The 282976-nt window shown below is 48.7% G+C and overlaps 7 protein-coding genes across 16 annotated transcripts; 4 read left to right on the forward strand and 3 right to left on the reverse strand.

The window, feature by feature from the left end:
- Nucleotides 1–6126: 6126 nt before the first annotated feature.
- Nucleotides 6127–97811, reverse strand: ITGA8 (integrin subunit alpha 8). Its single transcript, XM_068156971.1, has 30 exons — nt 97582–97811; nt 97205–97329; nt 85606–85706; nt 84528–84651; nt 82175–82236; nt 80732–80777; nt 78192–78317; nt 76134–76178; nt 74774–74817; nt 73784–73840; nt 73539–73591; nt 67840–68045; nt 65523–65714; nt 54793–54838; nt 52096–52203; nt 49776–49831; nt 49298–49452; nt 47588–47725; nt 46457–46524; nt 45399–45546; nt 40762–40854; nt 35947–36026; nt 32778–32858; nt 29502–29607; nt 28911–29069; nt 25641–25766; nt 21220–21333; nt 15612–15713; nt 9889–10011; nt 6127–8502 (listed from the first exon to the last, which is right to left on the reverse strand). The coding sequence occupies exons 1-30, from the start codon at nt 97785–97787 to the stop codon at nt 8416–8418; spliced, it is 3177 nt and encodes a 1058-aa protein (XP_068013072.1). The 5' UTR covers nt 97788–97811; the 3' UTR covers nt 6127–8415.
- Nucleotides 97812–99693: 1882 nt separating this feature from the next.
- Nucleotides 99694–124262, forward strand: PIK3R4 (phosphoinositide-3-kinase regulatory subunit 4). Its single transcript, XM_068156972.1, has 20 exons — nt 99694–99771; nt 100007–100788; nt 102057–102190; nt 102368–102950; nt 104632–104766; nt 107855–108076; nt 110371–110544; nt 111713–111858; nt 112595–112798; nt 113542–113743; nt 114145–114344; nt 115223–115433; nt 116305–116470; nt 117137–117301; nt 119144–119355; nt 119608–119739; nt 120812–120912; nt 121963–122051; nt 122442–122550; nt 123657–124262. Exons 2-20 carry the CDS (start codon nt 100059–100061, stop codon nt 123825–123827), a joined length of 4086 nt encoding a protein of 1361 aa, XP_068013073.1. The 5' UTR covers nt 99694–99771; nt 100007–100058; the 3' UTR covers nt 123828–124262.
- A 407-nt stretch (nt 124263–124669) lies between these two features.
- CAPN7 (calpain 7) lies at nt 124670–150989 on the forward strand. Of its 3 annotated transcripts, XM_068156973.1 has the most exons (21): nt 124670–124867; nt 126528–126636; nt 127934–128091; nt 130213–130280; nt 131350–131550; nt 132191–132277; nt 133282–133408; nt 134062–134147; nt 135209–135302; nt 136849–136995; nt 137451–137557; nt 138581–138701; nt 138917–139061; nt 141005–141104; nt 143211–143346; nt 144161–144236; nt 145122–145267; nt 145893–145955; nt 147119–147249; nt 148193–148285; nt 148367–150989. In XM_068156973.1, the coding sequence occupies exons 1-21, from the start codon at nt 124766–124768 to the stop codon at nt 148509–148511; spliced, it is 2442 nt and encodes an 813-aa protein (XP_068013074.1). In that variant the 5' UTR covers nt 124670–124765; the 3' UTR covers nt 148512–150989. The 3 variants fall into 3 exon arrangements, with proteins under 3 accessions (XP_068013074.1, XP_068013076.1, XP_068013075.1); XM_068156975.1 differs by lacking the exons at nt 143211–143346; nt 145122–145267; XM_068156974.1 differs by lacking the exons at nt 124670–124867; nt 126528–126636 and having other exon boundaries at nt 128064–128132.
- Nucleotides 150990–151500: 511 nt separating this feature from the next.
- Nucleotides 151501–199264, reverse strand: SH3BP5 (SH3 domain binding protein 5). The gene is made up of 9 exons (XM_068156977.1): nt 198922–199264; nt 196706–196768; nt 187664–187792; nt 165588–165752; nt 158182–158312; nt 157041–157083; nt 156260–156479; nt 153553–153813; nt 151501–152885 (listed from the first exon to the last, which is right to left on the reverse strand). Exons 1-9 carry the CDS (start codon nt 199000–199002, stop codon nt 152704–152706), a joined length of 1275 nt encoding a protein of 424 aa, XP_068013078.1. The 5' UTR covers nt 199003–199264; the 3' UTR covers nt 151501–152703.
- A 14111-nt stretch (nt 199265–213375) lies between these two features.
- Nucleotides 213376–220587, reverse strand: METTL6 (methyltransferase 6, tRNA N3-cytidine). Of its 6 annotated transcripts, none has more exons than XM_068156979.1 (6): nt 220372–220587; nt 218987–219366; nt 218226–218360; nt 216894–217064; nt 215416–215557; nt 213376–213808 (listed from the first exon to the last, which is right to left on the reverse strand). In XM_068156979.1, exons 2-6 carry the CDS (start codon nt 219278–219280, stop codon nt 213660–213662), a joined length of 891 nt encoding a protein of 296 aa, XP_068013080.1. In that variant the 5' UTR covers nt 219281–219366; nt 220372–220587; the 3' UTR covers nt 213376–213659. The 6 variants fall into 6 exon arrangements, with proteins under 6 accessions (XP_068013080.1, XP_068013081.1, XP_068013082.1 ...); XM_068156980.1 differs by having other exon boundaries at nt 220353–220587; XM_068156981.1 differs by having other exon boundaries at nt 220315–220587.
- EAF1 (ELL associated factor 1) lies at nt 219938–241090 on the forward strand. 3 transcript variants are annotated; one of them, XM_068156987.1, is made up of 7 exons: nt 220077–220163; nt 222051–222206; nt 223593–223687; nt 227324–227460; nt 229382–229548; nt 234558–234788; nt 240468–241090. In XM_068156987.1, the coding sequence occupies exons 2-7, from the start codon at nt 222182–222184 to the stop codon at nt 240560–240562; spliced, it is 750 nt and encodes a 249-aa protein (XP_068013088.1). In that variant the 5' UTR covers nt 220077–220163; nt 222051–222181; the 3' UTR covers nt 240563–241090. The 3 variants fall into 3 exon arrangements, with proteins under 3 accessions (XP_068013085.1, XP_068013086.1, XP_068013088.1); XM_068156984.1 differs by lacking the exon at nt 222051–222206 and having other exon boundaries at nt 219938–220163; nt 240468–241088; XM_068156985.1 differs by lacking the exons at nt 222051–222206; nt 240468–241090 and adding an exon at nt 236677–239534 and having other exon boundaries at nt 219942–220163.
- A 7386-nt stretch (nt 241091–248476) lies between these two features.
- On the forward strand, nt 248477–265147 carry MTURN (maturin, neural progenitor differentiation regulator homolog). The gene is made up of 3 exons (XM_068156988.1): nt 248477–248801; nt 254275–254397; nt 261485–265147. Exons 1-3 carry the CDS (start codon nt 248640–248642, stop codon nt 261593–261595), a joined length of 396 nt encoding a protein of 131 aa, XP_068013089.1. The 5' UTR covers nt 248477–248639; the 3' UTR covers nt 261596–265147.
- Nucleotides 265148–282976: the final 17829 nt, after the last annotated feature.

Consider the following 282976-nt stretch of genomic DNA (forward strand, 5'->3'; position numbering starts at 1 on the left):
AACTGTCATGCTTTCTGCATTGTTTTTGGTGCATTGTGTCCATCTGCTGCTCCACATCTTGTCTCTGAAGGGAAGACTTTGTGCCACAGATTTGCCCTGTGCTTGGCCCACAGCATGGCCATGCTGGCTGCCTCCCCTGCAGTCCATACTGGCAGCACTCAGCAGCTGAATGACACAGTTAAGACAGGAGATAGTCCAAAGATGCTTCACTTCTGCTCTGAGCACCAGATCTGAGAGGAAACCCAGGGAGGAGCAACCACCTGCCTACAGGACGGAGTGAGGGCACACAAGCTGAGGAAGAGAGAGCTAGGAAGAAGCAGGAGGCCAAGTTCAAAGCCCCTCAGTCCTCCAGTAGCCAAGGAAGGCCCTCTTCATGTCAGGTCTGGGACATTACCACACACTGGAACCAATCCACATCTTTCCAGGCACTGCTCCTGCTTGGTAGTGCTCACACACTTCACTGCCAGCTCCTCTTTTCCTGCAGACTTGATTAGGAGGTCCTTTGAAGGGTTAATGAAGGGGGTGGTAGTTAAAAGGGCACCAGCTCAGAATATGCTTGGAAAAGACAGCTCACATTTTCCCCTCCACTTCATTTCCATTATCTGAGATAACAAAACCATCTAAACACGAAGATCTGTGAAGGTTTGACACAGTGATGATGTTGAAGAGTCCACACCACGCTTTGCAAGAAGGTTTCCTCTCAAAGACACCACAGTGACTCAATGGATTGGGAACCTAACTGCTTCCCACAGCTGTTGTCTGCATCAGATGGCTGGAGGGTCAAGTTCAGGCTTATTTCGTCCTACTAAATGACAGAACAAAGACCTGGCTGCTTGCTCTGTGAAATAATCTGTCCTGGAGACCACAAGGTTGACTTTTTGTGTATATATGGGCATGAAGGGTGGAGACTAAATACCCCTTCCCCCTCCCCCAGATGAAGCAGAATATGTTCTCATCCCTCATATGGGAATTACTGAAAAGTTGCAGACACGTTCATGAGACAGGAGATATCCTCAGCATTTTAAACAAGAAGCAGATGGAAAGGAGATGGCACACATTGTCTGTGATCCAAACCAGTTGAGTGTGGAGGACCAACAGAGCAGATAATACTAAACAAGCAGGACCCAGCAGCACACAGCAAAATGCTCCAGAGACCTCTGAGGCACAAGGAACATGTCCAAGGGACTGAGAGCTGCTCTGGTGTCAGGATTTTCCTCTCCTGTGAGAGGAACTGCTCCCTGCAGCCCAGCTGAAGGAGGAACACAGCTCCTTCCACCTGGCTCTCTGCTCCTGCTTCACCTATCCCTTAGCAACTACCTTGTAACACTGAGCACAACCAGCACTGTTAGCAGTGTCCAAGTGTTCATTAGTAACATGATGCATTGAAAGCAGAATTAAAGGAGTGGTGAAGTTTAAAAATATGAAGCACAACTCCTTACAGGCAGGCTTAAAGCACCTTCCAATGCCAGGCTGGGCTGCATCCAATGCAGCAGGATGGAGAGAGGGGATTCTGCCCCTCTGCTCTGTTGAAACCTCACCTACAGAGCCGTGTCCAGCTCTGGAGCCCTCAACACAGGAAGGACATCGACCTGATGGAGCAGGTCCAGAGGAGGCCACAAAAATGATCAAGAGGCTGAAGCAGCTCTGATACCAGGACAAGCTGAGGGAGCTGGGGTTGTTCAGCCTAGAGAAGAGAAGGCTCCAGGGACACCTAAGAGCAGCCTGCCAGTACCTGAAGGGCTACAAAAAGGCTGCAGAGAGACTGTTTGCAAAGGCTGCAGGGACAGGACAAGGGACAATAGTTTGATATGAGAGCAGAGCAGATTTAGATTGGATGTGAGGAACAAATTCTGCACCATGAGGGTTCTGGAACACTGCAACAGGGAGGTGGTTGAGGCCTAATGCCTGGAGATCTTCAAGGTGAGGCTGTCCAAGGCTCTGAGCAAGGTGAGGCTGTCCAAGGCTCTGAGCAAGCTGCTCTAGTGGAGGATGTCCCTGCTGAGTGCAGGGGGTTGGAGTGGATGACCTTTGGAGGTCCCTTCTAACCCAAACCATTCTAGGATTCTAATGACCCAAAGGAGGAGGAGGTTGTAGAGTCCTCTTCCCTAGAGAGATTCCAAACACATCTGAATGTATTCCTGTGTGACCTGCCCTAGGTGATCCTGCTTTGTCAAGGGGTGGTTGGACTCAATGGTGTCCAGAGGTTCCTTCCAACCCAAACCATTCTATGATTCAGTGTTATTGCAGATCTCATTGTGCCTTCTCCACCTGTTAGCAAAGAATTACTTCAACTTCTTCAAGCTGTGTGAGGACTGAAGTTACCTGCTTGTGTAGAGATGCTTCTTAGTGGATGTAACAACACTTGATAAATAAGTAAATAAAGACTCCCACTTCATCTCCACTGCACTGCTCAGGACTCCTGGGCAAGCTAGACACAGGCAGACATTTTCCACTAAAGATGTAGTTTTTAGTGCTTTGAGAAAAAGAAGACAAAAAAAGTCTGTTACCTTTGGATAGAAGGTTCTGCTCCACTGCACTGAGAGATGTCACACAGCCTCAGCACACACTGAACAGTCCCTTCCCAACAGCAGTGAAGCCAGAAGCTTGGAGCAGATGCTGGAACAAGTTCAAGTCTCACGTCTTTGCCACCTCCTTCCTCCTCCTGAAGTCCCTAAAGTGAGTGCAGCCCTTCCCTGAGCTTCACAGAGCGCTCACCAGACCTGGCACAGCTGCTGAGAGATTCTTTTCCTTTCCTTATCTAATTACTTAGGGAAATGCTCTTCCTCAGGCTTTGCATGAGCAATGAATCAGTTGGTCGTTGTGTAAAGGAAAAGAAGTCCCTGTGGTAAATCATCAGTCTCCTTATCTTCTGGGGTCACAACTTCTCATCTGCTGCAGCTGAGCCTTATTGCCAATCCATCCATCTTACTAAGCAACCTTCCTGTTGTTCCTGATCTCCTCTGTGGTAATATCTTTGTGTTTAAAGGTTTGAGTTCTTCTCCATAGCCCTCCTCTTAAAGTCTCATAGCCCTCCTCTTAAAGTCATTTACAGTTACTGTAGTATCCTGCAGCCTCCTTAACTCCTCAATATGAAGTCCCTTGTGCTTATGCTTGTACCGATCAGGCTAGAAGGGTAGAGCTTCCTTGGGATCAGGTTCTCCTCTGGAAAAGCAAATCTTCCCTTATTTTAGGCACTAAGAAGATCCAGCCTTTGTCCTTCTCCACAGGAAAGGTTCTTTCTGGTGTACCGAGCCCAGTTTTGGCTGTCTCATGTCAGCCCCCAGTTTAATGGTGCCATGTAGCCATGCTCTGCCTGCTCTCATTTGCAGGGTGGGGGGTGACAGACTGCTGGAGCTTTAAGCATAGAATCTGCTGCTTTTAACATTACTTGGCAGTGGAGTGTTGGTTATAACAAACCCATGGCACCCTTGGAAGTATCAGCAGACACCTGAGAGATCTTCTGATGCCTCTTCTGTGCCTACAAATGGGAAAGGTAAGCCCAGATCTAAGAATGGCTCTCTCATGAGACTTCACTGTTAGTTTTCATAGATTCCTAAACCATAGAATGGTTTAGGTTGGAAGGAACCTTGAAGGCCATCCAGTTCCAACCCTCCCACCAGCCCATCTTGCTCAAGGCCCCATCCAACCTGGCTTTAGTAGAAATCTATTTCCTTTTCCAGCTCTTACTGTGCTGCTCTAACTTCCCCTAAAAGCTGGTAGAGTATCCAGAACAAACCCCAATAATAAGGAAGGCTTTTGGAAGGGCCAAGAGCTGTTCCACACACTTAAAGGATTTCTATGCCTTTTGCCATCTGCAGGTACAAAATGTGCCCTCCCCTCCCCAACTTCACTCTGAGGATTGCTTGGTGTTTGCTTTTTAGTGATGCCAAAAGGACACACCTTGGCCCTCCTTGGCAGAAAAAAGCAGGAACCTGAGGTTGGTGTTTTGTCAGCAGGACTCTGAACATGGCTTTGGCCAAACTGCTGCAAAGCAAGCTGGTCCCTGCAATGCACTGACCATTTCCTGTAGCATTCTGAATCCTGCTCTACTGCTGTCTCCTGAGTTTGCTTCTGGAAGAGCAACACTGCCTGAGGCACTCCAGATCTGACCAGAGCTGCTGCAGTCCCCTGTGCAAGTCCTCACTGAAACAAAGAACAAGGCAAACCCCCTCAGTTAGGTGGTGCCCAGAACAAATGAAAGGAGCTGTCAAGGCAGCTGAACAATTGCTTCCATCCTTCTTCTCTGCAAACCACTGTGTCAAGCAGGGGAGCATCTTGAACTGTTAAGTGCCCCTGCAATACAACACAGAGGCAAAAAGCAGAGCAGCCCCTCGGTCTGCAAGGCATTCCTGCTGTGGCACATCAGCACCAGCTGCCTTCAAGACTGTTTTATTGTCAGGAGGCACTCCCACTACACTGCATTCTCAGATGGACCTGTGCCAACAGCCAGAAATAAAACACTCACTCACAAGCAGTTGCAAAGGCAGGGTGTCAGATGGGCTTTCTACAACACAGTGGAATTCCATAGGCTGTGGCCAGCTGGGACTTTCTTTCCCTTGCCTGTCGCTAGGTGCTTTGTCAGTTCCTCAAAGGCTTTTTAGTTAGTGTCTGCCATTCATAGAATGGGTTGGGTTGGAAGAGACCTTCAAGATCATCCAGTTCCAAACCCCCTCCCACCAGCCCAGCTTGCTCAAGGCCTCATCCAACCTGGCCTTGAACACCTCCAGGGAAGGGCCATCCACAGCTTCCCTGAGCAACCTGTTCCAGTGTCTCACCACCCTCACTGGCAAGAATTTCTTCCTAATCTCCATCTAAATCTACCCTACTATGGCCACCAGGAGATCCTTCTTGCTAATGGATATCACACCTAAAAGGTAGAGAAAATCAGAGCTGTGCTCAAGAGATGTCTGAAAGGTCTTTTCCAACCTCAATGATTCTGGGATTCTTATGAGGGAAACCTATAAAAGCTGAAACCTATAAAAGCTGCCAGGACAAAAAAAACATTGGAGAAGACAGGAAAAGTTGTAACTGGGTTACAGAATGGTAACAAGAAATGATTCTTGTGGGTTTCCTGTAAAGGAAAATGGTGTTTGTTAAATACCTTGAAAGATCAAACCCCTGAAATTCAAATGTCCTGGGCCCTCTGATGTGCAACCTGAAACCTTCCCAGAACAGAAAATGTCTCCTGATGCTTGATCCTCGTGGAAACTCTGCTGCATGGCTGCAAGGACCTTTCTCAAACTCCTAGAATCACAGTATGATAGAATTGTTTTGGTTGAAAAAGCCCTCTAAGCGCATGGAGTCCAACTGTCCAAGAAGCAAGTGAATGAAGGAGGAGTGTCTCTGTGGTGGTCACAGCAACGGACTGTCTCAAAAGGCTTTAATTGCTCAAGCAACCTCCTGCTGTTTCTTCTCTGGGGACCACTCCTGTGTTCTCAGCACTCAGCAGCTCCCCACACACGTTTGGAAGCTGAGGCTGGATGACTTGCAGAGAGAGCTGCATTTAGTGGCTCCCTACAAGCCGACATTACTGAAAGCAAAGTTCAGCTCCAGAGGGCTGTGGCAGAGGTTATCTTGCAGCACATCACTAATTCCCTGGCGGGGAAGAGCGTGTCAACCGCTTGCTGCTGTCCACATCCAGGATGCGGCCTGCCCCAGGGGGTAAGCTCTCCCGGCAGGCAGGCAGAGCCAGCAACCTCCTTCACAAAGCTGTTTGTGATTTGCAGCCAAAGCCATCCACGAACGTGGGACCGAAGGCTGCAGCCCTTGACAGTGGCACGGCTCCAGCCCTTTCCACGGGGGAAGTTTAATCTGCAAGGATGTAGAAATACAAAACAAAGCCTTGCTCAAAGTAACTGTTTGTCAGATCATGTGTCTCTGATTTGGTTCCCAGTGACATTACACAGCTGCAGCCAATGGATTCCAGCCAGGCCCAGCAGTCACTGAGGTTCTTTTGGTTTAAATTTAGTATCTGGCCAGGCTTTGCCCAGCATTAAAATAAAGCAAACTGCTCAGAAGTGGGCCATGGATGTTCCAACTGCAGAGAACTCATTAGGTCACCTAGGCCCATCCTCAGAGCACCAGAGGATTGGAAACACATTGCAATAAAACCCAAAGAGAGCAGCTGTGCTTGGTTTAGGGTTGGGGGGGTTGTTTCTTTTTCTATTGTTTTCTTTTATTATTGCTCTAATAATTAATCAGAATATCCAAAAGTTTCAAAAACAACCACAAATGCCAGTGTAAACATGCTTCAGGTATACAGGGAACAGAAAGTATTGCACATACACAAGTCCTGTGTTCAGTATCTCCTCCTGCTGCCCTTCCACCAGCAGGAGGTGTGTGTTGGAGGCGCCTGTCCCAGGCCAGCTGCTCTGGCTGCAGGCACTGCTGCACAACAGTTCCACCAGCTGGAAGCTCATAGCCTTCTTCAGGGCAGGGTGGCTTTGCCTGGAATGTATGGAATACAGAGGTGTGCAGATGTGGGACAGGCTTGCTTTGTGGTGGTATTTACCAGATAATCTCTCTAATCTACTAAAGGGCTGGCTCAAACCCATCTGGGGGAAGAGGTCTTTTAATGGTTTTCTGGGAGACAGGGCAATGGCCAGGCAAGTGAAGTACCTCCAGCTGTCCTGAGGCATGGGTCTCTTCTCATTGTCTCAGGGGCACTCTGCACCTGATAAGCTAAAGACTCTCTAGAGGTCTTGCAATTGTACCCTAGATATGCAGGAGGAAGATGTCTGCTCAGGTTTCTGGGTTTTATGAGTCAGCCTGTGTGCAAGAAATGGTAAAGCTGCAAGACCTCCTCTGGTGGGACTGACAGGAGTCACTGTGTCTCATAGCTAGCCCTGTCCCAAAGGCTTAGGAAGCAGAAAGGCACTTATCTGAAAGGAGCCAAGGAGCAGCAGAACGGCTGAGGCCATTTGCCAGCCCAGAAGCTAAGATGGACTGGAAAGAGAAGGAGCTGAGAAGGGCAGGATGGCGCAGGCTGCACAAGAGGGCTGACTCCACACGCAGAGGCAGCGTGGGCAGACTCACACCTTCGGGCACACACTAGCACAGCTCGAAGCTTAGAGCTCTTGCTGAGACAGAGGCCATCTGCAGGCAGAAAGGAAAGCAGGAAGTCTGTCTTCTTCAGAATGCTCGACCCAGACAAAAATTAAAATCCTAAATGTGCATTTTCCCTCTTTACCTCAAATTATCTTTCCTTCCTCTTGCTCCTGCCTGCCTGGCAGCCTGCTTTCCTGCATCTTCCCAGCAAGGCCTTTTGTCAGAAACGACTGCAGGCAGCCCTGGGCTGCATTGACAGCAGGGCTGTCAAGCACAAAAGAGGGCACAGGTTTCTCCAGGGGGGCAGTGCAGGGTCTGTGGCACAAAGTGACCAGCAGACACATGGGCAGTGGCCGCTCCATTTCAAGGGCAATGGAGCAATGGCACAGACTGACCCCAGCCCCAAAGCCCTGAGCCTGCTCAGTGTCACTGCCATGGCTGTGACAGCTTCCATCAGTGTTCCAGAAGGGACAGTCCCCTGTGCCAGCCCTGCAGGTGTCACCCATCAGCAAGGCAAGGGGAGGGGGACTCATCCCCTGCTCCATACCCTGCAGGGATTTAGTTAGCTGGGTGTGACACAGCCAGCTTGGGGCTGAAAGAGCCACAGCGTGGAGGTGTTCATCAAGTGTCTCGTGCTCTCCAATGCTGTGTAGATCTCCTGCTCTGCAAACCCCTGCTAGCCACGAAAGCTGTGGTTTGTGTGTACAGTGTAGGCTTACTTCTCTATTTACATGCAAGGTCAGTAAATGATTTCTACTTCTCTTACTTTCTTCTCTCACAATCTAAGTAGATGGTTATATCAGATACTTATCCTGAAAAGCTGCAAAAATAAATAATTGTGCCCCATCTCAAAAGGTTCTTTATAGACTGCCTTTGTTTTGCAGCAGTACTTTCAGTACTGGTGTATTGCTTGTCTCCCTGAGCCATCATTTCAGAGCAGTTTTTGTCCTTAGGGAGGTGTCAAAGGCACTCTGCATAATGCAGTAGCCTTCAGAAGTTTTCTCCTGGTCCATCTTCTAGACAACACAGCAATGCAGGCATCCTCTCCTTGGGAGCTCTGGCCTTGTTCTGGAAGCATCTCAGTATTCCACACACGTTCAAAGCTTCAGCTGAACCCTGGACTGACTGGGGTGTGGGATAAACGTTCTGTTCAGTGGGGAGGGGGTTTGTAAAGCAGTGAGGAAGCTGCTTGCTTTGGCAAGGACGGCCAGCACGTGGCACCTCCTCAGCACGTTGCATAGATCGGATTATGACACCTTGTCACTTTCAAAGGCACAAAGGAAGACTGGTGGAAGGAGCCCTTCATTTAATCCTTGTGGTGCTTCTACTCTCAGGCAGCATTCTGATGTGAACTGTCACTCTCCTCCTCTACGCATCAGTAGTCTTGTTATTTGTCAGTTGCTCCCTGTCAGCCATGTCATCTGGAGGAGGTCTGGCTCTGTCAAAGAAGCCACACTGCAGGAGACAATCAACAGAAACAAAGGTGTCACAATAAGACAACCACAGGAAGACTCAGCTGCAGTTTGAGTCTTCAGTGAGCCTGAAAGTTCAGGCACAATCTACGGCAATCTGATGGCCTCAGAAGCTTGTGAAGCAGGGAAGCTCTCGTGTAGGTTTTATTTCTGTTCAAATGGTTCTCTATAAAAAAATCCAAGTTTTAGGTGCAAGGCTCTGAGTTTGTCTTTGCAGGAGATGCAAAGACAAGGAGATGCAGGTCTGAGTACTGACAGTGCCTGACTAATGAGGAAACATTTCAGTGCCACCAAAGCTATTTAGGGTGGCAGGCAATATGCACAGGACGGTGTTGTGACCCAGACTCAAGTTCACTGAAGGTGACATTCCTCTCACCTAACTTCAGCTGCCTGAAAGTTACCTGTTTGCTCAAAAGGTTGAAAGTTATGTAGGCTTCACAAGAGCTCAGTGCCACCAAAATGTCCTTCCTTAAAGTGTCCCATATACTGCAGACAACTTGTTGCTGCTGTGAACTGACCAGGTGAATCTGGAGAGTTAGCACAGGCTGGGCACCTCACCCGGAGCCTTTATCAGCTCCAGGCAGATAAGCAATATCCTAGCTTAAGGCTTTTTCAGTGGGAACTGGGAACATTCATAGATCCACAGATTCATAGGATGTTTTGGGTTGGAAGAGACCTTAAAGATCACCCAGTTCCACATCCCATGCCATGGGCAGGGACACCTCCCACCAGCCCAGCTTGCTCAAGGCCTCATCCAACCCGTCTCTGAACACCTTCAGGGAGAGAGCATCCACAACCTCCCTGGGCAACCTGTTGCAGTGCCTCCCCACCCCAGCTTCTCCCTAACAGCTGAAAGCTCCATGGGCTCCCTGTAATGCAGCAGTTTCCAGTGCCTGGTCTTAAAGCTCCTGAAGGGAGTGTGATAACCAACACAGAACCAGCAGACTTTAAACCCAGAAGCTATGACATACAAACACAAAAGGAAATTAACTCCCAAATCTGGGAGTTTTGTTAAATGCTGACAAAAAGTGGAAATCCCTGAGGTGTTCAGAGAAAACAAAGTCAGAGCCACTTCTTTTTGACCCTAAACATCCTGGAAAGGGGATCATAGGTCTTGGGAAACGGAGCCAAGTTCTGCCTGCCCATTTATAACCAGACTTTGCAATAAAGGAGAGCTTTGAAAACAAGTTCCCTGCATAAAGGTCAGTGACATCAGCACAGCAGAAATGGCAGACCAAAAAAGACAGATCTGTATTGCTGCTTTTGCTGCAGACTGGTAAAGATCCCAAAATTGCTGCCTCTCCTTTCCTTGTCTGTAAGTGCCTTCCAGGATCTCTCAGGCAACAGCAAGAGCAATGGTGCAACCTACCTTCCACAGGGCTAGGGTCAGCATAGCTAATACCAGTAGTCCAAGAAGTATTGCCAGGATTATAACCCACAAAGGGATCACAAAGGAGACATTTGGAGTGGACCAAACGACAGATGTTCTGATCTGAAATGAAAAGAGCACATTCAATGAACAAAAATAGTCATTAGAACACAGAGTTTACAGAGATTCACTTCAGCAGCAATGTGCAGAGTAAATCACACATTGCTTGGGATTCTCCCACCCTGGCTTCATTCCCTCCAAGATGCTTTCCACTTGTTCATGATAATTACTAGAAATGGGGTTCACCCCCCTACAGAAGTCTTGTGTATCAGACACAGGAATCATTCTGACTAAATACAGAGCAGCAAAATCACCCTTCTGTGCAGCTCTGCTCCCCTCTCTGCCAGCTGCAGACTGAGCCTGCCCTGCTCTGTAACAAGGGTCAGCTGAGCTCAGCCCAAGCTCCTCAGTCAAGCCACATGAGATAGTAGCTACACTACTGGTAGTCTGGGTTCTGCTGACACACCACAACACTTTTCTTCCCTGTGCTTTGAGTTTCAGCTCAGCAGTCCTACACTCCAGCAGAGTGCATTGCCTTTGAGGTAAATCTGAAAGCCCAGAGTGATGTCACACTCCTTCACAGCCAAGCACAGGCTAGTACCTGCACGGGAATTCAGCACCCAACACTCTCTGCAGTTGTCTAAAGCTCTAGAAAGCTGCAGGTGTGCACAACATCACTTAGAAAAGGTTTTAATTGCCTTGGCAAACCTCTCTTTAGACCTTCATAGTGACAGAGTCATAATAACCCTTCTGTATTTCTCCTTCTGAGGCCATCTACACAAGTAACCTTCTCCTCCTCCTCACTCTCCCTGCTGTTCCTCCTACCAAAGTTGTGCTTCTAATGTTCCTCGTCTGTCTCACTGAATATTTGCTCTCCCTGCTGCTCCCAAGGGGGAGGGGATGAGTTTGATCTTAGCTCCTCAGCCACAGTCAGCTGATTTCATCAGACTCTCCCCTTTGTTGTTAGCCCAGGAAGTCATTTCTCTCTGGGGTTTTCTGTTGGACCTCCTTCATTTACTCCTACTCTCCCTTAAACAGGGTAAATGTGTGACAGATGGAAGTTATTTTCTTTCTGACAGGATGAAATTGCAAAGCAAACTGATTGTATAAACTCTCAAATTATCTCCCTCTTCAGTGCTCCAGGTACAGCTAGGAAATCTGCTCTTCTGGGCTCTTGCTTGGACCTGCTTGGTCTGTGCTCACTGCAAATTCTCTTTCTACTTGGTTTGTTGGGGTTTTTTTTGCTAACAATTCACTGGTTGATACACCTCAAACTGAGCACAATGCTGATTTATTAATCCATAGAACAGCACCCCAAGTTTGCACACAAGTCTGTAGTCCCTTTCCAAGGTTTCCCTAGGTTTTGGATGAAGCTGGTGGCAGTGACTGCAGGTGCCCATGTAGCCATTCCATGTCTGCTTCCATGCACTGCTTCTTGCTGTATCTGTCCACTATGTTTCCTTCCCTCCCAGCCTGTGAAAGCTGTAAGGCAGCCTGGCTCTTCTTGTGACACCTGGAGAGCAGCTATAAGCATGGATGCAGATAAGGACACCTGGGTCTTCCTGAGGGGACACTACAACCAGCAGTGGTCAGCCTGGCTTATCCTACATGGGTTCATAACCTCCTCTCCCTGCTGTGCAGGCAGCAGAGTATAGCTTGCAGTGTCCTTTCAGTAGCTCAGCCGGACCCTGGCAGAGACTGACCCATAACCAAGGCTCTGCAATCTTACAGAAGTGCTGAGCTCCATCTTTATAATCCTGAGATGCTCATCAGCAAGCAAGCACACAGCAGAAATCAGGACTACCCTGTACGGAGCAGATGCAAGGCTGCTGCCTCTCCTGAAGCAGGAGTGAGCTCAGTGGCCAATGAGTATTTACCTGCTAAAACCTTAAAGGCACCTGGTTGCACCCACACCCTTTCCTCAGGAATCCTCCTTTCTCTTTGGTTTTGGAAAGTGAGGGAAGGGCTGTGTTAGGTGCTTGTGACTGACTTCCTGAGCAGTCTCACTCCTGCCTGCATCCTGCTCCTGTCCAGTAGGGTCTAACCCCCCTGGGCCACCCCATTAATACCCTACACAAAGACCTGCAGGTACTGGGGAACAGTTTGACACTGCAAGCCCTGGACAACCACAGAGCTCAGGCAGAAGCTGGAGGGGAAAAATGAATCAAAGCATCCTATGGTTTTGCTTGCCTTGTTCCACCATTCCCACAGCAGACAGAGCCTCCTCTACCCCATGCTGTCCACAGCAGCTTTCCACATGACTCTGATTTAAGGCAAGTTTGCATTGTTCAGCTTGGATTTCTGATCTGCTCCATCTGGCAGGTTTAGTGCTGTAGGATCACAGCCAGGGAATGTTTGGGGCAGGATTTATCTGTTTTCATCTGAGGTGGCCAATATGATGAAGAAGTGGAATTCTTAACACAAGTGTTGCATGTTGGCACTGTAGCTCAGATGTGTGGTGGCTTTTCTCCCTGTTCATGACTAGAAGACTTTCTTTTACTGCAGCTGGGAACAATGGTTGCTTCTCTGCCAGCCTGGTGAAAAGCATACCCCAGACTGGAGAAGAGCCATCTGACAGCCTCCCCCCTACAGCTCCCCAAAGGGAGGGTGCAGCCAGGTGGGGGTTGCTCTCTTCTCCCTGAGAACAAAGGATAGGAGGAGAGGAGATGGCCTCAAGTTGCCCCAGGGGAGGTTTAGGTTGGACATGAGAAGGAACTTCTTGACTGAAAGGGTTCTCAAAGCCTGGCACAGGCTGCCCAGGAAGGTGGTTGAATCCCCATGCCTGGAAGTGTTTCCAAGAGGCAGAGATGGGGTGCTGAGGGCCACGGTTTAGCCCCAGGCTCTGTCCTCCCCCCACTGCCTTTCACATCTTTATCAACATGAATGAGGACACCCCTCAGGCTCCTCTGCTCCAAGCTAAAGAGCCCCAGCTTCCTCAGCCTTTCCTCAGCAAGGAGATGTTCCACTGCCTTCAGCATCTTGTGGCTCTGTGCTGGACTCTCTCAAGAAATTCAACCTAGTACTTGAAGAAACAGCAGCTAAGTGTTCATTATTCCAGTGGTACCACTTCTACTGCCCATGATGGCCACTGTGATACAGATTGAGAAACAGGAGCTCTTCTGTGCTCCTGCATATTCCCATCCAGCCTCAGCTGCATGATGTTCTTGTATGCTCTGAAAAGCTGCTCAAAATAGAATGCAAAAGCTCCCTTGAGCTTGGAGCCATAATGAATATTGACATTCATGGCAACAGTTTACAGCTGTTTGTGCAAATATGCTTCATAAGGAATAGAAGCACATTGAAAATGAAAGCACTGTAACTGCTAAAAAAAGAAGGGACCCTAAAGATCATCTACTCAAACCTCCCCTCCATGGCCAGGGACACCTCTCAACTAGACTCAGCTGCTCAGGTACCTGAAGGGGCTACAAGAAGGCTGCAGGGATAGGACGAGGGGTGGTGGTTTGAAATGAGAGCAGAGCAGACAGACTGGATGTGAGGAACAAGTTCTGCACCATGAGGGTGCTGGAACACTGGAACAGGTTGCCAGAGAGGTGGTTGAGGCACCATCCCTGGAGATATTCCAGGTGAGGTTTGACAGGGCTCTGGATAACCTGACCTAGTTGAGGATGCCCCTGCTGACTGCAGGGGGAGGTTGGGCTAGATGAGCTTTAGAGGTCCCTTTCAACCTGGGTGATTCTGTGATCTACAACTGGAAGGCAGCACTGTATGGGTTAAATGAAGGACAGATGCTCTGTTCTCTTAGCTCATATTATCCTCACTACATAAAGTGTTAGCTAATTATTACATATATATTGCTGATCATTAAAACATTAGCATCTTTCTTCTACTTCCCCCTTGCATTGTCTGGAAGAAAACCACCAACTTTGCAATAAATCTCTGGGAACTTTGAGGACACAAGCAGGGACCTCTTTCAGAAGGAGCAACAATACTAGGCATTGCCCAACTTCAAGCAGATATTTCTGCTAGCAAGCAGAACATCAAAAGAACTTGTGCATAGAACACAGCAAGCTGGAGAGCTAGCTGGCAAACCTCCACTGGCATGTCTAGATATGAAGCAACATAAAAGCACTGCCATTTCTCAGCATTTTACAGTTACCATTACAGGCATGTTGCTGTAAATCATCTGCAGCCAATAACAAGCATTATACTGGCTGGATTAAGAGAAGAAAATGCTTATCTGATCCCTGGGCAGCTCATCTGACACTTGTTGAGAACAGCAGGCTCTCACCTGGGCTAGAGCTCTTCAGGCCAGATGAAGGCCCCAGCCGCAGCAGAGCTCTGCACAACATGTGCCTGTGCTGTGGAACACATGCTGCAGGCAAATCCAAAGAGCCTGAGTGGATCTGTCAGCTTGGAGCCTTTGAACCTCTCTGGATGAGTTCTGCACTAAGCATTGAATCTCTCTGGTGAAAGCATGGCTCTCCTGATGGTAGAGCTTGGAGTCACTGAGAACAGAGCAGCAGGATTCCATGGTGCATCTTCCCAGAGCAAGTATCAACCCACCTTTCAAGCTGTGCTGGCTCAGAACAAAGCTTTACTGTTTGTATGCTCTCAAAGGAAGCTGTGAGGTGTATTAGTACACTAACTTGCCACCTAAGAACATGTTCTGTTCCCTATCACTGCATCTCACCAGGCTGCTGCGATGTATTTGCACCACCACTGAACCTGGAGACATTTGTGCTGACCTTGCCTTTGAGAAGGAGGATTAGAAATGAGAAATCTTTATAAAGGGAACCCTAAGCCCTCACATTTCAGGTTGCTCTTACCCTTGCATCAAAGTTTGCACTCGTATTTGTCAGCAATGACAAAACAGAGAGAATTTTAGCCATGAGTTAGACCCCACAAGAGGCAAATTCCTTGAACTGCTCCCCAGGCTCGCTGCTTTGGCACCAGCAAGCAATGAACTCAAACCTATGCCTCCAAGATTCTTTTTTCATCTAATAAGCCAGGGCCATACTAATCTTGCTTTGCAAACAAGGCAAGTATTTTAGTGCCTGTCTGTCTAGCTATGTATCTAATCTATCTATCTATCCATCTCTGTCTCTAACTGTCCCTCCCTCTCCATCCAGCCACCCCACTGTAGGGGTTCCCAGGCAATTTCATCCCTTGCCCTTGGTGTGCTCTGAGGTGTAAGCCCTGGAGAGGCAAGCAGAGCTTGCTGTAAATCAGGGTCTCAAAGGAGCTGAATGCAGGTAAGAATGGAGCTGCCAGAGAGAGCCCACAAACTCCTGTGAGAGAACTGCTGCCTGGCAGCAGAGCCAGCTCTCTAAACCTGGCAGGAACACAGGTTTGGATTTTGCAAAAGAATTTCCTCCAGATATTTCTTGACCCCAATCAAGGTAATTGGACACTTGCTTTCACAGCTCTGTTATTTTCTCCTGGGTGGAAAAATCCATCCTGATTACATTGAAGCAGGCTGCACACTAATGCAGCAAGAAATGATTCCAAAATTACTATCACGTATCAGCAACTTCCACAGAAAGCAACAGAAGTATTTCCTTGAGGCATTATGTCAGGAATTTACACTAGAAACACAGGAAAGATTGATCTCAACCTTTGAATCAATAAAACCTCTCCCAGATGGGGAGCAGAATGACCAAATCCACAAGCTTCACACTGAGCTATCATTTTCAGCTACTCACTGCTATGCTTCCCTCGGGGAGCTGAGCTGGTTGCACTTTGTATGGCATGCTCTGAACATGGAAGGACACATTGGAAGAAAGAGTGTAGAGATCATTCTTTCTCTGCAAGGACAAAAAAAGGAAAGAAGAGATTAAGAGCCATGTTTATACTTAAAATCATTATGAGAAATAAGCAGAAAGAAGCTGATTTCCTGAGGAAAAGGTGAAGGGTGGAGAATCCCTGGGAGCTGCACATGTCCATGGACCTGAGGGACTAGGTCCAGATGAGGGACATGATGATCAGGCACATGGAGCACCTTGCAAGAACACTGGGCCAGATCCCCTTGGGTCTCCCTCTGATGACTCAGCAGTACCAAGTTTAGACAAATGGGACACAACAGAGCCCTCACAACACACAACCCAACCATATGAGGTTGCTTCTCCTTTGCATCAATCAGGGCATCGTTTGCTCCATCAGCAAATCTGAATCCCAAAGTCAGCTCAAGCAGAGGGTTTACAGCTGGGCTTTGAAGTTCATCCAGCAAAGCCTGTGACTCCTCTCGGCCTTTGCACAATGCCTGGGTCCATCTTTGTTGGCTGGTTGGGAAACTTGGGCTGCTTTATTTACCCAAACACATCCAACCGTTGCATGTCACTTAACTCTTACTTGTGGTGGGAGTTTTGGCCTTTAAGATGACAGATTACAACTGTCCAGAGGCAGAAGGGTCAGCTGTTGTCAGTTAAACTAAATGGAAGAGGAAGGAGTGGCTCAAGCCATGACTGATCTTCCCTGGCAGCAAACCAGGCGCGTGGATCCATAAAACTTCCCTGACAAATCCGGATCATTTCATCCTAACGTTAATCAGCCACTTCCAGGCAAACTCTCAGCTCTGCATCAGCACATGGATGAGAAGAAAATGCATGCTGAGGGCGTGTTCTCAGCCCCAGCGAACACAAACAGTCCATCAGAGCTTCACTTCGATTGGAGCCCAGCTGAGGACTGTTGTGCCTCACCCCGCCCCTGCTTGCTCTGCCTGGGAAAGCTCTGTACCTTCACTGCCTCTGCAAAGGGGCTGGGGAGGCTGCTGCAGCCACGGCAGCTTTGCCTCCAAGTTTCCTCGTGAAACCATGACGTGGAGTCAGTCTGGCCCCTGCACAGTCCTTCCAGGTTCAGAATCACCACATCCCCTACACAAGAGAGGCATAGATCTGTTGGAGCTGGGCAGAGGAGGCCAAAAGATAATCAGGGGCATGGACACCTATGAGGACAGGCTGAAGGAATGGGGGCTGTACAGCCTGGAGAAAAGAAGGCTGCAGGAAGACCTTAGAACTACATTTCAGTATCTGAAGGGGACCTCCAGAAAGGCTGGGGAGGGACTGTTTAGAAGGGCTTGGAGTGATGAGGGGCAATGGTTTGGAACTGGAGCAGGGCAGGTTTAGGCTGGGTATCAAGAGGACTTTCTGCACAGGGTAGGGAGACACTGGAACAGGTTGGCCAGGGATGTGGTGGAGGCATCCCTGTTGAGTGCAGGGAGGTTGGACAAAATGACCTCTGGCTCCATGAATCCTGATTGTTTAGGCTAATCCTCAGTCTGGTCTGGTGATTCCAGCCTAGCTAACAGCAGTTGTACTTCAGTTTACTTCTGGAATAACCTTGGGAACCAGAAGTTTACAGGGTTACTAACTGCAGACTATACCATTTTTAGGAAACTCTTTATGCTCTACAGTCTTAATGGTGATGGCTCTGTAACTGCTCATTTTAAAAGGGGCTGTCTAAAAGGCAACTGTTGTGAGGTGAGTGGGAGGAAGGCAGCCAGATCCCACCACATTATTTTCTCTCTCCACATACCTAATTTTGCATTTGAATCTTCCTTGACATAAATGGGAGGATGCAACTGTTCTCTGGCAGCTACCTTTTTTTTACTGTTGCTTTAAGTGGGGGTTTCTGAGCCTTTACAAGGTTTGCAAGTTACTAACTGAAGGAAACAGAAATGTTTCCTAAGGATACAAAGAAAAGGTTCAATCACAGCCCATAAAAAACCTTGTTTGATAGCAGTGGAGTGAGCAGAAGTAGGAGTGTTTGCCATGAGGTCTCTGCTCCCAGGGAGTCCAGAGGATGCTCATCCCTGCCCCAGCCCACAGGCTGCTGTAAGGTTCCATCTCTGCCTTGAGCTCACTGAGCATACAGCAAGCGTGATGAGGGACAAAGGAGGAGCGACTGCAGCTTTGGCACTGCCTGGGGTATCTACACACCCCTGTGTCCCCAAGCACAGCTTTGACCCTTCTCAATCCCCTAGATCAGAAGGAGGGTAGAGGAAGTGTTTCAAATCAGCTGGATAAAGCACCCTCTAAAGACATCTCTCTGCCCTGTCACTGGCCACAGAGCTAGGCAGCAGCTTTGGCACCTAACTTGGAGCTGACTAAAGTTAGCAAAGAGGAGTCCCATTGCTCCAGCGTTAACTAGGCCACTCACTCTCATGCAGCAACCCCTGTTCTGACCTGAGCTTCTATTCTAGAAAAGGATTCTGTCATGATTCAGTCCCTCAGAAAGGCAGATTTCATGTCCTCTGCAGCTAGTTTGTTCCAACTGTTCCACATCCTCCGTCACAACCAAAACTCCCTCTCTGTTTCTCATTAAATTTGTTTAGCTTTAATCTCTTGCAGTTATTTCTTGTTACATACTAAACTGGACTTAGAAAAAAGTTTTATGAGGCTAATTCCCACTGAAATAGCTGTAAATAGCCTAGAAAACTGGCATCCAAGGGTCTGAGCAAGGGCTTTAATTTCTGTGTTTGTGTTTTTTCCATGAGACCTTGGGTTTGGCCCTTACAGAGTTAATCAGATTTCACCAGAAACATGATGAACAGAAAGAGTTGATTGGATCCAGACTATGCCAGGCTCAGGAAGGCAGGGAGCTGAGTTTGTCTCTGGCTTGGTGGAGATGATGTGGAAAGCTTCACAGATTGCATCGGGTTGGAAGGGACCCTCAAAGGTCATCTCATCCAACCCCCTGTGATACTGCTGGCACACTGCAGTGGCCAAAGCTGCCACAGATCCTGCCAGCCAAGGATAAAATCCCTGCCTGTCTCTGTGTTAGAGCAGTGAACCAGGGCAGTCAAGCTCTTGAGCAGCGACTAGGCAGCGTGTGAGCATCCATCTCTGGCTGCAATTAGGAACAATTGCAATCAAATTCCCATCATATTTTCCTATGTATCCATGGTTTCTCCTGTCAGTGCAGACATCTTGGCATACTGGCACTTTCCATGCCAAAGTCTATAAGAATTTTCTGCAAAAGCTTACAGCAGAAAGTGCCCATCCCAGACACACAGATTTAGAAGGACAGACAGACTTTGAAGCTGTCAGGGTTTGGTCTCCAGTTTGGAGCAGAGCCTGCCCCAGCAGCTGGCTCAGTGGGCAAAGCTAAATGAAGTTCAGCCAGGTCAGCCCTTCCAACACACCTGCTGATGATGCCTCCTCTGAAAGCACTGTGGGAAACTGAAGAAGGGATGTGGCACCTTCTTGGGCCTGACTGTGCTGCAAGATCAGGAATTCGTTCACCTGGAAGGTGGTCAGGCATTGGAATGGGCTGCCCAGGAAGGTGGTTGACACACCAACCCTGGATGTGTTTAGCTGTGGTGCTTGGGGATATGGTTTAGGGGTGAACTTTGCAGAGCAGGGTTATTAGTTGGACTTGATAATCCCAAGGGTCTTTTCCAACCTGAATGCTTTTGTGGTTCTGTGAAGGATGTCCTTTGTGACTGAGCTAGACAGAAATCCCTTTCAGCTCTATGCTCTCCTCAATCACAATGGTGCTAACAGCTGCTGCAGAAGAAACACAGAAGGTGACCTTCATTCCTGACAGACAGGGAGAAAAAGCTTCTTAAGTCATCCTTTTGGTGACCTCTGCCACACTCCAACACGCAGACCTGTGCCCCAAAACATGCACCCACTGTGGATTTGGAGCCATGATGGTTAGCTACTGAGCTGGCAGTCAACTTCCTGTACATCACAGAATTGCAGAATGCTAGGAGTTGGAAGGGATCTCAAAAGATCACCCAGTCCCAACATCCCTGCCAGAGCAGGATTACCCAGGGCAGGTCACAGAGGAACACATCCAGGTGGGTTTTTAATGTGTCCAACGAAGGAGACTCCACAACCATTCTGGGCAGCCTGTTCCAGGGCTCTGGCATTCTCACAGTTAAAAAGGTTTTCCTTTCTTTTCCCATGGAACCTCCTTTGCTCCAGCTTGCACCCATTGCCCCTTGTCCTATCATTGGACAACCCTGAGCAGAGCCTGGCTCTATCCTCCTGACAGTGCCCTGCACATCTTTATCAACATGACCATGAGATAATTGAGTTTTCAACACTCAGTCAAGCTAAGAGGGGCAGCAACAAAACCTCCACTCTGGACTTCCAGATTGTGGACTTCAGGTTACTCAAGGAACTAACTCAGAAGGTACTTTGGGAAACAGCCCTTAAAGACAAAGGGGTCCAGGAGGGCTGGAGCTACTTCAAGGAAAAACTCTTGAAGGCGCAGGAACAGGCTGTGCCAATGTGCTGGAAGATGAGCTGCCGGGGCAGACGGCCAGCCTGGATGGGCAATGAGCTTCTAAAGGAACTAAGGGGAAAAAAGAGGGTGTATCATCTTTGGAAGAAAGGGGAGGCAACCCATAGAATGTTCAAGGATGTTGCTAGGTCATGTAGAAAAAAAATTAGAGAGACAAAAGCCCATTTAGAGCTTAGACTGGTCACTGCTGTGATGGACAACAAAAATCCTTCTATAAATATATTAATGGCAAGAGAGGCAAGGACAACCTCCACTCCTTAGTGGACATGGAGGGCAATATTGTAACTAAAGATGAGGAAAAGGCAGAGGTACTTAACACCTTCTTTGCCTCAATTTTCAATAGCAGGATAGGTTGTCTGCAGGACAACTGGCCTCCTGAGCTGGCAGATGGAGGCAGGGAGCAGTATAGTTCCCCTGTGATCCAGGAGGAAGCAGTTGAAGACCTGCTTAGCAGCTTGGATCCCCACAAGTCCGTGAGATCCATCCTAGGATGCTGAGAGAGCTGGCAGATGAGCTGGCCAAGCCACTCTCCATCATTTTTCAACAGCCCCTCTGGCTCACCAGAGAGGTCCCAGATGACTGGAAGCTGGCCAATGTGATGCCCATCCACAAGAAGGGCTGGAAGGAGGAGCCAGGGAATTCCAGACCTGTCAGCCTGACCTCAGTGCCAGGCAAGATTATGGAACAGGTCATCTTGAGTGCAATCATACAGCACTTACAGGATGGCCAAGGGATCAGGCCCAGCCAGCATGGATTCAGGAAGGGCAGGTCCTGCCTGACCAACCTGATCCCATTCCATTCCATCATGACTGAGGGCACCCCTCAAGCTCCTCTGCTCCAAGATAAAGAGCCTCAGCTCCCTCTGCCTGTCCTCACAGGGTTACATTCCACGGCCTTCAGCATCTTTGTGCCTCTGCATTGGACTTTCTCAAGCAGTTCCCTGAGGTCCCTCTTGAACTAAATGGCTCAGAAATGGACACAGTATTACAGATGCAGCCTCACCAGGGCAGAGTAGAGGGACAGGAGAACTTGTGCACAGGAAGAGCTTTTTGTGTGCATTACCTCCAGGAAAGTTTGGGCCCACAGCCGGGACCTGATTTTGAGTGCTGCACTCTTCCCTCTTTCCAGCTGTCCCACGGTGCAGGAGATCTGGAGGCACTTCACATTGGTACAGTTCTGTGTGTGAAATAAAGGGAAACCACACCTGTGCTTTAACACACAATCATTTTCAAATGCTATCAGCAAAACAATCCAACTTCCCTTCAAGAGCCAAGTAGTCTGGAATCAGTGATTTCACCTAATGCACATAAGAGATGCTCTGCAGTCCTCACAGTGACACCTGGAGTAAGGGGGAGACTCTTTTTGCATCACCAATTAATACAAACACCTACCTGTGATCATGAAAGTAAAAGTAATCCTTTTCAACTATACCTGCTCTGAAGAGCTCTTAAAATGCCCAGGTACTCCTCAGTCCTTTGCAGCACATACTTTGTCTTTATCTAGCAGTCACTTTGTGATTTCAACACTTTTTGTTGCTGTTCCCCATGCCTGAATCTTTATTTATGTTCCTAAATCTTTTCCCTCTTCTGCCTTTCCTGGTTTCCTTCCTGATGTTTACATGATAGCAGCCAGAATATTTGCTGAGATGCATTACTTGCTCTACTTGAAACTCCTTGGCCATAAAATGATCCTGATGAGCAGTGATCCTGGCTCTCACATAGGGTTGAAGACAAAAGCCAAGCAATGCAACTCAAAACCATGTAAAGGCTGCCAGAAGCATGCCACAGAAATGGTTAGAAGCTGCCTGGAAGCCACTGAAGGCAACAAGCAGAGCCTCATGGGGTAACCACAGAAATTATGTGGTTGGTTCAGATGCAGAGAGGAAGAAAGATCTAATAGAAAGCCATTTAAAAGTGTGTGTACAAACTGCAAGGGTTTCTGTACATGAATTTTACCTGGACAGTCTGGGGTCCCCCCAGGAGCAAGGCTGAGGTTTAACTGATTCCTATTTTTTAACCAAGTACAGAATCCCTCCCTTGCAGATGCTTTGTGGACACTGGTGGCAGAAGGTCCTGTGGCTCCAAAAGCAGAGCTAGGTTTTCCCAAGCACATTTCCCCAGCCGACAGAGGGAGGCTGCACTACCAAAGCCTATCACAATATGAGATGATGTGTGGAAGAGCTCTGGAAACACCCTTCAGGGAGGATTGGACAGGGTGGCCTTTGGGAATCTCTTCCAATCCAAAGCAATCTCTGAATCTTGAAGGTCCTTTCCAAACCAAAATGCTCTATGAAAGAATCCTGCCTCCCTACCACAGCTGTCATGCCCTGGCTGTTTAGTCCATCAGCATCCAGAAAGGAAAGCCAAAAAAAGAGGGAAGTGTTCTAAGTTTCAGCTGTCCTGCTTCCCTGTGCAGTCTCAAAGGCCAGGACAAAGCTAGGGAAGGATGATCAGCTTGCCCAGGGATGTGGTTAAGGCCCCATCCCTGGAGACATTAAAGCTCAGACTCGGTGTGGGCCTGGGCAGCTTGATCTGATAGAATAGAATAGACCAGACCAGGTTGGAAGAGACCTCTGAGATCATCGCTTCCAACCTATCATCCAACACCATCTAATCAACTAACCCATGGCACCAAGCACCCCATCAAGTCTCCTCCTAAACACCTCCAGTGGTGGTGACTCCACCATCTCCCCAGGCAGCCCATTCCAATGGGCAATCATTCTCTCTGTATAGAACTTCTTCCTAACATCCAACCTAAACCTCCCCTGGTGCAGCTTGAGACTGTGTCCTCTTGTTCTGGTGCTGCTTGCCTGGGAGAAGAGACCAACCCCCACCTGTGTTTAGAGATGTCCCTGCTAACTGCAGGGGGGTTGGACAAAATGAGCATTGAGAGTCCCTTCAGACCCAATGCAATTTGTGACTCTGAACGCTGAATCTTCACAGGCAGCTTCCTCCACACACCTCTGCCTGCTAACAAATTCAGCAGAAGCACTCTGCTTAGCCACTGCCCGAACAGGAAACTGCAAACCCTGGAACTTGCAGCCACAAACCCTTTTTTTGTTTGTTTGGGGTTTTTTTTTGAAAGGGATATTTCAAACTATCTGTTTATTTGGCATTTTGTATTTAAACATCCTCCAAGCAGATTCATTTATCTTGCAGGGAGGGAGAGAGCTGTTTTCATTAATCCTTGTGGCCAAAACCACAGATTAACAAAACAAATAATTAGGATGAAGAAAGAAAAAAAAGAAGGAGGCAAAGGCTACTTTTGGCTGACATTCGAGGAGCTGAACACATATTTCTGTTTTTCTTAGCCATGCAGCTAGCCCATGCTCCTTCTCAGGACACTGTAACACTAGAAGTGATGGAGGAGACCCCAACTGTTTAACAAACACTATAAACAGATGAAGATGTTCTCAGAACGTTTCTCCTCTCTGGGAAAGTCTTTGATGAAAAGGAAAGTAACTCAACTCTACCATGAGGGTTGCCATGGTTTAGTTGTTTAGGTGGGTTGGATTGGTTGATGGGTTGGATGTGATTGATGATCTTGAAGGTCTCTTCCAACCTGGTTTATTCTATGTATTCTATGCTGGAACACTGCAACAGGCTGCCCAGGGAGAGAGTTGAGGCCTCATGCCTGGAGCTGTTCAAGGTGAGGCTGGAGAAGGTTCTGAGCAAGCTGCTCTAGCGGAGGATGTCCCTGCTGAGTGCAGTGGGTTTGACTGGATGAGCTTTGGAGGTCCCTTTCAACCCAAACCATTCTAGGATTTCATGATTCTATAGCATTGACTGGTGTGTCTTCCAAAGCCCAGACATTTTTCCTTCAGCCCCAGTGGAATCAGGTTCCTCCCAGGGTATTAGGCTGATGAAAGAATTACAGAGGAATGAGCAAGGATTCCTGTTTAAGATGGGTTCTTCTGTGGCTTTGTCCTTAACAACATCATATGTTTCATTACCAAGATGGCCAAGCTAACTTTCAGAAGCAGCATCATTACTCTATTACTCCAGAGCACAGAGGTCTGTAAGGGTCTTTTATTCCTCCCAAATCCCAGGGGTATCAAGGAATTCAATCATGAACTGGCAATGAACAACTTAGCAAGGAAATGAGCAGTATGAAAGGAACTCTGCCCAAGGTGCATAAAAATGGGCAGAAAGCTCTGCCTGCATCACCCATCATTGAACTGGAGGTCACCCAGTCTAAGCAGGGCCTCTGGGCACAGGAAGCTGGCACCTATAAAGCTGAAGACAGGGCACCAGATGCAGGGATGATAATAATAGTAAACCAGGTTGGAAGAGACCTTCAAGATCATCATGTCCAACCAATCAACCAATCCAACCCACCCAAACAGCTAACCCATGGCACCAAGCACCCCATCAAGTCTCCTCCTGAACACCTCCAGTGATGGTGACTCCACCACCTCCCCAGTCAGCCCATTCCAATGGGCAATCACTCTTTCTGTATAGAACTTCTTCCTAACATCCAACCTAAACCTCCCCTGGCATAGCCTAAGACTGTGTCCTCTTGTTCTGGTACTGGGTGCCTGGAAGAAGAGACCAACATCTGCCTGTCTCCAACCTCCCTTCAGGTAGTTGTAGAGAGCAATAAGGTCTCCCCTGAGCCTCCTCTTCTCCAGGCTAAGCAACCCCAGCTCCCTCAGTCTCTCCTCATAGGGCTTGTGTTCCAAGCCCCTCACCAACTTTGTTGCCCTTCTCTGGACACGTTCCAGCAAGTCAACATCCTTCCTAAACTGAGGGGCCCAGAACTGGACACAGGACTCAAGGTGTGGCCTAACCAGTGCAGTGTACAGGGGCAGAATGACCTCCCTGCTCCTGCTGGCCATACTGTTCCTGACGCAGGCCAGGATGCTCTGAAAATGCATCTGAGTCCAAAACTCAGGTAACCAGACTGACTGCCCAGAACTGTTTCCTGGGAGAGGGAACTTTGCTCTCACTCCAGGACTGCCCAGAGGGTTAAAAATGCAGTGGCCTGTCCCATCTCCTTGTTTGGAGGGCTGCAAAGGAATGTGTATGGCAGTGCTTCCTGGGGACAGCAAACACACTCCCAAGTGTCTGTACATCAGAACTGGTACTTTAGAGGAAAGTGTTCATTTGAAGTGTGATCTACTCCTTAAGGAAGAGCCAGGATGCTGGGAGCTAAGGTAGGAAGAGAGGCCTGCCTTTCAGAAGTCAGAACCTGAAATGTAGCTGATGGAAGAGGAGCCCATTCCCTAAAGCTGTGCTGAAACTCCCTGTGCTAAGGGTGCCGCAGCAGAAGCACAGAGGCCTGTCTGCAAACAGCCAGGAATCAGGTCTTTCATGCAGAAATCTGCCACACAAAAGCACTCCCTTGTGTCATGGTGAGATGTAATGTTACTTTCAACTGAGATGTTAAAAATGCCTTAGTCTGTAAATAAACTGCAGCCAGACTGACAGCCACCACCACACACCCCACACACGGCCCCAGGGTCTAGTGCTCAGACAGCTCACCAGGATTTTTGCAGAGTTCCTCCTGTGTGCTTCTGTCACTGCCACATCCCTTCTCCTGATGTCATGGGAAAGGGTGGAATTATACAAAAAAGCAGCCAGCTCAGGAGTGTCTTGTGGAACAGCAAACTGCAAAGAGAAGAAACAAGAATGGCAATAACATCCCCACAAGCTGACTCCAGCAGAGCTGCTCCTCTCACAGAGGTCTGCTGGGTGAACGCTGTTTTTCCACTTCACCAGCACAGCCATCAGAATGTGCTGTCCTCAGCCAGGAGGAGAATGAGTGACAGCACAGCAAGACATTGACCACTTATAGCAGCTACACTTTTTACTGGTGTCAGTTTCATTGCTCTACTTCATTTTGTGAGGCCAGGTACTGATCTCTGTTGCAGGATAAATTCAAAGCTGCTGCGTGGAAATCTGATTCTGAGTTCAGAGCAGAATCTGCATATTAAGATTCAATGATTTTACCAGCTTCAGGAAGCAAAAGGAAGAAGAAAGGAAATCTGAATTCTAGCAACACAACTTGTGCTCATTATCTGTCACAGATTTCTTTTGGTAACAACTCAGCTTTGTCTAATGCAACAGTTTGCTCTGAAGATGCAGGATTCTCTCCAGCTTACTCTTCACAGCTTTTCCCTCTCTGGTGAAAACCTATTTGTGTGGTCAGCAGCTTGTCTTTTACTTCTATACAGAGCATTTATGGCTTCTTCCAAGAAGACTCAGAGAACACCTGGGAGCCCAAACAGATCAATGCTCTTTCTTGACAATCCAAGCATGTAAAACTACAATCAAAGATACGTGGAAGCCTGCAGCAAGATCTCAGCAGGAACTCACCTAGACACAGCCAAGAGTATTCTTTAGGGGCCTCAAACTGCAAAGAGCTGCATCAGATCCATTTTATCATCTCCTTTTAAACTCTGAACACAAAACACCTTAAACTCCTAAAGAAAATGTTTACAACTGCTAGCAAAGCTGCAGCACTACAGGGAAGAGAACTGCTACACACTCACAAACCCTCCCACATCCTAGTGCTGTGATCTGTACAATTTCTGATTCTCATAATCTGATTAAAATAATTAGGCTGAAGAAGGAACTGTATTGACACTGTCTGAGATCTTCAGTCAAAAGCATCCCCCAAAGTAGAAAACACTACAAGTTATTAAGTGATGAAAACCCTTCCAGCAAAAGTCAGAATCCTTTGGGGGGGGGCGTGTTGCTTGATGAGGTTAACATTGTCTTTTTGCAGCAAGGGAACACTTTAAGTAGCCAGTAAATCTCTCCCTCCCTATGTGCTAACAGCTGGAGACTCTCCTTCCAGGGCTCATTCACCAGGCCTCTTTAATGATGACAAATGAGAAGAACCACACTACAATGACATGCCTCTGAAGCCCTCAGTCTGCGCTGACAACCTACACACATGAAGATCCATGGGAACGTGAGATGATTTCTATCTTTACTTGGTTCTTTTCCATAGATCCCAGAGTGTCAGCATCTTCAGCAGTGAGCAATTACAGCAAAGGTCCAAACCCAGTGTGCTGTGATTGAGAGAAAACATACATGTGTCCTGCAACAAGTCAGAAGCAGAATCCCTCCAGTGGCCTGGATGTTCAGGGTAAAGATGTTCGTATATCCTTCTTGAGCCAGCCACAAGGAATTGTACATCTCTGTCTCTGCAGCCACATATTGAGCACACCACACCTTATTTTAAATGGATGCTCACTCCTTCCCTTTGACTGCAGCTGTCTCCATTGCAGAAACCTATACTGCTGCCTTCTCAGCCTTGGCACCTTGAGAACATCTCCAGTTCTTCACTTCTCATTTCAAAACCTGCTTTATCTTCCCTCTTCTCCTAGCCAGCAATTCTGGAAGACACCTCTGTGTAAAGGCTATCACACAAGACCTGTCAGTGGTATTATTTTGTCTGCAGAACAGGACTTGGATACAGCAATAGTGGCTCTGCAACATGAGGAGACACTGCCCCTAGAAGGGGTTAGCTCCTACAGTCACCTTAGTGAATGCACCTCACCCATCTGGTGGATTTTAGCTGCTCCAACACCACTTTCCCTCCAGATGCCCCACTCATGGTACCACAGAGCTCAGCTACTGAGAACATTCCCTGTGTGATCCCCTGTACTGTCCACTACTTGGAAACCACTGCCTATACTCCTGGTATTTATTGGCACAGGCTCCATGAAACCACTTTTTGCCATCAGTCTAGGAAAAAAAAACCCAGCTGACCAGGAATAGTAGTAGCTCAGGCCAGAAGTCCATCTAGCTGAGCCCTCTTCTGAGCTGCCTTTAGCATCTGTGGAAGGAGGCTGAGGACACTGCTTGCATCCACAGCACCCTCTCCTAATAACTTGCAGCTTCCAAATATCTTCAACTCAGCAGCTTCCTGACCTGCATGAAGTTTTTGTTCATTTATTAACCTTCACTGGACTTCTCTTTTGCAGATTTGTCCAATTTCCTCTTCAAACCATGTAAACTTTTAACCCTGACTACTTCCTTTGGCAACAAGTTGCAGACATTTAATACCTGCCACCACGAACCACCACTTCCTTCTGCTTGTTTTGAATCTCGCTCTAACAGGCTTCATCTGATACTCCAGTTCCTGTGCAGTGACACATGGCATTCCAGTGCAGGAACGAGCAGGGAGCAGTTCCCACCCACACTCTTCCCATCACTTCTGATCTTGGAGATCATGTTTGTGCGCAGTTGCCTCCTTCATAGGTTGAAGCATCCCAGTGCACTAGGGAATTTGTTCCACATCTTTGATCAGTGCTTTTGCTCCTCTTAATTCCTATTTCATAACTCTATTGTCCTTCTACATCCCTCACTGCCTTCAGAGAAAGATGGTACAAAACAGGAAAGACCCTAAAGAAGTCTTCCCATGATTGACTGATCTTTGTGGAAGAAACAACAAAGCACAAAGGAAACTCTTCTAGAGACAAGAAATTCAGCAATCCTGCCTCCAGTTCTGGTGTCCCCAGCATAAGGAGGACACAGAGCTGTTGGAGTGAGTCCAGAGGAGGCCACAAAGATGATCCAAAGGCTGGAACACCTCTGCTATGAGGATAGGCTGAGGGAGCTGGGGTTGTTCAGCCTGGAGAAGAGAAAGGGGGACCTTAGAGCTGCCTTCCAATAGCCTACAGGAAGGCTACAGAGGAACTTTTCATGAGGGTGTCCAGCATTAGGACAAAAAAGGATGCAGAAGGCAGCAGAAATCAAGCAGAATGCAGGCAGAGATGGAAATAAAAGGGGCTCACTCACCTTAATTTGCATGGTGTTAAGAGGAGAACTGGTCTGGCAGTGCAAGGGCCCATGAGTCTGAATGTGAAGAATATAGAGCAGAGATTCTTCTTGACTGGCCACAGGCCACCCAACATGGAGAGCTGTGTGGTTGATGGCGCTGGGGCCCATGTTGTGCAGCTGCAAACAGACACCATCAGTGCTTCCCACGGCAGGGGATAACAAACCCCAGCAAAACCATCCCCCTAGCATGAACTGGTGTCTCCTCCTCTAACACAGACAGGGAATGGGGATGGGAATTCCAGATTAAATTTGGGTGGTGAGACTCTGGAACAGGTTGCCCAGGGACATTGTGGATGCTCTCTCCCTGGAGGTGTTCAAGGCCAGGTTGGATGAGGCCTTGTGCAAGCTAGGGTGGTGGGAGGTGTCCCTTCCCAAGGCCAGGAGGTTGGATCTTGATCATCTTGAAGGTCTTTTCCAACCCAAACCATTCTGTGATTCCATAAAGCCAGAACAACTACACTTGTGGTTAGTTGCAGATAAAGACACCAAAGTCATCATGAATTCAATGGAAGCAGCATGAAGCCCTGAGGAAACATGGATAACATTTACCTCATAGATGTGTTCCACTAATGGGCCAACTTCTTCCTCTTTTGTAGGTTCCTCTGTGGGTTCCCAGTTGTGAAGTGGCAGAATAATTGTTGGGGGGTGAGAAACACTGCAAGATATAAAGCAGGTTAAACCAGCCACTGCTAGCAGTGACCAGTTGCATGACTTTTAGACTCAGAGTAAGACCATCCATTAGATTTAGATGAGGTGAACAAGACATTGTTTCCACAGAGCATCACCCACACCCCACAGCCTTCCCTGTGGATGGTCCTTGTTTCCTGTGACCCAGAACTGCAAAGTGCCAGGTGGAAATGCAGCCATTCAGTGAGATGATTATGAGGTATGTAGGAACATCTCTTTTAACACAAGTTAGTTATTTGCAGGACTTTTGCTGCTGGCATGAAAGTAGCAAAATCAGCTCAAATTTAACAGAAACCTTTTCCTTTGTCAATTTTATTTTGGGTTTAGCTGAGGATATTTTTTATATTTGAATACTTTATTAGACAAGGATTTTTTTCCTCTCCCCTGCACTTTAAGGTGACAATGATCAGTCAAACACGAGCACTGTGAAATAAGATAAAGCCAATTCTGCAGAAAATGCTTCAGGGGGATCTACCAGAAGAATTCTACCAGCTGCAAATCTTTCCAGCCAAAATTGCTTCCTTCCTGAACCTCTCCTTCCACTTCTGCTCCTTCAGCAGTGGGAAATAACAAACACAACTTTAAAGCTGTTACAATTTTACAGACACAAAGGTAAGCAGAGCCATCAAATCTCAGGCAGCTGCTCATTCAATGAGCTACCTAAGGAGTTCTCTTAAGTTTCTTTTCAAAAGGACATTGAAGGCTTCTTCCTTTCTGAGGGAGGCAGGATTTGCATGGCTGCCCTGTGCATGCTGCCTGTGTGCACACACAGCTTGAGAGCCACTGATTTTCCTCTGTAAAAGGGACAATGATCCCAGCCTCACTTCATGCAGCTCAGTGAAGAGCAGCAGGCAAAACACTGCAAGACATTTTCCAGGCCAAACATGGACAGAGCCTCTCTTTTACTTGTATCTAGGAAATGGTGAGCAAACAATTTATTGGAGCATCTCTGAGTGATTAGCACAGTCTGTCAACAGAGCATCTGGGACCTTTTCTTTCTACAGGCAGGCTGTGGCTAAGCAGAAAAAGACTCAAGAGGAAAGGAAGTCATCTAGTGAAGCAGTTCCTCTGTATTAAGCATTTCTTAGCACTGCAGGCAGCAGCTCAAGCCCCTTTTGCCACTCATGGGCACTCTCTTTTTGAGAAGGGAGAATGTTTTGGTCATTCAGGTAGTGATATAGGACTAGGGGGAATGGAATGAAGCTAGAGGTGGGGAGATTCAGGCTGGATGTGAGGAGGAAGTTCTTCACCATGAGAGTGGTGAAGCCCTGGAATGGGTTGTCCAGGGAGCTGGTCGAGGCCCCGTCCCTGGAGGTGTTTAAGCCCAGGCTGGATGAGGCTCTGGCCAGCCTGATCTAGTGTGGGGTGTCCCTGCCCATGGCAGGGGGGTTGGAACTAGATGATCCTTGTGGTCCCTTCCAAGCCTGAATGATACTATGATTTTCTGGTGCCTCTTTACCTGCTGCAGAACTTTTCTTTAGAAACAACCCCTCTATGGCACAGAAAAAATGTGATGGAGGCAAAAGGTTTCCAACAAGTTTGCAAAGAATCCAAAAGGTCTGTAAGATTTTTCTGTGAAAGTGATGAGAACCAGAACCCACAGCACTGGAAGCAGCCCTGAGTGACAAATCTGTGTCTGCACTCATCATCATCTCACTGCTGCTCTGAAACTCCAGCCAGCCCCTAGCCTGGCTGTGCACCCCACAGCAGTAGCTGGCTCCAAACATCTTCTCAATCAGCTGCAGACCACCACCTAACCCCTTTGATTCTCATTTCCTCAGTCACTACTTTTCCTGTGTTACCTTCCCCCTTATCTTGTATTTTCCCCTCTCTTCCTCTCCAGCTCATTTCCCTAGATCAGCACTAACTACAGCAAAGGAGCTAACACTCTCATTTCTGTTCTTGTTCAATACGGTCCTCAGAAATAAACTCATCAGTATCTAGCCACACAGTCTTTGAGTGGCAATCCTCTTTCTTCCACCTAACTCTAGCCTTAAGTTAATCTTTTCAACCTGGAAACCACAAAATGTAATGAAAAAGGCTTAAAAAACATAAAATCTCCCTGATTTAGATTGAAGATTAGAGCAGAAAAGGGAATTTTTGTGATGGACTCTACTGGCACTAAGTAGCCAAAGTATGGTCTCAGAAGTACTAACAATAGATGCATTTTTATAAATCCATAAAAGCAGGAAGAAATGTATTTGTCTATACTTGAGGCAGCCCCTTGAGGTGCATCACAGAGAGGTTTACTCCTCTGGCATCAGCCAGGCCCTGTCCTAGGCTGGGCCGTGCACCTCCTGCTATCCCCCTGGCAGAGCTGAGAATGGTTAAGGCTCAGAGCTGTAGGTAAAGAGGAGATGTAGGAAATCTAAGATCCCAGACAAAAAGCATCTGGGGCAGTTATTTCCTTTAAAAGAACACCCTGCTGACTTCCTCCAGGATGCCAGGACAGGCATCCAGTTGCAGGCATTTACAAGGCACTGAGATTCTTATCACCTCATTGCTTTTTACAGTTTCCAAACCCAAGCTGCATCTGCAAGCAGAGCTGGAAAGAATCCCCTCTGATCACATCCTGTGCTTGTTTAGTTTTGATATCTCTGTGCCAGAGGACAGGCACCTACTGCAGATGGAAACGTAAGAGCCCCACAGCAGCATTTGAATAAGCTCTTGTCAGAGCTCATTCCTTATCCTCTCTCCACAGGTCTCCCCCTGCTCTCCATCAGCATGTCCCTTGCCATCATGTGTTTCAGCATTCTGCTCATAAAAGCAGCAGGGCCTGCTTTTGCATTCAGAAGGAAGTGCCTAAGTGGTTGCACAAGCAGGGATTCTGTTCTAGCAACACCCACACTACTGGAATGCCCAAACACAGTGCTGGCTCTGACTGGTGTTACTGCAGTGTGGCATTCTGGGGTGTGCTGCCTTTGCACATTGACTGGGATCCATGCAGGCAGGCTTGCAGCAGCTCCAGCCTGCAGGACTTGCAGGCCTGAGCCTCCTTGGGAGTTCCCAGGTGTTCTTAGTGGATATGGAGTTTAGGATTACCATATGGCAAAAGAATGACTACATGGGATTATGAGAGGTGGAAAGATTGCTGCAAAGCCCAGCTGTCATTCAGAACTGAGATGGTAAAATACTTACCCCCTCAGCAGTACTTGAGCCATAGCACTGATGTTGATGTGGAGGTTAACCAAATTGCTGGTGGGATTAATCTTGTTAGAACTGGAAAAGATAAATCCAAGGGTTAAAAAAGTGTTTAGCATCCCTCCAGATGTTTGCAGACACAGCACTTAACAGCACAAGGACCACACAATGCCACTGGAGGTATCACACAGCATGGGCTTGCTATTGCCACTCCTCTTGTAGGACACTGGGATTTCTGTCTGATATGATTTGAGCTTATCACATGTTTAACAGTATCACCACTTTAAGCTTCCTGTGTAGGAATATGATGACACAACTATTTAGCTGAGAATAGCATGCAATCTCCCTTCAGTCTGGCTCTCTGTAGGGGCAGGAGCATCTTAGCAGCATGCAAGGGTGCTCCATGTGCTGGAGGAAGGCAGTGTTCATGAATAAGATAGGCTTTCTTGGAAGAATTTGCTTTTAGGACTCCCCAAACTTGTGACTTCTGCATGACAGAGGCTTTGAACAAAAAAGAACCACAATAAACTGCTTCTTTAAGTCTCTAATTTCCTCCCCTCCCCTTTCCAGAGAGTGTTTACACTCATAATAGCACTTAGAAGTAAAAGCAGATCCCTCTAGTTAAAGCCTGGTGCTCCCACTCATTTTACTGCCTTTCACAGAATGGTTTGGGTTGGAGAGGACCTCCAAAGGCCATCCAGTCCAACTCCCTCTGCAGTCAGCAGGGACATCCTCAACTAGATCAGGTTTCCCAGAGCCCTGTCAAGTCTGACCTTGAATACCTCCAGGGATGGGGCCTCAGCCATCTCCCTGGGCCACCTGTTGCAGTGTTCCACCACCCTTATCACAAATCCTTAGCAATAAAGGTGGTTTCTCTTACTTCAGAAGAGCACAGCCCACTTAGATGAAGAAAGATTTGCAGGTTCAAATTCACCTAGATGGTGAAAATAAGTAATTACAGTCTTAGAATTAATTTAACCATGGGGTTAATGGTACTAAATTTGGAGTTTTTTTCCTCAAGCAAGTGTGGAAGTACTTCCTTGCTTCATGGAGAACTGTCCCAGTTCACTGTTATCACATCTGGGCAGCATCAGTCAAATGGAAACACTCAGAGCCAGCACTCCCAGCAACCAAGGAGTAAAGGGCAAGGCTGCTTTGATCCAGGATTCCTGGGTACAGATTTGCTACAATTAGGAGCAGCTCCAATTTGTAGCCTGCTGCAGATTCTCCTCAAACAGCATCTGAACTTGTGCTGTAATCCTCTAGAGCCGTTGCTTTGAGGACAAAAATGGCTTCAAGTATAAAAATGCTCTTGTTGGCATGACTGCACTCCACTTTGTGCAGTGGCACCACTTTCCACAGGGTTCAAGGACAGATTTTGGTCACTCCTATTTGGCTTTTCAAATCTTGAGTTTTCCACGGAGTTGAAACACAGATTTTTTGATCACTTCTATTTGGCATTCTGATCTTGTTTGGGATTTTGCAGAGAAGACAACAACAAAAGCCCCAGGACATCTCCCTCCCCAGCTGTCTACCAAAACCCACACCAGGAAAGGATTCAGATTTCAAGCCTCTTATTTCCTACCAGTAATGAATTTCACTCTTGCAAACCAAAATATTTATTTTCCACTTGATGGGATAAATTGAAGGTCCCTCTTGACTAACTCAGAGCAGGACACCAATTCAGACATCTTCTCTGCATCCCCTTCCTTCCTCTTGGGTAATTTTCTCTTTCTGCCTTATGGATTTCTGTTTCTCTTTTCTTTTAAGGCTGTTTTACCTGTCCCTAAGGACACAGAAATGCACAAACTGTGCTGTTGCTTGAGAAGGTATCTACAGAGCAGGGGGATTTAGCTGCAAGGTGCACCACCTATGCACTGTTTTACTTTCTTTGTTAAGTACCTGTGTACACTTCAACATTCTGATGCCAGTGTGTGGAAACTGCCCTTCTTGGCAGCCCAAGAGACTTCCTCAGTTTACAGTTTAGTGAGGCAGACTCATGGAGGAAGCATGAGATGATCTTATCTCATGAAGTTCAAAGCTACTCCTTGCTAAAGCATTGCCACTTTTGCTACCAAAGTGACCTACCCTCAACTCTTATTACCCAGAATCTAGGAACTCAAAAAGCTATGAACCCACCCAATTGCCCAGCATGAAAAGGGCAGTATCAGCCTCTGACACTCATTATTGCTTTCAGGGAACAGTGGTATGGACCAGGGACCAAACCAGATGTTCTGTCTTCCCTCCCTCCCTGGAGGAACCCATGACTAGGTCTGCATGACTTCCAGGCCTGCCAACCAGGCACATGGCAGAGGGCTGATGCCTGAGCAGCCACCTCATTGTCTCCTGTAGTGTTGCTGTGCCCTTCCTGAGCATCTGCAGGTCCTCTCCTTCCAGGGTTACATTATGGAAACGACTTAAACATTTTAAACGTCTCAGCTATTTACCACAGTGAACATGATCAAGGCCCTCATTAAAGGCCAGACATTAACAATTAAGTCACTGTGTGTGGGGTAGGGAGGGCCCCCTCAGGAACTCCAGTGAGTATCTGATGGAGCAGAAGCCCTGCCACCCAGCTTTGTTCCTGCTGCTATCCTAATCCAGCCTGCCCTGGGGTTTCTTGTTCCTGTGGAGAAAGCACTGCTGAGCAGAAGATTCCCCCAGCAGTAGCACTGCAGTCCCACAAATGTGGAGGAAACTAATGGAAAAGGGACAAAGGTTCACCTGCATCAAACTGGAAGCTTTCTCTCTTCATGCCAGTAAAGCTGTGGAGCAGATTTTTAGCTGCTCCCCTCCTACTTTCTAAATCATCATGAAGATGTGCAAGACTTTTTTTTTTTCCCCAGAGCATGATGTGTTTTTCAACACAGAACTTTGTTACAAAGGGATCACTTCTGGTTAATTCTCAAGTGGAAAACAAAACACAGCTTTGACAAATCTCCAGAGTGACCAAAATCAGTGAACCTGACTAAAATCCTCAGAATGACTCAAGACTGATTTTGCTAACTAGGGTCCTGCTTCACAAATACTCCTGAAGAAAGCTGCCTCAAGCAAGGCCATGAAATACTGGCACTGAAAAGTTAGAGCTACCTTCTTATAAATTAAAACTCAGACAGCAACAGGAATGCAAAACTTAAATAGCCATGCTCTTGATAAAATCTCTAACCTTTTTATCTGCAGCTCAAAATTGATGCTGAACTCGGCATTTTCAAAGTGCTGAACAGAAAATCGAATGCCTGTGGAGAACTGAGAAAGGAAACAAAGCAGCAGGTTACTGACAGTGGCTGATCTGAACAGTGCAAGCAGCACTGCTCAACACTGCATATCACAGACTGCTACAGGACACTGCTGGTCTTTACCATCAGCATGCAACGACATCAGCTAGTTGGGTAAGGAAACAAACACCACCCTCCCTCTGCATGACACCAGATGGGAAACTTGGCTGGACAGAGGACAGACCAAGAGGAACAGAGTAGCACACTCCAAAGAACTCAGTGGTGGGTCCTTCTTCATCCAGACAGTCTTTGCTTTCCTCTGCCAAGCCAGAGGACAATAACAGCTGTCTGGCACCCCTCATCCCTGCTTCCATCCATGCCTGCCTTTGTCCAGGTCTCCAGGATTTTGTCTCTGGGACTGATGGGAGCTGCATGCTTTCAGCTGTGGAGCTGACTGCTCACCTGGTTTTCTTCTAGGGGCTAAACTTGGGTGGTTTTGTTTCATGGCAGTTCAGTTCACAGCAGCACCACTTCAGAGTTAGACTTGCAGTTCAATTCACCACAGCCTGCAGTGTGTGACCACAGAGGGTCCCAGAAGTGAAAGAGATAGGGGTTCCTCTGGTGACCCCTTGGGCCTATGCAGACCTTGCCTCCTCCCTCTGAAGATTTCCAGGTGCACTGCAGGAGGGGTATGGAATAAAGCACAGCAATTCAGAACTGCAGGGCTAAAGAAGGAACCCTTGGTGGCCTCTCTGACACCCTCTTGTTGGGCATATTGACAGTCCCAGTATGTGGCTGACATGGGAGCAGGGGGAGATGCCATCTGCTCTCCATGCTAAATGAATACAATTGTACTCCACGGTTTAAATTAATGATCATTAAATTAATTGATCATTTCAAGTGCAGGTGTTTGAACATTGGTAATCTGTGACATGAATTTTGCTTTGAAACTGACAGAAAAGTCTACAGCCTGCAACCTTGTCCAAGGTCTCATTCCTCCCTCCTTCCCCTCTTGCTCAGCTGCAGGAGATGATCTGCACCATGTGCTTTCATGCTTCTAGACAGGATGGTAACTGAGAGCCACAGTCTCCATCTGGAGAAACCATCTGCCTGAGAAACTCATCAAAAGACACTAGGAAATGAGGACATCACTCCTTCAGCTCTGCCAGTGCCTGATCAGGTTGTGGGGGAGCAGAAAGAGTTGTCTGCTTGGCATTCTCTCCTATACATGCTTGGGGCAGCACAGTCAGCAACAGGACAGACACAACAATGCAGAGCTTGACATTTGGACCTAGATCCAGAGGAGGCCTTTTCCTCAGTGGGTGCCATTTCAGACGCTTAAGCAAATCCTTTTTGCCAAGCACTATTTGTTAAACATCTCTATTCCATCCTCCTCCTTTCCCCACTTGCAGCACTGCAGCTGAATCCATCCATGGGAAAGAACTTCACTGACATGGTTCAAGGACTTCTTTGAGTCGTCTTCTGCTGGGAGCAATGTGTCATCACAGAAGGAGTGAGAAGTTCAGATCAGAATTCTAATCAGTTGAATGTCATGGTTACAGATAACCTCTCTTTTTGGAAGTAGAATCTTGCAGATGAAGAGATAATGCTCATTAAGTCAAACAGAAGCTGAGCAGCTTGGAATAGGGATGCAAGCTACTTCTGAGACTGGGTTTTGGAGCTGATTTGAACAACTTTTGAAAATGCAACAACTTTGTTAACCTCTGAGATCAAAACATCCAGGATTTCAGTTTTTACACTGTTTTTACTAAGCAGCCTGTATAAATTTGTTTCCATTTAGAGCAGATCAAAGACTTGATGAACCAAAGATAACATTTTCCTCAGACAGGGCAGATGTGAATTGCAGTTTTGATGATCTATTATACCCCTGAGGCTTAATCCTACACTTAATACTGAAACCCACTCCTACTGTAGGAGTCTAACAAGCTGCAGATGTTGCCTTTGTATGGTGCTATGACTTTGTTAATGCCAAGTACTCCCTGACACTGCTAGGAAGCATAGAATCATACAATTTATTGGGTTGGAAGGGACCTCCAAAGGTCACCTAGTCCAACCTCCCTGCACTCAGCAGGGACATCCTCTAGAGCAGCTTGCTCAGAGCCTTGGCCAGCCTCACATTGAAGATCTCGAGGGATGGGGCCTCTACCACCTCCCTGGGCAACCTGTTGCAGTGTTCCAGCACCCTCATGGTGCAGAACTTGTTCCTCACGTTCAATCTCAATCTGCTCTGCTCTCATTTCAAACCACTGCCCCTTGTCCTGTCCCTGCAGGCCTTTGCAGCCTTCTTAGAGCCCTTCAGGTACTGGCAGGCTGCTATTAGCCTGCAGAAGAGAAGGCTCCAGGCAGGTCTGAGCAACCCCAGCTCCCTCAGCCTGTCCTCACAGCAGAGGTTACTCCACCAGTATTTCTAACAAAACTTGCACCTCCCTTGCTCAGGCCACTGAAGAGGTGTTAGGAAGCTTGCCAGCCTGACCCATTTCTGTGCCAGTAAGAAGCTGTCAGAGGCATTTAGTCTGCAGTCTGGGCCATGTGGTACTGTGTTTTCCTTTCTCATTTCCTTTTATCTTCTTATTTACCTTCTAATTTTTTTTTCCTAACCACAAAGACAGAAAAAAGGTGAAGTCATTTTGTGGTCAGTAAATAGGTGTAAGGTCACAGAGTTTCCACAAGTCAGAGATCCCCCAGTGTTGGTGACAATGATGCATTCAGAAAGCGTGAGGTGCTAGAGAACCCTGCAGCCCACCGCAGGAACACCCCATGCCTATCTCACACAGCAGCCCCCATACTCAGAAGCTGATCTTAGAGAATTCAAGGATTCTAGCATCTCAGGCTGCTGAAAGATCACTCTGGTGACTCAATAGTTAAGAGGCTTAGGAATGTCTGATTCTGACCTGACCTTTCTTTCCCAGTCCCTCCCAGCTTCCAGAGAGTCCCCTTCTGACTGTGTATCTGGAGAAGAACTGATCTCCTGCCAGAGCAGAATTGTTTTGCACAACTGGAAACGGATCAGAGCAACCTTTCATGATTTATGCTACTTGCACAAAGGGCTGGTATTTGGCTTTTGGAATTCTGCTTGCCATCATAAACACCTTTGCACTCAAAAAGCTCGAGTCCTTTCACCTTTCCTAAGCTTTCAGGAGAGCTGGTTTCAAAGATGAAGTTGGGCTTTCAGCTTTCACTCACTACCATCAAACTCTTTCACCTCCTGGCTTTGTAATGCTCTGTTTTCATACACCTTAACATTCAAGTCCTAAACCAGACTATCCTTACACACGTTAGGAACCCTGATGTTTTAGTCTTCTAATCTCTCTTCATGAATTACTTAATTTAGGAATATCTGGTAACAGTGCATTTGTGGGAGCCCTAGAGCTGATTCTGAAGAAAACCAGGACTCATTATGCTGTGAAAATCCATCAGGAGACAGGTGAGAGTAGCAGGGTTTTAGTGGCCAGCTGCAAACAGCATCTCTGAAGCCTTCTCACAGTTTTCAATGACTCTTGATTTCCAGGAGTTTCTTTCAGTGGAATAAACCAAAAGCTACCAAACCTTTTAGCCTTCTTCTTATGCCCATCACCAGGCAGGCTCCTGACTCCGGTAGGTTCATGCACTGGAGTTCATTATTTAGTGGCTCCCAGCTCCCTGTAATACCAAGGGGTGCCTCTGGCACTGGTCAGGACCATGAAAGACGGTGACTGTAGGAGGCAACTGGTCTCCCAGTCACTTTCAAAAGCTCTATGGCTGTCCTGAAACTAACAAGCTTGTTCTTCTTCCAGTTTCCTACTGTATGACCCATCAAGGGTCAGGCAGGAACTGCTTCAAGATCAGAAGAGCCCAGGAAAACATCCTGAAGAGTAAGATATTGATCTTCCACAGGACAAACCCAAACTTAGCAAGCATTCTGCAAATACTGAGGAGATTTCTTTGGTCCCAGGTCCAATGTGGAATGCAAACAGTGGTAGCTTTCCATTAAGCTCTGCTGCTTCTCTATGTTCATGTGGTTGACTGCTTGGTTTTTATCAGGACAGCCTTCAATTGAGGTATAAAAGCTTGGATCATTTGTTTTCAATTAAGTATTCACAACATTCATGAATTTATGAGCAGCACTAGAATGCCTCTGCAAGGGCATCTGCAGCAGAACACTGGTGGGTTCAACTCTCCTGGGACTCCTGACAATTATGGGATAGGGAGCACTTCTCTCTCCAAAACTATGTTTAATCCTTATTTTCTGTCCATCATCAGTCATTATTCAGCTCCCCTTTTGTCTAAACCCAAGGCTGCTGATGTTCCACCTGATGTGTGGTGTGACCTATGAGCAGCTATCTCAGGGAAATGTCCAGAGCAACATTAATAACTTGAAGACAAACCTGATTTCAGCCACATTTAAATCATGATCTGAAGTGACATGACAACCCTTAGGCACTCAAGATGAGAACCAGGCTAAAGAAGCTGTTAGCTACTACACATAAAATTAATAAGGCAAAGTACAGATGACACAGATTGGGAGTCTCACGGTGCCAGGGCAACCTCTGCCACTTCAATGCAGTCACTCCACTCTCTTCCTTACAGCCAGCGAAAGAAAACCCAGCCTCTGGTATCTTCTGGAAGAACAAACTGTTGGTTCCCAGAAGTTCTGCCTCTAAGCACACCAGCCCTTTCCTGTCCTGCTCCCTGGGACAGGTTGTGTAGATGGCCCAGCCACATGACATGCAGCTAGCAAAGAATGAGTAAACTCAGGTGCCCCTTACGTTCGCGCCGGCCGCCAGGGGGTTGCCCAGGTCACAAACCACCATCCTGCTGTCGTTTTCCTGCTTGTAGTCACAGCTCACCACACGCAGTGCCTGCAACAGAAGGACACCAACAGGCAGGTCAGAGAGCACAGGGAGATGGAGCCTGCTGGGAAAGTGGTGGCTTTGTGCCTGTGGCATTCCCTTTGATGTCAGACACCTGCTCCGTGCACTGCTAAGTGTTGAACTGGTGATGGTCAGACAATAGGAGACAGCTGATGGCAGGAAAAGGCAAACAGGCAGGGTTCCATAATGAGATCACTCCATCTCCAGTTTGCACACACTGCTCTCCTGCTGTGAGCCATTCCTGTAGCCACAAGGACTCAGCAGAAGAAAAAGGAACAGGCAAGACTGGGTGAGGAGAATGAGCCTCACATTAACTGCCATGGCTGTATCATAGAATGGTTCAGGTTGGAAGGGACCTCAGAGATCATCTACTCCAACCTTCCTGCCATGGGCAGGGACAACTCTCAACTAGACTGATCACATTTTTGAGGTAGCTAAAGTACAAATCAGGGAAATTAAAAGCAGGCAGGAAGCAGGCAAAAGCACACCTAGTCTGTCAGCCCCTATGTCACTCAGCCAGATGCAAGAGCTTGCCACAGCAGCCTTCTACCTGCCACTGGCAGCAATTTATACTCTTAGAGCAACACATGGGCTTTTTGGCAGTCCTGAGCAGAAGCAAACCCCCAACAATTAACACATGTGCTCCCAGGGTGCACTTTAACTGGAGAAGGAGTGGATGCTTTAAGTAATCCAGGCAGCACACAAACTTGAAACCCTTTCTGGTGGTCTCAGTGATGAGTTACTAATTGATGCCAGAACAGCTAAGCACAACAAGCTGCAGAGTAAAACACCTCCTCTCCTTCCTTGCTCAACACCTTCTGATGTTATTTTCTGAGGAAAAGGGGATGGGCCAGGGAGGAGGCACCAGAATCCAGTTTCTCATCTAGCTGCAGTATGAATGAGTAGCCAGGGGAGGTTTAGATTGGAGATTAGGAAAACATTCTTTCCTGAATGAGAGGTCAGGGATTGGAACAGGCTGCCCAGGGAGATGGTGGAGTCATCATCCTTGGAGGTGTTCAAGAAATCTCTGGATAAGGCACTCTGGGACATGGTTTAATGGCCATGGTGGTGCTGGGTTGATGGTTGGGCTGGATGATCTCAAAGGGCTCTTCCAACCTAGACAATTCTATGATTCTGTGAAGGCTCAAATCACATCTCATCTAGTCAGCCACAATGTACTTACTCTAAGAATCAAAATTCTTAGGTAAGGCAAGAAGGTTTGAAGTCTCTTCCCTATTTGAAGGGAGTGTCAGGCTTTAGTTCAGAAAGGCATGAGGATAATGGCTCAGAATTGCTCCACTGCAATATAAATCTGCTTGTGATCTGCAAACACCTTGGAGCTTCCAGCCTCAGCAGAGACTTAGGCCAAAATACAAAACGGTTTTGGTGTGGAACAAATACCTGTCAGGGATTGATGTTTGCCTGAATTTACTTCTGGTCATTACTCCAGGGGAACTTGGGTTCTAGCCACTGCCCCTAGGGCACAGTGGAGCTATTAAATACTCTGGGCAGAGAATTGGCAGCCAGCAGTGGGGCAGTGGCTTGGGGTCAAACACAGAAGCATGCTGCTGTGGTGTAGGAATGCCCCACTGTGTCTGGAGCTGCTGCTGCCCATGGATATCTCAGGTCATACAACGTGGTTCCACTTTCTTCATCACAGCTAATTCCACTGACTCCACACCTAATGCACACAGACAGTTACCACAAGCCAGTGGGTTTCCAGTAACTAGTAAAGTTGTGGTAATTTACTCATTTACCTGGTCTCTGGAGCTTCTAAGTGTTTCCACAATACCACCAATGAGTAACAGATGTGATTTCACAGCTAGTCCCTGCATTCCTTTAGCCAGTTTTTGACTGAAGGAAGTCTCAGCATGTGCAAGAACCAGTGAAAGCTCAAGAGTCACAGCCTTGGCCCCAGGCTGTCAGATACCACACCTCCCCTTGGCATTCCACTTGCACCTCAGCTACAAGGACAGGCTGAGGGAGCTGGGATTGTTCAGCCTGCAGAAGAGAAGGCAGCCTGCCAGTGCCTGAACTGGGCTATAAGAAGGCTGCAGAGGGACTGTTTGCAAAGTCCTGCAGGGACAGGATGAGGGGCAATGGTTTGAAATGAGAGCAGAACAGATTTAGATTGGATGTGAGGAACAAATTCTACACCACAAGGGTGCTGGAACGCTGCAACAGGTTGCCCAGGGAGGTAGTTGAGGCTCCATGCGTGGAGATATTCAAGGTGAGGCTGGAGAAGGCTCTGAGCAAGCTGCTCTAGTAGAGGATGTTCCTGCTGCTGAGTGCAGGGGGGTTGGACTGGGTGACCTTTGGAGGTCCCTTCCAACCCATGCACACCTCTGCACAATTCTCCTCTTTGATATGGCTGCACAGGATGTGCACAAAATGCTACAGAATCAGGCCTAAGACAAGATAATGACAGTGGAAGATTGGATTCCATGAGGCTAAAGGGAAGGTAGAGAAGACAATGAAGCTGCAGAGAAGCTGTTGACTTTTACACTTTCTGAGTGTAATTCAAATGATGGAGAATCATGCAATCATAGAATGGTCTGGTTTGTAAAGGATCTCCAAAGCTCATCCAGTCCAACTCCCTCTGCAGTAAGCAGGGGCATCCTCAACTATATCAGGTTGCCCAGAGCCCTGTGGAGCCTGATCTTGTCTATCTCCAGGGATGGGAACTCAACTACCTCCCTGGGCAAACTGCTGCAGTGTTCCAGCACTCTCATGGTAAAGAATAACCAGGAGTAATGGTCTGATCCTTCTCAGAAAGCACACAATGACATCTCTTTGAATGGAGTTAGTATGAACATCATCTCTCTTCCTAAGAGAATATGAAATAATTATCTGAGGTACTGAGCTCAGTAAATGTTGGCAAAACTAAAGCAATTTTCCTATAAATCCAGAAGGATTCTGAACTGTGTTTGCCAAAAATGTGTTTTATCTTCTAGAAAATCTGAAGAAGATGGAAAAGTTGCATTACATTTCCTGGGCTTCTCAGAGAATCAGACAATAGCCCAGGTTAGAAGGGACCACAGAGACCATCCCCTTAAATCCCTCTTGTTTTCAGAAGAAAACCAACATTAACACTCTTTCCCAACCAATTCCAGCTTCTCCTTACTCTTCCAAAGCACCAGAATCTTTCACCCCCTTTTCTCTTCCTTTCCCCATGAATCTACCCTGCTGGCACTACAAAATTCAACTTTTCCTGCAATACTGCAAAGCCCTGAGGGATTTCTGCCCAGTTCAAAGGACAGATAGGTGCTGATGTGTGCTGTGGTGTTTGGAACTAGATCCTCCACTGACATCCTTGGCAATGGGCAAAAGGACAGCCAAAGGCTCCTGAAGAGCAGCTAAGGAAAACCAGACCCATGTGTAGGTTAAAGAATTGCAGTTTTGTAGATCCCAGGCTGAAAATAAAAGAGGCTATGCTATGAGAACAAAAAGAAAGAGGCTGGTGCCATTACTTATTTGTTATGTGTAAAAGATGCTTCTGAGAATGAGGTAGCAGAGAATTTTCATATTCTAATCTTCAGTGACATCATCAATTCTTGTCATTTTCCCAGGCTGGGTTCAAAGCCCATTAATAAAGCCAGTGCAGAAGGAGAATAAGGAAATACCTTGTAAGTTACTTTCAACTTCCTGAAAAAGCCATTTGCCTTCAGAAAGGAAATGAACTTGCTTTCTCCCACTCTCACCCCTGAGGCCCTTCTGGACATTCCAGGCGCTGCCAGAAACAAGCCAGCTCATGTTGCAGCACTTTGGGTGATGGATGTGCAGCTGAGGTGACTCAATCTTGCTGTCCAGCAGAGAACACAAGGACACCCTGCTTGTTTGCTGGGCAGTGTTTCAGCTCTGCTCTCAACAAACAAACACTGCATGCTCAGGGCAGCTCAGCAGGACGTCAGTCAGCGTCAGTCCCTCTGTCTATAGCAGCACATCTCACACTGCAAATGCTTTTCTGGCCTATCTGTAAGGCAAAGTCTTTGATGGCAAAAGGAAATCAACTCTGTCAACTTTATACTGCAGCTGATGTTCAGCCATTAGGGTATCAGAGGCTAGCACACCTTAATGATGGTAAAACAGTTGTGTGCAGGGAGGAGGAGACAGCAGCGTGCAAGTGTCTGGGGGATCGGCAGGGCTCAGGGAGAGCTCATACAAAGGGACCCAAAGTTGGAAGCATTCAGAGCTGGAATCACTCCATGCTACTGGTAAGGTTTACTGGTTCATAACCTGGATGCTGTGCAGGACTCTAGCCCCAGGAGAAATGTGACAGCATTTGTGAGGTATTGTAACTAAGCTAACAGCAAGGAGCTGGGCTTGAGCTGGCTCTGACCAGATCATCCTTTCACCTTCTGGAGAAAGGCTGAATCTTTAGCCTGGGCTGTGTGTGTAAGGAGAGCTGAGAGTGGATGGAATCTCCCTTCCTAAAAGGCACCTTCCTGCTGTTTTCAGCTGGTATTGCCTGTGCAAGTTAAGGCTGCTCAGCCCTCTGCTTTCTTAGAGCTAATACTTAGGTCTTCACCTACCTTGCTGTTGCGCTCAACCCCAGTGTAATCTGCTTCAGGTGGGATCCTTATGTGCAGCTCAGCTTCATAGGCTCCTTCCCCATCATTCCTTGGGTTTATGATGAGCATGACATAGTTCTCTTCTCCAATTATGAGCTGATCTTTGTCTCTGTATAGAAGATACAACTTGTCAGGACCTAAAACTTGGCAGAGTGAGGATTTTTGTGTGAATACAGCAGGATGTTTTGCTCCCTCAGCATGTGTTCTGGAAAATATTCTGTGAACACAGAATAAAACATTTCCCATTAAAAATTACCCTGTGGCAAACTATGGCACCACCTGGGAAGGGGAGAGGTCAAGAGGAAGCACCACTATGGACAATCAAAGTGGACTCCCATGGAACTTAGAAGTTATTGAGCCTGACTTCTTTCTAACCAGAAAGAAATACCTGGTGGAGGAATTCCTTACCACAGGGGTCCCAACAGCAATGTTTCTTGCAGGGCACAAAGGTGGTGGGACTCCAATTTTACAACAGGTATGAGGGGGAAATAACAATGACAGAGGATCTCCTGAGGCCTGCAGTAGCCCTGTGCCCTTTCCAGTCATAGCTATGCACTGGTTTTGATGGCTCAGAGGCAGATGACTGCCACAGGTTCACCACCTGTCCTGCTTGGCAGGAGAACTTGTTGCCATGTTTTGAAATCCTTCTCATGTGAGACTCGCATTTCCCTCACAGTATCCTGAGTTCAGGAGAGTCATTCAAAGTCACTGGCATACTAAAGTGATCAAATCTGAAATCTCCTTTGAACAACACTTGACACACAGCAAGCCAGAATCACTCCTAACAGCTGCCTGTAGACTCTGTTTTCTATGACAACCACGAATGTGCCTGGCACAGGTACATTCCCAAGTCTCCATTCCTCGCTTTTCTAGATGAAATGGATGCAGAAATTAAACTCTGGAAATCAAGTCAGAATGAGCAAGCAGCAGAGCTGTGTTCTACAGCCTCCATTTAGTTAAAACAGTTTCCAGTGTCCAGGGTTTGTTGCACACAGCATCAGTTACTGTATTTAACTCACGGCATGGCAGAAAGATGCAGGTCAGGAATGCACAGGTTGTCTTCTCCACAGTCAACCAGAATGTAAGCCTGTGTTGGTGCACAACAAAACAATTAGCAGGCAGTTAGGCCATGCCTCCTCCAAGTCCAGATCATCCCATTAAATATCCCTAACCCAAATATCTTAAATAACACCAGCACTGACCTAGTGAATTAGTCCTAGAATGGTTTGGGTTGGAAGGGACCTCCAGAGGTCATCGTCATCTAATCCAAGTCCCCCTGCCCTTAGGAGGTGCATCCTCCACTAAAGCACCTTGCTTCTCCAGCCTCACCTTGAAGATCTCCAGGCATGGGGCCTCAGCCACCTCTCTGGGCAACCTGTTGCAGTGTTCAACACCCTCATGGTGCAGAACTTGTTCCTCACATCCAATCTCAATCTAAATCTGCTCTCATTTCAAACCACTGTCCCTTGTCCTGTCCCTGCAGGCCTTTGCAAACAGTCCCTCTGCAGCCTTCTTGTAGTCCCTTCAGGTACTGGCAGGCTATTAGGTCTGCCTGGAGCCTTCTCTTCTGCAGGCTGAACAATCCCAGCTCCCTCAGCCTGTCCTCATAGCAGAGGTGTTCCAGACCTCTGATCATTTTTGTGGCCCTCCTCTGGACCTGTTCCATCAGGTCCATGTCCTTCCTGTGTTGAGGGCTCCCGAGCTGGACACAGCACTGCAGGTGAGGTCTCAGCAGTGCAGAGAAGAGGGGCAGAATCCCCTCTCTCCATCTGCTGGCCACTCTGCTTTTGATGCAGCCTAGGTTACATTGCTTTATCCTTGCTATAAATTGCTTTCCACAGGAGTAGTTTGAGTCTATCTAGACTGTCAGTGACACCCCTAGCAACACAGCATCATCCTTCACACACTTGCCCACACAAACTTTGGTCACCCCTAGACTGCCATCAGAATTATGATCACAACAAAGCTTTGGAAATGCTTTGGAGGCCTGCCCTGGTCTAGATTGCTGTGCAATTTACATTTTGAGTGAATTCAATCCTTGTTGTGCAGTTTCCAGGCCTGCTGCCCTGTTTCACAGAAGATGACACATGGAGTGTTTGTAAGATGCTTTCACATTCACACACAGAACACGTGGCATGCAGCATCCAGACCTGTTCTGTCACCGAGCTCTTCTGGTAATAGTTGAGTATTGGCTTCACAGTGGAGCTGTCTTCAAACCTGGATTCATCCAAACTGTAGTTCAAGTTTATATTGATGGGAGATAATTTATCTCTAAATTCTGTTTCATCCTGTAAGTGATAATCACATAACAAAACCCAGTGGGTTTAGGTCATCATTTCACATTCAGCATGGGATGGCAACAGAGTCAGACTTTAGTCTTTGCTGACAGTAAAGATGGGGCTCTCTGACAGCTGCCATCAAATTCTGGCTGCATGGAGTGTCCCTAGGAAAGCAAAGCATCCCACCAGGACCTGGAATACCCAGAACACATCTGGAAGAAGCTGGCTGAGCTGAGCAGACTCAGAGAACTGCTTTGGTTAGAAAAGACCTCTAAGATCATGGAGTCCAACCATCAACCTAAGACCACCAAGGCCGTTAACCCATAGAATTTTTTCAAAGCATTAGCCTCAAATAAAGCTCTTTAAGAGATACAGAACCAACTCCTACCAGCTGCTGCTCAGCTTCCTTTCAGAAGGGAGCCAGGGCCTGTGTGGATGTGTGGAGGTAATATTATTGGTTTGTTCCACACTCAAGGATTTAGAGGGATTAGCAATGGGAAAGCTCCATCACCTTTATTGCCTAGATACTTCCTTACATGCTGCTTGAGACTTCTCCATTTCAACTCCCACTACATTTCTAGGACATTTACATTTCCAATTCATGAGGTAATTCCAGCTGCTGGTGAGTAACTAATGACCCTTTCTCCTTCATAAATTCACTTCCACACTTTTAACTTTTCCAAACCCCTCTTTCAAATAGTTTTTCAGTATGTGAATTTTAGGCTGCCATTGCTTTAGAATATCTGTTGGAGCTGACTGGGCAGGACACGTGATGTGTTTAGCTGGTTGTCCCACTGTGACTGCTGCAACAGGGAGAGCAATCCTGCATTGCTGGATCAAGACATGCAGCATCTGACCAGAATTTCCAGAAGAGCACTGGTGTATTGGTACACAAGAGGAACTGCACACTCTTCAAAGGAAGCCCTCGCTCTATACTTACACCAGCAAAAGAGGAGCCAAAGATCTTGAGAGGGAATGTTACCCAGGTAGAAGAATTGTCTGGACACCCAGATGTGGCCTTCCTTATGCCACATTGCTGTCATTTGGGATCTAAGAACAATGGAAACTGGCCTTGCTTCTGCAGTGTCTCCTTTTATTATTACCTTTAAATCCCTGATACTACTCAAATGACAATGACCATGTCCAAAAGAAATTGTTCTTGCTTCTGCAGTGTCTCCTATTATTATTATTATTATTACTATTATTATTATTACTACCTTTAAATCCCTGATACTACTCAAATGACCATGTCCATGTCCAAAGGAAACTGTTCTTGCTTCTCCAGTGGCTCCTTTTATTATTTATTATTATTACCTTTAAATCCCTGATGCTACTCAAATGACAATGACTATGTCCAAAAGAAATTGTTCTGGCTTCTCCAGTGGCTCCTATTGTTATTATTACTATTATTATTACTATTACCTTTAAATCCCTGATACTCCTCAACTGATCATGACCATGTCCAAAAGAAACTGTTCTTCATTCTCCAGTGGCTCCTCTTATTATTGCTATTATTACCTTTAAACTCCTGATACTACTCAACTGATCATGACCACATCTGAAACATTTAAAGCAACTTACTCTGAGATAAACAAGAAAGTCCTGGCAGTGGAGCTGCTTCTGTCTTTTTATTGCAATGGAGAAGTACTGATGTGACTGATGGTAATCAAAGAAAAGGGTCCTTTTAACAGCTCCTTTCTGTTTCAGTGAATCTAATTGCAGTTCCCCTTTCAGCACTAAAGGAAACAGGTAAACCAAACATTTAGCTATTTAGTATGGAAAGGAAAAACAATCAACAGTTCTTTAAGCATTTTTTTTTGTTATTTAAAGCCCCCCCAAACATTCCTCAACAGGGCACACTCTGTAGGAATGGCTTAAACTGATTCAGAAATCCTTCCAGTGGATAATACAAGCTTTGTGTTGCACTTCTATCTCTTCTTAACTGCATTTTCTTGGTTTAGCAGGATCTCATTTCCATTGTCTTTCAAGGGGCAAGAAAAAAGTATATCTGAAATTGAGTGGGCCAGAGTAAATGACAAGAGCTCAGGACCCTTCTTACCTATTTCATCTGAGATGCTTTGACCTTCAAAGTCTGCACAGACTCTCACACTAAAGCTGCAGAGAAAGAAGCAGAAGCCATTATCAGCAGGAAGAGAACCGACCTGGCAAGCAGCAGTTCCCAAGACATACCTCTGAGTTTTCTCTTTTTTTCCTTAAAGAGCTAGAATCACAGAATGGTTTGGGTTGGAAGGGACCTCCAAAGGTCATCTAATCCAAGTGCCCTGCACGCAGCAGGGACATCCTCCACTAGAGAAGGTTGCTCAGAGACTTGGCCAGCCTCACCTTGAATATCTCCAGGCATGGGGCCTCAGCCACCTCCCTGGGCAACCTGTTGCAGTGTTCAACACCCTCATGGTGCAGAACTTGTTCCTCACATCCAATCTCAATCTGCTCTGCTCTCATCTCATTTCAAACCATTGTCCCTTGTCCTGTCCCTGCAGGCCTTTGCAAACAGTCCCTCTGCAGCCTTCTTGTAGTCCCTTCAGGTACTGGCAGGCTGCTATTAGGTTTCCCTGGAGCCTTCTCTTCTGCAGGCTGAACCCCAGCTCCCTCAGCCTGTCCCAGGGCAGGGGTTTTCCAGACCCCTGATTGTTTTTGTGGCCCTCCTCTGGACCTGCTCCATTAGGTCCATGTCCTTCCTGAGTTGAGGGCTCCAGAGCTAGACACAGCACTGCAGGTGAAGTCTCAGCAGTGCTGAGCAGAGGGGCAGAATTCCCTCTCTCCATCTGCTGGCCACACTACTTTTGATGCAGCCTATTGTTCATGGCAATTCTCTCAGGACTGTGCATAAAAATTACATTTTGTGCATGTTTCCTCTATGCTTCAGCATTCCAATTTATATAATGGCAGAAATAATATTTTTTTAGCAGTTGAGAATGTTGAATAATCTACATTATTCATGCACACACAACTCCTGAAACTTTTCTGGTAGGAGGTTTCCTCTCATTTTGCAGTGTCAGTCAGCAGACATCTCAGACAAGCTGCACAGCTGGCAAAGAGACACAGAAACCCAGCCCAGGGGACTGAGGAGTTCTGGGCCTGTTGGAGTTTCCCTGATAATTGCTTTCATATGCTCAATATGAGCTTATATCAACGAAGGAGAAAAATGATGGCCTGGAAAATAGCAGCTGCTCTTCAGTTGTTTTGTCATGCCAACTGAATCCTTAGGGATGAGTATTTTAGAATAAAGCAGACAGAAATTAAATTATGCTCCTGTTAAAACTCTGGTAAATAGGAACCAAACATCTTCTGGCTCACCGGAACACAAAAATGAAAAGTAATGAAAAAAATCCGTGTTAAAGGAGTATACTTTTGGGGTTTCTCCCTTTTTAAGACAGTATCTCACAGCAGAAATACTTCCTGAGAGAGGTTTTTATTCCTTTCTCTTCTGCAGAAAGCCACCTCTCATCTGTTAGGTGACTGTCCTGGCTTTGAGAACTTCTCCATTACAGCATGGAGCATTCTTAACCAGTCTTAAAGCCAGAAGTTCTGAAAAGCCCTACTCTGGCCCAGTGAAGATGCTGCAGCACAATGGGGAGGTATTCAGTGCTTCATCAACTATTCAAACAAAAGGTGCTTGAATCAAAAAATCAGGATGCTCAGCCAGAAAGCCCAAAGCTTTATTAAGTTCTGAGACTGCAGAGTTCTACCAAGTGCCTTCCATACCATTCTGGAAGTGTTCTACACAGGGTGTAGGACCACTATGACGGACTGTGTCCAGAGGAGGGCCACGAAAATGGTCAGGGGACTGGAACACCTCTGCTGTGAGGGCAGATTTGTGTTTTGACAGATCAGGGTTTCTGTGTTTTGTCTGCCTTAGCTGTTTCATGTTTCACTCACTCAAACACTGCAGATGAATTTGCATCCTAGGAGACACAGCATCCTCCTGTGCAGAAGACTCCCTGTATCAGACTCAATTTGGGTTGGAAGGGACCTTCAAGATCATCCAGTCCCAAACCCTGCCATGGGCAGGGACACCTCCCACCAGCCCAACTTGCTCAAGGCTCCATCCAGTTTGCCCTTGAACACCTCCAGGGAGGGGACATCCACAACCTTCCTGGGCAATCTGTTCCAGTGTCTCCCCACCCTCACTGAGACACACAGTAAAGTAAAATACAGTAAAGTTCTGTGAAGTCCTGGCTGATATCAAAAAGAACTCTGCTTATACAGACTTTTTTGTGCTGTGCCCATAGCGTGTTTGAACATTTCTTCTGAACTCAGAACATGTTCAAGAACAAGCTGCAAGAAAATTTAGAAAGTTATTTGAGAAAAAGAATGAGGCTATTTTATTTTTTTTTTTTGTCTAATCATGAACTTACCAGGCCACCAAAAGCTGAGAGCCAGGGAGCTGACAAGTTTTATTGTCTGGATTCACAATCATGGGGTTCAGAATGAGCTGAGCATTCACTGTCACAACAGGTCTGGCTCTGAGAGACAGAAATGAGGTTGACTGTACACAGAAAGAGCACATCACACAGAATCACATCAGGACTAAGCTGCAGCAGAGAAAACACTTAACTGAGATGACCACCAAGAAGCTGGAAGGAGAGTTGCTTGGGGGGAAACACTTTTCCAATGCTGCTCCTGCAGAAAAGGAACTTGTGGGGGGTTTTGTCAGCAGCTGGGGTACCTCCTTGTTTGACAGTGTGAAAGTTCTTCACCAAAACCCCGCAGGTTAAGAGCATCACTGAAGCTGTTCCCTGTCATTAACCAACAGGCTTGTCCTGGCACATCAGACACATGTCATCACACTGGGCTCTCACAAAGGGACACAGCCTGCCTTTAGGGATTTACAGTAGTCCCTTGGCCAGGATTTTATGGTGTTGGATTGGTTTTATACTGTCTCCATGAACAATGACATATTCAGGCTTGCTGTCTCTTAGGATTCTTTACAAAATCAACATTATTTGGTTAAAATAGAAGTTGATGTAGAATATCTGCAGCCAAAGTGAACTGGAGTGCCTTGAGAAAACTGACTTTGGGACCAAGGAATCAGCATCACAAAGTTCTGCTGGGCATGAGAATATACAGTTGTGATGATGGGAAGCACCCTTCTGAATAACAACCTGTTAGGAGCTAGTGACACCATCTATAGCCAAAAGCAATTTAAAAGGGAAAAGAAAACAAGAAGGGGTCTAAATTCTGGGGGGGTGGGGATGGGGTTAGGACAGTAATGCTATTTTACAGCAACTTGCACCATCCTGGCCAAAACAGATTAATACAAAATTACTTTCCTGAGCTTTTATATTTCCTTCTCTACATTACCTCAGCAAGGCACTACAAAAGAACTAAAATTATTTCCTTCATTTCTGTTCAACAGGGAAAACCTTTTCTTTTTTTTTTTACTAGCAAATTTCAGTCAATAAAATTCCCTTTCTCCAAGCTGCATGTGTGACAGGCTCTTGCCAGGAAACAGCCTGCTGCTATTCCCTTTCTTACATTAAAAAGAACCCATTTTTAATTGCTAAAAGACACTGGTCCTGGCTCTCCAACGTGTCTTTCACGCCACTGCAAAGTGGTGCACTGCAAAGTGTGTGTGGCTCTTTGTGGCGGTTTAGGCTGGGTGCTGGCCCAGATGCCACTGCACAGACCACACCTGGGAGGTCCCAAGGAGTGGGCCCAGCCCAGGGGGTGGTCACAGGAAACCAGGTATTCTATTCCCATAACGCCCTGCTCCCCTATAATAGATCAGCACAGGGTCTTCACTTCCTCTTTCGTCCCCAGCTGCTGCCTAGGTAAAATGGCGTGAGCTGCCTCCCATGGGCCTGCCCAGGCCCAAGGCTGGGTTGGGGGGGGGAAGAAAGAGCCCGGGGGGGGTTTGGGTGTACCCCCAAGTGGGGATGGGACATTTGTGGGTGTGTTCTGGGATCTCTCTCTTTTGTCACAGTGCTTGTGGTTCTCCATAAAACTTTCAGTGTTGTTTTTTATTGTTTTTCTATTTAAACTTTCCATCACTTTTGCAGTCCGCTTGAGTCGTTATTTCTGCCCATGGTGGGGAGGGGCGTCTGCCCCAACCCATTACGCTCTTCCACAGGGAAAATCAGGTCTGCTCACTGCACACACACACACACACACACACCCCTGCCAAGTGAAGCTAAAATGACCCAAGATTCCTGTTTTACACAATTCTTCAGCTTGGACAAACACTCAGAAGATGCCTTCTCTCAGCCAGGTGCTTCTGGGAGCACAATGAGGAGAGGCAGGAATAAAGGGATACGACTGTACTGCTGCACCAACAGGTGCTGAATACTGAAATGATAGAATATAGAATGGGCTGGGCTGGAAGGGACCTCCAAAGGTCATCCAGTCCAACCCCTTCTGCAGTCAGCAGGGACAACCTCAACTGGATCAGGTTGCTCAGAGCCCTGTCAAACCTCACCTTGAATACCTCCAGGGATGGAGGTATGAATACCTCCAGGGATGGAGCCTCAACCACCTCCCTGGGCAAAGAAATGTTGGCATGGCTGGACTGAGGCAGCAGCAGGAGATGTTTGTTTGTGTACTTGGCAGTTTGAATGTAGACCTCTAACCAGCCATTAGGGACGATCCAAAGCCACCAGCAGCTCTCTAAACTGGAATCTTGCACGCTTTCTACACCGAGGCTCAAAGCACCACTCTTTATTTACAAGTAACAGTTCCCATCTCCATGGAGGTGACCTCCAAAGAATCAGTTACTTGAAAATTTCTTACTAGCACCATTTCCCCCAGGAAAAAAAAAAGGGGGGGGGGGGGGGGGGGGCACTACTTTTCAATGTTCTGCTTTCTGAATTTCTGATTTAAAATGAACTGAGGACTTCAACATTCCACAACCTTCCTCAGCTAAGACCAAGTATGGAAATTGGCATTAAAAATTCAAGTTCTGAGCATGGTTTCTCACAAGGTGCTTGATTTATCATCCCTAATGAGCAACTTTTACACACTGCAACAGGGAAACACAGGGATTTGGGATTTCTTTCTTTGGAGATCTCTCACCAAAGCCATAAAACAAAAAAAAATCCATTGTATTTACCACCTACCTGTAGACAACTGCTTTGCCAGCTCCAAAGGCACCTACAATTAAATCTGCAAAAAGAAAACAGCTTCAGAAAACTACACAGCAGCTTCTCATACTGAATTTTGCTATTTTGTTTTCACCCTCAATAAAAATGATTTCTAATAAAAGTTGACACCAAACAAAGTCAGATTATTTCTAACAAGAATGCAGTGACACCAAACAAATGTCCTCATTCCTCAGGAATCTTTCCAAAGGCGTAGCTGAAATAGTTCACACTGCCAGAGATGGCCTCAGAAAGGTCTTGGCTGTGTCTAGGAAGTGGCAATCTGCTTACCACCAGGTCACCTACAGCGCAATCCCACTCCTCTGTGTTCAAAGGGAGCAAGGATTCCATCACCCCCTACACATTTTATCCAGAACTTCATTTGCCATTAATCAACATTCACACAAAGAGATGCAAACCACTTTGTTGTCACACTCATACAGGTATCTTGAAGATCTATGGTGTTCTCCCTGACCATCCTTCCCCTCCTGCTCTCTGCAGATCATCCAGTCCGGCCATCAACCCAACACCACCACTGCCATCAAACCATGTCCCCAAGTGCCATGGCCACACATTTCTTGGATACCTCCATGGATGGAGAATCCACCACCTCCCTGGGCAGCCTGCTCCAATCCCTGACCACTCTTTGCAGTAAAGACATTTTTCCAACCCAAATCTCCCCTGGCACAATTTCAGGCTATTTCTTCTTGTTCCATCACCTGATACTAGAGATAAGAGACCAGCCCCCACCTCACTGCAACTTCCTTTTAGGGAGTTGTAGAGAGCCAGAAGGTCTCCCCTCAGCCTCTTTTTCTGCAGACCGACTAACCCCAGTGCCCTCAGCTGCTTCTCACCAGCACTGTTCTCCAGACCCTTCACCAGCTTCCTTTCTCTTCTATGAACATGCTCTTCTTGGAGTGAGTGGCCCAAAAATTAACCCAGGGCTCAAGGTGTGGCCTCAGAAGTACCCAGTCCAGGGGCACAATCATTTTCCTGATCCTGCTGGCCACACCTTTGCTGATCCAGGCCAAGATGCTGGCACCCCTGGACTGTCTTGCTGGACCACTCCAGCCTGCTGGAGGAGTGCTGGAGCCAAGCAGTGGGGAGAAGGGGTCACAGTTCCTGCTGGCTCTCCAGCTGCAGCATGGTTCAGAAGAGCTTTGTTCCATCACCAAAGCCCTGGTGTCCCCTGGGCACTCCTTTCATTCCACTGCTGCTGCCACACGAGGTGGTTTAGACAGGTCCAGGCCAGCAGAGCTGGCAACGGTGGGGACTCACAGTCAGAGTTATCTGTGAGCTGCTGAAAACAGCACTCAGGGGAGCAAGCAAGCAGGTGAGGACCTGCTGCCCACAGCCTGGGCACAGGCCAGGTGAAGGAGCCCTGCAGCAGGCTGCAGACACAAAGCTCTGCTGCTGGCCAGCTGGGGCCAAGCCTGGCAGCGCCTTCCCAGCCCCAGCACTTCACCAGTTTAAACAACCGCTCCCCGTGGGCAACAGCCTGTCCTACAATGAATTCCACCCAGTGATGGCCTCAGAGGAGCAGGCAGCAACAGTTTATGGTTCTGAGGCTCTTTCTGTACAACATTTACATTTTTCCACTTCCATTGGCCTTAGAGAAATGTGCTTCAGGGTTGGGAACACTTTAAATAGCAGAAGAAAATGAGTGTTGGTTCTGTCTCCTTTTTGGGACATTTCTGAGGCCTTTTCATTAGCACCTTTTATAGACAACTTGCACACACTACCAAAACCTAAAAATATTTTCCTCTTAAGCAAACAACTGATTGAGGCAGAGCCACAGCACAGCACCCACGGCAGAACTTCCCCCCACAGCTCCCTGATAGCAGCTCCCACATTAACCCCAAAGAATTTAATCTGCTTGGGTTGGGTTGTGGTTTGGTTGGTTGGTTGTTGGTTTTTTTTTTTGGGGGGGGAGTGTTATTTATTTTGGGGGTTGGGGATTTTTTGTTTGCTTTTTAAAGGAAAATGAAGCATTCTTTTATGATCAGTTAGTGAAAGCCAAGAAAGAAGGGGTTTCTGTTCTGTTGCTCCCAACTGGATGCTCTGTGAATTCTGCAGCAGACCAAACTCAGGCTAGGAACTCATTCATGCTTGACTTGGCAACTCAGGTTTCAGTACAGTGTTATGCTATGGCAGGGGCAAACCAGGTAGATCTCCAAGATCTCTCCAGAGCTTGGTCATGGGATAATTTCATAGTCTGATCTTCCACTAAAATTAGAGCACTCTAGGTCCTCATCAGCACAATGAGAAGCTTGAACAACCTCACCTGGAGTGCTGTGGTGTCCAGCTCTGAAGGCCTCAACACAGGAAGGCCATGGACCATGGGGGCCATGAAAATGGTCAAGGGGCTGGAACACCTGTGCTATGAGGACAGGCTGAGGGAGCTGGGGTTGTTCAGCCTGCAGAAGAGAAGGCTCCAGGGACACCTAACAGCAGCCTGCCAGTACCTGAAGGGGCTACAACAAGGCTGCAGAGGGACTGTTTGCAAAGGCCTGCAGGGACAGGACGAGGGGCAGTGGTCTGAAATGAGAGCAGAGCAGATTTGGACTGGATGTTAGGAACAAGTTGTACACCATGAGGGTGCTGCAACACTGCAACAGGTTGCCCAGGGAGGCAGTTGAGGCCCCATCTGTAGAGATATTCAAGGTGAGGCTGGAGAAGGCTCTGAGCAACCTTCTCTAGTGGAGGATGTCCCTGCTGAGTGCAGGGGACGGCTTGGACTAGATGACCTTTGGAGGTCCCTTCTGACCCAAACCATTCGAGGATTCTATGATCACTTGAGCATACCTAATAAAATGTAGCCAATCTGAAGGTAGAAAGAATGAGTCTGTGAGACACAGCCTCACTAGCAGGAATGGATCCTTTGTTCCAGCACCCACAGCTCTGTGGACACAGGTCCACACAGTCTCAGCACCCTCTGAAAAGTGGATTTTGTACATCTGCCTAGCAGATAAATCCTGGTTTCTCTAGGACAGAGTCTGGCTTATTTGAAGGCAAAGGGTAATGGGTCTATAGCAGCTACTGAAAGATTGGTTTTCCATGAGCAGCCTTTCCATGCTGACAACTCAACCAGGTTTGGAGACAGAGCATAAAGATGAGGACATTAAATTGTGCCACCATCACAAAGGCCCTGTTTGAGCATACTCTAAATGCAGCCAGGACTGTGGTCATCCTGCTCTCCTCTGGAAGCCCTTACCTTTTCCGGGATGTCTCCTCTATTCTCTGGTCTAAGCCTTGGCCTAAAGAGCTTGAATGAGTGAAACCACCCAGGAGGAAAAGAAGACTTAAGGAGGAGTATGCAGACACCAAAACATACTTCTACCCAGCAGTGACATCTGTGATCTAATGGAAGGACCAGGCCATTAGTCTATTCCAGCAGAGTGTTCAGTGGAAGATCCATTAGGGATTTTGCTTTGCTTCTGTTACAGAGCTCCAGTTTTGTTCTCTCTTTCACTGCCCCATGGAGTCCAATCCCTATGTCCATCATAGGGGAAAAAGACCTTTCTGACATTGATACAGATCCCTGAGAATTGCATATCCATCCAATCAGAGCACTTTTATAAGCAGAAGGTTTTAATTTGTTGTGTGCTCTCCAGAAGAGAAATTATTAATCATTTCAGTGGGGAAAAAAAAGAAGAAAAAGAAAAGCATGAGCTGTCTGAATTATCTGGAGTTTGGCAACTCTCCTCTCCTAAAATAGAGAGAAGTTGTCTTTATTCATTGCTTTTTAATGCTCCACACACCATGACATCGATGCAGAGGTCACTAGCTGAAAAAAAAAAAGTGTTTCACAAGCAATTTGGAATGACATAGCAGAAAAAGGCTGCTTAACTACTTACAGCCCTCCTCAACAGGGCCTGGAGGAGGCAAACAAAAACCTTTGCTCCTTTGCATTTGTGAGGGGGCTCCTTTCAAGCCAAGATTAAAATCTGTATCCATAAAAAGAGAACAAGAAAGAATTGCCAGAATCACAAAGTCTTCTTCACTCTCTCTCCCACGCTGCATGTTTTCAGGAGGACAAGGGACCTCACAGATGTAAGTGAATGACCACTTTGCCTATGTCATCTCACAGAGCAGCTGCTTTGTCAGCTGCTACCCTTCAGAGAAGCAGAGAGAGAATCACAGCATCACCCAGGTTGGCAGGGACCTCCTAAGGTTATCCACCCCCCCTGCACTCAGCAGGGACATCCTCCACTCCAGCAGCTTGCTCAGAGCCTTCTCCAGCCTCACCTTGAATATCTCCAGGGATGGAGCCTCAAGTATCTCTCTGGGCAACTTGCTGCAGTGTTGCAGCACCTTCATTGTAAAGAACTTGTTCCTAAGAGAACTTTTTCCTAGATCTGCAAGGAGGGGCTGGTGGCAGCAGCCAGGATTAAGGTTGGGTAGGGGGTAGGGTAAAGATTAGGGTTAGGGTTAAGCTGTGTGCTTCTGCCTCGTTGCTGCTGTGAAATAAATGAGCTGTGGGGTCACAACCACACTGCAGAAACTTAAGATAACAGGCATGGAATGACTCTGAAGGAACTTTCTGCTGCGTTTCCACACAGCTTGAGGGCCTGAGCACTACAATCCCCCAACTGGTAGAGATTACAGAGCTTGATCTGAAACAAGTGTCTGTCACGGTCTCATCTGAAGTCAAGGGGCACTGTGCAAAGCTAAACATTCCCAATACTGTTTTCAGATTTTACTGTGATTGGAAAGGAAGGCCTGCAACACGTTGTCTGATGAAGGAAATTTGTTTAGTGAGAGAAAATCATCATCAAAAGTTAAGAGAAGATGGCACGAAAAGGCACACTGGCTTCTGTAAGCTGATCTGTTCACCTGCACCCTCTGCCATGGGGCTGTGGCACACCTGAAACACCATGGGATAAAGGGCAGAAACTTGCCATGATCTGAGCCTTCAACCAACTGGATGAAGAAGGAAGATCCCACCTCCAGTCTCAGCAAGACATATTAATGTGTTAACCTGAGCATTCTTTGATCCTCTGGTACTTTTAATGAACATCTCCGCACCCTGTGAGAAATGCAGCCCCAGGGATTGAGGAGGGAGGAACATGTGGCACGCTCAGCACCTCACACTTCTCTGGAGCCTGCTGAGCAATCCCAAAGGGAAGTTGCCATGGCATAGGATCTCCTCTTGGCCAATAAGAGTCACTGAAGGCCTACATTAACTGGCACACACTTCAGTTGTGAGAAAGCCAGAAGTGAGACAACAGACAGCCAAGTCACCTGCCCACTGCAGCCCCATCAAGAGACAGGCAGGAAAGTGTTGACTTGATGGCCACAGACTGATGTGCTGACAGCTTTAAACATCTCTTTATGCAGTCTGTCACCTTAATTACACTGAATGGTCAGGAACTGGAAAACAATTAGAGTCCTGAGTACAGGTACTAATGGAAATGTTATAAAAGAGAGTGAGAAACAGCATAGTTGGAAACTCTGCTAAAAATATCTTTGTGAGCTTTCCTGGGGTTTATTTCCTCCAGGACATCAGGTGCCAAAAAGGCCCAAGACCAGATTTCTGTTTGTTTTCTAGGATTTCAGAGAGCACTACACCCCCAAATCTCAGAAGGAAAAGTCCAGAAGAAAATTTCCCTTAAATAGCCATTAACTCAGGCTTGAAGGCTGCAGGATTGTCCATCTCGGCCAACTTGACTCAAGAATTTCAGCTAAATACAACAAACCATCACCACCCATGGCAAAGTCACTTTCTTCCAATCCCACCATTCTCAGCTGCCTGGATCCTTCTCTGTTTTTCAGCCACCATGGCAAGATAACATCTAAGGCTAACTCATGTGGGTGCACTGATTGGCGAGCAGCTCCCCATGAGCCAGCAGTGTCCTCATGCAGCCCAGGAGGCAGCTGTGTGCTGGGCTGCATCCAGAGGAGTGTGGTCAGCAGGGCAAAAGAGTGGATTCTGCCCCTGGACTCTGCTCTGCTGAGACCCACCTCCAATCCTGCCTCCACTTCTGGTGTCCCCAGCACAAGAAGGACACAGAGCTGTTGGAGTGAGTCCAGAGGAGGCCACAACTCTGTGTGCCTCATAGCACTTCTGCTATGAGGACAGGCTGACGGAGCTGGGATTGCTCAGCCTGGAGAAGAGAAGATGCTGGGGGGAACCTTAGAGCTGCCTGCCAGCTCCTGAAGAGACCCTACAGGAAGGCTGCAGAGGTACTTTTCCTGAGGGTGTCTAGAGACAGGACAAGGGGGAATGGTTTGAAGCTGAGGCAGAGCAGGGTTAGACTATATCTGAGGGAGAAGTTCTTCAGTATGAGGGTGGTGAGACTCTGGAATAGGCTGTCCAGGGAGGCTGTGGCTGCCTCCTCCCTGGGGGTGTTGAAGGCCAGGCTGGATGAGGTCTTGAGCAGCTGAGTCTAGTTGCAAGGTGTCCCTGCCCATGGTGGGGAGGTTGGGGCAGATGATCTCTGGGGTCCCTTCCAACTTAAACCTTCTATGATTCTACAGTTTCAATGGTCCCCTTTTGCCTGAAGGAATTCTTTTCATAATACATCATCATTCACCTCTTTGTTATCTGTGATTCTGTGACTACTACAAGCAGAATCATAAATAAATACCAAAAAGGGAAATTAATGCACTATCACTCCAGGAAATGCCCAATTACTGGGGTTGATGACTTTATTCTTCCATTCCACTGGGCACCATGCTGTGAATTCATTAAATACCTCACAGGATTTCAGAAAAGCATAGCTGTAAATCCCACAGATTAAATGCCCCACCAAATTAAGATAGTGGCTTGTCAATACATTTAAGATTCTTGGCTTGCCACTACATTTCTGCCTGATTATTCACCTGAAAACATAATTAGCTGGTAGAAACATTTCAGCTTCCATGCATTTGTTGGCCCTTGCTCTGACTCCCACGCTCAGCAGTCCTCTCCTACCAGAGCAGATGCAGCTTCTCATTGACTTAAACTGTTTGTCTTCCACAAATCTCCTGGCCCAGCTTCATCATTTAATCATCACTAGATTACAATTTGTGGTATTGTTGGCACAACGCCTGTTGTTCTCAAGAAGAGATGAATGCTGAATAACCCTTGCCTCTCTGAAAGAAACTTGAGGGGTTTCTTCCTGCTGTTGGAGTGAACATCCTAGGCAGACAGAGCTGTCAAATACTCGTATAACAATAAGATTATCCTCCAGTTTTAACATGATTAGACTGGGTTACCAAAGTTCTGAGCATAGTTTGTCTGATTATCACATTTCTTTCCTTCTATAAAGGTTTCTAAAGTGCCTTGTTTACATTAGACTAGACTAGAATAGGATAGACCAGGTTGGAAAAGACCTTCGAGATCATTGAGTCCAACCTATAATCTAACACCATCCAATCAACTAAACCATGGCACCAAGCACCCCATCAGGTCTCTTCCTAAACACCTGCAGTGATGGTGACTCCACCACCTCCCTGGGCAGCACATTCCAATGGGCAATCACTCTGTGAAGAACTTCTTCCTAACATCCAGCCAAAACCTTCCCTGGTGCAGCTTGAGACTGTGTCCTCTTGTTCTGGTGCTGGTTGCCTGGGAGAAGAGACCAACCCCCACCTGGCTACAACCTCCCTTCAGGTAGTTGTAGACAGCAATAAGGTCTCCCCTGAGCCTCCTCTTCTCCAGCCTAAGCAACCGCAGCTCTCTCAGCCTCTCCTCCTAGGGCTTGTGCTCCAAACCCCTCCCCAGCTTTGTTGCCCGTCTCAGGACACATTTCAGCAACTCAACATCTTTCCTAAACTGAGGGGCCCAGAACTGGACACAGGACTCAGGGTGTGGCCTAACCAGTGCTGAGTACAGCTACATGCTGTTCTGAAGATCATCACTGAGGCCAAACTAACAAGGAATGAAGAGGTCTTTTGTACACTTCCCTGTGCTGGCAAAGGCTTGACTAAAAGAATAACCACAAGAACAGGCCAACAGCTGTGTTTGGATCAAGGTGAGACAGCTTGAAGATGTAGCTTCAGTGGCACTGACCCCAGGGTGACTCTCTTAAGCTAATAAGGATGAGTGTAAACAGGCAGGGAGCAGAAACAAACAGTGCATTGTTTATCTGAGCAATTAACTAATTAATCAGCAATCTTTGAATAGTGAATTCACTGCTCTGGATCCACCCACACTGTTAAAAGAGCCTGGTTAAAGCATCCTGGGCCACAAAACACAGTCTGCTGGTGGATGTGCCACCAGAAGAAAGCAAGCTTCATGAGTTGAGTAAGTCCCTCATTATAAACCCTTTGCTCAGCTGCCATCAGTCACTGAGTCCCTCAACAGCTGCTGAGATGTGAGGGTGGAGACCTCGCAGCCTCCCCATGCCTCAGCCCTACACAGGCAGAGGAACCAGCTGGAAGTGAGGCACCATCACCTAGATCATCACAGGCTCCAAGCACTCCATGGGGACCAGCTTTGAAGGGCTGCCCAGAAGCCAAAAGAAACAACCTTCTTTCCCATTAAACAGATTGGTGGATTTCTTTTGTTCTGATGAAAATGGAACTATGCTAAGAGAAAAAGACAAATAACACCATAAATAAAAGAAAATAAACTACCACTCAAAAGACGTGCCTGAGATGAGGCTCTACTCCCTGCTCCAGGCTCAGAATGGAGCAAAAGGGCCCTAAAAATCCCAGATTTACTGGTGAGTGGAGTGAAAGCAGCTCAGAATAAAGCAAAAGGGAGCCCAAAAGCCCCAGATTCACTGGTGCTGCCCCTCAGCATTTCCTCAGGAGGTGAAGAAGGAAAGCTCTTTGACACCAGCAGGATTACCCACTACCTCACCTACTGTGTTTGTGCTTGCACTTCCCCATATTATTTCCTTTCTTGTTTCCTTCCTCTTTCCCATAGGAAGGCATTCTATTTCTGTGCTAGTGCTGTGCCATGATTGTGCTATTTTTACAGCTCTGTTTTGGTACTTTGAGTTGTTATGAATTGAGGAGGAGGTGACTGACTGACAGCAAGGTTTTCCTCTGGTCTTTTCTGACACTAGTGCCCTGGACTGCTCAGGCAGGCATTCAGATGAGAGATGGGAGGAAAAACTGGTGACAGTAAATGCAGAAGGTGGAGGAGGCTGGCAAAATAAATAATTCATGCAAAAAAAGCAAACCTTCTACCACAGAGCGAGCTGGCATCACAATGTGACATTCTACACACAGCATGTTTAGTGGAGCCAACAAGGAGAAGCATGGCAGCTCCAAGACATCTCACAAATGAGTTGACTGCAGCAGCTCAGCAGTGCACACTGAGAAAGACCGAGACCCATGACCCAAACTGACACATAGATGCTACACAGAAAGTGCCCCAATGTCCTAGGTGGGCTTTTACTCTTCCTTCTTCCCCATGTGACTCAAAGGAGACCTGAAAGAATCTCCCCCTTCTCTCCCTGTATCTTTTCAATCTCAGCAATGTCAGGAATGCCATATCCTGTTTTCTTTGGTTTTGCTGGGGGGCCTTCTGGGTGCTTCAGGCCATGTTTAAAGAGCTTCATTGTCCAGAAGAACCTCATTAGTCATGGACAATGAAAGCATATTAATAGCAACAGCAACAATATGCAAACAAAGAGTCAGGATAGCTCTTGAAGCTTTTTCTTTTCTCCAATGTTAAGGATCCCTCACTTCAGTCTTGTGATAACCTCACTTTATTACTCAGGGGCAGCTTCTCTGTTTGCAGAACTGCAGTTTCTAGTGTAAACACCCTTCCCAGGACCCCTCTTCTGCTCCTCTTTCAAGGCTTTTACAATCCATCACAAAATGGTAAGAGAGATCCCATTTCTGTCCCTTTAAAAATCAGTTTTCACTTTTAAAGCCAAGACTAGCCTTGAAACAGCCCAGGCAAACTGAAGTGATGCCACAGGAAGTTTGGGAAGTGAAGACCATCAGCATTCTCCTGTGGATGAACTTCCCACAGCAACAGAACAGCCTGGCTGAGGCTGCTGAACTGTGATGAAAAGAAGCAGAACAGATTTGCTTCCAGAGGAGAGAGAGTCAAACCAGGCAGACTTAAACCAGCTCCAACATTCTGACTCTTACAATGCTACAAACAGGCCTCTTCAATAACTCCCCAGAGAAGCTCTGATGTTACAAACTCAGTAAATCTGAAAGCATGTCAGGTAAACTAATAAAGCAGAATTAAAGGCAACCTAAAAAGGAAGAGTTTGTGTAGCAGAATGAAAACATGAAAGGGAAAGAAAGGCCCCAATGAAGTCTCTGCCTTGGAGCAATGTCTTAGCATTCTCTGCTTTTCTGTAAGGGATCAAAGCCACCAAGGGTTTATATATAGCTCAGCATCCCTTTGGACAGCAAAACACAACTCAGCAACACAACCAAGGCAATCCCTCCTGCAACACAACGTGGTTCCAATTAAGAAAGAATGCCAAGATGAAGGAGACCTTACAAGTTCAATAAGCTGAGAGCATTCAGTTTTGGGGAGTGAGGGAAAGGGTTAAAGTTTTTATTGAAAAGCTTCACATGTTTTATGTTAATGTAACCAGTTAAGCCCTTTCTTGCCTTTCTGATCATGTCTTTTGACAGGAGAGGGGGTATTTGTTTTGTCTGATTTTAACTCTCAGGAGAGCAAGCTAGAGCTATCCAAACATGACTCTTTCTTCTGACCTCTACCTTCCAAAAGGAGCAGTCCAAGGATGATGCTTTTTCCAGAGAATGGCAGGACAAAAATTCCCTTTCTGATGGGAAAATCTTACCTGGGTAATCATTCTTGTCTACATCTGAGTCTCCTCTCAGAGTGAAGCCAAATCCTGAAGGCATGGACTGTGAGGCCCAGGCTCCACTGAGAACCTGGGAAGGGTTAGACTTTAACCCCTTACTGTATCCATTGTAAATGAGCACTTTCCCTCTTCTGTCTTCTCCTGCAAAGGGTGCACCAACAGCAATGTCTGCAGGACAACAAAGGATAAAGAAAGAATTGGCACCACTAAAATACAGCAAACATTATGCCATTGAAGGGGAAAAAAAAAAAGACATAAATGGCTTTTGCTACACCCATGCAAGGAAGAACCCCAAGGCTCTGTACTGCTGTATGGATTCTAGTTTTAAGGCAAATACAGCAAATGTTTGTAGTGACTTTTCTGTGTCAATCTCCTGTGCCAAAAGCTAATAAGAACATGCCATGAAGGGGTAATTGCCTTATGCTGAGCAGCCAGTCCACACTGCATTCCTCTGCCACATTTGCAGGGCATTTCATAAGCATGACAATTCCAATGATCCAGTAAATGCCTGCTTCTAATTCCATTATTTTAAACAAATTTCCCTTGATTTCATTTATTGCCTATTAATAAGGATCAGCTGGTAGAGAAAATTAATTTTCTTTTTCCAGATAAAATATTCAACACAGACATAAAAAAACCCCAAACAACCTCCACCCTGCTTCAATCATCCAGTGCTTTGGCATGCCAAAGAGAACAATGGAATTTAATGTTTACATCTACATCAACCCAACACCTTATGGAGAAAAAATGATAAGTTTCTGCCTCAGAAATATTCCCAGGAGGCCTTGGGCACTGGGCAGTTAAGCAGAGCAGAACTCATAATGCTCTTCTCGGTTCCTGCAAATGGGATGTAGAGAATGGTGTCTAGACTGAGCTGCAGCAGCCACCCCAGCTGAGCCAGCCATTGGAAAACACTAGAGGAGGATGTGTAGCTACAGCTTTCATCTTCAAGTTCTCATCTAGGAAGTGGTGCTGGGCTCCTTTTGTTAAACTTGATTTCAGCACCTGGGATTTGTTCCTTCACTCCAAAGGCAGGAGCACACCAAAGGTCTGGCACCTTCAGTTAGACAGCAGAAGACTTTGGCTCTAGATTCTTCTCAGCCTTTTCCACACAGTGAGGGAGAAAAGCAAGAATGTGTCCTCCCCCCCTACCAGAATGCTGGAGAGCAGGGACACCAACAGTCCCTGTCCAGAAAAGCTGAAGGCATCTGCTGTTGCTCACAGGTGGAGAACAAGAAGTCTCCACCGTGGAGTCCAGCTGGGTCCATGACAGGATTCCAGGACAAGCCAGTGGGGATATTCTCAGCTGGCACAATCCAGTGGCTTTTTCCCACAGGAGGCTATTCTGATTTTGTGCACCCTCAACCTCAAGACAACCCTGTGGCTCCTGACATGATTCATCTCTTGCACAGGAACCACGCATGTGTCCTGAAGTCCAGTGTCTAGAGCACCATGAAAAGCAGCCCTGAGGTTAAGGAGGGGCTAAGTCCATTCATTTTTTATTAGCAGGCCAACAGCCTTTGAGGCTGCAAGATACATCCCTCAGGAGAAATTGCTTAGGGCTCGAGAGGCAGAGGTGCCTGCTCTGCAGATCTCTAACATCCTGGAAATAAGTAAGAAAATGAACAGAGGGAAAGCCAAGGTGCTACTGACCACATCTAGGAGGCTAACTCCAGGTCCTCAAGGCTTCTAGACTATCTCATGTAATTAAGCAAATTAGTTTACCTGGGCTGTTTGCTTGGGCTGAGGCTCCAGTTAGCTTACGTGAAAGTTTGGCTGTGTGAATGTGCTATCTGAAGAAAGTCCCATCCTGTGCCTGCTTCTCTCAGTGCTTAAGTATCAGTGGAAGCTGATTCCAAACCACTCCCTCTGTCCTTGTGCAGCTCTTTCACTGTGGGCAGAGAGCTCCCCTGACTGAGCCTCATTCCCTTCTCAAGCCTGCCTGAGCACTGGAGGAGAGAAGGAGAGCTCTGCTTTGAAACCAATGTAATGCCTCAGCTATTCCAATATAATTACAGACATATAACAACAGGTAGCATTTTTATGCAAATGAGCACACTAATATTAATTAAAAACCAGGTCTGTAGCCACCATGACCAGCCCCCTATAGGTAAACTTGGCATGGCTTGGCCCTTGGCATCAGTTTCATTAGCATTAACGTCAATTCTTGTCACTTTTCAAGGCAATTTAGATGCTAAAATTCTGGTTTCAGCCACTGCACAGACACTCAACCATCACTGCTTGGCCATTATGAACTTCAGAGATAGAGATGACAACCTGAGCTGTAACTCACCATTATATCCATCTCGATTGAGGTCTCCAAGGTGTGTGATTGCGCTGCCAAACCTCCCAAACACTTCGGTGCCCGTCAGGAGCTGCGCGTCTTGGAAGAGGAAGGCACCCTCCTGCAGGTACAGGTAAACCTGCCCAACTTCTTTAGGCTTGCTCTCAAATTCACGTTCCATAAAGAGAGGGGCACCAACTAAGATATCATCTAAGCTGGAACAGGCAAACAAAGACCAGTGTCACTGGGAGACTGAGTGCAAGCAACACAGTTCATGCCTTAGGGAAATGGGAAGCTGATGTTAGTACAGCCACAGGCCAGCTGAGGTAAGGAGGCACTACAGGAGTTCTCCTCCAAACACTTAGAATCATAGAATCACAGAATCAATAAGGTTGGAAGAGACCTCAAAGATCATCAAGTCCAACCTGTCATCCAAGACCTCATGACTACTAAACCATGGCACCAAGTGCCACATCCAATCCCCTCTCGAGCACCTCCAGGGATGGTGACTCCACCACCTCCCTGGGCAGCACATTCCAATGCCTAACAACTCTCTCTGTGAAGAACTTTCTCCTCACCTCAAGCCTATACTTCCCCTGGCACAGCTTGAGACTGTGTCCTCTTGTTCTGGTGCTGGTTGCCTGGGAGAAGAGACCAACCCCCTCCTGGCTACAGGACTACCTTCAGGTAGTTGTAGACAGCAATAAGGTCTCCCCTGAGCCTCCTCTTCTCCAGGCTAAACAATCCCAGCTCCCTCAGCCTCTCCTCACAGGGCTTGAGCTCAAGGCCTCTCCCCAGCCTCGCTGCCCTTCTCTGGACACGTTCTAGAGTCTCGATGTCCTTCTTAAATTGAGGGGCCCAGAACTGCTTGGTCAAAGCATGGTCAGAAGGCTGCCCATGGCTGTGGCAACTCCAGTTTTAAGTATCTCCATGGACTGAGACTTCACAAGCTCTCTGAGCAACTGCTTCTAGTATTTTATGACACAGAAAAAAATGACCCGAATGACTAACCCTTACTCTAACCCTACTTTAGGAGCTGCTCAGCTGACACTTTACCACAGCTATACACCATGGTTCTAAGCTACAAAGCATAGAATTTAGTAGAGAATATCTCACCTAAAAGCCTTTTAATCACATTGTAGAGCTTACACACTCTACAAATTGTATTACAGTATAACTAAGGTTGGAAGAGACTCGAGGATCGTCGAGTCCAACTTTGTGACAAAGTACTTCCAGAAATGTTATTTTCCATTAGATTATACAATGTGTTTCCATAAAGGAAACCACAACTCAGAATGTAAGGTCACTCTGGTGCAGTTAGTCAGTGTTTTATAGGTCAGTTTTTACCCCATGGCATCAATAACTAAAAAAGGAAGGAAGCAGAGGCTGACTTGACATCAGAGGTGAGATTTTCCTTTCACACTAAACATCAAAAGTCCTCCTCCACTAATGGAAGATGTTTGTGGCTGGGACAGAACATCAGCTGGAGCAGTTGCCATGGAACTCTAGCAACAAGAAAAAGAGATGATGAATGCTGCTTTTTTTACAAGCTATTGGACACAGGACATGCACTAAAAGCACCCCCCAGGAGCACTGCCGTCAGCCAGAATTCCATTACATCGCAGCCCAGCCATTCCCAGTAAGACTGGGAGCCCACACTGTTATGTGCTGCAGAAGCTGTGGAGTAAAAGATGAGCGTGGCTCCAGGGAGTAGTTTACAAATGAAGGATTGTAAGACTAAGGGAAGGCTTTTATAGAAGTGACAAGGAACCAAAATACTCAGAGCCAGAAAGCTCCCAGTACACTGATGTAAAACAGGTAGCTATGTGGATACCTTTACAACTCCAGTCCTTAGGGCACTATCCAGGGTGCCTAAAATGGTGTCTGGAGAGTGGCAGACCATCCATTATCCACAGTGGCCTAAAATTCCTTCAGCAGAAGCCTAACCCGGAATACAGGGGAGGTAGAAAGCAAGCAGCCAGGAGCTGGAGTCTTGTGCAGGGAGCACAGCATCGCAGCTGCATGTACAGGGTGCTGGGCTCTTTTTCTGGGAAGATTTTTGTTAGAACACATTAGTGACTGGATAAAATGTGTGAAGAGTCCAGGAGCAGGGACAAGATCCCAGAGGTTAGATGGCTCATCTTTTGTGCTGAGGGAAAGGGGAGAGGAAGGCAGACCTCTAAACTACACTGACCAATTTCTCAGGTGGTTATAGGCAGCAGTGTGTCCTGAGACACCCACAGCACTTCCTGTGCCTTCCCTCCAGCTCCTGTCATGTCCCACCTACACCAAAGCCTTCCATTCCTAATTGTTCTTATTCCCCTTTCTCTGTCACTGCTGAGTTCTGTAGGTCAAGAGGAGCTGCCTCAGCAAGACCTCTACAGGAGCAAGCCCTCCCTCAGGCAGTTCTGAGGTTGTGGGCTGGTTTGGTTTTACTGCAGTCACAGCAGTGAACTAGAGTCAGAAAGGAAGGGTTCCTCAGCTGCCCTGCTCTCCCTCATCCTCACTCACTTCTGGTTGCTCTCCAAATGGGTAATAAGCAGCTGCTGCTTATCCTGCTTTATGGCCAGTGGTAACTTCCAGTTCCTGCAGTTTAAAAGTATTCAGACATCAAGGGGGAGGACTCATGGGGGTTTAAGTACCTGTGGAATTAAAATCAGGCATTTTTGTTCATGAAGGAGGATATTACACCTGGCTTTCCAAATGCAGCAGTTGGCACTTACAAGCCTGGAGCTCTGACTCCTTTTAAAAGGCCCGAAGAGCAAAGCAAAAGCTAAAGGCCCTGGACAGCAATATCAAACCATAAAGCTAAAATCCAGTTTGCAGTGGCTTTTTGGTCTGGTTCATTAGCTTTCTTTCACTGCTGCACTGGGATGCTGCAGTTACCATCAATTACACATTCTTTCTGTTCCAGCACAGAGAGGTAACCAGCCAGCATCATTTCCCTCCTGATAAAAGCACAAGCTGACCACCTGCTGAGACTGTAGGCAGTTTCTTTGCATCCTGCCAGGTAATAAAAAGCTGGAGTATGGGAAATGTCAAGAGGTCAAAGTATAACTATGGGAAGCTTTGATACGGGCCAAATGAGAGAGCAGTGAAGAGTTTATTCCACTAGTTTTATTGGACTGTTTCAGCCTAAATCCGTGGTGTTCCCTCTTCCCCTCTTTACTAGGAGTGCAGCCTGCAAGCTGATGGTAAAGCTTGGTTTGCTAAGTTTCACTGTGGATTTCTCATCATGAGCAGTGGGCAACGAAACAGCAGCTCAAGCAATACCCTCAGCTTCCCTCTCCTGCCTACAGTTGTGAGGTGCTGCAGCCAAGGTTTTTCCTAGGATGAGCCTAATTTTGAGCTATGTCCTCAGCCTTATTACAGCCAAGTACCATTCCTACTAATCTTTTCTGCATGTACCTTATCAGGGTTCTTGTACTGATAAGGCCATTGCTACCTCCTTTCATAGAATCATCTGCGTTGGAAGGGAACTCCAAAGATCATCCAGTCCAACCTACCTGAAGTCAGCAGGGACATCATCTGCTAGATCAGGTTGCCCAGAGCCTTGGCCAGCCTCACCTTGAAGGTCTCCAGGGATAGGGCCTCAACGACCCCCTGGACAACTTGTTGCAGCACCCTCAAGGTGCAGAACTTGTTCCTCACATCCAATCTAAATCTGCTCTGCTCTCATTCCAAACCATTGTCCCTCATCCTGTCCCTGCAGGCCTTTGCAAACAGTCCCTCTGCAGCCTTCTTGTAGCCCCTTCAGTTCTCTTAGGTCTGCCTGGACCCTTCTCTTCTCCTGGCTGAACAACCTCACCTCCCTCAGACTGTCCTCCTAGAAGAGCTGCTCCAGCCCCCTGATCATTTCTGTGGCCCTCCTCTGGACCCTCTCCATCAGGTCGATGTCCTTCCTGTGCTGTAGGCTCCAGAGATGGATGCAGCACTGCAGGTGAGGTCCCACCAGAGCAGAGGGACAAAATCCCCTCTCTCCATCTGCTGGCCACGCTGCTTTTTATGCAGCCCAGGATGCTGCACTGAGCTGCACAAGAAACCCAAGTGAATCTGAAGTGGTCATTTCCCTTCTGCTTCCCCCTCCCCCACCCTCTCTGTTTTACTCTTCCTTCCAGATAAATATTTCCATTGACTCCACGTGCAGAGCAGCAAAGCCAGACTGCAGAGCTAATCAGATATGTTTATCATGCAGAACTTTTTGTGTTTTGTTTTCTGTTGGATGTTTGGATCTCAGAGAGAGGCATTCAATTTCTTTTAAGATATAGCCTGGGAGACCACACAGGCCTCAGCAGCAGTTTGACTGGATTATTGACATAAACAGTGGGCTTAGAGATACACAGAACATCTGAGACCTGCCAAGGAACCCCGTGATTCACAGGAAATAACCTGCACACAAGAGAGCTTGCTTCAGTGAGAGCTTGCTTCAGTGAGAGCTTCAACAGCAAGTTCCCTGACAGTCTGTTGTATTGCAGATACTGATTCTCCACCCTTTCACATCAGCAATGGATTGATGGCCTGACTAAATTAATCCTGACTGTACCATAAAAGCAGGAATTCTAAAAAGCTGGGGTACTAGCACAAAATCTGCCCTCAGAAACTTGGGAAGATTTGAGCACTATGAAGCCAGCAGGGAAACTGTTGAAGCTTCTTTATTTGGTTGTTTTGCTTTTGTTTTGGAACTGCAATAATATTTTACCACCTTCTCTTGTACCTCTCACTCTTTAAAGGGTCACCAGCCACTGACCAGAAGCAGTGATTTGGCCCAGGAAAATTGTTTAATACACTGTGTTTAAGAACCTAATAAGAAATAATCACAAGAAGAGAACATGAATTAGACATATCTGAGACAGTTTGCAATAGGCAAGAGTATGACACAGCTCTAAATATAATCCTGACTCACCTTTGTGCAAGCTTCCAAGACTTTGAGCTCAGGAATCTTTATCTGCTTGCTAGAAAGCTAGAATCACAGAATGGCTCAGGTTGGAAGAGACCCCCAAGCTCATCTGCTCCAACCTCCCCACCATGGGCAGGGACACCTCTCAACGAGACTCAGCTACTCAAGGACTTGTCCAACCCCCAGAGTGGTGTATCAATATTCACTTACTAAAATCCTGACCTTCCAACAATGTTTCATCAGACAAAGGGCTTAGCTCAGCAGGGCCTGGAATCCTCGTGTGCCTCAGGTACAACCCTGGGCGCTGAGCCACACTCTTCCCCAGGCAAGCACAAAGCCTGTCCTGACAGCCATGGGCCACACACACCTCTTGGTCCTCTGGATGATGAAAAGGGATGGAAAACCAGCAGGTTCTTATGGTATTGGGAAGATTTACCATGGAGAAGTGAAGCTATGAGAGAAGACTGACCTACTTCTGAGAACAGGAGAGGGAACTCTTGACTCTCACCTGTCTCCTCCTAGAAGTAGCTACCACTGCTTATTTGCTGTGCTTCTGCCTGTAGCTATTTTCTAAGCCTTTGGATGTTCCTGCTCTGCCACACTGCTTTGAATTTAGGTTCAGGAAGATCAACTGAGCCAAACTAGGCCTGCAAACACCTGTGCCATGGTGACTGCACAAAGATAAGCCTACATGAACAACAAGAACAGAATGGCTGAGAAACCAAGCACCTGAAAACTCTCTGCTTGGTAATCAGTATCAGGCATTGCTTCTAGGAGTGTTCAGGGGAGCTGAATGGATTTGGTAACCTACCCATCATTGTTGACATCAGCTACTGCAACTGTGTACCCAAAATAAGATGCCATCTGGAAACAAAAAACAAGAGACAGGCTTTCAGATCAGACTGCAGTTTCAAAGGGCTTTCTTTCGGCTAATCTTTGTTTCTATGGTCATTCATTCTAAAAATGAAACAATTTCACACGTATGATTGAAGCTATGTTAATGAAGTAACATTCTCTAGAGACAGAGTATTTCATCACACAGTTGCCTGACATTACCTGTTCACCAGTGAAATTCTGGATAAAGGTCAAGTCTGAAGAATTAATAATTGAGACCTGAAAACAGAAGAAGATGGAAAGTTTCAAGCACACATGGAGATGCTACAGCAAAACATCACTGCAAGCCAGTCTGATGCATTGAAAGATGGTCCAAGGAGCCAAGAAAATAAAACCAAACCAGTTGTTTTCTGTCTGTCTCACCAGAGCTTTCCTGTATGATCTTGAACAAACCACTGAGGCTTTATGAGTCTCAGGTCTCCCAAGAATAAAACGTGGAAAACATTCTTTCTGCTCTCACTGGACACGGAACAGCAGCAAATCTCACACTATCAGCTCATCAGGGACTGCAGGAAAACACAACCTTAAACCAGGAACAGCCACATCCACGGGCACAGGCAGACAGAAATACCACACCTTGCTTCTGAAAACTGCTGTGAGGCAGTTTCAGAGACACAAGGAGTTTGGAGTCCCCCAAAGCAGAGAATGTGCCTGTGGCTGGGATCTCTGTCTGCCAGCCAGCTTAGTTCTGGAACCTTTCCCTACAAGGTAAAAGCTGTATCCACACCTGGATATTGTTGGCTCCCTTTGCTTCTTACTGCACCTTGTGACTTGCTGCACCTGCCATTTGGTCTGTACACTGAGAGCACTGGAAATAAACACTGGGGAGGGATAATATGAACTAGGACTTCGCTCCACTGTGGACACAGCACTGCACATAAGATATGCTAGGCTTAGGCAGGCAGAGGGGTAATGGTCATGTTCAAAGCATGCTAATGATTGCCTGTTGCTAACAGACTTCAGAAGAGACCAAGAACTTAATATTCAAAGCTCAAATTGGCAAGGTAAGCCTGAGGGTGAAGTCAGGGGCAGTTTTCTCTGATTATGACGTTTAGGACCAAAGAGACAGAAAATGTAACACAGCCTTTAACCTTCCACAGAGTCTAACAGCTTCTCACTCCAAAAAGGATAAAATGTGGGTCCAGTACATACATAGCCAAAGTTCTGTGCTCCCCTTGGGACTCCAGCAACCAACTCTGCAAGGAGAAATAATCCACAATGAACTGCTTCTGCTGTCCCAGTGGTGCATGCAACCTCTACCCCATACCCTTTCCAGATACCCAGCCCTCAGCATTTTGATTCATTATCTGTACCACAAACACCTGTAAATCACTTTCAAGACAGTTAACACATAGCATTTTATCAGTCATTCGGTGCATATTAGATCTGAACTGCTGAATACACTCCCCCAGGGATCTCTTTCTGCATAGCACTGCTTAGCACAGCACAGTAATAAAGCCCTCAGGACAAGCCAGCTCATTACCTGCCAGTTGTGCATTGATGGGACCACAATCACTTGAGGCTCTGGCCAGCCTGATCTAGTGTGGGGTGTCCCTGCCCATGGCAGGGGGATTGGAACTAGATGATCCTTGTGATCCCTTCCAACCCTGACTGATAACTATGATACTATGACATCACACAGAGAGCACAGAAGCTAAACACAACTGTCCTTACAAACACTCATTTTCTTTCTGCCTGCACAACAGTTTATCTCATCTGTCATCTCATTTGATGCCATGATACTAAGAAGCATTCCCTTTTCCTAATCCCAGGGAGTAGCTGAACACTCCATCCTGCTGTAGAATCTCTCCCTCTAGCCCATGTTTTAATAAAAAGAACTCAATTCCTCTGTCTCCTGCTGTTAAATGTAAGGCCAGGGAAGGGGAACAAGCCCAGAGAACTTGTTCTCACTGCATTATGCCTGTGAAGCAGAATATAAGATATGAAAAGGGTCAGGTAATGAACTGCCCCAGGCACCTCATCCTTACAGGCAGCTTGGGAAACTCTCCCAAGGCCAAGAGGCAGGGCTCTGTCCAGAAACAGCTGAATGTTATCTCCTGAAGCTTTCTGTGGGCAGCCGTAAGTCTGCTTTCAGCACACAGAGACCCTTTCAACCCACGCTGCATCTGCCCAGCCAGAAGTCCAGCAGGCTCTGAGCAGGTGAGTACTTTGAATATGGTCTGGCAGGCAGCACAGAACCACACTGTTGGCTCCACTCATCACTACTGGGCACCAAACCTGCTAAATGCAGTGAGCCTGGAGGCCTCCACCTACCCTGCTCTCATGGCTCTGACTGCTGAGCAGATGCACGGGCACAATGCCATAAGAGATTCAGACTCTGGGTTAACTTCTGCTCTGTTATGCTAGACCTTCTGAGGAACTATCTGCCTCTGAGGCAGCTTGAGTCTCACCACTGTTTCAAGTGTACAAAGAGCTATATTCCTGCACAGAGCCCCAAAAGGAGGAATTTCATAGGTGCAAATGGTTGCCATTCAGAGCTACAGCTTCTTACCTTGTTCAGAATCCCCAGTAAATTCCCCAGCAGCCACTGAGTATCCTGTTTAAACACAAATTACAAGCAAAACACTTGGTAAACCACATCCCTCAAAACCCATGCAAACCCAAGCAGATTTGACTGTTCAGATTTGACCATCAGAATGCATATTTTCCAGCAGCAGTATACTAAAGCTGTGTGGGGAAAAGGAAAATTGTTTATCACATTATTATGACTAAATTAACTGTAGGTCTGGATGCATACTAAATCTCTCCCTTTTCTCCAAAAAAAAACCCCCAGCTTCTAAATCATTCATTCTTAACAATTTCTCTGGCAAACCAGCAGACACTCCATCACTGCTCTGGAGTGTGTGTGTCCCATGTTAGCTCTGTCTGGAAGCCACATTTCCAGAGATGCAGATTAGCAGCTCCTGGGGCTTTAGCAAACCTGAGAGATCACAGAATCACAGAATGTTAGGGGCTGAAAGGGACCTTGAAAGCTCATCCAGTCCAACCCCCCTGCCAGAGGAGGATCACCTGGAGTAGATCACACAGGAATGCACCCAGGCAGGTTTTGAGTATCTCCAGAGAAGACAACTCCACAACCCCCCTGAGCAGCCTGTTCCAGTGTTCTGTCACACTCACAGTGAGAAAAATTTTCCTCATGTTTCCATGGAATTTCCTATGCCTCAACTTCCACCCATTGCCCCTTGTCCTGGCACTTGGCATCACTGAGCAGAGCCTGACTCCATCCTCTTGGCACTCACCCTTCATGTATTTATCAGCATTAATGAGGTCACCCCTTACTCTCCTCCCTCCAAACTGAAGAGTCCCAGCTCCCTCAGTCTCTCCTCGTAAGGAAGATCTTCCACTCCCCTAATCATTTTTGTGGCTCTGCACTGGACCCTGAGGTCTTTCTTGAACCAAGGGGCCAAGAGCTGGACACAATACTCCAGATGTGGCCTCACCAGGGCAGAGGGGGTGGAGAACTTCTCTAGACCTACTAACCCCAGCCCTTCTGATCCACCCCAGAATGGCACTGGCCTTCTTGGCCACAAGAGGATATTGCTGGCTCATGGTCAACCTTCCATCCACAGGACCCCCAGGTCCTTTTCCCCTTCACTGCTCTCCAGCAGGTCAGTCCCCAGCCTATACTGATCCAAGGGGTTGTTCTTTCCCAGGTGCAAAACTCTCCATTTGCCCTTGTTGAATTTTATTCAGTTTCTCCCTGCCCAACTCTCCAGCCTGTCTTAAGTCTTGCTGAATGGCAGCACAACCCTCCGGTGTGGCTGACAGTGCACCCTTAGCTACTGACCAGGGGCAAGACATTTGGATTGGATTAGGGACTGATGAACCCAATTCATGGGCAAGAGATGAGAAGATGCATCTCTGCTTTCACATTCACTGCACCTTTTGTTCTTTGCAATCATGTGAAGAAAAACATTTTTACCTGCAGGAGCCACATGAACATCATGCAAACTCTTAGGCATCACTACTAATTAAAGGCACCTAAAGAGTCTTCATTCTATTTACTGCATAACATCTTCCAAGTGATTTTTGTTATTGCTTCCTTCAGCTGTATCTTTTAAACAGCAGTGAGAATGAACTGGGCATTTAGGCAGTGATGTACAAAATGCTGTAGAACTGAGTCTTCTTTTACCTATTCAAAATTGAAGCAGTCTTTGATTATTTTAAACTCAACCAATCATCCTGGAATGAAAATAAATACATATATGTATATATAAAGGGGGGAAATTTGCATTTCTGCTTAATTATTTAAGAGCAAATAACAGGAAACCTAATGATCCAGTTAAGACTTCAACCTTCAAGCATGCATAATGTTAATAATGTTCATAATCCCACTGAGGTAACCAGCAAGCTACTGGTTTGTGGTTGTGCTTAAGGCAAAAGAAGTTTAAAATCTCTCACAATTAGGGCATTAATAAGGCAAACCATGTCTAAGTCCTCTCACAATTAGGGCATTACTAATTCAAGGCTTGTCTTCACATTTCTACAAGACCCATGCTTTTTGTTTTGCTTTGGTATGTATTGCCAACTGGCACAGAGCTCAGCTTACCCATGTAATTGTCATCATATGAGGCTGGTGCCACCCCTGTCTGCTTCTCTCGTGCCAGCTTCCTCAGAATGTCCTTGAAGGAGTAGTTGGCAATGATGTCTGCAACGCTGGCAGTGATTACCTGACCTGCATTCAAACAGCTCCATCAGTGAAAGGGGCAAAGGGAGAGACAGGCTCTGCAAAACAGGGCTAGCAGGAGATCAGGTCATGCAGCGCAGATGCAAAGGGTACACCACCTTCTCTCAATCTTTCGCCTTCACTACCCTGAAAGTCCCAAGAGAACACATAAATCTGTGAAACAGGCACTGAGACTCTATCAAAGCATCATGGAAATATCTCCAGGCCCATTCCAAGGTGCTGAGGACTCATAGTTTCATAGTTTCATAGTTTCATTCAGGGTTGGAAGGGACCACAAGGATCATCTAGTTCCAACCCCTCTGCCATGGGCAGGGACACCCCACACTAGATCAGGCTGGACAGAGCCTCATCCAGCCTGGGCTTAAACACCCCCAGGGACAGGGCCTCAACCACCTCCCTGGACAACACATTCCAGGGTTTCACCACTCTCATGGTGAAGAACCTCCTCCTCACATCTAGCCTGAATCTCCCCACCTCCAGCTTCATTCCATTCCCCCTAGTCCTATCACTACCTGAGATCCTGAGCAGTCCCTCCCCAGCCTTCCTGTAAGCCCCCTTCAGATACTGGAAGGCCACAATGAGGTCACCTGGGAGCCTTCTCTTCTGCAGACTGAACAGCCCCAACTCCTTCAGTCTGCCCTCATAGGAGAGGTGCTCCAGCCCTCTGATCATCCTTGTGGCCCTTCTCTGGACACGTTCCAGCACCTCCACGTCCCTCTTGTAATAGGGGCTCCAGAACTGGAGGCAGTACTCCAGGTGGGGTCTCACCAGAGCTGAGTAGAGGGGGAGGATCACCTCCCTCGACCTGCTAGCCACACTTCTCCTGATGCAGCCCAGGATCTGATTGGCTTTGCGGGCTGCAAGTGCACACTGAGAGCTCATGTTGAGCTTTTTGTCCACCAGCACCCCCAAGTCTCTCTCCTCAGGGCTAGACTCAAACCAGAGTATTCAGGTTCAGCCAACCCTCAGTGCTGTACAGCGCAGATGCTGTAGAGCAATTCCTCGATGGAGAATTCAAAGCTCTGAACTCCCTATCATCACACCAATTAGAGCCTCCTCCTTTAGCAGCAGTGCAAACCCAGACACCCATGAGGGTGACCATGGGCAAGGTGGTAGGCAGAGCCTGAGAATCAGCTAAGGCACACATGGCAGAAGAGGTTAAAGCAAAACCATCCTTTTAACCCTTTGACAAAACTACTTCAGCCTTTATCTACAATGAGAAACTACATCTTGGAAGCTACAGTGATACCACAGATGAACCAAAACCAAATGCAGATAGCAACAAAAGCATCAGAAACAAACAGTGACAAACACTTTGAAAAGATTACATCTGCTGTACAAATCTTCTTTGTAACTGCAGCGTTTCTAGGAAAGATGTCAGTTTATGAACTGACAAGTGTGCTGAATGCCAACATAAACCCAGCTATTTCTGTTTCACAGAATCCCAGAATGGCTCAGGTTGGAAGGGCCCTCAGAGATTGTTTGCCCCAACCTCCCCACCATGGGCAGGGACACCTCTCAACTAGACTCAGCTGCTCAAGGCCTCATCCAGCCTGGCCTTCAACAACCCCAGGGAGGAGGCAGCCACAGCCTCCCTGGGCAGCCTATTCCAGACTCTCACCACCCTCCTACTGAAGAACTTCTTCCTCAGCTCCAGTCTAACCCTGCTCTGCCTCAGCTTCAAACCATTCCCCCTTGTCCTGTCTCTAGACACCCTCAGGAAAAGTCCCTCTGCAGCCTTCCTGTAGGATCCCTTCAGGTCCTGGCAGGCAGCTCTAAGGTCCCCCTGGAGCCTTCTCTTCTCCAGGCTGAACAACTCCAGCTCTCTCAGCCTGTCCTCACAGCAGAAGTGCTCCAGCCCTTGCATCATCATCTGTGTGGCCTCCTCTGGACTCACTCCAACAGCTCTGTGTCCTTCTTGTGCTATGGACACCAGAAGAGGAGACAGGATTGGAGGTGGGGTCTCAGCAGATCAGAGTCAAGGGGCAGAATCCCCTCTCTTGCCCTGCTGGCCACAGACTCTGGATGCAGCCCAGCACACAGCTGCCTCCTGGGCTGCATGAGGGCACTGCTGGCTCATGGGGAGCTGCTCAGCAACCAACACCCCCAAGGCTCTTGCTTCAGGGCTGCTCTCAACCTCCTCTGCACCCAGCCTGGAACTGTGCCTGGGACTGGCCTGACTCATTTGTTTCACTTCATAAGCAAACTACCTCCTGAATTTTCCTTGACTCATTTTTATTCTCAGTTTATGGTTAAGCATTTCTTCTGATGGATATTGGTTGAAACTAAGACCAGGGACTGGTTATTTTAAACTGAGAAAACAATGGAAATCTTGAACAACATTTTCCACACGACTTCCCACTTCACTTCCAAGGTCAGGTTAAGCAGCCAGATGAACCTACCTTGCCAGTAAAAACTACCAGGCCCTCCTATTATCAGGTCTCCATTCTACAAAAAGCAGAATTGAACACAATTACACAGCAAAAGAACACAACAATATGAAAGCATGGAGAGGAAAAACAATTTAAATGACCAAAAGAATAGCTGAATCCTGACAAAGAGGGAGAAGCCTGGTGAAGGAAAGGAGCTAAGTGCATGGATGTGCAGGAAAATTCAGAGTTAGATCAAGTTAAGATCACTCTGTGCATGAATGCAGGACACCGTGCTTTTAGCACTAACACAGCATTCTAAAAATGGCTGTTATTTGTGGTAGCACAAAAGAGGCTCTTCACATTCAGTCAACAGGAGAAATATCCTTATGTCCACCCTACAATGAGGTAGTAACAATGTGAGTAACATTATCCAGAACACTGAAAACAGTAGCAGTGATCAATGTTATGAGCGCCAATAGAACCCTTGAATGGTTTGGGTCAGAAGGGACCTCCAAAGCTCATCCAGTCCAAGACCCCTGCACTCAGCAGGGACATCCTCCACTAGAGCAGCTTGATCAGAGTCTTCTCCAGCCTCACCTTGAAGATCTCCAGGCATTAGGCCTCAGCAACCTCCCTGGGCAACCTGTTGCAGTGTTCCAGCACCCTCATGGGGCAATACTTGCTCCTCACATCCAATCTCAATCTGCTCTGCTCTCATTTCAAACCACTGCCCCTCATCCTGTCCCTGCAGGCCTTTGCAAACAGTCCCTCTGCAGCCTTCTTGCAGCCCCCTTCAGGTACTGGCAGGCTGCTGTTAGGTCTGCCTGGAGCCTTCTCTTCTGCAGGCTGAACAACCCCAGCTCCCTCAGCCTGTCCTCACAGCAGAGGTGTTCCAGGCCCCTGATTATTTTCGTGGCCTCCTCTGGACCCTCTCTGTCAGGTCGATGTCCTTCCGGTGTTGAAGGCTCCAGAGCTGGCTGCAGTACAGCTCAACAACAGTTACAGAATATTGCTTCTGGACCCTCTTGGCATGTAAGAACAAATCTTTTGCTTAACTACTTTCAGGTCCACCAGAGACCTAGTCTGCCTCCAAAAGCATCTGGACACAAGCTATTGACCTCTTCAGTGCCAGTCCATTGCTTCCTGAACATCAGGTCTCTGGGAAGCACAGTAAATGGAACAGACTGAGATAGAAGCACATAACATTATTCCTAATAATTCACTAAGTTGGACTGAACAGAGTCAGACAGGAGTCCTGCAAAGAGATAAAAAGTGCTGACTGCAGGATTTCTCTTATTATCAAACCCAGAGAGTTTGAAGCTTGTAAAGGGGGAAAGAACTTGCAAGAATTTCACCAAACTTTCCCCAAGCAACAGCACAGGGGATAAACACTTCAGCAGTGAGAGAGTGCTTGAATATTAGGGGCAACACAGAATTACATATGGTCAAAGCAATGCAGAAGCAGAATCTCACCTTATAAAAATCTAAGCTGAAACCTGCTTGACAAAAGCCTTGTCCTTCAGGATCTGCATTGCCTGCAATGATGAAGGGAGAAGCATTTTATTCACAGAGTCAGAGAATGGCCTGAGTTGGAAGGGACCTGCCATGGGCAGGGACACCTCCTGCTACACCAGGCTGCTCAAAGCCTCATCCAGCCTGGTCCTAAACACCTCCAGGGACTGATTCCACAGTGCATGGGGAGACAGCTTACACACCCTGGAGCTGTGAGGCTCCAAATGCAGAACTACCAAAGGCTGTGTAAAGATGTGTTCCTCTTCTTCAGAGGCAGAGCAAATCAAGGCCTCCTGCAGGACCCTGAACATGTAGCCCCCTGCGAGGATTTGGAAAAACAGGACCAGCTACTTGGGACCTTCCCCTCTCATGGCCAAAGAAGGACTCTTGCAACAAGCATCAGGGATTCAGTTTCAATTTGGCTGGAGGTACAAAGTAAACAAGAAGAAACCCCAGAATAGTCACCAGAGTCTGCTCTGCCGTAAACACAGAAGGGTTTACCAAGGCATTTCCAAAAGATGTTGAGACAGGATGAGTCAACATGGGGCAGTGCTCAGTCAACACACTGCTTATTTCTGCTGTGGCAAGAGAAAGGGGCACATGGCCCTCACAAGGGCCAGCCCTTTCCCTGACCCACACTAGCTCAGTGAGGCCTGAAGTGCAGCACCATTTTGGGTGCCCCCCTGCACGTGCACAAACAGCCTTCCTGCTTATGTCCAGTTTCATTTCCAGCCTCCACATCCTGACATACTTGTGCAAAGTCTGTTGCCATGCATTTCAGGGCTTTCCTGGGAGCACTGGGAGTCTGCAGGATTGGGAAACTGAGAGCAGGAATGGCCACCTGAAATCTCTTTTCAAATGTCATAAGCTTCTGGCAATACCCCAGTGAGACAGCAGAAGCAGACCCAAATGGTCCCCATTGCTCACATATCCAGCTTCTCTCTGGACTGTCCATCCAGGAACCAGGACTAGGCTTTAGAAGGAAGACATGACAGCACAACTCAGCTCAGAGACCATGTTGCAAGGTGAGGAAAGGAAAGCCACAGAGCAGCAGTGGACACACATACAAACTTCTCACTTGGCTGTAGTGTGCATATGATCTGATAGACCATGAAGAGTATTACTGGGTTAGGTTATCACACATCTGTCAGGTGCCAGGAACACCCAGCTATGTGATTTGATTCTGTCTCTAGATCTTCACCCCAGAGAAACCTTTTCATCATGTCAAGTTAGTGTCCACTTTTCCTGTAACATGTCTGGCAAACTAGTCCCTGAGACCCCAAAGGCAGGAGCAGATTTGGCAGCATAGGAACAGTTAAAAGGTGTGGCTGAAATCAGCTCCTGTGCACATGGCTCCAATGCCAGCTGCAGCAGCAGAAGGGTCTCTGTTGTCACAAGGAATTACATTCAGACTTCTGCTCTTGGCTAGCCTGTACAACCTGAGCAGCCACCCATCCCAGGGAAACTGAGCAGCATCCCAGAGGCAGGAGGCAAGCCCATGCTGTCTGCTGTCTTACAACATGGCTTCAGAAAACTAACTGCAAGAAGAGTTCTCTGACCTGGGAGTGCCCCACTCCCTGCCCAGCCCAAAGCTCAGCAAAGGCACTGGGTACTTTATGTTGCTCTTAATGATCTGAGCTCTGAGGTAAGGAGAACATTAACAATCAGCCTCAAAACCTAGGCAGAAGATGCTAACCAGGGTGAGTGTGGATTTAACCTACCATGTGGCACTTATAAGAGACTACACTTGGTTCTAAACACATGGGCAATGTTTTAACCTGCTCCCCAGGAGGTAAGGCACAGAGCTTGCTGCCACAGCCTCAGAACTGCACAGAGCAGGCTGTGGAGCAGCAGTGCTGATGGGCATGCCCTTCCTCCATGCTGGAAGCTCTTCAGAAATGAGCTGTTGGAGGTGATGCGGGCACAACAGTGAGACAGGCTTGTGTGTTTCTGGGCAGAGCCTGTTCTTCAGATGGTGATCCTGTGATGAGAGATTTATACTCCACATGAGCATGAGTAATTGGTTTAAAATGCTGTCTGCTTCTTATCTAGGTCTGCCTGCTGCCTTTTCAAGCCATATAAACCACATCAATTATATCTCATCACCGTAACTGTACAAGCTCAGTTTACTTAATTCCTCCTCTTTCAATTACACAATGAAGTGTCCACTTGCAGGTATATGATTTACAGTCAATTGTTCTTTAACTCCCCCACCCAATGCAGTAATGTCCAGCTTCCATTCAACCACGAGTGGAAGCCTGGAAACACTGAGTATCACCTCCCTCAACAGCAGATTGCTCCCATCCACACTTACTGTTGCGACAAGGTGAATACTCAGCATAGGCGCTGAAGTTCTGAACTGCTACATAGCAGGTGCCCACCGGGTCCTTCTCAGGGCTGTCTTTAAGGGTTCTCCAATGATACAGTGGAGCACAAGCCTATCAGAACAGAAATAAGGTCACCTGGACCTTTCACACACTCAAGCATCTGGCAAATGCAGTTGTTAGCAGCGTAGGAGGATTGGTGTTGTAGCATTTGTGTGGCACTGCGCATAATGTAGTGACAAAAGAGAACCATACAATCATAGAATGCTTTGGGTTGGAAGGGACCTTAAAGATCATCCAGTTCCAACTCCCATGGGCAGGGACACATTCCACTAGACCAGCTTGCTCAAGGCCTCATCCATCCTGATCTTAAATGCTTCCAGGGATGAGACATTCACATCTTCCAGTGCCTCATCACCCTCACAGAACTTCTTCCTAATATCCAACTTAAATCTCCCCTGGATCATCTTTGTGGCCTCCTCTGGACTCACTCCAACAGCTCTATGTCCTCCTTCTGCTGGGGACACCAGAACTAGAGGCAGGATTGGAGGTGGGGTCTCAGCAGAGCAGAGTCCAGGGGCAGAATCCCCTCTCTTGCCCTGCTGGCCACACTCCTCTGGATGCAGCCCAGCACACAGCTGCCTCCTGGGCTGCATGAGGGCACTGCTGGCTCATGGGGAGCTGCTCAGCAGCCAACACCCCCAAGTCTCTTTCTGCAGAGCTGCTCTCAACCCCCTCTGCACCCATAACACAAAAAATGTCTTATGTATAGCTATCAGTTGCTGGCTATCTCTAGAAGATGTCCATTACCTGTTTAACAAAAAACACCAATCCCTTGCACAGCAAGCTGGCATTCTGCTGTCTCCACATGGCAGTGGGATCATCTTGTCCTCATCATTTCAACCTGGCTTTGTAGCCTGCTTTCATTTCCTGAGCTCTATACATCATCTGGTTTATAATTCATGCATCATCATAGAGCTGTCTCCACAACGTACACACAGAGAGCTATTAGACAGCTGAGAAAAACAAACATCAGCTCCAAATGAATACCAAATGCAGAGGACTTACCACCACTTTTTCTTTATGAGCTTTGACTGTTGCCCCAAACCACTGATTTGTCTTGAACTCGATAGGCTCCCTGGTGCCATTGACTTTCACTTTCCTGTTGTCTGACAAAGAAGGAAGCAGGATGTTGACAGCTGATTTGACAAAGTACCACCCCAAGAACTACACACATGAGGGACCAGGCTAATCAATATATTATTACCACCAGCTTAAGAAATGGACATCCTAGCACCATGGAAGGTTTTCACTGGGCAGTGGAAACCTGCTTCAATTCACATGAGAAAATGCAAAATCATTACATTTAAGCTTGAGGGGGGAAACAAACAACCAACCAAAACAAACAAACAAACAAGCAAGCAAGCAAAACACAAACAAACCAAACCAACCAGAAAGGACTGGAAGAAGAAACCCTACCAAAAATATTTACCCGGCATTTCAGACAAAGAACCTACAACAATCAGGTGAAAAGCTCTCAAGCACTCTTCTCATCTGTGGTAGAAGGTTCCCATGTAAAAAGGATGTTCCATAATTAGTTTTTGTCAAACAAATGCCATTGCTCAGCAGGCTTGCTCAAAGGCCAACACTACTGATAGCAAAGGAGTTGGTTTTTAACAGAATTACATGTGTACACACTGTCACAAGAGACAGCTTCTTAATGGTGCTTTACATATACTCTTGCAGATGTCAGCATAAGAGAAGACAGCTGGGTAAAGGCTCAGGCCAATTCTAATGCAGTTGAGGCTTTAATAAAAAGCAGACATCCCTTCCTTTCACCCCCACCTCTCTGAAGTGAACTGATTCCTCCCATGCTCCTGGGCTCTGCTCCTCCCTTACCAGCCATTCCTAATGAACTCTCCATTTATACATAGGCAGGGCGTTACTCCTTCTTCCCCTCTTCTATCTGCAGCCCCTTACCTTGGGTTCTGGTTCCTATCAGGACCCCTTCTTCCCCCCTTCTATCTGCAAGCCCTTGCCTTGGGTTCTGGTTCCTATCAGGAGGGATAACACAGGAATCAATCCTTTTCATTCACTCTAAGTGAAAATAAAACTAAAGACTGTCTGCCTTGGAATGTAATAAAAAACCTGTCAGCTTATATTCTATGGATTTACACTCATGATGGGGTCTCAGCAGAGCAGAGTCCAGGGGCAGAATCCCCTCTTTTGCCCTGCTGGATTGGCCCAAGCCAGAGGCAGGACCTTGCACTGTGATGACTTGAAACTCATGCAGTTGGCTCAACAAAAGAGAGTTGAGCCTCTTGGAAGTAAGAACCCCTGGGTATTTCAGATTGCTGTGGGGCAGCTGCTGCTCCCTTGTAACAGCACCAGAATGGAGCTATCTGAGCAGCTTCCTTGTCTGAACACATGGGGACTGTCACCAGCCTGCCCTGACAGACTTCAATCAATTAGACGTCAAGGCTGTGAATGAAGCTACTGCGAATGTCCCCTTCTGAGCTAGTTATCCACTTAAAACTGAGGACACAATCTAGGGCTCAGCTCTTCTCCTCCTAAAGCAAACATCTGAGAACCTCAGAATAGCCATGGCCTACAAGTATTTTCTTTATTTTTCTACCCAAGTGGATAGCCACAGATAACTGCCTTAGACTAGAGCCTGATGAAAACTATTCCTTTACTTGGATAAATCCCAACCCAGTTTTAACAAAAACAAAGTTGTTATTGCTGGCTTTGGGACATTCCTCAAAACTCTGTTATCTGAGTGTTTAAAAAAATAGAATGATAGAATCCTAGACTGGTTTGGATTGGAAAGGACCTTAAAGATCACCCAGTTCGAACCCCCTGCCATGGGCAGGGACACCTCCCACCAGAGCAGCTTGCTCAAGGCCCCAGCCAACCTGGCTTTAAACACTTCCAAGCTTGGAGCCTCCCCAGCTTCTCTGGCCAACCTGTTCCAGTTCCTCACCACCCTCACAGGCAAGGATTGTTTCCTCATGTCTCATCTCCATCCAGCTTCTTCCAGTCTGAAGGTATCACCCCTTGTCCCATCACTCCATGTCTTTTTCAAAAGTCCCTCCCCAGGCCTCCTGTAGCCCCCTTCAAACCCTGGAAGGCTGATCTAAGGTCTTCCTGGAGCCTTCTCTTCTCTGGGCTGAACAGCCCCAACTCTCTCAGCAGCTCTTGGAACACCTTTGCAGCCTCCTCTGGACCTGCTCTAACAGTTCCATGTCCTTCTTGTGATGGGGCCTCCAGAGCTGGACACAGGACTACAGCTGGGATCTCAGCAGAGCAGAGGGGCAGAATCCCCTCCCTGCCCCTGCTGCCCATGTTGCTTTGGATGCAGCCCAGCACAGGGATGGTTTCTGGGCTGCCAGCTCATGTTGCTGTCTCATGTTGAACTTCTCCTCACCCTGCACACCCAAGTCCTTCTCAGCACTGCTCCCTAACCATTCTCAGCCCCACATGGATTTGAGCGTTGTCCTAACCCAGGTGCAGGACCTTGCACTTGGCCTTGTAGAACTCCTGAGGTTGGCACTGACCAACCCCTCCAGCCTCTCTGGGTCCCTCTGTATGACACCTCCTCCCTCCAGCATGTCAACCACCCCACACAGCTTGGTGCCACTGGCAAACTTGCTGAGAGTGCCTCAATCCCTCTGTCCATGTTGATGACATATTTCTGTGAGCAGCAAAACCTTGGCTTGACTTCAGGTTGCATTCACATGCCATCTTCTGGAGGAGAATGCCTGGCCCCTTTTGGGCCGGAGTCCAGGCTATCGTGTATCACGATACGTGACCTAGTGAAGGAGGTAGCAGCTGGGCTGGGCATGCAACGCCTGAGCCTGTCCACAGAGCAGTCCAGGGAGTGCCTGAGTACCAGCTGGATTGCTTCAGAGCCAGCCCAGGAGCTGTTCCAGATGGTCAACAGTCTGGATGACTCACAAAGCTGGCTGGAAACTCAGCCCTGGAGCCACTCTTCATTGTACCGCCTGAGACTCTACTGCAGGCAAAGGCCCAGACACCCAGGGGTACATGGAGGGCAGAAAGAGGTTCAAGTATAAATTTAGGTGCAAGGACATCCTGGAGCTGCATCTCAGCAACTCAAGAGCATCTAATTTTCTACTGCAGGAACCAAGACTCCTATGTACTGGTACAGCCCTTCAGTCCAGCTTCGGAAGCAGCTCTGGATATGATGAAACATGAGTTTCAATGTTCCTGCACCCAGCCTTTAGACTGCAGGTACCCAGGGGCTACCAAAGGGGAAAGGCCCTTTAGTTGCCCAAAGCAGTAGCTGAACAAGCAGAAAAATTTGCATCCAGGCAGTAAAGTGTAAAGCTGTGTGAGGACAGCAGTGCAGAGACTGATCTTTGGGAATTAAAGGCTGAAGCCGGAGCAAGTGTGAATGCAAACCCATCACCTGCACACCTCCCACTGAGCCTGGCACTTTCTCTGGGGACTGGTCTTCTTTGAGTCCCTGAGCCAGCACATTTCTAAGCTGTGCAACAGGCATGAATCAGACCAACTGCTCTTGCAAATATTTATTTGTTGTAGTCATCAGACTGCATAAGAAACACATCTCTGCTAATGCTGACCATGCTTCACTCTGGTTCCTTCAGCTGTTGAAAATCAAAAGGCAACACAGCATTTGTTACAACTTGAACCAAAGCAAATAAAACATTTTAATCAAACTTAACATAGGAAAATAATGCTTTGGATGTTAGCAGTAAGTTCTGCACCATGAGGGTGCTGAAATACTGCAATGGGTTGCCCAAGGAGGTGGTTGAGGCCCCATCCCTGGAGATATTCAAGGTCAGGCTGGACAAGGCTCTGGGCAAGCTGCTCCAGTTGGGGATCTCCCTGATCACTGCAGAGGGGTTGGACTAGACGACCTTTGGAGGTCCCTCCCAACCCAGACCATTCTGTGATTCCGTGATAATCAAAGCCACAAATCCAGCTGTGTAATGCACCTGCAGCTCTTCCAGGTAAGGTTCCAGTCCTAGCAGCCATCAGTGAGCAAAGGTGAGTCAGTGACATTCACAGAGTCCCTGATAACAGACCCTCAACAGAGGCAGAGTACAAATGCCAAGCTAAAGACTATGCCTTGGACTAGAGATCCAAGCCAAGAAATTGCCTTCAACATCAATGTTGGGGAAAAAAAGAACTCCAGGGTGTTTAGTGACAGCAAGGACATGAAAATCCCTTGCATGACAAGAAGAGCTGCCTCTATTTTTAGATTTATCTGATGTTGCAAACATCTCTTTAATTCCTGGGGTTTGGTGTGCCTTAGATGCTATCCATACAAGTTATTTTAATTTAATAGATCCTATCTAGAGAGCTTTATTTAGACTTCCATGCCATGAATCAAGAGAGAGAAAAAAAACACACATCAAATTCAATTGGATTTTTTCCTTAAGCACAATCTGATCAAAAACAAATTGAGACCTCAGGGCTTGAACTAAACATAGCTCAAGAGTATTTTTGGCCTTCTTTAGATAAGGCTGAGACTTAGAAAAGAACCCCGTGAAACTCTATTATAAATCAAAATGCTCCAAGTGAACTAGGCTCTAGATAAGGTCTTCCTGGCACAGTGGACTGAAATGTGTCAACATTCAAAAGCACAACAGAGTTCTCCCCCAGCAGTTAGTTTCTCCTGAGATGCAAACTCTGATTTATGGCACATGTTCCTTAGAACCATCCCTCCTCTGCAGCTATGGCGTCTTTCATGGACCTAAACCCCTTGAGCCCCACAATCCATCCTTTCCTCACACAGCTCCTGGATTCTGTTACAATCAGCTCCACTGCTGGACAGATTAGTTCATGGTTTTTATCAGCTGCACACTTGGGCAGACGTGATCTACAGCCCTCTCCCCTCTTCCTCTTCGGGGGCTGCTCACATTTCCTCCAGCTAGTTTAGAAGCGTATCACCTATTTTACTACTACTGGTAAAGTTAACTGAGAGCAAAGACAACACCCCCGTGGGTCCTGGAAACAGGGGAACTGGTATCTAAAATCCTGCCCTTAGGAACTAATTTAAAACACCAGAACTTGTTGCAGCCTGTGAAGCATGACAATTAAAAGTGACCTTCATCGTGAGTTTCTGAACTATAAACTACTGACTTTTTACTAGATTTCAAACGCAGCAGTGCACTTCAGGGGGCATTGCAGTTTGCTTCTGGCTGCAAGATGCTTTGAGCAGTTCAGAAGTTCCCCAGTTCACCAGGAGGGAGAAAGTTTTCCTCCTGTTGCTCTGCTGCTACCTCTCCTGGCAGCTTAACGAAAGAGCAGCTTGAGCAAGGGCTCGGTTAACTACAGAATCACAGAATCGCTTGGGTTGGAAAAGCCCTCTGGGACCATCAAGCCCAACCATCAACCCAACACAACCGTGGCCATTAAAGCATGTCCCAAAGTGCCATGGCCACACGTTTCTTGAACACCTCAAAGCTAAAGCAGGCATGGCCACTGCAAGCCTCATTTCATAATGGAGTAACTGAGAAATGAGCTTTGTGCAACTGATGACAGAGAAAAGAGCTCTCAACTCTTTAGTATCATGCCAGTGCTTGCTCCCCTGTCCCCTCCTTGACTTTCAAAGCCTCACCCTGCAGTGCAATAGGACAGATTTACAAAGCAGGAGGAATCCCTGCCCTTCACTCTGTATCTGCTGGCTAATGAGCTGCTAAAAGCCCTTCCATGATTCTGTGCCTCAGTTCCCTGCTGCCATGGAACAGGTTAATGCAGCAGTGGTGCTCTCAGGGACAGTGCTTTCAGCTTCTTCCCTCAATCCTGGCTCCAGTGCCTAGGTTCAAGAGGCTTTAAAGAGCTGCAAACACAGGACTGTAGAGTTACTGCTGGATCAACAGCAGGAAACACAGAGGGCTCCTGCTAAAGCCCCTTCTTGGCTGGAGGCCCTATCACCAGCCAACCCATATGGGAATGCCTGCTTACAAGACTTCCATATGGATGGGTCGGACCAAACCCTACAGCATGCAAACATTGCACCTTCCTTCCCTCCTCTTCACCCTTGTCCCTTGGCAGGACCAAGATATTTAATCAACAGCATCAATTATTTGTGTTGGTTTGCAAGAGAAACACTTTGTTGCTTTGGGAATCTCTGCCTCAGCACTTCTGGAGAACAGGGAGGTGAGCTGAGAGCTCAGTGATCATCTGGGAGCCCTGCCTGTAGAGCAGTCAGGCACTATGACCTTTAGGAATGGGCCACAGATACTCCTGCGCCTCTGCTGCCTCTAAGCAAGCCACCTTCTCAGCACAGCAGCTTAGCCCACACACACTAGCAGATGAACACAAGGCATGCAGCTGCTCACAGCACTCAGACCAGCCTGAACACCCTAAGGCATGCATGGTGGCACAGAGATTAATCCAGGTAGTTTTGGTTTGAGCACCAGTGCTAGCAGTAAGGAAGCCAGCCTGTGTTTGCCAGCTGGAACATGGCTCTGAGAAACAATGTCACCTTTTTAGAGGTGGTTTTGCAGCTTTCATGGAGTATACCCTGAGTGTTCCTGCTGGGTGCACATTAGCTACCAATGGCAGGGGCTGCTCCCCAATGGGATCTTAGTTTCTGAGAAAAAAAAGGAGCAAGAGAACTTCAAGAATCCTGAGGACTTGTCTTTTGTTGTTTCAAGCTCATGTGAGGCAAAGAGTAGAGTTTAGCCCTGAGTCTCACATCATGTGTGGTGCAGGGAGGTCAGCTGCACCTCACCAATGGCACTGGGTGCATCCCTGATCCACTGGAGAACATCACAGTCCCAGTCAGGCTTAGCATTTCTATGCTCCCATCAGGCCTCTATGGCACACAGGATATGGAATAACTCCCTTTAAATCAAAAATTCAATTGTTTTAATAATAAAAACATATTATTCACAAAGGAAGACAAAACTCTTCAACAAAAGAGCTTCTGCAGGACCAAAGACCATCCCGTGGCAGCACTGACCATCACAATGTTAACCTCAGCAAGCCCAAGTTTTTCACTAAGGGATCTTATCACTTACTTGGTTGCCTCAGATCACTGTCAGGACAAGTGCCCCTTCTGTCTAAGGCAATGCATGCTTTACAAACTCTGCACATTCTTCTTCCTTCTCTTCCCCTCCCTGACTCATGAGCATGTTCTTGTTCATCATTGTATTTTCACAAGCCTCAAATGCTTGTGGAGAGAGATTTTGTTCCTTTTTAGTTTGCTATACTTTTACAGCCCCATAACAAGGCACATCCATCCATTCCTGCAGTAAAGATCTCAGTATCTGTACAATACAGGAGAACTACACAGTAGGACAAAGCAACTCAACACCTGTAACACCATGATAGTCAAAAATGTTCAGGGGTTTGACTGAAGCCATAGAATCACATAATGGGTTGGATCAGAAGGGACCTCCAAAGGGCATCCAGTCCAACCCCCCTGCACTCAGCAGGGACATCCTTCACTAGAGCAGCTTGCTCAGAGCCTTCTCCATCCCAGCCTTGAATATCTCTACAGATGGGGCCTCAACTGCCTGCCTGGGCAACCTATTGCAGTGTTGCAGCACCCTCGTGGTGCACAACCTGTTCTTAACATCCAGTCCAAATCTGCTCTGCTCTCATTTCAAACCACTGCCCCTCGTCCTGTCCCTGCAGGCCTTTGCAAACAGCCCCTCTGCAGCCTTCTTGTAGCCCCCTACAGGTACTGGCCGGCTGCTCTTAGGTGTCCCTGGAGCCTTCTCTTCTGCAGGCTGAACAACCTCAGCTCCCTCAGAGTGTCCTCATAGCAGAGGTGCTCCTGGCCCCTGATCATTTTCATGGCCCTCCTTTAGACCCACCCCATCAGGTCCATGTCCAAGCCACCACAGCACACTTGTCCATGTCCTCACTGTGCCCATTCAGTAGGGCTGAGATATTAACAGCATTAATACAAATAGCATAAAAGCATTTGCAAATGAAGGAGCCCTTCTTGAAATGTTCTGTGTCCTCAGAAACAGAAGGCACAAGCCCTTATGCACACAACCAATGCAAGCCAGTGGTTTTCAACCACTTGGATTCCCTGATCTCTTGGATATTGATGTGGCAGTGGGAATGTCAGCTTCTCTGAGCTGCACTTGGGATAGAGCACTTCTGTATCTGCTTCTCTGTCACAAATTCTTTAGGATTTAGCAGATTTAGCAGTCCTCCATTGAACTCTTGTGGCTGAAAAACACTGATTTAGTACATTCCTTGTGTGTTTGTTGGGTCACACTGTCTTCTAAGAGTTGCATTATACTCTCCCTTTCCTTCTAGCTCCACTCAATTTTTCCTTCTGCTCTTAATTAACCCTGCTTGCAATTACTCAGCAGTTTTGTCTCTTTTATTGTGCTCAGTGAATCTAAGAGATGAAAGAGATGACACTATTTGGATTGAGTCAAGAAAAAAAGTTACTTAGAAAATGAAGCTTTGTACAAAAATGCATCAAACTGAAATCTCCCAGCCCTGCAGCAGCCTCTCTATAGCTTTTCTGTGTCAGAAAACATTCCCAAAGCTTTCCAAGACTGTTCAAAACCTCCAGTGAGGAATGAAGCATTCACCTTTAAAATGAAAAGTTGCTAGAGCTACATTTCCAGTCTTCTAACAATTACTGGGTGTTTTTGGCTTTGAGAGAAAGAATAATCTTGTGGTTAAGGGACTGGAGAAAGAAGATAAAATCCTGAGTCAGCTACCAGTATCGTCCCCAGTTTCCTGTGGGATCTTTGACAGCCCAGAGTGGCTTTGTTCCTGCTTATCAGAATATAAAAAAAAGGAATATAAGTACAAAATGAAACTAGCAGCATTTATGAGTGATGCTGTAGGGAGAAGGCATAGTGAGCACAAGGTACCTGTAGAAGAAAGACTCATAAACTGAAAACACCCCTCACATTTAGTAAGGAGTATCTAAATCCAAGTGGGTTTATCTAAAGGAGCTGTGTGGAACAGGGTATTTGGAATGGCATCATGCAGGCTAGAGCTCACTGGACTGCTCAGTTTAGGGAAATAGAGTAAAAGATGCTCCTGTAAGTAGCATCCATTAGACAAAAAAAAATGACATGAACTACAGATCCACACTTCAGCAAAAAGAGTAACCTAAGGTGTACTGGAGATGGTCTTTATGCCACTGGAAGCGAAGAATGGGTGCTGGAACATGCTATGCAAACCCTCCCGGGGTGCCTGCCTATAAGGGCAGCTGGCAATGACTGAGCTGCGTGACAGAGCATCCTTAGTGCCCTTGGCACCAGAACTGGATGCAGTTACCCATGGCACTGCTGAGCCTGCAACCCCCTTTCCCAGGGCAGTGTGTTTCTACCCACACAGTGGGCTCTCTCTGGCCTAACTCCAACTGTCTGCAAGCCAGGCATCTGTGCAGAGCACACAACCAACCATCTCAGGTAGACTGAATCAACCACAACTTGATCCCAAGCTACACAGGTGTGTGGTGCAGTCCAAAGCCTTGCTGCTATACTCACCAGCCTTACTGAAGCACAGCTTCTGCAAAAGGACATCTCTGTCACAGCATGGAGCTGTCCTGAGTCTCTTTAGCCACAGGAAAGCCAGATGTCCTCCTAGGTTTCATCACTAGGGTTTCACTGATTTTTCAAGAAGCCCCTTTAAAATGCAATGGGATTTTAATTTGGTCTGGAAGTTTGCTATTCAAATCTGCCATTAATTTGTCTACATAATACATTCAACTTCTGCTACATCAACTATCTAATCACAAGGTGAAAATGCAGATGTATTTCCTAACCTGGCTTTGCTTTAAAGGTGTATACTCAGGGCATAATGCACTAAAAATAATGCATGCATACAATTACACAGTCACATTTAGGATAGGATAGGATAGGATAGGATAGGATAGGATAGGATAGGATAGGATAGGATAGGATAGGATAGGATAGAATAGAATAGAATAGAATAGAATAGAATAGAATAGGAGTAGACCAGGTTGGAAGAGACCTTCAAGATCATCGAGTCCAACCTATCATCCAACACCATCTAATCAACTAAACTATGGCACCAAGCACCCCATCCAGTCTCTTCCTAAACACCTCCAGCAATGGTGACTCCACCACCTCCCCAGGCAGCCCATTCCAATGGGCAATCACTCTCTCTATGAAGAACTTCTTCCTAACATCCAGCCTAAACCTCCCCGGGTGCAGCTTGAGACTGTGTCCTCCTATTCTGGTGCTGGCTGCCTGGGAGAAGAGACCAGCCCCCGCCCTGTCTACAACCTCCCTTCAGGTAGTTGTAGAGAGCAATAAGGTCTCCCCTGAGCCTCCCCTTCTCCAGACTAAGCAACCCCAGCTTCCTCAGCCGCTCCTCATAGGGTGTGAGCTCCAAACCCCATTTCTACACAGGCACATCCTGCACATAGCATGACATGCCCAAGAAGCCACATACATATAAAAACTACCTCTTACTCTGTTCTAAAGAATGCCCAGCATGATGGGAGAGCTGTTCTGAGCAGAGCTCCTAGACAATAACATGGAAATGGTAGCACACGTAGGTGGCTGGAGCTGGAAGGAGTAAAGAACTGCACTGCTTACTTCCTACATTTAAGTAAACTCTTCTAATTTAATTTGTGCTCTCAGGAAAAAAAAATGAAGTGTATTGTGTTCACAGTTAAATAAACCACAAAGTTTAAGAATAAATATATACTAAAGAATCATAACTTTTGCTTAATGATTAAACTGTCAAAGTCTGCCCAAATACAGCCAAACACTTAGCCTTAAATTGTTTGCAAGACCTGTAAAGAGACAACGGAAAACATAAACAGCCTGAACTGTTTAAAGTGTGTGTTCTCTCTAATTAAATCAGAAACATCTGTCTCGGGATTCTGGAAGGGGATACAATCTATCCACATTGTGCCTAAATTAGTCTGCATCTAGCTTCCAATTTTCTGAAATAAAATTCTTACATTCTGAGAATAATTACATGATCATCCAGGAGGTGCTTCATTAGTCTGGCCAGAGGTAAAACCCTTTGCTGAAAGCAATGGCAAAGATGGGCAGCGCTGTGATTCCCAGGATCCAGAGAGGTGTCTGAGACATGAGTGGTGGGGGGTTGCCTTCTGAGCACTCAAAATAGAAGTCTTTTCCAACTGAGGGATCTGACAAAACCACCTTTCATTAAAGCATACACAAGCCCCAAACTCTGTTAAGATGACCTACAGCCAGAGACGCTGAGGGCCATGTTCCTGTTACTGCCCTGGGGACCCTTAAACCCTGCCCTGCAAGCAAACACACACAGGACTCCCCGGAGCGGGACTTCTCCAGCCAGCAGCAGAATCTAGGATCTGAGTGGCACAGCTGCACCAAACGACGAGAAACTGGTGCTGTGGCAGCTCACACACAGCACTCACACACAGAGCAGCACACACACACACACAAGACTCACGCAGCACTCACACAGCACTTAGCATGCAGCAGTACACACAGCACTCAGCGCCACTCACACAGCACTCACAGCGCTCACACACAGCGGCACACATACACAACACACACAGCACTCGCACAGCACACAGAGTACTCAGTATCACACAGGGAGCACTCACACAGCACACACACAGCGCACTCGCACAGCACACACAGAGCACACACAGCACTCAGCAGCACACACACAGAGCCGCACAGCCCACGCCGCACACCGGATCCAGCGCCTCACTTACTGGTCCCATCGAAGGGTATCTGCCTGCACTGTGCGCCAGGCCAACCGCAGTAGTACACCGCTCCTCCTTCTACGATGTCTGGCTGCGTGGTGTTGGCTTTGGGGGCTCCCACCAGGACACTGACCCTGCGGAACGCACCGTCACCCGCACCGTCACCGCAGCGATCGGCACCCGCGGGCGGCGGGCTCGGGACTGGCACCTCAACGAGCTCTCGCCGCCGTTCGCCCTCTGCCCTTCCCGCAGCCACCCCCGCAGCCGCCGCGCCCCCAGCCCTGTCCAGGCAGGAGAGGGATCTAGGTCCCACTCGCTCGGGCACGGCCCGGACTCAAACCCCACCGCCCCCCGGTCCGCCCTACCCGCCCGGCAGCGGCACTCACGTGCTGGCGTCGGGGATGTAAAAGTCCACCGAGTACCCGAAGTAGCTGCCCGGGGGGCCGCTGTACACCGTCAGCTTCTCCTCGTCCAAGTTGAAAGCTACCAGCGCCGGCGCCCCAAGCAGCGCTGACAGGAGGAGCAGCAGCGGCGACGGCCGCCTCCGGCGGCGGACGTATCCAGCCCCGCGTCCGCTCCTGATGCGCGGCATCCTCGCCCCCTCCCCGGCCGGCTACCGCTGGCACGGCAGAGCGCAGCGGAGCGGTGCTGGGGCGGGCCGGCTGCCGCCGGGAGGGGGTGGCGGGGCGGGGGACGGCGGGGAGGGGGGGCAGTGGGGCGGGGGGCAGCGGCGAGGCTCAGTCCCTCGCTTCCCGCGGCGACACCGCGCTTTGGGCGCCCCCTGGCGGCCCCCATTCGTCACCAGCGGCAATTGGCCCTTTGCGAGCGGTCCGAGGAGCTCGGGAGGCTCGGTGGGTCTGCCGCTCCTGCTCGCGACAGCCTCTTGAGCCCCAGGGACCCCGCGCCACCGGCTTCTTCGACGGCCTCTCTGGGCAGGGCGAGGGCTGGCGGAGATCGGTGTGGGGCCGCCTCACTGAAGCAGAAGCGGTCCCACCGCCGTCGGCGGAGGTGCTTGCTCTTCGGCCAAGCATCGTACGACGCCTCCAGCGTTGTCTGAGAGAGGACAGGACTAAAGCGCTGGGGGTACGTGTGGCCGCGGGGACTGAAGCGACTCTCATCCCTTGGCACAGGGAGCAACACCGGGGCGCGGGGAAAGTGCTCCGACTGTTCCCGTTAACACAGAAAAAATGCCTGCCTGAAATGCTCCTTTCCCTGCAAAGCTAAAGGGAACATTCCCCCCCCCCCCCCCCCCCCAAGTCTGGAGGGGACAGCATTCTTGTTTTTTCTGTCGAACTCAAAGGCAGGAAGAAAAGGAGAAAACATTGTATTTTCTATTTAGTCAGCTCCGCTTGGAAGAAGAAAACTGATTGTTTTTCAGCATTGGTAATACAGATGTGTCTAAAACAATGCCAGAGAAGAATCAGAAAAACAGAGAACCCATTTATAAGCATGCTGGGCTGGGACCTCGCAGCGTGGTCCCTGGCGTCCCATTCCAGCAGAGATGGGTGCTCAGGCACTGGGAAGGTGAAGGCTCTAACGTTGATAGTAGTAACAATGTTTTCCGTTCAGAGAGCACAAAAGGAACATCAGGGTGGGCTGGCCTTCTCCTGACCTTCCTGGGAAAACACAACCCGGCAGTGCAGCACAGGCTGGGAAGCAGCTGTGTGGAAAGGGACCTGGGCTCCTGGTGGATGAGCTCAACAGGGATGACCAGTGTGCTGCAGCAGCGAGGAGAGGCAACAGGATGCTGGAGCAGCATCAACGAGGGCAGCACCAGCAGAAGCAAAGTTGTCCCACTCAGGGATTGTCAGAGCCCCCCTGGAATACTGTGTCCAGGTTTGGTTCCTGCTGTATAAAAAGTGGCTGAAGAGGGTCCAGAGAAGGAACACAAAGGTGATCCAAGGATTAGGAAGCTGCCATATGCAGAAACGCTGAGAAAACTGAGTTTGTTCAGCCTTGAGGAAAGAAGGCTGAGGGGAGACCTCATCACCATGTTCCAGTTGCTACAGGATGGCTGTGCAGAAGTTGGAGACTCTCTTTCGGAGAGGGTAGTGGGTACAAGCTGCTCCTGGGGAGATTCCGATTGAACACAAGGGAAACTCTTCATCTGGACTATCAGCCATAGGACTCATCTCCCCAGGGCAGTGGTGGAGTCCCCAGCACTGGGCACTGCTGGTACTCAGCTGGGCAGGGTGCTGGGCCAGCCTGTCTAGCGCGGGCTGTTCCCAAGCACGGCCGGGCCAGAGATCCCTGAGGCCCCTTCCAGCGCGGGGTTCTACGACTCCGGTGAATATAGCAAACACCATCCAGGCCAGACCACAGCAAAAGCCCAAATTACGTCACCGAGCCGGGCCCGAGCGCCAGACCCAGAGCCGCCCGTCTGCAGGCCGCGGGACAACCCCGCTGGCCGCCGGCCCGCCGCTCCCTCCCAGCGCGGCGCAGGATGTGAGCTCACGGCCCGCCCCTTCCCGCCGCCGCACCGTGCCGGTTCCGCCGCCCTGAGCCCGCCTCGCTCGCTCCCGCCGCCGGGGCTGGAGTCCTGGCTCTGCCTGGGCCGGGCGCCCAGCACCGCGCCGGTGAGTGCGGTGGAAGGGATCCGGCGCGGGCCCGGGCCCGGGCCCGGGCCCGGTCCCGCCCAGCGCTTGCTGGGCGGCGGGGAGGGGTGGGCGCCGCGGCCCGCCGGAGCCCAGGGGCCGGGGGAGCGGCGGGCCCGGGGCAGAGGGGCTGGCGGGAGTGGGGCGGTGGCGGGGCTCGGCCCGGGGCAGCGCAGCGGCCCCGCGGGTTGTGACATCCGCGTTGTGTTTTGCGCAGGCCGGGGCGGGAGAGCCGCGGTGCGGGGCCGCGGCTCGGAGCAGGAGCCGCCATGGGGAACCAGCTGGCCGGTATCGCCCCCTCGCAGATCCTCTCGGTGGACAGCTACTTCTCGGACATCCACGACTTCGAGTACGACAAGAGCCTGGGCAGCACCCGCTTCTTCAAGGTGGCCCGGGCCAAGCACCGGGAGGGTCTGGTGGTCGTGAAGGTGTTCGCCATTCAGGACCCGACCTTACCCCTGACCAGCTATAAGCAGGAGCTGGAGGAGCTGAAGATCAGGTTACACTCGGCACAGAACTGCCTGCCCTTCCAGAAGGCCACCCTGACCGAGAAGGCTGCCATGCTCTTCAGGCAGTACGTGCGGGACAACCTCTATGACCGAATCAGCACCAGGCCCTTCCTGAACAACATCGAGAAGAGGTGGATTGCTTTCCAGATCCTGACTGCCGTCGACCAAGCACACAAGTCTGGAGTCCGCCACGGGGACATTAAAACGGAGAACATCATGGTGACCAGCTGGAACTGGGTTCTTCTGACTGACTTTGCCAGTTTTAAACCAACTTACCTTCCCGAAGACAATCCTGCTGACTTCAATTACTTCTTCGACACGTCGCGGAGGAGGACATGCTACATCGCCCCCGAGCGCTTCGTGGATGGCAGCATGTTTGCCACCGAGCTGGAGAACATGAGAGACCCCTCAACCCCTCTGGTAGACTTGGCAAACAGCAACCAGAGAACCAGGGGAGAGTTGAAACGTGCAATGGACATCTTCTCTGCAGGTACATGGAGCCATTGGGAGCAACCAATGTGTGGTTGCTGATTGTGTATTGGGGTGCAGGAAAGCTTATTTGTTGGGGTTTTTTGGTTTGTGGTTCGGGTTTTTGTTTGTTTGTTTGATGGTGGGTTTGGGTTTTTTTATTGTTGGGATTTTTTTTCCAGTGGGCTTAGAGAATAGCATGTGGAAACACTTGTTAATTCTAAGTGTAAGACCCCAACCCCAAAGCTTTCCATCACAGAAGAAGCACAGACACAGTCAGTGCAGTACATAACTCACGTGCATCAGCACGTTATCTGAGGAGGGAAATCACAAGCTGTCCCGTTATGGCTCAGCCCTGCCCTGCCGGAGAGATGGTTCTGCAAGCTACAGGCCATCAGACACATAGCTCCTGCCTCGTGGGACCCAAGGGGAGGAAACAGTCAGTGATTCACCTGAGGTCTTAGCCAGGTTTTGGGGTAGTTTGTCGACATTGGCTTTAGAAGCCTCTTCTCGTTCCAGTTTCCTCACAGGCAGGAAGTTGGATCACTAAGTAAATTCCTGTTGTAGTCCCACTCCTAAGTACGAGTCTGACTGTGGAAGCCTGTCTTGGGCTTGCCTTGAGCAGATGGAAAGCCATAAGTTTGGCCTTTTTTTGTTTTGTTTTTTGTTAGCCTGAATGTAAAGGTAGTAGTGACCTCAATTTATGAGCTGCTCTTACAGCCACACTTGCAGGGTATTCCACTGATAAAAGAAGATGCTGACTGGTAGGAGCAAACTGCAGGAGTGGGACTTTGCAGAGCACGTGCGATGTACACAGCAGAGGGGCTGTATTTGGCACTGGTGTTTCTGGCAGTCATTTCTCCCTGTGCTCATCAGCTTGTGTGAGTGAATGTGTGCTGCCTCCCAGCATCACTGTGGAAGTAGAGCTTCTTTACTTTCTGCAGCAGAGCAGCTCAGTGTGGAGCTGCTGCCCGATCCACACTGGCTTGCTGGCACTCTTCCCCCACGTGACAGTGGTGTGGGTTCCTTTTCTGGTGGTGTGTTTTCCAGCTGGCGGGTGCCTGAAGCCACTGCCTCCTGTTTCCCAGATGCAAACTCCTCTGCTGTTGGTGTGTTTAAAATACAATATTTGGGAGTGTAAAAGCCAGGTTTTGGAGCTGGGTCAGCTCTTCTCCAGCAAGCTAACAGGCATGTAGGGTTTGCTCTTGTTTGCATATAGAAAGCAAAGGCAAAATGTCTGTGTATAACCCTCTGACATCTTTGACTCTCTTGTTTTGGTTTGCTCCCCAGGCTGTGTAATAGCAGAGCTCTTCACAGAAGGTGTACCCCTGTTTGATTTGTCCCAGCTTTTGGCTTACAGAAATTGCCTCTTTTCCCCTGATCAAGTCCTAAACAAAATTGAAGACCGCTGTATCAGAGAGCTGGTAAGGATGGGCGACAGCGTTAGAAGCATTTTTGTGGCCTGTTTGAGGTTGATTTCACCTGCTTTGGTGACAAACTGCCCGTTGTTTGGGTTTGGGATGTTGTTTTATTTTGCTATAACAGATGTCCAAACCTTTCATCTTTCTCTCCCGCTCCCTCCTACATTTGCCTTTCTCAAGGTCACGCAGATGGTCCATCGCGAGCCAGACAAACGTTTAGCAGCTGAAGATTATTTGAAGCAGCAACGTAACAATGCATTCCCTGAGATCTTCTACACCTTCCTTCAGCCTTACATGGCCCAGTTCGCCAAGGAGACCTTTGTGTCGGCAGATGAGCGCATCTTGGTCATACGCAAGGACCTGGACAACATCATTCACAACCTCTGCGGCCACCACCGCACGGAGAAGGCCGAGGGAGAGACGAAGGAGAACGGGCTGGTGATCCTGGTGTCTGTCATAACATCTTGTCTGCAGACTCTCAAATACTGCGATTCCAAGCTGGCTGCTTTGGAACTGATTCTTCACTTGGCACCGAGATTGAGTGTGGAGATCCTTCTGGATCGCATCACCCCCTACCTGTTACATTTCAGCAACGACTCGGTGCCCAGGGTGAGGGCAGAGTCCGTGAGGACACTCACCAAAGTTCTCGCTCTCGTCAAGGAGGTGCCACGCAATGACATCAACATTTACCCTGAGTACATCCTGCCAGGCATTGCACACTTGGCCCAGGATGAAGCCACCATCGTCAGGCTGGCCTATGCTGGTAAGAGGAAGTCCAGTCAAAACTCCAGACCTTGGGCTTTGGAATGTTTCCTTAACAGTGCTCTCCTCTGCTCAACATCACCATATAGCTGTTGTTTCTGTGTCAGTGAAGCTCCCCAGAAGGCTCAGAAGTGCCTGCAGGCAAAGAGATCTGTAGTCACTTCAGCTGACTTCAGGTTGCCCAGGGAGATGCTCCCTCCCTGGAGGTGTTCAGGGCCAGGTTGGATGAGGCCTTGAGCAACCTGGTCTAGTGGGAGGTGTCCCTGCCCATGGCAGGGGCTTGGAACTAGGTGATCTTTATGGTCCCTTCCAACTAAAACTGTTCTATGCATCTACAAAACTATGAACTAGTGCAGGTCATGGCAGCTATGTCATGAGTGGATTTACCTTAACAGGTGAGTAGCCAGTGTGGGTCTGTACCCAAAGTCAATAACCATATTTTAAAGAGTTGTCAAAGCGTGTTTGCTCTCTGCTAGATGAACTAACACTTTTTAAAGCTGCCATTCATTGTTCTCTGTAGTTCTGGCCAAACATGGAGCTGTGCTTTGGGCTGTGGCACACAGCAGCTCTGCCCACTGCCAGCATAAGGAAAGGCAGAGGTTACAGCCCCAGAGAAGCAACCTGGGCTTTATTCCCTGAGTAAGCAAGAGGGTAACCAAGAAACATTCTCCAGGTAGTCTTTGTGTAGCCTGTTTTGTGAGCAAGGCTTCCTGAGCTTGCCCACCCTTTGCTGCTTTTATTAGCTTTATCTTCCCTGGCATTTTATTAGCTCAGATTACTTAGAGTGGCAAGGTTGAAGTGAATAAATATTGAAACTCCCTTGAAGCACCAGTACCTTCAGAGGAATTCTTTCACAACATGAAATTTGATGTTCAGGGGCTGAAATTACCTTATTTGCTATGCAATAGACCAGCTTATGCCACAGCAGATGTTTTCTTCTTACCTAATTCAAACACAAGAATTCTGCCTGGTTCAGGAAGAGGCTTTGAGGCCATGCCCATAGTTGCTGCTGTGATTAACAGATTTTAAGGATGTTTTGTTGGTTTTTTTATTAATGCTATGAATGCAGAAGTCAGTGGAAAATGTTGCAGGTGATGTTTTTGTTTACAAGGCAAGCTGATAAAACTGATTATAGACAACATCAAGCTGACAAATAGAACCAATTGCTTTTGGTCACCTTGATCTTCCACATTTAAGGCTTTATGGAAGAACTATTTTTTCATGCCTCACTTTTGTTTGTAGATTAGGGGGGAAAAAAAACCCCACCAATCTATTCCTGTCTATTCATAACTAGTTTTGAAATGGACTCGTCATATAAAGCTGACCTTGTTAAATAAACTGAAATGGAAGAAGGAAAATGGCCTTTAAGTTCTATCAAGTTATTTAGTCATTAGCTTGAGATTAGGTGGGATTTAGGGCTAGTCCTAGAAGGCTGAAATTAGTCCTTGCTCCATTTGATATCCTCACAAGTTTTCTAGTTGTTTACATGACAGAGGGACTGTGGGATTTGAGGTATTTGGTAGCTCCAAGCTGTTCCAGGATCACTTTGTGTCATTTCAGTTCCATTTGCCCCTCATGGCTGATCCTGTCAGTAACCTCTCATCAGGCGGGATCATCAGGCTGTTGTAAATTGGCCAAGCAGAGCAATTAGCAATTCTTACCCAGAATGTTTTCCTTTGCAGAAAACATAGCACTGTTGGCAGAAACAGCTCTGAGATTTCTGGAGCTAGTACAGCTGAAAAACCTGAACATGGAAAATGAACCAAGTAGTGAAGAAACAGATGAAACATCTCACCCTAGTGACAACTATGACACAGGTAATGCCACTTCTGTTTACTTTGCCTGCTTATAACAGCAAGCCATGGGCCAAGGCTCCTCACCAGTACTCATCTGAGTCAACAACTCAACTGAGCCAACAGTGTGCACTTGCAGCCCAGAAGGCCAATGGCAGCCTGGGCTGCATCAAAAGCAGCATGGCCAGAGATGGAAAGAGGGGATTCTGACCCTCTGCTCTGGTCTGGGGAGGCGTCACCTGCAGTGCTGTGTCCAGCCCTGGAGCCCTCAACACAGGAAGGACATGGAGCTGATGGAGCAGGTCCAGAGGAGAGCTCAGGGGGCTGGAGCCACCTCTTCTAGGACAGGCTGAGGGAGTTGGGGTTGTTCAGCCTGGAGAAACCTAACAGCAGCCTGCCAGTACCTGAAGGGGCTACAAGAAGGCTGCAGAGGAACTGTTTGCAAAGGCCTGCAGTGGCAGGACGAGGGACAATGGTTTAGAATGAGAGCAGAGCAGATTTCGATTGGATGTTAGAAACAAGTTCTGCACCGTGAGGGTGCTGGAACACTGCAACAGGTTGCCCAGGGAGTGCTTGAGGCTCCATCTCTGGAGATCTTCAAGGTGAGGCTGGAAAAGGCTCTGAGCAGCCTTCTCTAGTGGAGGATGTCCCTGCTGAGTGCAGGCGGCAGCTTGGACTAGATGACCTTTGGAAGTCCCTTCTGACCCAAACCATTCTAGGATCCTATGACAACTTGAGCATACCTAATAAAATGTAGCCAATCTGAAGGTAGAAAGAATGAGTCTGTGAGACACAGCCTCACTAGCAGGAATGGATCCTTTGTTCCAGCACCTACAGCTCTGTGGACACAGGTCCACACAGTCTCAGCACCCTCTGAAAAGTGGATTCTGTACATCTGCCTAGCAGATAAATCCTGGTTTCTCTAGGACAGAGTCTGGCTTATTTGAAGGCAAAAGGTAATGGGTGCTGGAACACTGCAACAGGTTGCCCAGGGAGGCAGTTGAGGCCCCTTCCCTGGAGATATTCAAGTGAGGCTGGAAAAGGCTCTGAACATCTGATCCAGTGGAGGACATCCCTGCTGACTTCAAGGGGCTTGGACTGGATGACCTTTGAAGGTCCCTTCCAACCCAATCCGTTCTGTCTTCCTCCTCTCCAAGAGCTCAGCCTTCCTATTGAATGGGAAGAAAGGTTTGCCTCAACCAATACGAAAGCCTGTGTGTGACAGCTTCCTGCAGGACCAGACACCTCTCTTCTGGATACTGTGAAAGACAGAAAGTACATCAATGAGTACACTTTTCTTCTCCAAAAGTTCTCAAGGCATCATTTGGCTGTGATTCCACCTGCCTAGTGGCACATCCACCTCCACTCAGGGCCCCGTCCCCAGTCAGCTGCAGATCATGGCTGCATTCCAGAGACAGCTTCCCTTGAAGTGACAAGAGCAGTAAGTTTGTGAAGCCTGTCAGATGCCAGGTCACAGTGCTGCATTTTCAGTCATCCTCCTTTTCATGTTCCCGTGCCTGGCAATCCTTGTGGCTTTGACTGCAGCTGCAGTGCGTGGATGCTGTTGGGCTGTGACACTGCTACCACTGCAGTACAGAGCATGAGTTAACATCCTAAGGATGGCTTTGCTTTCTCTTGGGAAGGAGGGAAGGTAATACAGGGCCTGTGTGTCAGCTCCAGAGCCTTATAATGATGCACAGATTTCCAGGACAGTGCTGGGCAAGTCTGCTCAGCTGGGAAGAGTTCATGGTTACCAACTGTCCTTTCTCTTTTGGGGTGAATAGATCAGTCTGTGACTAACCATGCTCAGTAACATCCTACACATACTCAAGTTGATAGGGGAAAAGGTGTTGTTTTAGTTACCTCTTAGCTACATGCAGGATGATACTTCAAGAACAAAACAACAACCTACCAGAACCAAACATAGGTAATGCTGTGAGTTCCTTCACAGGAGGCATGGGATGCTGAGAACTGCTGAGGAGTGAGAGGAAACTCCATTGAGTGGGCTGTATTTCTGACAGAGACTCTCTTCTATCCCTGAGAATAGCCTGGAGATTAGTAGCAGAAGGAAGAAGTTTCAATGGTTCCATTCTTTTTAACCTTTAGAAACCAAGCATGAGAAATTTGAACCCAGAAGGCAACTTTTTCATGTGACTGACCGTCACAACAAAAAGCGAGTGATCTGGTGTGCTGACTGCAGCAGCCTGCAAAGCCAGGACAGCAAGAGCAGGGAGCATTCTGCTGGTTTGAGAAGCTCTCCTGGACAGCTCTCAGCAGACCCAGTGCATTCACTCTTCTGTTATTGCCCTTTCATAGAGAGAGTTTTTCAGTTGCACCATGGAGCAGAAGCCATGGGGAAAGTCATCCTCATGTTTCTTATTGATCTTGTAAGGATAGCTGCTGATATGGAATGATATTGGAACTCCTCACTTTTTCAAGTGCTGTTTATTCCTCTCTACTCTTAGTGAATCCACTCTACTATCTACTTACTTGCTTGAAGATATTCTCTTGATCTGTTTTCAGCTCACAAATGGGAAACTGATGGTCAAAGAAACATAGCAGACCAGAACTGCCCTGAAGCACTTTGTTTAGTGTTGTAATACTGCTGCTGGCTCATTTTGATGTTTCGTCACACCTGCATTTCACACACATATCAATAAATACATAAAATCAGCTGGCTCGTTTTAGTTGAAGTTATGAGAAGTTAGAATGTACTGATCTGGTAAGAAGGTCTCATATTTGTCTTTACTGAAGGTCAGGCATTGGAATAGGTTCCCCAGGGAGGTGGTGGAGTCACCATCCCTGGAGGTGTTCAAGAAACATGTCACCATGGCACTTGGGGACATGGTTTAGTGGCCAGGGTGGTGTTGGGTTGATGGTTGGACTGGGTGATCTTAGAGGGCTTTCCTAACTGAAACAGTTCTATGATTCTATGATTTCTGTACTCTGGTTTTGCCACCACCTCATGCCTAGTCTGAAGTCTTTGACTGGAGCTGTTGAGCTTCTGTTACGCTGCCCATCTCAGCAAGTTCAATGCTCTTAGGAAAGTCTGCCAGCAGCAGGACATAATGAGTCTTATCAACCCAAATGCTCATTCTATTACCTCTTGCAGAGCTGCAAGCCTTGCATGAAATGGTCCAGCAGAAAGTTGTGACTCTGCTAAGTGACCCTGAGAACATCGTGAAGCAGACACTGATGGAAAACGGCATCACGCGTCTCTGTGTCTTCTTCGGGCGCCAGAAGGCCAATGATGTCCTCCTGTCCCATATGATCACCTTCCTGAATGATAAGAATGACTGGCACCTTCGAGGAGCTTTCTTTGACAGCATTGTTGGTGAGTGTTTGCCTTCAGCCAAACAGAAGAGGGAGATAATACTGTCAATAAATTAATTGTGATGTATCCTGGAAGCTGTTGACAGTCACATGAAAGTCTTGGTGAGACACTGGAACAGGTTGCCCATCTGTCCTGGATGCCCCTTCCCCGGAGGTGTTCAGGGCCAGGTTGGGTGAGGCCTTGAGTAAATTGGTCTGGTGGAAGGTGTCCCTGCCCATGGCAGGGCAGTTGGAACTGGATGAACTTTAAGGTCCCTTCCAACCCAAACCTTTCTGTAATTGTATGAATGTGTAGGGAAAGGGAAAGTCTTTGCTGAGCTGCTGGTGTAAATGTTTCTTTAGGGAGTGAAAATGACACCTTGTAAATGCAAATAGCTTTTTCTTTCAGTCCAGATAGATAACACCAATGAAACAGGCAGTGGAGTCACCATCTTGGAGGTGTTCAGGAGGAGACTTGATGGGGTGCTTGGTGCCAGGGTTTAATTAATTAGGTGGGTTGGATTGGTTGATAGGCTGGACGTGATGATCTTGAAGGTCTCTTCCAACCTGGTCTGGTCTATTCTATTCTATTCTATTCTTCTTGGTTAGAGTAACATAAAGAGTCATCTTTAAATGTTTTTTATTTTTGAGTCTTTGCTAAAGCCACTGCCTCAAAAAGATGGATTATGACAAGTGCTAAGATTTCTACAAGCTGTTCATCCCTTCACACATGAGCATGGTCCCATCAACTTCAGACCTGTTCATATGACAAAACTGTGCTTTGGTATGGGCTAAAATTATAATGTGGAAAAGACTTTAATGCTTTGAAACCCCTTCTAAAGATTCCCACCAACTCAGAAGACTTAATAACAACTTAGAAAGCCCACCCCAGTGACAACAGCAGCTGTTAACTAAACCTAATGTTCTGCATCTGTTGGAAATTGTTAGACATGACCATTGCTGAGAGTCAGTGCTCAGCATTTCTGAGTCAAGAAAACTTTCCCATTGCAGCACCTGTGTGAAAAGCGATTCTTCAGGTGCATGACAAGAGAAACCAGCATGATCCAGCTTTCAGCAGGGCCAGCATGTTGGCCATGTATTCCACTAGGACTGAAACTCAGAGTGTTGCGTGGGCCAGCCCTGCCAAGAGGCAATGCTGACAGCTTGTCAGAATTTGTGTAGAGGAGCAGTGAGATGGCAGAGCATATGCCACAGTGTTCTGGCTTCTTGCAAAAGACCTGCAGGGAGATGGGAGCAATTCAGTGTAGAAGTCAAGATATGGAACCTATATTTTTAACTTCTTCTCTCCTAGCATCTGTTCAAAATCTCCAGGGAGGAATTCAGGTACAGTTAAAATGTCCAGTTTTGGTTTACACTGTTTTCCTTCAAGCTTTTGCACGTTTAAGCTCTTCAGCTGGTGTTTAAGTACATGATGTCCTTATGCACCCCGGGCGCTGAGGGGATTCCTCTTCCCTCCGCTATTTCTCCCTTCTTCCTCTCTTCCTTTTGGCAGCTGGTTGAAAAGCCCAGCATTAAGTCCTCAGCAAGTGTATTGATTGTTACCTTATTAAAGTGACAAAGTTATTCTGTGTTCAATCTTGGTTCTGATGGGAGGACACTGAGTGAGTTTTGTGGTATTTATCAAGCCCCAGCAGCTGGGTTAGAAGCAGAGGCAGTTGTGGTCTGTGCTGTGTGCCCTGTATGACTGTAGCAGCGTTTCAGTTGAGAATGATCAGAGGACTTGCCCAGTTGTTTGTGGGAAGGAATATTGGCTTGATGGATGTAAAACCAGAGGAAAGATGAGAAATCTGACAAGATTGTTCCCAGGAATGTATTGCTGCAGATGGGTGGTCATCCAATCCAGCAATTTCAGGGGACAGCTTCCTGTGGCCAGTGGCTGGTTTTCCTATGGGAAAGGAAGAGCAGCAGGAAAGCAATTTCCTTCACTGCCATGCAGTTGGTATTGTTTTGTCCAGCAGCTTCAGTGGAGTTATTTCTGGTTTGCTTTTGACTTGGGTTTCTTTTTAAGATTTTGAAATATATTTTAAAGTTGGATTTGTTTTGGAAACTAGGATCCAGGTGGCCTCATGATGGCAAATATTTTGTGCTGAGATCCCTGGTTGACACCTAGAAGGGCCTCTGCCTTTATCAAACAGTTTTCTGAGTGTTGGTCTGACTTTGAATGGAAAGCAGCTTCCTCTTCTGATGATTGATGCTCTGGCTTGGGCTGTCTCTATGGGACAGCAATCTCAAACTGGAAGAGGAGAACCAAGGAAGAGCTGCTCTGGATTTTGATGTGTTCTTTTCCTGTTTTAGGTGTTGCTGCTTACGTTGGCTGGCAAAGCTCATCGATACTGAAACCTCTGCTTCAGCAAGGCCTCAGTGATGCTGAAGAGTTTGTCATCTACAAAGCTCTCAATGCTCTTACTTGTATGTGTCAGCTGGGGCTCTTGCAGAAGCCACACATTTATGAGTTTGCTTGTGACATTGGTGAGTTGAGGTGCTGGAGGACACCTTACTTTCCTGGTTAGGAAGAGAACTCTCAGTACTACATAAAGCTTCACCATAAGCCTAACTATCCAGTATGCAAACCTGTAGAATCAAAATTATGTTAATGAGCTGTTGCTGGTTGCACTATGTCAGTGCTCGGAGCTCTGAACTAATCATTCTGGTGGAACAGATAGGAAGTATCCTCTGATTTTATACAGGACAACTCTTAGCCCACAAACACTCTGCTTTAATATCTTTCCTTGTTCTTCATGCCAACCTCAACAAGGATAAACTCCTGGTTACTCCTGGAAGTTGATCAGGCACATAATGTGCAAATTCTTATTGGAGGTGGGAATCCAGTCCTGCAGACCATGCACAATCCTTCCTCATCCCGTTTCTAACACCATAAAACCTCACTTAACAGAACCTTCAGTACACAGTTGATCTCATTCCTCATTACACTTAGCAGTTTGATTAGGATGTGCCCAAGATTTAGCAGCTATTTAGGGAAAAGCAAGTACCAGCTGATCTTTGAGATATAGCCTGCTTCTCCCTAGTGCTGTGGCTTTTCATGTGCACCTGGAATTCACAGAGTCACAGATTGCCTTGGGTTGGGGGGGGGGCCTCAAAGCACATCTTGTCCAACCCCCCTGCAGTCAGCAGGGACACCCACAGCAGTGATCAAGCTGTGATTATACTTCATGACTAGATTATGGTCCTTGGTTATAGCCTAATAAAACCCATGAAATTGAGATGGACTTCTGAGTCTTGAGTGTTTTCAATATAAATAATGGCTGCTCGAGGGAGAGAGGGAAAGGAATGAAGTGTTTACCTAAAACCAGAAAAGTAAATCACTGGTATTAGGGATTCTCTGTCACTGTCCAAAATAAGGTGTAGATTTACTCTTGGATTAGTTTCCTTTGCAAATCTGGAGATGACAGGGATTGAAGTGCATAAATAGGAAAAATAAGGGGGTTGACACCAGCACAGGCACAGCAAAATCCATGAAAGAATTCCCCCAGTCTGAGTGTTTTAACCTTGGTGCTCTGCAGGAGGGAGGGCTCAGACTGGGGGTGGTTCTAGGGAAAGGAATTGTGTCACAAACTGCCATTTCCATGGCATGCACTTAATATGAATGCTATATTTTAACTGCCTGGTTTTCTTGCAGCACCCTTCCTGTGCCATCCCAATCTTTGGATACGTTATGGTGCAGTGGGATTCATCACAGTGGTGGCCCAGTATTTGAATATTGCTGATGTCTACTGCAAGCTGATGCCATACCTCCACCCTTTCATCACACAGCCAATAATACAGGTGATCCTTCAAACAGTGTGAATAGATCCCCATGTGAATCATATCCTGGGCTGCATCCAGAGGAGTGTGGCTAGTAGGGCAAGAGAGAGGATTCTGTCCCTTGATTCTGCTCTGCTGAGACCCCCACCTCTAACCCTGCCTCCAGTTCTGGTGTCCTCAGCATAAGGTGGACACAGAGCTGTTGGAGTGAGTCCACAAAGATGATCCAAGGGCTGGAGCACTTTTGCTGTGAAGATAGGCTGAGGGAGCTGGGATTGTTCAGCCTGGAGAAGAGAAGGTTCCAGGGGGACCTCATAGGTGCCTTCCAGTACCTGAAGGTATGCTACAGGAAGGCTGCAGAGGGACTTTTCCTGAGGATATCTAGAGACAGGACAAGGGGGAATGGTTTGAAGCTGAGACAGAGCAGGGTTAGACTGGATCTTAGGGAGAAGTTCTTCAGTAGGAGGGTGGTGAGACTCTGAAATAGGCTGTGACTGCCTCCTCCCTGGGGATGTTGAAGGCCATGTTGGATGGGGTGTTGGGCAGCTGAGTCTAGTTGAGAGGTGTCCCTGCCCATAGTGGGGAGGTTGGAGGAGATGAGCTCTGAGCTCCCTTCCAACCTGAGCCGTTCCACGATTTTGCAGTTGTCCAGTTACTTTAGGTGCCAGCACTGTAGGGATGAGCTGACAGGATTTACTGCTGTCTTTCAGTGTTTGTCATCCTGCTCTATGCTGACTGGCCTCTTTTTGAATTGCAGATAGACAAAGAAATAGTGCTGCTAAGTGTACTGAAGGAGCCTGTCAGCCGCTCCATATTTGATTATGTCCTGAGATCAAAGGACATCACCAGCCTGCTCCGACACCTGCAGATGCGGCAGAAGAAGAGGACTGGCGTTCTCCCTGACTGCCCACCCCCAGAGGACCCTGCCATTGCACAGCTCTTGAAGAAGCTGCTTTCACAAGTGATTGGTTTTCATTTGTACTTTGAAAGGCAGGCTTGAGATTCTTGGGTGCTCTGTCCCCCACAGACCCTGAACTTCTGGTTGCTGCTCTGAGAGGCTTCCAGTTTGAGGTTCTGCAAACCACTGACTTCATTGATTTCAGAATGTCCTTGTAGGACAAAGAATTCAGAAGTTGAGGGAAATATCTGCCAGAAACAGGGCAGCCTTAGGTTTGGTTTTCCCAAATGCATCCTCTTTGAAACACTTCAGTTGTGTGTCTCAGGATTCTGACACATCTGTGATGGTGCCAGTGTCACAGAACATGTGCTGTGTGCTATGCTGAAGGGAAGAGTAGCACTTGCTGGAGAGACCTGCAAGTGACACTGCAAAAGCCACAGCAAGCTGAGAAGTGGTGTGGTTTTATGTGAAGAGTGGAACAGTAAGAATTACCCATGCAAAGTAGTGAGAATTGGGAAGAGGAAGGACTGCAGCTGAGTGTGCATGTGGGGTTTCCCTCCATTTTTCACCTGTGGGCTGCTAGCATGGCCTGGGTGGCAATGAAGCAGGTTGCACCAATATTAGATGCTCTCTTGCCCTTGCACTGTTCCTGAGAAGAAACAGTAGCCTTACACTGCAGCAACTTGCCCACAGTCTTGTGTGAGTGACAGGCTGATGCCTTGAGTTCTGGGGGTATGTTGTCTTCATGCCTGGATGCATGTTCTTGGCCAAAAGTAAATCACAGTATCTTTTCTTTTGTTCTGTAGGGGATGACTGAGGAGGAAGAAGACAAACTGTTAGCACTGAAAGATTTCATGTTGAAATCAAATAAAGCCAAAGCAAATATAGTGGATCAGAGCCACCTGCATGACAGCAGCCAGAAAGGGGTGATTGACTTGGCAGCTCTGGGAATAACTGGCAGACAAGTGGACCTTGTGAAAACAAAGCAGGAGCCTGATGACAAACGTGGTTGGTATATTTTGGGGTGTGTTTAGGTACAGTATAGCCTTCCTTTCAGGGTCAGAGCACTAAGGCTTTGCTTTGCTTGGCAAGTGTTGCCAGTAATTCAGCCTACACAACCATCCTGCAGCCTTCTAGACAAAACTTCCCTGTCTTGGAGTGATTTATTGCATGAGTCAGCTGCAGGATTAATAAGGTGTAAGCAAAGCATTTACCATGTCTGTTCTGTCTGACTCCTAAGTCCCTGTCAGCTGCTCCAGCAGCCTGCAGCACATTTCTGTCTGCTCACTGTGTAAGCAATCAGTTGGCAGGTGAGCAGCAGCCCTGCACGTAGTCTGCAGGTGAGGACTAGCCTGAGTGCATGCTCTCATGGTGGTGGTTTTTTTTCTCTCCCTCACAACTACTTACAGCTAGAAAACATGTCAAGCAAGATTCAAATGTAAATGAAGAATGGAAGAGCATGTTTGGGTCCCTGGAACCAACTAATATCTCCCAGCCAATACAAAAAGGACATGGGCAAACCACTGACCCTGAAGCCATGCAGGCTGGGAAGCCACTTCGTTCAGAGTCCTCAGCTGGCATTTGTGCCACTCTGTCATCCTCCCCACAGGTACTGCTGGAAAATACTCCTTGCATCTCAAACTGAAATGATTCCTTTGTTTTCAGGCCAAGTGGGTCTAGAGGGGTGTGGTGTTCCTGTTTCTTTGGAGGTTATTTTACACTGCTGCTGTTCCCTAGCCTCTTCTGCAGCACAGCAGCTGACTTGTGAAGCCTCGCTTATAAAACAGGATGGCAGCAAATTTAGTCACTGGAAGAGAAGATCTTCACTACCAGAGGGATGGGGCTTTACATAAAGGAATGAGGCTTTGTGGATCAGCCAAGTATTAGGTAGGCTGGGAGCGAAGACTTCTCAAATTGCATGCCCTGCTAGGTGTTGAGGAAAAGAAGAGGTGTCATGATTTGAACTTGAAACTGGTGTCACATCAGAGCTGCATTTACACATCCTGCACCTGGAATACCTACAGCAGGGTGGGCTGGAGGCATCTCTTGACACAGAACACTGTTTCCTATTTGTTTACTAGTTGAGATTGACTTCTGCTAGCTTTAAATGAGTGTCTACTCTGAACTAAGAGGGAAACTGCACACTTTGAAAACCCAGAATAAATGAAGAGCTGACCTGAAATTCTGTCAGCCTTGAGAGCAGTGGATGCTTCTGTAGCAATCCCACTGAGAGGTGTGCACAGAAGATTGACTCTTACAACTAGAACAGAGAACAGACTAGGCAAACAGGGAAGAGGAAGGAATGGTTAAGATTTTCTATGAGCAATCCCTTCCACTGTTTTTAATTGTTTTCATGCTTGATTATTTTCTTAGTGCTAATTCCTTGCTCATTGATTCAGTAAGAAAGATTTCTCCATTTCTCTCCAGTACTCTAAAGAGCAGGATTGATGTGTAAGGCATGTATGTGTAAGTGCTGCTGTGTTGCAGGCATCAGATGGGACAGTGTCTCAGCCCAGGAAGCCAGCCTTGCAGGTGCTGAGCAGCTCAGCCTCCCCCGCTTCACACCAGCTGCGTGTCACCACCTGCAAGTCCCAGCTGCAACAGCTGATCCAGCAGAAGCGCGAGCAGTGCAATGCTGAGAGGCTGGCCAAGCAGATGATGGAGAATGCTGAATGGGAGAGCAAGCCCCCACCCCCAGGTAAAGCACAGGCCACTGAGGTTATTGTACACACACACAAAAAGACTTAATTCGAGTCAAAATATCATCAGCTCAAGGCAAAAGTGCACAAGAGGAGGCAAAGTGGCCATTATTATTTAGCTACCTTTGACCAGGCTTGGCTCAGCCACGTGTTTGCCTTCTGAAGGGAGTTCTACAGCTATGGAGCAACATCTGCCAGTGCAGGTAGCTGAGCTTCTCTGCCACTTGAGTGAGTGACAGGAAAAGGTTCCTAATCTGTGCCATGTTCTGAAATGTGCTGTGCTTTGTCCTTGGTTACCTTCATCTGCTGTTGATTCTTCACGAAGGTAGACAGAGGCCTGCTGGAAGTGCAGCCAGGTATGTCTGCATTGCTGAATTTAGAGGAAAGCAGCTAAATCTCAAGTTCTCTTTGAAGGACTGGAGCACCTTTCTGTGGGAATCAGAAGAGCTTTTCCTTTCTACTCACATTGAGGTGGAACCTCCTGGGTTCCAGCTTGTACCTGTTATAACTTGTTCTATTGCTGTGCACCACTGAAAAGCCTGACACCTTCTTGACACCCACCCCTAAGATATTTATAGACATTGATAAGATCCCCTCTCACCCTTCTCTCCAGAATAAACAGCCCCAGGGCTCTCAGTCTTTCTTTATAGAGATGTTCAAGTCCCCCAATCATCCTCATAGCCTCTGTTGTACTCTCTCCAGCAGATCCCTGTCTGTCTTGAATTGGGGAGCCTAAAACTGGACACAGTATTCTAGGTGTGGTCTCACCAGGGCAGAGCAGAAGGAGAGGAGAACCTCTGTAGACCTGCTGGCCACATTTTTAGTTCATGAAATCAACACCAAGCCTCCTGGTGTTGTTTGTCCCTGCAGGATGGCGTCCCAAAGGACTGTTGGTAGCTCACCTGCACGAGCACAAGTCTGCAGTGAACCGCATCCGGGTCTCCGACGAACACTCCATTTTTGCCACTTGCTCCAATGATGGCACAGTGAAAGTCTGGAACAGCCAAAAGATGGAAGGAAAAACCACTACAACTAGGTAGCTTTCAAATTGAGGAGGTTTGGGGACTTCTGGTTTAGGGTGCCAAATAAAGTAGAGCAGAGAGCAAAAGATGAATTGCTTGTGGGTGTGCAGGAGACATCAGTCATCAAATAGCCTGGTGTTGGTCTCTTGGCATACAGCTGGAAAACAGCAGCTTCAGTTTGTTGATATGTATTGAGATTAAAAACTCACCAGAAGATGCAGAGGGGCTGCCTCACAGATGTAGTAATTAGAGGCTTTTGGGTTTCCTTTCTGTGCACACAGAAATATCTCCTGGTGCTGCTGCTCTAAGCCCATCGGACTTTTTGTGTCCTTCGCTGGCCTGTGGTGCAGGAGAGCTGCACTGCTGGGCAATCCCAGGAGGTGTGGTGTGCATTGCTGCTGTGGTGCAGACCGAGCTCAGGCCTTCATTTTACTGGCAAGCAAATGTATGCTGCTGTGGCTGGAGCCTGTCACAACCTAGAGTCTCAGAGATGGAGAGCCAAGCTTGCATAAGCCACATAGGCTTTGTTGCCTTCTGACCTGGGAGTGCTTAGGAAATGTTAATTTCAGAGGTCTCTCCAGAGCTGTTGGGTTTAAGCAGGTGTTTGAGAGAAGTAATTCTTATTCTTTTGAAGTGCCACCGAAACATTCCCTCTCTCTCCCTCTCTCTGTGCTGTGCAGGTCCATCCTGACCTACTCTCGCATCGGAGGCCATGTGAAGACGCTGACCTTCTGCCAAGGCTCCCATTACCTGGCTGTCGCTTCGGATAATGGTGCCATCCAGCTTCTTAGTATTGAGGCTTCAAAGCTCCCTAAATCTCCTAAAATTCATCCAATACAGAGCAGGTTTGTACCCAGAGCAGCTAAATCTCACTGCAGAGCTCAAGCTTCTAGGATATTCCTCCCTTAGATCCCTTGGTTTGCTCTTTGTGGCTGAGCCAGGCTGAACTGAAAGGTTGCAATCCATTATCTTGCCCTGCTTCATAAAAGAGGGGTGACAGGCCACCTTGCAGGGCTGAGAATTGATAGCTTTTTGTTCTTGGCACCTCCTGTGTCACTGGACTCATGAAGAGCTTAAGACACTCAGTCCTTAGTTGTTTTATTTATGGACTGGGGTTGGTAGTTTGTGACCATCTCGATCACAGTGCTCATAGTATCATAGTATCATTCAGGGTTGGAAGGGACCACAAGGATCATCTAGTTCCAACCCCCCTGCCATGGGCAGGGACACCCCACACTAGATCAGGCTGGCCAGAGCCTCATCCAGCCTGCTCTTAAACACCTCCAGGGATGGGGCTTCGACCACCTCCCTGGACAACCCATTCCAGGGTTTCACCACTCTCATGGTGAAGAACCTCCTCCTCACATCTAGCCTGAATCTCCCCACCTCCAGCTTCATTCCATTCCCCCTAGTCCTATCACTACCTGAGATCCTGAGAAGTCCCTCCCCAGCCTTCCTGTAGGCCCCCTTCAGATACTGGAAGGCCACAATTAGGTCACCTCAGAGCCTTCTCTTCTGCAGACTGAACAGCCCCAACTCCTTCAGTCTGTCCTCATAGGAGAGGTGCTCCAGCCCTCTGATCATCCTTGTGGCACTTCTCTGGACACGCTCCAGCACCTCCACATCCCTCTTGTAATAGGGGCTCCAGAACTGGATGCAGTACTCCAGGTAGGGTCTCACCAGGGCTGAGTAGAGGGGGAGGATCACCTCCCTTGACCTGCTAGCCACACTTCTCCTGATGCAGCCCAGGATCTGATTGGCTTTGTGGGCTGCAAGTGCACACTGAGAGCTCATGTTGAGCTTATTGTCCATATCCTTTTGGAGATTCTTTAATAGGGCACTGGATAAACATTTACAAATGTACAGCATGTGGCTTGGCCCCAACACTGCCATTTTTTCACCCAGGTTTTTAACATGAGTAAAGTGGTAAAGATATGGGAGATAGGATACTATTGAGGGGAGTCACCAACCAAATTTTCCCTTTTGGTGTACACTGCCTTTGTCCCTTTGTACACACAGTAAGTGACTGGTGACAGTGCTGGCAGAGTCCCATGGAGAAGGATGTTCCTGCCTCTAAGCTCGGGGCAGATGAATATCTCGTAAACATGGACATGAGTGGGAGAGAAATACCTTGTACACTCACATCCAGAGCACACACTTGTGTGTGTGCAGGTGCTGCTGGCAGCAAGTTAGTGGCCTGTAGAAGGCTCGCAGGTGCTGTCAGCAGAGGGGTTTGAGAAAGAGCAAGCATCATTTGTACTGAAATGATGGAGTCATAGAATCATAATGGCTGGAAAAGACCTTTGAGATCATTGAGTCAAACTGTAACCCAACTGCCATGACCACTAAATCATATCCTGAAGCACCACATCTACAGCTTCTTGAACACCCACAGGGATGATGACTCCACCACCTCCCTGGGCAGCCTGTTCCAGTGCCTCACCACTCTCTCAGTCAAGAATTTTTTCCTAATGTCCAATCTAAACATCCCCTGGTTCAAATTAAACCCATTTCCTCTCATCCTGTTGCTGGTTAGTTGGGAGAAGAGACCAGAAAACTGTTTTTGGCAGATGCCTTGGGAAGAGGCATGAAGAGGAAAACTCTGCTCAGGATTGGCTGTTGGAAGGAGTCTTAAACTTGGAGGGAGTCACATCTCTTCCTAAATCAGTTTTTTTCTCTCAACCCAGGTCCTTAGATCTGAAGGATGATGGCTGTGTGGTAGACATGCACCACTTCAACTCAGGAGCCCAGTCAGTGCTGGCTTATGGCACTGTTAATGGCTCTCTGGTGGGGTGGGATTTGCGATCGAGCAGCAACGCATGGACACTGAAGCATGACTTGAAGCTGGGCCTCATCACCTCATTTGCTGTGGACATACACCAGTGCTGGCTGTGCATCGGTGAGCTCCTGGTCCTCCTCAGCTTCCCTCTGCACTTTCTGCTTTTCTTGTGCTCAGGCTTTTGCTTGCTCTGATTGGATTGGAATTCAAACCAGAGGAGAGAAATAGCTCCTGGTCTGTTTGTGGGAGCTGTTCTGCCCTCTAAGCATTGGTGGCTGAAGTCCACCTCCCTGAGCAAGATATGGGCACAAGGATATGGGCCAAAAACTGCCTGCTTACCCCCTGATTACGGGGAGCTTTCTCTCTCCCCAGGAACGAGCAATGGGACCATGGCGTGCTGGGACATGAGGTTCCAGTTACCCATCTCCAGCCACTCTCATCCCTCCAAGGCCCGGATCCGGCGCCTGCTCATGCATCCTGTCTATCAGTCCTGGGTGATTGCAGGTAAGAGATGGCTCAGACTGACCTTACAGGGGCCAGAGGCTGTGACTAAAGCAGCTTCTGCTTCAGCTTTTGCTTCAGATCCTGGGAGGGGTTGAGGCTTGGGGTTTTTTTTCTTTCTTGTGTTTTCCTTTATGCTTAGCTTGGAGAGAGGCAAAAGGGAGGGTTCCTGCTTGTGTTCTGCCACTGTGCCTTTCCTGGCTTTGTGAAATTAAATGAAAGAGGGAGTGGGTTCGGTTGATAAGGTTGCTGTAAAATAAGTCATTTGGGTTTCATATTTTATTACTTCTTAGGCATCATTTCTGGGAGATAAAACAAATTTCTTGGAAAGCCATAGAAATAAAGCAAGCTTCTCTCTGCTTTCTGGTCTGTTTCCCCTCTGCTAAATAATAAACAAGTGACAAAGCACAGCACTTGGAAATGTTATTAAAAAGTCCTTGCTGCCAGGCATCTTAAGCAATCCCTTGGACAGAATTCCTCACCTGTCCACACTAAACATGGATGTGAAACATCATAATAGCTACTGGACTCGCTGACTTTGCATTGCTGTCTTACTTGCCCAGGAGTAATAATTTTAAAGTGGAGCAGGGCAGATTTAGGTTGCACATCGTGAGGAAGTTCTGCACAACGAGAGTGGTGAGAGACTGGAACAGGTTGCTCAGGGATGTGTCCCTGGAGACATTCAAGCTCAGACTGAATGTGGACCTGGGCAGCTTGATCTAGTTGGAGGTGTCTCTGCTGACTGCAGAGGGGTTGGACAAGGTGGGCTTTGAGGGTCCCTTCCAACCCAATGCAATCTGTGATGTCCCTGGTGACCATCAATCCTTCTCAAAGAAAGATGGGAAGTTCCCTAGGGAGGAAACTGAGGGTTTAGTGCCTTTTAAAGAGGGCTGAAGATTAAAGCAAGTTTCATCTGAACTCTTAAATGAGTTAAACAAACAAAACACATGGTTCTACTGCCAGAGTAACCCAGCAGAGAGCAAGGGGGAGGTGTCCCTCTGTCACCCCCTCAGCAGCACACAGGCAGTGAGAGCCAGCCAGCCTGCTCACCTTGTTTCCTTGGGCTCCCCTGCAGCTGTCCAAGGCAACAACGAGGTCTCCATGTGGGATATGGAAACCGGCGATCGGCGCTTCACGCTGTGGGCCAGCAGCGCACCTCCGCTCTCTGAACTGCAGGTCTGGCCTCTCCTCCCCTTTCTTCTGTAACCAGGGCTAGAGCCACCCCAGACTCCATGCTGTGTGTCGGTGCAGTCCCCTGGCTCCTGGCCCTGCCAGTTTGATGCCAGGAGCTTGCCCTGGGATTTGTTTTGGCACCGTGGTTTTTCTGCTGTCAGAATTAGAGCTCTTTTCTACAACAACAGTGTGACTTGGATCTTTGTTGGCATCTTCCCCTACCTGTGGAATGTATTTGCAGCACTTGCTAGATCCAGTCATGTTCTCAGAAAAACTCTGTAAGGATTAAGGCAGAGCCAAAATTCAGGGTGTGACTCCTTGCTGTTTCTGGGGTGGTCAGCATCTGCTCCTCTGCAGGTTCTTTCTGTCACCCAGTGCCACTACTGCACTTCACTGCTGCTGCAAAGCATCAAGTTGCTCCTCTTCAAGTTGTTAATTGGGGAAGGAGCAATCTGAGCTCTCTCTCTTAAAGCACAAATGCATGCACAGAGTAACCACAGCTGCTTCTAGAAATGTCACTGCAGATCTGGAACCTTCCTACCCTGGGATTTGTAGGTGCTGCAGAGACTGCAGGCTGAGTTCCTCTTGGTCACACTTTGCATGCAGGGAACTTGAGATTCAGGCTAGATTTGTCACATGCCTGTCCCATAATGCCCTCATAGCAGAGAAGTTGAAACATCCACGTGCTGTGCAGGTTGGTTTGCCTGCCTGATCATGTTAGGAACAATCTTTCTCATTTGCCATTACTGAGAAAGTAATGTTCTAGAGTCTAGAAGAGCTTTATGCAGAGTGCACTCTGGTGCACCGCTCTGTGAAACAAGGAATGAGAGGAAGCGGTTTGCATGGACGCATTGTGTGGCCTATTAGCAAGGCAATGGGCATTTGTCAGAGACATGGGGAAATGGGATGGGCAGTGGGTGGGTGGATGCAGATGAGTTGGTGGCTGGGTGTGTGGATGGATGGATGGATGTGGTGAAGAATGCATTCCCTTTGTGAAGCATAGCAACAGCTGTTATTGATCATTTATTTTCCTATATCCCTTTTTCCTTCTAGCCTTCTCCTAACAGCATCCATGGCATATACTGCAGTCCAGCATCTGGCAACCCCATACTGCTGACAGCAGGCTCAGACATGAAGATAAGGTAGCAAACCTAACACCATTTTGTTTGACACCTTCCCCTCCATCCCTGATGCTGTACTGAGTGTTGCTGAGCATTGAGTAAGCAAGCCCCAAGAAGTCAGAACAGCAGTGCTGCGGTGTGCAGCTTAGCAAGCACTCATGAGCTCAGCAAAGCAGTGCAGAGCTCAGTGCTTCTCTGAACTATGTGCCCCTTTGTGAAGTCTTGATGGACTGCTTGGAGCAAATCAGTAACTCCTGTAAGCTTGGCATGAGTGGGGGTTCCTCTGAAGCACTACCTGCCACTGAGTGTGTAAGGATTTGTGCCTACTCATTTTCCTTGTAAGGGCAAGGAAGCTTCTGAAGTGCTGATAAAATTTAACATCTCAAGGTGCTTTTGTGTCTCTGTGTCTAGGTTTTGGGATCTAGCCTACCCTGAGAGATCCTACATTGTGGCTGGAAGTTCCAACTGCCCATCCGTTTCCTACTACAGGAAGATAATTGAAGGCACGGAGGTGGTGCAGGTACCTGGCTTGCTTTGACAGCTTCCTGCTTGACTTTTACTCTGCAGATTTTGACTTTTTGGAAGGGGCAGTGCTGCTGGAGGGGTTTTGTTTCAGTAGAGTTAAATAAATGCTACTTCAGAAGCTGACTGTCAGAAAAAAATCCAAGTTAGTGAGGGTCTACTCATGCACTGTGGCTGCTGAGTGCTTCAGGTGGAGTTCTTAATGATATTTGTGCAACTGAATCAAACTTTGTCAACCCCCTGGGAAGCTAGGATGTATGTCTGGCTGTAGGTTTTTTTTCCCCTAAAGGACAATCAAATCTTAGTGTCATTGACAGAAGTATGAGAAAAGAACCTATTCCTTTCCTAGCCAGAGAGCTGTAATTAATGCCAGTTCAAATCCTGCCTCCAGTTCTGATGTCCCCAGCAGAAGAAGGACACATTGCTGTAGGAGTGAGTCCAGGGGAGGCCACAACGATGATCCAAGGGCTGGAGCACCTCTGCTGTGAGGATAGGCTGAAGTGAGCTGCAGTTGTGGAGCCTGGAGAAGAGAAGACTCAGGGGAGACCTTAGAGTTGCCTTCCAGTACCTAAAGAGATCCTACAGGAAGGCTGCAGAGGGACTTTATCTGAGGGTGTCTAGAGACAGGACAAGGGGTATTAGTTTGAAGCTGAGGCAGTGTAGGGTTAGACTGGATCTGAGGAAGAAGTTCTTCAGTGCAAGGGTGGTGAGACTTGGGAATAGGCTGCCCAGGGAGGTTGTGGCTGCCTCCTTCCTGGGGGTGTTGAAGGCCAGGCTGGATGAGGTCTTGAGCAGCTGAGTCTAGTTGAGAGGTGTCGCTGGCCGTAGTGGGGAGATTGGAGGAGATGAGCTCTGAGGTTCCTTCCACCCTGAGCCTTTCTGTGATTCTATGATTCAGGCTTGGGTTGTGTTTGCTGAAAAGAAATGAACCAAGGAGTAATCCTAAGAAAACCGTCAGAGAGTGGATGAGTTGGGGTTGGTTGGTTTGAAGAGGTTTATTTCACAGCCGAACCTGTGTGATGCACCACTGCAAACGCTTGCTTTTCTCTAGATGGTATTTCTCACCTTTGTTTTGTTTTGTTTTTTGGTTTTGTTTTTGTGCAGGAAATTCAAAACAAGCAAAAAATGGGTCCCACTGACGAGACCCCTCGGAAGGGTCCGGAGTCTCTCCCTGTTGGCCACCACGATATTATCACAGACATTGCCACTTTCCAGACCACGCAGGGCTTCATAGTCACTGCATCCAGGGATGGGATTGTCAAAGTGTGGAAATGAAAGCTGTACTAATATACGTCTGTAAATATTTGTAATAAAGAAATAGTGTTACAATGAAGTTTTCAAGGACTGCTTCCAGGTCATGGAACAGAATGGACTTCATAAAGGTGAGGATAAAATGGGTTATCTGTATCCACCACTGCCAGCACTTCTTAACCACTTCTTCTCTTCAAGATGTTTGGTATCCACAACGTTTCCTTGACATACCAGGCAGCCTCTGAAGAAACTGTTCAGCCTGTGTTTGCCAACGTTGTTCTTCAGGGCTGTCTGAAGACCTCCCACATTACACACTTGAAATGTGCAACAAAGCAAAGAGCTGGTGCAAGTCCTTCTGCATCTGACTGCTTCTATTATGAGTGCGAGGAATGAAGCAAGAGCCAGGGCACCAGTGTCCCTGTACCTTCTACTAGCTCTAATAAAGTCCACTTGAGCTTCCCTCTCTGGTGCTTGGGTCTCTTATCTCTTGTTTTTCTGCAGCTATCTTGTGGCTTCAGCTGCCAGAGCCTTTGGGCTGTTCGTTGCACTTTGAGATCAGCTTCACCTGGCACCCAGCTTGCTGTTGGTGTGAGTCTGGTTCTCAGCTCTGCTGTCCTGGGAACCCAGCACAGCACCTCCAGGACTCCCAGAAACGGCCACAATGTGAAGCTTCGGAGGAAGCTGTTTGTCCATGAGAGGCAGCTCTTGAGGTCACAGCGAGCCGTGCCCACGGACGGCACTCTGCGCATTCATGACTCTCCGCCCACTCACGGCACTCGGCCCACTCACGGCTCTCCGCCCACTCACGGCACTCTTCGCACTCACGACTCTCCGCCCACTCGCGGCGCCCCGCCCCTTACGGTGCTTGCTCTGCCCACTCCCGTCTGAGGGCCGCGGCGGGGTCGTGGGCTGGGAGTGGCCTTGCGGCTGGTGCGGGTGGCAGGAGCGGTAAGTAACCGGCCATGGACGCCAGCGCGCTGGAGCTGGACGCGGTGAAGTTCGCGCAGCTGGCGGTGCAGCGGGACCAGAACGGGCGCTACCAGGAAGCGGTCTTCTACTACAAGGTACGGCGGGTGGCGGCCACCGCTTCCCTCCAGGGCCTTGGCGTCCCAGTCCCTTACCGCCCCGAGACCCCGCTAGTGCTGGTAGTCCTGTGCCCTGGCCGCAGCCCACCGAGGGCCGGGGCACTAAAGGAGAGAAGCGCGGCCCGCCGCTCCCCTGAGGCCCGGCCTGGCCCGGCCTTGCCGGCAGTACGGCGCGCTGCCTCTCCCGACCCTTGCTGGGCTTGCCCTGGGGACGAGAGCGCCGCTTGGAGGCGCTTTATCCGCAGCCCCGGCGGTTCCGCGCTCTGCTCCTGACAGCTCCCCGCCGGGCCTGGCGGCTCAGCCGGTGTGGGTCGCGCTGAGCGCCCTGGGAGCCGCGGGCGGGGCGGGCGGCTGGAGGCCGGAGTGAATCATCTCTGATTCCTGTGCGGCTTCAGGCTGGTGCAACCAAGGATGTGACGAGGCTGATCCGGTGCCGCTCAGTATCTATAGGCAGCAGCTGGTGTTTGCTGACTTTGGTGCGCCCATCGTGCGTGTTTCACCAGTGTCGGGACGCTCGGGTTGTTGGGTTTATGTTTTGTGGCGTTGTGTTAAGGTTCCATACCCTCTGCCTTCACTTCTGCCTTGCCAGCGGCGAGTCCTTTCGAGCCCGCGTTTGCCCTTGCTGCAGTGCCCATGCCACAGCTTCCATCACCTCCCAAAGCCGCTTCCAGCTGTGAGGGGCCCTGTGCCTGGCCTTGGACTTCCAGAGCACTGGGAGGTCTTTGAAACGTGCTAGAAGCAAAGTGTTGTGGTGGTGGCCTTTGCATGAGTGTGAAAAGAGAGGAGGAGGAAGAGGAGGATTTGTTTTTCAGCTGGCTGTTAGCTTGGATGAATTAAGTTTACGTATGTGAGGTCTAAGTGCACAGTTCTCCAGGTGCTTCTGAGACCGTGGCAGCTCCGGCTGTTTGTTCCAGCCCTGCCGAGCCCTGCATGGTTTTCATAACTCTAGTGACTGGATGGGCATCTTGGGCAACTACAGGTGGCTGTGTGCAGTGTGGAGAAAGCCTTAATGCAGATGATGGGGGTCTGGGCCCCCTCCTGGCAGGAGATTGCCATCAGGAGCCCATGCTTTGTGTACATGCAAACATTTAGAAAGCAAAGCTTGAGGAGCTGGGCAACTTCAAACCTGTAGACGTCCCAGATTTGACAGATTGATGTGAGCAATACTTAAATAGAAGATTTTCCTAAACCAAAGTTCCACTGGGATTTGAAAAGCTTTTGTGTTGCTTTGCTCTCATTTTTAGCAGATTAAATGCAAATAATTTACAAGTAGGGTATTTTTTTGTCCCAACCTTAAATCCACATCTTTAAAAAGAAAAGGCAGGTTTTGAGCTTAACTGATTTCAGTGACTGCTTTATCTCCTAATTCTATGCACTGCTATAGAGACAGTCCCAAGGTCCAGCCTGACAGACCTTCAAACTATTGTTTTATAAGTTGTCCCATGTGTGAGCAAACAATCCTGAACTCCTTCAGAACTTGCAACTTGTTCTTTCCATCAGAATTTTCCTGCTCTGAGGCTTTTTGCAGATGTAGGGTCTGGCTTCTGTGCAGCTCATGGCTGCTGTAGGCCCTCTCTTTATGGCAGATAATTGTCCAGGCAGCAAACATTAACTTTGTCTCCAATGCTTCTCCCTGCAGGAGGCTGCACAAGCCTTGATTTATGCTGGGATGGCAGGGTCCAACTTGGAAAACATTCAAGAAAAGATAAATGAGTACTTGGAGAGAGTTCAAGCTCTCCATTCAGCAGGTGGGTAAGGAGCTTTCTAATTAAACTTCTGCTCAAATTAATGGAATGGAAAACCTTTTGGTGCTGTGAATTATGTATCAATAATCTCTGCTCTGCCTTTTGTTGCTCTGGGTTTCTTATCCTTTGTGAAGGACCACCACTACAACAGGCACGTCGGTGCTGATGCATCAGAAAGGAAGCAGAGACTTCCTCCCTGAGGGCTTGGGTATGGGTGTGCTGTTCTCCTAAATGTTCTTAGGAACCACATCTGCAAGCAAACCTGGGAAAGCAATTGAAGTATAGCAACAGAAATTGATCAGGAACAAGTCAGAAGTCACATCTGAGGCTCAGCTCATGGTGGGGTTGAAGCGAGTGGGTTCTGGTGTTTGTGTGGAATTGCCAACTGAGAGGGTAGAAAGAGCTCTTTGCTCTCAGAAGGGTTTCCTTGTCTGATCCACTTTCAGTGTTTATGCTTAAACCAAAATGTCACATTTTTGGATACCTGCAGCTCTCAGGATCCTAGAATCACAGGGCCAGAATTCTCTAGACCAGTCTCCTCCTCAGGGCAGGGCAGATGCTGATTTTTCGACCAGATTGATCAGGGCTTGAAAAAGCCAAAGGAAAGAAATTCCCTGGTGCTGCTGTTTCCAGGTGCAGTTATCCTAGGGACTTGATTATTTTTATTTAACATCTAGCTGGATTCAGTTGACAGCCACTGGCTCTCACTCCTTTATTTGCCTAGCGGTGAAGAGCCTGAATCTGTTTTCTTGCTGACCTTGCAGCTGCTGCCAGGTTGCTTTTGGGTCCCCCACAAAGCCATCTCTCCTGGCTGGAGAGGCCATGCTTCCTCAGCTGCTTTGGCTTGTCTGGGTCCCCTGGAATAGCTGCTGTGTGCTGGAGAGGTCAGTTTGGTGAGGTCTGCAGCCTTGGTGAGGGTGCATCCCTCTCCTCCCTTGGGGCATCAGAATCATAGAATGGTTTGGGTTGGAAGACACCTCCAAAGGTCATCTAGTCCAACGCTCCTGCAGTCAGCAGGGACATCCTCCACCAGAGCAGGTTGCTCAGAGCCTTGTCAAGCCTTGAATATCTCCAGGGCTGGGGCCTCAACTACCTCCCTGGGCATCGTGGGCAACAGCAGGGCAGTTAGATGAGATGACACCTGAGGAACTTGTCCTGCCCAGGAGTGATGTGCTTGCACAAGTGATGCAAAGTTTTACGTCAGTGGAGGTGTAAGAAAGGGACTATAGCATCTGCTTCAAGCTGCTGGTGTGCCAGTGCTGGTAAGGGTGTAAAACTAAACCCTTTCTCTTGCCTTTAGTTCAGTGCCAGAACACAGACCCCCTGAAGTCCAAGCAGCAGTTGGACCTGGAGCGTGCTCACTTCCTGGTTACCCAGGCCTTTGATGAAGACGATAAAGGCAATGCCGAGGAAGCTGTGGAGCTGTATACGGAGGCAGTGGAGCTCTGTTTGCAAACAGTATGTTAAGCCCCAGGGTAACTTGGTTGAATTACGTGATGGTAAGAAATTCTTCCACTTACACAAGTGACTGACCCTTAAAGGCTGGCTTAAAAACAAAGTACCTGGATTTCTAAAAACCATTGTAAAAGACATTTTTTTTTTTCCTCCCCACTGTTTCTCAGTGTTTCCTCCAGTCTTTGTAATCTTGTTATTTAACAACCTGCATTTATGGGGCCTTGTGATTTGTTTTTTTCCTGAGCCATCTTATTTTAAAGACCAGGAATAGTCTGGATTTTTTTTTTCCTCCCCCATGTATTCTGGAATATTTCCATGCCCCCCCTCCCCACCTCCATGGATGCTGGATGTTTTTCCCCATGTTAATTTTGGCTGTGCAGCAAACACAACACTAAAACAGAAAGGAAAACCAGATCAAGCTGAAGGTGCCTTGCTGATGTGTCAGCTCTATTACTTTATGACTGCATTAAAGGAAGTAACTGAAGGGACCCTTTTTGTGTAGCACTTTCTGAAAACATAAGTAGTAAAAAAATACTACTTGATTGCTCAGCACTAAAACTGTTAGGAGTGAATTGAGTTCACACTGAAATTAATGACAAGAATGACCTGGCCATTATGTGAATGATGGAGGAGGTAATTACAGGTACTGCTTTTTTCCCTCAAGTCCAGTTGACTTCACTAACTCTTTACAGGAAGAGCTCACCATCATAATGTAACTCCACCAAGTCTGTTTTTCCCTTCTTTGCCCTTTTTATCATATAAATATACCTGGGTTGTTGGGAGGGGACTGCTGCTTTTGCTACATGTCAGAGAAATCATTCTCTGAATTCTGTGAACTGGTTTTCTGGAGGGTAAGAAGCCCTTGGTGATAGTGTAACCAGGCAGAGGTGATAGAACTGCCCTAGTTTTTCCACCTGAGCTGTTGGAACAGAATATTTTCAGTCTATCAGATAAAATCTTCCCTGGCAGCACACTCCTCTTCGTCTGCTGTGTTCCTCCTGCTGTGTCAGTGCATGCAAATATTGCTTGGAGATGTTGAAGTTAGCCTGAAATTGTCTCTTATTAACTCACCTGTTTTTATCAGGTGTCTCATAAGATACAGATGCTGCTGGAGTTTCTTTTAATCTTGCCTAGCATATTACTTTGTTGAGGTGACTCTAGGCTTTGTCCCTGGGGTTGATGAAAAGATGGAAGAAACTCTGCTCTCTTGAAGTTTTGCTGCTTTCTGCTTAGTGGAGAGATTTGTTTCTTCCTTAACTATGAAATACTCAGAGAGCAGCCATTCTTCCTCTCCTGTGGCTGGCTCCTAGATGAAGGTGCTCCATCTCCACTGCTTGCTTTCTTCTCCAGTCAGCAGCTCCAGAGTGTTTCTAGTGGGGTTTCTCAGGGTGGAAGTAGCTTGCTTTTGTTTCCTCAGCTGACCTAGCCAAGTTGGAAAGATCAATCATGGGATAAAGCCAAACATGAAACCTGCTCATGGGTGCCACAGGAGAGGCCACCCCTTATGCTGAGCCTCTCACAGAGAGCTTAGCTTGAGCTGCCATAGCTGCGCTCCCAAGAGGCAGCAGAAGTTGGCACTCTTGTGGTGCCCTGTCAGATTACTTTATGCAAGAGCAAAACTGCTAGCTTCCAAGCAATCCTATTCTGTATTTTATGAAAATGAGCCCTCAAAATTTTTTTCCTAAGCTAACCATGGCTCCTCTTGACTCATTTGGGGAAGAGAATTGGAACACCTCTAAGCTCAGCAGCATACCTAACTTCTGGGCTTGTCTTCTTTCTGCCCATATTTTGTTATGGTTAATTATTCTGGCAGATTTTGTGTGTACAGTGTTGCATACATAAAAAAACATCTGCCAAAATAATAAACCTTAACAATGAAGGCTTCTAAAATAACCACTGCTGTTCCAGGAGCATTCACTAGACCAGCCAAATGATGCCTTGCTTAGTATGCTTTTTGTGCTGAGATTCAATAAAAGACTTCTTGCCTCAAAATAAAACTGGGGAAAAACCCGACTAGTTATTGTTTGCTGTCATCTGTTGAGTGTGGAGTTGGGCAGACTGAGCCTATCACACCTGTGGGTTTGGGGGTTTTTTTGATGTGTGGCTTTTTCTTTTGCACCTAAGGCTACAGAAACTTCAGAAGCAGGCCTGCAGTTGAAGCTGAAGCAGCTGGCTCGGCAGGCACTGGACAGGTGAGTGCTGCTTGCTGGCTCTGGGGTGCTGTGTGCTAGGCTCTGGGCAGAGCTGGCTTCTCTGCAGTCCCAGCAGCACTGCTGGAGGCAGCAGCTGGGGTGCCAGCCCCCTGGGCATCCCAGGACAGGCAGCCAAGAGAGGGCTGTGTGTAGGTTAGTGGCAGTGTACACCTTTATCTTCGGTGAGATAAATTGGGAGTGCTCTCCCACAGCTTTGAGCTTCTTTGGGGCTTTAGGTTGGAGAGCAGGAAAAATTTCTTTGCTGCAAGAGTGGTCAGGCATTGGGACAGGCTGCCCAGGGAGGTGGTGGAGTCACCATCCCTGGAGGTACTCAAGAAGTGTGTAGATGTGGTGCTTTAGGAGAAAGTGGTCATGGTGCTTGAGTGATGGTTGGACTTGTAGGTGTTTGCCAGCCTTAATGATTCTCTGATTCTGTGAAACCAGGGCAGCACCAGGGTGTCAGCATCCCTTCACAAGACAGCAGCTTGGAAACTGGGACAGGCCTACCTTGGGTGTGACAGTCTCCTTGTGTGGGTTGATCTAGTGGAGTTTCTACCTGAAATGAATTGCACAAGTGTAAGTTCAGTGTAACTCGTCCCACACCATCTGTGTGATGGCAAATGAAAGGCTGTCATGGGGTCAGTTCCAGTGTAAGTTTTCAGCACTCCTCAGTCTGCATTGAAACAAAGCCCCTGTATTCTGCACGTGTGGGACTGTCCAGCTGCTTAATGCAGCAGCAGCAAAACCTGGCTCCTGAAAACACCGTCTCCAAGCAGTTGAAAAGCTGGGCTGTGAGGGTGCTGGTGGCTTCTTACTGCTGTTGTGGCTGACAGACAAATCCTGAAGCAGAGGACACAAATTAGTCTCCTCTGTTTTGGTGGGCTTGTTCTGAGAATGAAGGAATGCTGGCATCAGAAATGGGCTCTTCTTAGGAAAAGTGCTAGTGGTCAGCTTGGACTTTGTTCATTGTTCATTCCACTTCACATGCTGGAATGTGCACCAAGCAGAGTCGAATCAGAGCAGCATTTTCGTCACTGTTGTACACCAAATGCATTTTTATTCACTTCAGAGCAGAGGCACTGAAGGAATCTATGTCCAAGTCATCTCAGAAGGAGAAGTCAACGGCAGCTAAACCAAATCAGCCAGTCAGAACCTTCTTTCCACTGGGACCTGATTTCTCTTTGAATGACAAGCCACAGACCATCAGAGCAGTACAAGCCAGTGAACCTCAAGGTCAGAGGTACACTGCAGAGGAGATAGAAGTGCTCAGGTAAGCTGGAGATGAGTTCTTCCAAAGTGTTTTCATTTGTGCTCATGTCCTTTGTGCATCTTAGCAGAATCAAACAGCTGAAGCAGGAGGTGTAGAACACAGGTTGGAAACCCAGGTTCTCCAAAGCCCACTGTGCAGTTACCCACACCCAGTGAATCCCTGTGTTCTCTCTGCTGATGTAAGCAGTGGCTGTCATTCAGAGCAGACTTTCCAGAGTGTGTTTAAACAACTTCTTGCAACTGCCTGCCAGGATTACTTCCCATAGCCTCACTAACCCTGCTCATTGGATTAGATGGCCTTTGGAGGTCCCTTCTAACTCAAACCATTCCATGATTTTGGTGTGTCGCCCATAAGCTACCTGACTGAGCTCATGAGAGATCTGTCTCCAAGATGCCAAGGTACAAAGATTCATAGACTGCACAACTGCCTCTTCACTGGCAATCGAGGAAGCAGAGTGTTTTTAGGACTCATTTCTGTTACATCCAGTATCTTTTGCTGTCACTTCCCTTCCAGGTGGAGTGTCTTGTCTTCAGAAGTGCTGTCGTAGCTTTTCAAAACTCACTTTGTTGTTACTTTCTGGAACTCAGCCTTTGAAAGATGATAGATAGGTTTGTAACAATCTCTCTCTTATGTCTGGTAGGAAAACTTCCAAAATCAATGGCATTGAGTATGTCCCTTTCATGAGTGTGGACCTGAGGGAACGTTTTGCCTTCCCCATGCCATTCTCGTAAGTGTCATTCAGTTACTGAACTCTTGGGGTTATTTCCAAAGCTCTCCCACTTTGGCTGTTTCTGGGTTTTCTCCTTCAGGGTTTGACACTAAGCTTTTAAGCATAATTCAGGAAGAGATATTTAAATGTTTCCACTTCCCTTCTTCCAGTCTGATCTTAAACTGTTTAAACTTTGAGTCCTGAGTTCAGTTTTGGGGCTCTCAATCCAAGAGGGGTGCTGAGGTGCTGGAGCAGGTCCAGAGAAGGGCAGTGAGGCTGGTGAAGGGTCTGGAAAACATATCTGGTGAGGGGCAGCTGGGGTTGTTTAGCCTGGAGAAGAGGAGGCTAAGGGGAAACCTCATTGCTCTCTACAGCTCCATGAGGGAAGGTTGCAGTGAGGTGGGGGTTGGCCTCTTCTATTTTCAGGTGGTGGAACAAGGGGAAATGGCCTGAAATTGTACCAGGGGAGGTTTAGGTTGGACATGAGAAGAAACTGCTCAATTGAAAGGGTTCTCCAAGTTTGGCACAGGCTCCTCAGGGAGGTGGTTGAATTCCCATCCCTGGAGGTGTTTCAAGAGGCAGAGATGTGGTGCTGAGGGCCATGGTTTAGCACCAGCCTTGGCAGAGTTAGAGAATGGTTGGACTCAATGAGCTTAAAGGGTTTTTCCAACCCAAACCATTCTGTGATCCTATAATCAAAGCTTATCTTGCTGCGCAGTGCTTCTGCATCTGTCTCTTCATGCTGTAAGTATAAGGCTGAAAGTGGCCTTTTGGAGGTCTGGGCTGGCAGCTTGGGCCCATTTCCTGCTTCTACTGTGTGCTCATGAGCTCAGCTCCCTCCGCCTCAGCTCCCTGTGAAGAGAAGGTTGTGACTGGAATGTTTGCCAGCTCTGTGATGATTCTGCAGGTGTTTTGCACCATCTCTCAGACATGTGTAAGCCTGGACATACCATGAAAAGCTTTTTCTGAACTGCTGTTGATCCATTTCTACTGTTTTTTTTTCTTTCCCCTCTTAAATCCAGTGATAAATGTGGGAAGTTACCCTTATCCCCCAAACAGAAAGCAATGTTTGCCAGGTGGGTGCGACCGGATGACATCACCAATAACCCCACCATGATTTACACTGTGTCCAGCTTCAGCATCAAGCAGGTGAGTTGTTCATCAAGAGGCACCTGTGCCAGTAGCAGGTTATTGCAGGCTGTGTGAGCCCATCTTGTTCAGAAAGGAACACCCTGATGTGAAGGTGATTCTCTTGGCTCTTTATTTAAGACAGTGTCACTTCAGATTCCATGTGGAATAAACAGGTGTTAGCAGTGGCAGTGAAAGGCAGGAATTCCATCTGGAAATCCTCTTTTCCTGGGGTGGTGCTGAGGGCAGTGTTTAAAAAAGCCAAGCTGTACTTTGCAGCAAATTATTCACTTAACTGAACTGACAACATGGAAAAAAATAAGGGCAAGATGTTGATGTTTGAACTGGACAAGAAGCAAAGTGGCCCCTGAGAAGAGTGGAAATGCCTTGTTCAGTGCAGAGCTGCAGCTGGCCCAGGCTGCTCTGAAATCAGCACTGGAGGGGGTTTGCCTGACACTGTGTTTTGGGAGGCAGGGAGTGGGTGAGTGCTGAGGTACCTGCACTTTCCTCTGATGGCCATGAATAATCCAAACTGGTTTGCCTTGGAGGGGGCTCACACTGAGCAGTTCCTCTTGGTTCACATCCTTCCCCTTTTTCCTTCCCTCTCCTCACCCCCTTTGTCTTTTAAGTATCCAAGTGATTAGTAAATGTTCTCACTGCTTTCCTTTCCACAGACAATAGTATCAGACTGCTCCTTTGTGGCATCACTAGCTATCAGTGCAGCATATGAGAGGAGGTACAACAAAAAACTGATCACAAGGTAAAGAGCTGTTGCTTCCTGAGACCTTTTCAGACTTACCAGAACCACAGAACTGCTGAGGTTAGAAGAGACCTTTGAGATCAAGTCCAACAACTTGCCTAGAGCTCACAATCCCACCACATCCACTCATCTTTTAAACCCCTCCAGGAGTCTCCAGCACCTCCCTGGGCAGCCTGAGAAGCCTTGGTGTGAAGAAAATCCTTAATATCCAACAGCATTCTGCTGAGCTTTTGCACTATTTCTGTGACAGAGTGAAAAATAGCATCTATGTCACCTTCACCTTCCTGAGACTTGTGTGAGAGGGCAGCCACCTTTCTACAGGGGCATGTACAGACCCTGGAGTCTAACTGCAGATGTGCTTTGGAGAGGGAATCAATAGTTTGGAAACTTTTGGTTTGGTTTTAGTAGAAATTTTACTTTCTTTCTGGGTTTCTTTTTCTACTTGGCAATGCCAGCTGCTGTGCAGTACACAACAGCCCCAACTCAGTCCCACTCAGCTGGCCCCTGTGATAAATCTTGGCCAGATGTAGGAGGCCATGATGGGAGCCTGTTGGCAGACCAGTGTGTGGATGTTGTTCCTGGGTTATTTGGTGGTTGTTTTAACCTGTGCTGTTCGAATGGAACTTGTGTTCTTCACTGGGGCAGTCATGCACTGACTTCTCCTTCCGGTGTTTGACCTGTTCAGGCAGATATTGTGTTTCTTCTGCAGAGATGTAAATATCCATTGTTTAATAGCCAGATAAATCTATGTGCCTTGCTTCTGTTGGCAGAACAGATGGGTTACTTCTGATTTATTATTCTTTTGCTTACTATATAAACCAGAAAACTGCAGCAAGAGCCAGGCCTGGAAATTCAAACCTATTTAACCATCCCTGCCAGTTTTACCAAGTTTGAGCTATTTCATTCCTATTTCCATCTCTCTGCTCAGTGTAAATTCCAGGCACGGGCTTTGTTAATCCCACTGGGTATGTACAGCAGTGTCATTTATGTCAGTGTCCTCCAGCTGTTGGTTGTTGATTTCTGTTTGGGTTTGTGTTTTTGTTTGTGTGTTTTTTTAACAGCATAATTTACCCTCAGAATAAGAAAGGAGAACCAGAATATAATCCATGTGGCAAATACATGGTGAAGCTTCACATCAATGGTGTGCCTAGAAAGGTAAATGGCTTGGGGGTGACTTCATACTGCTTGAGGCAAATATTTTAAAGGCTTGGTCTGCTTTCCTCTGAGGATGTCTGCACAGCAAAAACTTTAGATATGTTTTGTTGGCAAGTGGTGTTGAAGAAAAAATGTTACACTTTGGCAGCTGCTGCCTTGGGTGGTTTTTGCTTTCCAAAGGAGAAATGTAAACGTGGAGCTAGAGACTGTGAAAGGGCTGTGATAGAACTTGTAGGGATCCTACAGGAGGGCTTCAGAAGGGCTTTATCTGAGGGTGTCTAGAGACAGGACAAGGGGGAATGGTTTGAAGTTGAGGGAGAGCAGGGTTAGACTGGATCTGAGGAAGAAGTTCTTCAGTAGGAGGATGGTGAGACTCTGGAACAGGCTGCCCAGGGAGGCTGTGGCTGCCTCCTCCGTGGGTATGTTCAAGGCCAGGCTGGATGAGGCCTTGAGCAGCTGAGCCTACTTGAGAGGTGTCCCTGCCCATGGTGGGGAGGTTGGAGGAGATGAGCTTTGAGGTCCTTTCCAACCTGAGCCATTCTATGATTATAGAGAAACAGCTGCTGGCTGCCAAGCACAGTCCATGCTCTGTTTCCTAATTAGGTGAGGAATATTTTGGGTTTTCTTCCCTTTTGATGCTGGGCTTTTCTGCAGCTCCTTCTTAGAACAGGCAGGAGACACATCCCAAGAGCATGCTTTCACCACCACTGTTTTGCAGAGGGAGGAGCAAGGCAAGTGATCCCAGGTCTCCCAGTGTGAGCCAGGGCAAGTCAGGGCTGGCAGCAGAGCTCCCACTGTGTAGACCAGCAGCGGGTGGAGAACCATGGTCAGGTCTGGCTGTGTATGAGGAGCTGCATGTTAATGAGTTTGGGTTTTGGATTCCTCTGTTCTCTGACTCTTGGAACAGACATGTTTAGAGAGGGGGCACTGCTCCACTGGGAGCTGGGTGCGTGGCACAATGTTTCCACAGATCTAGCCTGCCTACCCAGGGCTCTCCATGGTTGCTTTATAAGGCAGTACCTGTCAGACACACTTCTGCCTCCTGCCTATCCCATAGCCACAGGCTTGCACAGGTACAGTTTAACACATCTGTGTATTTCCATCCTGCTACATTGGCAAAACACTGACACACCTGTCTGGGTCTGTGGTGGTCATCTGGGGAAGCATCCCCTTCCCCACATCATCCTCTTATGGTGTTGAGTCTTCAGGACAACTAAATGTTCATTGAACTCAGCCAGGTTCCTAGATAGCAATAAGGATGTTCCTTAACCATCAGCCTTTCTTAGCTGGCATTGGTTTGCACATTTGCTGCGTGCTGAGCTGCTCAGTTCCTTAGCTTGTGTCTCCTCACCCTGGTTTACAATATGTCCTTCAAGATCAACAGGTTGCTAACTCACTCCCTAGGTAGATGTTAAGGCATTCTGGAGGCTTGGTGCAGCAAACAGAGAAACTGTTACACATCTCTTCAGTCAGAAACACTTTGGAACGCAGCCTCAAGGTAGCACTTCCAAAAGACTTGATGATGCCTTCTGTCTCTGGCACACAGGTGATCATAGATGACCAATTACCTGTTGATCACAGTGGGGAACTTCTCTGCTCTTACTCTAACAACAAGAACGAGCTGTGGGTGTCGCTGATAGAAAAGGCTTACATGAAGGTCATGGGAGGATATGATTTTCCTGGATCCAATTCTGTAAGTGCCCATTGCTGCCTCCTGTCCAGCTTCTCCTTCACCAGCACCCCCAAGTCCTTCTCTGCAGGGCTGCTCTCAATTTCATCACCCCCAACCTGCACTGATATCTAGGATTGCCCTGACCTAGTTGCTGGACCTTGCACTTTGCCTTATTGAACCTCATGAGATTCTCCTCAGCCACCTCTCCAGCCTGTCCAGGTCCCTCTGAACGACATCCCATCCTTCAGACTTACCAATCACACCACTCATGCCTCTGCTACTCTGAGATTCCACTTTGTTTCAGCAGTTCACTTGAAGTTTTGGGTTTGTTTTCTTTGTTATTTGGACATGTTGTCCTCAACTAATCAAATCATTTCATTGGTTGGGTGTTGTTTGTTTTTTCATACAGTCTTAATCTTGAGCCTTTCTGTGCAGAGCTGTACTGTTACAGTGTGCATTTGATTTCTGTCTTTCAGAACATTGATCTCCATGCCCTGACTGGCTGGATACCTGAAAGAATTGCTATGCATTCTGATAATCAGGCTTTCAATAAAGACAGCACCTTCAGAATGCTTTATCAAAGGTAAGAGTTGGCCCTTCCCCAGGTCATGCAAGTGCTTGCTGTGTGGTAGCTGTGTTAGCACTGCAAAAGCAGTGCAGTGGCCACAGAGAGCATCTCAGTACTGCTAAAGCTGTGCTTTCTGGAAGGTGAAACCTCCTGGAGGAGGAGCAGCAGCATATCAGGCCTGCAGTCAGAGCAGTTTCCCCTATGGTAACAGCTACAGATGGCCTTGTAAATGCCAGCTCTTGAGCACTTTGACATCTTCCAAAGCAGTTTAATGCAACCAGTTTCTGATACATTTCAGTGCAACAGCAGGGAATGCTCTAGGGAATGAAACATCCTTGAGGAGGGTGGATTTAGACTGAAGATTAGGAAGAAATTCTTGATAGTGAGGGTGGGGAGACACTACAACAGGCTGCCCAGGGAGGTTGTGGATGCCCCCTCCCTGGAGGTGTTCAAGACCAGGTTGGATGAGGCCTTGGGCAAGCTGGGCTGGTGGGAGGTGTCCCTGCCCATGGCAGGGGGTTGGAACTGGATGACCCTGAAGGTCCCATCCAACCTACACCATTCTGTGAATCTATAAATTCTCTGATGGTAAGAGAGCATGACTCTTTCTACAGTTGGGAGAAGCTCTCAGCTGAATGTCAACAGCTCTTCGGACACTGCAATTTGGAGGTGTGACTGCAGCTGGGGTGGGATCTAGCCATTATAGCATCACTGGTGTTCACCTCTGCTGAACTGGAAATGTGTTGATCTGTGATCCAGTGGCATTGCATGTGCTGGGATTTTAGCTGGGCAACAGCTGCTGTGTTTTCACAGCAACAATTGCCGTGACATTAACAACTGCAGAACTTGGTGGCTGTGAGCTGACAATTCAGACCCTGCAAGGCCTATGCTGGGGGACACACAACTTCAGTGTAAGCATCTGCAAAAAGTGTGGAAGCATCAACTTCTCACTCCTCAGCTTTCTTACAGTGCCTGGGAAATGTTAGTTTGCAACTTGGAAGCTTTTAATTAAGCTCTCTTCCACCTCTCTTTGAACAGATTTCACAAGGGAGATGTCCTCATCACAACAGCAACAGGAGTGATGTCTGAAGAGGAAGGAGAAAAGTGGGGTTTGGTTCCAACCCATGCATATGCAGTGCTGGACATAAGAGAGTATAAGGTATGGAGTGAAACTGAGGGTGCCTGTTGGCTCCCTGTCTGTGATGGGTGGCTGCTGGGCTAGTACAGTTTGTTTTGAGCTCCACTGGGAAATTCCAAGAGGCTTCATGATGCTGTATTTTCTGGAGCTGTTGGTCCACCTTCCATATCAACACAGGTACAAAAATCACCTTGAGAAGAGATGAATGCAGCCCATTTTCTTTTGTACTTCTCTAGGGACTTCGATTTCTGCAGCTGAAAAACCCCTGGAGCCACTTGCGTTGGAAGGGTCGGTACAGTGAAAACGACACCAGGAACTGGACCCCAGACTTACAGAAGTACTTGAATTTTGATCCCAGAACTGCTCAGAAGATAGACAATGGTAACAGGGCTTTGAAAGTCGCCCTCTTTTCAGATAGTGTGGGTCTTTGTGGTGTATCTCTGCAGCAAGGTAGAAGTACAAAGAGAGAGAGAGCAAAACAAATGTTGTCATGAGGTCTTGGGTGACAGGTTGGACTTGATGATCTTTGGGGTCTTTTCCAACCTTATTGATTCTGTGATTCTATGAAATACTGGGAAGGATTTGTACATTTAAAGCTGCCATTCCAGGTTTGTCTGGAGTTGAATCTGGACTGCTCAGTATACCTCAAATTCATGAGTGAGCTCCAATTCATTGATAAGAAGTGAGCTCCTTGCTCAGGTGTTGCTGTCTCAGTATTGGGTGCAGGGGGGCTCAGTGCAGACATAAGTCCCTGGCAAGCTGAGTCATTAATGCTGCCTCTTCATCCAAGAGAAGACTTTTTGTGGAGGCTTCCCTCCTCCATCTGCCTGTGTTCATCAGCACAGTTGCTGTAATCAGTATTGCAGTGAGCCTTGGCTGTGTTTGAGGTCCTGGAGTGGAGGTAAGCAGGTAGCTTTTCCTTGCATTGCATTATCTATAAACAGATCCTTACACAAGCTGTGCTTCCAGCTTTCAGGGTAGATTGAGATCTGCCTCTGAGGCAGCAGCACTGATGTCACTGTCCAGAGAAACCCTGGGGACAGTGCCCAGTCCTGTTCTGTCCATCACAGAATGCTTTTGGTTGGAAAAGCCCTCTGAGACCACCCAGCCCAACCATTCTCTAACTGTACCAAGGCTGATGTTAAACCATGGCCCTCAGCACCACATCTCTGCTTCTTGGAAACACCTCCAGGGATGGGCATTCAGTCACCTCCCTGGGCAGCCTGTGCCAGGCTCTGAGAACCCTTTCAATCAAGAAGTTTCTTTCATGTCCAACCTAAACCTCCCCTGGCCAAGTTGAGGCCATTTCCTATCACTTGTTACCTGAGAGGAGAGACCAACCCCCACCTCACTACAAGACAGTTGTAGTGAGCCATAAGGTCTCCCTTCAGCCTACTTTTCTCCAGACTAAACCCCCCAGTTTATGGAATCATAGAATGGTAGCTTTGGAAGTGACCTCTGGGGATCATCTTCTCCAACCCCAATGCTAAAGCAGGTTCACCTGGATCTGTTTGCACAAGAATGCATCCAGGTGGGTTTGAAAGCCTCAAGTGAAGAAAACTCCACAATCTCTGTGGGCAGTCTGCTCTAGTCTTCCACCACTCCAAGTAAAGAAGCTTCACCAGGGAGCAGCAGAGCATAGGAGCCAGGAGGTCCCCAAGGGTTTGCTGGCAGATCAGAAGCCCTGCAGAAGGGCATTTGCCTTTCAGAAAGGTCTCTGCTCCTTCTGCAGCATCCAGTGCTGTCTGCAGATCTCTGAGGGAGCCCTTTTGTGCAGTGCCTCTCGAGTGTGCCTGCAGCATGCACCCAAACCCATCCAGTTCCAGCATCTTCAATAAGTCTCCTGCTTCATGAATAAGAGAGGCTGTGGCTGTCTCCTCCCTGGGGGTGTTGAAGGCCAGGCTGGATGAGGCCTTGCGCAGCAGAGTCTACTTGAGAGGTGTCCCTGCCCATGGTGAGGAGGTTGGTGGAGATGATCTCTGAGGTCCCTTCCAACCTGAGCCATTCTGTGATTCAAAGGCAAGACCAGCAGACAGGGTCATCTGCTGATGGCGTTCAGTACACCAGATCCTGTCACACCTGCTTACTGCTTGCAAACAAACAGTGCTCTGCCCATTAAGCAGAGCCTAACTTGTTTTTCTTGGTTTAATTTGCTTTGTTGGGGTCTTAAGGTTCAGTTCAGGGGTTTGAGCAATGCAGACACTCAGTTTCACAGCAATGTTGGTTTCTATAAGCTGTGTCATTTGCCTGGAGAGAGACTTCTGAAAGGCAAAGTAAACCCAGGGTGTCTGGGAAGGCAGCAGTAACAGCATGTTCCTTTGCAGGCATTTTCTGGATCTCCTGGGAGGACCTGTGCCAGTACTATGATGTTATTTATCTGAGCTGGAACCCAAGTCTGTTTAAGGAGTCTACATGTATTCACAGGTTGGTCCAAGAGATAAAGCTGTGTGCCAGTGTCTCCCAGAATGTTGTGATGTGACGTTTCCTTTCATTCTTCCTACTTACAGCTGAGCAGGTTGCTGGCTCAAGTTCACACCTTTCAGTCTCAGCCCAGGCTTTGCTTTTGGTTACTTCTGTAACACCCTTCAAACTCCAGTGACCTTGATGTTGCTGTGGACTTAAAGCTGTGTAACCAGGCTCTGACCTCAGCCCCACATCCCTCCACTGGAACAGAAAGCAGGTTTTTGACCAGTCCACCTCTAAGCAGTGAGCCAGCTGCTGTTTGAGATGCCTTTTCCCAGCCCGCCACAGTTTGTGCAGGGTGTGTTGTCTCCACAGGCTGTGGAGTTTCATACCATGTTCACCAGCTGTAGTTGCCACAAGTAACCTTCTTTTCCTGCTGAGCTTTTGTGAATGAGATCACAGAATCACAGAATGGTCTGGGTTAGAAGGCACCTCCAAAGCTCATCCAGTCCAACCCACTCTGCAGTCAGCAGGGATATCTTCCATTAGATTAGGTTGCCCAGAGCCCTGTGGAGCCTCACCTTGAATATCCATCAGTGTGCCCAGGTGGCCAAGAGGGCCAATGGCATCCTGGCCTGCATTAGGAATAGTGTGGCCAGCAGGAGCAGGGAAGTCATTGTGCCCCTGTACTCTGCATTGGTTAGGCCACACCTTGAGTACTGTGTCCAGTTCTGGGCCCCTCAGTTTAAGAAGGACATCGAAACACTTGAACATGTCCAGAGAAGGGCAACAAGGCTGGGGAGAGGCCTTGAGCACAAGCCCTATGAGGAGAGGCTGAGGGAGCTGGGATTGTTTAGCCTGGAGAAGAGGAGGCTCAGGGGTGACCTCATTGCCCTCTACAACTACCTGAAAGGTGGTTGTAGCCAGGAAGGGGTTGGTCTCTTCTCCCAGGCAACCAGCACCAGAACAAGGGCACACAGTCTCAAGCTGCGGAGGTTTAGACTCGAGGTGAGGAGAAAGTTCTTCACCGAGTGAGTCATTCGTCATTGGAATGTGCTGCCCAGGGAGGTGGTGGAGTTACCGTCCCTGGAGGTGTTCAAGAGGGGATTGGATGTGGCACTTGGTGCCATGGTCTAGTCATGAGGTCTGTGGTGACAGGTTGGACTCAATGATCCTCGAGGTCTCTTCCAACCTTACTGATACTGTGATACTGTGATCTCCAGGCATAGGACCCTCTCTGCTACTCAGTATCTGTGACATCCAGGTTTTTTTGTCACCCAGTTTGAGGGTAAGGCTGTGTTTCTCTTCCAGAAGCCAAGGCTTTCTCTATTTTTCCACTGCATTTTGCCATGGCTTCCATGCTGCTCTGTTGGCTCTGCACAAGCTCCTTCACCCAGAGTACAGCTGCTGAGCTGATCTGTAAAGGCTCCTTCCACCTCTGTGTCCAGATGAAATATCCTGGGGGGGTGTGGTGAGGTGAGGGGTTTGCTCTGCCAGTGTCTGTCCTCACACTTGGTGGCTGTTGAGCCTCTGTGTAGGGAAGTGCCTGGCACAGTGACAGCTGCTGTAAAAAGTGGAGCAGTGATGGTGGTTACTTGAAGCTCAGTTGATGTTACTGCCTTCAGCCTGTGCTGTTGAGTTTTAAAGGTGTGGGAGGGCCAGTGGGCCCTAGGAACAGCTTTGTCCACATCTGCATGCTTTGCCAGCACTTTCTGGTTTGCCACACCTGACTTCCCTTCTCTAGGCAGCTCATGAGGGGGCAGCAGAGTGCCTCAGTTGTTCTTTGGTGGGGGGGTTATTGGTTTGGGTTTTCATGCAGGCATCCTTACAAACAAACCAGATGGTTTTTCTCCTAAGGGTCAATCTGAATGGAGTGGAGTGCTTCCAATGGCTGCAGTCCCCCAGCACCATTCTGCCTGGGTCCAGCAGCCTGATGGATCACTCTGCTGGTGAAGTCATCTCTGAACCCAGCCTGCAGTGCTCTGATGTGTGGTGTCACCCCTCTTGGCTTGCAGTGGGAGGCAGCCATCGGTCACTTGGCTGCTGATCAGGGTGGCTGTGTGTTGGGTGCCAAAGCACAAGGCAGTGTCCTGCTCACCTGCTGGTGTCCATCTCTCTCACTTGCAGCACCTGGGATGCAAAGCAGGGCCCAGTGAAGGATGCCTACAGCCTGGCCAACAACCCCCAGTACAGGCTGGAAGTCCAGTGCCCCCCGGGGGGCGCTGCTGTCTGGGTCCTGCTCAGCAGACACATCACAGATAAGGTGAGGGGCAGAGGGGGTGGATTATCAGCTGTTCTGTGTGCTGGGGGCATCCTCTCTAAACCTCTTCATGTGGTTTTCTGTGCTGTCAGTTGGGGCTGTTCAGCCTGGAGAAGAGAAGGCTCCAGGGAGACCTTGGAGGAGCCTGCCAGTACCTGAAGGCCTACAGGAAAGCTGGGGAGGGACTTTTTAAAAGGGCTTTTGGTGACAGAATGAGAGGAAATGGATTGAAGGTTGAGGAGGGCAGATTGAGACTGGAGATTAGGAAGAAATTCTTTCCAGTGAGGGTGGGGAGACACTGGAACAAGTTGCTCAGGGAGGTTGTGAATGCCCCCTCCCTGGAGGGGTTCAAGGCCAGGTTGGATGAGGCCTTGAGCAAGCTGGGCTGGTGGGAGGTGTCCCTGCCCCTGGCAGGGGGTTGGAACTGGATGATCTTTAAGGTTCCTTCCAACCCAGCCCATTCTCTGAAGCTATGAATCAGTGTGGCTCTGCTTGTATCAGCAGGTTCCAGTAGCTACTGGTGTGTAGAGGTGTGCTTCATATTCAGCAGGTACACAGCTGGGTATGGGAGGATTAACACCCCCCCGGCACAGGTGTTCTGCAGCAGAGATGCTGCAGTATCTCTGAACTGCTGCAAGTGCAACCAGAGGCCATTCATTTGGTGTGAGTTTTGAAGAACTGGCTCTGCACCTTAGTGCCTGCAGGCAGCAGATGACAGCAGGCGGTGGTCCCAGGGCTGATGAGTGCACAGGGGGCTGTGTATAGCCACAGTCACAGCCCACAGAGGTCTCATCCCCACCTGGTTTGTTTCCTGCAGGATGACTTTGCACACAATCGGGAGTTCATCACCATGGTGGTCTACAAGACAGATGGCAAAAGAGTTTACTACCCAGGTGAGTGTCCCCTCCTGCCGAGGGCTGATGGCTGAGCTGAAGGAAGAATTGCCAGGGACTTTGTGGGGAGGGAGGGCACTTCCTGCTTTGAAACCAGATACCTCACTCAGAGAGCAGTCCTGAAGCAGCCCTTCAGCCCTCTCTGATCACCACTTCTAATCTCATGAGCTCAAAGCCCTTGAGAGTCCTTTGCTGTGGAAGTAGCTTGGTCAGGCTGCAGGGTTACCTTTGCCAGCTGAATGAAGCAGGCTCAGTCCTTGGCAGTGAAGCTGAGGTCTCCCCTCCCTAAGATCCTTGTGAGTTTATTATTGATCCCTTCCCCTCTCCACTGTTGCTTTGTGTAAGAAAATAAAAGGACCTTCATGCTGGACCTGTTGAAGGAATTGGCTGTATTCATTCCTGCTCCACTGAAATGGAGACATCTGGGAAGAAGCAAGTAGGGGCCAGAGATCAAAGGTCTAACTGTGACAGCCAATACTGAATTGTTCAGAATGGGTCCTGCATGGGCATTGGTGCTGGGTGCAGCTACACTTCTGTTGTCTTTCAATCCCAACAGCACCCCAGGCAGTTTCCTTTGAGCAGTGACAGTGGTGGGAGATGGATCAGCAGCTCTGGCAGGGCTTTAAACTGTACTTCAGGTACAGAAGGTGTGTCCTGTCCTTTGTGGTGGACCTCTCCTGAGAACCAGAGCTGCTCTGAAGATGATCTGTCATTTAGTGAGCGAATCTTGAGGCTCTGCTCTTCTGAGAGCACTCAGGTCTGCTTACAGCTTACCCTTGGCACCAACAATCCCACTCCCCTGGCCAAATCCACTGGCACAAAGCAGTGCAGAAGTTTTCCAGGGGAGCTTTTGGCCAAGGAAGTATTCTTCCTGTTCTCTTTCAGCGGATCCTCCTCCCTACATCGATGGTATTCGCATCAACAGCCCTCACTACCTGACCAAGATCAAGCTGACCTCTCCAGGGCCCCACACCTTCACCTTGGTGGTGTCCCAGTATGAGAAACAAAACACCATCCACTATACCATCAGGGTATGTGCTGAGGCTCTGCTGAGTGCCAGGCTGCCCTTTATTTGCACAGCTTCTGGGCTGGTGGTGTTCTTGGGAGGGGGCTGTGAGTGATGGAGCCCTGGCTGCAATGGTGGATCATGTTCTCCATGTGTAGCTAAGACAATGCAGTGAGGGTGGGGTTAGTAATGGAAGCAGCTGGGAAGCATTTTTCTTTCCTAGAATAAACAAATGTCCTGTCTCAAAAGGAGCCTATTTTAGGTCCCAGTGAAGATTTAAAGTTTCTTGATTTCTCCAAGCCCTTGCACCCAGTGTTTGGGTTTTTCTGTAACTGCAGAGTCCTGCAGTGGTTGGACTCCATGACCTTAGAGGTCTTTCCCAACCAAAACAATTCTGTGTGGTGATGGATGTGAGATGTCTTTGCCACTGAGAAAAGAACCACGCAGATTGTTCCCATTTTGCTGGGTCTTTGAAGAAAAACTAGGCAGGACAAAGTCCTGTTGGTCCCAGCACTGCCCTGACAGGGTTATCTGAGGGGTGATATCATAGTGAGCAGCTATCTGAGAGCCCTGTGGAGGCAGCTCTGCTCGTGTCAGGATTCCATATGAAGAGTACAGGACTGTGTGTGACCTGCTACTGCCTCTCACAGGTGTATTCCCTCTGCAAGTTCACCTTCTCCAAGATTCCAACACCTTACACCACCTCCAGACGGGTGAGGAAGTGCTGCCTGCTTGGGGGTCTCCAGGGGATGGTTTTGGGTTGGCTTTACCATAGCTGGGATGTGCAAGGTTTTGAAAGGCACTGCTGCCCAAAAGCCAAGGGGGACCTGAGATTGTGGGCAGGGGCCATGCTGGCATGCAGCTGGGCTCTGGAGCTCAGGCACTGTGTGGTACCAGCTGCTGTTTACAGAGCAGCCCCTGGAGCTGGCCTGTTCTGGAGAGCAGCAAGTGGCTGCAGAGCTTCCTGGGAGCAGTGAGATGATTCCCTTGGTTCTGTCAGATGGTTCTTAAAATGGGGCTGAGTTTGGGGGAATGTTCACTGCAGGCAACCATGCTGGGGCAGGACCTCTGTTTGTTATGTTTCAAAAGAAGATGAGGTCTGTGGCTGGAACCCTCTGTGAATGAGCTGAAGGTGGCTGTTGGGTGGCTAACCACATGGAGCAGGCTCAGGTCACTGTGGATGGGGCAGGGGGCAGGGTAGGATTTTTGCCCTGTGGGGGAGTTTTGGGCACTGGGTAGGGAAATTAAATCTCAAGTTCAAATGTTGCTCCTTGCTATGCTGATCTGCTGGGGAGGGAGGTAAGAGGAGAAGTGGCTCTCAGCTCTGTGTGTGTGAATGCCTGGCCTGTGCCACAAGCCTGACCTTTTCTTGATGGCTAGCAGAGGACCCTGGAAACAGGTGGCCTGTTAAAGCTGAGCAGTGCTTGTCCTCCTGCATGGCTTTGTCCTTGCAGCCTCTGTCCCTGGGGGCATCTTATCCCTGTAACGCTGGTCCTGAGTGTGGAGAGGTGAAGGCTGGAGGCAGCACCTGCAAAGGTTACAACATGGGAGCGTTGTACTCATATGCAAGGAGTGCCTGAGCCAAACACTGACAGGGGATGGGATGGGATGGGATGGAGGGGAGCAGGTCTGGAGTGAGATGCAGTCTGGCATAGCAACAAGCACTAGTTACTGAGTTCATGTAAGCTGAGGAAGTGCAGCAGCCTCTGAAGGAGCCAAGGTTTGGGCAGATGTGGGTGGAGGAGTGTAGTGAATACTGAACAGAGCCTTGCACTTGTGCTTGCCCAGCAGAGAGAGTGCTGCAAGGGGAGCAGCTTTTGGCCCTGGGGCAGCACAAACCCTCAGTACTTCAGGTGTTTCTGTGCTCCTGTTTCAGGTGAATGGGCAGTGGAAAGGGCACAGTGCTGGAGGCTGTGGGAATTTCAGAGACACCTACAAGAACAACCCCATGTACCAGTTCCAGGTGGACAAGGCTGGACCCTTACTGATCGAGTTGCGGGGACCAAGGTGGGTAGAGGACAAGCAGAGTGTCACAGCCCTGCCAGCAGCCTCCTTCACCTGAGGGAGAGCAGGAGCCTTCTTCCCCTTCATTGTCAGGTCTGGGCAGAGCCAGGCCTTGCACAGAAGGGAAGAAGGTACAAAGAACTCTTCCTTCCCCTTCCACTTAACAGTGATAATTGGTTTGCTTTGGCGGCAGTGCTAATGCACAGGATACCAAACCCTTGCAGGCTCCCAGACAGGGGCCTGAGCAGGTGCTGCAGCTCTGCAAGGGCATTGCCCCTGCCACTAAGAGGCCAGGAGAAGTGTTCCTGTCAGTGCCCTGCAGAGTGGTGCTTTGACAGAGTTAGTGATCTCTTCAAACACCAGTGCTGAGTGCTGCAAGGCAGTAACTTCTCCTGCCGTGCAGGCAAGTGTTTGCCTCTTGCAAAGCTGTGCACACAATGGCAGCACTTCTCCAGCCACCCTCCCCTCCTTGAGGAAACCCCTCTTCATGAAGTGCAGAGGGGTGGCTGTGGATCTGTTCTGCCCTTGCAGCTCTTGGGTGGTTGGTCTGCACTGGGCTCATGGCTTAGCAGGTGGCAGATGTACTGTCCCCACTTCTACTGCCACAGGAGGAATTCCGCTGAACTCACCCCTGTGGATCCCTCTGACAGAAGCTAGGTCCCACCCCAGGCTCTCTGACACTGGCCTGGCACCAGAGCTATCACCACAGGCTGAAGTGCTTGGCATGCCCCTGGCTGGTGTGCTTCACAGAGGCAAGTTCTGAGCCTGACCTCTTCTGTTTACCTCCAAATTCTACACTCCTGTGAGGGGAAGTTTGACTTAACCTTTGTGCCACAACTGTGACAACACTTCTGGATGTGCTGCAGTGACACTGTCTGGTTTTGGTACCACTGTTCCTGGCCCCCTGCTGTCCCCCCAAGTCTGAGCAGTGTCATGTCTCTTGCAGGCAGTACAGCGTTGGCTTTGAGCTCATCACTGTGTCTACTGTAGGAGATCCTGGCTCCCAGGGCTTCCAGAAGAAGAGCAGTGGTGACTACAGGTAATGAAGAGTTGATTTAGCCTTCCAGGTGTGAAACACACTTCAGAGCTTAGTTCTAACAGGGAGTTTCCTTTCTCTTAGGTGTGGATTTTGCTACTTGGAAGTGGAGAATATCGTTGCTGGAGTTTACAATGTTATCCCCACCACCTTCCTGCCCCATCAGGAGGGCCCTTTCTTCTTAGACTTTAACAGTACCTCTGCCCTGAAGGTGTCACAGCTGCAGTGAGGAGACAAGCTGTGCTTTGCTGGTCAAAGAGGTGGCTTTGAGCTGTCCTGCAGTCTTGGAGCAGGTGAATAACTCTTACTGCACACAGGCATAAAAGGAAGGGATGTCCCATGCTAAAGGCCAAGACATGGGATCGCTGCTGGCCCCATCAGTTGTGGGGGGCAGTTGGCTGTGGGTTTGCTGCTATGGTGTTGGAGCAGGCACTGCTCGGCTGGCTCCTGAGCAGGCTGCAGTGCTGGTGGTGACATGAGCTGGCAGAACTCCATTTATTGCTTTCCTTACTTCAAATCAAAGCCCAGTGAGCTGAAGGAGTAACACTGAGATTCTCCTCTCCCAAAATCCAGGGTTAGGGGGTTAAGATTTACTTCAAAGTAAACATGTGAGGAAAAGTATTCTTGTGTGTTCTGCTTCTTCAGTCTCAGCACCAAAGAGCTTCCACTGCCTGCTTCTGCTGTTATCTTGAGGGCTTTTAGCACTGAAGTAGTTCTCACATGGCAGTGCACAGTTGCTGCTGCTGAGGGCTGTGCTCAGCTGCTCTACAACATGAGGAAAGAAGGGGAAGGAGCTTAGCTTTAGCTGAGGCCTCACTCCAGTTACTTCAGAGCTGTTACCTCATCACACAGTGGTACAGTACAAGGTACTCTGGAAGTCCTTCCCAGGGGCATTTAGGAGCTTGGCAGCAGCAGTGGGCAGCACACCCTGCAACATTAGTGCCAGCTCTGCAGCCAAAGGGGCACTCAGAGCCTGGCAGTCACCTTGATGGCCCCAGGAGGCAGTGAACTCCCCACCACCAGCACAGCTGATAGAAAAATGACAGGAACAAAACTTGCCTGTTGGGGAAGGAGCATTGAAAGCCTGCCCCTCAGACCACAGCTGCAGAAGATGCACTTGCTGGTCCTATCAGAAAATACAGCTTTGGAAAGGTGCCTTTATCCTTGCAAGCTGAAGCCACTGAAAGACACTTGGCCAGTGCCAGCAGCGGGGTCAGAGCTCTTCAGGAAACAGTCAGTAGTGAGAGGAGTGCAGAAGTAGAGTTTGTAGGAGCCTGTTCTGTGCTCTTTCTCTAGATCTACATCCAGTGCAGCTGAAGAAGATAGCAAAGCCTTGAATTTAAATTCTGCCTCACTGATCCTAAAATGCATTGGGTTTGTCTCCCCCCCCCCCGCCCAGGGTTTTGTCCTTTTTTTGCACTGGGTTTTGTCTTTTTGCAATTCCACTCTATTTGACACAGACCAGGCAGTGAAGGGGGCTCACCCCCACAGCTGCAGCTGGTTCAAGCACAGTATTGGTGTCCCTTGATCACCCAAGCTCCTCCTCTATTGCACCTACCCAGACTAGCATGGCCCTTCAGGACAGGACCCTTGAGTGGAGAATTGGAAAGGAAATATAAAAGCATTGTTATAAACTTTAGTCCACAGCCTCTGGCTGTGGCAGATTAATTTTCCACCAGGATTTTCTTGCCTTTTTCCCCAGAAAAGCCCAGTTCTGGCAGCCCTCAGCTCAGAGCAGTGCCAGGCTTGGACAGAAGCTGTCCAATTCTTCCACAGAAGATTCCAGGAAAGGAATGGGGAAGTGAACTGCTGCTCCAGTTGCAGCACCTAGGCTGACCTTTTCTTTCCTCTCTGCCACCGAGCATTTCTTGAGCCCTGTCATGAGGACAGTGGTTGTGTCACCTCACTTCCAGGCAGCCACTCATATACCTCTTCACCCTTAGGTCTCCTCTGCCTTTAACCATGCAATTCAAGCTTTTGAACATGAAAAGACACAACCTCCTATGATATCCCAAGGGATAGCTGAGGATGGAAAGGAAGGATTTAATTCTCACTGATGGTGCAGGGGGATAACTGCAGGGAGCTGCTGCTCAAGCTGACATTTTCCTTAGGACAAGGGGCAATGGTTTGAAAGGAGAGCATTCTAGGATTTCTCTTTTTTTTTATCCCACTTCAAGGCTCCAGCCAAGCCCCAGTGCTGCTGCTGGCACAGAGCCTGCTGGGTTGTGTCAGACAGACACAGGTCAGTCCTTGGTTACTCTTGTGCAAACAGTTCTCAGACTGAATGAGAGGCAGGGCTATGGGTGAGGGATACCAACAGCTTCTGTTCCCTCAGTCCTGCTCCCTGCTGTAGGTTTCATCCCTCTGTTTGTACAGTGATGCTGCACCTGACCACAGATATATGTCCTGGTAGGGGTAGGTTGTGTGGACATACCAAAGAAGAACAGCTCCAGGGTACCATTAGCTTTATACCATCTCACTTCAGAGCAGCTGAAGTGGTCACACACACTTTGATACACCAGAGGCTTATTTTTATACCCATAAAGGCAGCCCCTTTCCCCTTGCACTGCAGAATGCAGGGAGAGCTCCAAAGAAGTGGGAGTAGGGAGAGCCTGTCCCTTTGTCTGTCCTCTACCTGTCACTCTGTCCTTTCCACTGATGGCTTTGATGAAGTGTAAAATAAAAGGAATTTTCCATTGATTGATCAGAGATCAGTTCTGCCTGTTTGCTTGCATGGGGGAAGGGGAATTTACCTGCCAGGCCTGGTGGACCGTGCCAAGATCCTTAACCCAAGCCAGAGCTGAGCCTGCAGGTCTTCAGAAGATGCCAAGGGACAACCGTGGAAGGCTGGGGCAGCTATCTTGTGTGGAATCTGCTTGTGGAAGCAGGTTTACTCACCTCCAGTTCTGCATGGCTGCAGCAGGGGAGCACAGAGGTGTGAAGGGACAAAGCAGCTTCCTCCTTTCTGCCCTACAAGGCATTTAGGGAAACTTGACTAAAGCTCTGGGTTAGGAATGAAAGCTGAATCACCTGTGCAGGGTTCAGGAAGCTGGTAGGATGCAGCAGCTGTTCACACACCGCAGAGGATTCCGGTACCACGAGGAGCTGATGCCAGGCAGGGCACTTGGCTGGAAGGGGGTACTCCAAGACAACACCTGCTGCAGGGAAAGATCTGTTTCTCAGCACCTGAGATGCACTTAGCTTGCACAGACTCAGAGTGAAAGGTGGAAAACAAAACTGTTTACTGTAGTGTGAAGAGGTTTACATGAACTCAAGAGGAGATACACGAGCTGTGGCGGGGACGAAATACAACAGGACTGCAAAAACAGAATAGAAAAGACCTTGGGGGGCAATACTAAAAATCCCATCCAATGAGCAATATAAACTGACAGCTCAGATAAAAGGGGATCTCAGAAATGCTGAGCCACCAAAAACCAATGAGTCCTAGGATCTTTACTACCACTTATTAGCATAATTACCAGACACTACTACTGCCTAACGGCTGCTGGCAGAACACGCCTGAGCCCTCTCTAGTTTTTCTGGAACACTCCCTGCAGGGCACAGAAAATCCCCAGCCCCTGTCACAGCCCCCACACAGCACAACCTACAGAGAAGCTCAAGAACACAGAATCAGCTACACTGGAAATCCCTTTTCTTCATGCAGATGGCAGGGCAAAGCCCTGAGCAGAGCTGTCATGAACACATCAATGACTCCCAGCAGCGAGCAAAAGCAAAGGGCTGGAGAAGAACACTTCCCAGGGCAGGGCAAGGGGCCAACCAACTCTTTGTTTTTGGTCACTGGAATCACTCTTGGTGTCCCAGCCAGACTCGGGCAGGCAGCTGGAAGGGGCCCAGCACCCTGAGCATTCCCATCCTGTCCATCTCTCCACACCAGTTCTTACAGATGTGACTCCTCTTCACCACCAAGGGAGGAGCGAAGGCTGTCAGACCCCACGCATGCAACAGCTTTCCTAGTTCAGTGTAACACAGACAAACACAGGAGTTCAAAGACTATGCCACCTACATTCCAGAAATCCACAGCTATCTACAGACCATTCCATCCTACAAACCTGAAGCCAAACGTCTGGCTTGAATTTCAGCCCCCGCTCCAGGCATGAGCTGACACGGGAACTTCACTGGTTATTGCTTCAGCCAGGCTGCTACAAAACAATTACAAAGTCTGTGAACTATCAGCACAGCTTCAGTGCTGGGGAACTCATCCAGCCTACAAAGGAGTCACTGAATAAAGCCTTCAGCCCCCCACAGCGATTGGACGTCTTAAGTGCAGCTTCACATTCTGAGAGGAAAGGCTTAAGGTTTGGCATCTGGTATTGGCACAGGGTTCTTCAAACACTCAGAAGGTCCTCTAGAAATACTGATACTGCCAGTCATCAGGACAGAGGACAGGGCAGGAGGAGGCCTCAGCCAATTTGGGCAGCCTTCCTGCCAGCACAGATGCCCTCTTTGATCTTCATGCACTGCAGGGAGAGCTGCTTCATTCTGTTCTCCAGAGCCAGCCCTTCCGCCGAGCCGCTCCGCACGCCGCTCCTGCTCTTGCTCGCTCTGTCACCTGTCTTGTTCTCAGCGCCTTCTGCCCTATCTCCTGCAAACAAAGGATTAAACCAGATGTTAAACCTGTCTTTCATTCCACAGCTCCAGCCTCCAGCATGTGCTTCTGCAGCTTCCTTTGCCAAATCATAAATAGATTAAAATGACAAAAACAAAAGCAGCAGGAGCAAGAAGCTGTAACCAAGCTGAAGTCAGCCCTGTCTTGTGCACCACATCAGCAAACTACAGCATGAGCAGCCCGGGGTGGTGGCAACCCTCTAGCCTGAAGGGATTTGCCATCAAAGGCTGGCAGAGCCTGCAAGAGGCTCCTCTGGGCACCTTATTTATTTTCTATTTCCCCTGGAAACAGCCTTAGAAATTCTCTGATGTTCAGCAAGCAGGGCAGTAATCAACAAACAATTAAATTCAGATTGTCCTCGACAGAAATGCACCATCAGAACCCCCCTGATCACTGAATCCAAGAGGATCCCCAAGCCTCTGCACAGCCAGAGCTGGGGAGCCTTCCAGCCAGCAACAGAATTAAACCATGTCAGATGCCATCTGTAGGGCACAAGCTCCCAGGAGCTGCCCTCCCACGATGCCCCAACAGGTCGGAGCTCAGGGAGCTGGTACTGAGCCCAGGGCATCGGAGGAGGTTTCCCTGCGTGCTTTCTGAAGCTGGGAAGCATCAGCCCGGGGCAGCCCAGCCAAGCCCTGCCTACCTCGCTCGGCCTCGCACTCGGGGGAGGAGGCGCCGCTGCACTCGCTGCGGGGGCCCAGCACCGGGAAGATGGCCCCGAACTCGGAGAGGGACACGGGGCTGGGCAGCTCCAGGCTGCCGGGTCGTGTGGCAGGAGGGAACTGAGCGGGCACCTCGCAGGGGCTCGTGGGGCCAGAGCTGAAGCTGGACACTGACTGAGTCTCTGAGTCTTCTTCAGATACCAGGCTGCTGCCGTTGTCATCCTCAAACACCTCCGAAGCCACTGCAAGGATCAGGAACGCTCCGGTTAGCAAAGCCTGGCCACTCCTCTCTGACCCTGTCCCCTCTGCCAAGCCTTGCCCCAGCATTTCACCAGCACCACACTCTGCTTTGAGAAAGAGCACACTTGCCAGCCTGCAAGACACATGCCCTGCAAGACCAGCTCTGCACCACCTGCTGCTGCTTCTCCTCCATGCTCCAAGATGCTCTTTAGGTCTTCACTGTTCCTGCTGCCCCTCTGCCCAGCTGGTGTTTTGTTCTCTTGATTTGAGCCCCCTGAGCCCATCTCAGTCTGCAGCATCCTGATCCCAGCCCAGGCTCCTGGTTATTCCAGGCATTAATTAAAAAGCACATTGCTCCCACCTCCCCTCCCACCTTCACAGTTAAAATCCAGTGTGAACCCCAAGATGTCTTTTTGGATAAGTCTCACCAAATGACACCAAATCAAAAGTGCCACACCCCTCACACCCCCAGATAAATTACCCTGCTCATCTTCACTCAAACCTAGATTCTAATCAAAGCAAACTAATTCCACTGTCTGCCTAGAAGGAGCTGCATGCTCTTTGTCAGCAACAGGAGGAGGAATCCATTAAAAAGGTTCCATTTTGTGCCATGCAGGGGTGCAGTTTCTGCTGAAGTTTAACATTATTTCAATCATTGCTGCCTGTGGGATGGGGACAGAGGCAGGCTTTGAAGTGCATTCATTTTGCTCCTTTCACACAGCAACCTGAGTGATGCTAAGGGGACAGCTGCTGCACTCCAGCTCATTCCCCTATCCCCTGCTAAAGAACCAGCTCCTGTGCCGAGCAGTACAGTATCACAGTATCACAGTATCACAGTATAACTTAGGTTGGAAAGGACCTTGAGGATCATCAAGTCCAACCTATCAACACAGACCCCATGACTAGACCATGGCACCAAGTGCCACGTCCAATCCTCTCTTGAACACCTCCAGGGATGGTGACTCAACCACCTCCCTGGGCAACCCGTTCCAATGACGAATGACTCGCTCGGTGAAGAACTTTCTCCTCACCTCGAGTCTAAACCTCCCCTGGCGCAGCTTGAGACTGTGTCCCCTAAAACACTCCTTGAAACACTCCTTCCTTATGTCCAATCTAAGTCTATCCTCTTTAAACTTAAAACTATTAATGTTTTTCCTATACCTACACACGTGACAGCTTTCTGACAGAGCTCCTTTTATATGTTGAAAGGCCACCCACAATAAGGTCTTCTCAAAGCCATATCTTCTCCAAGCAGAGCAACCCCAATTCTGTCAGTCTGTTATATTTTAGAAGAAGAACTGAGAGTATCTGTAGGGGACTCATCTGTGGCTGTTAATTTTCTGAAATTATCTGGCTGGGCTTTTCTAAAGCATATGCATTTATTGATCAGAGACAGATATGGAAAAGTTCGAATCAGCCTTGTAGCTACAACAGTTTTGATGGTGTTAGTCATTACTTCTACTTATGGCCTTCTCTGTGGCATTCTAATTTGCTAAGCATCATGCCTACAATGCAGATAAAAGATAGGTAGTTCTGTCTCCCTTATTAAAAGAAAGATTCTTGCTTCAGCATTATTAAAAGCACTCAAGAGGCTGCTGGTTGGCCCTAGCAAGTTATTGGAAAATGCTCTTTAACATTAAAATTCTCTTTAACATCAGCACCAGAAAGTTCAGCCTCCAGACAGCTCTGTTCACATCCTTCTTTTAGTGGCTGCCTCTCCCGCTCAGACTTGTCTTGTGTCCTGGTGAACACCACCCACGCAGTCCTGTCTTCCTATTTGTTTGCGGTTTTGACAGTCAACCGTATCCTACCGTGCATATCCTGGGGGAGGCCTTTCTCCTGCTCCCCCTCCTGGTAGGTGTAAGAGAGCCCTGATTTGCTAAATGATGCTCTTAGCCACCCACTTCTTTATTCCAGGGCTTAGTCTGCTTTCTTTCCCTTCAGACACCCTACAAGGCTTGCTCAACACGCTCCATTATATTTCATATCTAAGTCCAGTTCTTATTTTGTATTACAAATTAATTTGTTTTCTTTGGGTTTAGTTAAGTGCCCCTGGTCTGTGCAAGGCTCATTAAGTGACTTCTACATAGCTACAGCCAAACCTCAGCTAGAAGTCCCTGTTTGAAGGAGTGATATTTTTCTTGCTTGTTCTCTCTGCTCAAGAAAAGTAATCATGTTTGCATAATTCATGTTTTAAGTTCACCCAATAAAAAAGGAGATTCTTCACCTTGTTTTAGTGGTGGTGGTGGGTTTTTTTTATTCATCCTCCCAGTATTGGATTTATCAGTTATTAATTTGTTTATTTTTTTTTTAAGGTATCTAGCTTTGTGTCAGGTGAGCCTCAGTCTCACAGTACCCAGCACACTTCAGGCTGCAGAAGCTGCAGAGCACCCCTCAGGCCAGCCTTTCTCAGGATGCCACTGGGCCCCAGGAGGACTCTGTACTCACTGGAGATGGTGTCTGACTCTGGTTTGCTCACTGCCAGGTCTTCCACAGAGGTGTTGCTGCCTTCAGCACCCACGCCACAGCCCCGTGGCCCCATGGCGGCAGATCGTCTCCTCTCGTGGATCTCATCTGAGATCATCTCCAGGTTTTTCAAGGCAGTCTTGTACTCTCCCTTGGCCAGGGCAAGCTTTGCCTGCAGGTCATCCACCGTTTTCTTCAGTTGCTAGCAAGGAAGACAGGCATTAGACATGCTCTGTGTGTCCCTGTGACTCAGCACTGCCCAGACAGGCCGCCACGAGCCAGGGCTGCTAGGTGGGTGCTGGGAGAGCTCAGAATTCAAGCAGTGGCACTTGAAGGAGATGGCAGCAGGGCAAAGCACAGGAGCCAGGGCTTGCACTACCCCTGGAGCATGGCTGTGGCCCCAGCTGAGCACTGATCAGGGTCCCCTGTTGTTAGCATGCAGGTCCTCTCCTTAACATCTGATGCATAAAGCACAGGAGAAAGCCTCAAACCAAAAAGCAGAAACAAACCCCAGAGATTCCCAACTACAAGAAGCAAGGGCAGCCACATAATGCTGGCTCATTATAGCATCAGGCTTCAAACACTCTTCTTTCACACCAGGAAACAAAGCCTCAGCCTTTCAGCTTTACAAGGTGCTTAGCAAATTGCTCCAGAGGTTTTGAATCAGTTTTGCAAACACAACAGGTGTTGGAGCACTCTGGATGCAATTCCAGCATTTATTGCAAGCAGCAGAGTTTCAGGTGGCTCTCAGCTCCATGCCTACCTCTAGCTGGACATAGTACTTGGCCTTGAGTTCAAAGTAAGGTCTGTGGAGAAACAAGAAACAGTTGTTTACAACACTGGGACTGGAGTGGGGCAGTGGGGAGAGGGTTTTGTGTTTCACTGCAAGGCCCAGAGGCTGCTGTCCAGATGACAGAATACCCAGGTGTGCTCTTGGTGGCTCTCCTTTCCCCTCCATACACCCATTTCTAGTGGGCTTTTCACCCTAAATACAAATTGCATCATTCTGGGGTTTGGAGCTGAAAGCATCATTCCCTCAGGCAAAGATTCAGCCACCACATCCAGCTCCAGGCACAGGATCCCCTCTGTGTCCATCTAACTGTGGAGCCCTCAGCACACATTGACCAATTTCACCAAAAACTCATTTTGAGATGGGAGGATTAAAAGCTAAACACAGCAAACAGATTGTTCAGACCAGCTACAGTCTGGAAATTTAGAGAAAGCAACTGTGAAATAGAAAGAGGATTAAGAACTGGTTACAAACAGGGCCAACATTTTAAGCAGGCTGTGAGCAAAGAGCTGCTTCTGCAGCAGAACACATCAGATGCAGACACCTTACTGAGGACACTTGCTGGCTTGCTGTTCAGGTCTGCTCTGAAGTGTGCTCCTGTCCCAGCAGCAGCCCTTGGCAGGAAGGAAGCAAGCCTGGCATGCAGCAGGCTGCTGGTGCAGTCTCACCCTTTGGGGTTTCTGCCCCTTGCTTTGTTCCTCTCCTCACTGAAAATAAGAATTCAACTGCAAACAATCCCTGTGCTGCAGAACCTTCACATGGAGCTCTGTGCTTCTGGAGGCAACATCTGTGTGAATCCCACCAGCCTGTTTCTTAAGTCACACATCACCAAAAAGCTCAAGAGTGAAAAAAAAATGACCAGAAAAGGTTTCCCAGCCCATTTAGCTCAGCTGTCTATCAAGTTAGGTGCTTCAAAAGACACTTGGGACAAACACAAGGACAGATATCATCACCAGCTTTGCTGTGAGGCTGTCACAGGCAGGGAGGAGCCCAAAGGCAGAGGCACAGAGGTACCTGTGTTACCTGCAGTGGTTACACTTCCACAAGCCTGGAAGCCCCCAGAAGCAGCATTTCTCACCTCACCACTACACTCATCTCCAAACATAAAACATACTTGGATTTATTGATGGCTCTTTTCAGCTTCTTCTCCAGCTGCTTCATCCTGCCCATGGCAGCATTGTATTTGGCTGCTGTCTCCTTGTGAACCAGCTCACTTCTCGTTTTGGTCTGTTCCGCCTCCATGACCTTCAAGAGGGAAAATACAGGTTGAGTGGCAAGACACAACGACCCATTTCTTATCATTTCAATTAACAGCATCTTCAGAATCTGTCCAATCAGCTCCTGTCAGCAAAGTGAGGGTATAGAAAAAATTACCTTCAAAGATCCAACTTAAGAGTTGCTGCTGAGAGGAGCAGCAGTGTGTTGGATTTGCAGACACTGTTAGCTGTGACAGAGGTGCTGCATGTTCTTGCATGGTCTCCCTTACAGGAAGCTCAGAAGAGCCCCAAGTTTGGGATCACCCATTTTTAACCCCTTTAGATACCTAGGAACAAAGCAGCACTAGGAGATATCTCCCAGTTACAGTGAGCAGCTTCTTTCTGTTCCCTCTCCCAGCTGCCAGGCTGCCCAGCTCCCCACTGCAGCCCCACCACTCTGCAAGGGCTGAGATCTAGGGGCAGCAGTGGGAGGCCAGGAATCAGGGAAGCAGAGAATGCCTTGGGCTGCAAGGGAGCAGCTGGAGGAAGCTGGCTTCTCTCCTCAACAGCTGAGCAGCCTCAAGCCCCAGTTCTGACACTGAAAGCAGAGGTTCAGGCCGAGCTGACAGCCTGGGTAGATGGGTGGGGAAGCTTCATGGAGCCCAGCCACTGTCCAGTCACACAGAGGCTGCTCCCCCAGGACAAGCACTCAGCTGCTCTCCATGGCCAGCCCAGGCTGCACCCAAGCTGGCAAATCCTGCAAGCAACCATTTCTCCAAAGCTCTATAAACAAGTACTCAGTGCCTTAGCATTCCACAGCCAGCAGGAGTCTACATAAGCAACAGGAAAAGCCAAGGTCCCTCCCTTGGCTGCTCTGCTGCTAACCCACAGTCACACTTCACCAGCAATTCCACCCAGGGAACCTCTATTGTGCAGATTTAAAGCATCAGGAGGTCTGTTTTCTTTAGTGCACTTGTGGTCAGGGGAGTAAGAAAAACCTTTGCCATTGGTCTGGCAATGAGGAGGCAGCAGGCATCACCCAGAGGCTCTTGCTGCCACAACTGGAGGCCACATTTTGCTCACCTGCACACACATCACTTAAGGAAGCTACTACAGGACTTTAAACTATGAGAAAGAAAGGTTTCCAAAGAGTCTTTTCACCAGATACAGACAATACAGTCAGCTCCAACAGCCTTCACCTATTTTATATATTAAATTCACTTAAAAAGAAAGGTCAGAAAAAGTTTGTCAGATTCATAGCAGATTCCTCTGCATCCTGAAAGCAAGATGCAGTCTCTTCTCTTGAACAGCTGTTGGGAAGTTGGGTTGATGCCATGACTTTCCCTGGTGAAATATGTCAGGCAAGGCTGGTTTTGGCCTGGAAGTGCCTTAAATGAAGACACAGCCTCCAAAGACTGCACAGAGTCTGGCTTGCCTTCTTTGCAGTGTGGCAGCAAAATGCAATTTAAAGACGCTGGAAGCTACAAAAGAAGGGAGCAGCTGCAATTTACCAAGGCTCAGTTAAACCTCAGCTCCTCACCATCCATTCTAGCATCAGCTTTGATCTCTGGGATGAACCTCATGACAACCAGTATCAGCATCAGGGTCACAAAGCAGGTTAGGTGTCCAGTGTTATGTTGATTTTGTACATACCAAACACTGCAGGAATGCTGAACCCTGTAGGGCTGGCGTTGGAGGATGACAGCTTGCCAACACCTCAGAATGTCTGACAAAACAGGGAGTTTGCTGCCAGCCAGACACACCCATGTGGGCTGCATCCTTTGAGGAACCAGTGATGCAGGGAAAAACCATCTCCCCATGCTCCCTTGTTCATCTCTGGACATTGTCATTACCCACAGGAGCCTGCAGAGAGAGCAGGGACAGCCTGGCCCCTTCCCCCAGGACAGCAGCTCAAGGTGCACACATGAGGCTGAGGACAATACTTGCAAGACTGTGAGGTATCTCTGTGGAGATCCATCACCTGACAAGATGTGTTTAAACATTTTCTTCAGACCAGAAGAAACAAAGCTCCTCCACAGCAGCCAGATGGCCTGGAAATAGAGCAGCGCTCCACCTGGGTGGGTGGACAGAAATGGACCACAAACCTCCTCTGTACCTGGGAGGTTCAGTGTCAGGCCAGCTAGGGGAAACCCTTGCCTTAGAAGAAGGAGGACAAGGCTTGTCTGAGAAAGAAGCACTTTTTATCAGACCTAACACTACAGATGGGGAAAAAACAGTCTCCTATGGACCTGTAAACAAGGTTTTGGTCACAGTCACCCAAGAGGCCATTTTGGCTAGGAAAAGGCACTGTACTTCTACCACCAATCTTGCCCTGGTGGTGCACCTAAGCACACCTGTTTCTTTCTCACAAACTCAAATGGAAGGGTCTTCTAGGGGAAGAATGGGAAACAGAAGAGATAAGAGGTCAGTAAACCAGGAGGAGAGAATCAAGGATGCAAGGGACTGCTTTTAACCCCTGTCTTTCCAGGGTGAATGTCTTTAGGGCAGGGAAGGCCATGAGTACTTTTACTGTTTGTTTCAGAGACTCTCCCCCCACCCTGTTTCTCCAGGCATCTCTATCTGCAGGAAGTGTTTCTCCTCCCTACAGCACCAAGGTACCCAGGCATTTTACACTGACAGATGGTACTTTATGGTGTAATAGCAAAGGGAGTTTCACAAGCCAAATTAAAGCAAGGGGGAGCATGCCTCCTCCCTCCTCCCTCTCCCCTCAGCCCTTCCTTTTCAAAAGGCCTCATGATCAAGAGCCAAAAAAATTCTTCTCCTTGCCAGAATTTATGAACTGAACATACCTCAGGAATGAGTGTAAAAGCAGAACCTTTTTAGGACTGCAGATTGCATCAGCAGTTAGGGACAGGCAGAAAAGGACCGGGGGGTGCTGGTTGACAGCTGGCTGAACATGAGCCAGCAGTGTGCCCAGGTGGCCAAGAAGGCCAATGGCATCCTGGCCTGCATCAGGAACAGTGTGGCCAGCAGGAGCAGGGAAGTCATTGTGCCCCTGGACTCTGCACTGGTTAGGCCACACCTTGAGTCCTGTGTCCAGTTCTGGGCCCCTCAGTTTAGGAAAGATGTTGACTTGCTGGAACATGTCCAGAGAAGGGCAACAAAGCTGGGGAGTGGTTTGGAGCACAAAGCCTATGAAGAGAGGCTGAGGGAGCTGGGGTTGCTTAGCCTGGAGAAGAGGAGGCTCAGGGGAGACCTTATTGCTGGCTACAACTACCTGAAGGGAGGTTGTAGCCAGGTGGGGGTTGGTCTCTTCTCCCAGGCAACCAGCACCAGAACAAGAGGACACAATCTCAAGCTGCACCAGGGGAGGTTTAGGCTTGAGGTGAGGAGGAAGTTCTTCACAGAAAGAGAGATTGGCCATTGGAATGTGCTGCCCAGGAAGGTGGTGGAGTCACCATCCCTGGAGGTGTTCAAAAAAGGATTGGATGTGGCATTTGAAGCCATGGTTTAGTTAGTCATGAGGTGTTAGGTATTAGGTAATAGGGTGGACTTGATGATCTCAGAGGTCTTTTCCAGCCTGGTTGATTCTATGATACAAAGAGGAGCAACCACAAAACCTGCTCCCCCACCAGCACCCCACTTCATCTTCCCAAAGCAGCTCCTGCTTTTCTGGTCACATGAACTGTTCTCCAGACACCATTAATTTCTTGACCAGACCTCCTCTGACTAAAGTGGAAGTTTAGGCAAGTCACTGGGATGTACAAAATAGTGTTCTAGACACCTGAAACAGATGAGCTAAACCCCAGCCTATCTGTGAATAAATGGACACCTAGAAATAAAACACCGGACTTTACCTGAAAACACAGCTCAGGTGAAGAGCAGAAGCAGATGAAGCAGCTGCCTGACTTGTGGCATTGCACCACAACCCTGTGCTTCACTGAGGTCAGCTCACAGCTTGAGCACAGACATGACTGGGATTCCTAGGTCTGCACAGGCAGGAACGCAGCTCCTGCCCAGGCACCCAGCTCCCTTTGGAGACAGCTCACACTGCAAGGGCAAAGCTGCTGAGTGCCAGCCTGGCCTCCCTGTGCCCAGGCATGCTGCTCCTGCCTGCCTCGCCAAGAGAAACATCTGTCACGTGCCATACCACCAGCCCACCCAGGATAAGCAAAGTTTCAGCAGCTCTCCCATTTCTCATCCATTTCATTCTCTGACTACAAAGCCTTGTTTACAGTAAGCCGTCAGCCTGGCACGTTGAAAACAGCCTTAACAGCTTTTCAGGCTACAATGAAATCACAAAGCAATTACAACATGCAACCCTTATCGCCATTTCCTCCCAGAGAATGCTTCCTGTTAGAAGCCCAAGTCTCTGTCCACATCCACTGGGTCAAGTGCAGCAGCAAGCTGGCAGTGTTTCCACCCACACCTGTACAGAACACAAGTGTCTCCTTTGTTCCTTGCCTGCCCTTTTCCTTTATGTTTGCATTGCTTGCCAGCTACCTACTGCTACAGGGCTCAGGTTTGGTTCCAAATTTCAGATCTATTCAACAGTCTGCTCCCTCTGCCTAAAAACAGCAAATAAAACCAAATTGTTCTTGCCTGATATTCCTGTCAGCAGAGCAACAAATGAGTCCACAGCCCACTCCCAACAGCTGGCACAGAGGCCTTGGCCATGCCTGATTCCCTGCAGTACCAGGCCCAGTGCAGGACTGTTCCCTGCCCAGTAAAGCTGTCACTCAGAAACACAAAAAGCTGGCAAACTGAAACACCTAGAATGCAAAACAATTCTCCAAGAGTGGTTCTAAAGGTGGAAGTGGAGGAATTCTGCTTCTTAACCCTCAGGTAGGGTTTTTTACTCTCAGCAATTCCTCATGTAATTACAAGCTACCTGTCTGAGTTCTCAGCAACACTGTGTCAGTCAAAGACAGCTTTTGCTCTAGTAGATGCCATCCTCTCACCTGTATTCTTTCACAGCTTGGTAAGGAATCATGAGGAGTTCTGTTCCTTGAGAGCAGAGTTACTCAGTTACTCCATTTACCTCACCCAACACTAAGGGCAGGCTGAGGGAGCTGGGGTTGTTCAGCCTGGAGAGGACTCCAGTGGGACCTTAGAGCTGCCTGCCAGTACCTGAAGGGATCCTACAGGAAGGCTGCAGAGAGACTTTTCCTGAGGGTGTCTAGAGACAGGACAAGGGGGAATGGTTTGAAGCTGAGGCAGAGCAGGGTTAGACTGGAGCTGAGGAAGAAGTTCTTCAGTAGGAGGGTGGTGAGAGTCTGGAATAGGCTGCCCAAGAAGGCTGTGGCTGCCTCCTCCTTGGGAGTGTTCAAGGCCAGGCTGGATGAGATGAGCTCTGAGGTCCCTTCCAACTTGAGCCATTTTATGATTCCATGATTCTAAGCACTGCACTAACTGCATGCCCTGAACCCAGCAAGTATTCACTCTGCTTCTAAAGAAGCTCCAGAGTCCCACCAAGCACACACTGGGCCCATTCAGTCAGGACTCCCAGCAGCATTTCCACCCTTCTTGGCTCCAGCCCTAGCCTCCAAACCTCCACCATAGCCAAGAAAAATCACAAAGCAAACTTCAGGTGCCCTGGGCAGGTGTGGATAGGTGCCTTCTGGGAGAGCTGGATAACATGCTTTGCATTCAAGGAGCCATCAGCTGCTCTATCCAATCCAGTCTGTGCCCAGATTATGTCATAAACACAGTAAATAATCCTAAGGGTCCCATCCACTGTTCAGCTGGAACCAGCAGAGACACTGTGGTGTGAATCAGCCTCCTGGCAAGTAGATACTCTGCTCTCAGCAATGACACACATCAACACCACCAGCATGACTCCAACAAACATGGCCAGCCAACCATCTCCTGCTCTGAATCACTGTCTTTGCCCATCTCAGGTGTCCTCCTCTTGCAGACTGTCAGGGTTGTAGGAGGATACAAAGATCCCTTTCAAATCTCCAAAGCAAAGAGGAATTCATCTGAATTCTCCAGATTGCTAGCAATTCTTTCCCTCCCACCCCAGCACAGCTTTTCCTTATGCCAGCTAGAGAGAGGCAGCTGATCCGTGGTTTCTGTCGCTCTCCACCAGACCTCAGCAGCTTCACAGTCTGGGGCACTAAGCAACCCTTTAGATGCCTCCAGTTTTCTCACCTACCTATTCTGAGGCTCCAAAGCTGTGCCTGCTTTTCTGGGCTTTGCTCACACTGAACAGGTGTGACAGGAACAGCACAGCCGCTGGTGTGCTGGCACTCAGGCTCCCTTCCGGAGCACACAGGCTCCCAGAGCTGTGAGCAGGACAGGGACAGTGACACCAACAATACCCTGGGACTTGTTTTCTCTTTTTAAATACAGACCAGCTTCTCCATCTCTCCCCTGCACGCAGCCAACATCCTTTCTGCTCCCTCTTTCTCCACTAGGCAGCTGGTTTGCACAAATCTCTCCGAAACAGAGGCCGCCTTATAACCCAGAAGCTTCTGCACTGAGGGCTGCAGGACAACATCAACATTGTGTGGCACAACAGCATCTCTGAAACAGCACCTTCAGCTCCTCTGGCATACCAAGGGAACTCTGACAGATCAAAGGGGTTTAACTTTGAGGTTTGGCTCTTCCATGTTAAATAAACAAACCAAACTAAAACAACAACAACAACAACAAAAACCCACACACCTTTTTTCTGCCTCTTGGGGATTTTTAATAGACAGGGGGGAAGGCACAGCAAATGACAGGAAAATTCTTCTGGAGAGCTGCTACAATGAATCCTGCCTTTCACTGTCAGGTGGTACCCCTCTTCTGTGGTCTTAAAAAGACTTTACAAAGGAGGTGCTAAGGACTTGTCTAAATCTGGAAGTTAATTCAGGAGAGAGCTGTGTGCTAGTTTCAAATGCAACACCTTCTTGGGTAATTGAACATTCAAGCCTGTTTCCAGAGCTTTGCTCAGCTGACTCCACACTAAGGACAGGTGGAGTGAGACTGGAACATGTCCCTGTTTTCCAGAGTAAGAGTTTCCACAACGTCTGCATTCAGGAACAGCCATCCCTTTGCAACTACCCTGGCATCACTCCAGAAGCAGACAGGCCTTAAGACACTGTTTATCCCTATTATACAGAAGGTAATTTATTTTTCTTTAGAGAGCTACCCCACTAGCTGCTAGCACAGCCAGACACAACTAGCATTGTCCCAGCAGCAGCCCAAGGCCCAAACCCTTTAACCTTAGCCCTCAGAGCTTTCTCTGTCTCCATCTCCTACATGTCCTGTCTCTGGATCAATACAAAAAGTCTGGTCTTTCAGAATCTAAGCCTTATACACCACAGGAGAACACAAAATACAGGGAAAACAGATGTTGGGGCAAGCTTGTACTTACCCTCTGAGTAGCATGGTTGAGCATCTCCTGCCAGGCAGAGTCGAACTGGCGTTTGTCATCTTCCAGCAGCCTCTGCTCGGCGAGGGAGATGGTCTCTTTTGCAGCTCGCAGCACTTCAGTGGCCCTCTGGAAATCCTGAGTCGCCCTCTGAGCTTCCAGCTGGGCCTGCAAGACAGAAGTTGGGATGAGAGATGAAAGGACCCCTCATGGTTGTGCTTAGGAGACCTGCCACACTAATCTTGCGATTTGAACAAGGCTGCACCGGAGTTACTGCTTCCCAGCTTTTCACTCCTCACTGGAGCAAGCTCTGCTAAGACAGCAGCTCCCACCCAGGCAGGTCATTTGCAGAGAGCTGTCTCACCGTGTTCAGTCAAAGAGCACACAGCTGATGGCCTACACAGAAGCACCTGGCTCAGAGACATGATGGAGGCTTCATCACCAAGAAACATAAGAAGGGAAAAGGTGATAAACAAACCTGTAGCATGTCAGGAATACCCTGGGAATGGCACTCCTGAGTTTAGTCAGGATGCATTTTGATCCAGTGCAACATTAACCACCCTGGGGAAACGTTTTGGAAGTATTACATTGCTATAAAGCACTGAGGGGGTGGTTGCCAGTTCTGTAGATGTTCTCCTGCTTTGCTACAGATGGGATTCAGCTGGTGCAGCAAGTCCCCAGAAGACAGACACAAAGGTGACCAAGGGCATTCACAATGCATGTAAAACACAGGTGAAGGCCCTGCTATGTCCTTTGCAAACTGCTGCTTTTTTCACCAAGGCAACACAAAATCTGTGCTTGAAGGCAGCACTTTCCACTGCCTACATGGAAGCAGGGGAGAAATCTTTTGGTGAACCACATGGGTCTTGCTATGAGACAAGACTCCTCCAAACATGTGCCCTTGCCAGCAAAGCAAGCACAGCTTAGAAACCATCTCATCATTTGAGCTGTGATCTCTATTCTTCTGAACCAAAACCAATTCTCTGAGACACTGCATTACAGACCACCTTCAGCTCTCCTGAAGGTTTGAACAAGGCTACCCAAATCCTTCTGAGCAGTCCCCTCTTGCAGGCTGGAGCCAGCTCCAGCCCTCCGGGTCCCAAAGGGAGCAGCGAGCCTTGGCCTGTTCAGCCCAAGCAGGGATTGCAGCCAGCAAACCAGGGTTGTGCTGCAGGGTTCAGCAGTGCCACCCCAGAGCCCAGCAGCCTGCAGTGCTGCCCTTCAGCACCAGTGACAAGACTCCAGTGCTAGAAACAGGTGACTGCAACAAACAAAGAATCTCCATAACGAGTGGAGTGGAGCTGGCTGGGGCTGGGTTGGGTGTTCCAACACACAGGCTTTCCAAAATGTGCCTTTCATGCGGTTTTCCTTCAGAAACACTTAATTTCTGTTCATTTGCTGTCTCTTAACTTTATCAGCACTTTACTGCCCCAGAGCCCCTTCGAGGTCAATGCACAAATACCTTGTTTAGCTCACAGCCTTTACCTGAACTTTTCTACATAATCTGTTTCATCAACTTCCACTTAAAAGGAGTATTTTGGAGCTGAAACACCACTCTTCAAATTGTAAGCTTCACATTCACATTTAATTGACCATCCAGCACTGTGAAGACTATTTACACTTCAGTGATTCTTTAAAAATAAACTGGAATTACCCAGTATATTCCCCTGGGAGATGTCTTTGACCTGACATGACTGACAGAACAGAATGATGAATAAAACTTCACATGTCATGGCACACAGAGAAGGAGGGTGAGACTGCAACAGCAGAGAGGACTCTGACACACAGAACACTAAACTGAAGAAGATGGAAGTCTTAGAAATAAAGGGAGAGAGTTTAGTGTGAAGCAATGGTGGGCATTTGGGAAGTGGTTAAAAATCCCTGATACAAAATGGGAAATAAGTATCACGGTATCACCAAGGTTGGAAGAGACCTCAAAGATCATCGAGTCCAACCTGTCACCACCAACCCCAAAGCAGAGCAATGGTGACTTTTTCCAGCAAAGAGCCAGCACCACCTGTATCAAATACCTTCCCACCTGAGACACCACAGTTATTGGTAAAGGTAATGGAGAAAATCCTTCCCTTCTTGCCTTCTGGCAGGGGAGACAGACTCCTACTTTAAACACAACGCTCAAAAGGAAATAAAGTCCACTAAGTTTCCCTAACAACGACCTTTAGTTAATGCTGGGGGAAACTTCAACCCACCACAAATAGCAGTGAGCTCTTCTTCCTTCCTTCCCCCGTCACCAAAAGGTACTTCACCCCAAAGTACCAGTGGAAAAAACAGGAGCTGTGTGTCAGAGGTCCTTCAGCTACTGCCTGGGGAGGGAAATCAAAGTCATCACAACCAGCGCAGTTACTTCCTTCCACCCAAGGTCCTTGCTGCACTCCCTTCTGAAGTGGCTGCTGGTGTTCTCTACAGAAGAGACATTCTCTAACCATGCCCTCTGTTGTGTTCAGGCAGCTGACACAACTCCACTCTGCTAAAGCCTTGTGAAGAGCCAGGGCACTGAAGTGTTAAAATTCCAGGTACATCCCAAAGCACAGGGAGCTCTCTGGGTCCACATCAGTGGGGGCACAGCATCCCGTCTCTATAAGAATGGTTTTATCTCAGCATCCTAATCACCACCCACCGGTCTAAATGTATTAAACACATTTTGTACCTTCAGGACAAGCCTGACTAAAGAATATTTGAATTTAACCACTAACTAACCCAAGCCATGGTACCCACAGAGAGCAGGGAAGTCACCTGAAGATCTTCAAACTAAGCTCAACCTGAGCTGCCAGCAAAGGGCACAGCATGGAGCCTGAATCTTGGCCTCTGCTGAACTCTATGAACATTCACAAAGCTTTTTTTTTCACTTCTAGTGTTTGCCCAATGCTAGAAAAGGGATCACATGAAAACAAAGGCCAAAAGTTTTCCACAAAAATAGCTTGAGATGGGATTTTGAAGAGTGAAATAAAATGCAAGACTCCAGCAGGAGCCTGCACCAAGTGCTGCAGAACAGTGCTGAAGATGCTGGGAAGAAGAGCAGGGCTGATTTTCACAGCAGACCCTGTCAGAGAGATCCAGGTCCCAGGAGCTCACAGTCAGTAAGGCTGCCAAAGCCCAGCCACAGTGCAAGCTTCAGCTCCATGACTGCTCCACCAGGAGCAAGCCCATCCATGCAAAAACCAGCTTACAGACAGGCAAACAGCCTGGTGACCCACTCCTAGCCCAGACATGACCACACCAGCCCAGGACTCCTTTTGCAATGTGGGTTCAGAGAAGAGCCCAGGGGAAATACAAGTGTTGGAGAAATGCAGTTTCCTCACCCTAACCACATCAGCACTTCAACATTTCTGCTGGCACAGATACCCAGATCAGGGAAGAAGCCAGCAAGAAGTCTGCAGACCATTCAGAGTGAAATTAATAAATCCTTGTGGAAAACAACATTCAGTGTTAGCTTGCCCTGCCAGTAGCTCATCTGATGAAGCCAGTGACAAGCGGAGTCCCTCAGGGATCAGCCCTGGGACCTGTCTTGTTCAACATCTTTGTGGGGGACATGGACAGTGGCATTGAGTGCACCCTCAGCAAGTTTGCTGATGACACCAAGCTGTGTGGTGCAGCAGACACGCTGGAGGAAGGGAGGCCATCCAGAGGGACCTTGACAGGCTGGAGAGGTGGGCACAAGCCAACCTCATGAAGTTCAATAAGAGCAAGTGCAGGGTCCTGCATCTGGGTCGAGGCAATCCCAGGCACAAATACAGGCTGGGCAGTGAGTGGCTGGAAAGCAGCCCTGAGGAGAGAGACTTGGGGGTGCTGGTGGACAAAAAGCTCAACATGAGCTCTCAGTGTGCACTTGCAGCCTGCAAAGCCAATCAGATCCTGGGCTGCATCAGGGGAAGTGTGGCCAGCAGGTCAAGGGAGGTGATCCTCCCCCTCTACTCAGCCCTGGTGAGACCCCACCTGGAGTACTGCCTCCAGTTCTGGAGCCCCTATTACAAGAGGGATATGGAGGTGCTGGAAGGTGTCCAGAGAAGGGCCATGAGGATGATCGGGGGGCTGGAGCACCTCTCCTATGAGGACAGACTGAGGGAGTTGGGGCTGTTCAGTCTGGAGAAGAGAAGGCTCCGAGGTGACCTCATTGTGGCCTTCCAGTATCTGAAGGGGGCCTACAGGAAGGCTGGGGAAGGACTTCTCAGGATCTCAGGTAGTGATAGGACTAGGGGGAATGGAATGAAGCTGGAGGTGGGGAGATTCAGGCTAGATGTGAGGAGGAGGTTCTTCACCATGAGAGTGGTGAAGCCCTGGAATGGGTTGTCCAGGGAGGTGGTTGAGGCCCTGTCCCTGGAGGTGTTTAAGACCAGGCTGGATGAGGCTGTGGCCAGCCTGATCTAGTGTGGGGTGTCCCTGCCCATGGCAGGGGGGTTGGAACTAGATGATCCTTGTGGTCCCTTCCAACCCTGACTGATACTATGATACTATGAAAATGTTCTATGTGATAAGGAAACCAGCAGCTAAATTTAGAATTCAGCTTGATTTCTGCTTGCACCTGGACCTGCAGGACATGAAGAGCTGAAGCTGTCAATAGGCAGCCCATAACTCTGGCCATGTTGGGGATCATGCCCCACGCTGCTCTGCCACGGCAGCTTGGAAGCACAGGGCTGGGACACAAAGTGCTTTGTGGTTTGAGCAGGAGAGCTGGTCCCAGCTACAAGTCAGTTTCAGCAGGTATCTGAAGGCAGCTCACAGTCTTTTATTTTAAGCAACTTGCTGAAAGCTTGGAAAAGCAAAAGGCCAAATACCAGGCTAAAGAACGATACTTTAGTCATCAGAGAAACATCACCAGGTTGTGGTTTTGCCAGTGTGAAAAAGGACACCCCAGCACTTCTTAGTAAGCAGTCAGTGAGTAATTAGCCCTCATTTGGAACTCCCTCCAGCACATACAAGCTGTCATGCACCACCACTGACAGACTGCTCCCAGGCTTTCGGTTTCAAGGCCCCATTCAGGATGGAAGAGAGAGCAGCCATGTTCCTCACATGCTGCTAAGAATCAGAGAGAACAACAGCAGCTCATGGCTCCTTCTGACCTCCTGACACAGCCTGTGAAGCTCAGCATTTCAGACAGTGGCTGCTGCTCTCAAAAGACCAGAATTCAGAACTCCCAGGAATGGCTGCCAACCAGGCTATTTTGCTTTCAAGCACAAACTGCTATTCGAGTTGAAGGAGGTTTAGTCCTGGGACAGCACAAGGGAAAATGTGCTGGGGATGAGGGCAAAAATCTCCAAGGGAGGCTGGAGGCAAGTGGGATGTCAGCTTTCTGCCTGCCACCCATATCACTGGTGCTTGATGGAGCCTACTTGACACAAAAGTGAGTGTATCTCTCAAAAAAGTCAGAAGGAGCTAGGCCAGTGAAACTCCCTAGTGAAAATGAGGAAACCTTGGGAAAGCCTTGGGAACTGGGTACCCTGTGTCCCAGCAACCACTGCCACAGAGACAAGGAGCTCCTTGTGCCTCACTGTATGAAACATCAGCTGAATGTCTTCATCACTGCAGACCCTTCTACTATCAGAATAAAATACAAAGCAGGACCCCTTGAGAAAGGCAACTAAGCAGCCACAGAGATCTCAGCTAAGGAGAATCCCAGTGTCACACACCAGCCACCAGCTCCTGCTGTTGTGTTCCTCCCTGCTCTGCAATTCCACAGGCCACAAGCACCCTGCTACAGACAGGTATCCCACAGCAGTAAATCCCTTCCCTACAGCAAGCAGCACACCCAGGAGTCCTGCTCTACCCACTCAGTCCCCTCCTCTCTGCCTTTCTTCAAGGCCAAGAACTTTCTTGTTGCCACTATCCATCTTTTGCTCCTCCCCACAGGTCATCTCCTCTCCCCAGCTCACCCACCACTCTCTCCCTAGTTCCAACATACACAGCCCCAGAGATCCCAGCCAGCTCCTGAGGACTCAGGTGTGACAGGCAGCAGCACCCACAGAAGCAAATGGAGACCTGTGGAATCTGTCATCTTCTAAACCCAACAGTGCTGTAAAACCAAGGAGAGGCTGACAGGGTTCACCACTGCAAGCTGCTGAGGTGCTGCTGGAAGCAGCCCCATCCTGGCAAATGCCTGCAGGGGGATAAAAGCTGCATCCTCATGGGCAATCCCATTCCTCCCGGTCTGCACAGGGCCCTGTGCAGCAGAGAGCCCTGCACAAGAGCTGGGCTCTGTTGTTAGCTAAAGACAGGGATGGAAGCAAAGCTGGGCCGAGGCAAGGCAACAGAGGAAACAAACCCAGGAGTCTGTTTCAAAGCACAGTGGCACTGGAAGGGCAGCAGCATGCAGGCAGATTTTCAGGCCAGCAGGTACAGCTGCCTGGTCACTCCCACAGCAGGAAACCTATACTCTTTAGTTAGGAAATAGAATATTCTGTTTGGGCCCCAGTTCCCCTTCACAGCCAGAGCTCTTCAAAGGCTGACCTAATAGCAACCTTTTCCCACCCTTCCCCATACAGCTGGCATCTTCTGTGATAACATCAACCCAGACAATGCTCCTCTTCCTCATTTCATCTCATCTGCGGGTTTTGGCTCTGCCTACCTAGTCATACAGGGCTGCAGGGTATCACTGACACAAAACTGGTGCCTCATGGCCACAGCATTCCTCCAAGGCTAGCTGACACCTAACACCCCCTGGCAGACCCTGCCCAGCCTCTGCCCCGTGAGCACAGGGACACACAGCTCACAGCAAAGCCAGGCTGCCAGAAATAGAGGCAGAGGGTACATATTGTGGGGCCCAGGTCAGAAGTGTAGATAAATTCCTGGGCAGGATGTCACTAACACAACCAGCAGCTTTCCCAGGCAGCAGAGCCACTGTTTTCAACACTGGCTTCTCATTTATCCAGGTGAGCCCAAATCACCCCCTGCTGACAGGGATGACACTCACCATGCTAGCTCCTCTGCCTTACTGCCAGTAAAAGGCAGGGACAACCCCCATTTGTGAAGCCAGTGCCAGCTGGAGTGAAGGGAACACAGCAGCTGCTCAGAGCAGGACACCAGCACACCACGTGCTGCCCAGAGCCTCTGCTGAGACAGGCACTTGTTTGTCTATGTGACACCAGCCTCTCCCACTCACTAACCTTTAAAACAATGGTTTAATTCCTACCAGCTAGCAGAGACTTGCTCACCACCACACAGATAACAATTAACTGTGTCTCAGGCGCACTCTTCAGAAAGCAGCAAGCATCAGATGTCTCCACTCTGGCTCCTCACCATGCTCTTCATGATGCCCTCGTGGTTAGTTTATGTGAAGTCCAACAGGGAACATGTTTTTAACAGGAGCTTCCCTCCATCAGTTCCCCCCCCAAGAGCTGGTGGCACTGCTTGTCTTCAGGGATCACCCTGATCACAAACTGCACCACAGCATCCTGCACAAGCTTCTGGCAGGGCTGAGGTTGGCAGGATCACTGCTCCCTGACCACGGCACACCTGCCTTGCCCACCACTGCAGCGGACTCAACAGTTCAGGGTCTGCAGGGTGAAGGATGCTGCTTGCTGCAGCATCCACATCAACGAGCTTCTGAGTGCTGCCCTTCTGGCTCCAGTTTCCCTCAGCCCCTTACAATGCAGCTGGCAGCCAGCAACCGGATGTCAACACAAGGATGCTACAATGCCCAACAACAATCCTGACACCAGCACAGTTGCAGCCCCGGCAAAGACAATAGTCAAAAGAATGCTTCTCGGCAGTACTGGACAGCAGAATATAGAGCAACAGCCCCAGGCAGCAGCTTGGGAGTTCAGGTTGCAGTTTAAAGTCTTTCTTACCAGGAGGGCAGCATGAAGATGAGTTTGCAAGCTGAAGGTGAGCCTGCAAGCTGAGTTTTTCCAAGGTGTTCTCATTCATGCTCACATCCTTTGTGTATCTCACACAGCAGAACAAAACAGCTGAAGCAGGATGTGTAGAACACAGGTCAGAAACCCAGCTCCTCCAAAACCCACTTTGGGGTTACCTACACACGGTAAATTCCTATGTTCTCTATTGTGTGACCCACAGCCATGTCACTTAGGCTACAAGCTTCCATCTCTGGAGGCTTTCAATACTCGGCAAAGCCATGGCTGATGCAATCCAGCAAGGGTGACAGCTCTGCTTTGAGCAGGAGGTTGGGATCAGATGGCCTCCAGAGGCCCTGTACGAGCAGCATTTCTATCAAACACCATCACTAGTTGTTTGTTGGGGTTTTTTTTCTTGGAGTTTCTCAGAATAAAAGAACCTTGCTGCCAAAAATCTTGCAGCAATGCTGCAGATTCTCAGAGCCAGGAGTTTGTTTTCTGGAATGATCAGCCCAGTGATGGGGTTAGGAGGTGGGGGTTTGTTTGCTTGATTTAAGGACTATGACCTTCCTTTCCCCTCTCCCCACAGACTAAGAACTCCAAGTCAAATCAGAACAGAGAGGCAGTAATAAACCAGAAACCTCTTCTTGCTATAGGCTGTGTACAGATGCTTAGAAATAACTTACAAGATCCAAAAGCTGAGGAGTGACCTCATTTTGGCAGATCCACGAGGCTTTGGGAGCTATATATTAATCTGTGATGATTGCACTGCTGACAGCAGAGTCTCTCAAGAGTCTGTAACACCCTTGTATTCTTTAAGCTGTTTATTGAAAAACTGTAAAGTTGTACATGACTTAAATTTTGCTCTTTCAAAAGCAGGTCTGAAGATTTGTTTGGGTGGAAAGGGTGGAGGGGCAGGGGAGATGGTGAAAATAAGCCTTGCTAGAGCTTTTTGGAGCACAGACCATTTCCACCCTGCTGCTTAAGTAATGAAATGCCTGTGGAATCTGAATGGTGGGGGTTGGAAGGGAGCTTTGGAGATCATGGGGTTCAACCCCCATGCCAGAGCAGGGTCACACAGGAAGGGGGCCAGGTGGGCTTTGAATGTCTCTGCTTTCAAGTAGGTGTCTTGTTCTCGTGCTGGGCTTTGTGGCCCCATCCATGCACCCACCTCACCCCTTCTTACAGCTTGTTACAGAACTGATCTGACTCCTGCCTCTGTTTGATCTCCCAGGCAAACCTGCAGTCTATAAAAAGGCCCAGGAAAAAAGAGCAGACCTACAAAGCATGTTCTGGGAGATATCTAGCTCTGTGTTAAAGTTAGGTGAGAAGTTTAACTCCCTTTGGACAGGATCACAAACCTTAATCCGAGGGACAGAAAGCTCAATGCACAACCAGCAGTTCCCTCCATTGGCTCCTTCTGCTGCACAGACAGCACAGTTGGGTCTCCTCACAGACAGAATCCCACCTCCCTTAACAGCTAAAGAGAACATTTCCTGAAATGCTGGCAAGATCAGTCCTGGACTGGACCAAATAACCAGCTGCCAGCCCTTCACTCTGGTGGCTCCCATCCAGACTGTGCACAAGGATTGGTTGGACTTGGCAATCCTGAGGGTCTTTTTCAACCTGAATATTTCTGTGATCTTGCAAATCAAGGACAAGAACATCACCCCTGGGCTGATCACCACCACTCTGCACTCTGTCATTTGAAGCCTACTGGAGTCCTCTCTGGTTTTACATCGATTTAGCTCCTTGCCTCTCAGGGGTAGAGAGGCAATGCTCACTCAGGCATAGGAGGTATTACACCAAGCTTTTTGGCCTTCCCTTGTCTTCCAGGAGGTTGTTGCAAGACACTGGTCTGTTTGGGGCTACTCACACTAATTAACCAGCCACTGGCACCATACTATGACAAATTCATCAGCCTAACACCATCCAGACACAGCTTTTGTGGGCTCTCACTGCCCTCCTCTTGTTGGTTGTGCATTTGTTTGTGATCAAAATGATAAAGCTGCTGCCTTCTGAAAGAAGGGACCACAGAACACATCCAGACTTTCTTCTCCAAGATAAAATATCTTCTTAGAGAAAAAAGCCAAGCTAATCCTCTCCCCCATCAGGCACCCCGAGAGCTTAGGCAGACTCAGTGGGTCTGGGGTTTGCAGCTATGTTCTAGGTTTACAGAGGCTCCACACACTCATCCCCACCTGGCAGCAGCCTCCTTTGCTGAAATCAAACACAGAGGCAAGGACCAAACTCCCACAGACACGGGCTGCAAGATGCACACCTCCTGCCTTAGGGGAGTCTGCTCATTATCCAAGATAATAAACACTAAGCACGTAAGAGAGGCAGCAGATTCAGGAGAAACACCAGATCTTGTCTCACCTAATTGCCACCAAAGCAGCAAGTGTCAGCGAGCAAAACTTTCCAGCTGGCTGGCAAGGGTTCTGCAAGAACATGAGGCATGTGGGTAGGAGTTTCACCTGAGTGATAGAGCTGTCCTGGACATGTCCTCCCTGTCCCCAGAAAGCCTCACACCCACCAGTAACTGCCAGTCCTCAGCAGCAGGGACATGCTCTGGAAGAAAAGCCCAGGCTGACCTTGTATGTCTTTGCCAGTGTGCTCACAGCCACTTGCAAGTCATTTTCCTAAGGGGCTTGATGAAGAGCAGCAATCTCCTGACCCTTCAAAATCTCTCCTTGTAGAATTATGCATGTGAGCAACAGGCCTGCTTCATTTAAAGGAAAGGGTTGATGGTGGTGGAGGTGGACAAATGGAGGCCTAAGTCCAGGTATCAGCAGGAACAGACAGTTCCAGTTCCACTTCACAGCAATAAAATCTAAGGAAACCTAATAATGACCTTCCAGTTCCTGAAGGGGGCTACAAGGCAGCTGCAGAAGGACTGTTTGCAAAGGCCTGCAGGGACAGGACAAGGGACAATGGTTTGAAATGAGAGCAGAGGGACAAGTTCTGCACCATGAGGGTGCTGCAACACTGCAACAGGTTGCCCAGGGAGGTGGTTGAGGCTTCATCCCTGAAAGTATTCAAGGTGAGGCTCAACAAGGCTCTGGGCAATCTGCTCTAGTTGAGGATGTCCCTGCTGACTGCAAAAGGGGCTGAACTAGATGAGCTTTGGAGGGCCCTTCCAACCCAGACTATTATATGATTCTATGACTCTTGAAGAGCAAACTTCACTACCCTCTGCCAAGTGAAAAGACCCAAACATAGCATCATAGGATTGTTAGGGTTGGAAGGGACACCAAGGACCATCTAGTTCCAACCCTCCTGCCATGGGCAGGGACACCTCACACTAGATCAGGTTGCTCAGAGCCACATCGGCAGACAGAGTTGGAGATGGACATACCTTCCACATCCTGGCAGCAAAATTCATTTTCTAGCAGCAGAACTGCAAGTTTGCTGCAATTAAGGGATTTTTCTTGCAGCAACTGAGTCAACACAGAGCTGTTCCCACATGTGCTACCAAGAACTAGACTCTTCAGATCATCTTTTCCAGCAAGAGCAGACAAGAGCTCATAAATGCACAGTCATAATGAAACAGCCAGAAGGCAGCATCCACACAGGTTTGTTTCAGCAGCAGCTCCCAGCATGAGCATTCATCACATCCTAAGAAGTCCCCCATAGTTAGCCCCCTGTGCACCATAAAGATTGTGGTGGCTGAACAACTTCTCTGAAGCTGTCAGAGGTGTGCTGCCTTCGGCAGCCACCCCTGAGCAATCGCCACACAGAGCAGGTACACAGGGTACCACCCTGACCTCGAGCCACCCCAGCTCAAATGTGAGCTGCTATTTTTAACAGATGATCCTGTCTGTGGCTTGCAGTCTCTTGAAATAGCCTTTACTGGTTGGCCAGAACAGACTAGGAAGGGAAACAGCAAGAGAAGAAAGCAAGGCAACCTTTCCTTTAAACCCTCAGGGGCTTGCCACATGCTGTAGGTTTGCCTTTTGACAACAGCTATGCAAAGTGCTCCAGCTGCACAGTGGAAGCCACAATCTGACTCTCTTGAGGTTTCCAAATTGAAGAGGGAGCAAAATGAAGTTAATCAAATCCTCAGATGCCAGCAGAAGAAAAAGGAATTCATCTTAATTTGACGTCCCAGCACCCTTTGAGAACTGCTTACCCCTATCCAGCAGCTCCAGCACCTGCTTCTGCAGCTGTAAGCACAATGACAGCTCACCTGTACCTCTTCTGCCTCAATCAGTACACACCTGATAAACCCCCCCAAACTCTCCTGCCCAAGCCCTTTCCTTGTTACTCCAAAGAGTAGAGGACATTTCTACACCAACTTACCTCAGTACTCCACCACTTAACATCTCCTTGCACAACACTTTGAGCATTTCACAACAGAAAAGGGAAAAAAAAATCCCACACAACTTTCTTGAAGGATAGGCAAAATAAGTAGGTCACTGCATGCTCGACAATTAATGGAGAGGAGGTTAAGCAGCCAGCTGGCTTTTTATTGGCATCCTCCAGAAGAGCTAAGAACTGCTGGAAGCTTTGTGGGGTTGGAGAAAGTGGGAGAAAGAGACACAAAAGAATAAAGAAGGTAATTCTTTTTCATTCCTTCTAGGTAAATGATTCAAAACACTCAGGTGAAAAGAGGACTTTCTTCTGCCTCTGGAAGGAAAAGCATTAGAGGGAAGAGCCTCTAATTCAGAGTGCACAGCTAACATATTTACACCTGGAACACTGCAAGACACATCTTCTACTCACCCTCAGAACACCAATTACAGTTTTTGCATCAATAGCTTCTACAGACTAACCACCCATCCACGGAACAGTATTCACAGGGAACTACAATGCAGCATGGATGAATACCAAGCCAAATAATTAGACATGTGCCCCAAGGTACAGAAAGCACAGAGAGACACAGGTGGTGGTCTGGCTTTGAGGGGGCACAAGAACATGTGCTCTGCTCTCAGGAGACCTCACCTGCAGTGCTGTGTCCAGCTCTGGAGCACTCTACAGGAAAGACATGGACCTGACCGAACAGGTCCAGAGGAGGCCATGAAAATGACTGGGGGCTGGAGCACCTTTGCTATGGGGACAGGCTGAGGGAGCTGGGGTTGTTCAGCCTGCAGAAGAGATGGCTCCAGGGAGACCTTAGAGCTGCCTTCCAGTACCTGAAGGCTGCAGAGGGACTGTTTGCAAAGGCCTGCAGTGACAGGGCGAGGGGCAGTGCTTAGAAATGAGAGCAGAGCAGATTGAGATTGGATGTAAGGAAAATGTTCTTGGCAATGAGGATGGTTGACCACTGGAACAGGTTGCCCAGGGAGGTGGTTGAAGCCACATCCCTGGAGATATTCAAGGTGAGGCTTGACAGGCCTCTGAGCAATCTGTTCTAGTGAAGGATGTCCCTGCTGACTGCAGGGGGGATTGGACTGGATGAGCTTTAGAGGTCCTTTCCCACTTGGGTCATTCTATGATCCACAGAATTTATCAACAGAGGGATTTCAATGGCCAAGCAGCTAAAAATCAGTTCCTGCTATCCCAAGGTGCCGTGAACTTAGCATCTGCAGGTGGTTTGCTAGAGCTGCCACCTAGTCTGCAGGAAATGAGGAACACTAAACATGAATCAGATAAGGATTTCTGCCAGTTCATCTGAGAAGTAGCAGTTGTGGTGTCCCCAAACATGGGGCAGATTTCCAGCTGCTCAGGATTAAGAGGGCAGAAGCCTCCAGCCACACTGACCTAGTGTCCTGCGTTAGCAGGGTTGACAAGATAAACATGTTCAGGAGCTTCCCTTCACGGATCAGATCTTTGGCCTAACTTTCCATATCTGAGCAGCAACATCTGTCACCTTCTCAGAAGAAGAGAAGCTGTCCTCTTTAAAGACAGCTTGTTTGAGACACTCAGACACCACCCTGCTCAGCCAGCAGAATGAGACACAACCCAAAAGCAAAACTGAGATCTTTAAGCAAATAAATAACAACCATCAAATAAACCAGGCAAAGCCCAGCTGGAGAGCCAGGAACATCTCCCTAGGTTTTGTCACAACTTTGACCTCAAGGGCCCCTCAGTTCAGGAAGGACAAGGAACTGCTTAGAAGAGTCCAGTACAGACCCACAAAGATGCTGAAGGCAGTTGAACATCTGCCTGTGAGGACAGGCTGAGGGAGCTGGGGCTTTTTAGCTTGGAGAAGAGGAGCCTGAGAGGTGCCCTCATTCATGTTGATAAAGATGTGCAGGGCAGGAGCCAGGCTCTGCTCAGGGATGTCCAGTGATAGGACAAGGGGCAATGGGTGCAAGCTGGAGCAGAGGAGGTACCATGGGAACAGAAGGGAAAACTTTTCCACTGTGGGGGTGACAAAACACTGGAGCAGGCTGCCCAGAGAGGTTGTGGAGACATTCAAAACCCATCTGGATGTGTTCCTGTGTGACCTGCTCTAGGTGATCCTGCCCTGGCAGGGGGGTTGGACTCAATGATCTTTCGAGGTCCCTTCCAACTCCTAATGTTCTCTGACTCTGTGAAAAGGCAACAGAACCATAATGCAAGACTTAAAACACAGCTTTCAGGTTTAAGCACTCAGGTGGAGCAAACAGAACACCTGGAGCATGAGCTTGGTGTGGCAGCAGTGGGGCACTGGTACCTGAAGGCAGGCTGTGACTCCTACACACTCCTCACAGGGTCTCAGTCACAGCTGTGTAAATGTGGTGAGAGCACAAGAGGCACTGCCCATCAGATTTGGAGTGTGGCAAAGCATTGTATTTATTTAACCCAAAGTGCATCCTACTTCAGAAATCAGGTTGCAGAAACTCAGTGGACTCCCTGATGGAAGCCCAGGAAGTGACTCCTCACCTCCCATAACGAAATGAGTGGCCCTGCTTGGCTTTGCTCTCCTCAGCTGAGTGTCTGACCACAGTGTGTGGAAAGGGAGATGAATGTCCTGGGAATGCCCCTGGGGACCACAGCAATGGGAAATGCACACTTGACCAGAGGGCTGACATCACACCAACGTGGTTGGCCCAAGATTTCATGATGTCTTTTGTAACAACTAAATGGAAAAGCTGGTGGGAAAAGGGGGTTCATGTCTAGAGCAGGTCCACAGGGAGCAGAAAGGGGACACAAAATTCTTAGATACAGCCCACAGCCTCCAAGCTGCATCCTTTCAGGCACCACTTCTTGCACTGCACACCAGCTGTGCCATCTCTTTCCAACTGGGCTCCCCAGCTGCCCTCATGGCACCTCCCACATCTCCTTTCCCTTTGGAGCAGCCCAGAAAGCTCTTCCAAAGCAGGGATTGTGCTGCCTGCCTCCTTCACTTGTTGGCCTGCCCCAGAGCTAATCAGGCCATCACACAGCCTCCTCCCCACAGACAAGCTCCTCCACCACCAGGTAAGCCCCAGGTCAGGAAGGGAGCTGCTCCTCTGCCTCTGAATGCCCTCTTCACCCAACCAGGCTAAGTAATCCAAAACCAGCTCACAGCCACTTTTACAGAGCTTATGCCCCAGAACAAGCCACTTCTCACACCATTCACCCCACCTTCCCGAACCAGAAATCATCATCTCCTGTCCTCACACTGAGGGGCTCCCAGGAGCCTTAAGGCAGCTGCCATGCAGCAGCTTCAGTGAAAGGACACACTCAGCACACAGACCACAGAAACACAACCCATGCTGCCAGCCTGGGATGATTCCTGCACAGCCAGAGGAGCAATGTCCATACAGACAACTTCTGCTGGCTTCATCACCACAAACATGGGTGGAAATAGTCTCAGGAGGCAATGGAGGTATTGTCCAATTCCACATTGAACAGAGTTATGGATTCATAGAATGGGTTGGCTTGGAAGGAACCTCAAAGATCATCCAGTTCCAGCCCCCCTGCCATGGGCAGGGACACCTCCCACCAGCACAGCTTGCTCAAGGCCTCATCCAGCCTGGCCTTGAACACCTCCGGGGGGGGCATCCACAGCCTCCCTGGGCAACCTGTTCCAGTGTCTCCCCACCCTCGCTGTCAAGAATTTCTTCCTCATCTCCAGTGCAAATCTGCCCTCCTCACTTTTGCACACCCCGTTTTCTGCAGCTTTGTCCAAATGCAGGATGCCAGGGAGCCCAACAGGAGAGCCCATTAGCAGCAGCACTGCACAACCATCCTTACTCACCAGCACTGAAATGCAGCGAGGGGAAGCAAAGCAGAGTTCTGGGTGCTGGGTATTGGAAGGATATGTAGAAGGTTTGTCAAAAGTCAGTTTCCAAGTTTTTGGATCCTTCTCTGAAAAGGTGAACCCACCAGATAGATTTTTGGTTGCTAAGCAGTTAGCCAGAAGCAATCCTTCAGCCAGGCAAGGTCAGTTGCTTGTTGCACTGCAACCATGTCAATGATTTTTTGATTTTTGCTGGCTCTGTGGCAAGCTGCCACACAGGAATGCAAATCTGTCTCAGTTCTGCTGACATTTAATTTTTGCTGCTCAAGTTCCCTTTCCCTCCACTTCTTTTTGCCAAGATGAGCTTGCCAGATAATACAAATCAGCCTTCTCAAATTGTCTTAAACATGAGCATGAGGACTTCAGCTCCTGAAAGCAGTGTGAAGAAGGAGATTCCTTATAACATGGCTACTGAAGGCCTGGATGCCCACCATTGCTGGACCTGGACCCAGGAGCTGTCACCCTCCTGTCCACAGCAGAGCCAGCTGGTGCTATGATCCATTTAGCTCTCAATCACTGAGTGAATTTGGATGGGAAGCAGCACTGGCAGGAGCAGAGTTTCCAGCTCCCAATTAGGTTTTCAGGATGATTGGCAGTTCTGAACCTCCAAGTTCTGTGAATTTAAAAAGCTTTTGTCTCCTGAGCTAAGAAATTTGCCATCTCTAACCTTCCACACTTGCAGGTTACACTTGGTTGTTGCAGTGACCAGGGCAGGGGAGCTGGCCCTGCTGAACTCTACCTGCTTGTCCACCAGCAGCACCTTCCAGGCTTTAGCAGGAAGGACTGTTGGACATTCCATCATGTTCTTCCAAGGCTTTTGAGATGAAAGGGTGCTGCTTGAGAAGAAGCAGGGAGAGCAGCCCAAGAGGAAGCAGGACATGCACATCCTGCAGCACACTGCTATCTGAGCACTGCTACAGATGGGTCCCTTCGTGAGAGACACCCTGCATGTGACTTGGCTTGCCTGAAGCAAGTTTTCTGACACTCCTTTGTAAAAGCTGAATGAGGTGGAGGGGAACATCACAAAGCAAAGCCATGTCTCACCCAAATAAACTCAGTCCAGGAGCTGAGCAAAGCATCCACACCCACTCCCAGTCTGAACCAATACTGGGGACAAAACATCCTGCCTCACTCCAAGAAGAGCAGAGCAACAGGAGTGAAAGCTGAACTGAAAGCAACACTGTCAGGGTTGGGTTAGGGTCACTACAAAGGCAGGGGCTGGGTTCTCTGTGGGGCTGGGTGGGAATAGGTTTTTATCAGATATTCTTCCAGCAGAAGCAAAGCAGAAAGGCCAAGTCCTCCTGTGCAGCTTGGCCCCAAGCTCACAGCAATGACGTAGGGGCAGCAGTGCTTTAATGGCCCCTCTCACCCAGTGACCCCAGAGAGCTTTCACTTCCCTCACAGAGCTGGGTTCTGCAGCAGCCTGACAGCTCCACCTCACATGGGAACCACAGAAGCACAGAATGGTCTGGATTGGAAGGGACCTCCAAAGGTCATCCAGTCCAAGCCCCTCTGCAGTCAGCAGGGACATCCTCAGCTAGAGCAGGTTGCCCAGAGCCCTGTTGAGCCTCACTTTGAATATCTCCAGGCATGGGGGCCCAATCACCTCCCAGTCAGGAGGGACAGGACTCATTCACCAGCCCAGGGATGGATGCAACAGACCCCACTTGCTTCTGCACAGCATCCTGGCCCTGGGGAGGGAGCATATTTCTCTCACTCCCGCTCAGGCACCTCCAGCCCTGCAAAATGTCAACAGTGGCTTAGACTGTCCTTAGCTCAGAGATTCAAAACCTGTGCTATTGTTTGCATCATTGATGTTTCCTGGCATACTCACCCTTCCTCCCCATTACCTTTGGGCAAGAAAAGGCTAATTCTTTGACCAGGAAACCAGGGAAGCAGACTGCTAGCAAAACAAGCAAGCAAGGAAGCAAACAAAAATAACTAAAATCAACCCCCAAAGCCTCCAACTAAGGAGACATGGGAAGACTGAACTTCCCAACACTTAGAACATGGTCCACCTTCTGGACTACAGGAATTTCATACTGCTGCAAGGTGGTCACTGCTTGCTTACACAGATTCACAGATTGCATCAGGTTGGAAGGGACCCTCAAAGGTCACTTTGTCCAACCCCCCTGCAGTCAGCAGGGACACCTCCATCTAGAGCAGGCTGCCCAGAGCCACCTATTTCACACAGACCCATAAGTCCCTGCCATATGCCAAGTTCTTCCACTGAAATGTGCATGATGACATCAACTAAAGAACATGAGAATCCAGTATGCCAAATGCACACACATATAAAAAAGTTCTTGCAACAGGAATACATTAAAATTTTAATCCCCACAAAGGTGTCCTGGCAGAAGTTGCATGAACTCTGCAGAGACAAGCATGTCAGCTCTCAAGTCAGCCCCACAAAAGCCAAACTGATTCCCCTTGCCACCACTACAAGGCACTCCAATCCTAACACTAAGGGACCAGTTTTGTTAAAGCAAAGTTTCACCCTGGGACAGCCCAGGCTGAAGCTCTCTTGGCACATATTGCACAAACAAGATGCTACAGGACTTTCTCATGGGAGAGTTATTTTATTTTGAGTTCACCATCTTCTGCCAACACCAGATTGCACAAGATGGGGATAAGGGTGAGTAGAGAAAAGGCCTCAAGGTCCTAAAGCTTCTCCAGGGAAGTACGTGTGCAGGGGAGCTGTTTTTTTGCTGACCCATCAGCACCCTCATACCTTTTCCATGGGTTTTATCTTCACAGATGAAGGATTTCCAACAGAGGGCCATGCTGGTGCCCGCTGAAAGCCACCTCCTTGATACGACTCAACACAGCTTGCACTCGTCCTGCGAGTGACATCTTAAACCCCAGCACCTCTGGACAACTGATTACACAGCTCTTTGCTACCAGAAGACTTCAGCTTAGGGACCATATTTTTACTTCCCTCTACTAAAAACAGCAAACACAAACTGACCCTTCCCTTCCCTATAAGTGCAGCCATGCATTTTTCACTTATTATTTAATCAAAGAAGCTTCAAGCACCCAGAACCCTCTGCTTGTGTTCTCGGGCAGCCTCTGGCTCTGAATCATAGAGTGGGTTTGGGTGGAAGGTACCTTCCAAAGGTCATCCAGTCCAACCTCCCTGCAGGAGCAGGGACATCCTCCATTAGAGCAGCTTGCTCAGAGCCTTGGCCAGCCTCACCCTGAATATCTCCAGGGATGCAGCCTCAGCTGCCTCCCTGGGCAACCTGTTGCAATATTCCAGCACCCTCATGGTGCAGAACTTGCTCCTCACATCCAATCTACATCTGCTCTGCTCTCATCTCAAACCATTGCCCCTCATTCTGTCCCTGCAGGCCTTTGCAAACAGTCCCTCTGCAGCCTGCTTGTAGCCGCCTTCAGGTACTGGCAGGCTGCTGTTAGATGTCTCTGGAGCCTCCTCTTCTCCAGGTTGGACAACCCCAGCTCCCTCAGCCTGTTCCCATAGCAGAGGTGCTCCATCCCCCTGATTATTTTGATGGTCCTCCTCTGGACCCTCTCCATCAGGTCCATATCCTTCCTGTGCTGAGGGCTCCAGAGCTGGACACAGCACTGCCAGTGAGGTCTCCCCAGAGCAGAGCAGAAGGGCAGAATCCCCTCTCTCCATCTCCAGCCACACTGCTTTGGATGCAGCCCAGGCTGCCATTGGCCTTCTGGGCTGGAAGCACCCATGGCTGGCTCCTGCCCAGCTTCTCCTTCAGAGGCCAGATGTTATTAAATCTGAACAGGAAAATCTCAAGCTGTTCCCATGACCTCTCTACAATTTCACAAATCCAAGTAAAGATGTGGACCGGCACCTGGACATTCATATTCTGCTGTGTTCCTCCAGCTTCATATTTCCCTATCCACTCATCCCCACTCCTGCTTTCAGACAGCAAATTTGCTCCCAGGGAAACAAAACTTTTCTAGGCCAAACTACACGATGATCTTGAAGGTCTCTTCCAACCTGATTAGGTTTATTCTAAATAAATGGTTTATTCTAAATAAGAGTAGAAAAGCTCTTGAGGCAAATGCTTCAGTGATACTTGGGCCAAATCTTTCCCATCTCCTGGTTCCCAGGCAAATTAGCTGTCCCTCAGTGCTGACACTCCTCTTGGCCCTCACATTTTCTTTGTCAAGACGTTTCTAAACCTGAAGCCAAAGGCAAACCAGAGCCAAGGGCAAACCAGAGCCCACTTTTCAGTTCTGCTTGCTGGGCAAGCAAGAATGCTGCTTCATGACCAGCTCTGTAACACAAACTGGAAAGCAGTGAAATGAACAGTTTGAAGGGGAATCTCTGCTTAAACAAACAAAAAGGCTGTCAAAGAATTCAAAGAAAATGGAGTGTCTAGCAAATCAGCAGATTTGAGATAAGTGGCCTTTCAACCCAGCTGATGACAGAACAGATTGAGAGAAAAATAAGGGTTCTAACAAAGACAGCCCAAAACCTACCTACTAAAAATGGTTTAAAAAAAACTCACTCTATTAAAAAAAAAATCAATCACTTTCCAGGCCAAGGCTGTAGAGGAGTGGTTTTACAATTCCAGGGACCTTGAGGAGTCTGGTTTGCTGGGCTCTTGCAGAGCACCTTTGAGCAGCATGACTGAGTAGATTCCACTGGCACCAAAGACAAAGGAATAAAAAAGAAGCACCTCCTTTCAGGCCATCATCTCCTGCCAGCTTCAGGACAGCACAAAGTTTAGTGCTCTCAGTGCCCGATCTTAAAAAGCTCAGAATCATCTGACTTTTTGATACACATTTCTACCATTGACTTCTCCAGTTCCAGTACTTGCAGCCCTCTGCACCCTGTGCCTTACACTCCCTGACTGTAAATGCCATGGAAGAGAGGGCTGGGGAGATTCCATTTTAATTTTTGCAACTGAACATACTCATTAACAAAATATAAACAGTTCCTTGTTGTTATGTTATTACTAACCAGCTCACTACTGGTCTATCTCCACTACTCCCCAGATGCCCCATGAGCAGGGGCTGCTTCCAGAGCAGTTACAGATCAGCCTGCTAACTGTGCTTTCAAGCCGAGTTTACCTCTTTGCCACTGCTGGTCTGAAGGATTGAGCTTAACAACCTCAGCACATCACCCTCCACAATGGCTCCAGAACAATGCTGTGCAATTTAAAGGATCAGCATGGGCATGTATTGTCTTGCATGCCAAATCCCATCAACCAGATCCCTGCTTCATGAGCTTTCAAAGCAACAAAGCTTGCATTCATGCCCACCTTTTCTATGCCTTGTTCTGAGAATCTGTTCTCCTTCCTTCCTTCTCTTCCTCTCCTGCTACAAGAGAAAACAGAGCTAGCACCTAGCAACAGCCTGTCCCTCAGAGAAAACCAAAAAGCCTCAGACAGCAGCAAAAGCCACCTCAGACACCAAGCAGAGGCACTGCCTAAGCTACCACACTCGGCTGGCAACTGCTCTTTCCCCAAGGTGAGCAGCTGCCTGACATCTCAGGAGCTTTACCATGTCCCCTGCAGCAAGTAGATCACCTCCCTGCTTCCACTCCTCAGCCGCACAGGCCCCTTCCAACCAAAAAAAAGCTATTTTAGTTGCCTACCCATAGCCAAGCAAGGAAGGCAAAGCCTCGATGACAGCACAGAAAGCAGGACTCACTTTCTCATAAACCCAACGCACCTTAGAGCCACATTTAGTAATTCCTGCTTCAGCTCCTTCTAGTTGGTACCCAACCCTGCAGGCTTCCCCAGCTCTGCCCCACTCCACCCTCCTGCCCAGCAGGTTCTAGTCACAGCCAGTTAGCTGCTGAGCATTTTGCTTTAAGAAAAGGCAGGTAGAGGAAGCCTGCACTGCACTTTCAAACAATCACAATGACTGACAGTAAGGAGCAGGGCTCTGAAAAGCCACTGACAACAAGTGGAGCACAGAGCTAGGCTTCTGCTACTGACAGTTTGTATTCCTAGACTGTAGAACATGTGCAGCTGTGAAGAAAGACACTTTTGTCATCAATGCAACTCAAGACATGGGCCAGTGCCAGCCAAGGACACACACTTTGGATGTTACCAACCCTGACTGCATGGCTTTCCTACTGTGTGCTCTCTAACAACCAGCACAAGCTTTTAAAGGCAGAAACTTCTCACCTGCCTGGCCACCCTTCGTGCTTCCCAGTAAGGTTTAGAGTCTTCCACAGCTTTTCCAATCTTCTTGACCAGTTCATCCAGCTTTACTGTGGCTTCAACCAGCACGGAGCGGAACTTCTGACGTGCATCCTTTGGAAAGCATGGCAGAAAGGAAAGAAAGGACAAACAGAGGTTAGAGCATTGAAATGTATTCTTCCCTGTTGGTTCCCACCTTCAAGTTGCTCTTAGAGGTCTTTTCCAACCAGTTCTATGGTTTTGTGCTCTTGAGATTCGCACTGGAGCTGGCACATTCAAATCGGTTACTGACGTTTGGACTGAGCCAGAATCCTTCAGCAGAGCTAATAAGAGGAAGCCAGAACTGCATCTGAGGGGTGTTTGCTTCCCAGAGGCAGCTTTTATACAAACCTCTGCTACATGTCATCTCTGGCAGAGCCACTCAGGGCAAACACCTTGTAGAAGGTAAACAAGCAGCAGTACAACAAGTTCTGAGAGGGAGTTCAATGGCAAAGACATTTCCTTAAGACAGAGCTAGAGTAGGACTAGCAGTAGGCCAGTCCCCTCAGCAGGCTGCCAAATCAGCATCTGAACCTATGAGTGGCACACCTCTGGTACTGCTCCTCTTGAGACACCACTGCACAGTGCAAGCCAGGATGGACAGGAACAACTGGATGGACACCTCCTGCAGTCTGTTGTCTTTTACAAACACCCTACCTACTGCAGCAATAGCAGCAGAAAGGTCCAGGTCCCCACGGCAAGACCTCCTGCCATAACAGCCTCTCTTTTCAGCTGTGCTTTGTATCAAGGGCACCTACTTTCCATCTGACTGTTGTTCTTATTTACTGCAGGTAAGAAATCAGATTCCAGAGGTCCCTTCCAACCTCTACCACTCTGACTCTCCCAAGCTCCTGCTTCACTCAGACCTTTACCTAGCAAAACAAAAAGACAATTCCTGCAACTCACTGCCAAGAGCAAAACAAAACAGCACTCCAAGTGCCAAAAAGCTCTTCTGGCACAGCCCTCAAGTCTCAGTTTGTGCATTCTAGCCCCCTGCAGAATGATGCTCTCCTGGCAGAAGCAATAGTCAGTGACAGAAGGAAGTGTGCAGCCTTAGGGACAAACTTGTGAGTCACACTCACCACTTCTGGAGGTTTTTGCAGAAACCAGGTGGGTTTGTTTTTCTCATGGCTGCACTGAACACATACACACACAGACCAGATGAGCTCCAACAGAAGCAGTGCAGCTGAGAAAGGCCACCTCAGACACCCAGACCACCTTTCAGAAGCAGGTTCCCCTCTCTTCCATCTTCATTCAAGCAAACCTTGTAACTGACTGTGCTACAGAAGGGTGATGATGAGAGCTGCCTGGCCTAAGTTCCCAATGTCCCCTGCTTTGATCTGCTCAAAGGGAGTGGTGACAAACCTTTGGGAAACTGGAAACAGAATCACAGAATATCTTTGGCTGGAAGAGACCTTGAAGATCATCTAGTCCATCCTTCAACCCAGCAGCGCAAGGAAACGAGCTGACTGAGGCACTTTATCCCAAATATGTGGCATACGGTGCTAATAAAAGGAGCACTGGAGACTTCCCATTTCATTTCTAGTGTTCATAGCCAGACTGTCACTGCCTCATGCTCTGGCAGGTAAAGCATCACCTAAACAGGCACAGACTCCCCTAAACAGGCACACCTTGCTTCCCAACATCATCATCTACAGCTGCACAAGCTCCAGCCTCACCAGCTTCCTTCCTGGAAATCCTTAGCACTTTTCTTTCAAATTATAGCCCTTACAAGCACAGTTTCAGGAATCATGCCAGACTTCTAACCCATGAATGCTTTTGCTGCCAAAGTTCACTGTTTCCAGAAATCTGCAGCTCTCTGCTACTGCAAGAGAAGCCAGAGCAGGCATCCACATCGCTGCGTTCTGGAGATCCACCCTCAAACCTGGAGAGAAACAACAATGCAATGTCACACTCGTGCTGCATCTGCTGGAGGACAGAGCAGGCCTGCTTTCCTCTCTTATGAGTGATGGTGATGAGCTCGTGTCAGGTGCCAGATGCCAGGCACATAATAACTCTTTCTGCCCATCACACAAAGTGTGGATTTTCCAACAATTTTGGTTTCAAAATGAACTTAATGCATCAGCCAGGTGCAAAGCATCTCGGCACCAAGCACATCCAAGTTTCATTTACAAAGGTTTCCCTATGACCTTTCTGACAATTTGATGTGCAGAGCTTTCAACAACCCATTAAGCCTGCCTGGGAAACTGCTGACTGAGAGACAGCCTTCATCTATCTCCAAGAGGTAGGTGGTATCCATACCTGGTTCCCTCTGCCACAGAGGCCTCCCAGCTGCACATGAAAAGCGTCAGCATCAACACCAGTCTCCAAGAGTGAAATCAGGTGAGCTTCCCTGTTACACACACACCAGAGATGTACATGCAAGCCTGGAGACAGGGGAGGCTGAGGAAGACCTCATTCCTCCCTACAACTCCCTGAAAGGAGGCTGGAGCCAGGTGGGGACTGGGCTCTTCTCCCTAGAATCAGGTGACAGAAGGAGAGGAAATGGCCTGAAATTGTGCCAGGGGAGGTTTAAGTTGGATATGAGGAAAAATTTCTTCCTTGCAAGAGTGGTCAGGGATTGGCACAGGCTGCCCAGGGAGGTGGTGGAGTCCCCATCCCTGGAGGTGTTCCAAAAACATGTGGCCATGGCACCTGTGGCCACAGTTTAGTGGCTGTGGTGGTGTTGGGTTGATGGTTGGACTGGATGGTCTTAGAGGGCTTTTCCAACCAAAACAATTCTATCATTGTATGTGCCCAGATATCTACCTTAGAGCAAAGAGGCTGATGACACCTGCAACATCTCAGGTGCCTGAGCAGTTCAAGTAAACCAGATTGACTACAGACCTTAAAAACAAGGTGCAAGGAAGGGGTTAAGTAATATCTCAGTTTAAGCATAGAGGAAAAGTTGGGGCTTTTTCCCCACACAGCTAGTAATTTGCCATTTAAGACCAACAAAAATTGGGGGTTGGAAGTTGCTCTAAGCTCCAGCTTGCAGACAGTTACAGGGACTAGAAATACAGTGGGATTTTTTAGTCCTCTTAGGAGAAGGGAGAGGAAAACAGGCAGGGGAAGGCACTGGGCGCTCCTTCCAAAACAAGACTTTTCTGCCTAACCCTTCCTCCTTCCTTTAGAGGCTCCCCTCCTTCCATCCTGGCTTCAGGAATGTGAATGAAGTGCTTTGACTCAGGTGACAAAACTCTTTCCAGAGCCACAGCAGAGGAAGGAGCCTTTCATTACTCATCCTTGGCTGAAAGCAGAAGACAAAACAAGCAGCAGCCCACACACCGGAGCCATTTCCTATGGAAACAAGCAGAATATAAAGAGACATCGAAAGATTTGTCCTGCTAGAGCTGGAGAGATCCATCATGCTTGTATATGACACTCCAAAAACCAGCAGGACACCAGCCAGAGAGCTGCTCCTCCCTTATCTGAGCACTCCTCTGGACACCGGGAAATGCCACAGAGGACTGCTGATAAGGCAGCAGCTGTCTCTCCAGAGATGCCGGCCCAGGCCAAGCAGATTCCTGCCACTGACAGCCAATTAATCTAAAACTAGTAAGATTGAGGATTTGGGGTGTTTTTTAAGTCTCCTTCAAATTCTTGTGTGTGACAGAACCAAAGCTTGAGCTTTACCCCAGAAGGAAGGATTTTAGTGAGGAAGCAAAAAAGGCAACTCAAAAGGAAACCTCTCTTCCCTTCTGAGAAGAGTTCAGACACTGCCAAGACTCACAAGTGAAAGAGCACCACAGCTGATATTCTCCTTTCCTTTGGCTCGAGCCAACACCAGCCCAGAGTGACCTTTAGGATAAATCCAGGACTAAATGTAACACAGTAAACAACAGGGCTAGAGGACCTCGACAAGCACAGCAGAAGGATCCTAACCAGGCCCTGTTTGAACACAGTGCTGCTCAGCTCTGGCTGTCACACACAAACACCAGCAAGCTCACGTCTCCAGCACCACACACACTCTAACCACAGCATCACAGAATCATAAAATTCCAGAAGAGCTCTGAGGTCCCTTCCAACCTGAGCCAATCTCCTCCAACCCCCTCCACCATGGGCAGGGACACCTCTCAACTAGACTCAGCTGCTCAAGGCCTCATCCAGCCTGGCCTTCAACACCCCCAGGGAGGAGGCAGCCACAACCTCCCTGGGCAGCCTATTCCAGAGTCTCACCACCCTCCTACTGAAGAACTTCTTCCTCAGCTCCAGACTAACCCTGCTCTGCCTCAGCTTCAAACCATTCCCCCTTGCCCTGTCTCTAGACACCCTCAGGAAAAGTCCTTCTGCAGCCTTCCTGTAGGATCCCTTCAGATACTGGCAGGCAGCTCTAAGGTCCCCATGGAGTCTTCTCTTCTCCAGGCTGAACAACCCCAGCTCCCTCAGCCTGTCCTCACAGCAGAGGTGCTCCAGCCCTTGGATCATCTTTGTGGTCCTCATCTGGACTCATTCTAAGAGTTCTGTGTCCTAAGATGCTGCTGCCCCAACTGGCAGTAACACAGGCAGCCAGGGCTCACCAGAACCATGCTGAGGACAGCTGGGACTCCAGCAGCAATTTTAATGACACGTGCTGTATTTTCCCTCCCCACAGTGCTGAGGTCTTTTCATCTGAAGTGTACTTTCAGGAGCCAAAGTGCTGTTAGCTGCACAGGCAAGTCGCACACCCTTGTGAAGTACATCTGCAGCTCCTGGTGCCGGTTCAGATGGAAAAGCACTCCCAGTAAACAGTAACAAAGCCCACATGGATCTCTGCTGCAAGCTGTTTCACTCAGCTCTCCACAGCCACTTCAAACACCAAGAGGGACATCAGCAAAGCCAAGTGTTAAGTCCCTCAGCGGACCCTTATCATCCCTTGGCTGTATTGCACTTAGCATCAGCAGCATTATGGATTTTAAATCAAGCCTAATCAAAGATTCATTAACAGGCAATACATTAACACGGCCTATAACTACCAGCCACTTAGTGCCCCTTTAACAGCCCCACAGCTCCTGAACAGGCTGCAAGCATCAGCAGGTCAGGGTATTTCTCCAGGGTTTTTAATAGGATAGGTCAAAGGAATGAAAAATGAGGAATTATATGATGCAAAACAATAGATGCAGACAGTTTGAAGGTATCTGTTCAAGTCATGCCATGTATGTAAACTCAGCCCCTCACAGGTGGTTTGGGTGCAGAACTAATTTTAGAAGATAAAAGAAAAGCAGGCTGACCAACTCCAAACAGAAGCCCTCATTTTCCCACCTCTGTAAGCAGCAAGTCCCATTTCCCACCCCATTCAAACACTGGCACATCTGTGGCTACACCCAGACAGCACCAGAGCATAGGCTCAGAATCCCAGAGGTGCCCACTGATGCCAACCCCCATAGCACTGTCACTGGGTAAAGCAGCAGCATCTTGACTGCTGTTTTGCAGGTGCAGACCTGAGGCACAGCCAGAACAAAACAGGTGGGGTTTAGAAGCACTTCCAGGCTTTTTCCCAGTTGGTGCGAACTGGAGACAGGCAGCAGTCCCTTTCGGAGAGCTAGAGGAAGCGCAGAACAGGTCTACAGCACTGTGGTGCCTCAAGGTTACTCTTCCTGCTTATCAGGGAGTACATCAAGTCACTAAAACATGGACAGCTTTTTCTGAATTTCCTTCAAAGAAATGGACCTTCTCCTCAAACACTCCCACTGCTTTTCCTGATTATCCTGGGAAAAAATTAGCAGTGGGAATGTATGGACCTCAAAAAGTGATGCCACAGGAAGCTGCCAGTCAGCATCCTGCACTGGAAATAGCCTGATGATGCTGTCCATGTTCCATTAAAGTCAGCTACCATCAAAGACTGAAAAAGGTGTGGGGGGGGAATCATAACAGAAGAATAGGATAAATAAAACTGCACTGTCTGGCTGCAAAGAGCCACCACATCTTTGTAATAATGAAATCATATGCAAGAGCAGCAGCAACACAAAGTAGGTAGCAAGGAGCACCCACAGTAGCTCCCAGCTATCAAAACAGCAAATTTGCAAAGGCAAACTCAGTGTGGCTCTACTAAAAGTGACCCTTCAAAGGCAAATCCAGCATGGCTCTACCAAAAGCCCACATTCTCAGCAGCATTCCAGGGTTTGGGAAGTCTTTGAAGCAGAATGATCACAGTTCTAAACACCACCTTCTAACCTCTGGATTTATCCTGTAAGGCTGCTTGGCAAAGCTTTCTTTTCTTGCCTGATGTATGAATGAAGGGATTTTCCTCTAACCACAACTGCTGGGTATTTTTAGTGCCTTTCCTCTACAAGCAATCTTAAGTCCATTGGAAATGCATTTATCCACATGTATATAAATCAAGCCCTGTTTACACTACCAAACTGCATTTGTCCTCAAAGTCTGAGCAGATCAAAAGCAATGACAGCCTCTCCAGATTAAAAACTGCACAGTTGCATGACACCACAAGCTGGCTTCAACTCAAGAAGATTTTTTGGATGAAAAGCAAAGAGGAACTATCCACGAATGTAGGAGAAGCCTACTGTGGATGGTATTTCAACTTAATTCCATCAAGCACTGCTTACAATAAGTACTACAGACAGATCTGCAGGAAACATTTCATGACATCAAGGTTTTAAAAAGCAGCACATGCTCATGCTCTGCACCATCCAACAACTGGCACGGAGGACACAAAGGTAAAAAAGCAGCACATGCTCCTGCTCTGCACCATCCAGCACCTGGCACTGATGAAACAGGTAAAAAGGTATCACATACTCATGCTCTGTACTATCTGAGGCCTGGTATCTCCTGGGCTAAGCACACAAAGGTGTTAGATCTAGCTCAGACCAAACACTGCTCTTTTCTTGACGGTGCCATACGCAGGAGCCTTTCAGCCCCTAGAGCAGATCATGTGTGCCACATGCAATGTAGCCTCACATCTCCAGGCTCCACATAAATAATTTTGGACACATTTTACTCAAGTAGTAAAATCCCATCTGAAGCTATTGGGACTTATTTCATGAGCATGCATTTGCATTATTATTACTGTTCTATCTGCTTTGTAATGTGTCCTCAGCACAAGGTTATGAGAAGATTGATGAAATCCAGGCAACTATCCATAGCACCATCCTTCAGTTCCAGTACCTCAGCATGAAATAAGGAGACTGAAAAGATACAGGATGATATTTTTTCTATCTATGTATATAAAGAGCCCTGAAGCCCATTGAATTGGCACTGTTCCATACCAGCATGCCTGATGATTTTCAAAGTTCACTCATAAAGTTTCAATCAAGCCAGTGACACTGAAGGGTTTTCACAGCTGAAATACAGTTTCATTTTGCATAACAAATAATCCTTCTTTCCACCTAAATTTATTTTCCAGCAAATGCATGATCTACATGCCACAAAGCACAGAAAAATGCAGATGAGTTGGGAGAAGAAAACAGCCACATGACAAGGCTGCTTTGTCTCCAGAGAAGTTCATAACCTTGTGTTCTGCTTGGTGCACACACAGTGGATGCTCCAGTATCTTAGAATCATAGAATCAATAAGGTTGGAAAAGACCTCAAAGAATCAAGTCCAACCTTTCACCCAAGACCTCATGACTAACTAAACCATGGCACCAAGTGCCACCTCCAATCCCCTCTTGAACACCTCCAGGGATGGTGACTCCACCACCTCCCTGGGCAGCCCATTCCAACAGCTAACAACTCTCTCTGTGAAGAACTTTCTCCTCACCTCAAGCCTAAACTTCCCCTGGGGCAGCTTGAGACTGTGTCCTCTTGTTCTGGTGCTGGTTGCCTGGGAGAAGAGACCAACCCCCTCCTGGCTACAACCACCCTTCAGGTAGTTGTAGACAGCAATAAGGTCTCCCCTGAGCCTCCTCTTCTCCAGGCTATCTTAAAATACTACCAGCAACCATCCCATGCTTCAGGTACTTATCCCATAAAAACACACACAAGGGAAAACTAACCAACCAAAAACAATACAGAATCAAACACAGACTTTGACATTCTGAAGATGAAACCCAGAAATCAATAAATGTTACTTCTAGAACGTTCATCACTGCAGCCTCAGTGTTTTGATACAGCAATCAAGATGCCCAGGGAGGTAGTTGAAGCCTCATCCCTGGAGATATTCAAGGTGAGGACTGACAGGGCTCTGGGCAAGCTGATCTAGTTGAGGATGTCCCTGCTACTGCAGCAGGGGCTGGACTACATGACTTTTGAAGGTCCCTTCCAACCCAGACCATTCTATGATTCTATGAATATGCCAACATTACCAAAATTAATTAGGATGTAAAAAACCAAAACATTTTATGCCAGCTTCCCTTTAGCAGCACATTCATCTTACGCTTCCACCAGCTTGATCTTCTTTGTTTTGCAGTTAACAGAAGAAAATGTATAGACAAAGAAGTAGGACACTTAGCTTTGATTTGTTAGGGTTCCAGAATGTCTACCAAGTAGCTGCAGCCCAAATTTGGGGCTTTAGAAACAACATCTTCACATTATTCTATTTGATTTACATACCCAAGGAGACCTCTTTTTCCAACTAGGAAATCTTTTCCTGCAACTTTCTTCAGTTCCTTTCCTCACTCAGAAAGAGGGAGGAAAAAAAAAATCAACACTACCAAGCTAAAAAAAAAACCCCAAAGGGCCACCAAGCAGAAGATGCTGGCAGGTAATGGTATGGCAAACATTTCTCAACTCAATAAATGTTCACTGTCTGTAACAACAGGAACAGACCCCCAAAACAGTGACTTGCAAAAACAGAACCCGTTTAAGCTCAGTTTCAGAACCTAAAACCAGGGTTGGGCAGTGGCGGGGTAGGGTTCTCCATGCAAGGTTTTTACATCCCTCCACCTCCCTCCTTTCTGTTCCAACTGTTAGCTCAAGCCACACCCCTAATAAACCAGCACCAGACTCTTGCTGTCACATTACCATTCAAGAGGGAATCTACTCAAAAATACTGTTCTGCTGCTCATAAAATCCAACATGCAGCAAAGGAAAAATGAAAGGATGAATTCTGTACCTCCAGCTCCGTCTCCCTCCGATTGATAGCATCAGTAGATTGATTTAATTTCTCCAGCTCTCCCTAGAAAGAAAGAAAGAAAAGTGAAATACACATTAAAAATAAAAGATCAGGGGGTGGGGAAGAGTCTGAGAAGGCTCATCCAGCACACAAGGGCTGTGGCTCACAAACTCAGCGAAAAGAGGAAACTTTGAGACATTTAGAATAACTTCACCACTGTTGCTGACAAGAAAAACAATCAGAGCAGCTCTACAGTTTCATTTTAAGGCAGAGTATTTCCTGTGCTGGCTCATTTCTCATCATCAAACATAAATACAAGGTACAGCAAGTTCTGTCTTGTTAATCAATACAGCCACTATCTGCTGGTGCCCAGCAAGATACACACACCCCTCCCAGCAGCACTGACATAAAGCTGGTGCTGTCACAGCAGACGTCCAGGGAGAGCACAGCATTGATAAGAGGCACAGCTTGCAGCAGCAGGAGCATTTGAGTCCGGATTTTACCAAACCATTCCAGCACACAACCAGTCCATGGGACACAGGGGTATGTTTACATAGCCTGCCTTCTAGTCAACATTTTGATCTCTTAATGGCAAAAACAAAGGCGCTAAATCCCTCAAATAAATATTTACTAGAGGTAGTGTTGGCACAAACGAAGTTACCATCAAAACAAAGCTCCTTCTTAATGACTTCACTACCACAAACCCCCACTCTCAGAAGCAGAATCCAGTGGATTTCATTATCTGAGCAACGTGCTACTCTGTGTGAGATCCTACAGCCTCGACTGGGGTGTTCTCTAACTCAAATGTTATTTAATTTTCAACCAGTGTAATAGAATCCTCCCCAAAGCCTTTAGCTGTGTAAAGACACCACCGTAAATTGATTGTCACTTGCGCCATTTCCCTCTAGATTACAAGAACTACTCTGGTTACAGTCAGAAAGGAATTAATTGCAACATCTTAGCTCTTTTCTCCTCAGAGGTCAGATTGCATTCCCAGCTCCTGGGATTCAGAAGATACATATTTACAAATCTGTGTTTTCTGGAGCAGGCACTCATAGGGGAATTGCCCAACTGCCCTTTGCTAAGAACGCCGCAGCTCCTGGGGCTGGCACAGCCTGGTTCCCAACCACACAGAACTCAACAAAAGCCCTGTTTGCCAGCAGCGTGCAATCCAGGTACGTGGCAACGTGTCATAAGCTGAAGAACCCGAGGCGAAAATTAGATCACTGGGCACTAAGATTGCTCAGCTTCACAAAATGAGGCCAGTAACAGGCTACCTTTTCCAGAGAATCATAGAATGCTAGGTTGGAAGGGACCCCCAAGGATCATCTGGTCCAACCTTTTGGCCAAGGGCCTCACTCTCTGCAGCCATGGCTTGTGAATTTTGCAATTGCTCTGCTCAGCTCTGGAACAGAAATGCTCGGGATGAAGAGAAGAACGGCGACCCCAGCAAGGAGGCCCGGTGCCAAGGCTCCAATCCCCTCAGCAGCGTACACACACGCCTATAAGCACCCGTGGCAAGCAGCCGCAGCGGTGCTGGAGGCAAAAGCCATCAATCTGCGGAGATCTAAAAATACCGCTCAGCTCGGGGGCCACGGCGAGCTGCGGCGGGCACCGGGCAGTCAGTCACGGCCCGCTTTGGGGCTCGAAAGCTTTGTTCAGAAACCACCCCCAAAAAATAAAAGCATTTCAGAAGGCGTTCGTAGAGAGGCAATAGCAGCTTCTCCTACAGCCCCTTTTTTAAACGAGTACTAATGATTTAAAAACACATTCAAACCCGGTGTTTCCCCCCCGTTACGAGTTCCTGGGCGCCAGCCCTGTCGGCGAGCAGGGTCACCCTGTCCTGGCCAGGGATCGGGGTGCAGGGGTCTCGGCGGCCGCCCGAGAGAGACCATCGCGGAGCCCGGGCCGTGGGGTAACAAAGCATCGGGACCGGGGCTGCTTCCCCGGCGGGCGCCCGGGCACCGGGGCTGCTTCGCGCCACCGCCCGCACACGGTCATGGCCATGCACATGCGTGTGCGTACACATACGTGTGACATGCACACGGACACACACACGCGTGTGCATGCACATACGTGTACACACACAGGCGAGGGGGCGCGTTCCTGCGGAAACACGGGCCGGAGGCCCTGACTCTGACAGCCATTAGACACCACAGGCGCTAAGAAAAATTACGACAGGAAGCCCCCCGCCCGAGGGCCCGGCCGGGACTCACCTGGATGCGGGGGTCCACCTCCTCCTCCTCGGGCCGCGGGCCCTCCTCGGCGGCGCGCCCGCGCCTGGCGCCCTGCTCCATGGCGGCGGCTGCTGCTGCTGCTGCTAGCGCTGCCGCCGCTGTACCCCGCTGTCCCCCGCCGCTGCCTCCGGCTCCGCCACTGCCTGCCGTTGCCGGCCCCTCCTCCGGGGGAACCCCGCCTCCGGGGGAACCCCTCCTTCCTTCCCCTTCCCTCCTTCTCCGCCGCGCCCCCGGGCCTTTGTGCGGCCGCACCGCACGGAGGGCAGGCGCCGCAGCCGCGGGCTCTGCCGGCTGTGTAACGCTGTCGTCCCCGCCCCGTGTCCGTGCGGGGCTGGCCCCGTCTACCCCCCAGCAGAGCGACCCCGCAGCTCTAACGCCCGGCTCCGAAACGGGCAGGGGCAGCAACTGCCAGCGGTACCTGGCAGGGTCGCTTCTGCTTTTGTTTGTTCCTCTTCTCTCACTCTCGGCTCTGCCAGGCCCTGTTGGCGGCCGACAGGGCTATGGAGGAGAAGAGGGGAGAGAATGGGAAGAAATTAGAACGAGAAAGCCCTTCCAACAGCCCTGGCAAGGGCAATGAATCCCAGGTTTGCATCGTGTAGCAGCGGAGCAAGGCGTTGCTATACCTGCTGCGTGCAGCAAAAACGGACACACCAAAGACATGTCCCCTTGACAGCTAAAGAGCCTCTTGCCAGCAGCACTGCCCCTGGCTGGCAGCGCTCCTCAGAGAAGGGTCTCTCTAAGCACAGCGGTAGTGCTCAAACTACTCCCCAACCACCCTCTGACTGGGGTGCGGCGACGGGGATAGGCTCCAGATCCACACCCCGCTGGCCTCAGGCACCACTCAGCCCCCTCCTGTGCAATCTTTCCTCCCTTCTCACAGCAACCCCAGGCTGAGACCAGCAGAGATTCCCTCCTCAGCAAGGGGCACAAAGGTGGTGTTTCGTCTTTGCTCTCCTCAAGATGCAGAGGACACAGTCCCACCAGAACACCTGTAGGAAAAGCCAGGCATGAAGTTTGGCCATACTCAAACCACTTGGCCACACCGAATCTCTTCCCCACTCCCTCTGGGTAGGGAACGAGTCATTTCAAACAGATGAGGAACCTCTCTCCACCTTACAAGTATCACCTTTGAGATACTCCATTTTTGTTCAAAAACTTCTCAAAAGATTAAAAAAACCTGAATTTACAAGTTTCTGTGTGATGAAGAGGCTTTCCTTGGGTGACCCAAGATGGGGAAAAAAAAAGTCAGCAAAGCACAAGATAAAAACATTCTTGCTCCTAAGGAGGTAAAAGCAAAACAGTCGGGCTCTTCCAAACACTGCAAAGAACAACAAAAAAAACAACCAAACAAAGAAAAAAACCCAAACCAAACAAAAGAAAATGTGGAGGAAGAGGTGAGTGGCACAAACACTTGAAAACAGGATCAACATGCACCAACAAACCAAAATAATCCAGGAGCGGAGGAGGTATTGCCCAAACACAGCTGGGTGTTTTGCAACATCTCCACTTCTCACAGCAGCAGAAATCCTGGGAAGGGAATAAAGCCCCCAAACCACCCACAGCCAAGTGTTTCCCTGCTTTCCACGGAGGGAACTCATTCTCAGGATGGTTTGTAGATCATCTCTGAGCAGACACTGAGCAGCTGGAATTTGTGTGTTCAATAGGATCAGCTGGGAAGAAGCAGGCATCAGTGATGGAGCTCTTGGGGAAGCACACTGATGGCTGTGCTTAGTTTAGGGGAGGAAATCAAAGTGAATGGGTAGTGTAACTTCAAATCCTGGTTCTGAATGGCTTTTAAGGAAGGGTTGGAGTGGTTTGGATTTTTTTCTCCAAATGGCATCTCACACTCAAACTTCTGCTCATGCTTGTCCTGAAAACCTGCTTCTGCCCAAGCACTCAAATTTGAGGGCAAGGCCCTCAAATACAAATCAGAGTCCCTTTCCTCCTCAGAAACAAGAATCTCCTCTTTCTGACCACAGAGAGTGTGCTGAGCAGAGTCCAGGGCTAATTGACACTCATTTAATTCCTGAAGAGACATCTGCAGCTCACAGAATGGCTTAGACTGGAAGCACCTCAGAGATCATCTACTCCAATCTCCCTGCCATTGACAGGGATGACTCTCAATTAGACTTGGTGGCCCAAGGACTCATCCAACCTGGCCTTGAACACCTCCAGGGAGGAGCCATGCACAGAATCACAGAATCTATCTGGTTGGAAAGATGTCAAAGATCACCCAGCCCAACTCTGGACCCAAGACTGAAGGGTCAACACTAAACCGTGTCCCTAAGTGCCAGGTACACACAGTGCATGAACACCTCCAGGGACAGCAACTCCACCACTGCCCTGTGCTGCCCATTCCAATGTTTGAGAACCCTTTCAGTGAAGAAATATCTCCCAACATTCAGCCCAAACCTCTCCTGGTGCAGCTTGCATCCATCTCCTCTAGTTCTGTCACTTGTCATCAAGGAGAAGAGGCTGGCCCCACAGCCTCCCTGGGCAACCTATTCCAGTTCATGGAAACCTTTCTGGAGAAGACAGGCTGAGAGGCAGAGCCTGGAGTACAGAAAGTTGCTGCCCCTCTGCTCATGGTGACTGCAGAAATTCTGCTCTCAAAAACTCCTCTGGGTTCACAGAGTATGGTGGTGGAAGCTGATTTCCAACTGGCCTCAAATATTGAAGCACTCTTGCAGTTTGGTTTTAAATAACTTGCTACCAAACTCACAAAGAGGAGTTATATGCACTCCAGTTCTGAGGAGAATCACAGAGCGGTTTGGGTCAGAAGACACCTTAAAAATCATCCAGTTCCAGCCCCCTGCCATGGGCAGGGACACCTCCCACCAGCCCAGCTTGCTCATGGCCTCATCCAACCTGGCCTTGAACACCTCCAGGGAGGGGGCATCCATAACCTCCCTGGGCAACCTGTTCCAGTGTCTCCCCATCCTCACTGCCAAAAATTTCTTCCTCATCTCCAGTCTCAATCTGCTCTTCACAGACAAAATTCTGCATGTCATTTCCTGACTGCCCCCACCCAGAACCTGTACCCTTCTTAACATCACACATGTTAAAAATGCCTTCAAACATGAAGCAGGTCCTCTCCCACAGCCACTGTGCCCTTGAAGAGCTGCTTCTCCAGAGGCTGAGCACATGCACCTTCTGAAGCTGAAGACTTTACATTCCCTGGGTGCGCACACAGCACACTGCACACTTAAGAAGTGGCCTCAATCCAGACCTCCTCTGACTTGTTTCTCAAGTGAATTTTCACCCCTCCATGCTCACAATGGGCCCAGCATGCTCCTGCTCTGCACTTCAGGAGGTGCTGGAAATCACCTCACTTATTTTTGGCATGGTTTGTGAGATTCTATGGCTTTAGGAACGTGCACACAAACCACATGCACAAGGATGCCTTAATGAAGCTTGAGCATCTGTAGTGCACACAGCTGTAGATTTCCCCACCTACAAGGAATGTATTTAAAGAAAGAGGCACATCCCAAAATACCCTTTAATTTCACTTCTCCTTAACAAGCACCATTTAAGGATGATTAAAAATACGCTCTAGGCTTCAGAGGGCTACAGAAAAAGGACGCTCATTTAAAGAGGTGCAATCTATTTCCCCAGCCACTCTAACCTTAATATCTTTCATAAAAACAAAATCCAAGGATTTTAGCCAAGTTACCTGCTGGGCCAGTTCCTACTGGACAGGCATTTCTAGCCCAGGAGCTCCTTTCCTAACCCTTCCCTCACACTGTGCTCTGCTCTGGGCAATCAGCACAGAGTCATCTTTCAGCTCACCAGGAAAAGGGCTTCTGGGCACAGGCAACACTTCTGAGAGGTGCTTTTGTAACACTGGTCACTGGCACCTCCCTGCCACCAGTCAGGCATCTCCTAGGGAGCAAAATCACCACACACATGCAGGCTGGAGCACAGCTCTGCGGCTAAGCAGCCTGGTGACCACCGAAAGCTCTCTGGCCGTGGACCTCACCCCTCAGTAAAACCTTGCTATGAGACAGGAAATCTACCTGTACCCTGTTCTAGGCTGCTGAGCACAGAACACTAACTCCCTGAGCCTCCAGAATACCTTTCACCAGAGCATCTCAGAGCACTCCTTCAAGCATGAGCCACCCAGGAAAGCTTTCCCTTTGGTTTCCTGCAAGAATCCCATTCCTTACAGGAGCTGAGAGGGAATAGAGGGAAACTGCACAGCTCTGTCTATTTGGTCGTGAATTCTACAAGGATGTTTATGGGCTACTTTAGTACAATTTACAGAGTTCAGAGAATGGGAAAGGCTAAGCCACAAAATAGCTTCACCCCACCAGCCAGGACCTTAGGGAAAGCCAAGGAGAGCGCCGGTTGTACTCACCAGGGCGGAGCAGGAATTTGGAGATGGTCCCCAGGGCTCTCTTCGCTGGCAGGCTCCAGAACCGCCAGTTTGTAATCCAATGTGCGGATCGCGTGGCACAGATCCAAAGGGAAAGGGACCCACCAAAATCAAAGTGTCCTTGGACACAGCTGCCACGAGGGAAAACTCCTGCAGCAGCGCTGTCTGAGCAGTGCAAGGGAAGCCACACTGCCGGCCTGTGCCAGCCGACAGCCGCAGTGTTACGGCAGGCAGGGTCACTCCAGCGGCAGGCAGGGAGCAGGACCCAGGGCAGGCAGGTCCGGGGAGAAGCCAGGTCTGAGTGCTCATCTCTCCAATCTCACCACCAACCCAGACGAGAGCAGAGCGAGCACAAAATGGGCACCAACAGGGATCCAAAATGGGCGCCAACAGGGATCCAAAATGAGGGCCAAAACTGAGCGCCAAAATGAGCGCCAACACGGATCCAAAATGGGCACCAAAACTGATACAAAATGGGCACCAACATGGATCCAAAATGAGGACCAAAACTGATCCAAAATGAGCGCCAACAGGGATCCAAAATGGGCGCCAAAACTGAGCGCCAAAATGAGGGTGGAAATGAGAGCCCAGAGCGCTTTCTGGTCACTGTTTAAGATTTCCCTAGACAATGTGTCCCGTGCCAATATATCCTGAGTGCAAAGCACCCAGCCAATTACACCTCCAAATGGCTTCCCCCCACAGGTGAATACCTGTGAGGGGCTTCAGCTCCTGGCAGGAAGAATGAAGCCTTTTTACCTGTCCCCCAGGGGGAGGGGAAGGCAATTTCGCGCCTTTGTCTTCCCCCATCAAACCTCTTCTGGTGGCGGTTGGGGAAGGGGGGTTTGGAGCACCCTGTAACAATACGCACATTAAAACCCAGAAACTGTTTCAGCTTTGTAAAAGTGAAATGCTCCTGTGTACAAAGCCTCTTTCCCTGCTCTCCTACCAGTAATAGAAAGATCTTCTGCCCCCCACCCACTGCCTGGCAGAGTCCTACTCTTCAGAGCTTCCTGTCACATAAAGCCTGAGTGATGGAGCACGCTGTGTGTAGGAGTGAAGCGGAGCCTGGTTTAGCATCCAGCTTCATATACCAGGAGAAGCATCAGTCTTCAGCAGGAAGAGATAAAGAAGATAAGAAGGTAATGAGATAAGACTTCAGAAAACCCTGCCCAGGAGGACCCCGGGAGCCTAACAGGTCATCCTTCTTTAGTATGGGGATGGACACAAGTCACTGGGGACTATGTTTCCCTGATCTGAAATGCGTCCCCCGAGCCTCCCTTTTAGCTCCTTTGGCCTTTCCTCCTGTTTCCTCCCATTCTTTAACTTCCTCCCCTCCCATAGTCCTTGCACGGAGTTGTTGACACCAGAAGCCCTGCAGGCATCCCTGCGCTCACACTGCCAGAACTCTCCTGGGATGTGATTTCGGTTCCCTGGAAATGACAAGCGGGGGGGTGGGGGGGGGTGGGGGTGCGTTTCTGAAGTGGGCAGCAGGATTTTACCTGTCAAAATTGGTTCTGAAAGGGTACTTTTCTTTCTCCAAACTTCTCACATTGCTTTTGGTAACAAAGGGGAGTTGAGGCACAGTGCCTAGCCCAAGGAAGGCTGCTGAGGTGACTTGTGGCCAGAACTGTGCCAGAAAGTGGACTGAGCCACTTGGGGAATCAGCATAGTCACAGCCACAAGCAGATAAGGAGGAAGGCAGCTGAGGGGTTTGGTTTGACAGATGGGTGAGGATCATCCAGCCCTGTTCTGGACAAGGGTCCACACATTGGAAGATACTCATGTATAACACGCAGCCTTCTCAAGAGCAAGCCCACCAGAAAGGAGATGGATCTGCCTCCATAGTTCCCACCCTGAGGAAGGGTTCCATGTGCCCAGCACCTAGGGACCTAGGAGGCTTGTCTCTGACATCTCCCACACAAAATGCAGACGTTGTCAGCAGTGCAACTGCAGCCCTGACACCTGGGGACAAGAGCTGCTCCAGCTCAGCCTGACATCCACATTGCTTCCCAGTGCCAGCAGGTGGGACTGGGAAAGAGTCCCAGCATGACTAGAGCTGCAGTAGTGCAATGACAGTGCTGAGGACCTGTGGAGGGTGCAAACACAGTGATGTCCTCTCTGAGCAGCAGGAGATTAAATTGATTTTCCGATGCAGGCATTTGCAGAGAGAGCAAAAGGAACAAAGCAGATGCCAGACAGCCTGCAGTATAGCTCCCCCCTTTCAGGCACCCCATTGGAGCAACAACTCCCTCAAGGGGGGAAGGGGACAAAAGCAGGCACCCAGCAGCATGCCAGTCTTCACAGACAGAGTGGCTTGAACACTGCCTAATCCTCCAGAAAGAGGAAACAGCATTTCCTTTGTGCCAGAGATATCAGAAGGGTGGGAGATGGCAATCTCCACTGACATTAACTTGATTAAAGGAGGGGCATCTCCCTGAGCAGGCTTGGTGCAGAGCCAGCTGGAGAGGCACTGCTATGTAAGCAGCTACTACTGTTCAGACCCAAAGGAGGGGGTAGCTGGGAACTCCTGCAAGAATATATGGGCACCAGGCATGCACCCCGACTGGAGACTGCACATCACAGCCAACCATCAGCTGTACAGCAATGATGCAACAGCACAGCAGCATCAGGGTGAGCCGTGGGAGCAGCTAACAACTGCCCCTGAGTGTCTCTTAATTTGGCTCCTGTCTTCCCTTTGCTGCAGTTACATAATTACTGCTGCCATGAAGGAGGAAGTGGTGACCCTGGGCTGTCGTTACAACTGCAAACCTTCTTGAGCCACTTCCTCAGCAGAGAATAATTTCTCTATGTAAATTGGATGCAGAAGTGAAAGAAAGGAGATAAGCGCTCTCAATAAAAATGGTAACAGGAGCCTGCCTTTAGTGAAACCTTCCTTCCGCTCACAGCATTGTTCACATTCTATTCACATACTCGTTCTTGCTTCTAGATACCAGACAGCTGTCACTTCACACTGAATGTAAAGTCAGCTCCTAATCACCTTTAGGTGCCATGCAGCACACGTCACCTTGAATTCACCTTGCTGTGTCAGCACATTTCACCCTTGGGCCGTGCCTAAGACACCTCAGAAAGAAGAGATTGAATGGTGTACCCCTGCCTGGATGTTCAGACCTCACCATAGGTCTAAGCTAGTCTTTGGGGTCAGACACTTCTGCTGTTTGTGCTTGGTCCTGCAGGATTTCTGAAGTGTTTAAAACAGTTGCACATCTTGCCTCCACCTTGTGGAAAATGGGAAGGGAAAACTCTAATAACAGATCTGAAATACAACCTCCAGTCTTGTAACAGAAGCAGAGAACACCAGGGCATCCCTCATCCCTTCTTCAAGAACAGAACAGTTATAGCCACATCCCCAAGCAGATTTTGCACTGAAGCCCTGTGACAGCTGCTAGGGAAATGAACACAAATCCTGCAGGCAGGATTGCAATGGGGAGGGAAATTAAGTGTTGCTTTTCACACAGACTAGAAAATGACAGCTGGTCACATCCTCAGTAAATACCCACAGAAGTCAGACCAGGCAAGATGCTGCTTCACCTTTTGCCCTGCATTGCAAAGATGCAGATTAAATACAAGACTGTGGCTCCCTATCCCCTGCCTACAGCAGTGGCATTTGGATCATATCACCCTCAGGAACAGCAATGGATCACAGACAGGAGCTCAGCTCTGCCAAGCTCCAGGGAGCCCCTTCCCTCACTGAAAAGCCAGCTTGACATTTCAGAGCTGGGGACAGAGGCCAGAAATGCCCCAAAGGGTGAAGGGTGGGAAGTAACCTCCTTCAGGCCACTTATGGAGAAGTAGGATTGCCCACAGCCTTGTCAGCAGCAGAGACAATGTTATCATGACTTGCCTACACACACAAACCATGGCAGAATGCAGCGCAGCTCTCTTTGAGCACACCAAGACACCCAGAGAAAGGGCACCCTTAGTTCAAATCCCCCTGGGTTTCCCCAGGGACAGGAGTATGCCCAGGGACAGCTGCTGCAGAGTCACCCACACAGTATATCTTGCTTGCCCATCTGAGCCTGTAGGCACAAAGGTGAAGACCCTTCCCACCCTCTTCCAGTCCAACAGGCAAGGGCTCATCACATGGCAGGGCACAAGGGTGTCTCCTACCTGCAGGACAGAAGAAGAGCCACGCTATGAAACTATGGATGGAAAAATCACCTTCTAGCAAGAGGTCCCTTGGCTCCAAAGCCTGCTCCAGATGCACCACAACCCTGCAGCCTCTCTTCCATCCCAGTCACACACAAGGCTGGAGATGAAGGACACAGCAGAGCATGCCTGGGACTCAAATACCCAAGTGTAATGCAGCAGGTACAAGATGGATCTGACCTCACCCCCACATGGAAAAGAAGTAACACCACTTGAAGCTGCTGATGCTGTTTGCAGAGGGTTAGAACAATTGAAGCTATTTGGGGAGGAAAGGGGCTCTCTACCAAAAGCACATGAAGGGGCACAAGAAGTCTGCCTCTCACACCTTCACTTCAAGGAAACACTGTGTGAACTCTTCATAGCACCTGAGAGCTCCAGCAGGGCAGCACAGCCCCTTTCACCAGCAATGGCTTCTGCACAGGTGCACCTTCCCCACACCCAAAAGCCTGATTCAAGCTGTTGTGCATCCTGTGATTCAGAGGGCAAAAAGGGAATTATTTCAGATTCTCTCTAAAGAGATGCAGCACCTTCCACCCACTCTCCCCTGTGCTTTTCCAGTGAGAAGCTGTTCCTAATTGGTACCCAAGTGAGCAGAGTCAGATTAGCTCCTCTTCAAAGGAGTGCTGCTTTTTCATCCTGATGAAAACAGGTGCTACAGACTTCACTGACAGGATCTGATCTTAAAAATCACTGCACTCAGGCTTGGTGGAGCCACTCTGCTGGAAAGCATGCACGGACTCCCTCGTTGCTGAAGCAGGAATTGTTTATTACAGTATCACAGTATAACTAAGGTTGGAAGAGACCTCGAGGATCATCAAGTCCAACCTGTCACCACAGACCTCATGACTAGACCATGGCACCAAGTGCCACATCAAATCCCCTCTTGAACACCTCCAGGGACGGTGACTCCACCACCTCCCTGGGTAGCACATTCCAATGGCGAATGACTCACTCGGTGAAGAACTTTCTCCTCACCTCGAGTCTAAACCTCCCCTGGCACAGCTTGAGACTGTGTCCTCTTGTTCTGGTGCTGGTTGCCTGGGAGAAGAGACCAACCCCTTCCTGGCTACAACCACCTTTCAGGTAGTTCTAGACAGCAATAAGGTCTCCCCTGAGCCTCCTCTTCTCCAGGCTAAACAATCCCAGCTCCCTCAGCCTCTTCTCATAGGGCTTGTGCTCAAGGCCTCTCCCCAGCCTTGTTACCCTTCTCTGGACACGTTCAAGTGTCTCAATGTCCTTCTTAAACTGAGGGGCCCAGAACTGGACACAGTACTCAAGGTATTGGTACAGAACTAGCAGTTTATATAGGAAAAATTGAGCAGGTTAAGCAATTCCCTGACATTTTTGCATCCCTGTAGCCAAATGAGTTTTCTTCTTTGACAAGCAGCTGTCCAATGTTATCTTCATCCCATATCAGGCTGAGCTGTTGCAGCATGGAGGCAAGCGTCCTTCTGTCTCGCGCTCCAGGTTGTTTACTGCAGTCAGCTCTTCTTTATCATCAGACCATTCTGCCGTTACCAGCCGCCTGTTCTTTCTTGTCCTGAAACCTTCCACAGATACTTTCTGTTTTCCTGCACCACTCTGATAATAGATGTGTGGCTGAAGCACCTCCTAATTTTACAATAATTTGATTACAAAGTAAATAAATGGAGTAAAAATAAGCAAAGCTTGAGGAACTTGGATGAATGCCAGGGGGCTCAGAATTCTCCTCTGGAATGTTATTGGTCTATGTTGTCCTACTTCTCCACAAGCTTAACCTTTAAAAAAACTTTTAAAAGTACAAAAAAAAAATCCACCTTTGACATTTGGGCTCCTGACCTGGCTCTGCTTTCTCATGCAAGAGATAAACTTCAGTCTTTCAGGAGTTACACATTGATAGCCTGATTTCACAACGAAGAACACTGATCCTTCTTCTATCCACACAGAAAAACAGAAGCACACTCCAAGAAAGCTGGATTCTACTGTTTGCAATGAGAAGTAGCTTGAACAGGTACAGGAAAGGCACAGGAGAAGGGTGGTAAGCTGTGTAAAGAAAGGTTATTGTGAGAGCTGCAGAATTCTTCACTCTGGAATAATTTACTAAGGACACTGAAATACTTTGCTACTCAAAGATGGCTTTCAGCAGGCACTGGGAGTTGCACAGGGTCCAACTGGAGGGCAGCTGGCTAGAGCCATCCCACTGCCTGTTTCAAAACAGAATCACAGAATGTTAGGGGGTGGAAGGGACCTCTAAAGGTCATCCAGTCCAACCCCTCTGCAGTCAGCTTGCTCAGAGCCTTTTCCAGTCTCGCCTTGCATATCTCCAGGGATGGAGCTTCAAGCACCTCCCTGGACAGCCTGTCGCAGTGTTCCAGCACCCTCATGGTGCAGAACTTGTTCCTCACATCCAATCTAAATCTGCTCTGCTCTCATCTCAAACCCCTCATCCTGTCCCTGCAGGCCTTTGCAAACAGTCCCTCTGCAGCCTTCTTGTAGCCCCTTTCAGGTACCGGCAGGCTGCTCTTAGGTCTGCCTGGAGCCTTCTCTTCTGCAGGCTGAACAACCCCAGCTCCCTCAGCCTTTCCTTATATCAGAGGTGCTTCAGCTCCTTGATCATTTCCATGGTCCCTCTCTGGACCCTCTCCATCAGGTCCATGTCCTCCTGTGTTGAGTGTTCCAGAGCTGGATGCAGTACTCCAGGTGAGATCTTACCAGAGCAAAGAGGCAGAATCCCTTGGGTGACCTGTCCTACGTGCTTGGACTCGATGATCTTTCGAGGTCGTTTCCAATCCGTACCATGCTGTGATCCTCCAAGGCAGGTAGCACTGGTTGGTGGCTAGTGCCACCTTGTGAACAACCTCTCCAACTCTCATCCCTCACCCTCTTCAGTCGGACTGTGCCTGTGCAAGAGAGCAAAGACCCCCAACTTTTGCACAAATCAGTAACTTCATGGTAAGAGCTCCACATTTAGACATTAGACACAACACCAAGCCCTGAACCAGGACAGACAAGAGCTTGATAAAGCAGAGAGAAGAAAGTTCTCTTACAGTACTGCTGATGCTAAAAGAGGCCATTCTTTTCCTGCTGCACTGCAAACAATGCCCATTGTCACCCTTGCTCAAGAAACACACCTCATGACACCCAGGCTTTGCTAAGTACCACTGCCAGAAAGAGTTTTCCTTCCTCTTTTAGGGCAGTTTCTTTAAAATCTGGGTTTCTTCTGTACCTGGGCTTCAAACAGCTGCAAAAACAGGGCTGCATATCAAGGAGCTTATGCTCTAAACCCAGCAGGCTGCCAAACACAGGGATCACCTCCAACCTCTCTATGGACTCTAAGAGGGTGGATCTGCTGTGTTCTGACCAGGAACAGACTGAAAAGATGGGAAAGATGAGGCCAAAGGCAGCAAGGGACAGCAGACATCAGGTCAAGGTCATCAGGAGAGGGGAGAGATGAAGCCAAGAGCACCAAGGGATGGGAGAGATCAGGCCAAGGCCATCAGGAGAGGAAGAGATCAGGGCAAGAGCATCAGGAGAGGGGAGAGCTCAGGCCAAGTGTGTCAGGAGAGGGGAGAGCTCAGGCCAAGAGTGTCAGGAGAAGGGAGAGCTCAGGCCAAGAGCAGCAATGCCCTGCTGCAGCACACTACCGCTATTGCAGTCTCTGGGGCAGACAACATATCACTGTAGCTGAAGCACTTCTACTTTAAACAAAAACACCTACATTGTATCCTTCACCATGGCTTTTGTATCTTCTTCTGCTCCCACCACCCACCCCCATCCCATGGGTCTGGAGCACCTGCTTCATGTGTCTGTAGGCTCAGTTTTGGCTATGTTAGTGGATCCTCTTTCCCCACCACCAAAGGTCAGCAAGAGGAGATGCACCAGACCTCCCATCCAAAAGTGCAGTTCCCTTTACCACTTTCAATGCTCTGGAGGAAGTCAGATGAAGTTTTCCCACTGACCTTGACAGAAGGAGCCTTCTACCATGTTCACTTCAATCTGGGGAATTATCTTCCAGTGTTGCCCTTTTACCCAACCCTTTCCTTCACAAGGATGCTTCATGGTTACCTCTTCATCTCCTAAACTTTGAAAAACTTGATGGCTGTGGCAGCAGGGAAATCATAACACTTAGAACTCATACTGAACGTAGCTGCTGGTTTCTTAGTGATCATTTATCACTCAAGATCCTTCCCCTCTTCCCTTCAGGGCAGCAGATGAGAGGCAAGGCTTGAAATCACCCAGGAAACCAACAACAGGGTTGGGAATGATGCTCTTGCTTTCCAAACTGCAGTGGAAAGGCATTCAGGAGCCATGCTCTGGTGCAAGCCTGGGAAGGCCAAAGGGTGTGTGGGGGGGAGTAGATCCACCCTACTCAGCACCACCACAGCCATGTGGCACCCCATCAGCTATGATGAGGCAAGGATTTCTTAGAGCTGACTCAACTTCCTCACACTTTAGCACAGTTGCTAACACTTGCAATGATTTAATGTTCACAGAAGCAGAGGCATAGAAACCAAACAAAGCTTTCTGACCATTCACAGGTGTCATAAATCTGAGGTTATCTTGAGATACTATCTGAAGGCCTGGCTGGCTGGGCCACTAATGCACACTGCTTTATTTTCCCAGTCTGACTGGAAATGAGGCTGAATGAGACATAAAAAAGTTGGCATACTGCTCTCCCTTCAACAGGTTGGTACACAAAAAGGTTGCTCAAGTGCAAATCCACAGAAGCACTGAAGCTACAGCCAGCCACAAGCAGCTGTAAAAATGAAGCCAACGGCTGCCAGCAGCTAAGCCTACGGGGCTGACTCAGACCTTCTGAGCAGGGGTTTTAATACCTGCCTACATCTCACTTCCTTTCTGGGATGCCTTGGCATATGCTGGCAATCACATGGCAAAGTGAGGAGCTTCCTAACGAGGCAGCCCTTCAGTCTCAATCCTGTACTTTGCAAACAGATTCAGTCCCTCCCCAAAACAGGGACACCACCAAGGAAAGTCACAGGCTGCTCAAGACCTTGCCCAGTCCAAGTATTTCCAAGGACAAAGGTTTCACAGCCTTTCTGGGTCTTAAGCCAGTATCTGACCTCACCTCTCACACACAATAGTAAAAATCTTTGTATTTCCCAGGAATTTCCCTTGTTGCAACTCCTGCACATTGCACAAGATGGGCACAGCCCATTTCACAAGCCACCAGAGGAGCTGTTCAACCTGCAGGTGAAGTACCCAGACATGGGTTTGAGATGATAACACCCAAGAACAGAGGAGAGGCCCTTTCTGCTGTGCAATGCACCAGGGCTGCTCCAGGGAAAGGATGAGGTCCCTCCAAGCTGGTCAGTCTGTGGCAGGCTACGAGCCATAGCATCAATACAGTGGCTTTCAGTGACAGGAACAGCAAAGACCAAGACATCTCCTGAGAGTGAGGGGAAAGAATGAAGGCCTCTGCTCAGGAAAGAAGCAGCCAATTACATTGGATAGCAAATAAAGAACTTGTGGCTCACCGATTCAGTTCCAAATGGGAAACTGACTTGCAAAACCTCAATTATTGCTGCTCATCAAACAAAAAATGTCTGAAATTAAGCAGGGATAAAGACAACCTGATCCTCTGACAACTTCCTTCAAGCATGAAATGAGACAGCAGAGGATCTTGTTTAGAGTGTAACTTTTGTTTACATAGCTAAATACTGAGCACACTTAAAAGATACCATTATTAAAATATCAAAGCAGCTTATGCCACACCATGCACCCAGTCTGTCTCATTCCTGTATCTGAGAAACTATGCTCAGAAGTCCTCCAAGCACTGAAAGCAGATGAAACACTGCAACTTTATCAGGCCACAGAGAGCATCAAGTGACAGAAAACACAGAATACTTCTTTGAAAAAATAGCTTTTAATACAAAAGGAAATAACAATGATGATGGTAACTAATGAAAATCATCTTTAATCTGCTTTACTTGATCCTCCAACAATGTTGCACAGGATTTACTTCAGAAGTAGGAAGACACTCAGCAGGGGCCCTGCATCACTCCACCAGCTTACATTTGAATGAGAGAAAGCATTCCTACTTCATATCTGAGGGTGAGGACCAACAAGAGGTACTGGATGCAGACACCTCTTGTTCACCACAGAGATGAGTGCACAGGGAGAAACTCTGCTAGCTTCCACTCCACACAAGCAGTGCTGTTGCTCATCAGCTAGAGCTTCATGTCTTACTGAGAGGCTTTTGGAACTTGCTTTGAAGGAAGACCCTGGGGACACGCAGCTCTTCTTTCCTGTTCACCGTTTCTCGCTGCACGTACTCGTTGGCCACTTGCTCGTAGCCCTCAGCTCTGAAGAGCTGAGACAAGAACTCTGCAAGAGAATTTAGAAAACAACCAGATGAAGTTTTAAAACACCAGTCAGCATCTGTACAAGGACACTCTTCTTATGTGCTGCAGCATGGAAATCAGACAGGCCTTCAGATTTCTAGCTGTTCGATGCAGACATGGATCCGCTTCAGAGACACCAACACAAGTGAGGCAGCTTGGACAGCAGGGGCTTGCCTGAGGGATGCAGCTGGGTCTCCAAAACCTGCCACACCTCTACTTTCACTGGCCCTTGTCACTCCCCTTGTGCCTGACACCACTGTGCTTCCACTGCCTGCAGCTGACCCTAGCCAGCTGAACACATCACTCCATTTAAAGGCTGCCTGAGAGAGACCACCCTGCACTGCCAGGCATAGAATCACAGAATCATAGGATGGTCTGGGTTGCAAGGGAGCTCCAAGGATCATCCAGTCCAACCTCCTCTGCAGTCAGCAGGGGCATCCTCTGCTAGAGCAGCTTGCTCAGAACCCTATCGAGCCTCACCTTGAATATCTCCAGAGATATCTCAAGGTCCACAAGAGGGCCACAAAAATAATCAGAAGGCTGGAGCACCTCTGCTAGGAGGAAAGGCTGAGGGAGCTGGGGTTGTTCAGCCTGCCGAAGAGGAGGCTCCAGGGAGACCTCCTGAAAGGACTACAAGAAGGCTGCAGAGGGACTGTTTGCAAAGGCCTGCAGGGACAGGATGAGGGGCAGTGGTTTGAAATGAGAGCAGAGCAGATTGAGATTGGATGTGAGGAACAAGTTCTGCACCGTGAGGGTGCTGGAACACTGCAATAGGTTGCCCAGGGAGGTGACTCACGCCACACCCTGGAGATACTCAAGGTCAGGCTGGACAAGACTCTGAGCAAGCCACTCTAGGATGTCCCTGCTGATTGCACTGCTGGCTCACGGACAGCTGCTCGGCATCCAACAGCCCCAAGTCCCTTTCTTCAGAGCTGCTCTCGACCCACTCTGCATCCAGCGTAGAGCTGTGCCTGGGATTGGCCTGACCCAGATGTACAACCTTACACTTTGACTTGTTGAACATCTAAGTGAGTGTCTAAGGCAATTCCTTCATGTCTCTGTGCTTCAAATTCTCCATCAATAAACTCAAACAATTTCTCTGCCTCCTAGAGCATTACAAGCAGTGAGTGACAAACTGCTTACTCACACATCACATGGAAACATGTTTTGCATCATCTTTACTCAAAAACCAGGAGACAGAGTGACCACAGCTAGCAGCACTGTCTCAGCAGGACTGGTGCACAAGCTTCTCTGCACTGTCATCATGGTTCTGCTTTAGAAGTCACTGACTTCCTTAGCTGCCCTCTCTGGCCTCTTCGGGAAGCCTCACCTCACATACCAGAAACAGCCTTGCAAAAGAATGGTGCCAAAGAACTGCTGAGTTGCTTCATGAGTTCTGTTACTGAACATTGGTCATCTTCTCTTAGACAACAAATCTGAATGGAACTCATCAAATTCAGAAGCTGCTGCTCTTGGTGCATTTTAGCACATCTGTGCAAAACAAGACCTCCACAGGCACACTGGCAGCTCTCTGAAGAAAGCTGAAACAGCAGATTCACAGAGAAGAAAGCACACTGCAGGATGTCTCACCTTCAGTGAAAAAGTAGGATCTTGTCCCATCTTGTCTAACATAAAAGTTTTCTCCCAGCTTGCTGCCAGACTTGAACCTGAGCATGGCATGGTCGTACAGCCCATAGTCTCTGAAGAGGACACACTTGCCTGGTTTCAATACCTGTCACATAACACAGAGGTGCTGCCATGAGAAGAATGGATTTAGCCATACCTATCTTTGTAGACAAAGACAGACACATTCAGCTACAGCCCAGACAAAGCATTGTAGTGACAGACATCTTCAATTAATTCCCTGTACCACACAATAGCTGTCTAGAAACTGGATACTCTGCTCTGGTGTGACCCACACCTTCAATACTGCCTCCAGTTCTGGTGTCCCCAGCATAAGAAGGACACAGAGCTGTTGGAGTCAGTACCAGGATTAACAATAGAACTTAGAATACCAGGAAGGTTTTTTTTTCCCCCCACATGTGAAGAAACAAAGTTATTGCAATATAAGAAGACATTTAAAAAGGAGCAATTTCAGGAAAACACGTTGTGGGTTTGAGGGTCATCACCTCTTTGGTGATGAAACCAAGCCATGAAGAGTTTAAAATGTAGAAATACATGGACCAGTGGCCATGCTGACTTTAGACATCTGATGCATCTAACTTCCCTGCCTCATCAAATACCAGATTTATTTGTCAGTGCAGAAAGGGAGTACTTGCCACTTGCAAATTAGTGCAGAACCTACAAGCCAGACAAATGAGCCAGGCATCTCCAGAGAGAAAACAATAATTAGCCTTTTCATGTGCTCCAGCAAAGCACCAGTCCTCACTTTGGAGAGCAGCTGGAGAAACACCAACAAAAAAATCCACCATTCCCTTTCCAAACCACTGGTGATGAGCCAAAGAGGATATCTGACAACAGAACCCCCCAAACACACACACTGCATAAACACAAAACCTGTGGCCTCTCTCCCTCCCCAGTCAGTGCATGAACAAGCTCAGAACAATCCCAGCTCAGCCGTCTAAAGCTCCCTCCGGATGTCAGCAGACAAAGGCAGCCCAGGCAGATGAGGCTCTCCAGATTAACACTGATCTCTGAGCACCCCACTTCCAAACCACTACAGATCAAGTGTGTTTAGCAGTGACATCCCAGCTGCAAGTCCCTGCATCTTCTGGAAGTCAGGCTTGGTTCACTGCCATTCACCCCTTATCAACACAGACCTTTCTGCACTCCAAGGACCTTATCTGCAGTGCAGGGCCAAGGACCTGAGCCACCCTCTTCTTCTGTGCATGGCATGCAGCAGGCCAGAAGCCAAACAACATCACAATGCCAAGAGAGGGAAGAAAACACATTGCAGAACATCTTCTAGCCCCATATAATATATGAACAGGCCAATGGAATACAGTATTAAAGATCACCATTACAAGAGGAGTTGTTTTGTCAGGGAGGAAAAAAAAAGTACTTTCAAGCTAAAAAGAAGGAAAGTGCTTTAAAGGCTGTAAACTTACCTTGTAAATGTTCCTCAAGACAAGATGCATTTTGTCAGGATGAATGGCAGACAGCACAAATATCAGTGTGACAATATCCACAGACTCTGCTGGTATATGCTGCAGGAGATCATCTCTGGTCAGGTCGCACTGGAACACTTGACACCTTTCTGGGCTGTACAAGGCGTTTTGCTAGGGAAAGGAGAGCAAGCTCTGACTGAAAGCTGGCACCATGAGTCAGTGCAACACAGCAAAACACTTGGGAAACTCACCAGCAGAGCGACACAAAACATGGTGGCAAAAGAACTTTAACCTCCAGCAGGTGTCTAGCAATCAAATTCCTTGCTGCACACTACCCTAGAGAACCTACAGCCACTACAACAGACTGTTGTCAGGAACCTGAGCAGAAATGGGCAGTAAGACAGGCCAGAAAACATGCCAGACTCAGTTTACTGCTGCTTTTATTCTTCAGATGCCATTAGAAGAAATTCTGTATTACAAGGTCATCAGAGTACAGCTCTTGAGCTACAAGCAGACTGCTACCAGTTGAGGTTCATGGCACACATCCTGCACCGGATCGTTCTATCCCATTGTTTGGCTGGGTAGGAGGAACCTTGGCTTTGGCTAGAAAGTTCAGTGCAAGCCATGGAAGCAGCCTCAACAAGGCCACCCAAAGCCAAGGGTACATACCACCCACTCTCATGAACAAGCACACCCCCATATTTCTAATCAGGTTGCCCAGGGAGGTGGTTGAGGCCCCACCCCTGGAGACATTCGAGGTGAAGCTTGACAGGGCTCTGGGCAAGCTGATCTAGTCAGAGCTCTGGGCAAGAGGCTCTGGGCAACCAGTCTAGAGGATGTCCCTGCTGACTGCAGATGGGGCTGGACTGGATGACTTTTGGAGATCCCTTCCAACCCAGACCACTCTATGATTCTAGGCCACACATTTCCTGGACAGTAATACTCATAGCCCTGTTGTCAGGGCTCTCCTTGGGCCTCTCCCTTCCCCACAAACACCAAGGGCGAGCTTCCATCCCAAACAAACTCTGCTTGGACTGCACAGTCAGCAGAGAGAGCAGTGCTCTCAAAACCCCCAGTCTTCACCAATCATTCAGGTAACACACATATATTACCATAATGGTACAAGTGGATGCTGAAAAAATAGGTCTTGAGGAACAATTTGGCTTTTTGGCCAGGAGCTCTACCAAAATGGGTCAGTCTCCATTTTCTGGCAAAAGCTATCTCCCCCTTCTCACAAAAAATAGAAGGCAAGAGAAGTCTGTCCTTCCAGTCACTTGTCATTCCTGGAGCTTCTAAAGATGCTCCAGGAGAAGTTCCAAATATCACACCAACCTTCACATACTCAACAGCTCTAGGAGAGAAATCACAGGCGTATGCAAACATATGCAGATCCTCTTCCAGGAGTGGAAACAAGCAGTTCCCAACCCCACAACCAGCTTCCAGAATGGTCAGTTTCTGATCTGCAAACTGGGGAAGAAGAAATGCAAGAGAAAGCACATTGGTTTTGTTCTCACGACATGAGCAGACACTGTTCAGTCAGCATTTAAAATGCTATGATCAATTGTAATTGCCTCTGATTCAAAAATGGAAGTGGGTATCCACTGGATAATCAGACATCACGAAACAGAAACCTTGACTTCTGCAAAATCCCCACTCATTTCAGGCTATCTTCATGTTTCTTTAGTCATCCGCCCCTTAAGCAATCCACAGCCTCTTGCATCATTTCTGCCTTGCCTTTCATCCAGCTATAAGGAACAGCAGATGCATCTGGCTACTCCCCTCAGTGATGCTTTGCAATTAGCCAGTAATTCTACTTTAGTGTAAGGCAGTGCTCTGGAGTGCACCAAGCTCCACCTGCCAGTAGCACACGCAGTGAGCCAAGGTGTCTATTTAGAACACAAAGATGTATTACACATTTTACTCTTAGCATCCAGGATGGGTCAATTATAAACCAAAACTGAAGTGATACATCTGATTCTGAGGAGGGGAGCTTTGATATAAGGAAGAGACTACACTGCAAACTTCAGTGCTCTGTTATAACTAAATAATGCAAACAATCGACCCCATCTTATAGGGGAGCACATAGATCTCACCTCCCGGCATGCTTTTAACTCTTCAAACTCTCTGGTTGTCCAGTGCCTATCTTTGAAGAAGTTGGTGCTGTTTCTTTTGTAAAATAGATCCCAGTTCTTCTGTGCCTCTTTCTCTAGTTTCAGTTGCTTGAACTCAGACACCAAAACCTGATCTTTTGCCAGCCTCTCAGCTTCTTCTGGGCTAAGGGTTCTTGCACTATGGCCTTTTCTTTGGGAAGCACCATCTTCAGTACACGTTGTTATGTTTAAGCAACTGGCTGATGTGTTTTCTTGCAACATCCTAGATTCTTTCATGCAAATATGAAAGCCAAAGAGCCAAGGCTGACTTTTTTTTTCCTTTAGTATATCTTCTCATCATTTAATTTAGGTAAAATGAGGACCTAGAAGCAGAGGGGGGGAGGGGGGGAGAGAGGAAAAGTTACAGTGTGCGCTTATTATAGTTTTGGAGTGAACTTAACGTGAATTTAATCCTACACACCCCAGCAGGGCCCGCGCAGGCAAAACGCCGGTACTTCTTCATAGGACAAGTTGGAAAACCAATGAACACCCAACGTGCTCCTCTCACTGCCCGCTCTGCGCCCCCAGAGCGCTGCGGAGCGCACTTAGCACCACGCCAAAGGCGCTTTAACAGCAGCCGTTCAGCACACAGAGCCTCTCCAAGGGCTTTAACCCAGCTCCGAGCCCCCAGAGCCCATCTCTGTGCGAGCCCCGCTCCCCCGCAAGGACACCGGCTGCCCGCTAGCTCTGCGCCCCAAGAGAGGCCGGGCCCCCACCATACCGAGGTCCCCGGCAGGCAAGGCCCCTCCTGCCCGGCCCAGCCCTGCCCAGGGCGGGCAGCGCCGGGCTCCCCCCTCTGCTGAGGGACGCCCCTCGGGGACCCGCGCCCCTTCTGCGGGGCCAGCGGCCGCCGCTCAGCCCAGCGTCCCCGCCTCGCCCCGCCGTACCCAGCGCCGCCGGCCCCGGAGCAGTTTCCCGGCTGCACTCGGCCCCCGGAAGGGCGCCGGGCGGCAGCGCACGGAGGAGAGGAAGGGACCAGCCGGGCCGTGCGGGGAAGGGACGGTACGGAGCGGGGACATGAACGGCTCGGCGAACTCGCTGCTGGACAAGGAGGAGCACCCGCTGCAGCTGGGCGAGAGCTTCGAGCGGCGGCCCAAGGCCTCCTTCCATACCATCCGCTGTGAGCGCCGTCCCTGCTCTCCCCCGGGCCCCGCCGCGGCCGCCCCTTCCTCCCGCTCCCCTCCCACTCCCCGCGCCCCGGCCCCTGCCCCGGCAGCGCTTCCCGTCTGCCGGGCCAGCCCCTCCTGCCAGCGAGTCCCCTGTCCCCGGACCCCTGCCCGCCGAACGGCCCCGGGGCGGACGGCAGCACCCGTCCGACGCCCCGCCACCTCGCCAAGGCTTCCTCCTGGGGTTTTTCCGCGGCTTCTTGCCCGCTGAGGGCCGTCCCCGTCCCGCCACGAGGGAGCCTTCCTCTCGTCCTGGTCGCCGCTGCGCCTCATTTAAATCGCCACTCCAAGGCTTCGGTCCCCCTCAGTGCCAGTGTCCCCCGTTCCCGTCCCCCTCAGCGCCGTTGTCCCCTCCTCGCCATGTGTTTTCCCCGCGGGAGCCGGCGGGAGGGGATCCGAGCTGGGCGGGCTAGCAGCTTGTGAAGCGTTTCCCGAGAGGGGCGTCGGCAGCACGACGCGACCCTGCCCGCGGACACTGCCGCTGGGTTTGTTCTGTCGTGACAGCTGCAGGACGGGTGGCCGCGGGTCGCCCGGACCTGTCGCAAAGCCTGCAGCGGAGCTCGGCTAGACCACAACCCGGGCGCCGTGAGGCAAGGGGCAAGCAGCGGCCCTGATAGGGCAGGCAGCCGCCAGCGACCCCGGCCCAGCTGCCAGCCGCCAGTGGCTCCGGCAGAGCGGGCAGCAGCCGCTGTCCAGGAGAGCCCGCAGCTCAGGCGCTGCCTCATCAGTGTCAGAACCTGGGCAGGGTCTCCAGCAGTTCAATAACTGGAAGGATATCCGTGCCTTTAAGACACCAGATAGTTCAGTTCCTCTGTTCTAGCATTGGGCACATTTCATTTCCTGTCAGAAGACTGAAGAGAAGCTCACTGTGTCTCTGTACTTGAATTCTGTGGGCAAGAAATTGCCTTTGCTTCCCCTACACGAGAGCAATGTTTAAAATGAGTAGTAGGTTGTAGTAGATAATCTCTGAAGTTCCTTTCAACCTGAGCCATTCCATGATAAATCACCAACAGTAAATGAAAGTAACACTATACTTAGGTTTCAATGGCTCTGTATTAAGGTGGGAGAATTTATATGGTTAACAGGATTTTTGGTTAATGATGCATAGTCCTAGGCTCAGCCTCATGGCCCATGTCTATACACTACGAGAAAGTAATTTTGATGATTCTAAGTCACCCAGGAGCAACTTTGTGCAGAGCTTTCTACCCTGGGCCACTCCCCAAGCAGACGGTCAGTGGCTGAAGCTGTTTTGCTCAGTAGTAAACTCTGGCTAGTGGATCAACACTTGAATTTTGTGCTTCACCCCCCTGGTTATGCATAACTCCCCCACACTAAAGGATCCCATCCCGTGGGTCTGGTGCATGTACCCCTTTATACACAGCACTGGATAGCTTTCTCCAGCAAATCCCCATTTAGAAATCAACACGTTAAACCAGCCCAACTATCAAATGAATGAGGTTGTTGTCTGATAGTGCATGAATTAAACCTCAGCCACATCCAGGTAGAAATGCACTGGGTTCCTACAACTGGAAGTGCTTCAGTAATAAATTTGTTAAGGTATTGCAAAGCCAAAGCTCTTCAGATGACAGCTGGAAGAATGCAGGGTTGTTTCAAAAGAGCCTCTGTATGTTGCATTTTCTACCCATGGCTTTCAAGTGAGATCTCTTGAGTTGCTGGCGATACATTGTTTTTTTTCCTCCTACCTGTTGATCTGGAATGATTTATCTGGGATCCCAGCACTACATTGTTCTCATAATCCTCTTCACCCAAACTACAATAAGAGGATTTTGCAGGCTAAATCTGTTTTGCCCTTCTTAAAAGACTTCATTCCTTTCCAAAAGGTTTATGAAACACTCTACTGGAAATAAAAAAATAATGAAAACAAAGGATTGTCCCTGGGAAACATCTCTTAAAAACAGGAGGCTTTTGGAGGAAGGACTGCACTTGGGTGGACTTGGAGAGACATCCAGGCATGGTTAGCCAAGCACACGCACCTAGTAAGCTGTCCAGATGACAAGAGTTTGTTGAGTCTTTGTGTAGAGTAGCTGTGTTCTGCTGCTTCCCAGGGAGGAAGTGTGGTAGTGATATTCCTTTTAGCTGTAACTCCTGATCCCATGTTGGCAAAGGCACTGGCTCTTGTTTAGCTGGTTTGTTTTATTTAGCAAGCTTGCACATGAAGAAGGTGGGAAGCAATGGCTAGGAATATGCTCAGATGGAAGTGAAGGGTATGATTGGTCTGGCAGCTAAGGCATCAACATGAAGTCAAGTGTGCCTGATTCTGTTTGTTGTGCTGTCAGAGTGAAACCCAGTTAGACATTAACATCTTCCTAATGAGAAGCTATTGCAAGCTGGGGGTTTGTTTTTGTTTCCTGCAAGTGTGCTTTTTGTAGTGGAATTATGGCTTAAATTTGTTCTGAGATAGTAATTTCTTAACTAATACAGTAATTAAAAGCCTTGATGGTGAATATAATTGCACCTCTTCATACCCAGAGATGCTAGAACTGAATGGAGGCTTATCTTAAACCCAAACAAAGTGAACCAACCTTTGTTTGCCTGCTCTTAGTTCACTGTCAACCTCTGTGAAAAGATTACAGCATCTGATATTTCTGTTTGTTTGTTTAGTTGTGTGTGGGTCTTTTTATGGCTCATCAGCATGACAGAATAATGAGGGGGGAATAATTTTAAGTTAAAATGTTCTTAGTTCAAATAAATACTGAAGTGCCTTGTATGGTGGGGCAAAACATTCTGTACAATGTGGCAAAAATACTTCAGATTAAGGTTAGTCTAAAGCTGTTGGCATCTCACCTTGGTCGTGCTTTCCATCTGCAGTGGCTTTGGACTAAGTAAGGTCAGCACCTCTTTTTCCCTCATGAGTGAGATCAGAGATCTCCTTTGCCCTTGAGGAGGTATTGTAGAGGCAAGATGGCTGTTAAATAGCCAGAAATGCCAGTAAGGCTACAGGAGCTGGTGTCACTAGATTGGTCTTTGTCACAGAAGGTGTCCTCGGGTTTGGAACTGGCAGGAGCCACGCAGAACCCCAAGTCCTGAGGCTGATACTCTTGAGATTCATGGTACAGTTTTACACCTGCTTGCAAGCTCAGTTGTCAGAGCCTGAGCTTTGGAGAAGTCTGCTTTTGGTCTTCATGCATAAGGTGTAAAACCTTCCTTTCATTTCACAAAGGAGGTAGAGAATCTACATCCTACAAGGAGTGCCCTGAGCACAGGCAGGTTGGGGCTGGTTGCATTATCCCACCCCACTGCAAATGCTGGCATGTGCTCCAGCATCAGCTGCAATCCCAATCAGTGTGCAGTGGCTCTGGGCAGGGCAGGGTGACACTTCTGAAGCCTTTAAGAAACGTAATCACAATTGTTTCCCTCCTCAGATGATTTTAAGCCAGCATCGATTGATACCTCTTGTGAGGGGGACCTCCAGGTCGGCAAAGGAGACGACGTAACCATCACCCTGCCCCATATCCCAGTAAGTTTGTTACATGTGTCCTTGTGCGCTCTCCAGGGCAGCTGCTGTCTGAGGGAAATGTTCTTTGCACTTTTGTCTGTGTTAATATGAATGGATTTGGTGCTTCAGCAGCCAGAGCTGTGCTGTGTGCCCTTGGGGCAGGGCTGTGCCATTGAATCTTTGTAAAGGGTTCTGCTTGCAGGGTTCCAGCCTGCGCTTTGCTTTTGCTGCCTTCCTTCCTACTCTCCTTTGGATCGCAAGAAGACTTTTGCCTGTTAACAGAAACTGTGTACCTGGCTCCCATCCATTTTTTATGCCATAGCTTCAGGAAGAAAGGCAGAGTAGTTTGTGCTTTAGTCAAGCCTGGCTTCTCAGAAGCCAGAGGCAGGCCTATAAGCTCACTCTTGCCATTGCTAAACTGTGTCCAGAGAGCACAGAGCCTTGGTTTCATTGGTGGGAGCACGGAGCAGTCCTGGTGAGTGGCTGCCTATCCACTTCCTCCTCAAATTATGCTGTAAAGATCTGCCCTGTGAGAGTGGAGGCCAAACAGCAATAAAACAAGTGATCAAACTGTTTATAGCTGCAACTGGTTTGTAATTGAAGCCTCAGTGGTTTCCTTACCGAGACAAAAGCCAGTGCTTGCCTGCTGGCACGGAGATGTTTGTGAGCTGCAGTTAATGCTGTGTGTCAAGCCCATAAAGCAGAACTGTCAGGGATCACTGGTATTGGTGGTTGCGGGGGGCACCAGGCATTTTGGAAGCCATGAGTCAGATCCTTTTGGTGATGTTTATTCTAGCATGCTGGGGTTTAATTAGTAGGTGATGGTACTGTGATAATTTTCACTGAGTGAAGCTTTTTGCCGGCTTCCTCCCATTCTTGTTTTTAATATGGCTTGGGTCACCTTTAGTGCAGCAGGATGTCAGCTGCTGGGGTTTGCCTATAAAAACAATGAGCATGGCTGTGCTGTTTGAGAGCAGGATTCACAGCAGTGGCCTTGGACTGAGTGGGAACAGTGTTGTTCACTCACATTTTGTGTCCAGCATCTGATGAGTCTGATTTGTCCTCCGGTGAGCACGAGCAGTGTCAAGTTTCAGTGTGCTCAGGAGCCCAGGCAGCTGAGGGTGCTGACCACACTGCTCCGTGTGTCCTGCTCCAGGATGTTGTCACCTGCTGCACACTGAGAGCTAGGGAAGGTAAGACATTCTGGGATGGTTTCAGCCTGACAGGATGGACTAAACTGCTTGGATCCTGCTTTGGTTCTTGGTTGCCCAATGACTGGGTAGGACTTAGATTAGGAGTTGTGTTTTGAACTTGTCTAGTCCTTGAGGATACCTCTGATGATTTGTTCAGTGGAGATATTTTGGTGTTCCTTGCTGCTTGGATGATTTGAAGGACTATATGTGGAATGTGTTTGCTACTGGAACAGGCTGCCCAGGGAGGTTGTGGAGTCTCCTTCTCTGGAGACATTCAAAACCCACCTGCAGGCATTCCTATGTGAGCTGCCCTGGGTGATCCTGCTCTGGCAGTGGGGTTGGACTGGATGATCTCTGGAGGTCCCTTCTAACCTCTACCATTCTGTGCTTTAATGCCTTTAATAGTTGTGAATAATTTCTGTTTGTTAAAAAACCCTGATGCATGGAGACAAATTGATTCAATGTCACTCCTTTTATCTGCTTCCTCCTTCTATCCTATGATCAGCAGGATCTGTGAAATGCTGGGTTTGGGGCAGTAACATCAAACCTAAAGGTTTCATTTGAAATAGATGGGTGGGGCTGTTCATTTGCTTAAGCAGGGTTCCATTTGTGCTTATTTTTTTAGCCAAAATCCCAGTCTTTGCTGAGTTAGGAGACTTCTGGGTAGCAAGAGGACAGCAAACAAACACTGATCAATCTGCATTAAATTTGTGCATTATACATTTCCTGGCTTAGTTGTCAACAGCAAGCAGGATTTGACTGTCAGCTTGCTTTTTATTCCCTTAAATGTTCCTTTCCTCTCTCAAATGCAAGAATGATAAAGATGTGACACACCTGTGAAGAGCAGGCTTTCTTGAGACATCCTTTCTGCATCCTATCTGTATCTCTCACTGTGCCTTTGTTGAGAATTCAGATTTTTTCCCCCACCCTTACTGTTCTGAAGCTCTTTTAAATTCAAACATCATTCTGTTCATTAGCAATATGGAGGACAGGAACTGCACTGAGTGGCTAAAACTGCACTGAGTGGCTAATTGTGTTCATTAGCAATATGGAGAGCAGGAACTGCACTGAGTAGCTAAAATCTGACTGAGTTTCTGTTGCTCAGAATAAAGTGTGAAATGAGAGTGCCCTTTTCCCCATTCTCCCTGATTTTGGCTGCTTTCCTAGAGCATGTCCAAATAAGCTGGGTTTTTTTTCAGTGTCTTCTGTACAGTAGCTGTACATTGCAGAGAAGGCTGAGGAGGTCTCCTAGCTGAGAAAGTGTTTCTGTGTGTCCCCTTTGAGTGGCATGTCCTGTGTGCTTGCTGCTGACCACAGATCTTCCTCCTCTTAGCTCAGGTCTGGGGATGCAGCACAGCTGGGCACGGGTCCCAGCCACACAAGCCTGTCCGTATTGCTCCTCAGCCTGGGACATTGGGACATAGCTCTGTGGGGATGTGGGGATTCCTGGAAGGTGTCACAATATCCTGTTTGCTTTGGAGAAGATATGTCAGTATGATGCTGATGGGACTGAAACATCTCCTCTGAGGAAAGACTGAGAGAATTGGAGCTTTTTTGTCTGGGAAAGGGATCTCATCAATGCTGATCAATACTTTAAGGGTGGATGGCAGGAGGATTGCACCAGGATTTGTTCAGTAGTGCCCAGTGACAGGATAAGAGGTAAGGGGCACAAACTTGGACATCAGAAGTTCCATCTAAACATCAGGAGGAATTTCTTTAATTTAAGAGTGACAGAGCCCTGGAGCAGGCTGCTCAGAGAGGTGGTGGAGTCTCCTTCTCTGGAGACATTCATAACCCACCTGGACACATTCCTGTGTGACCTTCTCTAGGTGACCCTGCCTTGGCAGTGGGATTGGACTTGATCTCAAGAGGTCCCTTCCAATCCCTACCATTCTGTGAACTGCATTGTATCCACATGCTGATCTGTCTTTGAAGAAGGCAGCTGTCCTTACATAGATGGTGACAGTTGCTTGTGATCCACTATGAAAATGCTGCCCTTTTGTATAGGTAGAGAAATAAATACAAAGCAGTTTAAATTACTTTTTTTTCAGTTGACCAAATATTTCTTCAGGCAACAGTTCTGCTACACAAATAATCACAACTTTATCTCTTACCCAAAGCCATGCTTTCTGAAGGAGAAACGTCAGGAAGATTTCTGACACTCATCAGGGCCAATTATGCAAATTCTCTTAGGTTACCATGTGGGGAATGAGTCCTGTAAATAAAGGCAGCCAAGGAGAACATGTTTTGTCTCTGCAGAGATGTCTAAAATGCTGAAAGGCATGAGGAAATGTCTGATCTGCTGCACACAGCTGTGTTCTTTACCTTCTCATGAATGAACATTTTCTGCAGGAGCTAAGGATTAACTGCCCAGCTCGGTGGTCAGAGGGCTGCCTAGACTCATTTATCATAATCGTTGGGACAGGGAAATCTAACCAAATGTGTGCTCTCTCTTTGATACCAGGGCTCCACTCCACCCATGACTGTGTTCAAAGGAAACAAAAGGCCGTATCAGAAGGACTGTGTGCTCATTATCAATCATGACACTGGGGAGTACGTGCTGGAAAAGCTCAGTAGCAGCATCCAAGTCAAGAAAACAAGGTAAAGCTGGGGACAGGGCTGCTGATAAGCTTAACTCTTGCTGAAGTTTCTTCTTCAGTCTCTTTTGAACCAGAGCTCTGTTTGCTTTTCTTTTGTAGTGGTGTTTAATTACCAAGCCTTACGGGCTTCATGTGGCCAATTATCTTGCCTAGAAATGCCAGTAGGAGTGTGAATCCAAGAGTGAGGAATCTGGAAGTGCTCTATTGCTGAAAGGACATAATTACAGTTGGCAGTGAAACAAACACCTCTGATGATTTGAAGCTTTGGAAGCTGGGATATGTTTCAGGAATCTCAAGTTAGCTGAGAAAGATCATGGAAATACTAGGGCTGTCCAAAGGATTGTTGGAATTTCAGGTTGTTCCCCGCAGCTTCCTGTGGAAGCAGTCATGATGCTTTACTAATGTGCTCCTAGGGAGCAAGAAACACTCATCCCTGCCTTGGGTCAGTAATTAATACAGTGAAACATAAATCTAAATCATCCAGCTGAGGAAGAACTGTAGAAGTAATGGTGGTGAGGTTTTGTCTGCAAGAGCTGCTGAAACCAGAAACAGTCTCTGACTCTATATTCTTCCTTCACTGTACACAGTGTGTGCAGCTAGAACATTTTTGGTAGCCTTGCTGCTCTGCAGATATCTGTTGTCCCTGATGGTGTTTTTTCAGCATCACTGGACCACAGGCTATTGGGACCTAAAGAGAAAGCAGTTATTCAGACATCTCATGAAGAAGAATCTCTGTTCTTGTTCTGGGCACTGGTGAGGCCACAGTTTGAGTACGGTGTTCAGTTTTGGGTGCCACGGTATAGCAAAGACATTGAGGGGCTGGAGCAGGTCCAGAGGAGGGCAATGAGGCTGGTGAAGAGTCTGGAGAACAGGGCTGGTGAGGAGCAGCTGAGGGACCTGGGGGTGTTCAGTCTGGAGAAAAGGAGGCTAAGGGGAGACCTGGCTCTCTACAGCTCCCTGAAAGGAAATTGGAGGCAGGTGGTCAGTCTCTTCTCTCAAGTAACTAGTGATGAGATGAGAGGAAATGACCTCATGTTTCACAGGGGAGGTTTAGGTTGGAGATTAGGAAAAGTTCTTTTGCTGCAAGAGTGGCCATGGATTGGAACAGGCTGCCCAGGGAGGTGGTGAAGTTCCCCATCCCTGGAGGTGTTCAAGAAACCTGTGGCCATGGCACTTGGGAACATGGTGATTCTATGTGGCCTAGGTGGCAGAAGGTTAAAAGGAGGATCCAGTGCGTATTTTGGGTTTTATTAAGAGGCTGGAATTAGATGACCTTTGAGGTTGCTACTTTCACTGCCAAGGATATTGAGTGTCCTACAGTCTCCCTCCCATCACTGAGTTAGTGAAAGGAAGAAGTTCCTGCCCTGAACTGAGCAGCTAAGCACAGCGTCACGCTGGAGGCTATTTCCCACTAAGGAAACAGCTTAAACTGTTTTGAAGGGATAGTAGCAAATGAATGAGAAACAGGAATGAAATGCTTGCATACTGCATTTAGCAGCAAGAATGATTGCTCCAGTTGAGTTGGCCTCTAAGAGTTTGAGATGATGTAATTGCAAGTGAGAAATCTCATTCTTCTGCTGTGGTTGTTTTCAGCAGGGTTTTGCTACAAGTGGATTGGTTTTGTCATGCAGTTACTTTATGTTACTATGATTGCTTATTGGTTTTGAAAAAGCATAAATGCTAATTGCTGAATTAAAGCCTCCTTTCTTCTTCAAGAAGAGAATTTGGCACCACTGAACCAGTCTGGATGGAAAGGATGTTCTGCAGGGGTGTTGCAGTGCGCTTGTGGATGCTGGCTTGTTACTGAAAGCAGGAGTTGCTTACAGAAAGATGCAGTTCACTGTCTAAAAGGAAGGCATGGGTGACACCCCAGTGCCAGGATGTTGCCAATGCTGATGTCTGTGGTGGGTTTGTCTTTGCAGAGCAGAGGGCAGCAGTAAGATTCAGGCCCGGATAGAGCAACAGTCTGCCCGAGCATCTCAGCCTCCTTCACAGTTCAGAGCCCCAACCAAGCCAGCAGCTGGACCCAAAACTTCTCCTTTGAAGGATAACCCCTCACCTGAGCCTCAGCTGGATGACATTAAGAGAGGTAAAGAAGGGTTTGTAGTTTCCTGAGTTTGGGCTGGGTTTGCCTTTCCTCTTTATAATAAAAAACCATGAGTGTTTATAAAACTGGGGGAATGTTCAGGGATTAAAAGCTGCTACTTGACAGGTTGGTTATCTTTATACCTCATTTTAAGGCCTCTGAGTGAATTATTGATGCTCCTCTGCCAGCACAGATATTGATACAGCAGTCTGCCCTGGCATGAGAGAACCTCCTTTTCTGGATAGTTTTCTTTGTTCCAGACTGTTTCTCTATCCTGAAAAGCAGTCAGAATAAGCATGAATTGGGAAATGTGTGGCTGGTTGCTAGAGCAGTTGAGTGGCAGCAAGCACAGAAGCTAATAGTCTGAGACTTGGTTATGCAGCCGTGGCTTGGAGGAGCTGTCCTGCACTGAGCTGGAGCTGTTGCCAGTGGGGTGGAAAGGGTCAAGTGGCTGCGTTCCCACCACCAGGCTGGAGCTCCTCCTGTGCCCAGCAGTGCTGGCTGAGGCAGGATGAGAGAGAGCAGCCCTGCAGCTTCCTCCTCTGCAGCCTTGGTCACATCTATCACAGAGCTGCTGTGCTTCTGCTGAACCACCTTAAGGGGCTGGCTGGCTGCCCCCAGCCTCCTGCTTAAGCAGTGCTTTGCCCCATGCTTTGCTGTGGGCAGGGCACGCTGTCTTTGCCTGTGTCTCTCCTTTCATACTGGGGTGGTATCTGGCTTGGCTGTAAGAAGAAGGAAGACTTCAAACTGAAATTTTTCTTTGGTTCTCTTGTGTTTCTCCTCTGGCACCAGATGCAGTTATTTTTTGTAGAAGATTGTTCTTTTTTCTGGGTCTCTTTCTCTTTTTTTTGTCACGTGTAGCTATTTTTGCTTGTAGACTTAGCCTGTGTTAATTGCCCAGACTCTGTTAATTACTTAGCAGGGATATTTTTTTCAGTTGAGGTGACATTTTCACTGCTAAGCTATCTGTGTGTTTGCATAGGTGCTGGCTGGCCTCACTCTCTGGCCGCAGCAGTATTTGCAATCCCTGGATGCTGGTCAGCAGGCAGAGTCTCCGTCTGAGGGTGTTAGCCACAGTTCCCTTAGCTGCAGTGCCATTTTTATTTTCTGTGTCATAGGTAAGGAGAAAGATAACAAGTGATAAGAACTTAATCAGTTGTGGATTTCAAATGTCTTTTCTCAGTGTGTGGAATAAGTTCCTTCACCCCTTGGGGCACACCTTGTATACAGACAGCAACTTGTAAAGCTTGATGACGTCGGTCAGCTGTGACATCTCTTCTCCAAGGACCATTTTCTAATGGGCTAAAATAGAAATCACATTGGTTAGAGCTCTCCTAGTAAGTTTTTTACCATCCAAATAAATAACTTTTGAAGTTTTATTTCCACAGTCAAGCAAAAGAACACCTGACTTGTACTAAAAAAAAGGACTTCAAGTTGGTGTTTTATAGGGAGAGTCATTCAAGCCTGCAAGAGAGCACAAATACCTGGGCAGGGATATTTTTGCTTGCAGTATAGGCTCTTTATAACTTCTTTCCAGCATTCATTACCTAGTGCATCAGCATTTCTGAGCCATTTATATCATAAGAAACTACTTGGGAAAAGTAGAGCTAAAATGGTACCGTTGTACAACGAAAATAATTAGTGAAACTTGCCTGTAAAAGCTGTGAGATAGTCTGCAGTGCTGTTACCTGCCCTCAACCTGTCTGCTTATGAACAAGGGCTTCTAAGTTCTGAGGAGACTGTTTTATAATCAGATAATCATAGAATGGTCTGGGTTGGAAGGGACCTCCAAAACTCATCCAGTCCAACCCCCCTGTAGGCAGCAGGGACATCCTCCACTAGAGCAGCTTGCTCAGAGCCTTGGCCAGCCTCACCTTGAAGATCTCCACCACCTCCCTGAACAACCTATTGCAGTGTTCCAGCACCCTCATGGTGCAGAACTTGTTCCTCACATCCAATCTAAATCTGCTCTGCTCTCATTTCAAACCATTGTCCCTCATCCTGTCCCTGCAGGCCTTTGCAAACAGTCCCTCTGCAGCCTTTTTGTAGTCCCTTCAGGTACAGGCAGGCTGCTGTTATGTCTGCCTGGAGTATTCTCTTCTGCAGGCTGAGCAACCCCAGTTCCCTCAGCCTGTCCGTGTACCAGAGCTGCTCCAGCCCCCTGATCATTTTCATGGCTTCCTCTGGACCCTCTCCATCAGGTCAATGTCCTTCCTGTGTTGAGGGCTCCTTTGTACAAAAAAAAGGCAAAGCATAAAGCTGAAATTCTGTGTTTTTTTCTTTAATGGGCACTGCACAGAACTGAGAATTCCCAGAGGAGGTGGCTGAAGGATCTCTGGTGCAGTGACTCTCTTGCTCCCAGTGTGTGCTACTTCAGGGAGTGGTAAGACACAGCCCCAGTGATGGTTTTAAGGTAACCTCAGTGCAAGTTTCTGCTCTCTCCCAGTACTCTCAGATGTACATTCCCAGAGTTCCCCTCTCAGATGAGCTGGGAAAGGAACTTGCAGGTAGGTTAGTTCTCTTTCCCATTACACAGCTGTCCAAACAGCAGCACCTGAGGACAGAGTCAGAGTCTGTGGGAATTGCACCAGTCCTCCCCTGCAAGAAGGGAGGCCTGTGGGAGGCTGTGTCTAGAGTCCTGCCCCAGAGGAACCTTTTCCCTGCAAGCTGTTATGTTGTCCTCCTGCCTGAAGGGAGCAAAGAGAGGGTAAGGGCTTGTTCTTTTGAATACTTGGCTGCGTCTGATGACATTCCATCAAGCAGTGAACATTCTCAGACATTCCCCACAATGCAGCCATTTATGTGTATGAAATAATCAGGGTTTATCAGATGTGTTTGACCACCACAGAAATTCTTTCACTAACATTGACATAATTACAGCATGCCCTACTTGGGGGGTGGAAAAAAAACCAAAGAGCCCAAAAAACCATATTTCTGCTTTGGAGACCCTAAATTCAGTGCTTAAAAATCTGAGCAGCTTCTTGTTTACCTAAAGTCATAGGATGGTTTGGGTTATTAAAAACACAGGCAGTCTAGTTTGGCATCTGGATTTAGGAAGTAAATCGAGGAGCAATCCCACTGTTCTTCAATACTCAGCATGTGGCTGCTGCCTTTCAGCCTCTGGTTCAACCCAACTAGAGCATTTGAAATTGAGCTCTGAACTTTGAACAACAGCAGGTTAAAATGTGTCAAAAGGAAATTGAATTTCTCAAACCAATACATGCTGAGCTAGATGAACTCTCTCCAGCAAATAACACGGAGGCTGAAAAACTTCCCTGGTCCTCTGTTGTGTTAAGCAGTCCAAGGAAGATGGACCTGACTAACAAAGGGAAGAGTTCCAGTTGCTCAGACTTGCTCCTGCAGGGAGCATTGAAACTGTGCCACTTTCACCTGAGAGAAAGACTCATTTAACATGAGCTGGCTATGCCATGCTAAGAAGCATGGTCCCTAGCCAAGGAGCTTGGGCTTCACCTCACTCTTACATGCCTGTGACCTAAGGTGAGTGACTCCTGGCAGCTGTTCTTTTTTGGTCACGTAGAGATGACAATGCCTCATCTCTCCCTGCTTTCTTTAGCCTGTGCCTTCTGCAGGGCAAGCAGTGAGTGCTAACCCTGTGGGTGTAGAGCCTGGAGAAGAGGAGGCTCAGGGGAGACCTTATTGCTGTCTACAACTACCTGAAAGGTGGTTGTAGCCAGGAAGGGGTTGGTCTCTTCTCCCAGGCAACCAGCACCAGAACAAGAGGACACAGTCTCAAGCTGCACCAGGGGAGGTTTAGACTCGAGGTGAGGAGAAAGTTCTTCACCGAGCGAGTTGTTTGTCATTGGAATGTGCTGCCCAGGGAGGCGGTGGAGTCACCGTCCCTGGAGGTGTTCAAGAGGAGATTGGACGTGGCACTTGGTGCCATGGTCTAGTCATGAGGTCTGTGTTGATAGGTTGGACTCGATGATCCTCGAGGTCTCTTCCCGCCTTAGTTATACTGTGATACTGTAACAAAAGCCTCGATGCCGAGTTTCACATCCTGTGTTTAACACCTGTGAATATTGCTCCCTCATGGAAACCTGCCTAGGTGAGCTAAGCCACTGGATATTCCACTTTGTTGGTGGATACAACAGAATTGTTCTCTAATAGTGTTGAGGGCACTTACACTTGGGACAGATGTAACAACGTGGTGTGATTTGGGGTGACAACCTTACTGGCCATTTGGTAAGCAGCAGTTCAGCCCGCATGAGCTGCCGGTGATGGGGTGGTTGTGGTGGTGTTCCACTGTTTCTTTGCAATGGAAACCCTCAGGTGGGTGTGTCTGACTTGAGTAACTCCCCAGGCTGAGAGCAGTCTGTATTTTCCTGGCTTCTCATAAGCTGTATAGCAGGTTAAGGAATTATTGCCGCTCCCCAGCATGGGCAATATTCCCATTTGTTCTCATCTGCCCTGCTGTAAAGTTATCTGATGTCATCCATCTGCTTCTGAGGTTGCTTTGCAATGAGATCTGTGCCTTTGCACTGCAGCAGTTTCATACAGGATTGGAAGTCAGGGCAGGTTCTGTTGTGATCATGCCTATTCTCCCTCTTTCTGTGCTGTCCAAAAGCCTAAATGTCACTGACAGCTGACAGCTGAGATTCCTCCATCTCAAGATGCTTTTGTGAAAATGGGCTGGCTGTTGGCCTGTAGAACTCAACCAGGAGTCCTACTTTGGATGTAGAGCATATAACATGTAGAAAAGACTGCAGAGGGAAGGGCTTTCAGGAGTGTGAAGTATGTCAATTAACAGTAGTGGGGAGGTGAGGGGTTAGGATACTAACCTGTGCCCTTTGCTTCTTTAAGTTCAGCTACAACAGCTAAGCTAAAAGGCTTTCAGCATTAGTTTGTTTTCCTTCCTGTCTCTCTCTTTCATGTGTGATGTTTTGATGTGAGAAATTAATACATGACAAAATGGTTGCATTTGCATATTCTTTCCTCCAATTCCATGGGGCCCTGTTGCTGGTTTCAACCAGATGAATGTCCTTTGATTTCAGAACTGAGAGCAGAGGTTGAGATTATTGAGCAGATGAGCAGCAGCAGTGGAAGCAGCTCCTCGGCTTCGGAAAGCTCATCTGGGAGTGAAGATGAAAGCTCCAGCAGCGAGGGGGAAGAGCCAGCACATGTGTCCCCTTCCCAGCCTCCACACCAGCAGTACAACAACAGGAATGCTGTGGCCAACGGCACCAGCAGGCCACAGGGGAGCAACCACCTCATGAACACGCTCCGTAAGTGAGGGCTGCGGGGGGCTGCTGGCACCACTCCTTTCCTTGGCCTCCGAGGCTAACTCTGTGAAATGGCACTGGCCAGATTTTTTTGTACAGAGGGCCAAGACCTGTCTGAAGGTGTGGAGATGGCTGCAGTTTGCTCTAGATCCTGCAGGTCAAGAAGCATCACTGGGGGCGGATCTGGAGCCCAGGAGGACAGGAATTACTTTAATGTGAAAACACAATTAGATGTAAAGAGTGGGGTTGTCACGTGTCAGTGAAGGGTCTGTAAGGTGCTGTGAATGACACAAAGCTGTCTGGTGGCCATACAGCCTCTGAGGTCTTCCTTGATAGCTGTGTTGCTTTGTCACAGGGTTTGCTCTCTGCTCACTGCACCCTCTGAAAAGTGCAAGATCTGTTTCTAAAGCAGGTTGTTGCATGACTCTCTCTGGAGGGAAAGCATACCACTCAATTGCTCTTTCCTGATGCTAGATCAGCTATATTCTGATTCAGTGGAGTTAAAATAATGCAGTTACAAGCATCTAGAACTTAGTTATCATTAATTGTTCCTAATTCCTCCTGAGGCATGCTTGCATTCATCCTTTGGCAGCCCCAGGAGACTGGTGGAGTTTAAACATAGAAAACTGTAGGGTTCCCAGCTTGGAGGAGACAAGTGCATCACATGGGCAGCACTGAAAAGGCCTGATGGAGAACTGGAGAGGCCTGGCAATCTTCCTGGCAGTCAGGAATGCCTCAGTGGAATCCAAGGATCAACATTTCCCTGTTCCTGGTTGTGAACTACCTCTTTCCAGCTTCTCCTGGGCCAGGCAACAGTATTGCACATGTCAACAAGCCTCTGACTCCAGAAGAATTTGGGAGCTGGAAGGGTAGCTCCTTTTCTCAGGCAACAATTCTTGTCTTTGGATTTAAAATCCTTTTGCTGAGGATTAGTTTGTGCTTGAGTATTCAAGTCAAACCCAAGTTCTGGTTTCATAAAAGGAGAGAGAGGATGGAGAAATCATGCAGAACTGTCTTCACAGGAGCATGGGAGGATGCTTGTGAAGAGCACAAGCATGATTCTTGCCCCCTTTTGTCTCCTCCACCAGATTCCCAGTGCTCAGCAGAGCAGGGTCTGAGGCTGTAAGTTTGATCCATGTCCTGGCTTCTTTTGTCAGTGCTCTTTTTGCACTCTGGAGGGGCCCTTCACCATCACAGCATGTGTCAGCTTTTCCAGCCCATTGCCTTCAGCTGTGAAGGCTTTCACTTTCCTTTTGGTTTATTGACAAGTGGAGGCCTTGCTTTGGCTACCCAAATGGCCTAAACCAAAAATATCTGTTTCAAAAGGGACAGGAGAGCCAGGGAATTCCCCAGTGCTGTGTCCAGAGCCTGGCCAGCTGGAGGCTGTGAAATACCTGGCACAGCTGCTGGCATGGGGAGTGCTCTTCTCCCACCAGGGAGAAGCTTTGGTGGCAGTGGGACCAAGCACACCGTTCAGTTTTGCCTGGATCTGGCCTGGTGTCAGCTCCATGCAGCAACTAACATTGTGGTGAATGGAGAGCAGCTCCATCCAGCTGTCAGGTGACGCTTGCTTTCGCTTGTGCTCTTCAAACTCTCCCATCTAAACCTGACTGTTCTTTGCTTAACTGCCATGAACAGATTCTTTACCATGAAGGCAGTGGAACACTGCAACAGGTTCCCTGGGGAGGTGGTTGGGGCCCCATCCCTGGAGATAGTCACAATGAGGCTCAACAGGACTCTAGGCAACCTGATCTAGTTGAGGATGTCCCTGCTTACTGTAGAGCAGGTTGGACTAAATGACTTTGGAGGTTCCTTCCAGCCCAGACCATTCTAAACCTAAGTTAACAGCTACTCACTGGTGCTGCTTTGTTGTTTTCTTTGTCCCCCTTAGGAAATGACTTGCAGCTGAGTGAGTCTGGGAGCGACAGCGATGACTAAAGGCTGGGCTTTTGCTCCTTCTGTTACATATCCCTGAAGAACTCATGTACCTGGAAGTGATCCTATGGCTTAAGAAGAGGAGCTGGCACAGGGACAGAGTTCCACATGTGGAATTTTAATAGGAAAAAGGCACAGCCCTACAAAACAGCAGCTGTGGAGGGCTGCTTGACTTTGTGAATGAAGTGTACATTTTGTGTATATTCTTATCCTTCTAAAGCTTTACATAGATCATGTACAGTGGGGAAGCCAAGGTATGTCCCTATCCATCACCTCTAAGTTCAGTGTGTAATTATGTGATGTCATCTAAGAGTTTCTTGTTTGTAGAAGACATTCAGCCCATCATGACTTTGAAGAGGACTTTTGTATACAGGGTGAGCATGAGCCAACAACTGAGTTCCAAACCCATGCAGGAGCTGGTGTGTGCACTGAAGTGGGTCTGTCAGAAACTGAGTTTGATGATGAAGTTGATTTCTTTTATTTGGGACTTTTCTAATGCCTTTTTATTGCTATTTATGATTGAGTCAATGGACTTAACTTTTAAAGAGTTGGATACCAGGAATGATAAACCCATGTTCATCACAAAGCTTGCTGCACCAGTGCCTTATAAGCAGTTTATTTAAAGAGGGCTTCAATTCCTGCCATCTTTCCTGGAGGAAGCAATGCTGACACTTCCTCAGATTGCTTCTGCAAATGGGGGCTGCATTTCACATACAGCAGCTGAGAGTGGGATAAAGGACAGACATCAGTCACCTGAACACAGACAAGCAGGAGTGAGATCAGCATCTTCTTTTGCAACGGAAGAATCTCGTTTAACTCACGCACTCAGTCCTAGCCTTCAGAAATATTTAGGGTCCCAGCTACCACTCACAGATACAAGATATTGGACTTAGGGAAATTGGCCTCTTCTTTGCAGTTTCCTAGAGAATGCAGAGAGCAGAGACAACTAAACAATTGGTAGTGAGACAGCAGAAGTCTCTCTCCCACCCCAGTTGTCCAGGCAGACTTTGATCCAAGTTGTTTGCTGGACAGGATCTCTGTGCTTGGCAGGAGTGCACAGCATGTGCAGTGTTTGCCTAAGGTGAAATTCACCCCTGTTCCAGGGGGTTTGAAAGGGACTTGGCTGGGTTATCAGTAACTTCTTTTGCTCACATGAAAAATGAGTGGCAGTGGAAAAGGAGCTCGAGCACCAGGCTGGCTTTTAAAATCCAGGATTTACTGGCATAGGAAAAGTGGTGCCACAGCTGTGGTGCCATCCTGAGGAACAGGAAGCTGAAGTGGTGGCCTCTCCATTCTGCAGGGTCTGCTTTTCTCTGCCTCTTAGTTTCTGGTTTCACTGCTGCTTGTTTACTGAGCTCCTTGCTGGTTTTTATAAGGTGTTGAAGAGCAAGGGGACATTCGAAGGGAGCTTTTCTGGCCTGGTTTATTTTCTTTTTGCATCAGATACATATCTAGGCATATTTTTGCATTCTTGTACATATATTTCAAAAGATTTGGGTTTTTTTAAGTGATTTGTGATGTGGGTCCATGTTTGAACAGACAGCTATGGAATACACTTGATGTAAAGCCATAACTGCTGGGTTTTTTCTTTCTGATTTCCTCCCCCCCTGTTCCTCCTCTGACAGCAGCACTGCTCTGATTTAACAAGCTGGTATCAACAGTGGTGGTGGGGGGAGGTGGGTTACACTTGGGTGCAGGAGAGCTGCATGGTGGCTGATGGTCTAATTAATGCTAATGCTGCTTCTGACTTCTCCCCAGCTGAAGATGTGGGGAAGCAGAGAGGCATTCCTCTGGTGCCATTTCCCAATTCCTGCAGCTTACTCCTGAGTTTCTGAAATGAAAGAGCAGCAGGGCAGTGTTCTCCTGGCTTATCTTTCACTGGCTGCTCCTGCACTCTGACATCCAGGGCATGTCACAGGGAGTTTACTGATGATGTGTAAATAAACTGGATGAAACTTCAGAGGATAAGGCACTACCAGGCTACAGGGATGCGAATCGCCAATCTAATGATGGTTTCAGATCAGCAAGTGGGAAAGCTTCATTCTGAGGATCAATTTCTGCCTTGTTTTGTGTCTACACTCTAGGTCATGTTTCCCTGCTATCCCTCACTGAAAGATTTCTTCCCCTCCCTGTTTGTTGGCAACCAAATCAAGATCCTGTGACACAGCTTCAGCTGTGCTTGGCCTCCCCTGGAGATGCTCTGTATCAAGGGTGGCCAGCCTGTTGTGGTTTAGTCCCATGTCCAGACTACAGCACCTGACTGCCCACAGGGCTGGTGAGTGAGGTGGTGGCTCACAGCCTACTCATGGACAGAAGCAGGACAGTCCCTGTGTGTGTGACCAGTAGCCAGCCTGTCACTTCCCTGCCACCATGTCCTGAGTGGCTCCTGGCAGCTCCTGCCTGAGCAGCTCTCTGGAGTCTCCGCCCATCCCACGTGGAATGTTTTGGGAAGGAGAACTGCATGGAAATGTCATCAGGAGGCAACTTGAAAGGCCAGGAAAGGCAGCTGCCATTTTGTTCCTTTTTTCTTAGTGTGTTTTAAAAGCCATTTCCAACCTGGCATTGTGACTGGGGGGGGGGTTGTGTCTTTAAATGTCATTGATTACCAAACTGTGCACATTGCCTGTCCCTTCCTGTTAGATGGTTCTTTATTTGCTCATGATTGGTGGCAGGTTTTATTCAGATGGAAACTGGAATTCAACTTGCTTGCAGAAAAGCAGCTCTGTAGAAGGCTTTTAATTACTTGGCAATATCTTCAACATGCTGGAGAAGTCAGTTGGCTAAAATATGTTTTGATTAAACCTCTTAATGCAACCAAGTATTCCTGATTATTGCTGGTAGGGTTTAATCCTCTAGGATTTTAGCACCAGCAGGTCTTGCCACCTTAGGCTGGTTTTTCCACATCAAGTAGAAACATCCCTAAGGTGCCAGTTAGTTTAGGTGTGAACTATGCACATGGAATGCAGCCATCTGAATGAACTAAAATGGAGACAATATTGCTTTGCCTTTGTGGGTGAGATGCCTGCTGGGGATGGTGGGGTGAGGAGTTCAAGGCAGCTCCAGTTACTCACAGTTCTTCTGTTGAGTGACCTGCAGTTTGGCTTGCCTTGAAACTTGACCAGAAACATGGCCTGCTTATGGCTGCTCCCATAGCTAGAATTGCTTTAGGAGTAGTAATTGATAATGACTTAGAATAAGAATGGCTTGGGTTGGAAGGGACCTCCAAAACTCATCCAGTCCAAACACCTGCAGCAGCAGGGACATCCTCCACTAGAGCAGCTTGCTCAGAGCCTTCTCCAGCCTCACCTTAAATATCTCCAAGGATGGAGCCTCAACCACCTCCCTGAACAACCTGTTGCAGTGTTACAGCACCCTCGTGGTGCAGAACTTGTTCCTCACATCCAATCTAAATCTGCTCTGCTCTCACTTCAAACTGTTGCCCCTTGTCCTGTCCGTGCAGGCCTTTGCAAACAGTCCCTCTGCAGCTTTCTTGTAGCCCCTTCAGATACTGTCAGGCCACTACTAGGTCTGTGTGAAGCCTTCTCTTCTGCAGGCTGAACAACCCCAGCTCCCTCAGCCTGTCTTCACAGCAGAGCTGCTCCAGCCCTCTGATCATTTTCCTCTGGACCCTCTCCATCAGGTCCATGTCCTTCCTGTGTTGAGGGCTCCAGAGCTGGGCACTGCAGGTGAGTGTGTGGAAAGTCAACACTTCAAATTTCATAACTAACAAGTCTATTATTTTTGTAGTAAAAACTTTGGTTTCCAGAGGGACAGATCCAGTCACTTGCTTCTCTGTTGGCCACCTGCATGCAGCAAACCAAAGCAGGAACTTTGCTCTGTGAGTGCCCTCCTGACCTGGGCTAACCACTGGCATGGAGGTAATTTGTATGACCTGGGCCCCTTCCAGCTTCTCTGCAAAAATTCTGAAGAAACATTGCTTAATCCCAGAAGGAGCATCTTGAGCTTTACTGAGACACTCTCAGTATGGCATTAATCTATGAATCATGCTGAATAACAACACATGATCAAAGAGCTAAGAACTAATCTCTCTTTTCTTTTTTTTAGTATGTTTTCCCACAGGAGGAACTCCCATTTGCAGAGCACAAGGAGCATTCCTGTGTAATGCACACAAGACTCCATCTCATACGGTGCCAAATGGCTGTGCCAGGTCAGAAGGGAGGCTGCCAGCAGCAGAGCCAGGGCTGGGCTGCAGGTCTTCTCATCTCACCCTAACAACAGTCTCATGCCCGTGACATCAACAGGGACTCACCCTTGCAGGAAGATGTCCCAACAGACTGAGGCTGCCAACCACTCTGGCTTTCAGAGAAGAGCTTTTAGTTGCAGACGAATCATAGAATCATAAAATGGTTTGTGTCAGAAAAGCCCTTAGAGATCATCCGTTTCTAACCCCCTGCCATGGGCATAGACACCTCCCACTAGGCCAGCTTGCTCAAGGCCTCATCCAGCCTGCCTTTCAACACTTCCAGGCTCCACAACTGCTCCAAGCAACCTGTTTCAGAGTCTCACCACCCTCGCCGGCAAAAATTTCCCCCCAATGTCTCATCTCAAACCAGCTTCTTCCAGTCTGAAGCCATTCCCTCCATGCTTTTGTTGAAAGCCCCTTTCCAGCTCTCCTGCAGGACCCCCTCAAGTCCTGGAAGGCTGCTCTAAGGTCTCCCTGCAGCCTTCTCCAGGCTGAACAATCCCAACTCTCTCAGCCTCAGTCTTCAGATCATCTTTGTAGCCTCTTCTGGACCTGCTCTAACAGCTCCATGTCCTTCTTGTGTTGGGGGCACCAGAGCTGGCCCCAGGACTCCAGGTGGGGGTCTCAGCAGAGCAGAGGGGCAGAATCACCTCCCTCTACCTGCTGCCCACCCTGTCCAGGACAGGGTTGGTATCTGGGCTGCCAGCACAGGGTGCCAGCTCATGCTGAGTTTCTCCTCAGCTCTAAGTCCTTCTCCTTATCTCTGCTCTCCACACATTCTCTGCCCAGCCTGGATTTGTGCTTGGCATTGCCCTGACCCAGCTGCAGGACCTTGCACTTGGCTTTGTTGAACTTCCTGAAATTGGCATTGGCCAACCTGTCAGGTCTGTCAGGGTCCCTCTGGATGGTATCCAGAGTGATCATTGCTTTTTGCCTTTGGAAGCTTAGGCTAACTTTGAGCAGGAGAAGAGAGCTTCCTTTGCTTGTGAGGTGTTGACCTGGCCAATGTCACTGCTGTCACTGCCTGTGCTCCCCACGTAAAGCATGTGACTGTCACAGAAGTGATGCTTCTAACATCAGTGTGGACCTTCTGGCACAGCAAAGGCAGCAGAAGCTAGGGCAAGGTCTGGGCCAGTGTCTACACTCAGGAAAGGGCCCTCAGGGAGCGATGTGCCAGACCCTGCAGATCTGTGTCAGCTCACACCAGTGCTTGTACCAGAGTCAATTTTCCTCTGCCTCTCCCAGCCCTCAGAAGGAGAAGAACTCACTCTAGTTACAGTCATAATTCTTCATCCAAACCTGCTTGTGCCCAGGAAGCTGAGTATCAGAGCCTGCCTGAAGCTGAGGAAGTGGAGTCTCTTGCAATAAATTTCCATCTCTAACTAGATGGGAAGTGTTGAATCCATTTCCATACGTTTAAAATAGCAGAGCATTAAGGATTCTGGCACATGATGCAATCAACTAATTTGGGACTATTATGAGAGTATCTTTTATAGTGGTGGAGCAATTCATCTGGAAATCAGGGACAGTCTGCAGCTCTGTGCCCTTTCCACGTCACAAGGGAAGAGAAAGTGACAAGAACTGTTTGCTTGGTGGTGCTTTTGCAAAGTCACCTTTCAGCCTGCACCAGTAACACCCCCACGCTTGGCTTGCCTGGTCACACAGTCTGCTGTTGGCTACACAAACAAGAGTGTTGGCAGACACTGCCTGGTGAACAACGCAGGCCCTGGGCTGTAGCAGCCCAACAAGATGCAAAGTCAGAAGCTGAGCAGTGCTCTCCTCCCAACTTCTCTCAGCCCTGTACCTAGCCTGGGCTCTCAGTGCCTCATCTCAAGCCTTGGCTGCCTGCTGATCCTCAGTTGACAAAGGTCACAACTCTTCATTCCTCCCATTGTCTCAGCACTTCAGATGAGTACCAGATGAGTTTGCAAAGGGCACTGATGGCTGCCGTGCCTCCAGCCCCTGGTCAGAGTGTTGCAAGGAAAATCAGCTTCTGTCAAAACCAGCTTCTGTCAAAATAAGCTCCTGTTGGGTTTACCTGCCTGCAGAAGGATGAAGGCTTTGTGCTGGGCTTTGAGGGTCAGAACAGAGCTTCAGGTGAAGTGATCCATGGCAAATCCAGCCTCTTGTGTCACCCTCAGTTTGCTGAGTCATCAAATGCTTCCATCATCTGTCAGTGCACTGCTCACAAATGTAGTGTGCCGTGGATTTAATCAATGCCCAGCACTGCCGAGCCCGGAGACGCTCCGCTGCTCCTGCACAGCCCCCTGCAGTGTGCTGCTGCTGGTTTGGGTGCCTGGAGCAACAAAGACTGCAAACCTACCTGCCTGCAGCATGGAGGATAGCAGGACACCAGCACAGTCTCCTTCACATTTAGCACATGATCTTCCCACCCCTAAAAAGCAGTGACTTGGAGGAGAGCAGCTCTGGGGTTGTTTGATGATTTTTTGAAGCGCCTATTTTGGAGCAGGCAGTGCCAGCAGGGGAAGCTGCTTGAGCAAGAGGATTTTGCACAGCCCAGCCCTCCAGCACTATTTGTGGGCTTCATTTCTGACTGCCAAAGCAGTAGGATGTGCAACCACTGACTTCAAAGGGAGGATGTCAGGAGTTGTGGGAGCAGCAGGAGCTTTATTCTGTGCAGATTCATCTGTGCAGATAACGTTTTGTGGTAGTCTAAAACTTAATTGGGAACCTGTGCATTTCTAATCCACCTTCCCTCTCATTCACATCTTGGCTTGGCTTGGATCTTTCTTCACAGTTTTCCTCCTCTTTCCTCAACTCCATTTACCATGGCAATGGGATTTAAAAGCAAAAAACCCAAGCAACGCAAAGTAAAGAGGCAGCTACAGCTGCATCCTTCGTTAGAGACAAGAAAAACACAAATGGCTGGCTGGATGCTCTGAAGAGCTTGATGTCATAGTATCATAGTATCAGTCAGGGTTGGAAGGGACCATAAGGATCATCTAGTTCCAACCCCCCTGCCCTGGGCAGGGACACCCCACACTAGATCAGGCTGGCCAGAGCCTCATCCAGCCTGCTCTTAAACACCTCCAGGGATGGGGCCACAACCACCTCCCTGGACAGCCCATTCCAGGGCTTCACCACTCTCATGGGGAAGAACTTCCTCCTCACATACAGCCTGAATCTCCCCACCTCCAGCTTCATTCCATTCCCCCTAGTCCTATCACTACCTGAGATCCTGAGAAGTCCCTCCCCAGCCTTCCTGTAGGCCCCCTTCAGATACTGGAAGGCCACAATGAGGTCAGCTCGGAGCCTTCTCTTCTCCAGACTGAACAGCCCCAACTCCTTCAGTCTGTCCTCATAGGAGAGGTGCTCCAGCCCTCTAATGTCCTCTGGAGCAGGGAAGTCTGGTGGGGAACAATTTGCAAGACACCAACATGCTGGCTCCTGGAGCCCAGCCTCAGGGACAATGAGGTTGTGGTAATATGTGGGGGAAGGATGCCGCACCCCATGGGTTAGAAGTATGGTAGCAGCCCCAAAAATGTTCATGTTTCACCAACCTCAGCAGTTAAAAACTGATCTGCTAGGCAATGGCTGCTCAGACTGGATCCCTGGTAGAACCCAGCACTGCTGTGCTGCAGCAGGACGTTTAATGTTGCCAAGGGGTCAGTGAACACTGGGTAGAGCTGCAATGGTGCAAGCACCCCTGAAAGCTCTCCACAGACCAGAGGACACATGCTTCATCACCTCTCAAGCAAGAGCAGTAGTGAAGGCTCTGGGCACAAGAAATGCATGTTGTGGATGAACCAGTACTGATAACAGAAATATTTTCATTTTCAAGGTCCTTGGATTAAAGAAGATCTGTGAAGGGTTGGCTGTGAGGGGATCAGACCCCCTCACCCACTTTTTTCCTCCTAGTATTTCTTGATCCTTTTCTGGAGCAAGGGGACAGGTTTTTCCTTAGGAGAGAACTGGAAGAGCAGAAACTGACACAGGACAGCAGTGAAGAGTGAAGTTCTAATCATCTACTGGAGCTTACCCTGATGACCCTTCTGCGTTTAGCTGGCAGGGAGACTGCAGGAGGGCAGCGGGGCTCCTACAGCTGGACAGGCACAGGAATGCCAAGTGCTTGGCAGGTCACCAGCAGCAGGCCAGTGAGAGCTCTTCACAGGAACCACAGAGGAAAAAAACATTGAAAGTAGCTGGGTCATGGGTTGGACTTGTCCAATTTCTAATGCTTTCTAGAGCAGAACAGTGGGTCAGTGTTTTGGGAAGGCACCACAGCTGCAGGCAAGTTGCCTTTGTCTGACATGTTTCAGAAACGCTTCTGCTCCTCCACCTCCTGCAGCTTCTCACTCCCCTCCTCTGCTACTTTACCTCTCACCATTTCATGCCACTGTGTCCTGGGGGAGTAGGGAACAGTAAATACCCAGTGAGGTGCTCTCTTCCCTTCCTCCCTGCAGCACAAGGCTGTTGAGTTTCCAGCCTTCTAGATCATGCTCATCACCAAGCATCTCAGAGGCAAGGGCTTTTGTGAAGGTCACTTCAGCAAGGCAGGGACCTAGCACTTTAAAATACTTCCCCTCCACACCTCCTCCAGTCCATGCAAATGGCAGAAAATTGATTTGTCCACGCCACCCTCATGCTGTCATTCACCTTTGACCTGACAGTTTTATTTCTGGGAAGGTGGGTGACCTGCACAGAACTAGAAGACCCCTGTAAAGTGCCAACGTTTCTATTGCTGATTCAACCAGCACAGCTACGGCCCTGCATATGCTCTCCCTTCCCAATTCTCTCCATACACTCTTCAGAGGGAAATGTCAGCTCCAGCAGGCCATGGTTCTTGGCTAGTGGCATCCCTCTGATGTGACCTAGCTATAGCTCCCTGACCCCGTGGTGCCCTGGCTCAGGGTTATAGAAAGCACTGGAGCTGATATGTCCTGGAGGGAGGTAGAAATGGAAGCACATCCCCACATACCTCCCCTCTGGCACAGTTTGCCTTCTGCCAGCTGACCCTGCTGCATCAGACAGCTTCTTACCTCCCCTCTCCAGCAAGAGGGAGGACAAGACTTGGCTCCCACCACCATGTCCTCATCCAGTGCCAACCACTTCAGTGAGGGCAGAAAACAAGGCCAGGTGTTGGGGCAGTGCAGAGAGATAGCAGGACTGAGGTCACCCTTGGTGGCTGCTGAGCTGTGGAGGGAGAGATGTCTGCCGAGGTGGTGACACCCTGCCCACTGGTGTCAGGCAAGCCAACAATGCCACCTTTCAGGAGAAAGGGCTGTAGTTTTCCATGGCCCATTTTCATGCTAATTATGTAAATATACTTGACACCAAACACCCAACACTGAAGGACTGTTGCAGTTGCAGAGCTCTGTCCAGGACTCAGACTCGCACCCCCAGGGCTCCAACAGCCTGTGGTCACATTTGGCTTTCTGCAGGACCCCTGCCTCCCTGGAAACAGCAAGGGTGTCAGGATTTCCTTCCTAGCTGTTCAGGACTCACCACTCCTGCCCTGGGCTGCCTGAAAACCCACAGGTCCCACATAACCCACAGGTGGGAGCCCCCATGAGCCTCCCATACCACCAAGGATGGCTGCGCAGATGTCACTGCACCCAGCTCCCCAGGCTGGTGCAGTGGGCAGGGGATTGATGTCACAGCCTCATTTCCCCCCAAAAAAAGGAAGGACCAGGATCAGTAGTGACAAGATTCAGAGGTCAGTGGTGCTTTTGTCCCTGCAAATTCTTCTGCCTGCTTCCACATATGGACTCCATGCTCCTTGGTCACCTCTGTGAGAGCCTGGGCATCCAGCCAAAATCCCACTGAGGTCTGGAGGAGGTTGGTTGTGGTACAGCAGACACCAATGCAGATCTAACACCCTTTATGAAGGCAGCTCTGGTATCTCAGATGCTTTGCTAGACATACAGTCACTTGGGATATGCTAGGGAGAGCAAGAGGAACCTGACTGCAAATCACAGTATCACAGTATCGCTAAGGTTGGAAGAGACCTCGAGGATCATCAAGTCCAACCTGTTACCACAGACCCATGACTAGACCATGGCACCAAGTGCCACGTCCAATCTCCTCTTGAACGCCTCCAGGGACGGTGACTCCACCACCTCCCTGGGCAGCACATTCCAATGACAAGCGACTCGCTCGGTGAAGAACTTTCTCCTCACCTTGAGTCTAAACCTCCCCTGGCACAGCTTGAGACTGTGTCCTCTTGTTCTGGTGCTGGTTTCCTGGGAGAAGAGACCGACCCCTTCCTGTCTACAACCACCTTTCAGGTAGTTGTAGAGGGCAATGAGGTCACCCCTGAGCCTCCTCTTCTCCAGGCTAAACAATCCCAGCTCCCTCAGCCTCTCCTCATAGGGCTGGTGCTCAAGGCCTCTCCCCAGCCTTGTTACCCTTCTCTGGACATGTTCAAGTGTTTCGATGTCCTTCTTAAACTGAGGGGCCCAGAACTGGACACAGTACTCAAGGTGCAGCCTAACCAGTGCAGAGTACAGGGGCACAATGACTTCCCTGCTCCTGCTGGCCACACTATTCTTAATGCAGGCCAGGATGCCATTGGCCTTCTTGGCCACCCGGGCACACTGCTGGCTCATATTCAGGCAGCTGTCCATCAGCACCCCCAGGTCCCTCTCTGTTTGGGAGCTCTCCAGCCACTCTGACCCCAGCCTGTAGCTCTGCATGGGATTGCCGTGGCCAAAGTGCAGCACTCGGCACTTGGACTTGTTGAATGCCATCCCATTGGGCTCTGCCCATCTGTCCAGTCGGTCGAGGTCCCTCTGCAGAGCCTTTCCACCCTCTAACTGACCAACATCTGCTCCCAACTTGGTGTCATCTGCAAACTTGCTGATGACTGACTCATCCCCCTCATCCAGATCATCAATGAAGATGTTAAAGAGGATGGGGCCCAGCACTGATCCCTGGGGGACACCACTGGTGACTGGCCGCCAGCTGGATGTGGCACCATTCACCACCACTCTCTGGGCTCGGCCCTCCAGCACCGTGGGCACAGCCAGTAAAGCTTCCCAATGTCATGGGGTGAGTCCATCGGCATTCACAGAACCACAGACTGCTTTGGGTTGGAAGGGACCTTGAAGCTCATCTAGTCCAAGCCCCCTGCATTCAGCAGCGACATCTGGAACTAGAGCAGGCTGCTCAGAGCCCCAAGCAACCTGACCTGGAATGGTTCCAGGGATGGGGCATCTCCCACCTCTCTAGGTCAGGGGTCAGGGTCTCACCACTCTCAGGGTCAAACATTTCTTCCTTCCCTCCAGTCTGAATTTCCCTTTCATTAGTTCAAACCATCACCCTGTGTCCTGTCACAACAGGCCCTGCTCAAAAGTCTGTGTCCGGCACTCCGATCGGCCCCTTCCAGTGCTGAAAGGCCACCACGAGGTCTCCCTGCAGCCCTCTCTAGGCTAAGCAATCGCAGCTCTCAGCCAGTCCCACAGCCGCGGGGCGCCAGCCCCCTCTGGAACAGCCGGGCAGCCAGCCGGGCGCTGCCGGCGGCGGAGGACCCGCGCTCCAGGCCGGTTCTGGGGCGGGGCTTTGCTGACAGCGGCTCCCGGGCGGAGTTTCGTCCGAAGGCCGCTCGTCGCAGCCGGTCTTACCCCGCGGCGGCGGGGCCGGTCCTGGCAACCCGCAACCTGCAACCGGCATCTGGGAGCCGATAACGGCGGCGGGGCGGGCGCGGGGCGGCGCGCGGGGCGGCGGGCGCGGCGGCAGCGAGAGCGGCAGCGGCGATGGCTTTCGAGGCGCTGGCGGAGGCGGCGGAGCGGTGGTGCGCCCGCACGCCCTTCCAGCTCATCGCCGCCGAGGAGACCGAGCGCCGCATGGACTTCTACGCCGAACCCGGAGTCTCCTTCTACGTGCTGTGCCCGGAGCCCGCCTGCGGCGACAATTTCGTGAGTGCCCCGGGAGGGGACCGGCCACGGCCGCGCGTGGGCACCTCGGGACGCTCCCCCCGCGCCGTCCGTGCGGGTCCCCGGTACTCGGGGGAGCGCCCAAGGGGCAGCGCCCGGGGAGCAGGAGGGATGCGGAGATGGAGGACGGCAGGGCCGGGGGTGGCGGGGCCGCCCGGTGGCGGGGGGCTGGCGGGATTCTCCCCGCCGCTCACCAGAGCCTGCAAAATGGAGTCCGCTGCCGGCGGGGGCGGCCCCACGGGCAGGCTTCGGGCAGAGACACCCCCGGCCTTTCCCTCGGGCGGGCTGCGGGGTCCGGGGGGCAGGTGGGGTGAGAGCCCCTTCCTCGCGGCTCCCGCGCCCCGTGGGGGGCTGCAGCTGCCATTGCCCCCACGGCCCCTCCATCCTGCCGGGGGGCCGGGGCAGGGCCGGGCGGGCACGGCAAATGGAGAACGGGCAGGAATAAAATGGAGTCAGGATGACAGAAGGGCCGCGCACCCCCACAGCCCCGCGGCTCCCCCGGGGCCGGAGCCGTGGACAGGTGCGTGCCGGGACCGCCGCTCTCGGAGCTCGGCGACAAGTTTGTGCCGGAAAGGCAGCGGCCGCGCAGCCCGCGGCTCCGGGACGTGGCGGGTGCCGTTGTCGACCCTCCCGGCGGTGAGCGGACCGCAGGAGGACTTACCGAGCAGTGCCGGCTTGCCGCGGGGCCGTGGTGGGGTTTGGGGTTACCGTTACAAGCCACCTCCTCGCACTTCCCGTTACTGCGGGGGTGGTTTGGGTCCTTCCCTCGCCGCAGCAAGGGCCTGACCGGTGCCCCTTAATTCCTCTCCCGACGAGTACGGGCGGGGTGAGCCCGTTCCACAGATGAGTGCGTGGAGGCCTCAGGCAAGAGATGTCTCTGGGGGCACCGATCCCAGCGAGCAGGACAGTGGTGCTGTGTGTCGGACAGGTGGGCGTGCTGGGTTCTGACAGCAGCTCCCTGGAGTTTGGTGGTACAGTTGTCCAGGGATACAGGAGACCTTCAGCTGCAGCCCTGGATGTGGCCGTGAAGCATCTCCGGGAGTGGATTCCCCTGGACAGAACCAGCCCCACACAGCGTCTCCCAGCGCCCGGTGCTCCTTCCCATCTAGAGATGCCTGTGCCCAGGCGGGGCTGTGTCTGCTGTACTCCTGAGCAGGGACACACAGGAGTCTGCTGCAGGAAGAGGCTAAAGCTGTGGTAGGATGCTGGTGGAGTCGGACATCACAAAGAAAGCTTCTCATGTTGCTTAGAGCTGTGTTGTTTCTTTATGTCCTGATCAACAACTGAGCCAGCTCTTTCAAAACTAAACCTGCCCACTTTGAAGACAATCTTAAGCAGTTTCAGTCCCTATTCCCATGCTTCCAACACTGGCCACTTTTTGTGGATTTGCAGCCACTTTTTTTTTTTTTTTGGCAAATACTTTGATTTCAGGGTTGTTGTGGGAAGGACTCTCCACCCAAAGCCACTAGTGGTGACACTGTGTGGAAGGGACTGATGCTGTCAACTGCTGAGCATAAACAATGGAAAACTAGAGGCAGGGGTTTCTTCTGTCTCCTTTGTCATGAACTTATGGCCCTTTTTGTAGTACTGACAGGACAGGTGTCATTCTTAATCCTCTCCCCATTGATGGTGTCTCTTTAATGTGATTAGAACCACTAATGAGCTGATACACCAGCATTGTGTCTTCTGCTCCTCCTGCACTATGGGGCTTCGGCTGTCTCGGTTTCTACAGTCATTGTCCTTTATTTATGGTCCAGAAGATAAGTTGCTATACACAGTTACAGACTCAAGTTTGTTTTAAGGAGACTTAATACAAGCCAGGGGACTGATTCTCATTTGTGCTTGAGCCTCCTGGCATGGCTCCAGTGACACAATGGGGTGTGAAAGTGAGTAAATATCAACTTAACTCACAGTGACACGTTTTACAGCCTTCTGTGCACTCTGGGGCTCGTGTAAAGGCGCCTCACGCGTAATAAGCACCTAGTGCCTGGTAATTCTTGTTTTCTTCCTTTACATCTTCATTTCATAACAAAGTGACTTAAAAAGCTATGTAGGAGGTGCCAGAGATGTCCATGATAACCCACTTGTGAGGAGGAAATGATGAACTTAAAAGGGAGGAGGAGAAAAACACAGCAAGGTTGCCAAATGCAGTCTGGGAGAGAATAACTCTGAATGTTGCAGAAAATCAGAGATCCCAGGTCACAACAGTCATATGATTTGCATTTCCTGGAAGCGTATCTTTGGGCTAGCTTTTCAACATGCTAGGGATGTGGAAGACCCATCTAGATGCCCATTGACTTTTTCAGTAGCACCTTGGACATTAAAGCTCTCTGAATCAGTGTTTTAGACAGCTGAACTGTGTATGATTTCATTCCCGAGGCTCATGATGCTCTCAAAAATTGAATAGGACTTGTATGGCTGTAATCAGTGAGGGTGAGGGCTGCCATGCTCTTCTAGTAGTCTGTGTTACTGCAGGATCCAAAGTAACCAATAAAGCAAACAAAAATGGGGTGCTGCCTTGGTGCAAGATTTCCTGTCAAATATTTTAGAACAGAGTTAGTGAGTCTGAATATTTTCTGCAAAGAGAAGAAAAGAAGAGAAACAAGGAAAGAACCACCACTTGCTGCCTGCTGCCATACTCCATGGATGAGCTGGTTAGAAGGTGGTCCAGCAAATCACGCTGTCATCCAGCAATGCTGGATCATCTGAAAGTGTGAGGGAAGCAAACCCCTCCAGATGCAACCCCTTGAATTGCCTCAGTGATGTGCAGTGTGTAGACACTGAACTAAATAATTCAACCATGCCCCTAGGTCAGCTGAGGTGGAAATCAATGGCTGTGTTTTTGTAGTGATACAAAGCAACTGTGAGCAAAAGCAGGCAGGCCTGGTACACACATACTCGGGTGGTGAAGTTAATGATGTTTTAATTGCACAGCCACGGCCAAGTGTGGCCCATGGTTTGCTGGCAGACCATTTCTGTTGCAAAGAGACCCTCAGGTATCGGAGATTCTCCAGGAAAAGCATCTCCAGATAGGCAGCCTTGCTGGCTACTCCCAACTTTCCAAGCAGGAGGTGAATCCCTGGATCATGCTTGTTTTTATTTTGGGAGGACAGAATCGCTGTTGTAGGTTCCTCTGGAGATGGGTGAGTCAGTGGTGCAGCTCAGTTCCTGCACTGTCCCGCTCCCCAGAGAGCTGTGGCTGCAGCTGAACTTCCAGGTGTCATAACCCTGGTCCTTGCTATGGTTGAGTTTTCCTGGGGAGGGGGAGATGAAAACAAGCCCTTTCTGAGTGAGCTGCATGCATTAATGGCACTTTCGTAGTGCATTTGTTGCCACAGTCAAAGTTCTAAATCTTCTGCAGATGTGAAAATTCTTGGAGGCCTCGTGATGCTCTACAAAATTCTCCCCAGAGGCTCAATGATGAGTTACTCACTTAGGCTTTCCCTTCTTGATAAATCATCTTCTGCATTACTGCTGACAAATTCATACCAGAGTCTAAAAGGTGGTGCAGCTTGAGAGGAGACTGCAAAACCATGGCAGGACAGCAGGGGGTTAACTTTCCCTGGAGAATGAGCTAGCTGTTATTTCTAAAAGGGCAAAGCCTGATTTTCATTTAAGTGGAAAGCTCCTGTGTATAGCTCTGGTCATCAAAAGAAGCCACAATTTAAACAAGAATCAGGATGTTAACAGTCAGCATCATCTGATACCTATAAACAATTACAACAGGTCTAGTTTGAACCATCAATTACCAAGCTGCAGCATCCAGCTCTCCAGTTTGATGCAAAGATTAGGAGGAATTAAACAACTGTTGCTAACCCCAAGTACTAAGAAATGATGGGTCAGACCTCAAATCTCAAGGCTGTTCTTCAAGTGCTGTGATTTGAGAGTGTTGATACTTTAAAGAGGGTTCCTTTTGAGTTCACTTTGTGTACCTTCTGGATTTTTTTAGGCCATAGAAATCACAAAGTGCAGAGTTTAAGTTTTCATGTGGTAAACAAAAGCTGAGATGTGGCTACATATTTATAGGGCTACAGGGATGGCACCAAGTATCATGAGACTTGTGGGATGTGCCTTTGAGAGCTGGCAAGTCTGTAAAGAACTCACTGCCACACTGCTTAGGAGATGGCTCTGGTTATATGGCAAGCACAGAACTTGCTCAGTAAGGCAGGGCTCTCTTCCTAACAAAACATTTCACTGTGTTTGTGCTTGTGAAATGCAACAAGCAGCAAAGAAAATGTAGGTCAGGGGAGGCTCATAGCAAGGCAGCTACAGTTGTCATCTTACAGCCACAGCTGAGGAGACATTCAGTGGTCGTTGCATTTGGCAAGGGCAGAGATGCCCCCTGGGCAGGTGCCACCACTGCATCCCAGGCAGGTGCCACCACTGCTCGGGGAGGTGATGGGCAAGTTTTGTGTGAGGGAGTGCAACATCTGCCCCTCTTGCTCTTTCCCTGGATGTTAGCTGAGCTGCAGAGAGCGCCTCCTCTTTCCTGCTGTAAGCATCACTTGCTGTTTATAGCACAGGGGAAAGCTGCTTGGCACTTCGGGGGAAAAGAGCTGCTGTGCAACAACAGAGGTGTTAGAGTCTCAAAGCAGCTCTTCTGTGTTACTGCTGTGACAGGCCCGTGCACAAAGGCTTCAGCAAGGTCTTTAGAAGTCTGCGTGAGCCAGTGCTGCCCTGCTGTGTCAGAGCCACCTACCTGAGTGCTTCCACCATTGCTCACCAGCCCTGTTTCAAACAGCCTGAGAGGAGCAGAACAAGCAACAGTTTTGGGAGAGGCTTCATAGAGCCAGGCTGAGGAACCAGCATCTTTGAAACAAGAAAAAGATGGGAGGAATATCCCAAATGGGCTTAAATGTGACTGCCCAGGAAGAAAAGGGAGGGATGGAGGCACGAAGTGTCAGGATGTTGTGAGTGCCCAAATGTTTCTCCTTGGCCTTGTGTCTAACCCAAGGGAATGTTTTGCTTCTTTTCTTCTGTGTTGTCAAGGGTATTGCACATGAAGTTCCACCTGCAGAGTCACATCAACTTGCACTAACACCAGGAAGACAAATGTCTTAGCTCTTCCTGAGGGCTTCATTACAGCACATAATGCAGAAGAGAAAACCCATGGTGACTTCCAGGTCTGAGCAGGGCTGTCAAACACCCTCACCTGTAGAATGCACATGCAGAAGGCATGCCTGTCCTCTACTGCCAGTGCAGCCACGAAGCGTTTTACCTCCTGGATCCATTTCCCTGCTTTCTGATGCTTCATGTTCATGAGATGAAGGTTCCTCCTCAGAAGCATGGCTTCTGTAGCAGCCTGCAGTGCCCACCCCCACTGCAGGCCTGAGCTGCACAAGCCCAGTGTCCTTTGGCAAATGTTTACAACGTGGCACCTTGTAGAAGCACGTGGAGAGGCCAGTGTGGGTTCCTGCTAATACCTTTCTTTTCTTGTGTTGCTCTTGGCTTTCAGCATGTGTGGAGCGAAAGTGAGGATTGCTTACCCTTCCTGCAGCTTGCCCAGGATTACATCTCCTCCTGTGGGAAAAAGACACTCCATGAAATACTGGAAAAAGTCTTCAAGTCCTTCAGGCCAGTAAGTGTCTCTTTTTGACTTGTGAACCTTGATAGTTGCCTGTGGCTTGTGATAGCACTGAGTGGAATGAGGTGGTCTTTCTTCTGCAGGGACTTGCATCTGCAAGGTCCTGCACCTAGGCTGGGGCAACCCTTGATATCAATCCAGGCTGGGGGTGATAAGATTCAGAGCAGCCCTGCAGAAAAGGACTTAGGGGTCTTGGTTAGGAGAAGCTGGACATGAGCCAGCAATGGGCACTTGCAGAACAGAAGGCCGATGGCAGCCTGGTCTGCATCAAAAACAGAATGGCCAGAAATGGAGAGAGTGGATCCTGCCCCTCTGCTCTGCTGAGACTCACCTGCAGTGCTGTGTTCAGCTCTGGAGCCCTCAGCACAGGAAGGAAATGGACCTGATGGAGAGGGTCCAGAGGAGGCCACAAAGATGATCAGACATCTGTCTGGAGCATCTCCCTGTGGGCCTGCTCAGCCTGGAGAGGAGAATGCTCCAGGCAGCCTACAGGAAGGCTGGGGAGGGACAGTTCAGAAGGGCCTGTGGGAATAGGATGAAGGGCAATGGTTTTAAACTGGAGCAGAGGAGATTTAGGTTGGACATCAGAAGGAAGCTCTTCACAGTGAGGGTGGTGAGACAGTGGAACAGGTTGCCAAGGTTGACAGGTTGAGGCCTTGTCCCTGGAGCCATTCAAGATCAGGCTTGATGCAGCCTGCTCTAGTTGGAGGTGTCCCTGCTGACTGCAGGGGCATTGGATAAGATGACTTTCAAAGCCCCCTTCCAACCCAGTGCAATCTGTGAATCTCCAGGAGCTGCCTGGGGCTGGGCTGTTGGCATGTGAGCTGCTTCCAGGGACTGGAAATGGTTTCTTGGAAGGCAGCTGCCTTTTTGTTGGCACCTCTGTGCTGAGGGTGCAGGAGGCCAGGCCGCGTGGGAGACGATGGCTGCGGCTTCCAGCGGCACAGGGGCTGTGTTCTGGCGCAGCGCTGGCGCCGAGGGATGGGATGCAGGACTTTGTGGTGGACTTGTTCCTGGCAGTGGAGCTGGGGAGATTGGTGACGATCTGAGCAGCAAGAGTAAACCGCTGGGAGGCTGGAATTACAGCCTCCCCTCAGAGTGGTTTGGTTTACTTTAGGACTGGCTTTTTCCTTCCCCTGCATGCTCCAGGTTTTGTTAGGACTGTTGCCATTTGGTATTTGAAAATTCCAGTTTGGCCACTGCTTGAGAAGAAGTTGGAGCAGAAGCTGAGGTTTGTGGGGAGGAGATTTGTATTCTTCTGTTTTGCTGCTGCTCAGCTTTTGCCATCCTTGTTTAACACTAAGGCTTGGTTCAAAGCCTGGGTTTGGTCAGGGTGAGGCGATTTAGGCCAGCGGCTGTTGTTTGTTTTTGCCAAGTCCTTCCCTGGCACAGCCTCTCCTCTGAGCACCTGGGGCTGGGTAAGGGGCTGGTGCAAAGCAGGGCAGAGGATCACTGCCAGAGCTATGCTCCCATGATATCCACAGGAATGCTGATGGGTGGACATTTTCATTCTCAACTGGAAATGCAGAGCTTTCCCCCCTCCCCTCCTTTTCTGGCTGACTAATTGAGAAACCTGAAAGTGTATCCCAAGCACTCAGAGCAAAAGGGGAGGCCTGCACATGAAAACTCCTCCCTGCCTTCCACCCTTGCATTGTCTTATGTGGACCACCACAGCTGGTCCACATAAAAGAGCATCATTTTAAAGAATCCTTTGAGAGGCTGGAAAGAAGTAGAACAGATGCAGACTTTTCTTAGAAAGGGCTGGAAATCTGATCCATCAGCACAGCTGCTTGGAATTGTGAAAACATACAAAAATATAAATATGTTTCCCAGAACAATATTTGGCTCTTGGATCTTCGTAGCTGTTTTCTCCTGACCTGAAGAGCTGTGCCTTTGAGGAGAAACTTGCCTTGGTTTAACTACAGAGGGCTTCAGAAAAACTCAGAAACCTTAATTAAATTGGTGCAGATCACTTCTTTCATTCAAACCACATTTATTCAGCATCTCTGAAGTTCCTGAGGAACTGGCTTCACTCAAACCAAGTGAAACTGCTCTTCAGAAGGTTCAAAGCAAGGGGAACCATTGCACTCATTTCATCCAGGCCCTTCTGCTAAAACATCGCTTTTCACCCCATGATTCCCACAAGCAAGCACATCAATTGTGGGTCTTTCCCAAAGACACTCAGCCTTGATGGAAAGTCTTCAGGTGATTTAAAGGATACAGCCCTGCTGGGCTCCTTTTCTCCTCCTCATTAGTTCCGCTCCTGTGAAAAACTCTCTTATTTACAATCTGCATGTTTTCAGTTTTGCTCCCTAGCTGCTGAATTTCATTACGCTTTTGTCTGCTCCAACCCAGCATCCTCAGCTGTCAGAGACCTCTTGCAGACTGCAGTCAAGTCTCTCTTCATTTTCTCTTGGATGAAGCACAAAGATTTCAGTTTCTCAAATGTTCCTTTGACCTGGTATTGAGAGATTTGCATTGGTGTGACAAAATGGGGTTTGTCATTTGAGGGATGGTTGTGTGCAGACCAGCCTAAGAAGGACTGGATTGACACTATTCCCTCCTTGTGATTAATAAAAATAGCACCTGCATGGTAGGAGAGACTTGTAAAAGCAAAGGGTGTTACAGCATATGTATGGAAACAATTATTTGTCACCCTCAGGGCTTTGCCAGGACAAAGCCACCTTCCATCAGCCTTGGGAAATTATTTCTTTGGGTTACTTCATTCTGTTCCCCATCCATTCTCTGCTAATAAGCCCTGCTCAGTGGTATCGGAGCATTTGCAGGGCATTTCTTCTCCACTGCCTATTGCAGGGGGGTTGGAACTAGATGATTTTCAAGGTCCCTTCCAACCCAACCCATTCTATGAATCTCTGAATTCTATGAAACTATCTGCTGTCAGAGAGCAGTCTTGCAAATTTCAGTTTGAAAAGTGGCAGTTTAGGAAAAACTGCTGCTGGAGGTCAGCCTGGGCTCTTCAGAAGGGTCTGATGGTCCTGGCTGCTCACTCTGAGACACTGAGGAGAGACCAGGTTTTTAGCATGTGCTTGGTAAGCATCTTCTGAAAGTATTTTTCATCTTGGTATTTCCAGCTGGAGGTCTGAGATTATTAGACAGTTGGGAAAGTCTTTGCTGGAGTCCTTTAAAAGGAAGAAGAGACCATGGTAGTGCACCCACAGCTCCCTGTGCCCTGTTGCATGGCACAAGCACCTGCCCTTCCATAATCAAGGGCTCTCAGACCCATTTTTGCCCAGTGCCTCAGCTCACCCGAGCTCCACACACTTGTGACAGCCCAGCCATGCCTGTGCAGCCTTACCCTGGCCTGGAAGGCATTAAGAGCAGGGATGCCCAGCAGCTGGCATCCCTCTCAGTGCCAGGCAGAGATTTCCCTCTGTTGGCTGCTCTTCCCTGGGCTCAGGAGGCAATGAGGGTGGTCTCAGGCTGCTCCCCAGCTCTCGCTGCTCTCAGCCATCTCTCTGTTAGATTTTATGGGGATAAGCACAGTGCCAGGGCAGGATATTTATTTAACCAAGGCTTTAAAACAGTGTTGGTTAACCCCCAACAGCTAAACCTCATCTGTCAAACCTGCTATAGGCAAGCTCAAGCTGTTTCTTTGCTGAAGGTAGTGGTGGGTGAGTTGTCTCTGCCCATCACTGCCTTCCTGGGTCAACTTCCACAAAACTCTGTAATTTGCCTTATTGTCCACTTATTCAGGGGGCATCCCATAGTGCTGGACACCTTGCAGGTGCATGAAATGATATCAGTGGCACTGGGCCCAAATATCACCATTTGCCTAGACCATCCCAGTTCCTCTGATGCCCTTGTCTCTCTGGTGCCAGCATATCTGTGCTGGTGCTTGTAAGCTCTGCCAGGAGACTGAGACCTTCACACCAGGGCTTGGCAGAACCAAGTTATCTCCAGCATGGCATTGTGTTACCCACTAAAGCCTGGTCCTGTGCTTGCTTTGTCTTTTTTCCAGTGTGTTTTCACACCAGCTTTTGGTAGGATGCAGTGGCACTCTGCTGCCATGGCTTCAAAACTGCTGGGTTATTTCTGTAAAATTGGGGCACATTGAAAGAGGTAAAAAAGAGCTGAAAAATGCCTGAGGGACATCACACCAAATGGCAGAGTTTGCAGAGAACCAAAACATGAAGCCTTACAACTCAGCAGCAAATTCCATGGCTCTCACACTGAGCTCACCTTCAGCTGAAAGCTGGCTTCTGACCTGGGTAGTTTTCAGGGTGGAAGCCATTTATTTATCCCAGTGAATCCACACACATGAAGAAGTTGGGGCTGTTCAGTCTGGAGAAGAGAAGGCTCCGAGGTGACCTCATTGTGGCCTTCCAGTATCTGAAGGGGGCCTACAGGAAGGCTGGGGAAGGACTTCTCAGGATCTCAGGTAGTGATAGGACTAGGGGGAATGGAATGAAGATGGAGGCAGGGAGATTCAGGCTGGATGTGAGGAGGAATTTCTTCACCATGAGAGTAGTGAAGCCCTGGAATGGGTTGTCCAGGGAGGTGGTTGGGGCCCCGTCCCTAGAGGTGTTTAAGACCAGGCTGGATGAGGCTCTGGCCAGCCTGATGTAGTGTGGGGTGTCCCTGCCCATGGCGGGGGAGTTGGAACTAGATGATCCTTGTGGTCCCTTCCAACCCTGAATGATACTATGATACTATGATACTATGACCTCTCCTTTGCCACCAGCTGGGTACTCTGGCCAGCAGGAGCAAATAGATGTAGTTCAGGTGGTGCAGCCGCTGGTGGTTATCCTCTCTCTTCACCACTCTGCTGTCTTCCTTCTCCCCACGTGTTCCCACTGGGCAGTTTTGTTCCCCTTGACTGTTTGAGTAGTGTGAATCAGCTCTCTCTTCCTACATCCTTTCCATGTTTTACTTCCTCTCTCCTTGTTTTTGCTCTCCATTGAAATCCTTCCATGGGTGCTGCACTGCTGATACTTTAATATATGAAGTAGCTAAGGACTAGAAACAGAAAATAGTTTTTGAAATTGAGATGAGTTTGGAGTTGTTCCAGGATCAACTCAAGCCACTTTCATCATTCTACTTTGTCCTCATCTTTTATACAGACTCTTTCTGCTTTGACCCAGTGTTTGCAGAACTCTCTATACCCTCACTTCCCATACTCGAGGATTTGTCACTGCAGTCTGGAGAGCAACCCCTAAAAGCAGGACCTGTGTCACCGAGGTTCTTGGTGCCTTGGAAGATCCTAAAATATCCTTGAGAGAACAAAACTATCCCTCTCTTGAAGGAACATCCCATCCCTTTCCTTCCTACACCCCGTGAAACCAGTGATGTCAGCAGCATCCCTCTTATTCAGCCTGTGCCAGGGAGAGGAGAGCTGGGTTTCCCAAGGGTGCAGGGATGTGTGGGAAGCAGGATGTGCTCCCCACCCTTCTGCTCCACGTGTGTCTTGGCAGTTCTTGTGGTGTATATTGTGCTTTCCATGCTAATTTTACAGTTTCCCATTAAATGAAGACTTGTGGCTCCTTTTCCTGCAAATCAAGGAGGAATTACAACCAGAGCAGGGCCAAAAGTGATCAAAACCGTTTCTGCTGGGTGTTACAAACAGAGCAGGATAAGACTCACATTTAATTTGCATAGACCAAACGAGTTTAGCAAAAAATAATACTGGTGGATAAGAAGGTCTGGAGGCCTTGCCTTTGCATTTTTAAAACTAGAATTGTATCTTTAGAATTAAGCAAAACCTGACAACAAACCAATCAGTTTCATGTTAAGCATTAGATTGGGAAGATGTTCATGCCTAGGAATGTTTATTCCTTGTCCTGCTCAGAAAGCAAGAACGTTTTCAGCTGGAGGTCTCTCCTAAAGCGTTGTTAAAATGCAAAGGAAGGGGTTTAGTCAGCATCACTCCTGTCTCAGGGCTAAAGAAACCTTGCAACTACAAACCTGGTTTTCTGCTGGTGGCTGTGAGGGATGCAGGCTTCAGTGGACCCAGAGGCTAATTCTGTGCCTTAGCCTTGTACCCACTGAGTAATTCTGAATGTCAGTCACAGGCTACATTAGCACAGGTCCCTAAAAAACTGCCTCATCACAGCCCTCTCATGTTCCTCCTACCAGTTAGACAGTACCCTCTCCTCACTGTCTGTCTGGATTTTGCCTCTTCCATGGCACTCTCCACAGAGGGTGTTCCATGCCTCATCTGTGCTGCTCTTGCAGCCCTGGCAAGCTGGACACATGGCATTCCAAATAGTGCCTGGCATGTGGTTTTGCTTTGTGGATAATAACAGCTGCTGGTGGAAGATCCTACTCTGAGATTTCCACAACAGATGCATTATTTTGGCTGTTATTTGGTTTATCTGTCTTCTTGACTCCTGTTGGCTTGGCAACCATCTGGAGGAGAGGGGAAAAGTTCAGGCATCTCTATTTGCTCCTTTTCCTGTGGTGAAAAAGTGACCATTGGGTGGAGGCATCCAAACATTGTCCAAGGAAGGTAGGCTGAGGATTCTTCACAAGACCAAAGCTAATATGCAGAAATACAGAGACTTGGGCAAGTTTGAGTTGCACACAGGTATTTCCCACTGCAAGAGCTTCACCCAGCATGCAGAACTTTGTCTGGTGTGGTGGGATGAAGGGTGAAAGAGAAACACTCAATGTGGTGGGATCTGTTGGGGTTTTAGGGAGTTCTTGCCTACTCCATACTAGCCAGTTCTGTGTGAGGATGCTTTCTTCTTTGGCTTTGCAGGGTTGCCAAAGACAATCTTAAAGCAAGATAACTCCTGCTACAGTATTGTCATGGTTCCTTCTGAAGTTAAACCACTGCCTAGTCTCAATTCCTGATATGACCTCAGGGAAGAAAATGAAACTTTGTGCAAGTCCTTTGCTTTGGTTGTGTTTGTCTTGTGGTCCGTGAGCTCTGTACTTGGTGTGAGGCTGCATTTTCAAGTTGTTCTGCGTCTCAGGAGGAAGAGAAAGGGAGTCAAAATGGTTATGCAGGACTATTATTCCAGGTTTAGGGGTTGTCAAGAAGTGGCTGCTAGGCATTGGGTGGAGATGTGCGGTGGAGCTGCACCAGTGAGTCATTCACAGAATTTTCTCTTCTTCGTAGTTGCTCGGGCTTCCGGATGTTGATGACGATGCATTTGAAGAGTATAACGCAGACGTGGAAGAAGAGGAACCCGAAGCCGATCACCAACAGATGGGTGTCAGTCAGCAGTGATTGTCTGAGATGCTGAAACATTCAGAAGCCTTTGGTGCCAGGTGGGCTCAGGTGGCCCCACGCTAGCTTGTTCCGATGAGCACATCACATGGGGATAGCTGGCTCCCAGGATCAAAGTTTTACGAAACAGTTCAAACAAGCAAACAAACAAATAAAATTCAGTAGTAGTAACCTGTGATCAGCTTTGCCAAGAAGTGACCTGACTTTTGCTCCTGCTTCAGTGGGTTTGCTATGGAGTTGTCCTGGTTGCACCCTGCCACTACCAGCCTAGAAGTAGTTTTGCAGCTGAGTTGTCTCTTCGGTTTGTGTTGGAGAGCAGTGAATGTGGAGAGCCAAGAATGTAGGGACGTGTGATGGGAGTGCCAGTGCTTGGTGGCATCACCAGTGACCTGCCCAAGGAAACCAATGCAGAGAGCAAGCAGAGCAGCAGCACCTGCACCTTTCTTTTCAGTTCAACAGCTATGGTTTTGGACAAAGTACCAAACTTGGAGAGTTTTCTCCTGAAAAGCACTAGTTTAGTAGTGGCTGGTACTGCAGAAGTGCACGTGGAGGCTTCAAAATATAATAGGAAGTGGGAAATACAGGGGAGTAGCCAGGCTGTCAGTCACATAAACATCATTTTATTGACATCCCTGGAGCTGCTCAAGGCCAGGATGGATGAGGCCTTGAGCAGCCTGGTCTAGTGGAAGGTGTCCCTACACATGGCAGGGAGTTGGAACTAGTTGACCTTCTATGACCCTTCCAGCTCAAACCAGTCTGTGATTCTCCAATGTGATTCTATGGCACCAGAGTTACTGGCACTGGATGAGTAACCAGGAGGAGTTAGTGTCAGCAGCATGCGGCATGACCAGCCCTGGCACCCCAACACCATTTCATCCAAAGCCAAATGCTGCTCTCCTACAAATCAACTGAAAACAGCCATCACCTGTCCTGCTTCTGCATGGCAACCGGTTTCCAATGTTGCTGGTTTTGGTACGCTGCATAATCGTGACTCAAACCTGGCACCATGGGGAACTGAGGTGCAGCTTCACTGGGGAGCCATGAGGGCATAAACCAGCGCCTGGCTCCCAAAGTGGTGCTGAGCCTGCTCCTCTCCCTGGGCCCTCCATCTTCTTTGGAGGAGGTGCTAAAAAGCTACTACTTGGGCTGATAGAAAAAACACATGAGGTTTTACTGTGCTGAGGACTTGCTCCCCAGTGGGGTTTGGTGGTGTAAAGGAGAAGACCCCGCTTATTTTTGAGCTGTTGTGCTTAGACGGCAGTGACTGCAGGATGAGTGCCAGGCTGTGAATGTGCAGCATCTCTTTATTTACTCGCTTTTTGTACTGAGAATAGGAGAAGGAAAGGGGACTGTGCTGTTGCTCAGCTGTTTCCACAGCTCTGCAAAATGTTTCTAAATTTACTCCTTTTTTCCCCCTATTATTTACAAGTCATGGAAGGAAGGCCCCATGCTTCACAACCTCTGTTATGCAGAATGAGCTCTATCAAATGACAGGTGAGTGAAGAGAAGATGCTTGGGCAACTCCTAGAAACAACTCAGAGCATTTTGAAAATCCCATTGTGAGCAGTGTCTCTTCAATAGATTTTTTTTAAAGACTTTGTTCTTTTCAGTGTAACCTAAGAGAGCAAGTTTTCCTTTCTGATGATGCAATTGATGCAGAGCAATTGATTGTACCAGTCTGGGGCAAAGACCTACCATATCTGGGACAGTGTGTAGTACCTGAGGTGTCTGCAACGCTGGCAAAAGTTGGAGTTTAAGAATATTTAAAATAGGATAAGTGGAAGAGAAGCAGCTTAATGCAGCCTGGCATGTTCCTTGGGCCTGCAGCACAAACATGGCAGTCACAGCACATTGTCTCTGGGCTGGTGATGTGAGAGCTGTGGCACCTCATTGTGTAATACTGAACAGCAGCAATAGGCTTTTTGCTTACTAAAATAAAGTGTAAGCCCAGTTCTTTCCATCCTTTCTCTAAGTCCTTAAGTTTTTCTTTCCTCTCCAGCTAAAACAGATGCCATAGCCTGAAACAGATCTGTGCTTCAGGAGAAGCTGTCTCTTTGTAGCATCCAGTCCTCTTGTACTTATATTTTGAATTTATTGCTGGTTTTATTTTGCTGGATGGTGCTACCCTTATTACCTTAAGGAAGGGAACTCACAGCACTTAACATCCTACACAATGACTTCCAGAAAGGAAAATAAAAACTTCAATGGAAAAAGTGTCCCAGGAGAGACAGAGTGTAGAGTCATTTAAGGGATAGGACCTAATAGCAGCCTTCTAGTACCTGAAGGGGGCTACAAGAAGGCTGCAGAGGGACTCTTTGTAAAGGTCTTCAGAGGCAGGACGAGGGGCAGTGGTTTGAAATGAGAGCAGAGCAGATTTAGATCAGATGTGAGGAACAACTTCTGCACCATGAGGGTGCTGGAACACTGCAACAGGTTGCCCAGGGAGGTGGCTGGGGCTCTATCCCTGGAGGTATTCAAAGTGTGGTTCGACAGGGCTCTGAGCAACCTGCTCTAGTGGAGGATGCCCCTGCTTACTGCAGAGGGGATTCAACTGGATGACCTTTGGAGGTCACTTCCAACCCAGACCATTCTATGACTCTCTGGTTGTGGCTCATAGCAGTATAATTTTGGGGCTGGCTTGGTCTACTGTAACATAATGCAAGGAATGGAGGCTTGAGGCAAAGCCCTGCCATTCAGATTTGCTAGCTGACTGCACTCATTTCATTTAGGTGCAGGTGGCTGGCACCACCTCCACGGGCACGTACCCACACACACCCCTGCATGCTGAGCTGTGGGGTTGGTCAGGATGGAAAATTGCCCTCTCCCTCTTCATGGGCAGGTAGTTTTCCAGCAGGGTCAGTCCCACTGTTTGGTTCAGTATGTGGCTACATGCAAAGTGCCTGCACAGCCAAGGGGAGGGTACAGGGGGGAGGTGTGTGGTAGCTGAGGACCTGCAGCTGGAGGCACCTTGCAACCCTTGCATGGTGTTAGGGGCCTGAGGCACAGGACAGACAGGATCTTAACTGAGCAAAGTGCCACAAAGGATTTGCTCTGCAAGTATTGGTGAGAACTGGGCTCTGGGTGGCAGTGGGACAGGCAGGAATCCATGAAATGAAGACCAGCTGTTGTAAGACCCAGTGGTTGTAATTGCTTCTGGGTGGGCAGGGGGTGCTGCCCTTTGCCACCTTTCCCTGCATACCGACTGAGCGTTAATGCGGCCAAAGCAAACGTAACCTGTAAATGATGCAGCTTTATCATCTTCTGTATTCACTAACTCCCTTTATTTTGGAATGCCATGTGTCATTTGGGTGACTTCCACACCAGACTGAAGTGCTGGAGAGCCAGGAGGCCCTGCACAATGGGCCAGGGACTGTGTGGCTGCTCCGGCAGAGCTCAGCCCTCCTAGCCTGAACACATGGAGCTCTGCTGCTGAACTGAAGCATGCCCAGGCAGCAGTGAGGATCAGCTGGAATTTTATATGTAGAAAACTGAATTTCCATGTGCATTAAATGTGAATGAGCATTAATATAAAATGTATTTTATCAAAAAATATTGATTGCTTACCTTGACCAAGTACCTTCCTGTATTGCTGTGTTACTCGTTCCCTGCTTACCAAACGATGCCAGAGATGCAGAACTGGTTTCATTGTATTACAAAGTATTTTTGCATATTATTTGTATTTTATTTTTCCCTCACTCCTACCACAAATTGAGGTTACTCCAGGGGGTGGCATGACCCAGTGCCTAGGCTGCCAGACAGAGACACAAGTTCTGCAAACACCTGCATAAATACTTGCAAGCCTGGGGACTCGGTGGGAAGATGTGGTTCAGAGCTTTGCCATCACCTTGCCTTCAGTTTTAGGTGAGTCTCAGTGGCTGGCAGGCCTCCAGTTATGCATGTAGGCCTCCAGGAAATTCAGTGGAAGCAGGGTAGCTCCTTTGGAAGTTCCACCTTAAGCCTTTTGGAAAAGGGGTCACTAGTATTATTTGCCCACTAGCATGTAAAGTGCTTTTAGATGTATGGGTGAAAAGAGGTGTGCATTATCATTGCCTGTCCCCAAAGCAAACCATTAGTGAAAGGACACAGAACAACGTCCTCTGTCCCTCACCCTTCTCTCATAGGCACTTCATGCTCTAGCAAAGTATAAATGTAGCAGAGCAGAGCCTCTTGGCAGAACTGAGGCTTCTGGGCACGTGTGACATGAATGCAATTGGCAGAGTGCTGCTTGGGGAATGAGAAGTACATGGGGTGCCAGAGGAAGAGCACAGGTGTTCTGTGGAAGAGAGCAGTCCTTTTTTAGGTGCCAAACCCAGGATCTTTTCATGGGGAGCGATGCCTAGCTAAATAGCCCAGTCTCTGCAGCTCATGGCCTGTTGAAGCTTTCCAGGCATCCAGAAAATGGGACTTGTCTGGGGGCCACGGTGGGAGCCTGGCCCAGCCTGCAGGTCTCTTCCTCAGCGCTCTCTGGTTTCAGCCTGGCCACAGAACGTAGGAGATCAGGAAGGATCCCTTCAGGGGCTCAGGCTGGATGTCCCTTTCTGTGGATGACCAAGCAGAGGGGAATGCTGTGCTTTCTCTGCGCAGTCCTGGCAGGAGCTCCTTTCCTCCCTGGCAGCCCGTGGCTGCTGCTGGGAAGCCTTGGCCTCACTCAGGCAGGCCAGACTCCAGGCCACGGCTCTCAGACCTCTGGCAGCCTGGGCTTGAGGTGCTCCCTGCAGAGTCACCAGGGAGCTGAAGGCTCAGGGACATCACTTCCAAGGCAGGTATTACAATACAGATATGGCTTAAACACGGTCCTTACCTCCAGCAGGAAAGACTGAGAGCAGACCCTGCCACCAAGAGGTTTTATCAGACTCTGGTACCTGAGTGAGGCCTACAAAAGGGCTGCTGCAGAGGGACTGTTTGTAAAGGCTGCAGGGACAGGACGAGGGGCAATGGTTTGAAATGAGAGCAGAGCAGATTGAGATTGGATGTGAGGAACAAGTTCTGCAGCATGAGGGTGCTGGAACACTGCAACAGGTTGCCCAGGGAAGTTGCTGAGGCCCCATCCTTGGTGATATTCAAGGTGAGGCTGGACAAGGCTCTGAGCAACCTGCTCTAAGTGTAGGATGTCCCTGCTGAGTGGGTGACCTTTGGAGGTCCCTTGCAAGCCAAACCATTCTATGATTCTATGATTCTATAATTCGGAGACTTGCTTAAGTTTCACTGTTAGTTTCTGATGCCTGTGGCAGATGTATGAAGGAAACTACTTCTCCACAATCACCAGTGAGCCAACTGATCTTTTACGCCCCTCTGTGTTTGCCTTTTTTCTCCTTGATCATTTTTCTCTAAAGCAAGGCAGTTCCTAAAGGCAGCCTGGCACTATTGCAAGCCCCAGCTCTGCTAAGGCATGCAACGCTGGGCTGCTGGTGTGAGCCTGGCCACAAGCAATGCCCAGGCTGACAAAAAGTGTCTTCATTTGTCTGCAGAAAAGAACTTCCCTGAACTCATTCCTGCTGACTGAAGTAAAGCTAACTGGATCCATGTAAAACACATTGAACTTTGAAATTCCCCTTCTGTACTGACGTGCCACTGCTCATGCAGGCAAAGCTCAGCGGTGGCACTGCACGTGGAGGATGCCTGCTTTTTTCTCCAGGCAGAGGGGTGGAAACATCAGCTCTGGATTCCAAGTAGTGCAATTTTTTTGTTGTCAAGATTTCCTTTACTAATGCAGGGACCAGTCAGACCTCAGCATGTCAAGCAGGAGTCATGTTGCTCCGTGGCTGGCTTTGGGGTGCTTTCCACCATTTTTCTGGCTGGAAGATCTCTGTCTTTGGGCCTACAACGCTGTGAAAGGGGCCATCAAAAGAGGATGCCTTTTTGTTCAAGGCTTTAAAAGCTGTAAGCCTTCAGCAGAGCACTGCCTTACTTTTGATCCTCCTTCCTCTCTCACCACCAAGGCATCAAACCCAGCAGTTGTTACACTATCAGCTTGCCATTAAAGAGCTTGCCAGACTCTGGTAACTGATGGAGTCTTTTCTCTGTGAGCAAAATCAGCTGAATGCGGATTTTGAGGGACTATGCTTGACAGAAGGAGTGAGGGACTTGCATTCTCTGGGCACTGGCAGTGTGTGGTGGGACAGAGGTGTTGTTTGCAGGTGTTTGGGCACTGAGAGTGAGCCCTGCTCTGTGGCACAGGACCCATAAGCCATGGAAGGTTTTGATTTGGTGCAGCCTGAGGCAGTGGATTTGCTGTCAGAAGGGAATTGGTGGTGATGTTTGTGGATGAGCCAGTATTGCAAACCTCCCAGGTCCTCTGCTGCTTTGCACAGATTAGGGAGACATCTGTTCTAATTAAAAGACATGGAACAATGCTGACATGAAAATGTGTGGTTCTGTTCAACTCATTTGCCTCTTCTATTTAAACACTGCATTTCTAATTGCTACTTTGACATCTTCTCATGCTGATTTAGTTGAAGAAATGCTGCCAGTTGTAACCTTTTGCCAGAAGTCCTGGTATGTGGGTAGAAGAGTATCTTCCAATGCTTGGAAGAGCTCTTGCCTTGTAGTTTCAACACTTTCCAGGGCACGAGTGCTGAGGAGGAACATGCCAGTTACATGCCCTGTGGTGTGTCCAGAGCCCTCATTGTTGTCTATAAAGCCAGTCCTGTGGCTGGTGGAGTACCTGCCAGGACTGACTCCCTTGTGTTGGTACATGGGCCTGGGAACACAAGCCCCATAACCTCCTGAGAGACCTTTGCATATGGTGGAAGCCATGGTGGCAATTAGTCTCTGGCTACAAATACAGCCACTCTTGTGGAAGAGGTGATGCTCTCAGCTTGCTTTCAGCTACTTGGAGCCCACTGCCCACTCAGGTGTGCTGGGTGGAATTCTTCCTTCATCAGAAAGTCAAATCAAGTAAACTTAAAATATTTAGATAGCAGCTCTCTGCTAAGATGGACTTCAGCCCAGGAACAAGAAGCTGCCCTACTATGGTGGGGAGCTCCCACAAAAGCTGGTGGCTGCAGCTGGAGACAGTCTGCTATTTGCACAGCTGTGACCCCAGCCCAGGCCTGTCTGCACTCCAGCTCTCCAGTCATGCCCAGCTTTCCCCAGGGCTGTGCCAGGTTTGGGCTTTGTGTGAAGGAGAACAGACCAATGAAAGCCATGCAGTTGCTGCTGCACAGTTCTCCTCAAGCAGAGGCAGCTCCATGTGCTGTGTTAAGGAGCAGATCACATTTCCTGTGTGAATTGTCATGTTCCTTCTCTTCAGTCAAGATTCTTGCTTCCACCACTTGTTCAGTGAGTGATGGGATGCTGTGGAAAGCACTTTTCACTGGATTCCCACTGCCTAGGTGTGCTCACCCCTGCTTTGCACCACCAAGGCAAGGGTTTTATACCTTTTGCTAGACAAACCGATAGGCAAGAGGGGGAAAGCCACAAGCTCTCAAGTGCTCCTCCACGTCTGGGCTTGCGCAGTCCCCTAGAGGTCAGCAGAGGCTGGATTTTGCAGCAACTCGAACCCAGGTTGAAGGGATGATAAAAGTGATTTTGATGATGGCCTGCTAGACCCCGCTTTGGCTCTCTTGCAACTTCAGCTGTTGCTGGAGAAGGGGTCAGGCTGTGAAAAGAAAAAGAACCAGTCCATGAGGCAAAAAATCCTGCTTTTTTTGAGGGGTGAGAGCTTGCCTTGGGGGAAATGATAGGGAAGAGCAGGGAGAAGCAGCCTGAAGATACATGCTGGCATAGTCGGAGCTGCATAGGGTGGTGGGAACTGGTGCCTGCACCTTTTAGCCCCAGCGCTGCTCATGCCCCCAGGGACCACGGCTGGGCTGCACTGCATCAGGAACAACATCCCATCAGAGCAAGGTCCACCACAACCGTGCCTCGTGTGTGTGTCTGTGCTCCAGAGTTGCAGTGGTGTGGCTACTGGTCACACCGGTCTGCTCTCAGCCTTGAGCTGCCTCCCCAGGCCATGCTGGCCTCAGCCATGCTGGCCTCAGCCATGCTGCCCTCAGCCATGCTGCAGACCAGATGTGACCTCTTCACATGCCCAGATCCTTGCACTCCAACCTGCCCTAAATAGGCATGCTTTTTATCTGTCACCCCTGCCTGATCCTGGGTTCTCTCTGGACCTTCTCAGCTTCTGGGGTGGAGTGGCCATGTAAGGGAGCTTCAGATGGCTTTGAGGCTGACAAGCTGGCCACAGATGGCCACTCCACATCCAGTCAGCTTTCCACAGTGGCATGAGACTGGCAGAGTTTTAGCACGAGGGACCAGCACAGACATAGGGTAAAGGGTGGTGAGAAGATGATGCTTCAGCAAAGGGATTTGATGAGATCTGGGATCTGCAGGATTCCTTCAGGAGGCTGTGTACTGGAAATGCAGCAACTGACACAGAAAAACAGTGCCAGTTTGTATCCCATCATGGTGTCCCTTTTGCTTAATGACAGGAAATTTGGGGGGGTATGATGATGATGGTGATGATGATGATGATTATATTACTTCTTGTCTGTTGCACTTCTTTTTGTTTCTGAAAAATCCCTATCAAGGAGGATTTTGAGCTGCCTGTGAGTCAGAGAGCAGCAATGGGGAGTGGCAGCGTGGAGCTGAGGATGCCCTGTTTCTGTCTCATGGCAAAGGCTGCTGGTGGGTCACCCAGCTCTCCATGGGCTTCCTGGTTGCAGTGCCTAGGATGGTCACCCATGATGCCAGTCACGTCTCTCCTCCTCAAGCCACAGGCCACAGAAAGTGTACACCTTAGCCTTGATGACTTCAGCTCTGGGTCTGAGCCTGTGTGGGCCTTCTGAAACCAGTGCAGCAGCAAAAAAATGCTGTATGCAAAGCCCAAATTGTGAAGCACAGCCTGGTGGGTCCTTTCTCACCTCTGTGAAATGTCTGAGCCTGAGGGCAAGGTAGCTTTCTGTATGCAGCAAGCCACGAGCTGAAGATGTGAAGTGGGGACAATGAAATGCTTCTTGATGCCACTCAAATCATGCAGCAAAACATCCTTCCCCTGGTGCCCCCCCACATGGCTGCTGTGGTTTTCCAGCACTGCAGGATAACAGGAGGCACCTTTCTGGGAACCATCATGTCAAAGCTCTTGTTAAATTCTTTTGGGCATTTTCAATGTGCTTTTTCTTGTAATGACATCCAAAGCAGGGAGGAGGAGGAGGAGACTACCTGCAGAACCGGTAGTGTGATTGCTCATCAGGCTTCATCAGCCCTCCCCGGCTCCTCCCAAGCAAGCTAATGAGCTAACTTGGCTCATGCAGCTCCCTTGGCAAAGGTGGGCTGTAGCCCAGCACCAGATGGGGGTTCCACCAGCCTGGGAACCTGCTGCCATGCAGCAGCATATGAAAGAGCTCAAGAGGGAAAGCAGGGATAGACTTTCCATCTTTGGAGTAAAGAGGCAGTGTCTCAGAACTGGGGTGGGGGCTGATTTTGGAGGGAAGAAAAGCCATCTTTGTTACTGTGGAGACCAAGCAATCAATCAACAGCAGCTTGCTACTTTTCTTGCTTCTCAGTGGGCATGCTGGCACAGTCAGCCCCACCAGCAGCATCAACCTCATGCCAGCCCAGGCCAGCTCGAGGGAAGGGGGAAAGAGCTAAGGAGGAGGCATCTGAAAGATCAGAGATCCCACCTCACAGTGGTTCAGGAACTGGTGATGTTCCTGAAACAAGGGAAGGGAGTGGTAAAAGGGAGATGTGAGAGGACCAAAATCAGGAAGAGTGCATCATAGTGAGGGGCTAGTGAGGAGGGGATGGATGGGACTGGAGAAGGCCTTCTGCCAGCTGAGTACAACCTGGCTTGGCCAAAGCAGGGAACAGAAGTGGACATGGAGTAAGCAACTTGATCCAGAGGCTGGTTCTATGTGGAAGCAGCAAAACCCCGGTTTAATTTCCCTCCTTCCCTGTGATTGCTTGCCTTCCTTCAGTGCCATATCCTCAGAAATGCCAGTGCCTGCTTTATTTCTTAAAGAAATATGTTTGGTGGCAAAGGGCAGGGACTGGAAGTATTCCAGGTCTGCAGGTGGGCAGTGGGTTTGCATCCCTTGGGAATACACTGGGCAGAAGGAGCTTAGCTCTTCTGCAGTGGCTGTGACCCCACGGCAAGTCAGCACCCAGTGCCTCTGGTTTTGATCACTGGATAACCATGCTCAGAGGTGAAAACTGTGTGAGAAGACAGCAGGTAGTTAAAGCTGATTTTACTGGCATAGCTCAGCCCTTACAAGAGTCTCATAAAAGAGCAAAACCCCAGTTGCCTCTTCAGCTTGCTCAGTCAATCTGAGAGCTGATTTTCATCCAGCTCCTGCTCTGTTTGTCCACTTAGCCAGCTGCTTTATGGCTGCACAGAGAACTCCTAAAGATTTTCTAACAAAGCCAGAGGTGCCTCGGAGGGCAGATGACAGGGAATGTACCTTGGATGACCTGGCTCTGATGCAGGAGGACTGCACAGCCTGCCTCACAGCCTGGCCAAAGGTGCAGGTGAGAAGCCAGGTGCTGACCAAATGCTGCTGGAGCCAGCAGCTGGGCAAGCCCCAGCAGAGGCAGGGCTCTCTGCCACAGCTCTATTGGCATGTGCTGTATGCAGGGCAGGCAGGCTGGCAAGGCTCCATATCCTCAGCTCCCCTGCCTACCAGGGTAGGAACTTTTCTCCCCATTCCTTCCCTGATCACTTAAGTATTCCTGGCTTCTGGCGATGGTTGGCTGCTCCCAATGCCTCTGGTACAACTGTCTGCAGAACTGCACTGTGAAGTGAGCTGGGCTAAGAACCAACCAGGGCAACCAGGTTAAGAACCAACCAGGGCAACCAGGTTTCTGGTTTCTTCTGCAGGGGATATTGTAAACCTCAGTCACAGTAGCAGCTTACTTACAGGTGTTTCAACTTGAGGAGCAGGGAATGACAGCACAAAGGGATGGGAACAGGATGAGTGGGAACATCTTTGTTTGGCTTTGCTGCCAAAGCTGGCAAAGCAACATCCCTACATCTCAGCTTCTCTGTAAGCTCTCTCCGCTCTTCCTAAGCTCCCATCATTTAGCTGGCAGATTCCAGCATTGCTTGAAGGAGCTGCATTGACCTTTGGGGCCAAGCCTCTCTCCATCATTTACCACCAGTCCTGGCTCACCAGAGAGGTCCCAGATGTCTGGAAACTGGCCAGTGTGGTGCCCATCCACAAGAAGGGTCAAATGGAGGAACCTGCAAACTCCAGGCCAGTCAGCCTGACCTCTGTGCCAGGGGAAATTATGGAGCAGATTATCTTGGCGTCAATAACTGCACACCGGAAGGATGGCCAAGGGCTCAGGTCCAGCCAACATGGGTTTAGGAAGGGCAGGTCCTGCCTGTCCAACCTGATCTCCTTCTATGATAAGGTGACCCGTCTGGTGGATGTGGGGAGGCCTTCAGCAAGGCCTTTGACACTGGCCCCCACAGCAAACTCCTGGCCAAGCTGTCAGGCCGTGGCTTGGACAGCAGCACTCTGAGCTGGGTTAGGAACTGGCTGGAGGGCCGAGCCCAGAGAGTGGTGGTGAATGGTGCCACATCCAGCTGGCAGCCAGTCACCAGTGGCGTCCCCCAGGGATCAGTGCTGGGCCCCAGCCTCTTTAACATCTTCATTGTTGATCTGGATGAGGGGGTTGAGTCAGTCATCAGCAAGTTTGCAGATGACACCAAGTTGGGAGCAGATGTTGATCTGTTAGAGGGTGGAAAGGCTCTGCAGAGGGACCTTGAACGACTGGACAGATGGGCAGAGTCCAATGGGATGGCATTCAACAAGTCCAAGTGCTGAGTGCTGCACTTTGGCCACGGCAACCCCATGCAGAGCTACAGGCTAGGGTCAGAGTGGCTGGAGAGCTCCCAAACAGAGAGGGACCTGGGGGTGCTGATCGACAACCACCTAAACATGAGCCAGCAGTGTGCCCAGGTGGCCAATGGCATCCTGGCATGCATCAGGAATAGTGTGGCCAGCAGGAGCAGGGAGGTCATTGTGCCCCTGTACTCTGCATTGGTTAGGCCACACCTTGAGTACTGTGTCCAGTTCTGGGCCCCTCAGTTTAAGAAGGACATTGAAACACTTGAACGTGTCCAGAGAAGGGCAACAAGGCTGGGGAGAGGCCTTGAGCACCAGCCCTATGAGGAGAGGCTGAGGGAGCTGGGATTGTTTAGCCTGGAGAAGAGGAAGCTCAGGGGAGACCTCATTGCCCTCTACAACTACCTGAAGGGTTGTTGTAGCCACATGGGCGTCGGTCTCTTCTCCCAGGCAACCAGCACCAGAACAAGAGGACACAGTCTCAAGCTGTGCCAGGGGAGATTTAGGCTTGAGGTGAGGAGAAAGTTCTTCACCGAGCGAGTCATTCGCCATTGGAATGTGCTGCCCAGGGAGGTGGTGGAGTCACCGTCCCTAGAGGTGTTCAAGAGGGGACTGGATGTGGCACTTGGTGCCATGGTCTAGTCATGAGGTCTGTGGTTACAGGTTGGACTTGATGATCCTCGAGGTCTCTTCCAACCTTGGTGATTCTGTGAAATTGTTCGTATAGTTTGGCATTTATTCTGCCATGGCATATATGGGACTATCATCAACATTAACAGGAATGATACATCCATGCTGCAGAGAACGATCTCCTTAGTGGCTAAACAGTAAAGTTGTTTATGTGAAATTGCAGGCAGCAGGGCAGCTTAGTCATGTAGCTTTTCCCCTGACAAAACTGAGACTCATTTCAAAACAGGAAATTAATTTTCCCTCTTTTTTTTTTTTTTAATGCATGCCACAAATACATCACCAACTGCTTTGACCATCCGTTCAAGGTCTCTGCTGTAGATGATGTATCTCCTGCTGTAGCCAGCAGGGCAAGAGAGGGAATTCTGCCCTTTTACTCTGCTCTGCTGAGACCCCACCTCCAATACTATCTCCATTTCTGGTGTCCCAAGCAGAAGAATGACACAGAGCTGCTGGAGTGAGTCCAGAGTAGGCCACAAAGATGATCCAAGGACTGGAGCACCTCTGCTGTGAGGGCAGGCTGAGGGAGCTGGGGTTGTTCAGCTCAGAGAGAAGACTCCAGGGGGACCTTAGAGCTGCCTTCCAGGACCTGAAGGGATCCTACAGAAAGGCTGCAGAGGGACGTTTCCTGAGGAGGTCTAGAGACAGGACAAGGGGGAATGGTTTGAAGCTAAGAGAGAGCAGGGTTAGGCTGGATCTGAGGAAGAAGTTCTTCAGTACCTGGTTGGGGAGAATCTGGACTAGGCTTCCCAGGGAGGTTGTGGCTCCCTCCTCCCTGGGGTTGTTCAAGGCCAGGCTGGTTGAGAGGAGTTCCTTCCCATGGTGGGGAGGTTGGAGTAGATGATCTCTGAGCTCCTTTCCAACCAGAGCCATTCTGTGACTGTATGATTCTGTTTACAGGACTGTATGTGCTGTAGATGCCTTAATGTAACATCTGCTTCTGACTGTGTTTGAATGATGGCTTCTGAACTGACAGAGAGCCTGGGACAACATTTGTCTCAGCTCACTCCTTGTGCCAACCCACGGACAGCTTTTGCAGGCTAAACTTAACCATTCAGAGTTTCTCTGCTGGAAATGGGGAGAGAACAAGGTGATTTGACAGAAAGATGAGAGCATGCAGTGGTGATAGGTTTTTGATTTGTAGAGGTCTAAGCTACTACTGAGTATTTAGCTGTATACAAGAAGAGAGTAAAATCTGTGTGCTTTTCATGAGAAAATTCAGTCAGCTGTACTTCAGCTCATGCTGTTCTCTCAATAATGAAAGTTCTGGCTACAGAATTGCGTCAGTAAGGGTAGAAGTTCTTTGTTATGCATTTTAATAAACACAGCTAGAGAAAATGGCAGCTAGGGAAAAGAGTTGAATGGAATCCAACAGCAGCAAGGCTTGGGACTCTCATTTGGGCTGCTGCCTGCTCTGTTACACGTCCAGCTCCTCAGCAGATGCACAGCCACTGCTGTTTGTTAGTGTTTGGAGAGGACATACAGATCTCAGGCACACACCAAAGTGCAGGCAAGCCACAAGCCAAAGGAGTATCATCCTGCATATTTTGTTTAACAAACAGCCTCCTGTAGAAGCCATGTATGCTACAGAGCAGTAGTTAAAAGCTTGTTGATTATGTCTGGGGTGGAGCATACATCCAGGTCTGTGGCACTGTGGTGTAGCAGACAGGGTAGCAAGGCAGGGACTCTCCATCAAGGCCTAATGTAAAGGGAACCAGCTGTTGGGCTCTCTCTGCCCTTGCACATCTGTGCTGAGCTGTCTTCTCTGAAATGCCTGGTGAGATCCACCTACCTGCCACCACAGCACCAGCCTGCCCACTGGCTCTCACCAGGAGAAGATGCTCAAAGAATCTTTGTCACCTTCCTCTGGTGCCTGTGTGCACCTGCTGCTGTGTGCAGCAGCTACAGTCACGTAAACCCTTACGTGAGGGTTTTTACAGGGACATGAATGACAGCGTCGGGTCTGCTCTTTCCCATGGAGATGAGGGTTTGGAAAGGGCCCTCTTTTCCCAGAGGAGGCAATTAGACCACAAATTTTAACGCAGGCTGTATCCTGTTCTGCCAACTCTCATCGAGAGCTGCAGCAGCAGCCAGGCAGTGCGGCCGTCGAGCTTGTGGATTCATCATTTTCTAACAGGACCTGGCCCCTGTGGAACGTTCATAAATAATTAACCCTGCCGGGGGAGCAGGAGCCAGCTCATTGCCACAGACCTGCAACAAAACAGACAACAGAACCTCAACCAAACCCCAGAGGTTTTCCAATTAGTGGTGTGAAGCTTTCTACTAAACTGAGCCCAGAACTGAGCTTCCTCTTCATGCTGCAGAGGAGAGGGGATGGCACCAGCACCCCTGGGGGTCCTCAGTAATAAGGAGAGGGAGGGGGAATGTCTGGACCCCCGATGAGCTTGGATGGCAGGAGGTGAGTGAACAGGTAGCTTCCCTGGGAGCCTGACAGCTGCAGGGCCTCTTGGCCCTTTGTTCCTCTGCAGCCAAGATGACAGCCTGATGTGCCTGCCTTCCAGATTTGCACCTGGGATCCCAGAGCCTGCCAAACAGCAGGGCATTAAGGGAAAACAAAAGGTGGCTTTCTTCAAACTCAGATTGTCTCATTTGCAAGTGATCTGGCTTTCAGTGAGAACAGCTTACCTGACTGAATCACTCCTTGCTGTGTGAAGGGAGAAGGAAATGGTCAGGAAAGACACCCTGTGTTGGCAGCATTGGAGAACAAAGCTGCCCTCTCCACGCAACTGGAACTGCAAACCAGGGAGCAATATGCTCAAAGCTTTCTCATCCCCACCCTTCCACCCTCACCTGTGCCAGCTTCTCTCCTGTGTGCTGACCTTGTGCTGGCTGCCATCATGCTGCTGTGACCTCCCCAAGCCCACTGCTGCATGTGCCAAAACTTGCCTGGATACTGGAAAATTAAATGGAAGATTGCAGGGCAGAAGGGCTAATTAAAAAGAAACCAAAACAAAGAAGCCTGCTTTACTGTGCAAACCCTTGAGAGGAGATAAAAGCCGAAGGGAGGTGCTTGCTGGAATAATAAAGCCTTAATGGATTTGGGGCCATGTCTAATACAAAGCATTGTTTGGGGTTGCTTGATGAAGTTAATTATTTGATAAGGAAAATCTAATTTACAGGGACACTGCCCACAAAGATCATCGCATGGAGGAGTCTGTATTGCTGTCATGCACAACTACTCTTTGCAAAAAAGAAAACAAAAGAGACTAGAGAGAAGAAATGTCCTTTAGGTTATCATTTTATTTTATACAGCTGGCAGACTTCTTGCTATGTGTTAGCTTCTCTTGTCATTGTGTCTACTCCTTGCACGCTTTGTTTGGCCTCCCAGCAGCTCATCAGGAATAAAAAGAAGCTGGAGAAGTCTTAATTAAAAAAATAATAATAATAATGACTGGTAGCCATGACTGTAAAACAGCAGCAGGAGTTAGGAGCTGGCTAGATAGAAGGCAGGGACAGAAGCCATTTCTATAAGATCCTGTAAACACTTCATTTATTTCCAGTTTGAGAGTGCCCACTGAAGGGAGGAGGGAATAAGACACATCATTCTCAGGGCAAATGTGTTGCTTTATTGAGAAGTGACAAATCAGGAGCGACAGCAGGTCTGGACACACCAGGGGATGTTAAGAATAGCACTAGACTCATCCATCTCAAACCTCACAATATCAATGTCTTAATCTGAGCTTGCGGTTTGAGCTTCCTTTGTAGGCCCTGGGAAGGGCCTGAGTCATCTCACCTCGATGCAGACATCTACCAGGGCAGATGACTCACCCCTTACAAGTACCAACTTCACTGACAAGGGCCAGCTCTGATGGAGACATCTGGCATCAGTGAGATGACTCCCACCTTGACTGGACAGACCACCGTAAGGTGCAGAATAGGAGGTCAAAGAAAACCTGCTCAGCCCCTGTGTGATCTGTTACCCTAACAGGTGGGCTGGTGAGGAATTTGTGTCTCACATCCATAGACATCAGCCAGAGCAGAAAGTCACCATTCATTCAGGACTTTCCTGGATGCCCCATCCCATGGGAATGGCAGCCCAGATCAGCTCAGCAGAGGCAAGGTTGTGGGTTAGATCCTGTGGGCCAGACTATGAGGTTGTTCAGACCTGGTGGCTGCAGTGGTCAGTTTTGGTCTGAGCACTTGTGTGAGCCACACCAAGAGTCATAGCAGTACCTGGTGTAGGAACACACAAGCAGCAGGGTTTTGGTGTTAGGCAGAACCAGGCATCGTTTTCAAACTCCTTGTTTTCGGATACCATGCCTTGTCCTTTTCAGATTGTGACAATGACCATGGCCACTGGTTCATCCACAGCCCGTGAGATGCAACTACAAGGGTCTGCAAGAGATCATCCAGGGCCTGCTGTTTGCTGTATCACTGTTGCATGCTTAGGAGGCAACATTTGTAGCACCACCCCAATCAACAGTATCCAAAGAGCAGGTTTTCTCCCCGACCAGTGCTCCAATCTCCCCAAGCAGCCAGCTCAAGAGCAGCGGACAAGCTTACCAGTCTTGGTACCATTCTTTCAAACCAGCAGTAACTGCTGCATTGCAAAAGCAAACCTGCCACTTAGTCATCACCAAAGCTGTCTTTGGAAGGAATAAAGCCAAAATGACTGCATGTATGATGTTGTTGTTTCTGCTCTCCTCCCTGGATGCTATCTTGGGCTCTGAGGAGCTGCCTAACCCAACTTCTGCAAACACTGCGCTGCTGGATGCTGGGTCTGCGCTGCGTGGCTATATCGTTAGCACTGAGGCTGTGGTGCAACAGGTTCCCCAGTGCAACAACCTGGTTATCAACTGTACCATACTGTACAGGAGCTTTATGTTAATCAAAGACAACGTCACTCAGCTTCTGAAGCCTTGCACGAGGCTGACTAACTACAGCTCCACAGCACCGAAATGCAGAATCCAGTTTTCATTTCCTTCTCCTGCAATTAGTGCCTGAAAATGCATTTATCATACCCAGAAGTCACACCTCAGTGGGGATGAGGGGACTGAGGACAGAAGTGGAGCCTGAAGTGGCCAGCCAGCTGAGTAGGAGCTGTATAGAGCACTCCCAGCAGATGCCCCTTTGAAAGCAGAAGTTAAGAGTGCAGCCTTGAAGTTACCTGCTCAGGCCTTAGAGGGCTGGAAAAAGTAAAAGCAGGGCTTTTCTGACAACCTCACTCCAGCGACCTGACTCAGTATGAACAGCGACCAAGTTTTACTCAGAACAGGACCTCATGGTTGCTCTGAATCTTGTCCAGCCTGATCTTGATTATCTCCAGCGATGGGACCTTAACCATCTCCCTGCACAGCCTGTTGCAATGTTCCAGCACCCTCATGGTGCAGAACTTGTTCTTCACATCCAGTCTACATCTGCTCTGCTCTCATTTCAAACCATTGCCCCTGTCCTGTCCCTGCAGGTCTTTGCAAACAGCCTCTCTTCAGCCTTCTTGTAGGCCCCTTCAGGTACTGGCAGGCTGATTTTAGGTGTCCCTGGAGCCTTCTCTTCTGCAGGCTGAAAACCCAAGCTCCTTCAGCCTATCCTCGTAGCAGAGATGCTCCAGCTCTTGATCATTTTTATGGCACTCTTCTGGGCCTGCTCTATCAGGTCCATGTTCTGAGGGCTCCAGAGCTGGACACAGCACTGCAGGTGACTTCTCCCCAGAGCAGAGCAGAGGGCCAGAATCCCCTCTCTCCATTTGCTGACCACACTTCTGTGTTTGAGAACATACAAGAACAGGAGCTGTGTCTGCAAAATGTGCATTTGTGTAACAGCCAAACCTTTTTCTCAGAACTCTGATAACAGGAAGCTACTAAAATAAAACACAAAGTAACTGAATAATTTAGAGATCTCATTGCTGTGACTCAACTTCATAAAATATGTGTGTGTGTGAAGGGAAAGCAAACTGACCCTCAGATGAAGTAAAAAGCCATGAGCTCACTGTGGAAGGAAAGCTATTTTTAGTAAAGTTTAAAAGAAATGCTCTCTGTTCAAGGCTTCATAACATGCTCTATTAAATTCTGAGAGTGAAAACAGGTTCTGATTTAAGAGGAGATGGCACAGCAAGATGGGATGTGTCAAAAATGCGATTGTAGATTGTATGCTGATGCTCTGCTCAGCTTTAATTTGTTGGAGGCTGACCAAACAGGGAAGCTGTTTGTAGTGAGGAGAATCTTAACCCTCAAGAGTCTGTTTCTGCAGCTCTTAGAGAGAGCAGTGATATTCTCCCCCTTGTATAATCAATAGGGCAATTGTTAGTTAATGTTAGTTAAGAATTTACAGGAAGTAAATCCCCCAAAGTATAGTTGCAGAGTCCCCGGGGCTTGAGGTAAGAGCTGTCTCTGCTAATTAGGCCACAAAGATCAACACCACCAATCACAGAGTCTTGAAGATCCTCACAGCAGCCCTCCAGTCCCTGCAAATGGCTTTGTGCTTAGCACTGGAGCTGTTCTGCAAGTCATCTGCGGTACATGGCTCAGTCCTTCCATCACAAGCATGCATTCTACGTGTTCTAGGGCACAATTCCCAGCTCCCTCAAGATGCCCTCTTGTTGAAGGCTTTGCTTGTCCTTTGAAATCACTCACAGGCTGTGCACGCACAGTGTGCCCTACATCTGACTTCACCCCTGCACAGATCCAGGGCAGACCCAGGGCTACAATGGTGCAGCAGCTCAGCTGGCATGTGTGCAGATCTGCAGCTGCTGGCTCCTGCCTGCTCTTCAAACACGGAAGGAGCAGAAGCAGCTGGAGTGCAGGGAGATGAAGCACAACACCCCTCCAGGAGTGCTGGCTGCCCAAGCACCTCTGCTCCCCCAGTGCTGGGCTGGTGAGACTAGCCAAGCCAAACCTTTCTGGGCTGTGGTTGATTCCTGCCTGTAAATCATTGGTTTCTCCAGCCCAGCGTGGGCACCCTGCTTTGGTCACCAGAGTGTTGTCTGTTGTGCCCTGTAGTGCTTCTCCAGTTGTCAGTTCTGAAAGTGGCAGCTGTGATGCTGGGAGGGTTGGGTGTTATAAGCTGTCTGACAACCTCATTGCCCAAGTTCAGCCCTTAGTGTGCTGCAGGCAGAAAACAAACAGCATGGAAAGCAGCACAGTGAAGCTTACACAAAAGGCCTTAACACAGGAACATCTTTCTCCATGTTCTCAGCTGGACCTTCATCAACTTCAGCAGTTATTCCAGCCCACATCAGCTGAGAACACAGAGCACTAGATTGTGAATTGCCATGCCAAATTCCTGTGGGCACTAAGCTTTATTTTCTCATGTCTTATATTCCTCTCCATTCACTGTTCTCCAAAAGCACCTTTTGTGTTGTCTGTACCCACATCAGCACCGAGTCTGGTGCCAGACACATGGAGGCTGATGGCAGGGTCTCCTGGAGCCAGCCATCAAAGACCTGGGAGGAACCAAAGATATAATCCTGTATGTCACAGAGGACAAAAGAACCAGCCCTGCCACCCTGAAGGAGAAGGGCCATGTCCTCTGACACAGGCAGCAGAGGAAGGCCATTAGGTGAATAATGGCCTTGCTAGGAGGGAAGAGCTTTTGCCCAGCTCTGAGAGCAAGGTCCATCATTAAGCCTGCCATTTCTGCAGGAGGGTGCAGAAGTTACAGCAGTTCCTCAGGTGTGTGGAGGAGTCCAGGTGAGGACCAGATTGGCTATGTGTCCTGGTTTTGCTGAGACTAAATCCCAGGCCAGCCACAGGCTGCAGGCCATAGCAGCTTCAAGTCATCCAGGACAGCTGACTGGAGTCGGCTATGGGTACCTGCAAACCATATACATCACAACCAGTATAAAGAAGCTTGCTGAGGGTAGGGGCTCCTCCTGCTCTTCATTCCTGAAGGTGCTTGTGTGCCATTCTGTTCCTGAGGACTGCTTTCCAGTTTACTGTGACCACTGCTGGGCTGCATATAACTTTGTAGACTTTATATTTGCATTAGCATTGGTTTGGCTGTTTCATTAAATCCATTTTCATTTCAAGCCTGTGAGTCTCCTCTCCTTTTCCTGATCCCTCTTCTTGGCTGGCAGGGGGGGGAGAGGGCATTGACTGGCAGAGCAACTGCTGTAGTTCTGCCTCAGATATGGGGCTTTTGACTTAGCACTGCTGTTCACTTTGGGCTAGCTTTGCTGGTCTGAGTCTTCTCTGCTGTGGCTTCCATCCATCAACATCCACACATTTACACAAGAGCACAGCTTGTTGTGAAGCATCTTTTGTGTTGTCTAAAGACATGTCACTTTGCCCTTGCCAAATATTAGCTTTGTGACTGAACACTTCTCCTGACTCCTTTGGGAATGGCCTCACCACATTCCCCCTAACACCCTCAAGTGCCTGTTGCGCAAGGCTGTGCTGTGTTTCGACCTGTAGTTTGGGTTAAAAGAATACAGCTCCAGATCTGCAAACATCTGTGCAGCTCCACAGCTCTACTGGATCCTGTTGACTATAAATAGCAAAGGGAAACTAAGCAATGCACTCCTGCCTGTGAGGAAAATGCAGGCTGGCTGCATTTCTGAGCTCACCTTCTGGGAGAAGCTTTGCCACACACCATCCTGTGATGTCACTGCAGGCTCAGACTGCAGCTGATGAAAGGTCACAGATATCACATGAGATGTGATTGGTACAAAACACAATCTCCATGAAGGCCTGTACCTACCTACTGAGGAGTGGGATTAGGAATCCCCTGTAGATATTCCCATATTTAATTTTCTTCAAACAGGAAAGGTGGGAAGCAGATGCATCAGGGTGAAGCTTTTCATTGCTATTCTGGGCAGAAGAGTCGGCACAGGGAGTTGCTTTGAGTCTTTAGCTCTCAGAGGAGTGGGAAAGGTTCAGCAGCTCCTGGGTGGCCTTCAGCTTGTTTCAAGACCAGGATATTGTGTATAGGTTGAACCACTTAGGATGAA

Source organism: Melanerpes formicivorus, unplaced genomic scaffold (genome assembly GCF_026170545.1).
Source record: "Melanerpes formicivorus ecotype bairdi unplaced genomic scaffold, bMelFor1.0.p_v2 SCAF_35, whole genome shotgun sequence".
NCBI lineage: Eukaryota > Metazoa > Chordata > Aves > Piciformes > Picidae > Melanerpes > Melanerpes formicivorus.

Excerpts from the sequence above, each read along its gene's own strand:
- ITGA8 (XM_068156971.1), bottom strand. The coding sequence starts at position 97,787 with ATGCCGCGCATCAGGAGCGGACGCGGGGCTGGATACGTCCGCCGCCGG. Across the intron at positions 45,547-46,456 it reads CTGCATCTTTCTGCCATGCC|AGACAAAGATCAGCTCATAA; the intron begins GTGAGTTAAATA and ends TCTTCTATACAG. Across the intron at positions 15,714-21,219 it reads GGGCCCAAACTTTCCTGGAG|AGAAAGAATGATCTCTACAC; the intron begins GTAATGCACACA and ends TTGTCCTTGCAG.
- SH3BP5 (XM_068156977.1), bottom strand. The coding sequence starts at position 199,002 with ATGGAGCAGGGCGCCAGGCGCGGGCGCGCCGCCGAGGAGGGCCCGCGG. Across the intron at positions 187,793-196,705 it reads GGAGGGAGACGGAGCTGGAG|GATGCACGTCAGAAGTTCCG; the intron begins GTACAGAATTCA and ends TGCTTTCCAAAG. Across the intron at positions 165,753-187,663 it reads CACGAAGGGTGGCCAGGCAG|GCCCAGCTGGAAGCTCAGAG; the intron begins GTGAGAAGTTTC and ends TCTGTCTTGCAG.
- EAF1 (XM_068156984.1), top strand. The coding sequence starts at position 220,061 with ATGAACGGCTCGGCGAACTCGCTGCTGGACAAGGAGGAGCACCCGCTG. Across the intron at positions 223,688-227,323 it reads TCACCCTGCCCCATATCCCA|GGCTCCACTCCACCCATGAC; the intron begins GTAAGTTTGTTA and ends CTTTGATACCAG. Across the intron at positions 229,549-234,557 it reads GCTGGATGACATTAAGAGAG|AACTGAGAGCAGAGGTTGAG; the intron begins GTAAAGAAGGGT and ends CTTTGATTTCAG.
- MTURN (XM_068156988.1), top strand. The coding sequence starts at position 248,640 with ATGGCTTTCGAGGCGCTGGCGGAGGCGGCGGAGCGGTGGTGCGCCCGC. Across the intron at positions 248,802-254,274 it reads CCGCCTGCGGCGACAATTTC|CATGTGTGGAGCGAAAGTGA; the intron begins GTGAGTGCCCCG and ends CTTGGCTTTCAG. Across the intron at positions 254,398-261,484 it reads TCTTCAAGTCCTTCAGGCCA|TTGCTCGGGCTTCCGGATGT; the intron begins GTAAGTGTCTCT and ends TCTTCTTCGTAG.
- CAPN7 (XM_068156973.1), top strand. The coding sequence starts at position 124,766 with ATGGACGCCAGCGCGCTGGAGCTGGACGCGGTGAAGTTCGCGCAGCTG. Across the intron at positions 132,278-133,281 it reads GCCTTCCCCATGCCATTCTC|TGATAAATGTGGGAAGTTAC; the intron begins GTAAGTGTCATT and ends TCTTAAATCCAG. Across the intron at positions 139,062-141,004 it reads TGCTCAGAAGATAGACAATG|GCATTTTCTGGATCTCCTGG; the intron begins GTAACAGGGCTT and ends GTTCCTTTGCAG.
- PIK3R4 (XM_068156972.1), top strand. The coding sequence starts at position 100,059 with ATGGGGAACCAGCTGGCCGGTATCGCCCCCTCGCAGATCCTCTCGGTG. Across the intron at positions 100,789-102,056 it reads AATGGACATCTTCTCTGCAG|GCTGTGTAATAGCAGAGCTC; the intron begins GTACATGGAGCC and ends TTTGCTCCCCAG. Across the intron at positions 110,545-111,712 it reads TGAGTTTGCTTGTGACATTG|CACCCTTCCTGTGCCATCCC; the intron begins GTGAGTTGAGGT and ends GTTTTCTTGCAG.
- METTL6 (XM_068156979.1), bottom strand. The coding sequence starts at position 219,280 with ATGAAAGAATCTAGGATGTTGCAAGAAAACACATCAGCCAGTTGCTTA. Across the intron at positions 218,361-218,986 it reads AGTTAAAAGCATGCCGGGAG|TTTGCAGATCAGAAACTGAC; the intron begins GTGAGATCTATG and ends CTTCTTCCCCAG. Across the intron at positions 215,558-216,893 it reads TCTTGAGGAACATTTACAAG|GTATTGAAACCAGGCAAGTG; the intron begins GTAAGTTTACAG and ends GTTATGTGACAG.